Here is a 236306-nt window from a genome sequence, read left to right as displayed (position 1 = left end):
TGTTTTAAGATTTTATTTATTTGTCAGAGTGAGAGAGAGAGCACGAGGAAGGACAGCAGCAGAGGCAGAAGGAGAAGCAGGCTCCTTGCTGAGCAAGAAGCCCAGTGCGGGACTCAATCCCAGAACTCTAGGGATCATGACCTGAGCCAAAGGCAGACTCTTAACCAACTGAGCCACCCAGGCATCCCCTTTCGTTTGTTGCTTAAAGCTTACATGGTTTTTATTTTGTGTCCCTAATAGACTGTAAGCTCCCCCAAAGAAGGTTTTTTGGTAATATCATCACTTGTAATAGAAATGAACTTTTTCGTGCTTCAGTTGACTCATCTGTAAGATGCAGATAATAAGGGCACCTTATATAATAAGGGTAGAGGATTAAATGAATTAGTGATATAAAACGTTATAGAAGAGTACCTAGCACTTATGATGGCTTCAGCAATGCCAGATTCACAGAGGCCTCCTAAGAGAGTATAAAGCTATTTCACAGAATGTTTTGAGCAAAAAAAGCAGTCCTAAGACAACCAGGATTGTTCTGGATTCAGACTTGGGTAAAGAAAAAGCAAATCATTTGTTCTTTGACATAAACAAATTGATTAGCATTTATTGAAGTTTTGCTTTCACATGTTAGTCCAAATGAGCTCAAGCTTTTGCAGTGAATACTTTGACCATGTCTTTAAGAACAACATCAAACAGGAATAAAAAGAAAGAACAAAACCATCTAGAGAGTGTCAACGTTCTCCTGTCTACGGGGTTCGTCACAAACGTGCCAAACAAGTTTACCACATTTAGTTGGACAAGTTGTGTCTTGCAAGTGGACATCACCTCTAAGTGGGTACTACTATTCACTGTAATTTATAACTTTATTGTGATTATTTCCCAGTAGATGGCAGTAAAGTGCCTTGTTATAAAATCAGCTCAAGGGCGCCTGGGTGGTGCAGTCGTTGGGCGTCTGCCTTTGGCTCAGGGCATGATCCCGGCGTTCCAGGATCGAGTCCCACATCGGGCTCCTCCTCTGGGAGCCTGCTTCTTCCTCTCCCACTCCCCTGCTGTGTTCCCTCTCTTGCTGGCTGTCTCTCTGTCACATAAATAAATAAAATCTTTAAAATAAATAAATAAATAAATAAATAAATAAATAAAATCAGCTCAACAATTTCAGACAACAGGAAATACAGGTGCCTTGAAGAGGAGTCACTTCTACTTTGCATAAAGGCTTGATATGGGCAAGCAATAGCTCTTAGGAAATAAAGATTGAAAAATAGAAATAGAGTGATAACTACAGAATCGAAAAGAAGTGACAAAAAAAAAAAGAAGAAGAACTATTCTTAGGACTTAACTTGTTTTCGGGCACCTGGGTGGCTCAGTTGGTTAAGCAGCTGCCTTCGGCTCAGGTCATGATCCCAGGATCCTGGAATCGAGCCCCACATTGGGCTCCCTGCTCAGCGGGGAGCCTGCTTCTCCTTTCCCTCTACCCCTCCTTCCTGCGCTCTCTCTCTCAAATAAATAAAATCTTTAAAAAAAAAACACCTGTTTTCAAAAATACTCTGAAATTTTAAAACTTATTAGAGTATAACACAAAGACATAAAGATACACAAGTCCTAAGTGTTAATTCCTGATGAATTTTCAGAAAGTATACAACACTTATCTATGCAACACCTAAATTGAGAAATAGAACATTGCCAGCTTCACAAATGCCCCTTAGTGCTCCCTTTCCAGTCGTTACTCATACCCCTGAAGGTAAACAGTATCCTGACTTCTAACTCCATAGATTAGGCATGTCAGATGTTAAACTTTATATAAATGGAACCATAGAGAGTGTACTCTTTTGAGTCTGGCTTCTTTCGCTTAATTTTATGTTTTTGGGATTCATCTATATTGTTAACATATAGTTGTAGTTTGTCCTTTTCATTGCTGCATAACATTCTCTTAATTGAATATATCACAATTTATCCATTCTCTTGTTGGTGATTTTCCACTTTGGGTCAATTTTTTAAAGTGCTACCATGAATATTCTTGTACGTCTTTGGATGAACATATGTACAATTTTCTGCTGGATACGTATATACCTAGGACCAGGATTTCTGGGTCATAGAATTTGCATGTGTTCAGCTCCAGTGGATATTGCCAAATCCTGTCTTTTAAAAACTGCTTTATTGGGGCGCCTGGGTGGCACAGCGGTTGGGCGTCTGCCTTCGGCTCAGGGCGTGATCCCAACGTTGTGGGATCGAGCCCCACATCGGGCTCCTCCGCTGTGAGCCTGCTTCTTCCTCTCCCACTCCCCCTGCTTGTGTTCCCTCTCTCGCTGGCTGTCTCTCTCTCTGTCGAATAAATAAATAAAATCTTAAAAAAAAAACTGCTTTATTGAGGTAGAATTCACATACCAAACAATCCAGTCATTTAAAGCACACAATTCAATGCTTTCTAGTACAATCACAGGTGCAACCATAATCACAGTCAATTTTTATCAACCTCAAAAAGAAAATCTGTACCCTTTAGATATTGTCTTCTTCTCAATGCCCCATTCCCCTATCCCTAAACAACCACTAATTTGCCTTCTGTCTCTACAAATTCATGTGTTCTGGATATTTCATATAAATGGAATCATATAATATGTGACCTTTTGTGTCTAGCTTCTTTCACTTAGCATAATGTTTTCAAGGTTCACTCCTGTTGTAGCATGTATCAGTACTTCACTCCTTTTTATGGCTGAATAATATTCCATTGCATGATATACCACATTTTCCTTATCCATTCATCCACAGATGGACATTTGAGTTGTTTTCACCTTTTGCCTTTTGTGACTAGTGCTGCTAGGAACATTCATGTATAAGTTTTTGTTTGAACACCTGTTTTCAATTCTTCGGGGGTATATATCTGGGAGTGGAATTGCTGGGGCATATGATAATTCTAATTATTAAATGCCAAACTGTTTTCCACAGCAGCTGCACCTTTACATTCTCACTAGCAATATACGTGGGTTCCAATTTCTCCATATCCTCACCAACATTTATTTCCTTTTAAAAAATGATTTTTAAAATATTATTATTATAGCCAACCTAGTGAGTGAAGTGGTATTTATTTCATTGTAGTTTTGATCTGAATTTCCCTAGTGACTTATGATATTGAGCATCTTATCATGGACTTACTGGTCATTTGAATATCTTTTAGAGAAATGTGTAGTCAAGTTCTTTGAGCAACTTTTAATTGGGTTGTTGAACTGAAGCGTGCCTTATATATTCTGGGTAGTAGACCCTTATCAGATATCTGATTGCAAATATTTCTCTCATTTTGGGGGGTGTCTTTTCACCCTCTTGATATTGATAGTGTCCTTTAATGCTCAAAAGTTTTTAGTTTTGATGCATTTCAATTTATCTTTTTTTTCCCCCTTTTCTTCTGGTGTCATATCTAAGAACCAATGTCAAATCCAAGTCATGAGGATTTCCTCCTATGTTTCCTTCTAAGACTTGTATAGTTTTAGGTCTTATATTTAGGTCTTTGATCCATTGTGAGTTACTGTTTGTATGTGATGTGGAGTAAAGGTCAAACTTCATTCTTTTTTATGTGGATATTCAATTGTACCAGCACTGTCTGTTGAAAAGATTGTTCTTTCTCCATTGAATGATCTTGGCACCCTTGTCAGAAATCAATTGATCATAAATATATAGGTTTATTTCTGGACTCTCAATTCTATTCCATTGGTATGTTCAGCCTCATGCCAGTACCAAACTGTTTTGAATACTGTAACTTTCTAGTAAATGTTTATTTTTTTCACTTTAAAAAAAATACTGATTGATTGATTGACTGACTGACTGATTTTTAAGTAGGCTTCAGGCCCAATGTGGGGCTTGAACTCATGAACCCAAGATCAAGAGTTGCATGCTATATCGACTGAGATAGCCAGGTAGCCCTGCAGTAAGTTTTCAAATCAGGAAGCTTCATATCTTAAACAAGATATGAAGGAAATATTCAAAATATCCAATTTAAGAAACAAATAGTAAACAAATGGCTGTGGTCGCTTTTGTACCACCTCACTTGCTCCCACTCCCAACACAGCCAAACATAAATCAATCCAGAGCCGTGGTTAAGCAATAGTCTTTCTTTAATTCCCCTTTGCAAATGGAAGCCCCTGAGCTCATCCCCACCCCCACCCCTACCCACAACCTGGGGCCCCCCCAGATGCAAGGCCCCACCTCAACTTGGTGGGAGAAAGAGAGGAGCACCCCCTTCCCAGAATGGTCCATTAAAAAAATCCTAGTCATTTAAGAAATGAGGGTGGGGACAGGAGAAGGGAGAAGGAAAACAAGGTCCAAGTCGGGCCAGACTGGAGATGTTGGGGTTGTGAGGACCCTTGAGAAGGGTTTGCAAGCACATCCCTAAGCTCGGGGCGAGCACGGCTGCGGGAAAGGAGACAGACAGATAGCCTGACTCCTCAAGGTCCTGCCTGCCTGGTTGTGGACACTGACACTCACCACCACCACCACCACCACCACCACCACCACCGGCCTCTGGTTAGAGAATTTTCCAGTTACTCTGGGATAGGGTTTGTTAAGCATCCCCTCTGGCCCATGATCTGGGGCATCCCTGGGGTCCCCCTGAGACCAAACCTGGGAGAAGGAGGGACTCTAGGAACATGCAAAAGGGGGGGGGGAACAGAGACCCCCGCCCCACCCCGCTGCTCTACAGGATGGTGGCTCCTGCTGCATCTGGGCTCCGAGGGTCCTTCACACCAATGATGAAGTTGTTGGTTCTCCGGCTGCCATGGACCCAGGATAAGACATCTACTTTCTCCACATGGTGACCCCTGGCTTCCAGGAACTCAATTTCTTCCTCTGTGAACTCACCTGAAAACCATCCCCCAACATATACACATTCAGAGTGTTCAGAGCACTGGCTCAGGAGTCCCACGGTCAGACCTGAGTCCTGGTGCTGGATGCGCACTGTATGACCTTGGGCAAACTGCTTTACCTCTCTGAGCCTCAGCCTCCTCATGCATAAAATGGGGATTATATGAGAACCTACCAAACGAAGTTGTTGAAGGGATTAAAGGAGATAATACACAGAAAGTACAGAGGTCAGAACCTTGAATATAGTACGTGATCAATATGTTCATTCTTAATACCGCAAAAAAGGGCTATGGGCTCTTCATCTCCACCTGCCTAGGCCAAGCTGCCATCATCACTTGCCAGGATAGCCATGATGCAGCCTTTACTGCATAGCCCACTGACTGGTCTTTCTGGTTCCAGTCCTGCTTCCCTACAGCCTATTCACATAGAGCCAAAGGGATCCTCTTAAGCCATTAGTCAGACCACTCACTTCCCCTTCTCAAAACCTTCCAATGACTTTGATGACTCCTAGAAGAAAATCCAAAGTCCTTACCAAGGCCTCTAAGGCACAAGGTTATCTGGGACCTCACTACCTCCCTAAACTCCTCTCCTCACTTCCTTCCATTCTCTCCCTTAACTCTGCTTTAACCTCCTTGCTGTCCCTCAGGTAGGCCAAACATGCTCCTGCCTCAGGGCTTTGCACTTGCTGTTCTATTTGTCTGGAATGCTCTCCTCCTATATAGTCACAAAACCGGCTTCCTTACTTCATTCCAATCTTTGAGGAGAACTTCCCTGACCGCTATCTAAAATGGCAGCCCTGTCATCTTTACCTTGCTTTATTTTCTTTCAAAGTACTTATTGCTACCTGTTTATTTACTCATTTATTTACTATGACTCTCTGCATTAGATTATATGTGTTTTGAAGGCAAGGATGTTCTCTTTTCGGCATTGATTCTCATTGCCTTTACGTGGATGAATGAAGAAATCCCCATCCTCTTACATAAGTTCAGGCCCTTGCCATTTCTTGCCTGGCCCTTTATCCTAGTTGCCTCTGTTTCCCCAACTTAAATTCTCCCCCCCACGTCAATCCATTTCCCTTACATGAAACATTTCAGGTCTATCCCACCTCCAGTCAAGTGGATAAAGTCCACACTTCTTACCATGAACCTCCATGATAAACCCTGTAACTTCACTTCTTACTGCTCCTCAGTAAAGATCTGGTTTTATTTCTGCAGATGGGATAATTTCGGGTAGTTCTTGAGGTAAAGATACAACACCGAGTAGCACTGAATCACCAAGTCAGAAATGTATTTCCTTTATGGTTCATTTTCAATCCTTTGGATAATGGCAAGGACTAAGTTTTAGTCTGGACTCAAACATTTCTAACCTCCTTCAATGGAGAGAGCAGGGTCCAGAGCCTTCTGGAGTAACCATATCCACCTAAAACCTACAAACGGTTGACTTTTTAATAGCTATTTATCTTTTATTTGTGGCAAATGATGCTACTTTTCCATTTGTGATTATGATATGGGATTTACCTTTAAAATACACTTACATTGAAAAGGAAGTCCATTTATAGAGACATATATGTAAATAATGGTTCAGATGGTGTGCAAATGTGGCAAAATTCGTGAAGGTGCTGGATAAATTCCGAAGTTTAGGAAACAATGTTTCTAGTCCAGCAGGCCTCCTGGCTGCTTTCTGGGCCATTATTTCTGGCTTTTGCCCGTTTGTACAGAATGTTCTGGGTTCTGGACATGCCAAACACCTGCTCATACTTCAAGACCCAGCTAGTTGTCACCTTCTCCATAGCCCTCAGTGGATGAACTTTCCCTTCGCTAAGCCTCTACTCCTCATGTTCCTGTCTTAGACTGTGAGCTCCTCAAGGGTGGGCTAGGATGAACCAAATCCAACCGCCCCCCACCGCCACCCAAGTAACCTAGCACAGAGCCTCACATTCAGTACAGATCAGAAGTTATTAGTTGGGATAGCCTCATTACCATCATCCAGGATCCAGAGTGTTACTAGCCAAACTACAGGGTGTGACTGCTGAGGATTTAGGTCTATGACTTCTAACGTGCTTTGGTCTAGGAGATATGCTATAAAGAACTGAGTCTTTGGTATCAGCTAGGTATGTGTTCTAATCTCAATTCTGCCACTTACTGGTTGATTTTTGACTCATTTATAACTCTGTGGCCACCAGTTTGTCTGTAAAATGGAAATGATAATACCAAGTATGCAAGAACCATGTCTCATTCTATGTTCTATCCCTCTTGGACTTGCATAATACATCACCTCTTGTAATAGAATGCCTCAAAGCTGCACATACTTTCCCATTTACAAAATTAAGTTGTGCCTAAAATTAAGCACCTGTCCTTCTTAGAGGAAAGTCCATTTTCTCACTGTAACCTACAAGGTCCATGACCTGGCCTCTGCCTGCGTCTCTGACCTCATCTCACTCTCACTCATCCTGGTTTCCTTTCTACTCCTAAAACATGCCAAGCCCATTTCTGCCCTGAATTCTTTGCATCTGTTCCCTTCACCTACAAAACATGCCCTGGTTCTTTGCATGGTAGGCTCCCTCTTACTCTTCAGATCTCTGCTTAAATGTCACCAAAGAGAAGACCTCCCTAGTCATCGAGTCAGTCTTTTATGTCACCCTGCAGAGCAGTTATTTCACTTTCTTGTGTTTCTTTGATTATTTATTTTTCTGTCTGCTTGCAAATGCCATATTCCCAGCACCTACGAAGACACCTGGCACACAGTAGGTATTCAATACAAACTGCTGAATGAATGGTGTGCAGAATTAAACAACTGTGTCTTATTTTACAAATGAGAAAACTGAGGCTCAGAGTGGAGACATGAATTTCCCAAGGCCATACAACCAGGAAATGATGGAACTGGTTCCAGCACCCAGATCTTTCACTGTTCCAAAGGAGTTAGTTGGAAGAAACCAAACTTTCACTGGCAGGAGTTGTGCTGGTCAAGGCAGGGATACCCTTGGAAGGAGCCCCTTTCTCCACCCGGCCTTTAGCCCGCCCCATGGGGATCTCTGCTCTGCACTCACTGTCCACCTGCAGGAGGTTGGACTGCAGGTCTGGATGCAGACGGCCATGGGCCAGGCTGTCACTCAGGTTCCGGTTCAAGGTCAGGACATTCAGTAAAACCTGTGGGCAGCCAAGGGGTAGAAGTCAGGGCTGCCCCAGACATGGAGATCCAGGACTCCCCAGGTTTCACCGCCCACCCCCGCCAGCCTGACTTCTTATTCTTTGGAACCCTTACACTAGGGGTATTATCTGAACAGCCTCAGAAAACAGGCAGGCCTGTAATGACTGTCCCCATTTCATATAGGGCGAAACTGAGGACCAGAAAGGGAAAGTAATTCACTCCAGAGCTTAGAGAGAGCCAAGGAAGAGGTACCACTGGCAGTCAGTCTCCTATAACCTGGCTCTGGGGCTCTCCTCCCTTCTCACTGGCCAGGACAGTGTTAATAGCTGGAGTAGTCTAGGGCACAGTGTGGGTACTTTTAGTTTAGTGGTTTGGAGTGTGGGTAGGCTCTCAAAACAAACTGTCTGCCTGTTCTTACTCAACTGGACCTAACTTCTTAGCCTCTTTAGGCTTTAGTTTCCTCATATACAAAATGGAAATAAGGATTCCTCCCAATGTTGGGAAGGCTAAAAGAGCAAGCACATGAAACACCATGCCTGGCTGTTAGTAGAACTCCATAAAGGCTAGCTGTTGTTATTGTCTCCATGTTACAGATGAGGAGACTGAGGTTCAGAGAGGTTGAGCGAATTCCCCAACATCACGCCATTGGAAATTGGCAGCACTTGGGCTAGGGCCCAGGACTGTCCAATTCCAAAGCTAGCTGTTGTTATTGTCTCCATGTTACAGATGAGGAGACTGAGGTTCAGAGAGGTTGAGCGAATTCCCCAACATCACGCCATTGGAAATTGGCAGCACTTGGGCTAGGGCCCAGGACTGTCCAATTCCAAAGCTCAGGCTACTTAACTCACCACCTGCCAAAGTAAGTGCCTGGCACATATATCAGGCGCTCAAAACATTTGTGTAACTATTGTGAGACATTCTGGAGAGTAGTCACTTCCTTTCAAAATCAGACCCTAAAGAGGGCTGCTTGTCTATTCAGATGCTGAGTAGAGGCATCATGGGACTTGAGGCTGACAGACCTAGGCAGCCTACGTGCTACACCACCTCTCAGTTCCACCGACCCATGACTGTCCATCCAACCTGGAAGACAAGGGGCTTCAGGGCTCCATTTTGGCTAAGAAACTCAGCACAGCCTATGTCCCCAGTGTCCACGATGGGCCTGTCACAAAGCAGCCTTGGCCTATGCTTGTTGAGCTAGGGATGAGAACAAGCCAGAGACACAAGGGCATCTACAGTTCAGGTCACAGCTTGGCTGCTGGCCACAAAGGGCCTACCACGGAGAAAACCTCACCTGGGTCAGTCCGCTGAGGCCCCGGGCGGCTCCATTGGCCCCCAGGGCGAGGTAGGTCCCACAGAGCCCCTCCGCTGGCCGGACCACAGTGGGCAGCAGGAAAGACAGTGGTCGCTTCCCTGGCTGCACCGAATTCTCCTGTTTTTAGAGGACCAAGACCACAGGGGGATAACAGGTGGGGCAGGTTTTCATGGGAGAATGGTCCCTTCCCAGGCCACAGTTTGCTGTTTATGAAATGGGCAGGGTCCCTGGATAACTGGGGTGGATAGTGGGCCCACTGAGTTGCTATGGTGCTACCACGGGTGGGAAGGGAGGGGATCAAGCCAAGACAGATGGCTAAAGGGAAGAACAGGATCATCTCCACCCTGGTCATCTATCTCTCATTGTCCTGTCAGGGCCCCAGCATGCAGAGTGGTCTAACTAGACCATAAATCCTATCTCTGTCCTCCTTTGACCAACTAGAGGGCTAACTAGACCATAAATCCTATCTCTGTCCTCCTTTGACCAACAAGAGGGCTGAGCCCCATCAGCTCAGCATCACACAGTCGTAGACCATTGTGCAGAAAAGTGCCAAAGCATCAAATGAGGGCTAATATCCTTATTGTACAGGTGAAGGAACTGAGGCCAAGACAGGGGGCAAGCCTTTCCCTAGGTCACATAGTGAGACAGGGATGGAATGGGATGAGGTTTCTTCAGGCTCACCAGGCTCCAAGCCCGAGACTTGGGCTGGGGGTGAAGCCGACACCTTTTTACGCTCCTTTTCTTTATACTAGAAGTTCCTAGAGGAAGTAGGGAGGGAGGGGCAGCCATACTGCTGTACCTTCTACCTGGCCTCAAGGTCCCCAGGGGAGGAGGGAAGCAAGGCCCTACCAGGCTGGGTGCAGAGTGGTTAGCAGTCCTGTTGGGCCAGGAGAAGTCTAGCATCTGGCTGTTGAGCAGGATCCCCGAGGGAGTGATGAGGCCACTGCCAAAAGGCCGGTTCAGGGAGCTGGGGGTAGAGGTTGGGGCCAGTTGAGCCCTGAGGTCACCCTCATTCCCATCTGGCCCCCACCTCTTCCCGGTCCAGATGATCCCCAGTGCCAGGTTCTGCGCCTGAGCTGGCATACCTGACCATGGCCACAATGAAGTCATCAGGGCCCATGATCAGCACCTGAGCGGCCGTGGGAGCCCCGTCCAGCTCGTAGACGGGCAGGAGTGGGGCAGGGGCCGCTTGGGAGTCATTGATGTGGCCCCGGAGGTAGGCGGCTTCTACCTTGCTGAAAAGACAAGGGGTAGGAGATCAATACACAGCAGGCTCTCATTACACCCCACCTACCACACTGTGATGCCTGTTTGTGCAATTATTTGATTAACATCCACCTCCCCCACTGGACTGTTAGGTCTATGAGAGCAGAATCTCTCATTCTGAGCATATGGGAAATATCCAGGAAACCACTGTTGGACTGAGTTCATTTAGGTGTTATCCAGATTCCCTTTTAGAGTCAACTTTTATTTAGTGCTTAAATCAAGAGTCTTTTAGTTACTCGACTTTATCTACTCACTTAATCTTCTCTTTGAAAGCACCTGGGGCATAGTGGATGTTCAGATAATATTTATTTTGAATGAACAAACAGAATTCATTTAACCTAATATTTGTGGTTTCGAACTGAAGTTTTATGAAGAGTTTATTCAGAGGAGGGTTTTGTATACAGGGATCGTTAGTTACTATTAAATTTTTTTTTCAAGACACAGGAAGAGTTGGCCACACAGTAAGCCCTGAATAACTATTTATTGGAAGAATTACTTGGATGAATTTAATATAGGTGTGTGTGTGTGTGTGTGTGTGTGTGTGTGTGTGTGTGTTTTAGAGCTAGATTGAAAACATGTAACTCTCCAGATTTTTAAAGGTTGGCTGAGGGTTTCTTACATAATGACTGATAGTTCTGTGATTCTAGCTGATTAGAGTGACAGGTTACCATGGATTACTGAAGACTTTCATTCCGTTTTCAACCATAAAGGCTGGAGGCCACACAGAAGACATACAGAGGGCTTTGTTTCAAGTGGATTGGGTGGGGGGACAGAGGCTTTGTTTTTAGCCCTCATCCTTGTGGCCTTGAACTGCTTACTGTTTTATTGTTGCTTTTTTTGCTGTTTAATTATAAGCTATTCATTTCAGTCTCGTTGTTTTCAACTTAATCCATAGAACTGTTTGAGTACTACTACAAATTTATGCTGACTATATTTTTGGCTTCTGATTTTTCCCTTAGCTAGCCTTTCAGTCAGTCAGAGTAGCAATTAACTAGCAACCATTCTTACCCACCCCTATTGCCAATTACTAATACTCTTTGCTGAATTATTTAGTATGTGCCACACAGTGTGCTAAGTGCTTTGCATGTATGACCTTATTTAGTCCTTACCTCAGCCTCATGAGGTTGGCGCCATTATTGTCAGACCCCCTTGCAGAAACTGAGACAGAATTTAAATGACTTGCCCAATGCTGCACAGTTAGTGACTGGTGAGGCTGGGATTTGAACTCAGTCAGTCTGACCAGAACCCACAGTCTCACTACAATGTTATGTTGCTAATGTGGAGAATTATCAAAATCCCCATCACCTCAGGTATTTGCTTGGAGACTTTTCATTGTTCTTAGGCTTTCTTTTTCCACTAAAAAGGGGGCCCAGATGGGTCCAGATATGTGCCCTGCTAGGGTAAGAAAGTTTTGAGAGCGAAATAATGCAGACTAACTCATTGTACAAACGGGGAAACTGAGGTCGGTGCTGGGAGAAGCAACCAGTGTCACACTGAGTTGGAGCTGAGCTGAAATTGACTTGGGACTCCAGGTCTTATTGCTCTACCAGCTGCTTTTCATCTGATCCTTTCCTCACACCCACTACCACCTCTGTAACCCTGAGGGTCCTGCCCTGGGACCCACCTGAGCATGTCATCCATGCTCTCAGTGATGGTAGAATCGTAGACAGGATCTCCCAGTCTGCTGGCCAGGGCTAATGCGATCTTCAGGGTCTGAAAATGTACAGGGATGTGGAAAAGGCTGTCAGGCTCCTCCCAGCACCCATGCTAATGATCCTCATGTGAGAAAACGTGGAGGTTAGTCCTGTCCCATGGCAGTACCCCATCCCCCTACTCCCAGTGTACCAAGACCCAGGGCAGGGTGGAGGGGTCGGCCTTGCCTCTGCCACCCAGTGAAGAGCTTGTTCCCGGGACACCAGCGTGGTGAGATTGAAGCCTTCAAGGATGTTGAGAGCACTGATGAGGGCAGGACCCGTATGCGGGGGTGGGGGACTGAGAACTAGGTGGCCTGGAAAAAAAAAAAAAAAAAGAAATGACTGGATGGCAGGAGAGGGGTCAAAGCATTTCCACATCCCACCATCACATAGACTGAGACTACTGCACTGACCTCTCATCAGACAGGGAACCTGCCTTGACAGGCAAAGCATTGAGAGGCAAAGGGACCCACACAAGTTCACATGGCAAGTCAAGGGCAGGGCCAGGACTCCAACCCAGAACACTGGCCTTCAGTTTCCTCTTCTGCACAAGGAAACTAAGGTCCAAGAGGACTGTAGTCTGCCCAGAGTCACATTGTAGGCAGAACAGGCACAGGTGTCCAGATGTCCAGATTCCTGGTCCACCATGTGTCTTCTTTTAGCTCCTCCCACAGGCCAGGATACTATTCAGGGCCCCTGATGATCCCACCACCCCCAAAACTTATTGGGAGCAACAACCTCCTCTTCCTATTTGAGGCTCCTATTGGATGTTTGGACATTGAAGGAATAATGATAATACCTGACACATAACATTAATATTAACTGATTAACTCATTTAATCCTCACAATGGGTAATGTTATCATCCTCATTTTACAGGTGAGGAAACTGAGGCACAGAGATGCAGCTAGTCCAAGTTTACAGGAGACAAGGGGAACCCAGAGCACTCAAGGTACTGGCATTGTCAAGAGAACCCAGGCTGGGGAAGAGAAATGTAAAATCAAATAAGCATTCAGTGTCCACTCTGATCAGGGCAGCTTCCAACATCATCTCCTCAAATTTTCATGGGGGCCCTGAGAGATAGACACTACTATTGTCTCCATTTTCAGGAGGGAACCACGGCTCAGAGTGGGAAGTGACTTGTTCAAGGTGAATGGGACAGCTGGTACTCAAACCCAAGTCTTCCTGGCTCCAAAGCTACCCTCTTCCTTTGCTCCATATACCATCACCTCTGGTAAAAGAATCAGGATAGAGGTTGAGGCCTGGAAACCTGAACTCAGAGGTGACCTGTTCTGGGGCTTGAGATGATCCAGACCTCCTAGAGAGGAGAGAACCTGAGAACCTGAGAACCTTTTGAGGGACCCAGGAACCCACCACTTTGGGTTCAGCAAACATGGACTTCACCTATGTCATAAGCTTAGCTTTCTGGGCTCCTTGCTGGTTTGAGGTTGGTAGGTTAAGTTCCATTCCATCCCTGGGCCTCAGTTTCCTTTTGACACCTGTTCTTTTGAGGGGACAGGTCTATAATTGTCTTGAAAAGTTTGTTCAATATGAAGATAGATGGACTCTGGTCTTATGAATTCTTCTTAGGAAGTACAGGGCAGTAAGAGTGGGGCTGAGATAACATAGAGCCCAAATCAAGAAAACTTCCAGGCCTGAGCCTTTGACCAGACCTCCCTCCTCATATCCTAAATACTTGGGGTAACTGACCCCACAACTACTTCAGAAGGTGGGCTGGCTCTGGCTTGCTTCAACAGTTGGCTGCCTAGGCAGCTCATTGCCTCAGTTTCTCTCCTGAAAAATGGGGAGGAGTCTCTAGGCCAAAAGGAGGTGGCCATGGACTGGGAGGCTTCTCCTGAGCAGGGACCCTGAGAGCTGGGAGAGAGGTCACCTCTGTACACGCCACACACAGGATTCTCCACGAGGGCACTGTAGTTGCTGAAGTCCTCCTCAGTTATGACACCCCCTGCGTGCTGAGCCTGCAGGGGAGAGAAGGACCCCATCCCACAGCTGTGAGCCACACACCACACTTGGGCTTGTCCTATGGTACATGTTTGAATCAAAGACAGACTTGATGTTTATTACTTTTATGCCTTCTGCAATTTCCATCATGGCCTTTAGAGACCCTGTTAGCCCTGGGTACCCCAGGAAAAAGGAAGGGGAAAAAGCATTAGTACTGAGGACCTGCTATGTATCAGACATTCTTTGAATGACCCCATTAGATTGGCATCCAAGGCCCTTTGTGATCTGGCCCCTGCCCACCTCTCCCACCTCAAGTCCTGTTATTCCCCAGTGAGCTCCATACAGCCACCTGGAGTGACCTACAGTTTCTGAACTCATCCATAGCCTTGAACATACTACCTTCTCTGCCTATGTAAAAGGAATATTTTCTGGAACATGTGGCTGGCTCAGTTGGTAGAGCATGCAACTCTTGATCTTGGGGTCCTGAGTTCGAGCCCCACATTGGGTGTAGAGATTACTTAAAAAAAAAAAAAAAAGGAACATTTTCTACTTACAGCAGAATTTGCCTATAAGATATCAAAACTGGATTCTTCATTTCACTACAATTAACTAAAGCCACTCCCAAACCATGAACTCTGGATGGTCCTGGTAGGAATGACCCTCATTGAATGTATCCAAGCACTCTATTGACCAATGAACCAATTTTGTACAAACCCATGCGTTCATCCTTTCCAGCATGGTAATTTTCATTCCTAAATTAGCATACCCACTAGGAATCTTCTCTCTCTCTCTCCCCCTCCATTTTTTTTTTTTTTTTTTTTTTTTTTTTTTTTACTTTTTAGTACTTGAAACCCCTGACTTCTAATCCACACTCAGTGAACTACACACTGAATTTCTTGGCTCGTGTGTGTGTTCCTTTGTTGGTCAAGTTTATAAATTCAACTTTGTTTTCTTTTAAAGCTCAGATAGTCTTGTTAGAGTCTCCTTCATCCCCTTCTCCAGAAGATTCAGGTGTGGCTAATCAGAACATTCCTTTTCCATGCCAGTGATTGGTTCGAGAATAGTCATGAGACCTATGACAGGCTGATGAGACATAACCTGGAGGCTTTTGCTGTAACTACTGGAATGACAAATGTTCTTTCTCTGGGTTGGTTTGCTGGAAGGATGGCTGGTGGGGACCAGGTGTGGAAAGGATCTGACAGAGAGTGAATTCAAACAGAAGAAAGTAGAGTTGTGGCAGAAAGAGAGAGAGACGGAACACGGCCTGGCAATGTGGATGGAGCTCTGGACCCAGCAGACCTACAGCCAGTACTCTGCTGGACTTCCCAGTTAAGTCCATTTGAGATGGGCATCTATCACATAGCCATACCTCCAGTGCCCAGCACAAGGTCTGACACAGAACAGGCACTCTGTAAATGTAGAACAACAATGGACCAATTCAATTCCCACAACCGCATGGCAGAGAAACAGATAATTACTCCAATGGTACAGATGAGAGAATCACAGAGTTGGTCTGTGTATCCTTACCTTGAACATAATTTTCCATTAGGAGTTTTGAATTACTGACAACAGTTCTCAGAACCCATTACTACCTCAGACTAAGAGTCTTTCGGGTTGGTTGGTAAGCCCTTGTGTCAATATCCCCAGGGAAGGGGTTTCCCTTAGTCCCTAAAAAACCCAAGAGTAGTGTGGGATTGTGGGCTCAGGAAAGCTGAGGCTGATCCTGGGTCTCCACCAGGCCTGGGGGGGACAGGTCAAGACTCTGCACAGGTTGGCACCAGCCCTGGAGGGGCCCAAGGGCACCTCTCTCAGTCAAGACAGAACAGTTCCATCATCCCAGGGGGTTCTTTGTGCTACATCCCATAAACTTTGTGTTCCCACCCCAAACAACCACTGATCTGATCCCTACCACCAGAAGTTAGTTTTGTCTATTAGAGAATCTTAAGTAAATGGAATCATCAGTAAGTTTATGTAGAAAGACAGAGAGGGAAGTAAAGGGAAGATGATGTCCCTGCAGTAGGGTCCTTCAGGACAGGGGGGCTCCCCAAGTACTCACCTCAGTTACCATTTCCAGTGTGAGATTGCCTCCTGCGTAGAAGGCGGCGGGGCCGGAGGTGCCCAGCACATCCAGCACTGCGGCCAGGTCAGGCCTGCGCAGCAGTGAGCCAGGTAGTGGCGGGTGGCCCAATGGCAGGAATGTCTCACGGAAACGCTCAGACGCATTGGGCGGAGGCTGTTCGGCCAGGGCACGGGCTGCAAGTAGGGACAGGAGGCTGGGCAGGGGGCTGAGATGCACCACAGGTGAGGTGGCTGAGTGGCTGGCCCTAAGAGCTCTGGTCCCCCAGGAGGCTGTTATGGGGGAGGTAAGTGGTGTATATGGGCCCTTCCCAGAGCCTCTCATTTGAGGCTGCATCCCCATGAGGGTAGGATGGGTGGGGAGGGAGCTAAACGAGAAAGTGGAAGACAGGTGCTTTCTGGCTTGGACCCCAAATCTCAGAGGTTCTCTCTCCTCTTCCCATAAACCTCATGCCTTTCCCCCCACCCCCAGGCCCCACTGACCTAGATCATGGGTCACGTTGAAGCCATCTTGGGCCACAGCTGCTGCGAAAGCCAGGACTTGGGACCATGGCAGCCTGGGGGGGCCGGAGAGCAGGGGGTGGAGGAGATCCTGGGGGGAGGAGGAGGGGTCCTGGGGGAAAGGGGGTTCCCGGGAAGGAGAGTCCTGGCAAGGGAAGGGGATATTAGGAGGGGGAGTTGGGAAGGAAAGAATCCAGGAAGGTAGGAGAAGGCCACCCGAGGAGGAATCCAGGCAGGGGCCCTTGGTCCCCAGGGGGAGGGTCTTTACCTGCCATAGAGCTGGTGAGCTTCATGTAGCCCCTTCACCATTCCGGGGACCCCCACCAAGAGCCCAGGCTGGGCGAGGCGGGCAGGCGAGGGAGAGAGGAGACCAGGTCACTGGAAGGGGGGGGCTGGGCTGAACTCCGCAGAGCCCCAAGCCAGGGATGGGGGCTGGCACAGGGGAAAGACACAGGCCAAGTATCCCAGAGGAGGGACAAGCTCTCCCCACGCAGGCGTCCCACCCATTTCCCTGACTTACTATCAGCAAATGCAGAAAGGCTTCCTTTATCTATCACAGTTGAAGGATTTATAAATTAAACAAACGCTTTTAAGAGCCAAGATATAATCAATTTAGATGGAAATCTGTCCACATTGGATTATATCTATTCCTACCTTTTAAAATAATGGACAAGGGAGTTTCATCTAACCTTTCCATGGTCACACCACCATTACTCAGTTGTGATAACCCACGCATGTGTTTGGCTTTTGCCACCTCACCAAATATCTATTTTTCCAAGTTATTCTATTTCCTCCCTTACGCTCAGTGGATAGTGGGTTTCCTTTTGCAGTTCCTCTTTAATCTTCAATATATTGCATGCTGGGAAAGTTATAGTCAACAGGCTTCGAATGAGATGTGTGAGTTACAGTGCAGGAACTTTGCAACCTCTCAGGCTGCTCAGGCTTCCAGGTAGGCAAGGTTGCCAGAGAAGTAAGGTGTTGCTGTATTGCCTATTACCAACCATACAGATCTTTTGGTTCATTATTTTATTCGGGAGCTGCCTATCTCCTTCATAGCTTTAAGAGCAACCCGCTTCACTCTTTTCTTCACTTCCATAGTAATTACTCAGCAACGTAATGTTTGGGTTAGCAGAAGGGTAGCAAAGGGAGACCACCCTGCACTCTCTCTTCTCACCAGGGTCCCCACCTTGGTTTCCCAGGATCTCTGCAAGGCCTCTTCCCTGAGGGCCCCTGGTGCAGACTCCCGGAAATCAATTAGGTGGCTCTCATTTCGTCGGATGTCATGTACCAGCATCACGCCCCCACTGGGAGAGACACAGAAGGGGAGGTTGATAAGATACTACCCCCTAAACAATTAACCTGCCACTCTTTTATTCCCAATGGTAATGGCCATAGGCTAAGTTTGTCACAGGAGTCGGATGTCTGAGCCCCCTCTAGCAGGGATTCAGAGACTCGGCCACTGTATGAGGGTGGGGAATGAAATCTAGGGGGTTGGGGACCCGGAGACCATGGACCTCTTCTAGCCTGTTACTGGAGACTTTAATCCCTGATTAGGGAAAACCCAGAGACTGGAAGAGCAAGATGTTCTACCTCCTGCCCCCTCCCTAGACCACAGCTGGACCCCTGCCAGCTTCCTGCACCTGCCTCCATGGTATGCCCCGGCCTCCTCTCTCAGGACTGAATTATGTAAGGATGGACTGTATACAACCAAAAGGGGAATTTCTTTGGTAGGGCCTGCAGGGCTGGTCTTGCAGGAGCCAAGATACAGGCTTTGTCAGCTTGTCCCTTTTCTGTGGCTTGTTTCCATCTAAGATGCGAGTTGCATCTGAGATGGTTGGCCTGCAGCCAAGTAACATAATAAGGAAAGCAGGACAGATAAACAATAGTGGTAGGAACTATGGCCAAGTGGACAGCAAGTCCCGTCATGCTATTCAGCTCCAGATAATGCTACCGCAGCCATGTGGGAACATGGGCCCAGTGTTACTAGGTCTTCTGGTTGTTTGAGAGATATTGAAAATCTGGATTTTTATGAAAAATTTCAACTTTTTAACAATAGCAAACACATTTTTAAAAAATTTAAGTGTGGAAACCAAACTAATCTGTGTGCTGGGTATGGCCTATGGGTGGCCAGTTTATAATCTCTGTTTTAAGAGTTCTCAGCCTGTGGTGTATTTTTGGAGGCTAGAGGGTCCATAGCTTTCATCATGCTCACAGGATTTGTTTTAAGGATTTGTAAACCCTAAAAGTTAAAGTGTTCCTGCCCTAATTAGTGACAGTATGCCCCCACCTGTGCACCTTACTTTATATTTTATAAAAGCCTTTACACAGTTAAAAAAAAAAAAAGCTTGTGAAAACACCTCCTCCAACTCCATATAAGGAGAAGGGGGTAAAATTGGGTGTAGAAAGACAAAATGCAAGGAGTTAGGACTCAGCCTCCTCTCTGGTCAAACTCAAAGACCCCCACATGAGGCCTACAGGACACAGAAGTAGGCCTGGGGGACCCCAACCTCTGCAGCTGGGAGCTCCTTACCCGCCCAGGCCAGAACTGTGTGGAGCCACGATCCCCAAACACAGGGCTGCTGCCACAGCGGCATCCACAGAAGATCCCTGTTTACTGAGCACCTCGATGCCCAGCGATGTGCAATGGGCAGCATCAGTCACCACGGCACCCTGGTGAAAGATCTGGGAAGGGAAAGCGGACTAGGTGGGGGTAGTAGGAGACCCTGCCTCCTTAAGGCACCTCCACCAACCCCAGAACCTCCACAGGTGTTGGGGATGGGAGCCCGCCTCCTTCTACCCTGTGACTCTTCCTATATTGCCTTCAGTACCTCTTACCTGATCAGGTCCCTTCTTTGCTCTGTCCTGTTCATATCCTGAGCCCCTCCCTCCCTTCCTGTCCCGTTCCACTGTCCTCTCCCCTTTCCATTTGCTGGCCCCCTCCCCAACTCAGCCAGTCGCAATTCCATTCCCAGGGTCTGGTCTCCTCAAGCGCTTCCCCACTCCCTCTTCTCCAGTTTCCTCCTTCTGCGCACCCCCCCAACTGGCTCACCTGAGGGTCTCCGAAGTAAATCTGCATGACGAGCGCCACAGTGACACCCGTGGCAAAAGTGAGGCACGCTGTGACAATGACTGTGAGTCCGTCCTGGCGGCAGGAGCACTCAGCCGCTGCCGCGGAGAACGGGTCCTTGCGCGTCTCCCGCAGCGGCGACCCATCCTGGCTGCCCATCTCCGACGACGTGGACGGCAGCCGCTGCAGCCTCGCTGACTTCAGGAAGGAGTCCGGGTCTGCAGGCAGCAGCCAGGTGGGTCTGGGCACCTTACCCCGCCCTGCCCGCCCTCTAGGCGGGACTGTTGGGCTTCCTCCCTCTCCCCGCCCCTGTTAAGCAAACCCCACTAGACAGTACTGCCCGCCCTTTGGTGTCTCCCCAACGCACCCCAGAACAGGATGGCAGCAGTCCTGGCTGGGTAGAGACAGGGACCCTCAGGTGGGCAGCAGGGGGCTGGATGCCTGGTCCTTATGCCAAACTTCCTGAGACCTGAGACCCACTCACGACCTAGGACCCAGGGCAAACACTTCCTGGAGTGGAGGGGGTTTGGGCCCTCCCTAGAAACCAGATCCTGCCTCAGCTGGGACCCAGCCTTCTCTGCAAGGAAGTAGCTACATAAACTGAATGGACAGACCCTGGCTTCCAACCTTGCTTGGCTTGTTCATTCACTCACTGAACAAATATGGAGGGCCTGCTATGGGTCTGGCCCTATGCTAGATGCTAGGGGAAAGGAATAGACCGTTTCTGCCCTCATGAGGTTCACAGACCAGTGGAAGAAAAGAAAATAAACATGTAAACAAAGGAGTATATCATTACAACTTGCAGCAAGTTCTATGAAGAAAAAGAAGGATGAAATGATAGAGAATAATGATGTGTGTTGGGGGCTGCTTAGCTGGGATTTGGCAAGGCTTCTCAGTGGAGGTGACTTTTAAGTGAGAAGTAAGGGATGAAAAGGAGCTAGCCATATGTAGAACAGGGGTGAGTGTGCAGAGTGTTCCAGAAAGAAGGAGCAGCAGGTGCAATGGGCCCTGAGGTAGAAATAAGCTTGGTGCATTAGGAAAACAACAACAACAACAACAACAACAACAACAACAACAAACCAAGGCCTGGGTGGCTGTGGTGCAGTGAGTGAGGGGAAAGAGTAGTGTGGTGGAGGCTAGGCCAGGTGCACTGGGCCTTGTGGGCCTAGTGAGAAGCCTGGATTTAATCCTAGGAACCATGGGAGGCCACTTCAGAGTTTTAAGCAAGAACTGGAAGCCATCTGTTTTGTATTTTAAAAAGATCCCTCTGGCTGCTATCTAAAGAATGAATCTAAGGACAGGAACAGTGGAGACAGGGGAGACCTCAAAGCCACTGACTTGTTAGGTCACTATGAATGAGTCACTTCAAGTCATGAGCCTCGCTTTCCTCATCCTAATACTGGAGCTAATCCCTAACTGGCCAAATGGGTATAAGGATTCCATGAAACGATGTCTACCAGGCACCCTTTAGTTATTTCCATTCCTTTTCCACCTTGGCCGGGGCTGAGACCCTCTTCTGTCCCATAGTTTCCCTCCTCTGGGTCATATTAGCCTTGAAACCAGTTCTCTAAATGGCTTAAGGGTCCTGGGTATTTGTGAACAGTAAAGAAATGGCCTGGGACCTTGACCTTAATACCCTTGCTGTATGTACAATGTGTTTTAAAAAGTTCATTCATTCAATAACTATTTTTTGAGTACTTGCTACTATGCACTAGGAGTATAACCCCTTTAAAAAGTCTGTAGGATAACGCTGAAAATTGACTGTTAAATTTTCCTGTTTGAAACACTATCATGGTTCATTAATACCAACATGATAAAAATCCAAGCTCCTTGACCTGGCATCCAAGGCCCTCTATAATCCACACTCCCCTCTTTTGTGTAAATAAGAAGCCACAAACATATACAGATAATTTTTAGAAAATATTTATGGTGGTTACTTTCGGGGAAAGATACTGAAGGTGGGAAGGAGATGGATTTTTTGAAATTTTTACTATATATATTTCTTTTTTTTCAAAATCAATACATATATAAGATTTTATTTTTTTAAGTAATCTCTACACCCAGCCCTGAGATCAAGAGTAGCACTCTCCACCGACTGAGCCAGCCAGGTGCCCCTAAATTAACACATATCTTCTTAAATAAAGAGGAAAAATGGTGCGCAGATAGGAATGGAGAAGAGAACTTTTACTTTTCCTCACTGTTTTCTTTCCTTTTTTTTTTTTTTTTGACCATAAACATGTAATTTATTTTAAATTTTTATTTAAAAAAAGAAAAGAAACTTGTCTTCTGGAAGCCTTCCTCAGCTGATAATGCTTGCCTCTACTCCTCAGCACCAGCGCCAGTCTGTAAAAAAAACTGGAATGCATCCAACAAACAGATGTTAAATACCTACTGTGGGCACAGAACTCTCCTTGGTCCCTAGAGGTTTCAAAAGTGCAGAAAATGGTTTTGAGCTTATATTTATCGATGCTGACTGTATTCCAAGTACCTTACATACATTCCCTCATTGAAGCACTCCCATAACTTTATGTGATAAGCCTATTCTCTCCATTTTACAGATGAGGAAACTTGAGGCTGGAAAAGGTGATATTGCCCACTTAACATCATAAGATGAATAAATGGCAGAAGCAAAAGTAACTCAAAACCTCTTTTCCATTGCTCCACATGGCATTAGGAGCCATTTCCATGCTCAAAAACCAACTTTACAAGCTAACTCTAGTTGATACTTCCAGGTACTTGTCCTTAAATCTGCTTTCTCCAATCAGCTACGAGGGACCAGCAGGGGAAGTGATATGGCTCCATCAGAGTTGGACCTATTCAAGACTTTTTATTCCATCAGTCAATCATTAAGTTATTCATTTATTCAACAAAAATATTTACTGAGTACCCTACTGTGTAAGCACTAGGGCAATAATACCAGTTTTTGCTGATTTGTAAGAGGAACAGCAGGACACTGGGAAAAGGTTAGTTTGGAATTAGAAGAAACAAGTCTTTTGGGAGAAAGAGGATGAGTTTATTTTTGGTAATTCTAAATTTGTGGGACACCAACAGGAGTTGTCTGGAAGCAACTGGCCTAGTACACATCTGATTTTTATCTGCTTAGATGCCATCTCCAATCAATTTTGATTTCAAAACACCAGCTCCTCTCTCTCATTTCTCATTCTCTCATTCCTGACCAGAGTGAATATATGACCTAAGGCCTAGCCCTTAAGAACAGGTACCTCTCTAGTGACTGGTTCAGCACAGGTATGTGACCAGCACCAGATCAATGAGACTCAAACTTAGTTCTATGGCTGGAACTATTGGGAAAGAGAAAGGCTTTCTTTCTGTCTAGATTGCTAAAATGGTAAGGTATAAACCTGTTGCTACTGGGGGCATCTTGCCCCCATAGAATGAGAGGCTGTCTGAAGATGAAGACCATAAAAAGGAAGGCAAAACAAAAGACAAAAGCCAATTCCTTTTTAGGTACCTTGATCTAGCTATGCCTGAGGCCCCACATCCCTGAATTTTTCAGTTATGCTACCCAATAAAATTCTCTTTTACAATTAGCTCAGTTTTAACTGAGTATATGACAAAAGAATCCTGAACAGAGTTGACTTGGCAAGTCTAGAGATCAGGAGAGAGATCTTGGCTGGAAACTGAGGTCATCCCTGGCTTGCTTATTTCTTTAAGGGCAGAATCATTAAAGATTTTTGAACTAAGGAACAACATGATCAGAAGTTCAGGGTGGTGGATGGATTGGGGTTGGTGGGGCAGGGGGCAGGGAGGGGGCAGGGAGGGGGCAGGGAGTAGCTAGAACCTATGGGTAATACAGGTAAAGAGGATGGAGGCTCATTTTCCAGTGTTGATAGCAGGGATGATGAGATGGATTGCAAGATACTTAGGAGGACAGAGAGCATCTGATCACCTTTGGAAGTAAGAGGAAGGAAGTCGTGGGTAGCTCCTGGGCTTCTACCTTGGAGACTGGGTGAATGGCAGTGTCATTAACTGAGAATGACATTGGGGGAAGGGCAGGTATGGGGATGAGATGATGACTTCAGCATAGAACATCCTGAAGGTGAGGCACTTGCAGGACATCTAGAGGCCGATGCCTGTGACAGACAGGAAATCATGGGCCTGGAGCTCAGAAGAGAGTTAAGAATCTCCCCAACCTTGGAGTGGTCACCATTTTCCATAGGGTCTTCTATGGGGTACTTGGCACCTGGTTCTGGGGAGTGGCAGGCTAGAGACTAGCTGGGCACAACCAAGGTCCTGGTTAAGAGGATGGGGCAGTGCTAGTAAGTGGCACCTCCAGGTTGAGAACATAGGAGATCATGTTAGCCAACAGGCTAGTCCAGCTGGCTAAAGGAGCCTTGGCGCTTAGAAGTAGTGCTCTGAGACATAGCATTGAAATGACTACATAGGTATGATGGTAAGGGTCCTTGGAACATTAGTGCACAACCATGGCATAAGGTGCAGATTCCCAGAAACTCGGGCGACAAGGGTCTCTGCTGGATTTTTGTACAGATGAGAGCAGAACCTGTCTTAACTCCCTAAGGTACTCCCTGAGGCTTGAGAACTCCCTCCCCTGCTATTCTTTCACCCTGAGATCTCTCTCATTCATTTATTTGTTGAATAATCAACAATTTTTATTGAGCGCTTAGCTATTCTTTCACCCTGAGATCTCTCTCATTCATTTATTTGTTGAATAATCAACAATTTTTATTGAGCGCTTAGCACTGTGCCAGACAGTGGAGAAAGGATGGTGAACAAAACAGTCACAATCTTGCCCTCTCATAGGGCTTACAGACATGGAGTAACCACATGATTGCTCAAATAATCACAGACTTGATAAATGCTAAGACATTTACAGGGAGCCAGGAGAAAACATGTCAGGGGCTTCCAATCTCTACGTTAGGAGAGATAGGCATTCCCAGTTGAGCTGGAAGAGGAACCTGAGGCCCAGGTCAGGGTAGATGTGCCCACTGTTACACAGGAATCAAGGCAGCACTGGAACCAGAAGTGGCATTCCTGACCCCTGAATAAAGGACCTGGTTTCAGGCTGTTATCCACCAGGACACATCTTCCCACTACTTTCCCTGCTATCTCCTGATTCCAAGGTCACACCCTCTGGGAAAAAAGTTTTGATCTGCAGCTTGATATCTGATGCCTATAAGCTTCCCCCCCTTCCCTACTCCTCCCTCTAGGTAGGGTACAGCCCAGTTAGGTTGGCAGGTGCTGCTAGTAAGGGCCAGATGACTGGAAAATTGTGGAGGGGGAAAGAGTTTGGGGCTGCCACACTGGGAATAGCTACAGAAGGGTCAGGCTAGAGAAGGCTGTGTCAGCGAAGCAGGATCTGCCAGGCTGGTAAGGGAGAGGGCTCAAGTGCAGGCACTGGGAGGAAGAGTGAAGCAGAAGGATGCTCTAATGCCAGGAAGTGACGTTGAGCGAAAGAGGGATGGGGGATGGAGGATGAAGAATGGAGAGGAGGATAGAGCTGGGCTACATGGATAGGAGGGAGAGCCAGCCTAGGGAAGAAATGCTCAGAGAGCTCTTGGCCCTCAGGTCTCCCCCAAGCCCTGTCTCCCCCCTCCCTATTCTCACCCCTTGCAGTCCCTTCAAAGGCTGAGAACACAGTAAAATTCTGGAGCCTGCTTCCTAGGGGGCAGGCTACCTTACTAACATCCTGGCCTGATCCATGGCTCCGGGAGGGGTGAGGTAATCCACAGGGCAGCAAAGGCACTCTGCTCCCCAAGGACTCTGAGAGGTCATGCAGTCCATCCCCCTGTCTCCCAATATCCGCCGCTCACAGACAGACGTAAATCATATTCTCTTTACCCCTCCCGGAACGTGAAGAGATTCTCAGCTTCTCCCTAAGGTCTCGCCTTCCCACAATCCTTGCCTGTGGGGAAGTTCTTCTCAAGACCTAGCCTCTACCCATCCTGCTGCAGTCTGACTTGGTTTCTCCTATCCTGTTCTTTGTGACTAACGGATGGCCTCTTCTGGGTGATCTCGGCTGTTGCTTAGGATCTCCCCTTCAACATTCCTTCCTTATTAGTTGGTTCTTCCCAAGAGGAACCCCAACCCCTGCTGCTACTGCAGTTCTGGCATCGTTCTCCCTTGTCGCATCCTAAGCCTCCAAGGCAGAAATGCATCTCCATCCCCACTAGATAACTAACGGAGACAAGAGAGAAGGGAGAGGTCCAGGAGGAAAGGGATGAATTAGGAAGATGGAAGCTGGAAGTGATGCTCCGCGCAGATGAAGGAGAACCGGGGACGTCCCAGGGGGCAGGGACGGGGCCAGCGGGCCTCACCGGTATCGGGGTCTCCCAAAAAGGCGTCCTCGTCCTTACGGCCCCTCAGAGGGGCCGCGGGCGCCGGCTCGTCCTCCGGCAGCCTCGGGAAGCTGGTGATGCTCATGTAGTCCACCGGCGAGTAGGCGCCCAGGGCGCTCTCCTGACTGGCCTCGTTCTCCGCCGCCATCCTCGCCCGCGCCCCCCGGCAACGCAGCGCCTGCCGGAAGTGGTGCGGCGGAGGCGGCGGGTGGGTGGAGGGCGGGGCTTGAGCTCTTGGGCCTCCAGGAGGGGGCGCCTCACCACAACCCCCGCGGGCGGCGAGCTCTGACTGAATACCCCTCCCCCTAGCACTGTCTTCCCGCAGAGGACCGGCAGGTGGGCGGTGTGCCTTGTGGACCTAGAACCTGGGGGGCGGGCCCTGAAGAGCGCGCGCAGGCTGGGGGGAGGGGTGGAGAAGATCGCCGCAAGCGCGACTTTAGTGGCTTGGGACACTTTATGCAACCCAGGGGCCAAACCCCTTCCTCCTTCCAGTTTTAGTTAGAATCCTCCTCAGACCCCAGACCCTCTTTTCAGCCCACAGACCCGTCCACTGACCGCAAACGTGGCCTCGACCCCCGATCCTGTCTCTGATCCCAAGCTCGGACCGCAAACTTGGCTTCGGACCCCACACCCCTCTCTGGACTCCTAGATCCTTCTCTGATCTCAGACTCCTCCTCCGACCCCAGACCCCTCTTTCCAGAGACTCCGTCTTCACACACACACCCCTCCAGTCCCACCCCTGCTTCATCCCCAGATTGCTTCTTCACTTAGAACACCTCCTCGGATGTCTCTCCTCGGACATCAGATCTCTCCCCCCACCCCCAGCACTTCTCAGATTCCTCTTTCAATCAACCCCTTCTGGAACCCCTGACCTATCAGGATAGGACAGTGAGTCCAAAGTTGAGTTTGTATTAGGATCTCTAAAATCAGATCCCCAGATTCCACTCTAGAGACCATGATTTATAGGCTGGGATGGGGTCTCTGGAATCTGGATATTTACCATCATTGTAAGAGGTTTTGATTTGGTTCCAGAAAGGACACTTGGAGAGAGAAATAACTGTGGTTGTGGTATGGCAGGAGTGGGATGGAGTGTGTGTGTGTGTGTGGGGGGGGTAATAAATGGGAGAGGAATGGGTCTCTGTAGTCTAGGTGTTTGGGTTCTATTCCCTCTGCTACCACTTACAAACTGCGATATTAGGCAAGACATTTAATCTCCTTGAGTATCAGTCTCCTCATCTGTAAAATGGAGAAAATAATAGTATTTGTCTTAGATAGTTGGAAAGATTAAGTAACATGTTGGAAGGTGCTTAGTATAGGACGTGGCACCTACTTAATAAATGTCATAATTATGATTATTGTTATTATTATTTCCTTAATCTCGAGTTCTCATCTCATCCAATCCAATCCAATCCATTCTCTTCCCACCCTGAGGAATTCCAGCTACACTATAGTTTGCATTACTACCCCATCTCTAAGGATGGGGGGCGGCTCCCTCTCTTGTGAGGACTCTTGCCCAAATTTCTGTAACAGTCCACAGGCATAGGGAGGGGACTGGTCAAGCCCCTGGGCACACATTCTCTCCTTCCCCAAACCCAGTCAGGCTCAGAGGTAATAATAACCAGGAGGGCTTGAAAATCTACTATGGGCCCAGCAGCTGCAGTGCCACTTGTAGACTGCAGGAGGCAGCAGCGTATTGAGAACAGCTTTAGGACTTAGCTGAAGGGCTTGGGGAGAGAAGAGAGGGTGGAGAGGCTGCCCAGAGCTGGAGCCTGAGGAGGGGAGAAGGGAAGGAGAATGACTGTCTATACTAGGACTCCGTACCCATTGCCTGTGCCTTCCTCCCTACAGAGAGGTTCCTAACTCCTCATTGAAGTCTGTAGGGCTTGTTATGCTTTAGTGAAGTCTGACCCCCCCCACACACACACGTAGGGCCTGTCTCCACTAAGTGAGGTCAGTGCTCCTTCAGTGGTATCCATTTCCTCAGTGTAGTGAGGGGCCCCTTAGTGGGGTTTGAGTCCCCTCAGTGGGGTCCATGTCTCTTTAGCAAAGTCTATATCTTCTGTATCTCCCAGGAGGAAGTCCATGTCCCCTCAGTAGAATCAGAGACCATCAATGCCATTTATGCCCTATTAGCAGGGTCCATAGCCCTTCATTGAGATCTGAGATCCCTCAACAAGATCTGTGCTCCCTTAATGGAATTCCCTTAATGGAGTACCTTCAGTATAGTGTGTGCCCCTTCGGTGCAGTTAATGCCTTCTTGATGAAATCTCTGTCTCCTCAGTGGGGTCCATGTCCACTCCATGAGGTCTGTACCCCTTCAGAGCCTTGAGACTCTCCCTTCAGGATTGGGTAGGCTCTGGATAATAGGTCTGACCATGGAGAGTTTTGTTTTGTTTTTTGTTTTTTGTTTTTTTTGTTTTTGTTTTTTTTTTTTGTTTTAGGGTGTGCTGGGCTTGTGGTAGCTGAACAAAGAATAAGGGAGAAGGTGGGAAGAAAGCCTGGGCCAGATGGGGTCACAAGCCCTGTGTAGGCTTCAGGAGGTGGGGACTGCCTGCTTTGACCCTCAGAAGCACTCTTGGAGTTAGTTATCTAAGGAGCTTTCCTGCTTAGATAGACTATTCTGTGAACTGATGGGGGGGGGGGGGCTTCTTGCTAGTGAATGCAAGTGGGAGATGGAGGGTCCTGCCTGGCCTCTCCTTTCTGGAGTGGAAAGGTTGGAGGGAAGCCAGAAGTAATTGAACCCAGTTGTGGCAGGTGAGAGGGGTTCTTGGTGAAATCAAGAGATTGGGAAGGAAAGAAGGGTGTGCGAAATTTTTCCTCTTTTGCATAGACTTTAGTATTTTAGAAATGTTACCTTCAGCCTGATGAGGGTAAGTCAGGAGACCAAGGTTTGGCCCTAACCTGGTTGTTGTTTGATCCGTGACCTTGCACAAATTGTTTCCTTTCCCTGAGTTTACCATTTGTGTAATGAGAAGGGGGTTTAGTAGCAAAGACCTGAAGCGCCTCCTCGTCTTCACTGGAGTTTTTTACTTTAGATCTGGGTGGAAATTTGTGGAGGTAGAGAGAGTAAAGACATATCTTCAGGGGTGGGAGAAAATCTGAGCTGGTCCCAAGGTTAGCAGAGAGGGCATCCTGTCCCCAGGCTGTGCTCTCGGCGTCGTGGGAGGAGTTTTTCCTGGGGACAAAAGGGAGGGGTTTACTGAGAATTGGGGAATAGTTCTGAGGGGGCGGGTGTCATCCACAAAGGACCCTACTCCACCTGGCTTTCAAGCTCGGTGGGGTGATAGTTAGGCTTGTGCAATCAGATCACGGGGCGGCTCCATTATGGGCCTGATTCAACTCCTCTCGGTTGCCCAGTTCTTTCCCGCTCGAGCCCCGCCCTAACCCAACTTTTCATCTGTCACTCCTAGACCCAACCCGACCATGGTCACTCCATGATCCAGCCTCCTCTCCTGTCACATCCATCCTCGCCACTCCCCGTCACTCCATGACGGGAGAGGGCCCACCTCCTCTACTGTCACGCCTGGCCCCTCCCCTTCAAGATTCCGTCCTCTCCTGTCAGGCCCGGCCCCGCCCCCTCTGCTCTCACTCTACGGCCCCACCCCTTCCTCAGTCAGCTCCGCCCCCAACCCTCAAGCAATGCGGGACTTTTCCCTTGGTCTGTCTTTGCGAACCCTGGTCCCGCCCCCATCGGGCGTGGCTCCCCCCCTCCAGACCTTCCGCAGCCGGGTCTGCCTACGCCACGCCTTCTCCGACCCGGTCTCTCCTCCTCCCGTAAGGCCCCGCCCCTCGGCCAGGCTGTTTTCCCCGCCTGGGCGCCAGGAGCGACAGTGAAAGCTCCTACAGCGCTCGGAACTTGACGTGATGGGGCTTCCGGAGGAGCGGGGCCGAAGCGGCAGCGGGAGCGCGGAGCGGGAGGAGGCTGGAGCCCGGAACCGGGTGCGGAGTTGGTCTCCGCCGCCCGAGGTCCGCCGTTCCGCGCACGTCCCGTCGCTGCAGCGCTACCGCGAGCTGCACCGGCGTTCAGTGGAGCAGCCGCGAGGTGAGGCCGGGCCCGGGCGGCCCTGGGTGGGGTCAATGAGGAGAGAAGTGGGGGTTTCCAGACGAGTGAGGAATTGGGCGCGTGGCGTGGGGAACGAGGGTTTCGTGAGGAGATCGGGGTTCCTTGGCGGAGTTGGGGTTTCCTTTGGGAGGTTGAAGGGTCTGTGAAGAGATGAGGAGGTTCTTGGAGGAGATGGAAAAGGAGTTCCGGGAGGATATGGGGATTCTATGGGGAGAAGGAGGGTTTTGTGTGGAGATGAGGGTACCCTAGGAGTTGAAGAGTTCCTTGGCGACTTGGGGGTTTCGTGAGGAGATGGGGCTTCCTTAAGGATAGTGAAAGTTCCGTGAGAGAAGGAGAGTTCCTAACGTGAAAGGACTGGTTCTCAGAGGTGAAGGGGCGCCTTTGAGGGGAGGAGAGCCACAGAACTTTGCTCCCTTTCGCGCCAAGTCAGCTGTTGCCTCCTGACACCTTTTACCCTGTGACTTAGTCTCCACTGTTGAGGGTCAGTAACTGGTCTGGTTCCCATCCTGGGGTCCCCAGGAGTAACGGAGTCCCAGATGTGTTTTTCATGTTTCAGAAATCGCAGTGAAAATTACGCAATGTAAGACCGAACAAGTCACTAAAATGCCACTTTTTTTTTTTTAAGTTAAGCTGGGATCGTAATAACTCAGAAATTCTGATAGATAGGCCCATGTCTTTAATAATGTGTAAGGAAAATTCTTTGCTCTTGCCCTCGGTCAGCATAAGGGGTCAAAACTGTACCCGAGTTGGGAGGCAGCATTATGTTTGGCAGTGGGATAAGCATGGGCAATGAATCAAACCCAGAAAAATCTAGATTTAGATCCTGGCTCTACTACTCATTCACTGCACGGTCTTAAGCAGAGTTTTAAACCTGTTTGAGATTCCTTTTCTTCATCTATAAGATACAGCTAATAATACTTGCTTCTAGGTTTGTTTGAGGTCCAAAGCAGGTGATAGGTGTGCATTGTAGAGTGCCTGATGCACAATTCAGTAAATGGTGGTTAATTTGATAACAATAAGAACAACATGGAAAAAGCGATTACTGAGTAATGCAAGACAGGATTGAATCAAGTGTAGAATGGTTCATTGTTACAGGCAGTGTCCAAGTGTGAATCCTCAGACCTGTTTTCCTTTCTCTTCCTTCTCTGTATTTTTTCCCCATCATGAGTTCATCTGTTTTACAACTATTTCTACAGTAATAACGTCTGTATATTTAGCCCTGGGCCCAGGATCCCACTTATGCTCTGGTCCCAAATTTCATAGGTCTGTAGACCATTTTATTCACACACCTTGATGTTATACCATATTTAACATGACTGTGACCAATTTTCCCTCCCAAACCTGCTCTCCCCTTAATTTTCTAATCCCTGTCAATGGCAGTATCCCAAACTAAATCTTTCATCATCCTCTCCTCTAATAAGATCTGTCAACCACAGATAGATCTTTTCTATCTGTATATCTCATTTAATATTATTTATTGCTTACTGAGGACAAATTCTGTTTGATTTGATGTAGAGACTGTTATCCCCATTATACAAAGAAGAAAACTGAAGCATAGAGGGGTTAACTAACTTGTACAAGGTCACAAAGCTACAAAGCAGTGGATCTGGGATTTGAACTAAGGTAGTCTTGACCACAGAATCTATACTCCTGATAGCTATATTCTTCCTCTTCCCTGACCTCACAGTCTGTCTTTCACCAAATTCTGTTAAATACTCTTTCAAAATGTCTCTGATTACCTTTTCTTCCATTCCCAAAGAACCTTTTAATTCAAGGAAGCAGCCTCTTAATTGGTTCTCCTGTCCCCTGGTCTCACCCACCTTCAATCTCTCTCACAGAGTTATCTAAAATAAACACTATTAGATTGATACCTGGAAACATTGCTTTCATATGTCACTTCAAAAACTTCCAATATTTCTCTGTTTCCTCCAATTTCAAATTAAAATTCTGCCTTTCTTTCAAGGTCTGGGTAACTAGCTTCACCCCACCCCTCTATTCTTAACTTTTGCTATTCCCTACCACACCCTTTATTCTAGATAAGTTGTTCTCATTGATACACTGGATACACAAAGGTTTCTTTTCCATCTCTTTGCCTTTGCCCATTTCCTTCTGCTCCTCTCTACCTAGTCAAACTCCACCAGTTCCACACAGCATTCCCTGATCATTCAGTCCATGCTCATCTTTTAATCTTCTGAACTTCTTCTGTACTTAGAACGTGTGTCAACAGAACATCCAGATTTGAACACCTCTACCGAAACAAAACAAAACTAAGCGATCATAAAACTCAGTTTTCTTCATCCTTATTGATACGCATAAATGTGGTTCATAAATAGTTTTACATAATCTATGCCTACTCTTATCACTTAAAAGTATTTTTGAGTATATACATGTACTCGATGTAGTTGTAACAACATATCTGATTTTGTATACTGGTTTCTAGCTGTGTGGTCCTTGGGAGAGTTTTCTCTGTTTCCTGAGCTTTGGTTTTCTTATCTATAAAATTAGGATAATTGATGTGTACTTCATAGGGCCATATAAAAATTTAATGAGGCCTTTTGCCTCATTGCATCTGAGAGAGCAAGATGGGTCCCAGCAGCTATTCTGGAGCCATCTTAGGAAGTTTGGCCAGGGTTCTCCTTGCTGCCTGTGCTCAAAACAGCGTGGTCTGATTGGCCAGTACAGCCTCATTATGGGCTGCCAGCGTTTCCGTCAGTACATGAAGGATATAGACTTCATTAAGTTGGATTAAGTAAGCTTCTTTGAATGGGTCATCCAAGATACCTACCTTAACTGCAGATATACAGGATACCTACTTTAATGCTAACCCATTGTACTTAAAATAAAAATACTTCAATTATGAGTGTTTTAATATGAAAAAAAAATAGATGCAATGAGGGGCACCTGGCTGGCTCAGTCAATAGAGCATGTGACTCTTGATTTCGGGGTTTTGAGTTTGAGACCCACCTTGCATGTAGAGATTACTTAAAAATAAAATCTTTTTGACAAAAAGATTCAGTGAGATTAGCCCAGTGCCTGGTACAGGAATGGCATTCACTAAGATGCCACCACCCATTTTCTGTCTCTTTAGTGGCCATTTAGTATTCTGTTGTATTACTACTAGTATTACTAGTTTTCATCAGGTTTTTTTTTTTTAAACTGTTGGTGATGGGTATTAAGGAGGGCATGTATTGCATGGTGCACTGGGTGTTATATGCAAGTAATGAATCATGGAACTTTACATCAAAAACTAGGGATGTACTGTATGGTGACTAACATAATAAAAATATTATTAATAAAAAATAATTGTTGGGCTCTTGGGTTGTTTCCAATTTCACTGTTAAAATAGTGTTATTATAAACATCTCTTTAGTAATCACTTCATTTTTTCTATTTTTTTCTTATAGTGTGTTCCCCAAAATTGAGTTAGCAGATGAAAAGGTATAAAAAATTTTATGGCTCTCGTCAGTCACCGCCCTGCTATCCAGTAAGATTATGACAATTTCTTACAATGCCATTGTCATATAAGAGTATCTCTTTTACGGTGCCACTCTGGCACTAGGTTTATCTTTTTATTTTTTAATCTTTGTTAGTTTTATAGGTATATAATTGCACCTTGGGAATGACTTAATTTGGATTTCCTGAATTGATTGCAAGTTGTACACCATGTGATTTAGCTTTCATCTATATTCTGTCTTGCACGTTCAGAAGTATTTCATGTGTTAGTCTTATCTTTCCAACTCGATTGTATAAACTGAGTCTTGTAACCTTGAGCAAGTCACTTTACCTTTATGAATTTGGTTTGTTATTGGTGAAATGAAGGGGTGATAACCTCTGAAGTTACTTTCATTGTTATGATTCTAAGTGTGTCTCTTCCTTCCCTTTTAGCTCCTGATTCTGTAATTAGGACAGTATCCTAAGTGCTCTGCAATTACATGTTTTACCTGTTGAATACATTTTCTATGGAATAGCCAGGCAGATATTTTAAGATTATTAATCTGATCATGTCCCTCTCCTTGAAATCCTACAATGGCTTTCCATTCCTCTTAGGATAAATATCAAATTCCTTATCATGCCCAGAAGGATTGCATGATCTACCCAGTTTACACACCAATTCCTGCTATTCTTTTTCTTGTTCCTGGTGGGTACTCTGTTCCTGGTGGGGAAGTGGAGAAAAACTCTTATTCATCTTTTAGATTTTAGCAAAAATGTCTTCCTCAGGGCAGTTCACATCTTGATTAGTAACTGTATAACCTAGGGCAAGTTATTTAACTTCTCTGAGCCTTGATTTTTAAATCAACGAAATGAGAATGAAAATGAAGCCTACCTCTCATGGTTGTGGTAAAGACTAAATGAGATAATACATATAAAGAACTTAAAGTGACATTTGGCACATAGCAAGTGACACTTGGGCAAGATGTAGTAGGAGAGTGAGGTACTCATTAAATCATTGCCAAGAGTGAATGAACAAATTAAGAGAAAGATGTTACGTGTATCGGAAGACTCTGTGGGTAAAGGATTTCTTCCTTTCACTAATTAATTCTTTTTTTTTTTTTAAGATTTTATTTATTTATGTGACAGAGAGACAGCCAGCGAGAGAGGGAACACAGCAGGGGGAGTGGGAGAGGAAGAAGCAGGCTCATAGCGGAGGAGCCCGATGTGGGACTCGATCCCGGTACGCCGGGATCACGCCCTGAGCCGAAGGCAGACGCTTTAACGACTGCGCTACCCAGGCGCCCCTCACTAATTAATTCTTTAAAAAATTTACTGATTGACTACAATATGCTAAGCATTGTGATAGCCCTGGGTGGCTATGATTTGAATAGATGATGAAAAATGGAATGGCAGTTTTGAGGAGGGAAGGAAGAAATTTGAGTCAAGATTCAGCCCATGGGAATAGAAGGTAAGCTGGGAAAGTAGTAGGTGATAAAATTAGACAGAGGAGGGATCTAGGTAGTGGGTCCTAGAGTACAGGGCAGAGAAGTTGTAACTTGTTCCTGTCATAGACTAGTAAACCATCTGGAGGATAAATATGTCTGAGAATCTTAGTGATGTCTGGGCTTCCCTTGCTATTGCAGAGTTTTGGGGAGACATTGCCAAGGAATTTTACTGGAAGACTTCATGTCCTGGCCCATTCCTCCAGTACAATTTTGATGTGACTAAAGGAAAAATCTTCATTGAGTGGATGAAAGGAGCAACTACTAACATCTGCTACAACGTACTGGATCGAATTGTCCACGAGAAGAAACTTGGAGATAAAGTTGCTTTTTACTGGTAAAAACATCTATCTTGAAGTCTGTGACAGATAAAAAGTTACCCCTCACATATATATATAGTGTTTCATAGTTAACAAAGTACTTTAAAATCTATTAACTCATTTGATGCTTGCAACAACCTGGCAGAGTAAGTAAAATATCATTAATTTAATCCCAGATGAGGAAAAATACCTCAAGTGAGTTAAATGACTTCCCTAAAATCACTTAATTAGTATGTGACTGAACTGACACTCAGAGCCAAGTGTCCTGATTTCTAGGCTAGTATTCTTGACTTGTAGTTGGAGAGAAAAGAGGGGAGAGGGTAAATGGAAACAAACAAGACTGAGTAGCATTCTTTCTCATATGCTTTGGGAGGAAATGGGTATTGAGTTTTTCACTACCAGGACCACAGTTGTCATCGTTATCTTTGAGTGAGCTATAGTACCTGTTGGTTCACAGTCCTTTCTGGAGTTTCCCAGGTGTAATCTGAAACCAGCTCCCATAAACAGGGCAGGGAGAGAGTGAAGAAAGAGGCAACCACTCCAGGTTGGTAGGTGACAGTTTTAATAAGCAAAGAGAATTTACATAAAAAGCTTGTTTTGGGCAGCAACAAGATGAATGGATCACTGCACTTGCCCTCCAAATCTTAAAAGTTTGTAAAGAGTTCCTAAGTGGGCTTAGTACTGTGCAGGTGTTTTCAATACCACGTCACCACATTGCAAGGCTATATCCTTGGAATAGCCTCTGGGAGCAGGAAAGGCAAGTGGAACCCACATTCCAAGGGCATGGAAGGGGGTAAGAAGTCTCCTAGTTCCAGGGTCCAGCTCATGGATCAGTCAGGTAAATCAGCGGTCACATCTTTTTGATGTTCCCCAGTAGCATCAGACACTATGCTCAAATGCTTAACAGATGTCTCATTTGATACTCAAAACAACCAAGAATGCACTGTTTTCCTCATTTTACATGTGTGAAAGCAAATTCTAAGATGTTAAGTGACTTATCCAAAGCCATACAGCTAATAAGAAGTAGAGCTGAGATTCAAACCCAGGTAGTATAGTTATAGAGTTTACTCATAACTGTGACACTGTGCTATCCCCCTAATTCTTTTTTTTTTTTTAAGATTTTTATTTATTTATTTGACAGAGAGACAGCCAGTGAGAGAGGGAACACAAGCAGGGGGAGTGGGAGAGGAAGAAGCAGGCTCCCAGCAGAGGAGCCTGTTGTGGGGCTCGATCCCAGATCACAGGGATCACGCCCTGAGCCAAAGTCAGACGCTTAACGACTGTGCTACCCAGGCACCCCTATCCCCCTAATTCTTTACATTAGCTTTTCAGTAGCTTTGCAATGTAGGTGAAGAAGTGAAGCACAGAGAGTTACAATAGTGAAAAAAGGAATAAAGTCATAGGGTAAGCCAGGATTTAAACCCAAGTCTGTTTGACACCTTGCTGGTAACACTAGGTCATTCTGCCTCTCCAGTGGGAACTTTTTTTTTTTATTTATTTGAGAGAGAGAGTGAGTGAGCACGGGGTAGGGGGGTGGGGAGGCTGGCCATAGAGAGAGGGAGAAACTTAAGCCAACTCTGTGCTGAGCATGGAGCCTGATGCAGGGCTTGATCTCACAACCCTGAGATCATGACCTGAGCCGAAACCAAGAGTCGGTTGCTCAACTGAGTCACCCAGGTACCCCAACTTTTTTTTTTAAGTGGGCTCTACACTAGCAGAGCCTAACGTGGGGCTTGAACTCACGACCCTGAGATCAAGACTGAGATCAAGAATCAGCCGCTTAACTTACTGAGTCACCCAGGTGACCCCCACAGTGGGAACTTTTTAAGATCTCCTCCTTCCAGCAACATAGCTTATAGGAGGTGTTACTATACTGAACCCAAATAGGACCTTGAAGTTTCAGTAAGTGGGGTGTTGTTTCTGCCACCACCCATGAGCACTTTGAGAATTGATCTGTTCCTTTTTAAGTGAGCCAGTAGGAGCAGCTTGGATGTTTCGTGGAAGAGTTAATTAGTACTCAGTCAAAATTTGCCCAGGTTATATGATATATTGATAAGAGCCCTAATGTGAGCCCAACTCTGCTGTTCACTGACTACATAACACAGGCAAGGCATTTAACTCTCTGAGAGTCCATTTCCTCTTCCATAAAATTGGGATAATAATTTCACCCTTGTCCTTTCTCATTAGATTGTTATGAGAATCAAATGGGATGATGTAAAAGCATTTATTTACTTATTGGAAAACACTGTACAAATGTGAGTGGTGTATTCACATTGCCATTGCTCAATTTGGGGTTACTTTGCCACTGAAACTCAGTCTTTAATGTCTGTTGGGACTTTCCTTAGCTCCTGTCCTGGGACTTTATGGCTTGAGCTGCAGCTGACACTTGGGTTCACCTCCTAAGTTCCTTAGGGATCAGAAAATCTTTAAAGATAGGTAAAGAAGATCCTTGTGCCTGATGTTGTTTCCTGGTTTAAAGTAATCCAGGTGTGTGATGAAAGGCTGAGAAAACATAGGCCAGAGTTGTTCAAGTACTGGAGATTGATTGCTCCAGAATTCTGAAGCCCTTATTTCTATCCAGACCTGAACAGGCTCTAGAGAGCCTTTCTTTTCCCATTTGTAAAATGAGGGTAGTAGACTAGATCAGTGTTTTCTAAAGAACGCTCCAGAAACCACTCATTACTAAAGATATTAGCAGGGGCTTAATTCATGAAACAAATGAGTCTGAGAAACACTACATAATAAATTGCTTGTGGGATTCCCACTATGTATTAACATAAAGCCTCCAAGAATTCCTACAGTAAAGATACCTGATTAATTTTTTTAAACATGGGATTACCCAAATTTATTTGAACCCCAAACACTTTTTACAGCATTCTATTAATATTACAAGAAACAGTATTCCATGGGACACCCAATTAGGAAGCACTGGACTATATAATTTCTAAATTTGCTTCTAGTGCAAAATTCTATAACTCCACAACAAGACATCTTCACCCCATTTTTACATTGGTCACTCAACTAACAAGAATTTTTAAAGATGTTGGATGGTCAGTCATATATTAGGTATTATGGAAATAGGGGTAGAGGAATGGGAGACAAGTACTACATGGGCCATTATTATTCAATTATTTTATGTTAATAATAAAGTAAAACCAAGCTACAAATAAATCACAGTTGTTATAAAAAAGTAAAGTGCAAATAGGCCAGATATTTGGTTATTTCCCTTTTTTACCTCCATAATTTTAAATAATATACTAATACTGCATACTTTAGAAAGTATGACTTCCTATTATGATAGATGAGAATTTGGTTCTTATATATTCCTCCAACTTCTTTCTTTCATCTACCTAGCTCTGTTTTTTAGTTAATTTAAAACCAATGTTTATATAAGAGATATATATTATGATTGCATTTCCTTTTATGAATTTCTTTTTTTGTTTTATCTGAAGTGAAAAATTGCCTGCCATTTTTTCTTGCATTATTTGCCTTTAGCTTGTTCTCAATATTTTTCAAACTCTATCATATCATTTATTCTATGAAGTTATCTTTTTCCTCTAAAATCTTTTTTTTTGAGTTTGTCTTCTTCCTGCTCTAATTTTTATTTTTAAATAAAAATAAACCTTTTTAAAAAAAGGTTTATTTATTTATTTGAGTGAGAGAGAGAGTGCGTGCATGCATGTGGCGGGGGGGGGTGGTGGCAGAGGGAGAGAGAATCCTGAAGCGCAGAGCCTGGACATGGGGCTTGATCCCAGGACCCTGAGATCATAACCTGATCCCAGATCAAGAGTCGGCTGCTTAACTGACTGAGCCACTCAGGCACCCTTATTAATGCTTTTTAAAATGACATCTTTTTCATGATTTCCTCCAATTGATATACTTCTTATGGTGCCACAGTATGACTTTCTTTTCAACCTAAATATGTCATTTATATAGCTCTAGTGGCATTAGCAAACCACATTTATAGCTCATTGCTTGTTTTGGGGCATGTTCTGAAATAATGCATAGAGGAAATAGTGCTTTTAGATCCATATTAAGGAAGAATCTGGCCTTTTACTTTTGGCTTGACACATTGTAGATGTTCATGGAATCATAGTATTTTTAGAACTTGACGTGACCATTTAGATTCCATCTAGGTCAATTCTCTTTACAGATGGATAAAGACAAGGATGGCTAAGTGATTGGCTTAAGGGTTATATACGTGCTTGGAGACAGGAGAGCTGAGACCAGTCTCCAGATAGCCTCACTCCTAGTCAGCTATTCTTTTCGCCATATGATCCTACTTCATTATTCTCGTTGTCCAACACTAGGCTCTGACAGCTGAAAAGAGAAATTTGTCATATTAGTCAAATTAATTTAAATTAATTTTAAGTTCATTTGCCTACAAATATAAGATAAAATGTATTATCACATGTTAATGGCCCAGATCTTGGTCTCATGGAATTGACATTCTGTTTGGAACACCAAATGGGCCTATATAAATCAGCTGGAAAGCAATTATGGGCCAAATTGCAAAGAGCCACTTACACAAATAGTTCATAGAAGGGAGAAAGCATGTAGGGAGGCAGTATGATAAAAATTAGGAGAATAAGTTTTGGTGTCAGACTAACCTGAGTCCTGTTTCTGCCACTAAATAGCTGTATGATTTTGTACAAATTATTTAATCTCTTTGAGTCTCAACTGTAAAATGTGGATAAAAGTTTCCATCTCATGGAGTTATTGATTGAATAGTATAACAAACTGATGTGTCCAATTCCTGGCACATTGAAAACATTCAAAAAATATTCGCCATCATTACTATTATATTGGGACAGTGAGAAGACCAAATTTGTCTGGAGTTAAGAGTTCATATAGGGAACAATTTATTCATTCAATAAATACTTTTTGTGAACTTGCTACATATCAGGAACTATTCTGGACAATATCCATGCCTTCATGGAGGTTCTATTTCAGCTTCAGGAGAGAGACAATAAACAAACAAGCCAATAAATACATGACAGGTAGTGATAAGTGCTATCGAAAACTACAGAGTGGCATAAAGGAAAAGGGAATGACAACAAAGAGTGGGGGTTGATAAGGGAATAACTGTCTGATAAAGTTGACATTTGAGCAGACATTTAGGAAGTAAATGGAGTGTGCCATGCAGATAGTTGGGTTGGGAAGGAGAAATATTCCAAGTACATGGAAGAGCAAGTGCAAAAGCCCTGAGGTAGGAGTGTGCTGCTGTTTGGTTGAAGACCAGCTGGAAGTTAGTGTAGCTGAAGCAGTGTGAACTAGAGAAAAAGAGAGTATTAGGAATGAGGTGAGCAGGACACTAGATCGTGTAGAACCTTGAAAGACACTATAGGCTTTTGGGGTTTATTTATAGTGAAATAGGGAACCACTGGACAATCTTGAGCACAAAAGTGATAACCATTTGATGTATATTTAGAATCTTTCTGTCTTTTGTGTTGAGAATAGACAGAAGACAAGAGTAGAAGCAGAGTGGCCAATTAGGAAGCTATTATAGAAATCAGATGAGCAATGTGGGTGATTTAGACCATAGAAGTATCTTGAAGGTGGTTAGAAGTGGTCAAAATCTGGATCTATTTTGAGTGAAGAGCCCGTGAAATCTACTGACTTGGATTGGATGTGGGGAGTGAAACCAAGAGGAGTCAAGGTTGTCTTCAACAGTGGGTAAGGTCCAGGAATGGAAGATCTTGACTATTTTTTGGAGACCTATGAAAGGAGTATATGAAGGGGAATGATGTGGTCATAACTGGGTTTAAAAAGATTAATATGGATACATATGGAAATGGGAGTGTGAAGCCAGATTGCTGGGAGTTTATTATTCAGGGTAGAGGTGCCTGAACTGGGTTACTGCTGGTGGGAATAGAATGGAAAGATGAAATTTTAAAGTAATTTGGAGGAAAAAAACCAACTTAGGTAACTGCATATGTAGATGGTAGAGAAACAGAAAGTTGGGACAGAAGAGTCAACAGTCCCTCTAGTCTGTATAACATTTTACCTTTTTCAAAGGTACATGCTCATCTGATCCAAAAGCTGAATCTGCCCTCTAAACAACTGGTTTCAACCTCTCTTGTACTTTCTTCCTCCTAGTGTGGCCGTAGACGTGTTAGTAGGGGCTTAATGTGTACATGTGTGAGAAGGCGGTCAGTGACAAACTTACTGGAGTAGACATTCAGGGAGAGATAGGGATGTTAGGGGTAGTTCAAGGAGTGGGGACTGGCTAGTTGAAGAGACACTGGGGGACAGTAGAAGATTTGGAGGATTAATTAAAGGGTTTGTGCGGAAAGAGGGCAGAGAGTGGTTGACGGCTATTATTCTGGCAGTTTATACTAACTGCTAAATCCCTAGGTTATTCCAGGAGAGGACCCCAGTCTCCAAGACCCAAGAAAATTAGTATAGTCCATTCCTTCCACTGTTTTTTTTTTTCAGTTGCCTCTGACTATCATCATCTGTGTGCCATCTCACCTCTCATCCTCAGCTAAATCATTGCCCTATAGCCTCTGGCTATTATTAATCCTTAGAAACCAGAGCTTCTGAGAGGCAGGTGACTTTAGGAGTGACCTTTGTACAGAAACTCTGCTCTCGGAATCCCTGTGTTCTCCCAAGTATGAATTCCAGAGTGTGATATTTAGAATTCTCCAGATCCCTGGGAGGTATGTGTATGTGTATTTGAGAAGGTAGAAAGGTGAGATAAGCCCATGTTCTGACAGGGAGAAGATTGTCAAGGTGATATGGAAAGCCAGACCCTAGATTGTACTGTCCTAGCATTCATATCCAAGGACTCTGTTAATTACCTAGGTCCATGTCCTGGAGTTCCTTTCAGTGATATGGGAAGGAAAGGACCTTTTTGTCCTCCATTTATGTCTTTGCTGGTTTCACAATAGTGTATTTACTAATTAAAATATACATGGTATGAGATACCACCTTACACCAGTTAGAATGGCAAAAATTAACAAGACAGGAAACAACAAATGTTGGCGAGGATGTGGAGAAAGGGGAACCCTCTTACACTGTTGGTGGGAATGCAAGCTGGTACAGCCACTCTAGAAAACAGTATGGAGGTTCCTCAAGATGTTAAGAATACAGCTACCCTATGACCCAGCAATTGCAGTACTAGATATTTACACCAAAGATACAGATGTAGTGAAAAGAAGGGGCATGTGCACCCAACTGTTCATAGCAGCAATGTCCACAATAGCCAAACTGGAAGGAGCCGAGATGTCCTTCAACAGATGAATGGATAAAGATGTGGTCCATATATACAATGGAATATTACTCAGCCATCAGAAAGGATGAATACCCACCATTTGCATCAACGTGGATGGAACTGGAGGGGATTATGCTAAGTGAAATAAGTCAAGCAGAGAAAGAAAATTATCATATGGCTTCCCTTACATGTGGAACATAAGGAATAGCATGGAGGACATTAGGAGAAGAAAGGGAAGAATGAAGGGGGAAATCAGAGGGGGAGATGAACCATGAGAGACTATGGACTCCGGGAAACAAATGGAGGGTTTCAGCGGGGAGGGGGGTGGGGGGATGGGTTAGCCCAATGATGGGTATTAAGGAGGGCACATATTACAATGAGCACTGGGTGTTATACGCAAACAATGAATCATGGAACACTACATCAAAAACTAATGATGTACTATATGGTGACTAACATAACATAATAAAAAAATATGTATACACGGTATGGAAAAACACTCACTTGAGAAAGTAGATTGCCTCAGACCATCTCTTCCCTTCTCTAGACCTTCCCTTTTTGGGAGTGGTAGAGGATTAACTACAGATACTCTGCAAGGTTCTTCTTCCGACTCTTATAGTTCAGAAGCCTATGATTGTTTCTGAAGAGGAAGTGGTTTTTAGACTGTCTGATGCAACCTATAGGGACTTTATGGTGACTCAGTAGGTGGGCTGGGCTTCTGTTTGAAATGGTGAAATAAAGGCAGGATTTTAGAAGGTTGGGGGTGAAAGGGCTGAGGTAGAGAGTCTGCTCCCCTTGCCTGGGGGCAGTACTAGTGCTGGTAGCATACACTTTATGCTAGTGGAGGTATGTGGGGAAATAACTGTTGCTGGGAACAGTCTTTCTCGGTGAATCTGGTGGGCAGATTGCAGAGGAGGGCTGGAGGAATTCATGTTTAAGGTGGATCTCTAATCTGTTTCTTTCACTTCTCCCTTGGTTTCATGACCCTTGATGCCTTAAAGAATTCCTCCCTGTGGTGAAAATGAGACAAGTAGGCTGTGTTGTCCAAGTTACTGGTCACTTTTTAGAAGTAGGTGGGATATGAATAATAAATGCATAATAATATAGTTTGTTATAGATTAATATTATATATGCTAACATATGTGATTGTAAATATATAATAAATGCAGACTGTCTTGAAGCCTGATTCAGTGTTCTGAGCTCCTGTCAACTTTCTTGAGTTTGTGTTTGGCCCTGACTTCTTATACCAGTGTGTTTAGTAAATAATGAGGAGAATGGCTTTAGATAATGCCCTTCTCTGGGCTTTTTACCACCTGTAAACTGTAGGGGATGAACAGGATACTTGTTAAAGTTACTTCTAGCACTGATCTTTAGAATCACTGTCACAAACGTAGGGAACTGCAGTGACAGGGCAGCAGGGAGAGGTTGGAGGTAGGGTAGGATCCCAATGGTGAATTCCTGTCCCTTGAAGGTAGCAGGAGTCAGGAGGGAGCATGCTTTAGGGTAATCTCACATTTACAACTGCAAGTATAAAAGGCATGAAGCTGAGGATGGGCCTTCCTTCTTTTCTCGGATTTGGTATGAGAGAAATTGGGCATTGATAATGATCCTCAGTGTCTGATACCTTGAACCTCTATCTGAGAGTTTGAGATTCTCAGTTCTGATCCTTTGAGGTCATTTATTTTTTATTTTTTAAAGATTTTATTTATTTGAGAAAGAGAGTGAGCGAGAGAGAACACAAGTGGGGAGGGGCAGAGGGAGAGGGAGGAGACTCCCCCCCTGAGCAGGGAACCAACATGAGGCTCAGATCCCGGGATTCCAGGATCATGACCCCAGCTGAAGGCAGATGCTTAACCGACTGAGTTACCCAGGTGTGCCCCTCCTTTGAGGTCATTTAGTCTACTTCCTAAACAAAGCAGGAATTGTAGCCCCAATATCTCCATCACCAGCAATCCCCATGTGTGATCATTCTGATTATGGAATACTACCAAGACCACAGAGTTCACTCATTCTCTGTCCCATTGTTGGGCATCTCTGCTACAAAGTTCTTAGATATATTCCCTCCCTATTTCTTTCTCTCCACTCAATCCTCTTCCTATGGTTTTCATTCTATTTTATGGAGCTACATAGAATAATACTATTTTGTGATATTTGAGGGCAGTTATTATATCTCTTTGCTAGGCTGAATGTGGAATTATAAAAATTTAAATCTAGAAGATGCCTTGAAGATCATCTAATTCAGTAATTATCAATTTTTTAAGGCATTAGAATCCTTCTGTTCAAATAAAAATTATATGTATAGTGATTAACAACAGTAGGCTCTGGACTCTGCCTGGATTTCGATCCTTACTCTAATACTTATTAGTTGGGCAAGTTGCCTCCCTCTTTATTTTTCATTTTTTAAAGATTTTATTTATTTATTTGAGACAGAGAGAGAGAGCATGAGCAGGAGGAGGGGCAGAGGGAGAAGGAGAAGCAGACTCCCCACTGTGCAGGGAGCCCAACACGGGACTCTATCCCAGGACCCTGGGATCATGACCTGAGCCGAAGGCAGCCGCCCAACCAACTGAGCCACCCAAACACCCCACCTCACCTCTTTAAACCTCACTTTTCCTATCTGTAAATGGGAATAATAATAGTTCCTATGACATGGATTGTTGTGCGGAATAATTGGAATAATCTGTGTAAAGGGCTTAGTGCTTGGCAAACAGTGTGTTAGCTATTTTTATCATTATTACCAAGATCCCCATACCTAAAACAGGCAAGAGCAGAGTTGATCTGGTTGAAACATGAATGGGAGGACCAGAGCCACATTCTTTTGGCTTCTTCACCTTGTCACTGAGGTCCCTATGAGCTCTGTATGTAGAACATTTAGGGATTTGTAAACCTCAGTTTGAAAACCCCTAATCTGGTCTAGTGTTCTTATTTTATGGATGAGGTAATACTGAGTCCACATTCCCAGATTCCTTATATGATGTGGTTTCCTGAACAACTCCCTCATCATCCATGTCAGTCTCCTCTGGACATACTCTGTTGGTCATTATCTCTAACGAAGTATTCTAGCTATGGTCTGCCTTGGGCAGGGAACTATTACCATTCTTTGCTCTACCTTTACATACCTAAGATTACATTAGCCCCATTGACAGCCATATTCTACCACCCAATTTACAATCTCGTGTAATACCTGAGATTTTTCTATTTATTCTAATAATAAACTATGTCTCCTTTATACTGTACTTGTACGTTTGTTCCCTTGGTTTTTTTTTTTTTTTTTTTTTTTGAACCTGGGTATGGTTTACTACAATACTTATCAGATGAGGAACTTGAGGCTTAGAAAGTGGAAGTGACTTGGCCAGTCACATAGCAGTTGTAACTTGTTCTGGACAGAACACTTATATTCTCTGTTGTAGACACTATGCTTATTTACAAAGCCTTTGCTTCTTTGACAGTTTGCCACTTGTGGCAAATCAGGCTTCAATTCGCCACTTGTTTGGCCAGCAGTTTATTTTGTGGATTTAGGGCTAGCTTTAGAAATGTTGACTGCAATTTGTAATTTATAAGGCTAAAGACATTAAGGGGCAAACCTCAAAGAAATAACATCCTTTCTTTAGCTGAGATGTGCTCATGTATCCACTCATCAAACAATTTTTTACTGAATATCTACTATATGTAGTCTGCATTCTACCTTGAGAGTAGTGGATGGAGGGCATAGGGCAAAGGCAAAGGGACAATAAACAGGCAGTAGTTCAGGCAAAATATAAAAAATGGAGATAAGGGTAGAGGTTGTGAAAAGTGGTCAGATTTTGGAATATTTTGAAGCAGAGCCAATAGGATTTGCTGATGAACTTGATGTGGGGTAGAAGAGAATGGAGTCAAGAATATCTCAAAGGTTTTTTGGGGCGCCTGGGTGGCTCGGTTGGTAAAGCCTCCGACTCTTGGTTTCAGCTCAGGTCATGATCTCATGGATCATGGCCCCACATCAAGCTCCCTGCTCAGTGGGGAGTCTGCTTGAGATTCTCTCCCTCTGCTGCTCTCACTCTCTCAAATAAGTAAATCTTTTTTAAAAAAGAATATTTCAAAGGTTTTTTGTCTGAGCATCTGGAAAAATGGAATTTTCATTAGTTGAATTGGAGAAGAAAGAAAACTGGGAGGAGAAACTTTGGGGAGGATCAGGAATTTGTATTTCACACACAGAGATGTAAAATTGCAGCTTTGACAAGTGCTAAGTAGCCAATGAAGAATTTCAATTAGAAGTATGACATATCAGACATTTTGAAAAGATCAATCTCCTTTTTTTTTTTTTTTTTGAGATTTTATTTATTTATTTGACAGAAAGAGAGACAGCCAGAGAGAGGGAACACAAGCAGGGTGAGTGCGAGAGGAAGAAGCAGGCTCCGAGTGGAGGAGCCTGATGTGGGGCTCGATCCCATAATGCTGGGATCACTCCCTGAGCTGAAGGCAGACGCTTAACTACTGAGCCACCCAGGCGCCCCAAAAGGTCAATCTCTTGAGCATATATATTTAAAAAAATTTTTTTAAAGCCTAGCCTGAGGATCTGCAGGCAGAGGTCCTAACCATTGCTTTGTGACCTTTGGCAAGTTATGATACCCTTCTGAGCCTCAGTTTCCAGACCTTTCAAATGGGATAGCAAATCTTGTCCTGCATATCTCAAAAAATTGCCATAAGGATTAGCTGAGATAAAAGATGAGAAAACAGGGGTGCCGGGGTGGCTCAGTCTGTTAAGCGTCTGCCTTCAGCCTGGGTCATGATCCCAGGATCCTGAGATCAAGCCCTGTGTCGGGCTCCCTGCTCAGTGGGGAGTCTGCTTCTCCACCTCCTTCCTGCTTGTGCTCTCTCTATCTCTGTCTCTCTCAAATAAATATTTTTTAAAAAGATGAGAAAACATACTGGAAAGATTTATTACTGTGCAGTGGTGCTAATACTCATACATATCACACATGTCCAAGGGCGTTGTTAGGTAGAGATTCAAGACTGGCAGCCACATGACTTTTCTATCCTTTCCGAAATGCCCTTCTTTCCTCTCATGAACCCTTAGTCTCTTTTCTCACTCTTCCCTCAAACTTAGCTCAAAATCCACCATTTCTAGGAAATGTGTGATGATTGACCACACTTAATTCTTTTTGCATTCCTTTGGTGTTTTCCTACACGTGTATTTTCTTGCTTTCCTTGATCACTGTCCCCCAAGACTGGCCTTAGATAGTGGGTGGTTTGGATCTCTCTAATTAAAGGATTTTAAGCTTATGAAAGTAAGGACTAACCTCTCATTCCATTTCATTTATGATATGATAAGCAGTAGGCACCAATTGTCAGGTGGTCATTCTGGCAAAGATCATTTCCATTCCTTCATGGCTTTTTAGTAGCTAAAAAGTTTTGAGGTGGAGGAGGGGCCTTTAATCTAGTGGCCTTTTTGGCTTTTCTTTACAGAATAAAATTTAAACTAAACATTTGGGGTTCAATAGATGATCCCTCCCTAGTCTATATTATCAATCTTTAAAGTTTTGAAGCATACCTAAATTTATAGAAAAGTTGCAAGTACAGCTCTTTCTCAGTCACTGGGTCTGTGCTTAGGTACAGATGGGAGAGTAGAGCCAACCCAGCAGTGGTCAGGACCTGGGTTTGTCATAAAACCTATGTGACTCCATGGAGACCCTTCAGGAAATCCCCTCAACCAAGAGGTGAAGCTGATTAGCAAGTATGGGCTCTGGAACAAATAAATGTGAGGTCTAGAGGGTTAACTTGACTCTGCGCATCTCTGTTTGAAGGTTAACACCTTACTGCAGTGATTCACCTGTATCCAGGTGCTGGACGAGGGAAAGATAAGGGTCTTTAATCCAGAATCGTCTTTATTTGACTTTCAGGACTTCAATATTCTATCTTTTCGATCTTACAGCCCACAAAATGTAGCTTAAGGTCTAAACTGAATTGGTCGCTGTTTTATTTTATACCAAATGATTGAGATTTTTAAAAATTTCACAAATATTTCAGCAGGGACCTCCCAAAGTTTGCAATTTAAAATTTTATGAGGTAAGAATTTTTTTTGAAACTGTAAATATCAGCTTATATCACTATCACTTTAAGAATAAAGATAATTTAATTGCATGAGAATAGGCAGAACATATAGAACAAAATATAGTGCTTTCTATCAAATAAATATAGCTTTATGAAAAAACACCACCGGTAGATGAAAATATTATTTAGAATTGGTATTGGCCTCTGGACTGGCCTGTGCTTTTCCGCTTCTGTATCTAAGCTAATTAATGCTGTTCCCTTCTCCCTGAATTGGTCTGTTCCTTATCTGAGCCAGTCTAAATCCTGCTTATTCTTTCATAACCATCTGAAATGCCATCTTCTTTGTGAAGCTTTTTCCAATTCTCACTTTCCAGCCCTCTTTCTTGCTGTCAGCCAGAATGAATTAAAAAACCTATATCTAGAAAGCCCATTTACTGAAATATTTCCCTCATTTACAGTTGAGGCACCAAAGGCCCAGAGAAGTGAAATAATTTGTAAAAGATTTCATGTTGTGAGAAGTAGCAAAGCTTGACTTGAAACCCAGTTTTCCTGAGCTCTTGTGCTGTCCATTCATTTCCCTGTCATTGCAGCATTCCTGCCCAGGGGCTGAGAGAGCTTCAGCTGGAGCTGAAAGTGGGCCTAGAAGAACAGCATGGCTGAATGTATCAGCTAAGTTTGGGCCAGACCCTGGAGGAACACAGGACAAGGCTGAACAGTATGAACTTTATGCATTAGGCATTAGGGAGATTGTGATAATTAAGGATCGGAGAGCATTGCCGTCATTCAATTGTTAATACTGCTATCTCATTGTAGTTTTGATTGGCATTTCTCTAATGATTAGTGATGATTCATGTGCTTATTGGTCATTGTATGTCTTCTTTGGGGAAATGTCTTTTCAAGTCCTTTGCCCATTTTTTAATCGTGTTGTTTTTTTGTTTGCTTTTTGTTTGTTTGTTTTTTGTTTTGGTTGTTGATCTTTAGGAGTTATCTATATATTTTGGATATTAATCTCTTATGAGATACATGATTTGCCAATATTTTCTTCCATGATTTGGGTTGCCTTTTTACTATGGGGATAGTGTTTTTTAATATACAAAATTTTAGAACTTTTATGAAGTCCAATGTCTATTTTTCTTTTTGTTTCCTGTGTTTTTGGTGTCGTATCTGAGAAATCATTGCCAAATCCAATGTCATGAAATTTTTATCTTATGTTTTCTTCTAAAAATGTTATTGTTTTAGGTCTTACATTTAGGTCCTTGATTCACTTTGAATTAATTTTTGTATATGCTGTTACGTAAGGATAGCTATGTTCCATGGACAGTCTACTAGCTTCTAGCAGCAGGTTTTTAAAAAATTACAGATATTTATGATATGTGCCAGGCATGCATTAGGTGCTTAGACATAGCAATAAACAAAAGAAATCTGGTCCTTGTCCTCATGGAGCTGACATTCTGGGAGGGTGGGGCAAGATTTTTGTCTGTGAGCTGGAATTTCATTTAGGAAGAAAATGTTGGAGACAATGTATTTTGCCTTATTTCACAGAATGGGGGTCATGTCTGTAGGAGCAAATGACTGTACAAGTGCTTGTGTGACACTTGAGCACTGCCAAGGACTGTGAAGGTAGACATATGCAGGCTTCCTTGCCAGAGGTTTTGGGTCTTTCAGGAAGTTCTCAGGATATTGAAGAGATTGTGGCATGCATGATCCTGACCATGGGCTAAAGCTCAAAGTGGATGAGAGCCTCCTTCACTCCTTCTCACAGTGTTCCTGGAGATTCTTAGGAAAGAGGCTTCTCTGTGTCCATTTAGGTACACTCCGAATTGGTGTAGTTGAACAAACACTAACCTGGAAGTCAGAAACCTGGGACCAAGTTACAGATTTTCCTTAACCCCACTGTGTAGCCCTGGCAAGCCACTTCCTCTGGATTTCTTTTATCTTTGAAATGGGAATAATTGTACCTGCTCTACCTGTTGCTAAAGTAGCTGTGAGGATCAGGTAAAGGATTATCCTCTAAAGTCGTTTTATTCCATACTCGTGTAAGGAATTAGCTGAATTCCTATTTGATCTATGCAAATACCGTGTGAGACAAGCTTGTCAGGTGTTATTACTTTTTAAAAAAAGATTTTATTTACCTATTTTAGACTGAGAAAGAGAGAGAGACACACAGAGAGAGAGCAAGCATGAGCAGGGGGAGGGATAGAGGGAAAGAGAGAAGGGATCTCAACAGACTCCATGCTGAGTGCAGAGCCCGATGTGGGGCTTGATCCCACGACCCTGAGATCATGACCTGAGCCACCCATGTGCCCCTTACTTTTATTACTTTTATTTTATTTACTTCTATTTGGTCTCTACCTCAGCTAAGTTTACTCTCCCCCCTGCACCCTGCCCCCTATGTAACTAAAACCGTTTTTCTCTGAAACTGACTTTTAGGGCCCATTCTCCTGCTTCTGAAAGGAAGTAATGAGAATCAAGGAGTCTAAGATATATTAGAAGTTATCCAGGCTAATACCAGTCTTCTCCCTCCTCCCTCCTCCCCTCTAATACTTTATGGAGAAGGAAACTGAGGCTCAGAGAGAGGGGAAAATTTGTGTAAATTCATACATTGAATTAGGTGTAAACAATAAATCTAGGTCTGGTGACTCCAAATAATTATCTGAGGATCTTGTTAATAATCCAGATTCCTGAACCCCACCAGCCTATCAAATCAGAATCTCCAAAGGATAAGACTTCTGACTTATATTTTTATAAGCTCCTCAGATGTGGTGGTCAGTGGCAGGGTACCTTTGAGAAATATTTGTTTGTTTGTTTGTTTGTTTGATTTTAGAGAGAGAGAGCATGAGCAGGAGGGGCAGAGGGAGAGGGAGAGAGACTCTCAGCAGATTCCACGCTGAGTGAGGAGCCCGTGGAGTCTGACATGGGGCTTTATCTCATCACCTTGAGATCACAACCTGAGCCATAACCAAGAGTTGGATGCTTAACTGACTGTGCTACCCAGGTGCCCCAGAAAAATAATTATTTAGATTAACAGTCTTAAACTTTTAAAGTTATATACCTAAAAGAGTTTTGAAAAATTACACAACTCTTTATGCATTTTAAAGTTCACATTTAAACAGTTAATCATAAGATTAAATAATTGCAAAAAATTGGGGAGCCTGGGTGGCTCAGTTGGTGAAGCATCTGCCTTTAGCTTTGGCCAAGATCCCAGGGTCCTGGGATCAAGCCCCATCTCGGGCTCCTTGCCCAGCAGGAAGCTTGCTTCTCCCTCTCCCTCTGCCCCTCCTCTGAGCTCATGTGCATGCACGTGTGCTCTCTCTCTCAAATAAATATAATCTTTAAAAAATAATAATTCCAAAAAATCTAATTTCCAGTGTGTTTTATATTGTATACATGTATATATTTCATGTATCTCTTTTGAAATCTTGGAATTACAAATTTAGCTCATGTAATCTATAGAAAACTGCTAACAAATCAGCCAAATGAGATTTCTTTTGTTAGAAAATGCCCAGCTTCTTTTTCGATTAAAATAAATATGATAACTGTTTAACTTCTGAATTACAATTCTAAGAGAAATAAGGCATGTAGTGTTACCATGAGTTTGTCACCTGGATAAATGAAGATATTACTCCTTTCAGTATTGATTTCTTAAAAAAGCTTTCTGATTTGTTCTCTTGGGCTTTTCCGTCTGAGGTTACAGTTTTCAAATTGTCCCTTTGGCACTCTGGAGGGTGTTTTTTGTTTTTGTTTTTGTTTTGGTTTGGTTTGGTTTGGTTTAACCTTGGCATGGTATAGGCATAATGTTTGGAATAAGAGAGAAGGCATTTAAAATTTTTTTTATTTTTATTTTATTTTATTTTATTTTATTTTATTTTTTTAAAGATTTTATTTATTTATTCAACAGAGATAGAGACAGCCAGCGAGAGAGGGAACACAAGCAGGGGGAGTGGGAGAGGAAGAAGCAGGCTCCCAGTGGAGGAGCCCGATGCGGGGCTCGATCCCATAACGCTGGGATCACGCCCTGAGCCGAAGGCAGACGCCCAACCGCTGTGCCACCCAGGCGCCCCTTTTATTTTTATTTTTTAAGGATTTTATTTATTTATTTGAGAGAGAGAGGGAGAGAGCGCTCGCGTGCACAAGCCAGGGGAGGGGCAGAGGGGGAAGAGGACTCCTTGCTGAGCAGGGAGTCTGAGGTGGGGCTCGGGGCTCAATCCTAGGACCCTGGGATCATGACCTGATCTGAAGGCAGGCCACTAACCGACTGAACCACCCAGGCGCCCCATTTTTTTAAAAAAAATAGAGTGGGAGAAGTATGTTTGTGAAGGAGAAAGTGAGAAAGGAGAACCAACACAGACAGATCAGTGTTAGGAAAGTTTATATATGGAAGTTGAGAATCTGGACACTTACTCTCTTAAAACTTTTCCTGCTCAACCACCCATAGGAATAGAGTACCCTCCCGTGAAAACTAATGATTTCAACCATGCTATCTACCTAAATAACATAGAACCATTGTAATAAATATTTTTGCGTTTGTCAAAATTGAGACACTCAATGTACATATAAAACAGTCCCCTCGGCTGTTCTTTCCACTTTCCTTTTCTGCTCTAGTCATATTTCTGTTTTAGGCAACATTCCAAATGCTGTGGTAATAAAGGATCTGAGAGGACTGCCCTCATTCACTTGTTTTAGGTAAGGCTAGCATGGGACACGGTGTGGAAGGAACGCGTGCATATGATTTCCCTCCTGTAAGTAGCTATGTAAGCAGTGGGAAAGGGTTACCTTCTACGCTGACCTAGGTCTGCCTTGTCAACAGAGAAGAATTGCAGAATCTAACTGGCACCAAAGCCACCTTGGCCAAGGGGTACAGGCACAAGTTTCCTGGATCAAAGCCTGAAAATAGCTGGCATGAGGACAGGATGCAATAATAGCCTAGATTGCAAAGCACAAGTCCCATAACCTGAACCTCAACTCCAGGGGCTTATTGCCCTGCTCTCCCATGGCAGAGTCCAGAACTGAGCCCATTATAGGGGCTCAAGAAACTTCTTTATATTTCTCCAAATCCCATTCCATAAGTTTTATACTCTTCTCCTTCTGTCTGCCATTTCCCCCTGCCTGTCTAGCATCTATCTACTTTGTTTGTATCCTCTGTAATCCCCTTTCTTTCCATGTTTCCTCACCCTGATCAGCTTGGATCTGGCTGGTCACATGAGCAGAGAACTAACTTACTTTCTTTCTTTCTTTCTTTCTTTCTTTCTTTCTTTCTTTCTTTCTTTCTTTCTTTCTTCCTTCCTTCCTTCCTTCCTTCCTTCCTTCCTCTCTCTTCTTTCTTTCTTTCTTTCTTTCTTTCTTTCTTTCTTTCTTTCTTTCTCCCATTTATTTCACTATTATGTATTAATTACCCAATGTGTATCAAATTTTATGCTAAGCACTGAGGAGGAAAAAGATAAAAAGATGTCTGCCTTTAAGGAACTTACAGTCCAGTGAAGGAAACAGATGTATACATATGACTATAACGTTAAAATAAATAAGTGCCAAGTCTTTAGGCAAATAGAAAGAGACAGAATGAATGAATGAATGAATGAATGAATGAATAGTGCTAAGAGACAAACTTTCCGGAAAGGAAGATTTGTAAAGATGTCTGTTTTTCCAAATTATTCTGTATGTTATTGCAATGCTAATCAAAATCACAAAATTTTAAAATTTGAGATATAATTCACACCATGCAACTTACCCATTTAAAGTGTACAAGTCAGTGATTTTTGTTATATTCACAGAGTTGTGCAATCATCATCACAACCTATTTTATTTTTAATTTAATATTATTTATTTTTTAAAGGTTTTCTTTATTTATTTGACACAGAGAGAGAGTACAAGCAGGGAGAACAGCAGGGGGAGGGAGAAGCAGGCTCCCACTGAGCAGAGAGCCCAATTGGGGGCTTGATCCCAGGATCCTGGGATCATGACCTGAGCCAAAGGCAGACGCCCAACCAACTGAGCCACCCAGGCACCCCCATCACAACCAATTTTAGAACATTTTCACCACTCTGAAAAGAAACCCCATATTCATTAGCAGTCACTCCTCATTTTCCTCCAAATGTTCCCTCTGTAGCCCTGGGCAACCGCTAATCTATTTTCTGTCTCTATGGCTCTGACTATTCTGGACATTTCATATAAATGGAATCATACAACATGTGGCCTTTTTTTCTAGCTTCTTTTACTTACCATAATGTTTTAAAGGTTCACAAGTGTTGTAGCATGTATCAGTAACTTATTCCTTTTTAAAAATAATTAATTAATTTTACTTTTTAAAATTATTATTAACATATAATGTATTATTTGTTTCAGGCGTATAGGTCTGTGATTCATCAGTCTTACTCAATACACAGTGCTCACCACAACACATACCCTCCCCAGTGTCCCATCACCCAACCACCCCATCCCTCCCACCCCTTTCCACTCCAACAACCCTCAGTTTGTTTCCTGAGATTAAGAGTCTCTTATGGTTTCTCTCCCTCTCTGGTTTCGTCTTGTTTCATTTTTTCCTCTCTTCCCCTATGATCCTCTGCCTTGTCTCTCAAATTCCACATATCAGTGAGATCATATGATAATTGTCTTTCTCTAACTGACTTAGTACTTCATTCCTTTTTGTCCTAGATAAATAATATTACATTGTATAGATATACCACATTTTATTTATCCATTCTTCAGTTGATGGATATCTGGATTGTTTTCTCTTTTTAATATCATGAATAATGCTGTTATGAACATTTGTGTACAAGCTTTTGTAGGAGTATATGTTTTCAATTCTCTTGGGTGATTACAGGTATGCTAAAAATCCATCCTTGGTGGACTTCAGCCCTACAGTTCTCAGGACACCTGCACTTTGATTTTCTTCCTAATGCTAATTCTGGCTTTGGAAAAAAAAAAATCCTCGTTTTGGAGGCCACGTCATTTAGGAGAATGCCTAAACGAGACATTTAAATACTATAACTAGACACAGGTGACTATTAATATTTAAAATAATTAAAATTAAATAAAATTAAGCATTTAGTTCTGCCATATTTCAAATGTTCGATAGCTATATGTGACTTGTGGCTACTATGTTGGATAGCACTGCTTTAGAATAATGGGGCTACTAATGTGCTAAGTAACCTTGAGGCCATCACTTCCCATTTGTGTATTAGGTTTCTCATCTGTAAGTAAGGATGGTGGACATTGAAAGCCTTGTCCTCCTCTGGCATTCTAAGTGATTTATGATTCAGTCTTTGAGGTCTGCCTCCTCTCACCTCCTCCTCCAGCCCTTCTCCCTCTTCACTGTGACTAGGGCAGGAGTACCCAGAGGGAACATTAGCCTGCTAATTGGTAAAGTTATGTTGCTCCCACTCCCTCTTCCCTTGGTGAAAGGGAAAGTGACTTGAGGGTATACCTATATCTGAGTGCCTCACACTTGTGCAGTGCTTTATGGATCATAGAACACATTATTTCACATGTTTTCTTAATTTTACATAATCAAAGAATTTCAAAGTTTAAAGAGCCTTAAAGGTCATCTCAAACTTCAGAAAACATGAATCACATGGGTTGCTCATAAAATGAGAATTCGAAGGCCCCCACTCCCTGAAGAATGATTAGTAGGTAGGGTTTCCCTGGCCCAATCTGTACTATTCTATACAGCAGCTATATGGGGCAGGGCCTTGGAATTTGCATTATTAACACTGTGTGACCATGCTTTGAGACACATTGGCCTTGCTTGGTTGTTCCCAGCCATGTCTTGGAGTCTGCTCTTTAGTATCCCTGCAAATCCCAGATTCTATATATCTCCAGAGTTAGGAAGCTCCTAAAGGAATACCTTCTATCATTGGACAGTTCTGACGGTTAGAAAGGCTTTCCTTATATTGAAATCTCCCAATTGACCCACCTCTTCCATTTATAGTTATGTAACACTAGTCTGCTTCTTTCCCATAATAATCCTTCAGGTTCATTCATTTATTCAGCAAATATTTACTGAGCACTGACTATATACAAATTTCTTTGCAAGGCACTGGGGATTCAGTAGTGAACAAGACCAATTGGGTCTGTGCTTTCAGGAAACTTATAGTCTAGTAGGAGAGATGGACAATTAGAAAAATAAATAATAATACAATTATAGCTTGAGAAAAATGCCATGAAAAAAATAAACAGTGTTGTGATGAAGAATAATAGGAAGGGCTGATGCTACTTAGAGTGATCTGAAGCATGACATAGAACAAACCGTTTGAAAAACCAGGGGAAGAACATATTGTATTAGTAGGAAGGCTCATAATGTGTTTGGAGTCTATTGAGCAAAATGGGACAATGGCACAAGATGAGTTGGAGAAGATACAAGGCATAGAAGTTTGGATTTTCTTCTACATGCAATGAAAGCCACTAAAGGATTTTAAACAGGAGGTAATATAACCTGGTTTATGTTTTTAATAGATTATTCCAGATGATGTATGGATTGGAAGAGGGTAAGAGTGAAATGGGAGACCAGTTTGGGGCCTTTGTGGTCATCCAGGCAAGAGATGAAGGTGGCCTGAACCTGTAGAAGCAAAAAGATACAGATAGTGAGACTTACTATCATGTATTTCAGTATCTTCTCTTCTCCAGGCCAAACAGCTCAGTTTAGTGTGTCCTCTCACAATAGGTTTGACTCCTTTTCTCATCTGGGTTTTTCTCCTCTAGAAGGCCTAACCTACCAGGTTAGATCCTGCCCTCTGTTTCTGTGAAGAACCTAACTTTTTCCACCTAATTTTCCCCCAGCTCTTTCCTCCTATCCTGTGCCTTACTCCTCTGCTAATCTAGGGAACTAAAATCTCCAATACAGTGAATGTCCCTCATATAAAGAGGGAGTTCCAGTCTTCCCTGTCATTAATCAATTATCAGGTTTTCTATGATTCAACCATGAACCTTAAGTACTTATTGTGCCAGCTGAGCGTGGAGGAGATCGAGAGGAAGAGGACGTGATCCCCACCCTCTAAGAACCCAAGGTGTGATGGGAAATATAAAGCCCCAATAAATGTAAAAAAGGTAGTACCAATAGATCACAAGGAAAGTGAGATCTTCTGTGCCACAACCAATCATGTGACCTTGAGCACCTTAAATGTCCTCTTTGGATCTCTTTGGAGTTAGGAGACTAAACTGAATGTTCTTTTAAAAATTCTTAACATCCATCCAGGGCACCTGGATGGCTCAGTCAATTAAGCATCTGCCTTCAGCTCAGGTCATGATCCCAGGGTCCTGGAATTGAGTCCCGCATTGGGCTCCTTGCTCAACGGGTAGCCTGCTTCTCCCTCTGCCTGCTGCTCCCCCTTCTGCTCCCCCTTCTGCCCCCCCTTCTTGTACTCTCGCTCTCTTGTGTGCGCTTTCTCTCTGGCAAATAAATAAATAAAATCTTTCTTTAAAAAAAATTCTTGGGGTGCCTGGGTGGCGCAGTCGTTAAGTGTCTGCCTTCGGCTCAGGGCGTGATCCCGGCATTCTGGGATCGAGCCCCACATCAGGCTCCTCCGCTATGAGCCTGCTTCTTCCTCTCCCACTCCCCCTGCTTGTGTTCCCTCTCTCGCTGGCTGTCTCTATCTCTGTCAAATAAATAAATAAAATCTTTTAAAAAAAATTCTTAACATCCTAGAGGGCTTGGGAGCTTGCAGTAGGCCAGTATTCTGTTCACCTCCTCCTCCTAATGAGCCAGGGGCCCCAGCCTGGTGTGTATGTCAAAGAAAGAAGACACTGGAAGGAGTAAGGTGCCTATATCAATAATGCATAACTTGAGCCCAGAGCCTGGGAGAGGAATGTACACTGAGGGGTGTGTGTGTGTATGTGTGTGTAACTAGAAGTAGGCTCAAGTAAGCAGTTCTTGTATAGGTTTGTGCTTATCTGTCCTGTGTAGCTTCTATGTACCAGGCTCTATTCTAGGTTCTAGGGATGTAGTAATGAACAAGACAGACAAATCCTCTGTTACCATGGAGCTTATATTCCAATAAAAGACACAGGTAATATATAAGCAAGTAAAATATACGAGATAATTTCAAATAATGGAAAGTTATGTGAAGCAAATAAAACAATGATTTGCTAGTGTTTCAGAAGGGCAGGCTGTGCACGTAGATGGGTACATAAGTGTGGTGCATGTACTTGTAGATAGGCCCATGTTTGAGTCCTGGGTCCATATATTTCTCCGTATTTGTGCCTCTGTGTACAAATGGGCAGCTTTTATGTGTACGATGTTTTGCATATTAGTATATGTGATTTTATGCATGCAAGTACACACAGGTGAGGTGGTATGTGGTACACATGCGGGATATGTGTGCATGGGTATGTGGTATATGTCGGCATTTAGCCATAATGAGATGTTCTGAAGTTTCTGTGGCACTCATCAGTGGGCCAGTTAAGAAAATGGCTTTTTGCCTCTGGCATTCAGGGCCATTTGCCAACTTCCTCTCTCTGTGTTCCTTCTCACTTTAGAGAGCTCTCTGTGCTTGGCTACTCTTAGCCCTAGGAGGGCTATGCCAAGGAAAGGATAGTAACTGACTCATCAAGCCAGGAGCTGGAAAGAGGCTGATATTCTTCTGTGTAACCTCCAAGGCCTGTTTTCCCTGCTAGTCCCTGTCCTTCACACTACGAGGCAAAAAAGTTGTGCCTTGAAATGAGAAGACCTGAGGATCTATTCTTGGCTCTACCACTTATCGTTTGACCTTGGCCAAGCTACTACATCTCTCTGGGTTTTAGTTACCTCTTTCTTGAGTACTCTGGGTAGTAAGGAAAGAGAGGGAGAGCAATGGCCTGCAGTATTTAGGGAGGTCTATGTGGTACTTATGCCAGAAGGAGAGGGGAAGGTGTTCTGAGCAGGGGCAATGGCATGATCAAAAGTATGGAGGTCAGCTTTTGTGTGTAGGAAGCCAGGAGGAACCCACTCAGAATAAAATTCAAACTTCCTACCATTACTACAAGGCCCTATGTGATCTGGCTGCTGCGTAAGTCTCATTCTTATCCTTCTTCTTGTTCACTATGCTCCAGCCATGCTGGCTTCCTACTGTTCTTTGAATAGGCCAAGCTCTTTACTGCCTCATTGCCTTTCCAAATTTCGATGTTCTCTCTGCCCAGGATACCCTTCTCAAGAATTCATATGGTTGACTACTTCTTATTACTCGGGTCTTTTAGCTCAAGTATCACCTCCCCAGGCGGAAGCCTTCTCTGACCATTATTTAAAGTAGTTGTCCTCTAATTGTTTATTAATATTTAAAATGCACATATCCTTTGACCCAACAATTTCATTTCTAATAATTCATCCTATAGATATATTTGCAAGTGAGTAAAATGACATTTGAATAAAGATATTCATTGAAGCATTTATTTGTTAGATAAACTATGGCACATACAAACTGTGGAACATTATGCAGATGACAAGGAAAATCAAACAGCACTGTAGGTCTTGATGGGGAATTATATCAAAGTATATTGTTAAAGTTTTTAAAAAGCAGGATGATTGAGCTCTATACTTAAGATTCATGTAGTTTGGGGCGCCTGGGTGGCACAGCGGTTAAGCATCTGCCTTCGGCTTAGGGCGTAGATCCCAGCATTATGGGATCGAGCCCCACATCAGGCTCCTCTGCTATGAGCCTGCTTCTTCCTCTCCAACTCCCCCTGCTTGTGTTCCCTCTCTCGCTGGCTGTCTCTATCTCTGTCAAATAAATAAATAAATAAATAAAATCTTTAAAAAAAAAGATTCATGTAGTTTATTGGATGTATGTTATACTCAATTAAAAAAACACTATACAGAATAGTGTATATTGTATACCATTATATGTACAGAAAAAACAAGAATATGTAAACATAAATACATATATGTGCTTCTATAATAGGCCTGTCCCATGGTTAAAACAGCTCTTTCCTACCTCTTCCCATCCAGGCTTGGTTGGGGACTGTGAGTGCTTATCTCTCTTCTGAACAGTATTAAAATTCAATTTTTTAAATTTAGTTTTTAAATTTCCATTTTCAATGATATCTGAGGGATCTTATGAAAGATGCTAACAGTGTAGTCTTCTTCCAAAGTGATTGTCTTGGTCACTCCATATTAGTTCAGTTGCTCTGCACCCTCCCACCTATTAGAAGTGGTCTTGTCTGCATATTGACTATTTCTAGAAAGTTACACAACATAGTACAAATAGAGGCTGCCAATTGGCAGGATGACTTGGGAGTAGGGGTGGGAGGGACACTTCTCATTACATATCTTTTTTGTGGTACCATTTGTATATATGTATTATTCAAAAAAATCATAAAATTGAAAAAAATCACTGGGGGTCATTAAATCTTCACATACCATCGTGAAAGTTCCTTAAGATGTCTTTTTAAAAAAGTATTTCCAATTAGTCACTCATTATATCATTCTTTATATCCTTCATAATGCTTATCATCTGAAAGTATCTTGGCTGTATTTGTTACTTGTATACTTTTTGCACTGTCATTGGAATATAAGCTCCATGTTGTCAGGGATCTTGCTTGTCTTGTTCATCAGTGCCTTATTTCTATATATGTATATAGCACATATAGTAGTTGTTGAGTAAGCAAATGTGAAGGAAACGAGGCTGAAGCCTAGAAAGGTGTGGGAGGCAAGGCTGAGGAGGTAGACAGAAATCAGATGATAAATGATAAAGTGTAGTGATTCTGAAACTTTTTTTTTTCTTTTTAGAGACGGGGAGAGGGAAAGAGAGAATCTTAGGCAGACTCTGTGCCCAGCACAGAGCCCAACATGGGGCTCAGTCTCACAACCCGGAGATTATGACCTGAGCCGAAATCAAGAGTTGGATGCTTAACAGACTGAGCGACCCAGTCGCCCCTGAAACTTTAAATGTGTATCAGAATCACCAACTGAGGGGCGCCTGGGTGGTGCAGTCAGTTGAGCATCTGACTCTTGGTTTCGGCTCAGGTCGTGATCTCGGGGTCATGAGGTCAAGCCTGGCATTGGCTCCACACTAAGCACAGAATCTGCTTGAGATTCTCTCTCCCTCTACCCCTCCTGCTCATATTCTTTCTCTCTCTCTCTCTCTCTCTAAAATAGATAAACAAATCTTAAAAAAAAATCACCAACTGAATCTTTATACCAGCTTGTAATAAAGAGGCAGATTCTGATTCAGTAGGTCTAAGTTGGGGCTCAGGAATCTACATTTTAATAAGTTCCCTTGGGAATAAGTGATCTGGAGACCCACTTTGAATAACACCAATGGCAGTCTTGACACCGTGCTTAGGAAGAATCACATCTCTGATATCATTTCTCCTTAATACATCCCTATGATGGAAGAGAAGGGACCATCATCCCATTTTACCAACCTAAATGAGGCTCACAGATGGACACTGCATTTTCCAGTGACAGACAGCTTGTGTATAAAGTATACTTTAAAAGGCCAGAGTATCTGACCAGTCAGTTCAAGGTGTGATGGCAGACAGCTCACCCTCACAGGACATTCATGAGGAGCCTTGGTGTTCCTGAATGGCTATTATGACTGTTCCTATTTTTTGTTTTGGGGAAGAGGTTATATTCCCTAATGACTGATTTTTTCTGATGTATTTCAGGGAGGGCAACGAACCAGAGGAGACCACCCAGATCACATATCGTGAGCTACTGGTCCAAGTGTGTCGATGCAGCAATGTTCTCCAAAAACAGGGTGAGTATCAGGTTTATAAGAAGGGGACTGGAGGGTCCTGCCCTGCGGTATCTGAGGACTTGGGGGAAGTCGACAAGGAATGGAAGGAATGTGGTAATAGGGGAACAGAAAAGGTCAGCTGTGGGGGGCGGGCAATGGCTGAATGAGAAAGAGCAAGTAGCAGCAGGAAGGGTACATGGTCCATGATCTGTGTCCTTTATTTGCAGGCATTCAGAAGGGTGACCGAGTGGCCATCTACATGCCCATGATACCGGAGCTTGTGGTGGCCATGCTGGCATGTGCCCGCCTTGGGGCTCTGCACTCCATTGTGGTAGGAATTTGGACTGGAAAAAGAGACCTAGTGGCGGGTGGGGCTCTGGAGAAGTAGGTTGGGCCTGGATGATGGAGGATCGTAAGAACCAAACTAAGGAGTTTAGAATGTTTGTGTCATAAGTTCAATATCGGTTACCCAGTTTTTTCTAGGACCATAGGTTAGAAACCCTGAGGGTTTTATGAGGGTCTCCTTTCCTTGTTTAGTAAATTCCTAGGTCCTCTTCTTCCTCAGTCTTTCTTCCTTTCCCTAGTTTGCAGGCTTCTCTGCAGAGTCTCTATGTGAACGGATCCTGGATTCCAGTTGCAGCCTTCTTATCACTACAGGTGACTGATTCTCTCACCCCTTTTCCAGAACCGCCACACCCGAAGTTTTGTTCTCTAATCAGCTAGTTGGTATTTGAGGCTGCTCAGCATAGAGGGTAGGGACTGCCTACCCTTACTCCTGATTCCACCTCACCTGACCCTCTGTCAGCTCAAATCAATTGGAAGAGCCAGAGTAAAGAGGCCTACCTTAGGAAGGGCTCCATGAACATTGTGCTCACTAGGGATAAGGGGCTAGGAGTATGGTGCCTTCCTAAGGCCTGGAATGTCTATTGCTCCCCGAAGATGCCTTCTACAGGGGGGAAAAGCTTGTGAACCTCAAGGAGCTGGCTGACGAGGCCCTGGACAAGTGTCGGGAGAAGTAAGTGTGTTTGGCTGGTGGGCTACTGCTCTGGGTCAACTGGGCTTTTCCCCAGTACCAGATTCCCTGTGTCCCCTCTATCTTAGATGGACACGGGTGGGTCCTGCCAAATTCTCTTTTGAGCCAACCAGCCTACCACTTCAGGTTTTTCCTTCCTCTAGGGGTTTCCAAGTGAGATGCTGCATTGTGGTCAAGCACCTGGGGCGGGCAGAACTGGGCACAGGTGACTCTCCCAGCCAATCCCCCCCCATTAAGAGGCCTTGCCCGGATGTTCAGGTGAGTCTGGTACTGCTGTGCTTTCCTCTGGGCTCAAATTGGCTCCCTCTTCCTGCCCAGGAAGTTCTTGATGTGCTTCTTTGCTTCCTTATCATAATGCTGAGATGATCTGGGAGCAATCCTAGGAATGTGTCCTCTGGCAGGGCTGGTAGGGAACTGGGGGACCTTGACCTTGAATGTCAGTAGGGAGCTCCCCATACCTTGGAAACTTAGCATGAGTCTCCCTTAGATTGTAAGGGAGACTGTGCTGGTTGGGGTATCCTGATAGGTACAAGGGACCCCAGGACTTGGGCTTAGGTTAGAAATGGGCTGACTTAGTCAACTATACTTCAATTTAAAAAGAAAGAAAGAAAGGAAAGAAACAAAGAAATGGGATGATTTGGGTGACAATATGTACTGGTCTCTGTCTTGGGGTGGGATACCTTTATGGCCCCACCATGGAAGGATCAGGATTTGGCCCTCAAGATATGGCCCTTATTAGCTTTGGATCCAGCACTTTTAGTGGAAATGGTGGAAAAGCCTAAAGGTCTAAGGGGCATGAAGGATGAATGCTCCAGGGTTCAGAAGGACAAAGGTTCCTGAGATTTGTGACTTGAGGGGCCCTGAGTGGTCACAGAGCTAGAGAGGCTATAGTCTAGTCTAGAGAGGCTATGGTCTACTCTAGAGAGATTGTGGAGACCCTGTTCAGTATTAGAGGTTCCGAGGATATAGAGGTTGGGAGCAAGATCAGGAAAATGTAGGCTGGGAGGACCAGTAAGAGGGAAGCCTAAAGAAAAGGAGGCAGCAGAGGCTTGGGACACACTGACCCTTCCCTTCCACTCCCCTTATACTCAGACCCTGCTCACCACCCTTTCCATGGGCTCTTAACAGGGTAAGCTGAAAGAGAAACCCAAGCGCATCTGGCCCCAGGTATCCACCTCTGCACTGCCTTGGGTACTGCTTCTCTGCGTGCTTGTCTGTGTTTCCATTTGCTCTTTGCCTGTTTTCCCCATTGAGGTGGCTGCCAGACCTAACTACTTTCTTTCTGCCCCTGGGTCCTCTGCCATCTAAGTTACTCTGAAGGGTCATGAAACAAAATGCCTGTTGCTACCTCTCTGAACTGGTGTAGAGCATGGATCTCATAGAGGTAGCAACAGGCATCCCATTGCACTACTGCTGGTCAGAACCTTTGTGGGAGAGAGGACCAAGTGACTTGTCAGAAAGTTTTTACTATGTACTTAGCTGGGGCAGAGCCCTAGAAGATAGGAGAGCGAGTAGAGGAGGTACAGAAGTTGACCTTGGGAATTCACTATCAAGTTGGGGAGTTAGATATGTATTACAAATGAAAACCTCAGTTTTATTTAGGACAACAGAAGATTCCTAAATACATTTATATATTACTTTGGGATTTATAAACTGCACATAAACTCTCTGATATAATTAAGTGCTAGATTGAATAAAAATTACTTTGTAGGTGATTTTAAGATCTGAGAGTCCTAAGTGGAGGCGCAAAGCAGATTAGACTAGCAATTAGAGACCGATTTTTAGCTGTATGTCCTCAAATAAGTCACTTCTCCTCTCTGAGTTTCAGTTACCTTATCAGCAATGGAGAGATGATAATACATGCTTAAAAGGAAACCACTTCCTTTATTAAAACAAAACATAAAACCCATTATTCCTCTGAATTTTACGATCCTCACAGGGTGTCTTAGTCTAAATCTTCTATGGTTAACCTCTTCGGCTAATGGTAAATATAATCTTTTTCTCTGTTCTCTGTTCTCATAGCATGCTGGAGACAGATCTGATTCCCAGGGGACATTACTTTCCTTTTAAAAGGCAGAGACCTAAGACATTTCTCTTGAAAGATGTAACAAACTCAATGGTTAGAGGTTAGAGTATAGACTCTGGAGCCAGACTATTTGGGTTCAAATCCTAGCTCTGTCACCTGCTACTGTGGAAGCTTGGACAAACTACGTAAGCTTTCTTGCCTCAGCTTCCCCATCTGTAGAATAAGGATAATAACTGTACCTACCTGATAGGGTTTTGTCAGTATATATAAGGTTTTTGGCACATAGTAACTATTTTATAAATGTTAGCTTTTATTGCTTTTAACATAGTAGGCAGCCTGGCATTTCTAAAAGGGGAACCAGAAAAGAAATAAACTCCTATAATTATTAATACCAGAGACCCTTAGGCCACAGGCTCCTGGATTTTTGTTTTTTTGGAGGTGAAAATAATCAGTTATCAAAAAACGAAAGACCAGAAGAATAGGCTTACAAAGTCCAGGTTTGTTGGTCTAATAATTGCAGTCAAACCTGCAGAAATCTTGAGAGAGCTCCACATCCCATCATCCTTAAGCATTCTTTAAGGGAGGGCCTGGCACAATTTGGAGGTACTCTCCTCAACCATGTCACCTATGGGCTTCCTCACGTTCCTCTCTCACACCTGGCAGTTGCCCTGCTCCAAGGACAAAGGCCAAATCAATTCTTATTTCAGTAAATTGAAATCTTTTCCTGGTTCAAAGCTGTGGGCCCTTATAGGCACACACCCAATTCATAACTAACCACTAATTGAACTCACCCTGCTTCCTGGTGCTAGTTATCAGTTCTACACCTGGGGTACTGGCCCTTCTCACCCACATACCCACAAAGGAAACAGTTTTACAACATTACGAGAACCCCCTCATTGCCACAGTGTAACTATATTTTGCCCCTATATGTACCTAGTGCCTTTTCTATGACAATTCAGACCACTACTATAGACCAGTACCAGTACTGTAGACCATTTGCCCAAAGCAATATTGACATTCTCTTGCTTAAATACATTAAGGCCCTCATCTTAAGTAGATCATTTGGCAGGAGAAAAAAAAAAAGTATCCTTGTGTCAATGTATGTGTAGACCCATATGGCTATTCCACTAAAAAATAGGGTGTGTTTTAGTGTTTTCTAGCTTGTGGGCAGCCTCTTTCTCTTCTTTCTTTTTCTTCGTCTTTTTTTTTTTATGGTGCCTCAGTGAGTCTGGACTTGTCATTCTTTTTTTTTTTTTTTTTAAGACTTATTTATTTATTTTAGAGCAAGAAAGAGCCCACGAGTGGGGGGAGTTTGCAGAGGTAGAGAATCTTCAAGAAGGCTCCACGCTGAGCCTGACATGGGGCTCGATCTCGATCTCACGACCTGTGAGATCACGACCTGAGCCAAAACCAAGAGTCGGACACTTAACCCACTTAGCTACCCAGGCTCCCCTGGACTTGTCATTCTTATGATGTTTGTGTGCCAGACACTTCAAACTCTCCAAAGGAAGGGACAGATAGTACAGAAAGAGCAGAGTGGTTGGAGAGTCATTTTGTAATTTATCAAGGTATGTTTTTAACACTTTGGGGTTCTTTAACCAAATATGTACACAATAAATTAGCATATAGCCATATAATGGGAATAGGGATTAGGGTGTTTCTCTTATATTATCATGGGTACCTGCCAGCCAGGGGCATTGAACATACAAGAAGCTAATGAATATGAAGAGGCTTTGTGACAGCTAAAGCAAACCCCAAACAGTTCCCATTTTCATACCCTTGAATTTATTTCCCAGAGGAGTTCAGTAGCACTGAACTAAATTCTATCCTTCCTGACATTCGTCAGTCTTTCCCACCCCACAGGACAATTCAAAGTATGATATTTTCTAGGTAATGCCTTTTTCTTTTGGTGTTCTCCAAATCCTGTGAGACCATTAAAGAAAGAATGACTATCCTCATTTTAAAAAGGACTGGCTTGAGGTAAAGGGACTTGCCTTTACCAAGGTCCTCCATAGGTAGGAAGTGCCAGAACTGGGATTAAGATCCAGTGCAATTTTTGGAGAAGTTCAGGGCATCCCACCTTCCCTCAGCACAGAGTAGACTCTGAAAACTGGCTGCTCAAAGAGATGATATAACTAGGAAAGTAAAATAGTTTCAAGGAGAGGTTAGAAAAATTTCAGGATGATAGATCCAAAAGTAGTTACCAAAGATACTCTAGTATAAGGGGACATCCCTCTACTAGGAAAAGAAATCCATATTGGTCCTTTTCCACCAACTTAAAGCAGGGTTTCTGCTGAATGGAACTTTAAGCAAATAGCTCTATGGGAAACCCACTGGTACCAGGGGTGTGAAGGTGGGGGCAGAGCTACGGCAGGAACCTGCAGATATGGATGAGGTCTAGACATTCAGGAAAAGGTGCTTAGACCAAAAGCTGTTGACTTTTTTCAATACTAACAGGGCCAGGTGCCCGCTTCACCTGCAGGCTCTGACTAATTTTGCATTTCTGAATTGGGTGGTGTCCGCATCCCCGCTGATAAGCCACTAGTCCCAAAGTACATATGTTTGTATGTAGGCCTGTGTGTGCATATTCATTCATCCGACAAAAATTTACAGAATGTGTATTGAGTGCCAGGCATTTTGCTAGGTGTTGGGAATAAAGAAAAAAAAGAAAAAGAAAAAAGAAATGTCACTGCACTGACAGAGGTCACTATCTAGTTGGGGAGATAGTAATCAAGCAAACAACTAAATAACTAGAAATATGTACTGTATAGGAAGGAAATATGGTGTAGTGATCAAGAATAATGGCAAGGGTGAGGGTGGGGTCTGGAATCTACCAGACACTGTTCAGGGAAAGCCCTTCTACGCAGGTGACATTTAAGCTAAGAGCTAAAGGATGAAAAGGGACCAACCAAGGTGTCCTCCTCAGTCTGAGGCTACATAAGGGGAGCTCTGGGGTAGGGTGTTAGGAGTACCCAAGAAGCCTGCTGTTCTGCTCCTGTTCTCTGTCGCATCCCACCCTTACATCCCCCCCCCCCACCAAACACCTCCACCTGGCAGTACTTCCCCAACCCCAGGTGCCAGGTAGGTAGGTGTATCTCTGCTCCTATCTTGAGCTGTTCACAGTTCTTCCCTGCCCATTCCTGTCTTCCTAACCCTGCAGATCTCCTGGAACCAAGGGGTTGACTTGTGGTGGCATGAACTCATGCAAGAGGCAGAGGATGAGTGTGAGCCTGAGTGGTGTGATGCTGAGGACCCACTCTTCATCCTGTACACCAGTGGCTCCACAGGCAAACCCAAGGCAAGTATGCGTGTGTGTGTGAGCGTGCACGCGTGTCTGTGTGTGTATTGTGTAGGGTTGAGGAGAGAATTTCCGTTTGTGTGTATGAGAGTGATTCAAGTGGCTCAGAAATACCATCTTAGGGTGTGGATATGAATGATGACTGACTATGCATGTGTATGGTGTGTGAGATGGGAACATGGAGAAAAGGGGATAGAAGAGAGATGGATGATGGGGCGCCTGGGTGGCTCAGTCATTAAGTGTCTGCCTTCTGCTCAGGGCATGATCCCGGCATTCTGGGATCAAGCCCTGCATCGGGCTCCTCCCCTGGGAGCCTGCTTCTTCCTCTCCCACTCCCCCTGCTTGTGTTCCCTCTCTCACTGGCTGTCTCTCTCTCTGTCAAATAAATAAATGTTAAAAAAAAAAAAAAGAGAAGAGAGATGGATGCTATGAAAGGGGTGCTGGTAGAGCCAGAATTCCTGAAGAGGATCTTCCTCTAACTCTGCCCAGCCTGCATTTGGTGGTCTGTGGGGGTGAGCCCATGTACCCAAGCTGAGGCCCTATTCTTTCTCCAGGGTGTGGTACATACTGTTGGGGGCTACATGCTCTATGTGGCCACGACCTTCAAGTACGTGTTTGACTTCCATGCGGAGGATGTGTTCTGGTGCACAGCAGACATTGGCTGGATCACCGGCCATTCCTATGTCACCTATGGGCCACTGGCCAATGGTGCCACCAGTGTTTTGGTGAGAAGGGAGCTGGGACCCATGGATACTTGGCCTACTTAGGGGTGGATAAGATGATCCTGGGTGACAGTTTCCCAAGGCCACTTGGTCTAGGGACCGGGGGAATTACACAATGACCTGTTCCCTGGAGAAAGAGGAATTCTGAGAGGGTTGTATATACTGACTGGGAGGGTCTTTTGACTTGTCTGTAAGGGAGTGAAGACATGGGTATGTCAGAAAGGGCAAAATACTGAGTCTGGGGGTATGATAGGGGAATTGAGGGACTGTTGGGAAGGACTGGGAATGACCAGCCTTCACTGGGGTCAGTTTGAGGGGATTCCCACATACCCGGATGTGAGCCGCCTGTGGAGCATCGTGGACAAGTACAAGGTGACCAAGTTCTACACAGCACCCACAGCTATCCGCCTGCTCATGAAGTTTGGAGATGAGCCTGTCACCCGGTGAGACCCCCTCCCCAGCTGCTGCCCCATGGGTGTCCCTCAGAGCTAGGTGCTAATCTTTTCCATTCCATTATTCCAGCTCCTTGGCTTAGAATAGTGGAGGGGGCAGAGGAGCCTGGGCACGTCTTTCTGGTTCCCAGTGGTACTCAGAGCCTTCCTTTCTTCCCGCTCCCCTGCCCAAGGCATAGCCGGGCATCCTTACAGGTGTTAGGTACAGTGGGTGAACCTATTAACCCTGAGGCCTGGCTGTGGTACCACCAGGTGGTAGGTGCCCAGCGCTGTTCCATCGTGGACACCTTCTGGCAGACAGAGACAGTGAGTAAAGGATTCAGAAGGCTGGGGCTGAGGGACAGTGTGGGAAGACTGACTCGAACCCCTGCTCTCTGACTTCCACAGGGTGGCCATATGCTGACCCCCCTCCCTGGTGCCACACCAATGAAGCCTGGTTCTGCTGTGAGTGAGGCTCCCTTGGCTGATCCTGGGCTAGACAGGAGTAAAGTCTCTGGGCCTAGGTAGAGGGTGGGGGACTAAACTAATATGTGTGAGGAACCTGGGGCTCTGAGGGTCCTTGGGAAAGGTAAAGAGTTGAGTCACAGTTGCCTCGTTCCTCTCCTTGAGTGCTGTCTCCTGTTTGCTTCTAGACCTTCCCGTTCTTTGGTGTAGCTCCTGCAATTTTGAATGAGTCTGGGGAAGAGTTGGAAGGTGAAGCTGAAGGTTACCTGGTGAGGTCCTGATCCTTGGATGTCTTTGAGGAGTTGGGAGGAAAGAGTACAGCAAGGGATGCTGTACTTTGCTTCAGAGTTTAGAACCTAATCTCTACTGGTAGGTGCTTGTGGCTAAAGCTCCATGGTTGAGGGTTTATCCTCTGCGAGACCCTGGAGAAAATTCTTCTGGTTGTTTAGCCTGCCTCTCTGCCTTTTGGTTCACTTTGGCTCTTAAGGGCTCTGCTCAAAGATTCCTGATGATGACTTTTTGGGTCTGGAAGACTTAGTGCTAACTCTTCCTTTGACAAACATTCTAGTGTGAAAGGAATCTTCATAACTTAGAAGATCATCCAGGCTCCAGAGTCAGCCTGCTTGTGTTCAGATCCTAGCTCTGCCTCTTCTGTGACCTCAGATAGGTTGCCTAACCCCTTTGAACCTAAATTGCATTTGTAAAATATAGTATTTTTGTCTTCCCAAGTTGCTGATCAATTAAATTAGATAATCCATTTGAAGGATTTAGCATAGAACCAAATAGTTAGTGTTTAACAAATGTTAGCTGTTGTGATTTTTATATTAGTACTTGTAGGAAGATCATCAGCCCCCACCCTCCATCTCACCTTACTTTTAGTAAGAGCAAGTTAGTAACAAGGACAGGACTTAAATCCACGCCTTTTGACTCAGCCTAGAATTTCATCCATCTCATCAATCTATGATCACAGGATGTTATTGATTGGGACAATAATTATTCACTTTTATGTGACTATTTTCATTTGTATCAAACTGGACTTGGTTTCCTGAGGAGACTCAAATTTACTAAATGCTTATCACTAACAAAACATTGTACTAGGCAGCTTCCACAAACCATTAATTGAAACCTCACAGTAACTTTGGGAGGTTAAGATTATTTTCTGTGGGGGCGCCTGGGTGGCACAGCAGTTGAGCGTCTGCCTTCGGCTCAGGGCGTGATCCCGGCGCTATGGGATTGAGCCCCACATCGGGCTCCTCCGCTATGAGCCTGCTTCTTCCTCTCCCACTCCCCCTGCTTGTGTTCCCTCTCTCGCTGGCTGTCTCTATCTCTGTCGAATAAATAAATAAAATCTTAAAAAAAAAAGATTATTTTCTGTGATTTACAGAAGAGGATCTGAAGCTTAGAGATAGTAAAATTACTAACCTGAGGTCACACAGTAAGTAGCAGAGCCAGGATTCTCAGTCTGGATTGTCTATCTCCAAAGCCTGTACTTTGTCCTACTTCTCAGGAAGAACATTCAGGCCAATTTTCCTCAGGTTGGGCAAAACTGTGATTGCCCAGCCTGTGAGTGAGACAGCGTCTCCAGTCTTTCAGTGAGACAGTAGAGCCAATGTGACCACTGTGCCTTTCTCTCTCCCTAGGTGTTCAAGCAGCCCTGGCCAGGAATCATGCGCACAGTCTATGGGAACCATGAACGCTTTGAGGCCACCTACTTTAAGAAGTTCCCTGGTTACTATGTGACAGGAGATGGTAAGCCTTGGCTATCCCTTTCCCATATCTCCCACCTTGACATGTACCTTTCCCTTCCATTTTCAGGAAGAATTGGTTAGTGGTGAAGAAAAACAGAGAGGAATGTATTCTGTGTGTCAGTGTCTAATATCCAGGTAGAGCTATATAGAAGACTGTAGAGCAGGAATGAGTGTTGCATGGAGAGTCTCAGCATGGTACCACCTGACGTGATATATGACGAAAGAGGTTCTTGTTTCCACTGTTCCTGTGCTAAAAGAAATGGGGCATGTAGCAGCATGTATTACTATGTCATATACTTCCTTATGTCTGGAGCCTATGTTTGCCCATGACTCTGTCCACCAATCCATTCATCCATAGCTTTTTATTGAGCACGTACTATGTCTAGGCACTGATCTAAGGGGATATTAACATGAATAAGGTAAGCAAGGTCTCTGTTCACATGGGGCTTATATTCTAGTAAGGGGAGGCAGACAATAAATTCAGCGAACAAGTAAATAAGCTTATCTTGGTGACAAGTGCTATGAAGAAAAATAAATAGGGTAACAGCACAGAGAATGTCTGAAGGAATAGCCACCATACATGGGATGGTGAGAGAAGGCTTCTTTGAAGTGATATTTGACCAGAGACCTCCAGGGTGAGAAGGAAGCCAGGCATGGGAAAATCTGGAGTGAGTGTTCTGTGCAGAGACACCAGCTTGAAATGTCTGAGGAACAGACTGAAGCCTGTGTGGCTGATGTGTAGTGAGCAAAGAGAAGGATGTTACATGAAGTTGGAGAGGTAGATAATGTGGGGCCTTGTGGGCCACAGTGAGGACTTTGGGTTTTATCCAGTGTACATTGGGGGAGACCTTTAGCGCTTGTAAGCAGAGAAGTGATAAGAACTGATTTATTGTTTAGAAAATAACTTTGATTTAAGGAGAATAGACTTTAGGTGGGTGTATTAATTATCTATTGCCATGGAAAAAATTACCCCCAAACTTGGCAGCTTAAAACAACAAATATTATCTCATACAGTTTCTGAGGATCAGGAATTTGTGAGTGGCTTTGCCAGTAGTTCTCATTCAGAATCTCTCATGGGTTGCAGTGAAGCTGTTGGTTGGGGCTGCAGTCATTTGAAGGCTTGAACCTGGAGGACGCACTTACAAACTCACTCATGTGGCTGTTGGCAGGAACCCTCAGTTCTTCACCACGTGGGCTTCTCCATAGGGCTATTCATGACTTGGCAGCTGACTTCTCCCTTGAGCAAATCATCTGAGAGAATGCCACAGTGTCTTCTAGAATCTAATTTCAGAAATGACATACCATCACTTCTGCCAAATTCTATTGATTGCACAGACTTACCCTAGTACAATGAGAAAGAGGACTACACAGGAGTCTGAATATCAGAAAATGGAAATCAGTGTAGCTATCTTGGAGCCCAGCTACCATGTGGACAAGTTTAGAAGCAGGAAGACTTCTTAGGGGGCGATTAGTGGGTGTAGCAGTTTCGTAATGTGGATCATGTATCCTACTGTGGGATAGTTATTACATTGTGCATTTCTTCTCCTTCCAGGCTGCCGGCGGGACCAGGATGGCTATTACTGGATCACTGGCAGGATCGATGACATGCTGAACGTATCTGGTGAGGGCCAGGGACCATTTTCCCTTCTTGTTAGCACTACTCTCCCAGCAAGTCCCAGCCAAAGCCTTCTGAGCGAGCCAGGACGTCCTCTAGACAAATCATGCTTGGAGTGCAGCATTCAGTTCTGGGTACAGGTTTTGGAGGAAGAGTGATAAACACTGGAATGTGCCTAGAGGAGGGGAACTGGGAGGCGGGGACAACTGAAGCAGGTCACCTGAGGAATGAATGAAGGGGCTTCCCCATCTGGCCAGACCAAGATGCAGAGATGAAACAAGGGTTGGGGTGGAGGCTGGGATCTCTCTCATGGCACTTGCTTTCCCTTGACAAGGACATCTGCTGAGCACAGCAGAGGTGGAGTCAGCACTCGTGGAACATGAGGCTATTGCAGAGGCAGCTGTGGTCGGCCACCCTCATCCTGTGAAGGGCGAATGTCTCTACTGCTTTGTCACCCTGTGCGATGGCTACACCTTCAGCCCCACCCTCACCGAGGAGCTCAAGAAGCAGAGTGAGGAGCCTCCCTGAGCAGGGACTATAGGGCCTGACCTGAGGACCCAGTTACCACAGCAAGTTGTTGGGGAGAGGCAAGAGCAAGCTGCAAACTACAGACAGATCCCAGGGGGCCTTAGGGGCTGATTGGCCTCTTCCCACTCAGTCTCCACTAGTCTCTCCACCAGGATACTAATGGCTGACATTTGTAGAATTCTCTGTGCCACCACTAGGCTAAGTACTTTAAATGCATTAATCCATTTAATCCCTGTAATCACCCCTGTGAAATAGATCCTATTGTTACTCTAACCCTAAAGCTGAAGAAATTGAGGCTCAGAGAAGTTAAATCACTTGCCCAAGGCCATATTGCTAGTAAAGTGGGATTTAAACTCTAGCAGGCAGATTCTTAGAGTCTGAGTTCCATGAAGGTAGACTAAGATAAAATGAGATAGTAAAAGACAATGTGTTAAAAAGAGAGAAAGACGGCAATGACTCTAAGAACGACTCTTATGGGCAGGGCCTTGAAGAGGAAATAGGTGGGGAACAAAGCCATCTCTACCTTGGTTTTTGGGAGCCTGGCTAAGGGTACTGAAGAAATGCTTAATGATTTCTTGGTTACAGTTAGAGAAAAGATTGGCCCCATTGCCACTCCAGATTATATCCAGAATGCACCTGGCTTGCCTAAAACCCGCTCAGGTATGTTCAGAAACCTCAAGGGATTGGGTTTGGGATTGGCCAAGGTCTAGTGGTGGTGGAGTGTGTGTGGATGGAAGCCTTTTCGGCAGGGCTGGAGTGGGTCAGTGCTATTACCAGGTAATCAGAAGGCTGTGGTCCTCCAGGGAAAATCATGAGGCGGGTGCTTCGGAAGATTGCTCAGAATGACCATGACCTGGGGGACACGTCTACTGTGGCTGACCCAACTGTCATCTGCCAGCTGTTCAACCACCGATGCCTGACCATCCAATAAACAAGACCTTGCCCTTTACCCAGGCTTCCCCCTGCTTGGCTTTCCAAAGTTTTGCCCACCCTCCCTGCCCCATCCAGGAGTGCTGAGGGCCAGTGCTCACCCACACCACCTCCCTTGACCAGCTGTCTGGGACCGAGGACCAGCTTTGCCCTTGGGTGGAGGTAACTTCCTGTGGCTGCCAGATAGATGGGACATGGCCCAAGTTAGCCTCAGACTGCTGTGCCCCTAGACTGCAAGACCTCTTGGAGCCCAGAACAGGAGCCTGAAGGTCATGTCCCTTACCCAAGTTAAGTATGCGGAGGGCAAGTGAAGGTCTAGACTGAAGCAGGGAGGCAGCTCTGTAATCCTATGTCAGCTCTCTCAGGAAGTACCAGTACTTAGCTTGGGTATGCATTTGCCCTTAGTAATGCCTATTTGTGAGTCCCAAAACAATTAGTTATTATTATTTTTTAAATACTTTGCTGCTTCTGTCCTAGATCTGAATTCTTTTGTGCCAGATGGCGATGCTTGTCTGCCCATTTGCTTCAGGGGATGTGCAGACAGGCTGTTTCCAGAGGGTTTTCAGATTACTTGCTTCTTTGCTTGAATAAATGTGTTTTGTTCCTAGGGCCAGAAGAACTTGTCTTCCTTGTCCTCTGTTCCCACCCTTTCGTGAACAGTCCTGCCCATGAGACATTCTCAGATGAAACTCTTCTTTTCTTGCCCCAGTCATGCTCAGGCTCTGGTTGTAGGAATAAAGTCTGTGACCTTAAGAAGCCGGTGACTTGTTTTCTTAGGTATCTTACAGACTGTACACTTACTAGCTGCTCTGATTTGTGTGGGGGATGGGAAGGGGAGTGGTTTTCCTCAGGAATACCCCACTATCATCCTTCCAGAACTGTTGGTTTGGGCAGATCTAGGCAGGGCTTCACTCACAGGCCCTTTGGCAAACTCCTGAACTAAGCAGGAAAGCAACTGAAGCCAGTTCACACCTGTGATGTCCCACCACAGTTGCATTATTTCCTATGATCCTGTGGGAACATTAGTGAGTGACTAAGGATTGGAATTTCAGGGTTCTATCCTAGGGTCTGGGGCTAGGGAGACTCTGATTATAGCCAAATCATTTCCCCTGCTCTAATCCACTTTAAGTGTGCTGACCCAGGTTATAGCTCCTCCCCCACCAAATATATAAACCAAGGAATCACAGAATCAGCAATGTAGTTTTATTTAAGGCAGAGGTGGGGAAAAGCTATGCCCCTTCGCCCCCCTCCTCCTGCCTCTCAGTCCTGTCCTAGGTCAAACACTGGAACCTGCTGGAAAGGCTGACGGCCTGAGAGGAGGGTGGCAGGGTTATGGGCGCTTACCTCAAATCAGCTTCCTTTCAGCTATACCCACACTCCCAGGATTTAGGGGCCTCTAGATCTCACCTAAGGGAAACACAGCTTTTCTGGTCCTCAGATGGGAATGCTGGGGGAAGGTACTCAGCATTCACCCTTCTGTGAACTGAAGAGACCAGCCCTCCCAAGGTGCAGGGAGGGAAGGCCCTCAGAGGGGCTAGGAGAGGAATGACAAGTATGAGGGATAGATGGTCTCTTGAGCGAAGTCTGGGCAGGCCTGGCTGTGTCCTCACACAGGGTATGGGTTGTCCAGGACTGCCACTCCTGCTGCCACACCACCATCTGCATGCTCGATGGCTTTGGTTCGGAGCAGATGTCCCACATGCTTGTTCATCACAAGGGTCTTTCCCTGCCTACAGAAATGGGGGCAGGAGACACACAACTCCATTACCAAGACAGCCCCCACACCCAAGACCTTCCCTGGTCCCACCTGAGCAGTATATGAGTGACTGACTACACCCAAGTGCTAGGATTTTAGAATCAGATTTGGGTTTGCATCCTCGCTGGGAAATTACTAGCTCTGTGTTTTTGAGCAAGTCACTCAGCCTTTCTAAATATCAATTTCCTTAATTTAAAATAGAGATAATACCTCTCACTTTGCAAGATGGTCACGAGGATCAAATAAAGCAGGAAAAGCACTTAGCATGATGCCAGCCTCATATTTCATGTTCTGTAACTGTAAGTTTCCTTCTCTACCTCTCTCTCAAGATGGTTGTGGTAATAGCCAGGTTTGGGGGGAAGTGGCAGGCAGAGCTGCTGCAAGTGGTTAGAGGGAAAGATTAGAGAGAGAAGGCTATGGTCAGGAGCATGGTAGGATCTGGTATTCCTACCTTGCTTGATCTTAAAGTGCAGATTTTGCAGGAAGTGGTTTAAGGGACCAGAACTATTCCTTACAAATTCCCAAGTAATCTCTTCCTGATTCTTTAGTGCTCAAATCCAAACCCAGGGCCCACTCAGCCTTTCAAAGGCACTGATTTTCCTCACCCCTCCCACCTTTCCCCAGAATCCCTGGTGGCCTGGAAACTGGACCCAAATTCTCTTCTTCCCTGGGGTCTCCTTCTAGTCTAGGGTCACTTTCTCATCCATCTTGATACTACTTATAGTTTCCTTACAAAGGAAACTACAAGTTAAAAAGTACTTCCTATCTGGGCTTCATTTGATAGCCCTGTGAGGTGGGCAGGTCTTGGGTCCTTGGCTTCATTTATTAGTTAAGGAAACAGGTAACATGGCTAGGGACTGGCAGAGCTGGGACTGAAGCCCAGGATTCCTGTTCCCTGTCCTCTGCTTCCTCCAGGCTCGCTTGGCTGACCCTCTGACAAGAAGGAGACCCTCTTGACTGGCTTACCTGACATAAACCCCAAAGATGCCCAGCTCTGAGATGCACTGGACCACTCGGACAGGGCTGCCAGGCCGTAGCAGGCAATTTCCAAAAGGCTCAGGTTCGATCTTTTCCATGAGGATGTAGGAGGCCCTCTCCTCACTGTCCTTCAGCCGCTCCAGGGCCTGCACCATCTCCTCCCCATATAGGTTGTTACCTGCAATGGCAGTGGCCAGTGACCCTGGACCCTCTGCATACCTTCTCCACTCTATGCCCCTTCCCCTTCTGTGGTCAAGTCAGCAGCCTCAGTTCCTGACACCAGCTCAGTGACCTGGCTCCCAAGGAGGGAACGTCACTTTAACAGGCAAGCCCTTACTCACACAAGCAAACACACCTTTCGCCACACCATTCTGCTCTGGTTCTCCTCCTGCCTGTCTATGGCTTTCCTTAGCCTCCTTGACTGGCTCCTGCTCCTCTTAACTGTTGGGATTCCCAAGGAATCCATCTGCCACCCTTGTTAACAGTCTGTACTCCACAATGTCATAGCCCTACCCCAGGCCTCTGCATTGCTCTTCTGGATAATTATACCAGCCTCTTCTATGGTCCCTGTTACCAAGGTCTCCCCTCATCCAGCGCAAGCTCTACTATGGCTGAAACATGGATCCTGGATCAATTGTGTGTCCCTTCCCTCCTTAAAACTCTCTAATGGATTCCCAGTACCCTCAGGATAAAATCCAATTTCCCACATATTTTCAATGTCCCTTGTAATGATGTCCCAAACCATCTTCTCTAGCCCAAATCCCTGCCTCCTCCCATCTCCCATGCTGCACTCCAGCCTCACCAATTACTCATTAATCTCCAAACATACACTGCCATGGACCGGTGCCTCTACTTGCAGCTGCTCCTTCTATATGGAATGCCTTCCCTCCTTTCCCACCTGGTAAATTCCTACTTATCCTTTAAGACCAAGATCAGAACTCATCTTTGTGTCTGTGAAGTGGACATGATCCCTGCCCTCAAGGAGTTCAAACCAGGCAGGAAGACATCCAACCTCCTGATATGCCCTATCCTACTTCCCCACAATCAAGCCACAGGCACCTCAGACTAAACTTGTCCAAACCCTCTAGTTATGGTTAATCAGGTTCCCCTGTGCTCAAAAGCACTTGATCACAGAGTCTCCTGGGAGATTGTCCAAGATGAGGGCCTGTGTCAGTTCCTCCTGTATCTCCCAGAGTCTGGGACTGTGCCCATAGCAAGTGCCAATTGGCATTGGTAACAGCCTGCTAGCCCCCTTCCACTGAGCAGCCCTACAAAGGGGAAAGCACCTACCTCCACCCTCTCTCTGGGGCTTCAGGACGAACTGGCTAGGGGCAGCAAGGGCCTCAGCAATGGCCTGGTCCCCTTCTTCACCCTGGCAGGAGGCAAGAAAGCAGTCACCAGCAGTTTTAGGCCAGAGGCAGGAGCTGCGGTCCTGCTGGTCATGCAGAGCAGGATCAGAGGAAGAGCAGGAAAGGGAGGAGTGATGGCCCCCTTAGACCAGATGCTACTATCTAGATGTGACCCCCAACAAACCCCTAAAGCGCAAGTACAATGAGAGCAAGATTTCTCTGGCAACAGTTCAGGGCTCCTCAGCAGGAGGCCTGGAAAGCCCATATAGATATTCCCCAATTCTTGCTGTCCACCTCAGCTACTTCCCCTTTCCACCTCTTACCCCCATCTCCCCCTTTGCGGACAGAGCTTACAATGGAGTCCAGCCCCCTTCCCCAGGGCTCTAGGGGTTCTCACAGAGCATTGTTGACCCAAGTCTAGCCCACTACCAGCTCCAGCCTCCCCAACACATTGAGTTCTGGTTCCTGCCACCTGGAAAGCCTGTGGTAGGAGAAAGAGGCTACCCACACACCATGTCCAGTGAGTAGAGGCCAGCAAAGGTGGCATGGAGGCGGGCCACAGTCTCAGGTTGGCCAGGGAGCAACATCTCCAGTACGCCCATTCTGCTCAGCTCCTGCTGCACCTTCTTAGTCCCAGCCAGCTGGGTGGCAATATCCGGGCACTTGACAGCACGTGACCTCTCCAGCAGCAGGCGTGCTTCCCAGTTCTGCAGAGGGAAGAAAACAAAAGGAATTCTACTTTATTTCCCTTTGGCTGACCTCTACTGAGCATCCATCAGGTGCCAGGTATCATGCTGTCTATCTTCACATTCATTATCTCCCAGGGTCACTGCAACATCTTTGTGAGGCAGATGTGGATTCTTCCAGTATATAGGATTCTCGCCCTCAGGGAACTCACAGTTTAGCACAATGGTACACGACTGTAATTAAAAGGGAAATAACAAAAGGTATGAGGGTATAGAAAAATGGATGAAGAGGTTTGAAAGAGGTGGGACACTTGTGTATGAGTTCAGCTTCCTACTGTACTCCAGATAAAATCCAAACTCAAGACCTTCAGGATCTGCCTCCTGTCCCTCTTTCAACCATGTCAATTTCTTAACATCCCTCCATCCCACTCTCATAATCCAGCCACACAGGCCAAACACACAAACGTCATTTCCACCTTTGTGTTTGCTGCTTTCCCCTCTGCCTGGAATTCTTTTCCTTTTGGTTTTTCCAGTGGATGGTTGGAACCTTCTCATCCCTAAGTCTCAGCCCAAATTACCCTATTTAATATGGGCTTCCCCATAATTCTCTACCTTTTCACCCTATTATTTTATTCAAAGAGTTTCCCTCAACTAGAAAAAAATTTTTTTTTAAATTTTTGCTTACTTTCTGATGACTATCTATCTCCCTGACCAAAATGTGAGCTCTGGCTTGTCTGTCTTATTTCCTATTGTATCCCCAGTGTCTGAAACACAGTGCTTGGAGCTTTGTAAATGCTCAATAATTATTTGTTATTGTTGTTTAATGAAGTGAAATCTGAGTAGTCAGGTGAGACTCAGTAGGGAAGGCGTACTCATAATGAGTAAAGGCCTGCAGGTGCATAAGCACAGGATGGATGTGCTGTGGAATTTGGGGCATGAGAGGCAGGTAAACAGCAGAGGACCATGCCTCCCAGCTCTAGTACCCATTCTGACAGTGGGGGGATAGCCTGTCCTTGACTCCAGACCACATCAAACTGCCCACAGCAGGATAAAGGCCTGAGAAACAACCCCCACCCCCACCCATGCTGTGCTCCGCTTGATATAATCAGTCCACCTGCAGCACCTTTGCCTGGTCTTCACCAATGATCTCAGCCACCTTTGATGTTCCAGGCAGAGTTACAAGTGCCTAGAACATCAGAGATAAACCCAGAGAAGTATTCCATTATGTTAGAACCAGGGAAGCAAAATTCAGAGATGAGCAGGGACTTTCCCTAGGTCACCTAGCAAGTCATTGAGCCTTGCAGATTTAATCTTCATATTCTAAACCTGGTCTGAGTTTCTCAATTCCCTAAAAATGTCCTCCTCCTCATGCACAAATTTCTTTCCCTGTTAGCTCAACCTCTTCTCTTTTTTTAAAGTTTTCTTTGGCCCTTTCCCCCAACCCGTCTGTCCTGGAGTCTGGATCCATTTCCCCATTGGACAGTTTTTGTTTTCTCTAGTCAGCAACTTCCCCCCACTCCTAATCACTTTCTAGAGGAAAGGACCTTCTACACAGCTTCCACCTCTATGGAGCTGCTCCCTATATAACTGGGCCTTAGGGAGAATCCCATACTCAAAGAATTAGAGATCTGGAAGGAGCTCCCTCAATTTTTGAGTACAGTTTCCTCCGCTTATAGAAATTGAGCCCAGAAAGGGTCTGGAACTTGCCTATGGTCACAGACAAGCAGAGTCAAAGGCTTATGATCCCCAGCATACTGCTCATGGTATCTTCTGACTTATTTCTCTGAAGTGAAAGCAGAGCTTCTTAGCTTCTCCATGCTGTGGATTAGGGGCAGGGGGAGAATAATGATATACTGGAATGCCTCTGGATTCTCTGGACTGAGAATCAGAAAGCCTGGGAATTTGTGGGATCTTTCTTAGGCAAGCCTCTGCATCTCTCCAAACCTTAGTTTCTCTATCTGTATAATGGGGATAATTATACACCATACATGGTGGTTGTAAGGATTAATGAAATAATGGATGTGGAAAGTAATTTTGAAGCTATATGGTATGACAGCAAGATAAAGTGATATCATCATTACTGTCATTAACATGAATGGACAGAAAAACTTTCTGACGTAGATAAAAGAGAAGTAAGAGTTGGCAGGAAGAAAATGGTCAGTGGTACAGTGGAACTGGTTTTCCAACACTGTGTCCAGAAATGTTAAGTTGGGTAGCTTGAAATTGGCCATGATGGGAGTACACCACAGAAATCAGCAAATGCTACAAACTGGGGCTCTCCCCCTGAGAAACATGACTGTTAAACATTTGCCAGGATATCCCTAGAAACAGTACGAATGGTTGAAGCAACATGGATTCCTGAGGATTTAGATTCTAGAAGACAGTGTGTTTGTAGAGAATGAGAGGTAGAAAAAAGCTTACGGGAGAATAGGAGGTTCCACCAGTAATTTCCCTGAGGATCACCGAGGCCAGGGCTCAGGGAAAAACCCAGGTTGTTGTGATGCCTGAGCTGGGTCTCTGAGGAACAATGGTAGGTCTTATGAGGCAGAGAATGGTCTAACAGAATACCAACCTGTGGACTGTACTGACTCGGCATGTAGCCATCCCGGAAGTAAACCACAGCAACTTCCTGGCCGTCCCTAGAACACAAGATGGAGAAAGCTGCTGTGTTAAATTATAACTGATATGTTCAGTGGTTCAGTGTATTTTAGGGTACATCAAAATGAGTTTGGCTTCTTTCAAAGTCAGTCTGCACAGGTTGCCCAGACTGGGGTTCACTGGAAGCAATTAAAGTAGCTACCTATACCACCACTTTTTCCACTAAAACATGAAGATATGTAGTAAGGAATGCTTTAGAATATTCCAGATCTAGAGTCATTCTAGGAAGGCCAGAGGGAAACAAGAAGGCAACTAGAATCAAACCAGATAAATAAATTTTGAAAAAGGGCTAAAATTTACTGAGCCTCGGAATCATATTGCCATGCCTAGCAAAACACACTTATACTACTTAAAATAGCTGTAATGGGTATTAAGGAGGGCACATATTGCATGGTGCACTGGGTGTTATATGCAAATAATGAATCATGGAACACTACATCAAAAACTAAGGATATACTGTATGGTGACTAACATAACATAATAAAAAATTATTATTAAAAAAAAAGAAACTAGGCTGAGATTCTTTGAAATGGTAGGTGTGAGGGTCTGCAGATGTAAAATTATGAGTCTAGTCAAGACACAGACTGCCTTGAGTCGAGACCAGAGGCCAAACTCGGGATCTGACAAGATGGCCGGGCTGCCCCGAGGATTATCAAGGAAACCCAGCGTTTGCTGGCAGAACCAGTTCCTGGCATTAAAGCAGAACCAGATGAGAACAATGCCCATAATTTTCATGTGGTCATTGCTGGCCCCCAAGATTCCCCCTTTGAGGGAGGGACTTTTAAACTTGAACTATTCTTACCAGAATACCCGACAGCAGCCCCTAAAGTATGTTTCATGACTAAAATTGATCATCCTAATGTAGATAAGTTGGGAAAAATACGTTTAGATATTTTGAAAGTTCAGTGTTCCCCAGCACTGCAGATCTGCACAGCTCCACTATCAATCCAGGCTTTGTTAAGTGCTCCCAGTCCGGATGATCCATTAGCAAATGATGTAGCAGAGCAGTGGAAGACCACCGAAGCCCAAGCCACTGAGCTAGAGCATGGACTAGGCTATATGCCAGGAATAATATTTAAAAGCGATCTGATCATCAGGTGTGCATCACTTCTCCTGTTCTGCCAAGACTTCTTCCTTTTTTTTTTGTTTGCATTTAATGGACACAGTCTTAGAAACACTACAGAATAAAAGCCCAGACACCTTCAGTCCTTTGGTGATTAAATGCAAATTATCTACAATTAAAAGACAAATCTATGTCTTGTCTTGATTCATTGCTGTAAAGCATGAGCAGAGACTAGAAGTACCATCTGGATTGTTGTGAAACATTTAAAAGCAGTGGCCCCCTCTGCTTTTATTCATTTCTCCCAACATGGTTTAAGTATAAAGCACTGGGAATGAAGGTAGTTGTCAGGGTTAGCTGCAGGGGTATGAATGTTTTTCTTCCTTCCTTTCTTTCTTTTTTTTTTTTTAAGGGGGAGAGGTAGTTTTATTTTCATTTTATGGGCTCCTTTCCCCCTTTTTATGGTGATCTAATTGCATTGGTTAGAAGCAGCTAACCAGTTCTTTAGCATATGCTCTCTAGCCAAGTCCAACTTTATTTAGATGCTGTAGATGGACAAGCTTGACTGTCAGAACCAATATGGGAAAATTAAACAAACATCACAGCCCTCACTAATAACTTTGTGACTTTGCTGTCAAGTGTAGAATTCCTCCTTCAAGAAAAAGCTTCTGACTATTTTGTATGGCTTGTCTGGAAACTTCTGTAAATCTTACATTTTAGTAAAACAAATTTTGTTATTCTTTTTTTTTTTTTAAGATTTTATTTATTTATTCGACAGAGATAGAGACAGCCAGCAAGAGAGGGAACACAAGCAGGGGGAGTGGGAGAGGAAGAAGCAGGCTCATAGCGGAGGAGCCTGATGTGGGGCTCGATCCCAGAACGCCGGGATCACGCCCTGAGCCGAAGGCAGACGCTCAACCGCTGTGCCACCCAGGCGCCCCCAAATTTTGTTATTCTAAAAAAAAAAAGACACAGACTGTCTTTTTAAATTTCTTCCCCTTTGATTTATTTGATATTGTCTGATATATCTGGAAAGTAAATTAATGACTTTGTTATAAAAGCACATTTTGAAAATAGTAAGTGGTATTGTGAAATTCGTGGAGGTTCTTAATTTTAATCACAAATTAAAAAAAGAAACCTATAAAGTTCCAGGTCTAAATATGTGTGTTGCAAGCAATGCTACCCAACTAAGTGATACTAAAGTCACTTGGTGGAATCTCCCCTGGAGGGAAGCACAGGGCCTGGCTTGGAACACAAATCCAGGCCCCTTGACGTCTTGCCTGGGCTCAGAGAGCAGCTCTCAGATCAATCACAGAATGAACGAGCTATTGCTCTTCCTCCCTGACTACCCAGCCCAACTGCCCTGGCCTCACTTGACCAGCTACCAAGAGGGGCAAGAAAACTTTGAGGAGCCCAGGGGCATATGAAAACTAAGGTTGTTTTATTTTTTAAAAGATTTTATTTATTTATTTATTTGAGAGAGAAAGAGATAGCAAGAGAGAGCACAAGCAAGGTGGGGGGAGGGAGAAGCAGGCTCCCCCCTGAGCAGGGAGCCCGATGTGGGGCTTGACCCCAGGACTCTGAGTTCATGACCTGAGCCGAAGGCAGACGCTTAACTGACTGAGCCACCCAGGCGCTCCAACCAACGTTATTTTAAGAAGGCCCTTATCAAGAATGTCAATAGCTCTGATACAACCCTTTAGAAGCAGAACATGACCAGTCTTCTCCAAAATTTCCTGAGATGATGGGGTATTTTGCCCCTAAAATTCAGAGGAGGAAGTAAGCTATCGCATCTCCCAGAAGAAAGGATTACTGGAGGAAATGGTTGGCAGGATGAGTTTCCTAAGGCAGCCCTCTAACAGATCCTTGGGGAATGCTCCCTGAACACTTACATAAACAGCCTTCGGTCTTGGTCCAGAGACGCCTTTTCAGAGACATCTTCAAACCTTCGACGGATTACATGGATATTCCTGGAAAAGATGGGCAAAGGTCAGAAGGAATGGATGCTCTGGTCTGAATGGATCCTCACAATCCTGGGGCCGTATATGGAGGTCTCCCCTCCTTTACCTACCTGGCTAGTAGCTCATTCTCTATAGCACGCTGGTCGAATATGTTCCTTTCCTTCTCTTGAGCAATCAGTAGCACCAGAGCGCTGGGGAAACAGCAAACACAGTTGGCAGAAGTGGCTACAAAGCTTGTCCTCCCTCCATCCCACCCCTTTCAGGAATGAGAATAAGAACACAGCTTCCCTGAAAGAGCAGATATTCTCTCAAATCAGGAGGATCTCAGGCGATACCTGAGGCTACAATACATTATTTCCTGAAACTAGGAAACCTGACAAAATGGAGATGTCTCTGCTCCTTCTTCAGTGGGTAGATGAAATATTGTAATGATGTTAATTCTCTGTGCAAACTAAAATTTAGGTTTAAATCATCTCAAAAACCCAAGAGGACATTTTCTAAGAACTTAAAAATAATGATTTTAAAATCTTTCTGGAAAAATAAACAGGGGAAAGTATGGAAGAATATTTTATAGAAGAATAATGTTGTAAGTTGGAGGCTAATGACCCTATTACTAGATTATAAAGCATAGAATGTGGTTCTTTGTGTGGTTCTTGCATGATACATTAGAATAGCTCAGTGGAATCTTACAGAACCCTACAGAGCCAACTATAAATAAAGCATTGTCTCTTGGGGCCTCCCAACATTTCTGTGATGTACATAGGGACACATTTGGTTCCACAGTATTAGTGGGATCACTGAGGCTTCCCTGACCTCTTCCTTTTTGCTAACCACATACTTCCTAAAGAAGCAGGAGCTCAAGGACTCAGGGGGAAGCTAATGCCAAGAAAACTATTTGGCTACCAATCAGGCTATTTTTAGTTATCAAAGACAGGTCCAATCTCCTACGAGATGATTTTGAGGGGCAATACTCAGCAGTAATAGAGTACTAAACTCCAGTTTTGCTGTGTGCCCATGGATTCTTACTGGGACTCTAGGATGGCTAGATTTTGGCCTAGCAATCTAAGCGTGGATTCCTTCCTCCTGTACTTGGCCTCTGGTCTGTTTGTCTCTGTTTTTCCCTACCTCAGCTGAGCCTCCTGGATTACCTTCTGCATGACTCCTTTCCACTTAGCTGAAATTCAGGTCCCAGTATGCCTCCTCTCCTGGCTTGCCTGAAATCTCTTAAGGTCAGACATGACATTGAGCTGAGTCTTGGCTTTGAGTTGGGTATCTGAGAGACAAGCTAGAAATGGTGCTCTCATAAGCCTTCCTCTCCTGAGAGAGTCCCAAGGGCCAATGGCCTTGCTTTTCATATTGTAGCCTGATTTGCTCTGCTCATGGGTGGGAAGGTGGCACCTGGCCCAGGCTGGCCCACCTCCAAGAAGACGCGGAGGAGGGAGGCTGGAGGCTGTAGGTTAAAGTGGAACTGCATTCCCTGGTTAAGTCAGCCTGCCTTATGCCAAATAATCTCAGCCAGACTCAGAAAACATATTCTACTTCCTCCTGCCTTCAGTTCTGAACAGTCTTTTGGGAGTGGGGCTAGGAAAGCTGTCAGCTAAGGAAGGTAAAGTGGCAGTAGTGTGCTGGCTGGCAGTGAGGACTCCTGATCATAGCTCCCAACACTTTACACCAAGAATCCTCCTTTCTTATCCCTACTCACTCTAACCACAGGCACTAATATTTTGAAAGAGTTTGAATAAATTTCCGAATAGGAATCATAAATCATATCCAGACTTCTTTAAAAAAATTCTCAAAAATTATGTGATAACTGATGAAAATTCACCTGCTCTGTAAATGCTTGAGCCTCAGTTTTCCAATCTATACTATTGGGACCATTCCTCTTGGAGGCAGAACAGTGTAGTAGAGAGAAAGCAGGCTTTAGAGGCAGACAGACATGAATTCTAAACTTACTAGCTGTGTGACTTTGGGCAAGCTATTCCACCTCTCCGAGCCCTCAGTTTGCTCTTCTGTAAAATGAAACTAGTACTGCTTAGAAGGTAGCTGCTATTATTACTATTACTAGTACTACTGTTGGAAGAACCACATAATGATCCTCACCAAGATTGGGGTTTTTTTTTTTTTTTTTTTCAAATTTTTGAGTCGTTCAAGTTTTTATTTAAATTCTAGTTAGTTAACATATAGTGTAACATTAGTTTCAGGCATAGAATCTAGTGATTCATCAACACCCAGTGCTCATCACAAGCGCCCTCCTTAATACTCATCACTCATTTAACCCATCCCCCTGCCCACCTCCCCTCCAGTAACCCTCAGTTTGTTCTCTGTAGTTAAAAATCTGTTTTCTGGTTTGCCTCTCTTTTCTTTCCCCCACTATGTTCATCTGTTTTGTTTTCTTAAATTCCACATATGAGTGAAATCGTATGGTATTTGTCTTTCTCCGACTGACTTATTTCGCTTAGCATAATACCCTCTAGTTCCATCCATGTCGTTGCAAACGGCAAGACTTCATTCTTTATTCATTCATCAGTTGATGAACATTTGGGCCCTTTCCATAATTTGGCTATTATTGATAAAGCTGCTATAAACATTGGGGTGCATGTATCCCTTCGAATCAGTATTTTTGTATCCTTTGGGTAAATACCTAGTAGCGCAATTGCTGGATCATAGGGTAGTTCTATTTTTAACTTTTGGAAGAAACTCCATACTATTTTCCAGAGTGGCTGCACCAGTTTTCATTCCCACACATAGTGAAAGAGGGTTCCCCTTTCTCTGCATCCTCGCCAACATCTGTTGTTTCCTGTGTTGTTAATTTTAGCCATTCTGACAGTTATGAGGTGATATCTCATTATTTTTGACTTGTATTTCTCTGATGATGAGTGATATTGAGCATCTTTTCATGTGTCTGCTAGCCATCTGGATGTCTTCTTTGGAAAAATGTCTATTCACAACTTCTGCCCATTTTAACTGGATTATTTGTTTTTTGTGTGTTGAGTTGTGTAAGTTCTTTATATATTTTGGATACTAACCCTTTATCAGCTATGTTATTTGCAAGTATCTTCTCCCATTCCACCGCCTGTTTTTTAGTTAATATTGACTGTTTCCTTTGCTGTGCAGAAGCTTTTTATCTTGATGAAGTTCCAATAGTTCATTTTTGCTTTTGCTTCCCTTGCCTCTGGCAACGTGTCTAGTAAGAAGTTGCTACAGCTGAAGTCAAAGAGGTTGCTGCCTGTGTTCTTCTCTCGGATTTTGATGGTTCCTGTCTTTCAGGTCTTTCATCCATTTTGAATTTATTTTTGTGTATGGTGTAAGAAAGTGGTCCAGTTTCATTCTTTTGCATGTTGCTGTCCAATTTTCCCAATACCATTTATTGAAGAGACTTTTCCATTTCTCACCAAGTTTTTTAAAAGCATTTTTCAAAGCCATGATTTCATTTAATTCTCACTCCTACCCTCTTAGGTATTGTTATTATTGTCCCCATTTCACAAATGAGGAAACTGCTTCTCAGAGAAAAGAATGGACTTAGGTGAAGGTCACATGCTGGGTCAGCAGGAGTGCCTATCTGACTTTCAAAATGAGAGAAGCCAGTCCCAGCTCGGGTGCCCACAGCTCCTGTGCACCACAGCCTAGTTCTGGGCACATGAGTCTTTGCACATCATCCACAGCCCGGAAGAAGAAACCCTTTGCAGCATTTGTCCATCAGCAGTTCCCCGGCTGACCCCTTCCTGGCTCCCATCTCCCAAAATACAACTTAGCCAAGAGTTCTACTTGACAAAGTATTCATCTGATGCCTTCTAATTACTCAGAGTCCAAGGTGTCTTGAGTCTTGCGAGTCTAGCAAGCCCAGAGAGGCTCTCTCAGAGGCAATAACATGATTAAGGATGCAGATTCTAGAGGCAGTGGACTCTGGGCTCTACCACCAACTCGCCATTTGACTCTGAACAATTCACTTCACTTCTCTGAACCCCAGTTTCCTCATCTGTAAAATGAGGGAGATGGGTGGTATCTGTCTCGGAGTGTTTGATAGGAGGATCTAATGAGATCCTCCATGTAAAGTGCTTAGCACAAAGTATGGCACTAGAAAGTGCTCATTAAGGGTTAACTATTAAAGCTATGTAAACATTACAAAAACTGTTGGTACAGTGACCCCTCAGTTATCCAGAAGTCACTTACCTGGCATCCTCATACATTACACGTGGTTGAGAAATAGGAAAGAAGCAAAAAATGCCTCTAAGCAGTTAAAACAGGCACTACAAAATCCCTAAATCAAAGCTTATGCATTTACTCATCAAAGAGGCTCTCATGCTCATTAGACACTACATAACAACCCAGACCACTTGCTTTCCCAAACCCCAGCAGACCAGAAAGGAGGTCTGGGGACGGGAAGCACATTGACAGCAGTACGAAGTAAGAGCTGACAGCAGAGAAACAGAAAAGCTGTGAAGAAAAGGAACAGGAGCATAAAGCCTAACAGTTGGGGCCATCAGTGCAGGCAAACAGCCGCCCACACCTCTCTAGTCTAGGTAGCTCCTCTGCCTTATGCTACATCAAGATGCAATCACTGACAGATAATGATGACCTCTAACCAACAAGAAAAGATTATAGTCTGCAGCTCTTATTTAAGAAGAAAGCCCCAAAACTCCATGAAAACAATTTTGGCACTGAAAGCTATAAGCTTCTCTTTCCCGAAAAAATCCCTCATTTCCTAATGATGTCAGGCAAAGAAGCAGTTGCTGAGGCTAAAGCAGGATTCTGATGCCACTTTTTCTCCCCCTTACTTGGCTGAGCCGTAGAGCTCCCAGGCTTTGGTGATCCCCAGGGCCAGTCCCTTGCTGGGATTATTGGAGAGGATCTTGGCAGCTTCTTGGGTCTTACTCAGGACATTGAGAACATGTCTGTTGGAAGAGAGATGTTTGTTCAGTAATTGGGTGGATCTGGAAGACCCCTCTGCCTGTGACTCACAGACACTTATAGGAACATCACTTGGAGATTTAGCTGAACACTAAAAAGCATCTTATCATCGTGCTCCTGTAGGATCCCCCTCAGGCTAGAATGTACTGGGCCACCCACACCCTGGCGCCGTGCACGTGCCCAGAGCCCCGAGACCCTGTGTTCCTGCTCTATACCAGCCTCCCACTGGGCTGGAACTCCTTTCCCTGAGCCCCAGGTGCTTGCTGTCTGGAATCCTGCTGCAGACCATCTGGACTCACAGCAACCTGAAGCATCACTGCTGGCTAGAAGTGGCTGCTACCAGGGTCCAGCCTCCCGATGGGAAGTCACTGATCCCTCTCTGCCATGGATCCTGAACTCTTTTCAGGCCTTCAAACTCTTTCTCACCTCAGATACTGTTTCCTCAGCTTGGAATATGAACCTGTACGGACGAGGGGGCAGGACTCGATGAACCACGAGGTCCCCTCTCTCCTCGACATACTAAGACCTAATTACAAGTGGAAACTGCTGCAAGGGGAAACACATGACCCAGGGCCTAAGAAGGCACAGTCAGAATTGGAGATCCCTGCCCCGGCCTGTAATTGTTGGCCTATCAGGCTTTCACCCCACCAGCGTGCCCAGTGTTGCCCAAGGGACCCACCGGTGTACAGCTGGGGTGCGGGAGGCCAGACCCCCAAAGCTGGCAGAGATGGTGTTGATTTCAATCTGTTTCAGGGCTGCGGAGCCATCTGCATTGCGCTGGAACATGTAGTCTGAGCGGTTCAGGCCCAGGAACACAGTCTGTGGGGAAAACCGAAGGCTGAGTATATTTGCCCAGGGGCTGACTGAGGGCCTAGCCATGGAACAAACAGGTAATGTATATTCTACACAGAGATCAGAGTTGCTGGGTAATACTCCAAAAGTCAGTGGAATCATTCTTTTTGTCATCCCCAGATTGGTCATTGATGTCCGAATCCAGTGGGGACCAATGAGAGGCAGAGTCCCCTGAGCGCAGGGTCTGAGCCAAATTCTTCTGGTCAAAAAAGGGAGGGACAGGTCCTGCATTGGGGTGGAGTGGGGAATGGTTACCTGGGCAATGCCCTCTTTCAGGACTTGCTTGTGGATGTCAAAGAGACGAGCAGTAAAGTTGTCCCTCTTGATGGTGCTGGAGGAGGAAACAGAGCATTTTCTAGACTATATGGGACCTTAGTTCCACCGTCATCCATTGTCTCCTGAATCTCGATTTCTACTGACCCAAACCTGAATACCCACATCAACCTGGTAGATAATAATGGTTTAGAACCCAGCTCTAGAGCCAGATGAGCTGGGTTCAAATACCCACTCTACCACTCCCTACTAGGCAACCTTAGAGAATTATTTCACCTCTCTGTGTCTCAGTTTGCTCATCTGTAAAAGATGAAAATGGAAGATGAAGAGGAAAATTATAGAGTTATGGTGAAGGGTAAATGAGATTTACATGTACAGAACTGAGCCTAGTGTCTGGCCCCGAGAGAAACTATTTTTAGTTTCATAGCATATGATAGAACCATTCCATCTTTGAATAGCTCAGATGGTTGGTTAGCCTTCTGGTCAACCTAACATTAAGTGTGCATAGCTTCTCCTACACTCTGGGCCCTCCAAGGACAAGTCTTCTCCACCTCTTACACAGTAACTCTGAGAGATTAAAAGACAGCAGTTATGTCCTGTGCCCCAAAGATTCTTCTGACACACGCTAAATATCCTATATTTTTTCTTCGGCCAGTCCTCATATGATGTGACTTCCTCAGGGCAGCCTTCCCTATTTGGATCAGATCCCCTTGCTATGTGCTCTCAGAGCACTATGGACCTCTCCTTTATAGCACAGATTACAGTTGTAATTTTCCACTTGACTTCTGTGATGATTAGTGTCATCTCTTACTTGACTATAAATGTGAGGGTAGAGACCGTATCTCTAGCTCATCATCATAGCCCAGTGTGCTGCTGGGACATGTGACATGATGCAAGGAGCCCATCTAGTATGGGTTTTTCTGGAACCTCAGGAAGAGACACCCACTGGTAACCAACACCACACTTGTCTGTCAAGATTCAGGGCAGTCTCTGCATGCCTGCTCCAGCCTGACTCACAGGCTCACCTTGTGACAGGGACCCCACTGAGCCCATGTAGCTCAGGCCTGCCCTCCAGTTCCTCTGTTTCCCAGCCAGCTCTCGCATGGGGCCTTTCCAGCCCTTGGTGAGGACAGCCCCCAGCTGGGCTTTAGTCTCCAGGAAAGTTAAGACACATTTTCCCCTTTCTGAAGAGGTGCTCCCCTTCAAGCCTAGACCCTACGCTCCTATTCTAACACACATGATCCTGGGGCTCTATTCCCTTACAAACTAGGGTTTGCGTGTATTTCAGAGGACAGAGAAACAGGGAATGCAGGGTTGCAGAGATGGACTGCAGGGAAGGTCTCCACATAATGGCATCTTTAGGGCACATGTCATAAATCAGGCTGCTCATAAATCCCACAATCTAGAATCACAGGTAGAAAAGCCAGGCCCACCACAAAAAAGATCTGGGCGGGGAGGTGGTGGTAGGGTTTGTACATTCACAACTCATTGGTTTGTTTTTGTTTTTGTTTTTTTTAACTCATTGGGTTTTTAGCTCTAAGTCAATGGTTTCCAAAACTCTTACCATTAAGATCCCTTCTTAATGTTCACCCTCACACCAATGGGCACTTTTTTTTTTTTTTAAAGAGAGACAGAGCACAAGCAGGGGGTGAATTGCAGAGGGAGAAGGAGAGAGAGAATCACCTTGGGGCTTGATCTCACAACCCTGAGATCAAGACCTGAGCAGAAATCAAGAGTCAGACACTCAACCAACTGAGCCACCCAGGTGCCCGCCAATGTGCACATTTTTAAAAGATTTTGTCTCTGGGGTGCCAGGCTGGCTCAGTTAGTGGAGCATACAACTCTTGGTCTCAGGGCTATGAGTTCGAGCCCCACATGGGATATAGAGATTACTTAAAAATAAAATCTTAAAAACAAAAAAAAAGATTTGTCTGTAATAAAATACTTGTTTTCTTTTGGAAAATTAATCAGACATGCAAGTATGCATGTCTAGTATCTCTCTCTACATATATATATATATATATATATATATATATACATACAAGTACACAAATATACATATTTATATTTAATTCTGAAATAAAGAATTTAATTCTAAAATAAAGAATTTAATTCTAAAGTAAAGAAATTTCCCTTGCCTCAGGGTCTGAAGAAGAAAAAAAGGATCACGGGAGAAGAGACAGAGAGGGGTGGATGGAGTGAGCCATTTCAGGGGTTCTATATCCTCATGCCCTGGGTGTGGCCCAGTCTATACCCCATCTCATCCAGAGATAAGGGGCCTGAGGTAACAAGAAAGAGTTGATGCTTAGGAAAAGAAGTAAGAAATCTGACTTTAAACCCAATAATCTTCTCTGTCCTTTGTTTTCTCTAAAACTACACTGACCTTCCCTAATTCCAAATAGATATCTCAGTCTTCAAAGCAGGGGGCCATGGATCAGAGAATCACAGAATGTCAGTGTTGGAAGGGATCTCAGATTTGGGCCAATCTCACCACTTTACAGATGAAGAAACTGAGGCCCAGAGAAAGAAAGGGGACTTTCTTGAGGCCATATAAATCAGTGAGAATTAGAGCCAGGATTAGAAGCCAGATCTACTGACTTCTATTCTACTACTTTTTGTTTTCCTGTCCCCCACCCAACCAAGTCAGCTGCCAGAGCAACATCTCATGGCTCCTCTGTCTTCTAGTCCCTTGGTTCCAGCAGTTCCCAGCCCCTAACGCCCCACGACCCAGTACCTGGAGAGCGTCTGCTCCAGGAAGGCGGCATCCTGGCTGACAGCATCCACCAGCATGTTGAAGTCCATTTGCACGGCATAGGCCTGCTCCAGCAGGGCACTGGGGACCAGTGAGGGGAAGAGCGTGAATGGGGCATAGCTTACCACCTGATCGAGGAGAAAGAGCGGGCAGGGGTAGAACACCCGTGAATGGCTTGTCTTCCTGCAAACATAACCCCATGGAAAGTGTGGCCGACATTTACTGAGGACACACAGACTGCAAAATAGCGGTCCCTCTGGGAAGGGAGCGAGCGAATAGGATGACGAAGGGGTATAAAGGGAAGTTTTAGACTCTGTGATATTTCATCTCTTTACATTAAAAAAGAATTAGAAGCAAAACAGCCAAAAACAAAGACAAAAAATAAATAAGAAATCATTGAGCACTTACTACGTGCAAGGCATTGTTCTGAATACCTTACATGGATGGATCATTTATCTCTGTGAGGCACATAGTATTATTACCTATTCTTAATAAGTAGATAAGGGAATTGAGTCTCAGAGAGATTAAGTTACATATCCAAAATCATATAATGTGCCACGTGTTACACGGCACTGGGATTTGAACCAAGGTGGTTGATAAACAACACACACATTCACACACAGCTCCTAGCCAGTTGATTATCTAAACCCAGGAGCTCACACCCCAGTCCCCTTGTCTTCCGGTTGGGGGAGACGGACAGTCCTGCTGGTAGGGCTGCAGCAGAAGTAAACTCTGGCCCCCAGAGTAGAAGTTAGGAGTGGTTTCCCCCCAGTGTTGGAGATGGTGACTCAGGTTGCCAGGCCTGGAGTTAAGCTTGGACTTTGGCAGAACCGGGAAACCCAAATGCCATCTGGAATGCTATTTCTAGAAGGGGATAATGCCTTCGGAGATTCATAACAACAAATGAACTAGAATTTGGGTAAGAGATGATAAGATGACTTTATGACTTATTTTATGAAGCATTCCTGCGTTTAACCTCTGAGTTAATATCTGTTTGCCATTATGGTAGTACGAGTTTATGGCATTAGAATTTGGCATTCTGTAGGTATTTAAAAATGTTATTTTTAACAGATAATACAAACACATGATACAAAATTCAAAACAGACAGAAGGACACATAGTGAAAAGTATGTCTCACTCCCACTCTGGCCCCAGTGACTCAGTTTTCCCCAGAGGCAAATGGTATACTAGTGTCTTACATGTCCTTTAGACTACATGTATACATACATATTTTCTCTTTTTCTATACACACAGAGGCACATGATACATACATTGTTCTGTCCTTTGTTTTATAAATATTTCAGAGTCATTTCCATATGTTGAAATAAAGAACTCTCATTCTTTTTAATGGCTGCACAGTATTCTGTTCTTTGAATCTAGCTTTCTATTATGAACATTTAGGTGGTTTCCTTCTCCCACCCCTTTATAATCAATGCTTCAATCAATACCCTAGAATATACATTCTAGCTATTTTGTGTGTGAGAAAGTCCATAAATTGTAAATTTAAAAAGTGGAAATATCCGATAATGAGGATAAATCCCTTTAAAATTTTGGTAGATAATTCCCAAATTGCCCTCCTCAGAATCTCAGAAGACAAAACTGAGGAAGGGTATTTGTGAGAGTAAGGTTTTTTCAGCTTGAAGCTTTTACGTGTTAGACTGGGAAGTACTGCAGATTACAGAAGGGGTGATCTTAATACCGAATGCCCGCGTGATGACTATAGGGTATTTCTTTGGCTTTATTTATTTTTAAAAAAAGATTTTATTTAATTTATTTGAGAGAGAGAGAGAGAAAGAGGGAGAGCATGAGCGGGCTGGAGGGGCAGAGGGAGGAGAAGCAGACTCCCCGCTGAGCAGGAAGCCCGACACGGGGCTCGATCCCAGGACCCGGAGATCATGACCTGAGTCAAAGGCAGACACACAACGAACTGAGCCACCCAGGTGCCCCATTTCCTTGGCTTTAAAACTCAGAACTCTGCCTCTTCCAACAAGTCTCATTTGGCCTGAAAAACTAAAATTTTTTCTAATAAGAGTTCCCTCTGGGGTGCCTGGGTGGCTCAGTCCTAAGTGTGCAACTCTAGGGTTTGGGCTCAGGTCATAATCTCAGGGTTGTGAGATCGAGCCCTGCATCAGGCTCATGGAGCCTGCTTAAGATTCTCCCTCTTCCTCTTCCAGCTCTTGTCCCATGACTCATCATGCCCACTTGAATTTAGGATCAATAGTACACAGCTGCTTTCTGCTGTGTGTAGACCAAAGGCTGAAACACACGGTCTTTTCATTTTTTATAGAGACACAGACACAGAGTAATAGTCTTCTACTACAAGAACAACTGTAGCACATGCATGACGAGAAATACTCAGCTTCAGAGTCAGAGAAACAAAGAGAGTGATGGGAAGAAGAGCTCCCATCTCACCTGAAGGGCCAGAACTCCATGTTAGCTCGTCGTTGCCAAGTGGCAAAGTGGGCAGGTTGTCAGGTGCTCCGACTTTTCAAGATAAGCTGGGTGTCTAGTTTCGTTTTGTTTGTTTTTTTAATTTCATGGTTAAAAAAAAAAAAACTACTGGCTCTGACTTTCTAAAGACACTCTGATGAAAAAACTGTTGACAGTGCTTGCCTCTGGGGAGGGAAACAGTGGCTGGAAGGAGGAGATTTATTCTACACTGAATACCTTTTAAATTTTGTACCCTGTTCATGTATTTTTTTTTTTTTAATTAACTCCCTAAATCTGCAGGAGCCTACTATTCAGTCTGCACATGGCTAGTTTGTTGTGCCGACCTACAGGATAAAGTTCACATTCCTCTTCCTCCCAGTATCAAAAGCCTCTAGCTTATCTGACTTTGGCCTGTCTTCCGTCCCACATTCAGGTGCATTCTCTTGAACATTTTTTGCCTTTTCCTAATTTGGGGACTCTGTTATGCTGTTCTTTTTTTTTTTTTTATGTTTTTATTTTTTTTTAAGTAGGCTCCAGGCCCAATGTGGGGCTTGAACTCACGACCCTGAGATCAAGAGTCATGTACCCTACTGACTGAGCCAGCCAGGCACACCTCTGCTATGCTATTCTTTTCCCCTTTATTATTTTTTTTTAAGATTTTATTTATTTGAGAGAGAGCGCACAAGCGCACGAGTGTGAGGGAGGGGCAGAGGGAGAGAGAGAAGCAGGCTCCCCGCTGAGCAGGGAGCCTGATGCAGGGCTCAATCCCAGGACCCTTGGATCATGCCTGGATCGGAAGGCAGATGCCAAACCAACTGAGCCACCCAGGCGCCCCCCCCCCCATTTATTTTTAAAGATCTAGTTCAAATACAACTAATGAGTTGCTCCTTTTTCTAGGTATCCCATACAATTTCCTGAGAGAGGCAGTAAAGAATGGAAGCTAGGAGCATGGGCTCAGGAGGCAAACTCTTTAGGTTTGAATTCTGGCTTTGCCAATTACACCAGCATTCTCATGACCTCGGGCCAGGTACTTAACCTCCGTGGGTCTTGGTTTCCTCATCTCTGTTGTGGTGAGACTTCAATGAGTTAGTGATTCCTAAGCATATAGAACAGTGCCACCAGGAAATACTCAATAGATAATAGCTAATGCTGTGTAGCAGGCTCTCTCTGTTTCCTCATAGAACTGACATTACTTAATTTTGTTTGTGGCACATTCTCCAACTAGACCATGTGCTTCAGAGGCCAGGGCCGCTGTGTCCTCAGTGCCTAGAATGGTCTGGCATAGAACAGGCACCTGGTAAAGATCTGGAATTAAATCTCTCTCTTTCACACACACAAATACGCACACACATTCACACATTTCCTGTCTTTTTTTCTCTGAAGTGGGACTCTCATTGAGGACTGTGCCTTTTCTAGGCTCCATTAACTTCCAGAAAGACCAAGTGTTGGACCTTCAGACAATACCTTTTGATTAATAGAACAAAAAATCTTGGAAGGGAAAATGCTCAATCCTGGGTTCGGACAAGCAGTTCCCATAATGTAAGGTTCACAAACCAAGCAATTATATTCCCAAAACCAGAGGCAGACCTTCCACAATATGAGCCTACCTTAGGTGACAGCCATTCTCATTCACTCAGGTCTCAGCAAACATTTACTGAGTCTGGACTCTCCAGCAGGCCCTTAACTAGGTTCTGGGCACAGAGAAAAAAAAAGAATTTGGCTTGGTAAAGAAAGATGGTGGCAGCTGTCTGGTTACTAATATGGACTGTCATAGGGTATAATAGTAAGTAAAAAGAAAAAAGCAAGGCACAAAAGAGCTCGTCTAGGACACTTTTTTGTGTAAAAAGCAGGAAAAAGTTTTGTTATGAGTAAACTATATGAAAGAATAAATAAGAACCTGCCTTCAGGTCAGGAGAACAGGTGGCTAGGAAATGTGGGAGAGAGGATTAAACTGTAAACTCTGCCCTCTGAACCATGAAAATGTCTTACCTAGTCACAAAATAAAGACTTTAGGGGCGCCTGGGTGGCGCATCTGCCTTCGGCTCAGGGCATGATCCCGGCATTCTGGGATCAAGCCCCACATCAGGCTCCTCCACTAGGAGCCTGCTTCTTCCTCTCCCACTCCCCCTGCTTGTGTTCCCTCTCGCTGGCTGTCTCTCTCTGTCAAATAAGTAAATAAAATCTTTAAAAAAAAAAACACAACAAAGACTTTATTTTTTTTTAAGGACGAGACTTTTAAAAGATGTGGTTTGGACTCAGCAGTTCCACTATTATGTATCAACCCTACAGAAACAATCATAGAGGTACCAAACAGACATGTACGTAGCTGTTCCCTGGAGTGCTGTTTGTAATCATAAAACATTAGAAATCACCTAAATAACCATCAACAGAGGAAAGCTGAACTGTGATCCATCCATACCTGGAACAGGTGAGCTTCAGAATGAAGCTAATCCTACTGGAGGGAGTTGGAAAGAATTCTAAAACAGATTGTTTAAAAGAAAAACAAAAACTCAGAGTGCCTGGGTGGCTCAGTTGGTTAAGTGACTGCCTTCGCCTCAGGTCATGATCCCAGAGTCCCAGGATTGAGTCCTGCATTGGGCTCCCTTCTTAGCGAGGAGTCTGCTTCTCCCTCTACCCTCCCTCCTCTCGTGCTCTTCCTCATTCTCTCTCTCTCTCACTCTAATAAATAAATAAAATCTTTAGGGACACCTGGGTGGCTCAGTCGGGTAAGTGTCTGCCTTTGGCTCAGGTGATGATCCCAGGGTCCTGGGATCAAGCCCCACATTGGGCTCCTTGCTCAGCGGAGAGCCTGCTTCTCCCTTTGCCTGCAGCTTCCCCTGCTTGTGCTCTCTCTCTCTCTGACAAATAAAAAAAAAAAAATTAAAAAAACAAAAACACATCACAGAGTAATCTGCATGATCTGTATGATCCACTTTGTTTTTTAGAAAACCATATATTTTGGGGATTGTGGGTTTGGGCCCTGCACTGGGTACAGAGGTTACAAAAAAATTTAAAATAAATAAATAAATAAATAGCACGTTATTTCTTTATATACACAAATATGTATATAAATGCACAAAGAAGGATATATACAAACCAGTTGTACAGATATGCCCCCCGCACTGTGATTAGGGGGTCTTAAAAAATAATAGTTCACTGGGCAAAGTGCTTCACGTGAATTAGCTTCTTATTCTATTACCAACTTGATGAGGTAGGTCCCATTATTATCCCTTTTTTATTATTTGAAGAAACCACAGCTGAGAGAGGTTATGTATCTTGCCTAAGTCAACACTTGAAACCCCAGACTTAAATTTGATTCTTCTGGCAGGCTACTTTTTACATATAGAGATCAATTTTAGTTACTGAAGAAAATAAAGCAAAAGCGATGTCTCGGACAAACAGGAGCTGCCTTCAGCCTGGCAGGGACCAGATACTGAGCATTAGGGTCCCGGACGGTGTGATCAGTGCTGTGGGGAGGAGTCAGGGGCTTACATCAGAGGAGCTGGGCTCCTGTGAGGTCCTCAGCAACACTCCCTCCGCCAAGGCCCGGTCCACAGCCTGCCGCGCCAGCTCCTCCAGCTGCTGCTCATCCCGCAAGAGGCTCTCCCAGCCGGTGGCCATCCCAACCTGCAACAGAAGGAGCAGGGAAGGCTTGGTGATAGATGGCCTGGGGTCTGGCAACCAATGAAACTGACAGTGTGGTACAGGGGGTGAACACTGGATGGCAGCTCCTAACTTCCATGAGTACAGAATGGAAAGCTTGACAAAGCACTTCCACTGCCACTCTCTCTTTTGGTTCCTAACACAAGGAGGGCGTTATTCTCACAGTGAGGAAGTGGAATCTTAGAGAGGTGAAATGACTTGCCCAAGGTAATGACTAGTAAAACCTGCATCTGAACCCAGGTCTCAGGACTCCCAGCCCAGTGCTTTTGTCTTTGGCGAAAGAGGCACTAATGTCATATGTGATTAGGGCAAGTTCCTTCCCCTTGTAGCTGCAGATTCCCTACGTATAAAACAAGGGGTATGGAGTGGACCAGTGGTTTCCAAAACTGGCTGAATATTCTGGGGAGCCTGGTAAAGAATACAAATTCCTGGGCCTCACTCAGAGATTCTCATGCAAGAGGTCTGAGGGGAGGGAAGGTTTTTATTTGTTTGTTTTTTGTAGCTCTGTATTTTTAACAAATTTAAAATCATGCAATAGATTATTAATTTCCCTTCTGGGGCACCTGGGTGGCTCAGTAGGTTAAGTGTCTGACTCTTAATCTCAGCTCAGGTCCTGATTTCAAGCCCTACATTGGGCTCCACACTGGGAATGGAGCCTATTTAAAAAAAAATTTTTTTTTAATTTTCCCTTCTAGCTCACAACCCTCAGATCTCAAACGGGAGGGGTGGTAGGAGGAGCCCTTTGTAGAATACTATGAAATGCAGATACGGTGAACTCCTCCCTCATACTAACCAGAAGCAGACTCACTAGCAGGATATGATTACATTCCTTGTACAGACATCTATCATCACAGCACCAAGACAAAACGTTTTTGAGAAATCACATTAGCAGGATAGAAACAACCGAAACCCAAGTGCCCAATGTAATAGGAGGAGGAGTCCAACTGGCTGTCCAGAGACACAAAGGTATGAACCAACTCACACCTTGATACTCACTGATTTTGCAGCAGGCCTCAGGGATTTAAGAAGATCTGAATAAAAATCTGGAAACACTGGTAATTCATTTTGTTCTCCCCTATTGGTATTGGATTTTAGGAAAAGAACATGGTTACCCAGCTCAGTGGTCCCCACAAAGGGAGCTAGAGAACAAGTAACCTCCATCACATTTAGCTCCATCTCCCTCTCACTCTCCCTATAACAGAACTGGTGCTAAACTAATTATGAAAGTCTGGTGGCCTCAGCACAACATTTTGAAAGAAAATGATCATGTGATTTCAAGAGGGTCCTGACAACATAGGTAAGGGCAGTCATAGAGTCGTAATAAAGCTCTGGGTTCAGTCAGATTTGGGTTTGAGCCCATAAATAAAGTTGCCAATGTGGATTAAATGAGAAAAATCTGTGTGTAGTTCCTTAGGGTTTGGAGCTCTATACATGGGAGCTTCTTTTTTGGCTATACCCACTTTACAGGTAGGAAGACTTGTTAGGTCACACAGGAGGCTGGTGGCAGAACTGGGACAAGAACCTATGACTCTGGCATTAGAGTAACAGAACCCTCCATTACCCCCCATCTCTTCACAACTCTGGGATTCCAACCTTTCTGCTTGTTGTGGGACTCTTGTCTACTTGGTAAACACCGAATGGCGTCTAATGCCAGGCCCTAGACTAGGTACCGAGGACATGGGTAAGACATAAAGATAATCACTATGTAAAGTGCTGATTGGGCCCTTTGTTTTTCTCATTCTACAGTCTCGACCCTGGTGCTTTATTTGTCTTGTGAGGACACTCAAAGCTATACCTTCACAGTGGCGCTTTCCTGACCTCCAAACTGTAAAGCCCACTGCTTACTGGGAGCCTCCGCAGAAGCAGAATAGAATTTGTTGTTGTCTCCCCACAAATCTGCTCCTCCTCTAATGAATCCCACCCAAGCACTCAAGCTTTGTACACACTTCTCTCCAACACCCCAGTCTCCCCAAATCCTGTAGCTTCTATTAAATATAGAACGCTTTGAATTCCTTGCTTTCTCCCGGCCTCCACTGTCAGAAGCCTCATTCCGGCTACCACCATGTCTTCTCTGGGTATTAAACAGACTCAGTGTGAGGTTATCTTCAGTGACCAGGATACACCTGCCTCTCTCCGGTTCCCAGGCTAGGCACGTGCTGCAGGCTTCTCTTTGTGGAACACTCCCCACCACACCTGACTACCCTTCACGACTCAGTTTCAGAAGCTGTTCCTGTTCTCCGCCCAGGGCTTCCAGACCGCTAGTTCCCCCTGTACCATAGGAATAGCTGTGTGTCTTCATCACTTCTCTACCTGCCCACCTACTACTGTATTCACTGAATGTTAAAATGTTAAATGAATGAATGATGAATGAATGAGAGACTGCGGCCAGATCAACAAAAGTCTTAAAACGCCCACGAGAAAACCCGGTAGGACTTTATCCCGAGGGCGAGGCCAGTGCCTGCGTGAGGCCTGGGGCAACACCACCAGTCTCCTGCCCAGGCTTGCCTCACTTCATGGGCCCGTTCGCTCCCACTCCAGACAAAGTTTGGTTCTAATCGCTCCCAGTTCCTTTCTTTTTTAAACTGCTCTGGCTCACCAGCACCCTGTCCCCGACACCGGGCCGATCGGGAATAAGGAGATCTGGAAAATCTGGGATCAACACGCACCAGCCCAATCCCCTCAGTGGACACCCGTTTCCCCTTCCCTACGATGAGTTTGAGTTGCAACATCTCTCCGCCTTCAGGGTTCCAATCACTGGCCAGACCCCTCCCTCACATCTATCCTCCCTAGGAAACGTGGCCCTTGCCGGCCGCCGTTGCCGCTCCCCAACCTACTAGTTCGTCGTCCAGCCTTCCGCGGTACTCAAGCCCCTCGCGCTGTTCCCCCAGGTCCAGGGGGCGGGGCCTCGATGCGACCCAATGCGCTTGCGCGAACCTCGCCAGTGGGGGCTAAAGAGCGGGGCGGGGAGGAGACCGCCGCCTGTGGAGCTGGACGGCGGCCGGGAAGGGTCAGTCCGTGTGAGGGCAGCCTTGGCTTTAGGGGTTCGTTGTCTGGACCCAGACAGACAGGACCTTGGGAAGGAGGGGAGGAGTCAGACTGTGTCGGTTTGCGGAGCTTGTAGGGCGTCAGAGCTGGTGACCTCCATTGTAAGATGGAGAAACTGATACCCAGAATGGGACAGTCACTACCTCGGGGACACACCGTGGGAGTGGGTGTGATAAGGGAGGCCCAGAGAGGGGCAGAGACCAGCGCAGGGTTCCTTAACACGTTCCAGGCTGAGCCAGTGTTGGAGCCCAGGCTTCTGTTTTCCACCCAGCTCAGTCCCAGAAAAGACCACCTGATTTCTCTAACCTCGGGAAAACTGCCGGAAAAGCTGTAGAGGCAAAGGAAAGCAAATTTTAAAAAGCAATTTTAAAAAAGATTTTATTTTTAAGTATTCTCTACACCCACCGTGGGGCTGGAACCCACAACCCTGAGATCAAGAGTCGCTGGCTCTATTAACTGAGCCATCCAGGTGCCCCTTTTCCAGCAATTTTTAAGTTGGGAATGTTTGAAGGTGACGGTGTTTCTCAAAATGTCCAATATCATTTGCGTCAGTATGTAGGCAAGGCAATTTTTTTGAGAATGTAGATTCTCCTCCTCCTTTTTTTTTTTTTTTTTTTTGAGAATGCAGATTCTTGATTCCTATTCCCACCTTAGCTCATGGCAGCCCTCCAGTTCTTTTAACTGTTCCTTCTTTCTGGGTTTTGACAAGATCTTTTCAACGTGAGGCACCTCATATGAATTTTAAGTTAAAGGAACCTGAATTCATCAGTCTAGACTCTGAGAAGTTAACCATGACTAAGAACCCCAGCTTTCACCTCTGATTAAGAAGGTAGACTGGTAAACAGTGCTTTTCAGGGAAATCAGGGAAGGCTTTTGCGGTCTTGAGGGGTAGGTAGGAATGTGTAAGCAGTGAAAGAAATGTGGAGGTAAGAAGCAGGAAGGGGGACAGTGTTCCAAGTAGTAAGAACAGGAATGGCAAAGGCAAGTAATTCTGAGTGTGGCTGGGCTCTTTTCAGAGACATTGAGGAGTTTGGTATAGATACTGAGGAGGGTCTGGGGGTTGAGCAGGCTGTTAGGAGTTCAGTCTTGGAGAGGAAGTCTTGGATTCCAGGTTAAGGAGGTTGGCATTTGTCCAGTAAGTGGTGGGGAGCTGTCTAAGGGTTTTGAGCCCGGGAAAGACATGGTCTATTTTATGTGTTAGGTGCTGGCTACAGTGTGGCAAATGGTTTGGAAGTGAGGATACTAAGGCCAGAGAGCATGCTTAGAGGGCATTAAGGTGTGAGGCAGTGGCTGAGGAGATGGAGAGAAGGGGACAGATTAAAGAGATGTTTAGGAGGGAGAACTACAAACTCCTTAAATAAAGCTTGTACATTCTCTGTCTACAGGACAGACTGAGTCCTCCCATCTTGTTGGGGGGAGGGAAGCGATAGGTAGTCTGGTTTTGGGCACAACAGTGTTTCCATGATGTCCTTCCTGTGTCTGCTTTTGTACCCGAGGGAGAGTCTGAAGCAGCAGTTACTATGACAGGCCCCAAGTGGCAGAAAAAGTCTACCATGCTAACCAGGAACCAAGGAAACTATTTCTAGTGTAGCATTAAATTAAAAGTCAAAAATCATGACCCAGGGTTCTCTGCGCAGGTTCCCCTCGTCCAAGATGGGTGCCTAATGACGAATATCAGGTGTGTATTGGTGAAACCTGGGGGAAGATCCCAGACCTTAACAGCCCTTTGATTGAGTCCCCTCACATTGTGGCAGGTAAGGTGTCTTTCTTCCCATTTTGTAGATGTCACCGCTGAGCTTCAGTTCTGTGACTTGTTCAGGGGGACTCAGTTTGTGGTGCAATTGGGAGTGAGGGGCTCTTGGCCAAGGGTCTTTCAAGCGAGGCTTTGTCTTTCCTGCTCCCTCTGCTCTGATGCTTTGCCCCTAAATCTTGGCATAACAGGTTCCTTCTTGTCATTCACATGTTTCCTCCTCAGATGTCATCCCGGCCCCATCAGTCTCTATCACATTATTCTTTGTATTTTCTTCATAGCACTTATTAGTATCTGAAATTATTAATTTTGTCTGTTTCTCTCCACCATGTGACTCCATGAGAACAGGCTCAATATCTGTCTTCTTTACCGCTTTACCACCAGCACCTGGGATGATACCTGCCACGTAGTAGATGCTCAATAACATTTGCTAAATGATAGAAATAAGCTGGGGAAAGGAATATAGGGAAACCAACAGTAGGTGAAACCTTAGGGTGTTTCAGGTACTTTTCATAAACTATTTCATTTAATGCCCTCACAGCCTTTCAGGGTAGGTACTGTATCTCCTTTGGGTAGGTAAGAAAACTTGCCAAGTGAGGTCAAGTCAGTGGTTTGTTTCTTTTGAGGTGATAGACTCCTTTGAGAATCTCCATTAGACACAAACTTTTTGTAAACCATGTGGAGGAATTCACAGACCTCCTTGAGCCCACTCAGGTGTCCCAGATTAAGGAACCCAGGGTTGGGGAACTTGCCCGAGGTCTCTCTGGCCTCACGCCTTTGCTAGTTCCCCACTCCATGAAAGAATAGATTCCATTTAGTGGACTACAGGGAGTCTGCTGAAGATTCTGGAGCAGAGGGAGATTATGAGGCAGTGAGCCTTCGATGTGTCAGACCTGGGTTCAAATTCTGATGCCAAAACTGGCCGTGTGACTTTGGGTAAAGCTTCTCACCTCTCTGAATCCCACTGCCCTCACGTTGAAAATGGAATCGTTTTTTTTCCCCTAACTATAATGAATCGTTTTTAATCTGTGGCAGGCTCTTGGTTAATGGCTTTACAGTTGTTGTCTCACTTTTTACTACAACCCTGTGACGTCAGTACTGTTATCTCCATTTTATAGCTGGGGACTTGCAGGCTTTCAGAAGTGTCCTGACTTGCCAGAGATCACACAGCTTCCCACTGTCAGCCACTGTGCTCCCACATGTGCACCTGGGGAGGTACCATGAGCTCAGGTCTCCCAAAGCTGCCTTTTAAGTCTCTGCTCTTGGGGTCTGTGGGAACATTTGAGTCTGAATTAGGTGAAACAAGACCAGAAGGGCTACCTTGCAGTGTGAATGGAAGCCAATCCCTTCACTTTGTGTCTTCCTGCCCCCTGCCCCCCCCCCCCCACTGCCTGTGAGAGCCTCTCACCACGCCTGTACTGGGCCTCTTGATTGGGACAGCTCTGTCTACAGTGCCCGTGGTCTGCATCTGTGCACGTGGCTGCTGTCTCTTTTTAGCAGTAACATCACCCTGCCTGGTATTGTTCATGAGGCTGTCTCTCCACCTGGCTAGGGGCCATTGCTTGGCCATTGAGTGGAATTCCTCCGTCTTCTAGCCCCCTAGCACAGGCCTGGCCCAGCAGTGCTGCTCAGGAAATGCCTGTGGAATCACAGTGAGGACTCTCCCATATGTTGAGGATTTACTGTGTGCCAGGCCTGTCCCGGACACTTTATATGTGTTATCTCATTTACACCCCCACCACAATGCTGGGAGGGAGAAGTTACTGTCCCTATTTTACTGAGAGCAAATAGAGACTCAGCTGGGCTTTGCGTTAGGCCCACTCTCGATGATTGATGGCACCAGGGCTGACTCCAGGCCTGTGCTCTCATCATGCATAAGGAATTCTTGAAACTCTGGGCTGATAAAGGGAAGACACACTCCTCCACCCCCAGGACCCTCAGAGACTTTTTACTAACAAACTTCTAGTCCAGCTCTCATTTCACCCATGAGGAGGGACGCCTGGCTGGCTCGGTTGGTACAGCATGTACCTTTTGATTTCAGGGTTGTGAGTTCAAGCCCCACATTGGGTGTAGAGATTTCTTTATTTTTTTTTTTAAGGTTTTATTCATTTATTTGAGAGAGAGAGAGCATGAGTGGTGGGAGGGGCAGAGGGAGAGGGAGAAGCAGACTCCACGTTGATCAGGGAGCCTGACGATGATGACACAGGGCCCCATCCCAGGACCCTGAGATCTTGACCTGAGCTGAAGGCAGACTCTTAACCAGCTGAGCCATCCAGGCACCCTGGGGATAGAGATTACTTTAAAAAAATAGTAATAATCCATGAAGAAACAGAAGCCCAGAAAGGAGAGATGGCTTACTTATAGCCCGTCTTTTCCATTTACTACTTACCCACTTATTTTGGGGCAGGATGGGATCTGATTTTACCCACAGGTAGACCCGTGCCTGGTCCAGATTGATGCTCAGTAAATACTTTTAAATTTTATTTATTATGAAAACATCAAGAAGGGTATAAAGATTTGTATAATGAACACCCATATTCCCACCACCCAGTTTGCAAAATAAAACATTGCTAATATAGCTGAAGGCCTCATGTGCCTCTCCACAGTTGCACTCCCCCAGGGATAAAGACTCTCCTGAATTTGGTACTTATTATTCCTACATAATTTTTATTGAGATATAATTCATATGCTATAAAATCCAACCTAAAGCGTACAGTTCAGTGGTTTTTAATATAATCACAAGATGGTGCAACCATTACCACTCTCTAATTCCAGAACTTGTCCGTCACCTATAAGAAACCCTATACCCACTAGGGGTCACTCTTCCCTTCTCCAGCCCCTGGCAGTCACTAACTTGCTTCGTGTTTCTGTGGATTTGCCTATTCTGGACATTTAATATAAGTGGACTCCTGTATGTGGTCTGCATCTGTGCGCGTGTCTGGCTTCTGTCCCTTAACCATTACGTTTTCAAGGTTTATCCATGTTGTAGCATGTACGTGCACTTTATGCCTGCATAGTACTCCACCGTGTGGAGACACCACGTTTTGTTCGTCAGTCAGTTGGTGGACATTTGGGTTCTTCCTGCTTTTTGTTGTTATAAATAATGTTGCTGTGAACCTTCATTTACCAGTTTTTGTGTGGCCGTATTTAATTCTCTTAGGAATAGACTTCGGTGTGGACTTGCTGGCTCCCAGGGTAACTCTACGTTTAACTTTTGGAGGCACTGCCAGACTGTTTTCCAAAGGGGCTGCGCTATTTTACATTCCCACCAGCAATGTCTGAGGCTTCCAATTTTTACATCCTTACCTCTTGTTCTTATCTATCTGTTTGATGATGACCATCCCAGCGGTGTGAGATAGTGTCACATTGTGGTTTCAACTTGCATTTCCGTAATGACCGATGATGTTGAGTGGTGCTTCTCGGCTGTTTGTATATTTCCTTTGTCTATTCCTGCCTTTTACCTTTTTTTTTTTAACTTAAAAATGTAGTATAGTTAAATGTACATAAAATTTGCCATTTTAACCACTTAAGTACACAGTTCAGTGACATTAAGTACATTCACATTGTTGTGCAAGAATCGCCACCATCTGTCTCTGGACCTTTTTTAGCTACCCCAACTGAAACTGTACCCATTAAACAATAATTCCCCATTCTCCACTCCCAACCAGCCCTTGGCAACCACCATTCTACTCCCAGGCTACTTTTTGACTCAGTTTCTCTTTCACTTCATAAAAGAGCGGGTCTGTTTTTAAATTAGGTTGTCTTTTTCTTGTTGAGTTGTAAGAATTCTTTATATACTCTGGACATTAGACCCTTATTAGGTACATGATTTGAAGTAGTTTCTCCCATTCTGTGGGTTGTCTTTTTGATTTCTTGATCGTGTCCTTGGAAAAACAAATGTTTTTACTTTTGAGGAAGTCCAATTCATCCGGTTTTTCTTTGGTTCCTTGTGCTCTGGGTGTCATATCTCAGAAACTATTGCCTAATCCAAAATCATGATTTATACCCATGTCGTCTTAGAGTTTTATAGTGTTCACTCTTCCATGTAGATCTTTGATTCATTTTTAGTTAATATTTGTATATGGTGTGAGGTAGGTCCTTCCGATGCATTTTTAATCCTTTTACTAGGTATGTGTTTCTAAATACTTGATGCTATTTTTCCTGTTTTTTGGACTTTAGCTGGTAATATTGTATATATTCTTGTGAAGCTTGCTTTCTCATTAGCCTTTTGTTGGGAGAGTCATCCGTGTTGTTAAGGGTAATTAGTTCATCCATTTTCACTGCTCTGTATGTTCGCTGCATAAAAGCCACATTTCGTTTACCTTCTCTCCTGTGAATGGCCTGTTGGGTTGTCTCTAGTATTTTACTATTACAAATGGTAAACTAATATGGGCCTCCTTGTGCAGTGTGTTGAAGGTCATGAGCATATTCAGATTTCCAGATAATACAAAATATCTCTTTTAAGTGGTTTTATAAATCTGTACTCTTGCCAGCAATATATTAGAATTGCTGGATTGTTGGATTAGAATTACATCCTCACTAAGACTCAATATTGTCAGGCTTTTTTGTTTTTACCAGTCTGGTGGGTGTGACATGATATTTCACTGGAGTTTCCCAGATTAATAGCAAAGTTTATTTGTCAGTGAATAGTTACATGGTTGCATGGACAGGTGCAGGAAAGCAGAATGGATGCAGGTCTTTGAGGCATGACCCTTGTGACTCTGCTTGTGGCTAGAACGGTGGCAGGGCTCTTGGCCTACACTGTGCCGGATGTTTGTAGGGAGACTCTAGAGCTAGGAAGTGTTGCGTGAGACTGGCAACTCTATATGTGGGAGAAGGCATTTGTCACCTTGACACCAGTGATGGGAACCTCTCTCCAGGAAGAGGCTATAGGCTTGCCCTTCCATTTCCCTAAACGTTCCCCAAGAAGGGAAGGAGCTGGAGAGACAGAGAGAAGCCAGGAGGGAATTATGTAAGAATGAGAATGGGGTCCCACAGTACTAGGTGTGACCCTTTTTTGGGAACCTTCTCATTGTCTTTATATTGGTGGTATGTATTTCTCTTGTTTATTCTACTGAGTTTGGGGGGTGATGATAAGGATAATAAAAAGAATAGCAATGATTGTATATTATATACTTATTATGTCTGAGGCCTTGTGCCTTTTCTTATGAGTATTATTTAATTCCAGTGGAGTAGGTGCTGTTGTTATTCCTGCTTTACAGATGACAAACAGGGCATCAAAGAGACAGAGTAACTGAGGGTTTTCACTCCAACAGTCTGGCTCCAGAACTTGTAAGCACTATACTGTATTGTTAGCCTGGCTCAGCTAAACCCAGGACAGCAAAGCAAGGAGAGGCTTGCCTAGGCTTGGGTGGGTGAGAAACACGAATCATGGTGTGAAGGGAGCAGCAGGGAGCAAGGAGAGGCCTTGCAGAAGATGGTTCTTGAGAACAGGTACCCCCACCCAGTGGACACGGTCTGTTTGGCAGGCATGCCTGGGCACTTCTTCTGTGCCAAGTCCTGTGCTGGCTGCTGGGGATGCAGAGTGGGATCTGCCCTTTTCCAGGTCTCAAGAAGTCCCTAGACAGATGGAACAAGAATTTGGAGGATGCGGGTAGCCTCACCCCCGTAGGACACAGGTGATAAGACAGCACCTCAGACTGAGGGCTCTGTGGATATCCTTCAACAGGTGAGAGTTTGACAGACTATGGTACGTCCATAATATGGAATACTACTCAGTAACTAAAAGGAGCAAATTATTGATGTAGGCAACAGCTTAGATTAATCTCCAGGGAATTATGTTGAATGAAAAAAGCCAATCTTAAAAAGTTACATACTGTATGGTTTCATTTATATAACGTTTTTGAATTGGCAATTTTAGAAATGGAAAACAAATTGGAGGCTGCCAGGGTTAAGGATGGGAAGGAGTATAGAGTAGTTAGTTATAAAAGGGTAACACTTTTTGTTGGAACTGTTCGGAATTTTGACTGGTGGTGGATCCCTGAACCTACACAGGTGATAAAATTGTATAGGACTTAATACACCCCCCCCACACACACACATGCACGAGTATACGTAAAACTGAGAAAACTTGAATAAGCTTCGGGGATTGTATCAATATCAATACAGGTGATCTCTCAGTATTATTTCTTATAATTGCTTGTGAATATGTAATTACCTAGAAGAATTTCAATTAAAAAAATGAAATTTAAGGCCCAAAGCACTGGCAGGACAGTAGAGTTATTTGTAATGACAGCATTTTCAACCCGCATAAAAAATCCTGAGGGCTATGTGCAGGGAGGGCTCTTGCCCTTCAGTTAGCCAAGTCCAGCTCCACAGAGGTGGACCGTATACTCTGAGATGTGGAGTGCAGGGTCACCCTAAACACCTCAGGAGACCCAGGATAGACCCATTGGGTTGGTTTCTGAGTTTAACTCTTTGAGCCTCTCTCTGCCCTTCACCTCCTGAGCTGGCTGACCACGATTATAGGGCAAGGGTAGAGCTTTACCCACCCCACCCGACCCTCCCACTCCACCTCTGATTGGTCTTTTGAGAAGAATAGATGTTCTTCCCTTGGTCTCTATTCCACCAGGTTGGGCTAAGTGCCGCTCCCCTGGGATGCCCTGTGCCAATTGTTATTAACTTTCTGTGCCTCCTCCATGCCTGTTTCTCTATTATACAGACTCCTGGGTCTTAGGAGCAAGACCAGAACCAGTCCCAATCTGGGGGGGCATCAAAGAGCGTTTGTTGTACTCAACTAAATGGGAAGCTGACCCTGGCTGAGATAAGCCTCTTCTGATCCTGAGATCCTAGGGAGGGCCTGGGCCATGGCCAGGGTTTTGGGGGTAGTGTGGCTATGGTCTTATGAGATCCTGGGACTTTGTTCCCACATGGTGGTCCCACTAGAATGTCTGTTCCAGAGCGTTGGCTGCCCTGGGCACAGCTTCAGTTTCCGTCCCCAGAGTGAGAGACCCAAGGCTTGTCCACCATACTACCCCAACATACCCATAGCCACAGGGTTCCTGTGTTCACATCATTGACCTCTTACCATGGGCTAAGCACTTTGGCTTATTGATTTCTCTCAGCAACACTATAACGCGGGTATTCTTCATCTATCTGCTTTGCTGAGAAGGAACCCGAAGCTCAGAGAGGTTAAGTAACTTGCTCAGGGTCACTTAGCTTGTGAATGGCAGAGCAAGGACTCGAGGAGGCAGTCCTAATGTGTGCCAGTCTAGTCCTTGCAGGTGCAGAGCTGAAAAAGAAACATCTTACGGAGCTAATGATAAAATCACCAGACCTCTAGATGTGCTTAACTATGCCAGTCACAGGCTAAGCTCTTTACGTACATTCTGTTGTTGGCTCTGTATAACAACTACATGAAATAAGGCTAGGCCTATTTTATGAGGGAAATGGAATCTCCGAGAGGAGAAGGAAGTAGACATGTAGCAAGTAGAAGCAGACCTGGACAGTCGGGTTCCAGAGCCAGTGCTATCAGACCCTCTTCTGCCATCTCTTCCCGAGACCTATTTTTGGCTTTTTCCCTCCTCCATACACTGGCCCTCCCAGGCCCCCTCCCTGCTACCATTTCTACCCTCCCATCACCCTAGCTCTCCCGTCTAGGCTGTGTCCATAGACCCCACCCCTTTCATTCATATTCTAGGCAGAGTTTGGAACCTGGGTTTGGGCCGGAGTATCTGCACGGTGACCCCCAGGGGCATACTCTGCACTCTGGCCCTTCCTGTTCCATCCAGCTGCCTGGCAACAGGAGTCTTGGAGGAGCCTACTATCTAGTCCCCTTCCTTACCTGTGGTGGCCAGGAGATATGCGGCCTGTGTGGTGCAGAGAGTAAAGCAGCAGGAGGCCCACACTTGGCAGGGAGGCCAGTGCACCAGGGGGTGGGGGCAGCACTGGGCCTCTCAGTGCTGGTGGTTCTGGAAGCTGATATGAGCAGCAACAACTGCTGGCATTATCTGGCCTCTAAGAATAGCCTGGGCTGAAGAGTTGGGGTCTGAGGCCAGGGAAAAGGGCAGGAGCCTTTTTCCACCCCCCCCCCCCCCCCAATCTCTGTTGCTGCTTGGCCTAGAAACTGGAAAGCCTCCCTCTGGTCTACTTTTTGATCTGGGCTGGTTTCCCACGGATGCATCTTGCCTGCTATGGGGCTGGGGGAAAGAGGGTGTCCCAGAGACTCAGACCCAGGGCCAAGGGCAACGAGCTCACACCCTGAGGACTGGCCCTTACTCAGGCCCTCCCCACTGGCACAGAATAGGAGCTTGCTTTTTCAAGGATCCTGTTGGAAGTGACCCTTATTCATTTAGCAAATCCTTAAGAAATAGGTAATATATACTCATGATTCAAAAGTCAAAAGTATAAAAGTGTAAAATAAGGAAAAAAAAATCAGTCTCCCTCCCTTCCCCAGCCCTCAGTCACCTCTTCCCCTCTCCAGAGGCAACTGCTCTTACCAGCAAAGGTGGTCCCTCCATAGATGGCCACAAAAATATATGACTCTTCTCTTCTCCTATTTTTACTTGAGCGATAGCACATCCCATGTGTTCTTCTCACTTTGTTCATTTAATGATAGATCTTGGAAATAACAGTAATAATAGTCTCTGTGGCTTGCACTATTCTAAGTGCTTCGGATGTTAATCCTCATCAGAATCCCATGTGGTAGGTGTTTTTTAACAAATTCCCATTGTTATGAGTTTAAATAATTTCCCAAGATTTCATAGCTGGTAACTGGCAGACCCAGGATTCAATCCCAGGCAGTCTGACTTTAAATAAGGTGTTCTTCATCACTACCCAATACTGCCTCTCACGCTTGAGTCCTGTCACTATGTCGCATGCCCTCACTCCTCCTAAAGGCCAAGGTAAGAAATGTACATTGAACACTGGCCATGGCCCAGTTCAGGCTGGGATACAGCAGTGAATAAAAAAGATGAGGTCTCTGCCCTTCTGGAACTGGCAGCCCGTGATCACGAGTGTCCGTCACCCAAAGTAGAAAGAGGGAAACACACCTGTCACACACACCCATATCCTCACGTACAGGTCTGCTCTTGCACACACTCTTCTACCTTATGCACTGGTCCTTTACTCACACAGCCTCTGAGCTGCAAAGCCTCACAGCCCAGGGCTACAGGTGGAACAAGGAGGTCCAGACAGAGGTAGCTACTTACAAGAGATCACGACGTGGCCCTCGTGAGCCTCACTCATCCCCTGCCCCCGGGGATCCATTTCAGCAAGGCTGGTGGGGGGTGCCTATAATCCAGGCCCCGGCCCTTGTTTGAAGCTGGGAACAATTGAAGGGCAAGGGAGCTATAGATAGATCCACAGCTGCTGTCACCTGTTGCAGCCTGGGCACTGGGCCCGAGCATTGTCTGCATGGGGGCACTCTACCAGTGAGGGCCCACGCGGGGTGGGAGGTTGGCCCAGTCCAGCTCAGTTCTAGAGAGACTGAGTCAGAGGCCAAGACAAAGAAATACAAAGTCTCAGAGGGCAGAGAAAGACAGGGTGACACAGAAGGACCAAGACCCTTGAGAGCTACAAGAGACTCTCACAAAATGCTGACAACACTGAGACTGGTTGGGAGTGCGGGCAGAGACGGAGAGCTATCGAGACGGTGAGGGCCTAAGGCAGAGACTGAACTCAGAGATGCAGCAAATCAGAGCCCCAGGCCACTTCAGTCCAGCACGGGGCTTTCTGTCCACCCCTTTATCGCCAGGAGGGTACACATGCACACTTCTCTCTGGGGCAGCCGCACCCCAGATTCTTCTAGGGCAGTCTGATGTACTCTTGGGAGTGATCCGGGAGGCTCCTGGGGTCTCTGAAAGGGAGAGTTTGGGCTGCTGGTTCTAGTCATAGCTCTCATTCACTATGTGACCTAGGACAAGGATATGTCTCTTCCTCTGTGCCTCAGTTTCCCTAGCTGTTCAATGTGAGAGTTGGTTTGCATGATCACTAAAGGGTCCTTTCATCCTCTGATGTCTGTCAGGACATTTCCCCTCACAGTGTCTCACCTCCCTCCCTCTTGCTGCAGCTGAAGCCACAGTCCCCTCCTTTGTTTGCCCTTTGTGAGGATGGGGGACAGCTGGTCCTCCTCTACCCCCCTCCCTGTAACCTTTTAGCCCTAAATCCGCGCTGAGGCATCTCTCCTCCGGATAAACAGCCCTGATGCCTTTTGGCAGCACTCATCCTATTTTCTGCGCAAGCATCAGAGCTGGGGCCCACTCGGGCCCTCTGCAGCTGCCCAGGGCCCCAGGAGGGGGACAAGCCTTGGACAAGCAGGGGCCCCCAGGCCCCTCTTTAGGGCCTCACTGCTTCGCGTTGGACCGTTATGGCAGCCGCCTCCTAAGTCAGTCTTCCTGTCACCGGTGTCGCCCCTTCAGTCCATCCTCCGCACCAGCTGCCACAGGGATCTTGTGAACGCATAAATCTGACCACGCTGTCAAATGCCCTTGCTCAGAGCTCTTTGATGAGAAACATAAAATACAAATGTCTTTGATGGCTCCCCAAATCCTGCAGGAGAAAGCGCCAAACCCTGACCTGGCCTCTGAAGCCCTTCACAGTCTAGTCCCAACTGCTCCGTCCTGCCTGCCCTTCCTGTGTGGCTGCCCTGGCCTTGGAGTCTGGGCTCCTGTTCTGCATCCCCTCTCCTCTCACCTGGACGGCCAGGGCCTCCTTGTTGCTTCCAGTCCATTCTGTAGATGGTGGTCCCCTTTCAACCTTCAATCACTTACCCTCCTGTCCAGACAGCTTCCCACTGTACTTGCTGGAAAGTCCAGAGTCCCTTCTGAGTCCTAAAGACTCAGTGATCCAGCCCCTGCCTACCTATGTCACTTACCTTATAAAACCGCTCCCCATCGCCGCCCCAGGGGCCCTAGCATGGTGACAGCCTCAAATGCATCAAGCTATTTTCCTCCTCATGGCTTTTGTATTAACTGTTCCTTCTGCTCAGAATATTCCTCCTCTGGCTCTTTGCATGGCTCCTTCCCATCCTTCAGGTCTCACCTCGAATGCCCCCTCTTCAGAGACCCTCCCTGACCAACGAATCGCGTACACCCCCTAACCCCTCACCACGTAACTGTGGTGTCTTCATAGCATGTGCCACGATCTTTAATTGCCTTGGAAAACATGACTTGCTTGTTTGTTGACGGCTGCTCTATGAGGGAAGGGTCCGTGTTGTCATGTCCCTCTCCTTGCCTGTCTAGGTGTCGGACTTGCTCTTGTCCTTCAAACTCCTCCATTCTGACACCTCCTTTGGTGTCTTTCCTTTCCTGGACAATGAGTATTGTGTTCCTGTCCTGGACGTAGAACAGAAGCTGCCAGATGCGTGTCGAATTGGATCCATGTGTCCGTCCCAGCTGCAGTAGCATTTTCACGGACTCCTTCAATGTCTTTATCAAAGAAGGACTTCCAGGCACTGAGGTGCATTGGTGACAGATACATTTCTGGCTGGGGATGGCTCCCAAAGCACATCTTCTCTGTCTCCCCATCTGCCCTTGCTTTTCCTAATACTCAGGGGGTATGACTGGTAATACTGGGGGACAGTGGCATTTTGGCTAGAAGAAGAGAGGCCAGGGGTCCAATGTCCCTTTTGGGCTTTGCCCCATCAGGTCATTGCTCATGGAAATCTCCCCCAGATAGCCCCGGCTCAGTAGCTGCCTCCAGGTCTGGCTGCTGCTAAGCTGTGAGCTCCAGGACTCTTGGCAACTGCTGATCTGAGGCGTTTGATAGAAACTGGGGACACCTAGACCCCGATGTCCAGCTTGGTCCCAGCGCCCCTATATCCTAAGACTGCCTGTCTCTATCTTTGGCCACTTTACTCTCTACCCTGGATCCTGTCCCTCCTCTCCAACTCTGTTTCTAGTCAGGCCCAAGTTTCCCTGGTTCTGCTGTGGGGATGTAGGTAGGGGCCTTTTAGCCTTGTCGTCTTGGAGGGCAGCAACAGTACCTCAGCTTGGGGAAATCAGGGCTACCTGGGTCTAGGGGCCTGGGAGCACTGAGGCTGAGCCCTCCCTGGCAGTGCTTCCTAGCACTACGAGCACCTTAATGAAGTCCCTTGAAGACTGTGGTTCTCAGGGCGAGTTCTGGAGAGAGTCCCTGCAGCCCGGGAGGGTGGACATGCTGCAGGACAGGCTGCAGGTGGCCTAGCTGCCCCCACGTGGTCCTCTCCACAGCTGCTTTCTCCTTTGCTGACTTCCGTGTGCTGCAGTAGGGTGCTAACCATGGGGATGGGATCCCAGAGTCTGGCCTCAGCTCCCTTCGTCCCCATCAGGGCCTCCGTGTCCTCCGCTCAGCTGAGGGTCTAGACGAGATGATTTCCCTTTCAGCCCTGATGCCTGATTCCTCATGCTCCACGGTCCTTAATTGGAGGGGAAAAAAGTGGGGTGTGTGGGGGGGGAATGTAAAAAATACAGGAAAGTACAGAGAACAATTAACAAGTATTGTATACCTTTTGTCATTTTTGCCTCCAGTCTTCTGCCCCTAGATTCTAGCGCTTCAGTGTTCTAGTGACCCCAGTTTTAACACTCCAGGATTGTAAACCGAGGTGCACACATGTCTTGGCTCTGTACTCCTAATCTTGGGAAGAAAAGGGAGGAAGAAGGACTCTGGACTGTCTACATTGGCTACTCAGTGGGTGGATTCGTTGGGATGAGAGGGCGGTTATGAAGACATGAAGCTTCCGGAGGTTCTAGAATCCTAGGGTCCTAAAGTTGGGGCAGATCTCCAAGGTTTCCCAGTCCAAAGTTTCAAGCCCTGTGTCCCCTCTGTGTGGTTCCTCATCGTTGTTGGCAGGCTCATTTTCTTCTAGGAAGCCTCTTCCATTGCTGACTGGCTCTGAGGATGAGAAAGCCCCTGTCCGTATGTGTATCCAGCCTGCTCCCTTGTAACCACCCCGTTGGTCTGCTCTTGAGGCCACACAAATCACACAGGCTTTCTCTGCTCCAGAACAGCTCTTCACATACGTAAGGTTGGTTGCGTATTTCAGTCCTTGCAGATTGTGGCAGTTGGTGCCTCTCTTGGGCGCATCCTGCATTTCCCCAGTGCTTTGTCATTTTTGTCTGTGTGCTCATCTCAGCAGGAAGGTGTGCCCTGTGTAGTAGAAGCGGACTTACAGGGCAATTGTAGACCTAGACCCCTTTCTTTGGGTTGGTTTCTCAGCCCCAGGTATACACTGAGCAGGTAATTCTAGAATTCAGACCCACATCATATTTGGTATAGGCTAGGCTCATTAGAGGTTCTGATTCTCCAGGCTAATTCTATTGCTCAGGCCCTAGGAAAGAAGCCTTCTATCTAAGCATCTTCAAACAGTGAGGTTTTTCCTACCTCCTGGGCATTCTATAAATTGCTCAAGCGTAACCCCTTAGCCTCTGACCCCCATAAGGAGATTAAAAACCTATAATCTTAAACTATCAAGTTTGGTTCCTACTCTTCCTCAGCACAGATTTATTGACTTTCTGCTATGTGCAGGCGCTCTATAAGGTGCTGGGGACATAGACCAGGCTCTTGCCCTTTAGTTGGTGGGGAGGCAGGCCAGAAACAACCTAAGTTCTATGAAGAGAATTAAAACAGGGTGATGTCCTCACAAATATAAGGTGGAGAGAAAGAAGAAAGGACTACATAATGTAGGATTCCATTCATAGAAATTTTGAAAACTGATCTGTGACATTAGAAATCAGAATGGTAGGTGAGGGAGTGGTGACTGAAAGAGTGGGTGCAGGTAATTTGTTTCTTGAATAGGGTGTGTTTCTTGTGCAGAAACTCAGACTATACGAGAATATTCACTGTAGCCCTGATGATAATGGCAAAAAAGACGGGTAAACAATCTAAATGTCACCCGGAGGAGACCCATATCATTTCATAACATGGAGAAGTATCTGTAGGATTAATTCCTGAAAGGGTCTGGGCATTTGTAATTTTAACAGATACTGCCAAACCTGGCCCTGCATTTTTAACAAAGTTTTCCTGTAATATACAAGCAGTGAAATGTGTACATCTTAAAGGTACAGCTTGATTGCCTTTACAGAGTGAACACACCTGTGTAACCCCTGCTGTGCTGTCTGTAGTGTTTCCTGCATTCCCGCCTCTCTCGTGCCTCATCCCTTCGTTACTCTCCCTCAAAGGACCACTCTTCCACTTTTATCATCCTATATTAGTTTTACCTGCTTTGAACTATGTACGGTGGAAAATGTATCTTTGAAATTATTTCTATGTATTTTATAGAATATAGATAGTCTGCGTGTTTGGAATTGGTGGCCAGGTGGTATGTGTGAGCTCAGCCTGACATCTGGCTGGAATCCTGGCTCTGGACCTGCGTAGTTCTACACGTCCACGGTCTCAGGTTCCAGGATCCTTTGATTCTCTAACTCTGAAATTCTGTGGTGTCACCAGAGCCTGAATGGGGTGATGGACAGGAGAGCCTGGAAGTCCCTTGATGTATTCCGAAGCCCATCTCAGGCCAACGGAACGCCAGCCCACCCAACCCTTGAGAGTGGGGTGCGGGAGGGGGCTAAGAGTGAGAACTTGGTGTCCTGGGAATCTTGAATGTCTCCTGAGTGTTCTGAATTTCCTCATTTTGCTTTCTCTTCAGCCAAATGATTCCTTTATGCCTATGGTCCCTGGTCTAGTTTTCTTCACGTGTGATTTCCCTAGGGGACCCCAGGGAGATGGGGGTAGAGGTAGAGAGGAAAGAGACAGCATGCCGATACTGGAGGGGGCTGTCTCACTCTCTCCGCTTCTCTTTTTGATCTGGTCTCTGCTACTGCTTCTCTGGGAGACTCGCCAGTGCTTTCCTTTCTCTGGGCCTCCGTTTGCCTGGATGTATAAAGAGTGTTTTGCCAAGTAGTCTCAGAAGGCATTCTGTGGTTTCCTCTCTCTGAGTCTCCTTGCTCTCTGTTTCTGGGGGTGTGAGTCTTTTTTTGGGTGGATCAGACTCTCTGTGACTCAGTTTCTCTTTCTGAGCTCCTCAGTCTTCTCCGATATCTCATGGCTTTCTCCCTGCCTCCTTGGTCTCTGAATCCCAGCCTCCCTATCACTTAGTCAGAGTGTCTCTCTCCGCCTTTGTGATCCCATGACAATGGGAGGTAAAAATAGCCCAGGGGCCCTGCTGGTAGAGATAAAAGGGAATTTGCCTTTTGTGTCCTGTGGCCAGGCTGGGGGGGCTGTGACACGTGGAGATTGCTGACATAGCTCTCCTCCGCTGACCTTGACGGTGGCAATAAAAGGGGTAGCCCAGCTTCCAGCCCTCACCGTGGTGCTGAGGTGGGTGATCAGGGCTGAGGTTGTAACCAAAGGGTGAGGGTCTCCAAGGGTGGGCCTGAGTCTCTGTATCTGTGGGAAAAGATGCTCTGGTGTTTGAGTGTGTGTGTGTATGTATGTGTTGGGGGCTCACCAGGGAGGCTGAGATGGGGACCCCCAGGGAATTACTGAGTATTAGGCCTTGTGGGTTTTGAATCATGTCCCAGTTTGGGGCCCCTGGTCCCTCAGTTCCTCCACCATTGCCATCTTCCAGTGCCTGATGCCTTGGACTGCCTTGAACCTCCAAGATTTGTAGTCCCTCATTCTCCACCTCTCGGTGCCACGGCCATGATGGATGTGAGTGAACTTGGGGAGTCTGCCCGCTACCTCCGCCAGGGCTACCAGGACCTGATGAAGGTGCACACTGTCCCGTGGGATGGTAAGTGAAGGGGGGGCACAGCCACAGTGTAGCCCTTACAGTGTAGCCACAGTGTAGCCCTCAGACCGGGAGTGGGGAGGGGTGGTGGCACTGAGCTCAGGGCTGAAGGAGCACTCTGGCCTGACAGCTTTAGCCTTGGCCCTTTCCCGCAGAGTCTGGGGTCCTAAGGCTACATTCTCAGAGACCGTGTGTCCATTACTGCATGTTTGTGAGCAAGCCTCGGTTTGCTCCTCTGTAAAATGGGACAGAACTCCTTGTCTCCCAGAGCGGCAGTCTGTGGCTGGAGCCCGAGGCCTCTGAGATGAGAGCGATTGGTATGTACGGAGGCTGGTGTCCATAAAACCTGTGCTGGAGTTATTTTTAGTGCTTTCCATACAGCCAAAGCCAAAGACAGGAATAAAGACTACTATTTATGACTTGGTTTGCTCATAGGACAATAATAACAATAGGTAATGTGTATCAAGTGCTTATTTTGTGCTAGGCCCAGAGTGGATGACTTTCCATGCATCATCTCAACAACCTGGGAAGGGTGGGGGCCAGGGCCAAAGCCAGCTTCATGGGTGTGCAACCTCTGCCCTTGCATAGGGCATCATCCTCAGAAGGGCCTCATGCTTGATCTAATACTCTGGAATCACCATCTTGAAATTCGTAATGATTTTTTTAACAAGGGGCCTGCATTTTAACACCAGGGCCTGCAAGATATGTGGTTGGTCCTGACTAAGGTGCTTGGCTAGTAGGACAGGGAACAGAATCTGGTGGTCTGCAGTCTAAGTCCGTGCCTTTAACTACCATGAAATATGCGCTCCCCGAAGCTTGGGGGCCAGCTGGCCAGGCAGGAAGGAACACAAGACACAGAATTAGGAGAAGTGGGTTTGAGTCTTCAAAATGAGGGGAGGCAGAACCCCCCTGAGAATTATGTTCCTGATGTTGAGGGCTGCTCCATATGGGACCTCAGGAGATGTCCATAACATTTTGCCTTTTGAGGGAAGAGACCCAGAGAGAATGAGGGATTTTCCCAAGATCGCAGGGTAGATAAGGCAAAAACCGGAATCTGAACCCAAGCGTGTAATCCAAGGTGGTGAGGGATTGTTAACTCAGTCAGGAAATCCCTCTGAAGAGATCCCTATAGACTCTCCCAACTCTACCCTTCCAGGATCCTGGGTCTGGAAGGATCTTCTCTGTGTATTCTCTGCATCCTGGCCGAGGGGGCTCATGGGAGGGGCACAGCTCTATGCACATGGCTTGGGAACCCCAGCTGGGCCCCCAACCCCCAGATGTGCCTAGCCCTTTTCAAAGCCCCAGTGTTCCCCCCCCCCCCAACCAGGGAGGAAGAGGGTCTGGGTACCTGATGAACAGGATGCCTATGTCGAGGCCGAGATCAAGTCGGAGGCTACTGGGGGCAGAGTCAACGTGGAGACCAAAGACCAGAAGGTTTGTGTCCCCTCTTTTGGGATTAGCTTCTCTGTCCCCTGGGGTGCAGCTCATTGCCAGCTAGCGCTAGCGCACTGAATCAAAGGGGGGTCTGGGGGTGCAAAGGGGTAAGAGGCTGACGTTAGTGGGTTCCTGTCCACCTGCCACCCCACCTCATGTTAAGGTCTCCCACGATATGGTCTCCCGGACAGATGCTGATGGTACGCGAAGCAGAACTGCAGCCCATGAACCCGCCCCGCTTCGACTTGCTGGAGGACATGGCCATGATGACGCACCTCAACGAGGCATCAGTGCTGCACAACTTGCGCCAGCGTTATGCTCGCTGGATGATCTACGTGAGCCGTGGGCCGGGCTGCGTGCGGTGGGGGTGGGGCCATAGAGGTAGGGGCGGGGCTAGGGGAAGAGCCTCTGCGCTGTGGGGACGGGGCCACGGGGAACGGGCGGGCGGGGCTAGGGGTGGGACAGGGTGATGTCATGGCCCTGGGAAGGCGGGGCCCGGGTTGGGGCGGGGCTAGAGGAGGTTCGGCTCCTGGAGTGCAGGGGCGGAGCTGCAGCTAGAGGCCTGGCGTGGCAATGTGGAGGTGGGGCCGCGGGCTGCGGAGTAAGGGCTGGGGCGGGCTAGGACAGCCACAGAGGGTGTGGCGGGGCACTTTAAGTGGTTCCTTGGGGCGTATTGCGAGGGTCATGGTTTTGCGAGGGCTGGGGCCAGAGGATGGGAACTTGGCCTTCAATAACCCACCTTACATTCTCTCCTCAGACGTACTCGGGCCTCTTCTGTGTCACCATCAACCCCTACAAATGGCTCCCGGTGTACACGGCCTCCGTGGTGGCTGCTTACAAGGGAAAGCGCCGCTCGGAGGCCCCACCCCACATATATGCAGTGGCGGATAACGCCTACAATGACATGCTGCGCAGTAAGAGCCGCCTTGACTCCTCTCCCTCACCCAAGACCTCTACCCCTTCTCCAGGGAGGCCCCTGTAAAGGACCCCTTTCCCTCCACTTGTACCGCTTCCCTTTTGATGCTGCTGGACACTCTGGCATAGCGTTCTGTCTTTCCAAGTGGGAGCTGGTCATGGTCTGGATGGGGTCTGGATGATCCCACTTGGTCCCTCCCATTTCTGGCCCTGGGTGGTGGAGGGGCTGCCCCAGTGCCATGGATATCCAGAGTGTTCTACCTGTGACTGGTTCCCCACCTTGGCTAACTTCTCTGTCTCCTCCCCTTTCCTCCAGACCGAGAGAACCAGTCCATGCTGATCACGTGAGTGTGGGGCTCTGGGGGTGTGGTGGGAAGTGCTGGCCACCTGGCAGGAGGGGAGTGGAACTAAACTCATTTCCCAGGGTTGATTCCAAAGCGCTTAGGGCAGGGCCTCTACCATCGGGAGCTAGTGTCCTGCTGAAGCTAAATTAGCGTTTTCTCTGCCCCCATTCTGAGCAGATGCATTATGGGGTGGTGGACAGGGAAGGGATACCCAAGCACCAGAGTGATCACCAGCCCTGATACTTTCTCCCCTGCCCCTCTTGATCTTTCAAGAATTATGATTCTGGCTCAACAAGAGGGAGGAGATGACTTTCCCTTTCCCCCTTACAATCTCCTTATCCCTGAATCTTATTTTGATTTTTCGTTTGCCCCCATGAGAAAGTGGTAGAATTATTACATGCCAAGTTCATGTCCAGCCAAGCCAACATGGACATTGTATGTGAGTGTGTGTGTGCATGAAGCCTGGTGGTTAAAAGCAAGGCCTTTAAAACCAGAAGGACCTGGGTTCTAGTTCTCACACATGCACTTCCTGCTGGTACCCTTGGGCCCCTGAGTCTCATCAGTAAAAGCAGAACAGTCCTGCCTACCTACCACGCAGAGCTATAAGGAGTCGGCGAGTTAATGTATGTGCTGGCACACAGCAGGGACGTTTACGTAACTTCCCGAGTCCCATTTCCTTACCCATAAAATAGGGGTGGTAATGGTGCCTGCTTTACAGGGTTTCTAAGGCTTCAATGAGCCAGTACAGGTAAAACGGTTAGCTCCGTGTCTGGCACTACGTTAGTGCTCAGTAGACAGCGGTGTCATCGTGTGTGTTCTCATCTCACATGGATGCTCTGCCCTGGCTTGCTTTGTAAACAACTCAGCACCTCTGAGGGTTGATCTGTCTCTGGAGGGTCTTGAGTTGGGGGTCCTGAGTTGGGAGCTGGGTGGGGAGAAAGAGAGAGTGACGAGGGGTGGGGCGTTGGGGGTTGGGGGGAATTAGAGTGGCCAGATGGGCTTTTGTGACTCATGTTTGTGTCGTCTAAGCGGAGAGTCGGGGGCCGGTAAGACGGTTAACACCAAGCGGGTCATTCAGTACTTTGCCATCGTCGCTGCCCTGGGAGACGGGCTGGGCAAGAAGGCCGTAAGACTCGCCCACACGGGCGCCGCTCCCCACTCTCCTCACTGCTTCTCACTGTTTCTCTTTTTTTCTTTTTCTTTTTCTTTCTTTTTTTTTCTTTCTTTCTTTCTTTTTTTTTTTTTTTAATTCCTTTTTAAAAAGTTGATTCCCCAGAGCCTCTAGCCCTGCCTGAGCCTCCCACCCTGGTGGCAGACTCTGGCCTGAGCAAGGCTTGACTGAGAGAGGCTGTGACCGCCTCTTCCACACCGTGGGACCCAAATCTGGACCTGCCTCAGCGGCCCCATCTGTAACACACAGGGGCTGGACCACAGCTGTTCCTAAACTTTTTATGTAATTTTCCCTTCCGTCATGACCTCCGTATTTTGAAAGTTTACCGAATAGGCAGCTTTTAACTATGAAATGATCATTTTCTTGGTTTTCATGCACCAAAGACAGTTACCTGCTGTCAATCAAAAAGCAGGCTTATATGGAGTCCAGCCAGAGCCAAGGGCGCTTGGCATTCCCAACAGCCAGGGTCAGGGGGCAGTTTCTCACCCTGTGATTTCTGTATGGATTTTTGAAATTTCTGAAATAATGGGGGACCAATGTTTTTATCTTAATTTTCTGGGTATAACATTCATTCTTAGCCCCCAAGGCCAGCTGTTCAGAGCTCTGTGTGTGCTCCTCCCCACCCAAAATGGGCTGCCTTTTCTTTCCAGAAGCCCCAGGCCACCTCCCATCCAGCCTGCACTCCTGGTCCTGTTAAGCCTTGCTTTATTCTGGGGCATTTTTCTTTCTTCTTTTTCTTTTCTTTTTTCCATTTAATGTTGTTTTTCTTTTTGCCTTTTCCTTTTTCCCCCCATTTGATTTTCTTGCTTTTGTTTTTGTTTTTCCTTTCAGTTTTGTTTTTGGTTTTTTGTTGTGGTGGTGGTGATTGTTTTTGTTGTTTTGTTTTTGTTGTTGACTTTTTGGTGCTCTTTGCTCCCTCCCTTCCCCACCCCATTTTTGAACCCCCCCACAGTGTCTCTGAGGATGCTGCAGAAAGTTGGGGCTTGGTCCAGTAACGGGAACAGAGGGCAGGGAGAGGCCAGAGCTGGCAGGGATGCAGCTGGGAAGGGCGGAGCAGAAAGGAGCTCTGCACGGTGGGGTGTATGTGGGGGTCAGGCAAGGGAGGCGGAAAGAAAGGCTGGCTCACAGGGTCCATGGATGCTAGAACTTAAAAGCCCTATCAGTCCCCTCCCCCTTGGCCCCAGATTTGACTCCATGTGCCATAGAGAACCCTATTCAAAAGGCCCCGGATGTGAGTGTGGGAAGCGGAGCTCAGAAGGAGGGGCTCTTGCCATTTCCTTCCAGCCTCCATCCCCCCAGCAATGTCTCTGGGGAGATTTTTTTTTTTTTTTAAAGATTTTATTTATTTATTAGACAGAGACAGAGACAGCCAGCGAGAGAGGGAACACAAGCAGGGGGAGTGGGAGAGGAAGAAGCAGGCTCATAGCGGAGGAGCCTGATGTGGGGCTCGATCCCATAACGCCAGGATCACGCCCTGAGCCGAAGGCAGACGCTCAACCGCTGTGCCACCCAGGCGCCCCCTCTGGGGAGATTTTTAAGTCTTGGGCTCCCTGGAGGTGAGTGAATAACCAAAGTCCCCTGGTGACCTGGCACCTGGCATTCCAGAAGCCATTCCTTCCTTTCTTCTCCTTTCTTCCCAGGCTGCAGGGAGCCAGGGTGGGGAAGGGAAGGAAAGGCACCTACATGGACAGAAGACAAGGATGAGGCTAGGAGAGGAACGAAGGGAGATTCCTTCAATTCAACATGTCCCTCTAGATGAGACATGCCGTGGCTGTGGTGTCATGGGAGGCAGGACACCGGGCTCAGTTCCTGCCCTGCCCTTCACTTCCGTGTGGCCTGGAGGTCACTTCCCTGCTCTGAGTCTTAGTTTCCTCATTTGCAAATTAGGGCTAATAATATGCACCTGGCAGGGCCATCTTGTATAATAATCAGTGGACAATGTCAATTGTACAATGGATATTTATACGATGGGGATGAAGCTCGTCGAAATACAAAGGAGAAGTGTGAAGAAGGCTCTTACAGAGGGAGGTGAGGGGTTAGAAGGTTCCAGCAGGAAGAGGGCTCTTCTAGCCTCAGAGCACAGGGGAGCCTTCCTGAGAAGGGGGCATTTGCGTTGGGCTCTGAAGGGGAATTGATTTCAGTCAGGAAGGCCTAGGGCTTTTGGGCAGGGGCTACTTCTTGGAGTATGGAAACTTAAGGGATATGGAAGAGGCCAGAGACAGAGCTGGGGGAGGGGAAGGGCTGCAAGTAGGAGACCCTGAGACACAGCTCCTTGCCTCAGGCCCCTGAGTAGGGCCAGGCTTGTTCCCACTTTCTAGCATTTCTCCTCCTAACAGTGCTGACAGGGTCAGGGAGGGGGGTTGGGGGCTACACATTTGGGTGACTAACGTTCACTGTCCTGCTAACTACTGCCACCCCCATCCACCAGCCTGGTGAGACCTCATAATTTCTAATGTTGTCTTCTCTTTCCAGCAATTTCTGGCCACAAAGACTGGGGTAAGTATGGGGCCAGTGTGAGTGGGGCAGGCAATGATAATGAGGCCCCAGAGAGCCCCTCTTCCTTCCCCCACAACCAGAGGTTGTCCAGAATGGGCTGATACCCAGGACCCTTGGGCTCCTTGATCTCCCAGTCAGTGGCACCAGGGCTGACAGACCCCTCATGCTGCTGTCACCAGGGCACTCTCGAGGATCAAATCATCGAGGCTAACCCTGCCATGGAGGCTTTTGGCAACGCCAAGACCCTGCGGAATGACAACTCCTCCCGCTTTGTGAGTGGCGACAGTGGGAGAGGTGGGTGGGGTTGGCAGCAGGGAAATGGAGGTGGTGGGAGCTTTCTGCAGCTAGTGCCCCGCAGATGGCTGGCCCCAGCTGAGCCTGCTCCTCCGCCCACAGGGCAAGTTCATCCGCATTCACTTCGGTCCCTCTGGGAAGCTGGCATCCGCAGATATTGATAGCTGTGAGTCTAGGGGAGGGTGGGAAAGGGGGATGGGGGACAGACGCCTGGGTCTTTCTGCTCGGACTGAGCATCCATCCTCAAGTCCTTGGGGCTCCCACCTGTTCCAGACACTTCTCTCCATCCCCTGGCCACTGTCCACCCCCTGCCACCTTACTCTCACCTGGAACATTCCACCAGCCTCCACATGGTCTCCCAGCCTCCATTTCTCTGCTTGATCTTCCAGCCAGAGTGGTATTTTCTCAGAAGCTAATCTCACCACATTATATTTCGGCTTAAAAACCTTTTCTAGATTCCATTACCTTAAGATGGAGACCCAGATCTTTACTGGGGCAGTCAGGCTGCTTGTGATTGAGTCCTTAGCCCACCTCAGTCCTTTCTCTGGCCCCCAGTTGGGCAGGCCCCTGCCTCACGTACACACAGAGTCGCTGTCCTTCCTGGAAGCCTGCCCTCCCGCCTCTTGGGGGTTGTTGACCCTCCCACCTGACCTAGCCCCCCTGCTCAGACACCAGGCTCCAGGCCGCATGCGAGGCCCCGCACTGACCAGTCCCCACCTTGGGATGCGTGGCCAGACCCTGATGGATAAGCACAGGCATGTGATGACCAAGGAACGTTGTCATTCATGACGCCGCACACACGCACTGACACACAAGCTCTGCTCTGAAGGGAAGGAGCGTGCTCTGTGAATGAAGGAATGAGAGCACAGATAAAAGGACGAATGCCAACACCCCCCCCCCCCACACACAGACGCACATTCCCATGCTGACACCCTTCAGTACGTGCTGGCAGGTGTGTGGACGCAGTGCCTCTCTACTCACCCTTGACCCTCACTGGCACCTCCTCCCTGCCCCCTCAGCCCTATTGGGGCAACCCAGTCTGGGGAGAAACAGGGGATGGTAGGCTAGTGCCCCTCTTTCTCCCAGATCTCCTGGAGAAGTCGCGAGTGATCTTCCAGCTGCCCGGTGAGCGTGGTTACCACGTCTACTACCAGATCCTCTCGGGGAAGAAGCCGGAGCTACAGGGTGAGGGTCAGGGTGGGTAGAGTGGGAGTCAGAGCCTGCGGGGCTAGGTGGGACCGTCCCCCCACTCCTTAGCTGGGACTTGTGGTTATTGTTGAGCCCTCTCCTTCTCGTACTGGAGAACGGGCCCCTCAGTGTCATCGTCTTGGCAAGGTTGTCCCTTCTGCTGTCCTGGGACTTTCCCCAGGGGGGGAAGCAATGGCTCTGTCTCGGCCCAGCTCCCCTCTCTTGCAAGCCCCAAAAGGGCAGAGTGTGGTCCTCCCTGTGTCCTAGCACCGCACATGGAGCCTGGGCTCATTCCTCAGAAAACCATAAAGAAAGCAAAGCCATGAGCATGGGGGAGGAGGTGAGAAACTCAGCTACAGAGAAGTCCTGGGAAGGCCCTAGAGTTTCCTGCCAGGGTGACCCCCGGGGCCTCCCATGCTGGGATGGGGGCGGGAGGAGAGTAGCTGAATGAACACAACCAAACCCATTCTGCTCCTCCCTGGGCCTCCAGATATGCTGCTTCTGTCTATGAACCCCTACGACTACCACTTCTGCAGCCAGGGGGTCATCACTGTGGACAACATGAACGATGGGGAAGAGCTGATGGCCACTGATGTACGTCTGTGGTGGGACAGGGCAGAGCGGGGGCCGATGGTGTGGGCATGTGTGAGGCTGGGTGGAGACCGGGGAGCAGTCCCAGGGCCCTTAGCTCTGCTGGCCCCTGGCCTTCTCTGATCTTCTGTCCCTTGCCACAGCATGCCATGGACATCCTGGGCTTCAGCGTGGATGAGAAGTGCGCCTGCTATAAGATCGTGGGGGCCCTCCTGCACTTTGGTAACATGAAGTTCAAGCAGAAACAGCGGGAGGAACAGGCCGAGGCCGACGGCACTGAGAGTGAGGGGTCCTGACCCTGCCCTGACCTGGTCATCAACCTTGACCCTGATCCCAGTGTCTTGTCTGTGACCATTAACCCTAACCGTTGTCTACAACCTTTGGCCTCAGTTTTCCCTGGCCCTGACTGTAACCCCTGACTTCTCAACTCCAGACCCTCACTCATCTGAGCCATAGAGTTTGCCTGCCCTGAACTCCACCTCTCCCAGCCTCCCTCTCCTAACCCCAGGCAGAGGCCAGTAGAGCCCCCAAGTGCCCATATTCTTGGCCTCCTTCTTCTTAACCCACCCATGTGCTCTGCCAGGTGCTGACAAGGCTGCCTACCTGATGGGGGTCAGCAGTGGGGACCTCCTCAAAGGCCTTCTGCACCCCCGAGTGCGTGTGGGCAATGAATATGTGACCAAGGGCCAGAGTGTGGAACAGGTGAGTGGCTTGCAGGCCGGGGCCCACCTGGGGACAGCTGGGACAGGTACCCCCTCCCCGTCGGGCCCTAGACCAGCCTCTCCATGCGTCCAGGTGGTGTTTGCCGTGGGGGCTCTGGCCAAGGCCACCTACGACCGGCTGTTCCGGTGGCTGGTATCGCGGATCAACCAGACCCTGGACACCAAGCTGCCCCGGCAGTTCTTCATCGGGGTCCTGGACATCGCGGGGTTTGAGATCTTTGAGGTGAGAGCAGGCTCATGCCCCTGGGCTCCGTTCTTCCCCAGGGTGTGAGACCACGGATGGGTGGGGGTGAAGTCACGCGCACCCCGGTCCTCTGTGGGTCTCCCTGTCCCTGACCACTGAGCCCGGCGCCTCCCTCCGCAGTTCAACAGCTTCGAGCAGCTGTGCATCAACTTCACCAACGAGAAGCTACAGCAGTTCTTCAACCAGCACATGTTCGTGCTGGAGCAGGAGGAGTACAAACGGGAGGGCATCGACTGGGTCTTCATCGACTTCGGCCTGGACCTGCAGCCCTGCATTGACCTCATCGAGAAGGTGGGGCCTGGGCCAAGGTCCCTGCAAGGAAAGGGGCTGTGGGTGTGGTGAGTGAGCTGGAACGGATGTGTGCTGGCTGGCAAGCGTGTGCAAGCATTCACGTGCACATGTATGTGAGCGTGGCTGCGACTGTGTCTCCGTTCACGTGTGTGAATGGCAGCGTGCATGGCTGTGAGTAGCTTTGCTGGCGGTGGTGTTGCTGAGTACGTGTGAGCGTGCACCCAGCACTCTTGACCACAGCCCCTTGGGCATGCACGACTCTGTGGTTCACGAGGCCCTATTGCAGCCACGGTCTCACTGGACCCTCAGAACTGCGCTGGGGGCAGGCAGGGTAGGGTCTGTTTGCTTCTTGCTTTGAGTGGTTACACATATTTTCCCGTTGTACAAAGACCAGAAGAAAGAAAAATCAAAGAAAATTTGAAAAATCAGAAGTAAAGGGGGAAAAAAACATCTCCCCCTAATCCTAACCTTGTACAGCCTGTATCTGGCACTTCGGTAAGTCTCCAAACCCTTTATCCTGGGCACGCGTTTTCTTTTATAGACTCGCACTCATTTCGCATCTTACTTTTTCTCTGAAAATGTATTTTGAACATTGAACATTGTTGAAGAAGCCACAGGAGTTCACGCAGCAGGTGATTTTTGCGCATTTCTGTGATCTCCTGCTTTGGCACATTTGGGGGGTCAGTAGTTTTTTGCTGTGAAATCACTGAAAGTATTCACTCCCCACTTTGTGGGTTAGAAATTGAGGCCCAAGGGCCTACCTGCTAGTATGTGAGGAAGCGAAAGTTTGAACTGCTTTTTTTTTTTTTTATTTTACTGTGTGTGTGTGTGTGTGTGTGGTGTGTGTGTGTGTGAGAGAGAGAGAGAGAAAGAGAGAGACCACAGGCATCGGGACGTGAGTGGGAACAGTTTGAGTTTGTGCAGCTGTGAGCGAAGAGGCCAGCCCAGAGCTGTGAATCGTGCAGAGGGGGGGCTGGCAGCCAAGCTGCAAACTTCTCTTTTAGAAGACGGGACTCCTAGGCACCTGTCTGGTTTCTGTCCCTCCCAGCAGGTGGTTGGGGCGTCTGGGAAGGCTTCCAGAAGGAAGGGCTCTGGGATATGGGGATCTGGGCCAGCCAGGATGGGCTGGCCTCATGGCAGCCCTTCAAGCTTGTTCCCTGTCCCCAGCCACTGGGCATCCTGTCCATCCTGGAGGAGGAGTGCATGTTCCCCAAGGCCTCAGATGCCAGCTTCCGGGCCAAGCTCTATGATAATCATGCGGGGAAGTCACCCAATTTCCAGCAGCCACGGCCTGACAAGAAGCGCAAATACCAGGCCCACTTTGAGGTGGCCCACTATGCGGGCGTGGTAGGTGCCTGTGGGAACCCCAACCCTTGACCGCCCCCCCCCCCTTCTCTCAGTCTCCGTGCCCCCACCCACCCTTGTCAGCACCTGTCCGGTCTCCGCCAGGTGCCCTACAGCGTCGTGGGCTGGCTGGACAAAAACAAGGATCCGTTGAATGAGACGGTGGTTCCTATCTTCCAAAAGTCGCAGAACAAGCTCTTGGCTACCCTCTACGAGAACTATTCAGGCTCCTGTTCCAGTGAGTACAGAGGGACAAGATCGCCATCCTGTAGGGTACTCACAGAGTCACATCCCCTAGAGTGACTGGTCCTGTCTCTCCTAGCCGAGCCCCCCAAGTCTGGGGTGAAGGAGAAGCGTAAGAAGGCAGCATCTTTCCAGACGGTGTCCCAGCTGCACAAGGTGAGGCCCACGCTGGGCCCTGTGCAGGCCCTCCCCTGCCAGCCTCCACCCCCATCCCTGGTCCCTGCTCTGTCCCCTGCACCCTGGGCGGGCGGCCGTTAAGACTTGCAGTGATGTTTAACTCCTCTCCACGTGAACATCACAGCAAGTCTGTGCTGCTTCCCGTCCCCACGCTGCCTGGGCAGGGAGCCACAGGGCCCGTGGGAGGGAAGGGGATTGGGTGGGTGGGGGGGAGGGGTGAAGTCTTCGGTGGCAGTGATGGGGACCCAGTCAAGCAGAAGAGGGAAGAGGGTCACCAGGACCAGAGTGAAAGGAGCGATGTGCAGAGGCATGCTTAGAAGCCTGGCTCACCAGACCTTAGTGGGCTGATCCGCAATGGTTTCCAATTCTGCTTCTTGCCCCTCTTGTGTCTTCTCCCCTCTCCCACCCCCAGGAGAACCTCAACAAGCTGATGACCAACCTGCGGGCCACACAGCCCCACTTCGTCCGTTGCATTGTCCCCAATGAGAACAAGACCCCAGGTAGTCACCCCAGGGCTGGGTTGGCGGGGTGGGGCCATTGGAGGGAGCGGACAGGGCAGATGGAGAAGCTGGGTCTTCCCTCTCCTTGGAGCCCACACAGTCTCGAAGAAAGCCCCTCTGTGGGCTGGTGGTCTTTCTCTGGGACATGAAGGTGTTTCCATTGACTTCTAACCTTTCCCTTGAACCCCTGCCACATCCAGGAGTCATGGATGCCTTCTTGGTGTTACACCAGCTGCGTTGCAATGGGGTTCTGGAGGGGATCCGGATCTGTCGCCAAGGGTTCCCCAACAGGCTGCTCTATGCTGACTTCCGGCAGCGGTGGGTGTCTCCCTGCCCGGCCCTGGTTCCCCTGCCCACCCCACCCCTGTTCCTACACAGCCCCCCCTCCCCCAGGTGGAGGCAGCTGCCTGAGGGAATGGCATGGGCACTTGGAACCAAAGGGATCAAGGGCCCGAGGACTGAGATTCCAATCACCGAGGGGAGCACCGGGACTGGGGAGGGGGCTGGGCAGGCATCTCAGGGTGGGTGGTCGTGGCTGAGACAGGAGCAGGCTGCGGGAGTAGCCAGCAGGCTTATGGTAAGTATTGGAGGTGCAGCCAATAGGCCAATTTGGTGGATTGGATAGGGAATAAGAACAAGACGAGGATGATCCCAGGTTTGGGGCCTGAGCCACTGGGGAGTTGGTGGTAGGTTTACTGAGATACCAAGACAGGGTTTTTTGATATTTTGGGGGGTGGAGGGATAGTGGATGGAGTTCCACTTTACACAAGTCAAGTTTGAAATGTCTTCAGCAGATGTCAGAACAGAGTCGAAGGGGGGCAGGCGGAGCTGCCTGTGGACTTGGGAGTGGAGTGAGGGTCCCCATAGACTAGACTTTATGTGATGCCAGTTAGTGCTATCAGCTCCCTCTGCCTCCGAAAGTTTGGTTTTAGGGGCTGTAGGGGTCCGTAATTCCCCTCCCGAAGTCCCCGTGGTCACCCACTCTGACGTTCCCACGCGTGTTGACACGAAGGCTATGGGCGTGCTTGCACACGTGCTCTCTCGTGCGCGTGTGCTCTCAACCTCTCCCCCCCCACCCTTCACCCGTTTGTGAGTTTGTTTTTTCATGGAAGAGAAAGAGATTGCTCCTTGTCAGCAGACCTAAGTCTATACCATCACCTTTTTTCCTTTTAATTAAGAGGTTTTTTTAAGAGTAGTTTTAGGTTCACAGCAAAATGGAGAAGGTACTGAGATTTCCCATATATCTGTGCCCCCCACACATACACACAACCTCCCCCAGGATCAACATCCCCCACCAGAGTGGGACGTCTGTCACAGCTGATGACACACCATAATCACTTAAGCCCATGGTTTACATCAGGGTTTGCTCCTGGAGGCGGACATCGCGTGGGTTTGGACAGGTGTCTAATGACTTGTAGCATTCATTTTGTTATGGCTGTAAGATATCCCATAGTCTAGTGAACTGTGTGCTTTGTTCCTCAGTCCCCTCGGGAGGGAGCTTTCGTATTTCTCTGGCCTTCCCAGTGTGGCCACAGCCACTGGGACCCACAGCAGTGGACATGCTGGGAACCCCTGCTGTCGTTGAGAATTCTCGCCCTCAAATGTTCCTTCAGCTTTGATGCACTGTACCATATCCCTTCGTTATATTTTTGCCTTCTAAAAAAAACGAATTATAAAAAATTGTAAGTTAAAAAATTATGAAAAGTGCTGCATGCCTGTTGTAAATACAATTTCTTAACAAATGTAATGAAAAAATGCATTTGAACGCAGCCCGAGCTTTTTAAGCAGAACGAGCTCACTGCCCAGTGCGGCCATGCTCCCCCGCCGGCTGGGTCGGTGGGGCCCCTGCGGAGCCTCTGCGAGGCCCGGGAATCATCGTCCTTGCGCCCCTGTCTGGCCTCCTCCTCATTAGCCCTTCCCTGCTCCCCCAGGTACCGCATCCTGAACCCCAGTGCCATCCCGGACGACACCTTCATGGACAGCAGGAAGGCCACAGAGAAGCTCCTGGGCTCACTGGACATTGAGCACACCCAGTACCAGTTCGGCCACACCAAGGTCGGGGCACGTGGGATGGAGGGTGGTCCCACTGGACAGACGACACACAGGCGGTTGGGGGTTCCACCCGGTGCCTCCCCCACCCCCAGGTGTTCTTCAAGGCTGGGCTTCTAGGCGTCCTGGAGGAGCTTCGTGACCAGCGTCTGGCCAAGGTCCTGACGCTGCTGCAGGCACGGAGCCGGGGCCGCCTCATGCGCCTGGAGCACCAGCGCCTGCTTGGTGGCAGGTGTGTGGGGGCCAGGGGTGGGGGCGGGACCACAGTACCCTGGCTGGCAGGACCCCCAGGCTCTCCACAGCTTGTCGTGTTATCTGTCTTGGGGTCAGCTTATCCCCTGGGGCTGGTTGGGTGCCTCTGAAGGGGCAGGGTTCTGTTTTGTGCCCCTCAGCTGCCAGCTTCCATTTCCTCACCTCAAACATTGGGGCAAGAGCGCCTTTCCCTCCACCGCAGGCCACCCAGAGTGTGGCCCAGAATGGTCATAATGACAACCTGTGTTTTCCAAGACTTGAAGTGCCAGGCCCCAGGCAGGAGGCTTTATTTGCATTATCTTGGTTAAAGTGCACGACAGTCCCAGGAGTGGGCGCTGTGACTCTCTCCAGCGGCAGAAGGGCCGTGTGAGTCTCCGACCCAGTCACAGCTGGCTATCTGCGAGGACCACAGTAGCCAGCTGTGACTGTGGTCAGGATACTTTCAAGGGCCACCAGGACATTAGGGAGCAGACCCGTTTGACCTTGGGCCTCTCCCCACCTCCCCTATAAAGCAGAGGCGTTAGACCCACCTGACGGGGCTGCCAGGAAGATGAGAGACCGCGCTGAAAGTGTTCAGTGCGGAGCCTCGTGCGGGGCACGCGCCCCGGGAATGTCGGGCTGTCACTTCGAGGGGCAGCACTGAGCCTGCGGCCTCCTGGGCCTTCCCCTCCCCAGGGACGCCCTGTTCACCATCCAGTGGAATATCCGTGCCTTCAATGCCGTCAAGAACTGGTCATGGATGAAGCTCTTTTTCAAGATGAAGCCGCTGCTGCGCTCAGCTCAGGCGGAGGAGGAGCTGGCGGCCCTGCGGGCGGAGCTGCGGGGGCTGCGCGGGGCTCTGGCTGCTGCCGAGGCCAAGCGCCAGGAGCTGGAGGAGACCCACGTCAGTGTCACCCAGGAGAAGAATGACCTGGCCCTGCAGCTGCAGGCTGTGAGTGGGGGAGGGGAAGGGGGGCTTCCCTTGATGACCTGTGCCCCCTGGCACCCCAGAAAACCCCAGGCTGCTTTGAGGAAATATCACAACCACCCCCCCCCAACCCGGGCCAGGGTAGACCTGGTATGCTCCGGGTGCTCAGGATCTGGATCTTTCTTCCCAGTCCCAGACGTGCCATGAGAGGAGGCCTGCGGGCTCATGGCCACGCTTAGCCTCCCTGCCCTCAGAGTCTGCGCATGTGTCCCGATGCTCTTGCCTCCTGCTACCTTGGCTTCCTGCTGAAGTGGCAGTGGAGCCCCATTCCCCCGCCCTCCCTTCCTTGCCTTCCCTGAGACAGACCCATGCTCCCTTCCCCTGGGAAGCCAGGTGGCAAGTAACAGTCATAGCCAGAGGGCAGGGAGCAAGAGTCTGCAGTCTCCCCACGTCCACAGAGCCATTCCTTCCTTCCGCAAACACGGAGTATCACCTGTGCACCAGGCCCCGCTGTAGCTCTGGGGACATGCTGGTGGGAAGACAGGGTGTGGTCACCAAACTCACCTGCTAGTGCAGGAGACCGGGAGGCAGCCAGGTGGTGAGGAAACGGGGAGGTGGGAGAGAGTACCCAAACCTATCTGGGGCACTGCTGCCCATCCCCCCGGAAGGCCTCACCCAGAACTTCTCTCCTCGAGCCCGTGTTCGGGTCTCACTCTGAGTTGCTCCAGCCTGTCCGATGTCCCCTCCGGACATCTGCTTCCGTCCCTGCCTCTCCCTCTCCCTGAGCCCTCATTGCATCACACCTGAGCCCCTTCAGGGCCAAGAGCAGGTAGGTCAGAAGCATTGCTGGTCCCCAGAGCCCAGCTGAGCATGGGTGTCAGACCTTTGCATGGACACACGAACTTTCTCCAGGGCCTGGCCTGGTGTCCCTTGGCTGGTTCAGCTGGCCCTAGCTCTGCCCCACCCCCCACATCCTTCTCCAGGAGCAAGAAAACTTGGCGGATGCTGAGGAGCGCTGCCACTTGCTGATCAAGTCCAAGGTGCAGCTCGAGGCGAAGGTGAAGGAGCTGAGCGAGCGGCTGGAGGACGAGGAGGAGGTGAACGCCGACCTGGCCGCCCGCCGGCGCAAGCTGGAGGACGAGTGCACAGAGCTCAAGAAGGACATTGACGACCTGGAGCTGACACTGGCCAAGGCCGAGAAGGAGAAGCAAGCTACAGAGAACAAGGTGTGGGCCTGGCCGGCTGGGGGGCCAGGCAGCTGCTGCTCCACCTCCAGGCTCTGGGACACCCCGGCTGGGTGGCCGCGGGCGGGTCACTTCCTCTGTGGGCTTCAGTTTGCTCATCTGTCAAGTGGGGTTAATAGCAGCACTTACCTCATTCGGGCAGTTGAGGATTCAGTGTGTAACGAGCTTTTGCGAGCACTCAGCACAGGGCGTAGCACAGGGCCAAGCACACGGTAGGTGCTCAGCAAATGCTAGCAACTGTCATCCGTCCTGGACCGCAGGCCTCTTGAGGGCAGGAAGCCCGGCCCCAGTGCCTCTGCATGCCTTCTGCCATCGGGCCCCTCCCACAGCCCCATGCGGTTCAGGGACCCGGAGTAGTGATGCTGCTATGGGGGGGGAGGAGGAGGGAGGCGCGGGGTCAGCTGCCCGCTCAGGTGCTCACAGTGGAAACCGGGACTGTCTGGAACCTGTTACACCGAAGGAAGCTAGCATCTACTGAGAATTGGAAGCTCCGAGTGAAGTGACTTGCCTGGGGTCCCCTAGTTGGAAGGGGCGGTTGCTGTGACTTGGTGGGTGGCTTCTCAGACCAGAGTGTGGGAGGGACGTCCTCATGGTGACCCCGGCACGGGCACAGGTGAAGAACCTGACCGAGGAGATGGCGGCGCTGGACGAGTCGGTGGCCAGACTGACCAAGGAGAAGAAGGCGTTGCAGGAGGCCCACCAGCAGGCCCTGGGCGACCTGCAGGCCGAGGAGGACCGTGTGAGCGCTCTGGCCAAGGCCAAGCTCCGGCTGGAGCAGCAAGTGGAGGATGTGAGTGCCGGCCCCCTGCAGAGGCCAGGGGGGCACAAAGGGGGGCTGGGGCAGCCAGGGCGGGGGCCTGCTGGGCCTGGCGCCTGAACCTGTCCACCCCTCCTGCTCCACAGCTGGAGTGCTCCCTGGAGCAAGAGAAGAAGCTGCGCATGGACACGGAGCGGGCGAAGCGCAAGCTCGAGGGTGACCTCAAGCTGACGCAGGAGTCAGTGACTGACACGGCCCAGGACAAGCAGCAGCTGGAGGAGAAGCTCAAGAAGTAGGCATGGGGTGGGCAGCCAGCCTGAGCCCCTGGCCAGCAGGTGGCGTCCTGAGCCTATAACCTGTTTCTCCCTCTGGGCTCTGGGGTCAGTTCTGCATCCCTGCAGAAGATGAACGTGGACGATCGAGACGGGGGGCCCTAGGACATGGGTGGTAGTGTCCTGCCTTCTTTGGACCGAGGGCCCTGGCCAGGCTGGGGGTTTGAGAGGGACCACGGCATGGCGGGGGGGGCGGGGTGTGGAATCCTTAGGGCTGGGTGCCTCAGGCAGGGAGCAGGGAGACTGGAAGGCTGGGGGACCCCAGGCTGGTTGATGGCAGTCTGCCCGGCCCTGGCTCACGCCCCGCACGACCTCCAGGAAGGACTCGGAGTTGAGTCAGCTGAACCTGCGGGTGGAGGACGAGCAGCTCCTCGGGGCGCAGCTACAGAAGAAGATCAAGGAACTGCAGGTGTGTGGGGCCCGGGGGTGGGAAGGGTCAGGGCCAGCAGCACAGGGAGGTGACCGCTGCCGTGTCTGCCTGTCCCCAGGCTCGGGCGGAGGAGCTGGAAGAGGAGCTGGAGGCGGAGCGGGCGGCCCGGGCCCGCGTGGAGAAGCAGCGGGCAGAGGCGGCCCGGGAGCTGGAGGAGCTGAGCGAGCGGCTGGAGGAGGCTGGCGGGGCGTCGGCGGGGCAGCGGGAGGGCTGCCGCAAGCGGGAGGCCGAGCTGGGCCGGCTGCGGCGGGAGCTGGAGGAGGCGGCGCTGCGGCACGAGGCCACCGTGGCTGCCCTGCGCCGCAAGCAGGCCGAGAGCGCGGCCGAGCTGGGCGAGCAGGTGGACAGTCTGCAGCGGGTGCGGCAGAAGCTGGAAAAGGAGAAGAGCGAGCTCCGCATGGAGGTGGATGATCTGGGCGCCAATGTGGAGACTCTGGCCCGAGGCAAGGTGTCTGCCCCGTTCCTGACCCCGACCTCTGACCCCTCCTGACTGAGCTCGGATCCCATACCCATCATGGCTCTGAACTGATCTGACTCGAGCGCTGAGCCCACCCGCCAGTCCCTGGCCACCCTTATGCCAGGACTGACCCACACTAGGCCTGACCCTGTACCTGATCCTGGCCCCTGACCTATTCACCTGTCATCCAGCCCCAACCCCACACCAGTCCTGACCTCAAACCTTGACTCCTACTAAACTCTGTGCCCTGACTCCAGGTCATTTTTTGACCCAGCATCTAATTTTAACATCTCAGTCCTTGACCTCTATCCTGACTGTTCCTGTCCCAAACCCCAGCACCCAACCTTGGCCCTTGACCTTTCTACCACCAGTTCTGACAGCTGACCTCTGACCAGTCTGCAGCTGACTTCAGACTCCAGTATCCTAACTCACCCTGGCCCTCTCACGTCTGACACCCATCTTCTAAAACCATGGTCCAGCATAATCTCTGACCCTGAACTTGGGCACTGCTTTCCCTTTGCTTCCTGAGCCCACGTCTAGCCTTCTAGTTCCCAACCCCAGGTCCCAGCCCCCGGCTGGCAGCCCCAGACACTGCCTTGTGCTTGACAAACTTGTTCTGACTCCTGACCCTGGATCCCAGGCCAGTGCAGAGAAGCTGTGCCGGACCTACGAGGATCAGCTGAGCGAGGCCAAGATCAAGGTGGAAGAGCTGCAGCGGCAGCTAGCGGATGCGAGCACTCAGCGTGGGCGGCTGCAGACTGAGAGCGGTGAGGCCAAGGGCTCGGCTGGGCCACCCCCCCCCCCCCCCGGCCTTTGGTGCCGCCCCTCAAGAGCCCGCCTGACCTGCTGCTCACCCCTTGGCCTGCAGGGGAACTGAGCCGCCTGCTCGAGGAGAAGGAGTCTCTGATTAGCCAGCTGAGCAGGGGCAAGGCCTCGGCCACCCAGAGCCTGGAGGAACTGCGGAGGCAGCTGGAAGAGGAGAGCAAGGTGGGCTGGCCACCGGCCACCCCGGAGCGGGCAGGGTGGGCACTGGGGCTGCCGGCCCAGTCCCATGCTGAGGTCGCTGGGGTCTCTGCAGGCCAAGAGTGCGCTGGCCCATGCTGTACAGGCTTTGCGGCACGACTGTGACCTCCTGCGGGAGCAGCACGAGGAGGAGGCAGAGGCCCAGGCCGAGCTGCAGCGGCTGCTGTCCAAGGCCAATGCCGAGGTGGCCCAGTGGAGGAGCAAGTACGAGGCAGATGCCATCCAGAGGACTGAGGAGCTAGAGGAGGCCAAGTGAGTGCCTTACCCACAGGGCCGTCACCACGTAGGGGTGGTGCCTGAGCCTCTGACCCATCAGGGGGCGAGGGGAGATGTGGGGACTGCTGGGCCAGCCTCCCACCGTCTGCTCCCGTGGCCTAGAAAGAAGCTGGCACTGCGGCTGCAGGAAGCAGAGGAGGGAGTGGAGGCCGCTCATGCCAAGTGCTCCTCACTGGAAAAGGCCAAGCTGCGACTGCAGACAGAGTCAGAGGACGTGACCCTGGAGCTGGAACGGGCCACCTCAGCAGCTGCGGCGCTGGACAAGAAGCAGCGGCACTTGGAGCGGGCACTGGAGGAGCGGCGGCGGCAGGAGGAGGAGACGCAGCGGGAGTTGGAGGCTGCCCAGAGGGAGGCCCGCAGCCTGGGTACTGAGCTTTTCCGGCTGCGGCACAGCCACGAGGAGGCGCTCGAGGCCCTGGAGACGCTCAAGCGAGAGAACAAGAACCTGCAGGGTATGCTCCCCCTGGGGGCAGAACTGCACTGGCGTCATCAGAAGCACCTTGGGAGTCACGGAGGGTGCCCTGGTGGGGTCCCCCTGGAATTAGGAGTGAATGAAATGACCTGGGTTGGAGCAGGAGGCATGGGGGTGGCCCCTCAGTGCCCTGTTCCCTCTGCAGAGGAGATCAGTGACCTCACAGACCAGGTCAGCCTCAGTGGGAAGAGCATCCAGGAACTGGAGAAAGCCAAAAAGGCTCTGGAAGGGGAGAAGAGTGAGCTCCAGGCCGCGCTAGAGGAGGCCGAGGTCAGGGGCTGACCACAGGGCCGGGGTGGGTGGCACCCTGCTCCCCCCCCCACACCTCTGCTCTCCTGTCGCGCACGCTCGCGGCCCCCGCGCCCATACTGCCTGCTCTGTGTTCCAGGGAGCCCTGGAGCTGGAGGAGACCAAGACTCTGAGGATCCAGCTGGAGCTATCCCAGGTCAAGGCTGAGGTGGACCGGAAACTGGCCGAGAAAGATGAGGAGTGCACTAACTTGAGGTACGGGGGCGGGGGGGGGGGCGGGCTCGAGGCATCCCCGTCCACCACCACCCCTGGAGGCTAACGCCCCTCCCATCCTGGCCACCTGCAGGCAGGAGGAAGGCAGGCAGGCAGTGCGCCAGGCCCCTCTGTGCACACAGACACTTGGTCTGCCCCTCCCCGAGAACTCTGTCAAGGTCAGGGCTGTCGTCCCCAGTCTAGAGGCTACCTTCAGAGGCTAAAGGACTTGCTCAGGGCTACACGGTGCAGGGAGAGCCAGGGTTCAGCCCACCTCTGTCTGGAGCCTCACTTTTGTCCGTAAACTTGTCCTGAGGGGTAACAGGCAGTCACAAGGGGCCTGAAACCAGGAAAGGACGAGTCATTTGTTCCCACAATGGGTTCACGTCTGCGGCATTCCTTGGGCGAGTGTAAGAGCAGGTCCAGTACCTGTGCCTGCACCCCCTTCTCAGAGGCCGCGAGCCCTCCTCTCCTCCCTCCGCCCTATAGGCGCAACCACCAGCGGGCCGTGGAGTCCCTGCAGGCCTCGCTGGATGCAGAGACGAGGGCCCGCAATGAGGCACTGCGGCTCAAGAAGAAGATGGAGGGCGACCTCAACGACCTGGAGCTACAGCTGGGCCATGCCGCCCGCCAGGCCATGGAGGCCCAGACAGCCACGCGGCTGCTGCAGGCCCAGCTCAAGGAGGAGCAGGCGGGGCGGGATGAGGAGCAGCGGCTGGCGGCTGAGCTCCGAGAGCAGGCGCAGGCCCTGGAGCGCCGGGCCGCACTGCTGGCCGCGGAGCTGGAGGAGCTGCGGGCCGCGCTGGAGCAGGGAGAGCGCAGCCGGCGGCTGGCGGAGCAGGAGCTGCTGGAGGCCACCGAGCGCCTTAACCTCCTGCACTCGCAGGTGGGGACAGGAGGGACCCGGGGACACTGAGGGGGGGAGGCTTAGGGTGTGGCCAGCAGGCCCCCACTCTGAGGCTCTGCTTCCCCCCAGAACACAGGCCTCCTGAACCAGAAAAAGAAGCTAGAGGTGGATCTGAGCCAGCTGAGCGGGGAGGTGGAGGAGGCTGCCCAGGAGAGGCGGGAAGCCGAGGAGAAGGCCAAAAAGGCCATCACTGATGTGAGGCTGGGCTGGGGTCGTGGGGGGTCCAGAGCTGAGTTCAAAGGGACTTTCACCTCCTGACCATGCCGACCGTGCCCCCCCCCGCCGACAGGCAGCCATGATGGCTGAGGAGCTGAAGAAGGAGCAGGACACGAGCGCACACCTGGAACGGATGAAGAAGACACTGGAGCAGACGGTGCGGGAGCTCCAGGCCCGGCTTGAGGAGGCTGAGCAAGCGGCCCTGCGTGGCGGGAAGAAGCAGGTGCAGAAGCTGGAGGCCAAGGTGCGTGAGGCCCTTCAGTCCTCTCCCTGGCAGGGTGGGCCGGCCAGAGGGTAGGCCCCGGGCAGCTGGCCCATCCCTGGCTGCTCGCAGGTGCGGGAGCTGGAGGCCGAGCTGGACGCAGAGCAGAAGAAGCACGCCGAGGCCCTCAAAGGGGTGCGGAAACACGAGCGCCGGGTCAAGGAGCTCGCGTACCAGGTGGGTGACCAGGTCCGCCTCGAGGGGTGACCCTGGAGCTGGCCTGGTCTGGGCAAGACCTGAGTCGCTTTTGCCTGCCCAGGCCGAGGAGGACAGGAAGAACCTGGCTCGCATGCAGGACCTGGTGGACAAGCTGCAGAGCAAGGTCAAGAGCTACAAACGCCAGTTTGAGGAGGCGGTGAGTGCACCCGAGTCTGGGCCACCGGGGCCTGGAAGTTGGTGACTCCCCTTCAGCGCTGCTTGCGCTGCTCACAGCCAGAGAGGGGCCCCCCTACCCCGGTGTTGGCTCTGTGTGTCGGCAGTGACCCCACTGTCCCAGTGGGAAGAGGGACAGTTTCCTGACAGCTTTGGCTAGGGAAAGGACCTAGCTCTGTCACCGAGGGGACCCCATGTGCATTCCCCTTCTGCGTACCTCCCCCCCTCCGCCCCCCGTTCCTGCCGTGGGTACTGGTGATGCGGGAGGAGGGGAGCAGTTGAGGACCAGAAGCCAGACCCCTCTGGGCATGGGGTGGGACCAGACTGACCCCCTATCTCAGTGACCAAAGGGTGACCAGACCTGCCTGTGCCCCCAGGAACAGCAGGCCAGTACTAACCTGGCCAAGTACCGCAAGGCCCAGCACGAGTTGGATGATGCAGAGGAGCGGGCGGACATGGCAGAAACGCAGGCTAACAAGCTGCGGGCTCGGACCCGGGATGCCCTGGGGCCCAAGGTGAGGGGCTGCACGGGGCACCCCCTACCCTCTGCCCGAGGGTGTGCGTGGTGGCACTCACTCAGCCACTCCTGTCCCCTTAGCACAAGGAGTGACGCCGGAGTTCCTGGGCTCTGAAGACGTGGCGTGCCGTGGGCCCTCTCCTGCCGCTTCATCCCAGTCCGCCCCAAGCCCTGCTGGACCCTGAGTAAATGCCCTGTCTGCAGCTCTAGCTGGGTGCCTTCTCCTCCTCTGAGGATCGGGAAAAGGAACACATGGTCCCTGGACAAAAGTCAGGTCCACATCCGTCATTTAAAATAAAGTTCTTTAATAGTCTCCATTTAATCGATTTATTTGTTGTTAATAAATTGGCAACACAAGGAGGGGCCGAGGGTGTGCTCCTAGCCAGGCTCCTATGTGTGCGGGCTCAGGCAGGAGACGCTGCCCCGAGGCAGGGCACAGCCACCCTGTGCCCCAAGGGATGGAAGAAAAAGGCCCCCACTTCTAGGGGAACCCCCTGGGATGAACACAGCGGCCAGTGAGCAAACAGACCAGAGGAGCTAAAGGAAAACGAGGGAGGGACAGAGGGGCAGGTGTGGGGGAAGGCAGCGTCCTCTGGTAGCCCCCACCCCTGCCCAGGGGAAAGGGGCTCAGAAGCCTTTGCCTGGGTCCAAAGGCCAGAGCAAGCTTGGCTCACAGATTGGAGGAGGGTGCCCATATCTCCCTCCCCACCCCAGGACTGACAGCCAAGAGACTGGGCAAGAGCTCAGACAGAGCTATTTTTAAAAGTTCCCTTACCTCTGGGTGGGCCAGGGCCCCAGGGTTCTGAAGGAAGGGTGGGCAGAGTGTCCCTGTCCTTATCATGGGGATCTTGAAGGAACCGAGGTTCCCCAATACTTGGGGCCCTCAGACCCAAGGGCCAAAGGCTTCTAGATGCTCCCTCCCACCAAGCCTGTACCTGAAGACTTGGGGCAGGCACAGTAGCGGGGAGGCAAGGGGGGGGCATGGACAGGTCACGGCGTGCGGCACACATACCCACGATCACCCGCACTGGCCCCGGCCCAGCAGCCTCCCGAGGCCCGGCCCAAGGTCACTCCTCGGTGAAGTCCCTGTCTATGTCCATGTAGGGCTCCTCAATGTAGCTGACAAGGGCGGAGGGTGACTGGCGGTCTGGGTTCAACAGGATGGACACGGTCTCTTTCCAGTAGGAGAAGCTGATGCAGGAGCTCTGGGCAGAGAGAGAGGGGCTGGGGGGCGCCTGGAGGACCCAGGTCGAACCCGGCACCCCGTGGGGAGGGCCTCGGTAAGGGCACAGAGAGCTGCCCGCCGCGCGGCCCCGCAGCCCAGCCGCCACCCCCGGGGCTGGGGACACTCACGTTCTCCAGGCAGGTGCTGTCCTTGTCCTTGTGCAGGTAGTGCTGCTGCCAGAAGCGCAGCAGGTTGTGGAAGTTGTTGAGCAGGAAGCCGGGGTACTTCTTGCTGTGCTCCATGCGCTGCAGCAGCCGCAGGTACAGGGGCAGCCGCTCTTTCCGGCGGGCCAGCATCAGGATCACCAGGCTGGTGTTGAGGCAGCTGACGTTCTCCTGCCGGGCACCAGGCCACCCAGGTCAGGTGCGGGCGGAGCGCCCCGGGGGGCCCCTGGTGGACCCGGGGTGCCACGGGGCAGGGAGGAGGGTGTCCCACGCCCAGACCCTGAGGGCCACGCACGAGCGGCACGGACCTGGGAGGACGGGGGAGGGAAGGACGCCAGAGCTGCCAGTGGACTGCCTTGAGCACCTTCCTGTCCCTCCTCCACCCACCAGCCATCCCCGCCCTGGTGGGACCCTCGTCATCAGTCCGGTTCCAGTCCGCTCCTCGGGTCAGCTCAGGCATCCCTTCTTCCCGGGAGTTCTGGTTCCCGGAGCGTCGACCCCCAGGGAGGGCGGGGTGCCTGCGTTAGGTGCGGCCGCCTCACTTTCTAACTCCCACTCCGCATGAGGCTGGGGGCAGCACGAGGGAAGGGTCTCGGCCTGTTTGGTTCACTGCGTAGCCCCAGCCCAGAGCCCTGCCTCGGTACGTGTGTGTGAGCTGAAGGAACAGAGAACCACCTCTGAGGGGTACAGCATCAGCCCCATTCTAGAAAAGAGGAGTGTGAAGCTCAGGGGAAGACACAGCCGTAGTTAGTCAGGGAGGGGGTGGGAGGCAGCATCAAGTCCAACCCCAAAGCCTTCACAGCAGGAAGGGCACCGAGAGCTCTGGACCTGGAGTCGAGAACTCAGTACCAATCCCGACCCATCCGTGACCTTGGAGACTTGCTACCCGCTCAGGCCCTGTCTGTAAAATGGGGCACTGATCCCTCACTGGAAAAAGTCCTCGGAATAGCTGGCAGGGTTTCCAAGGAACCAACAGATGGATCAAGATACACTACTAGGGGAAGGTGGGACAGATCAACCATCGGGCTCCAGGATGAGGGAGACTGTTTCCGATCTCCCTTCCCGGCACGTCCGCAGGGCGCGTCACCTGGGTCAGTGTCTGCACGTGGATGATGTTGATGAGGCGGAAGAGGAAGGACATCTGCGTGGGCACCTGGGATATGTAGGCAAGCAGGCGGCACTCGGACAGGACCTCGGCAACTGGGGAGAGAGGGGCAGAGGTGTGACAGCTGGTCTGTGGCTCAGGCCCAGGGACACGCCCCTCAGGCTTCCAGCCAGACCCGCCCTGGGGTCCTGACTCCGGAGCTGGGAGCCCCGACCACGGAAGCGGCCACAGGAGTGGGGGCGGCTGCCTCAGGAACGCGTGCATCTCTGGCAGCGCTCCTCCCAGGCAGAGCCCGCGTTCTCAGGAGCCCCAGCAGGAGCTCACCACCCCCTCGTCCCTCAGTGGGCGCAGGGGCCACCTCTCTCTGAGGCCCTCCCTCCCCTCGGCCCACCACCTGGGCCCCTCTCACCCCAGGCAATTCCAACGGCGGGGGTGGGGGTGTGTGTGTGTTGCATTTTGCTTGCATCAATAGTTTCTCCACTTTTATTAAAACGTGCGTCTTATGAAAGGAAGCACAGATGACAGAGAAGAGTCAAGGCAGCCAAGAACATCTCCCGGAGAGCCACAACCTTGACCCCAGCCACGAGGGCATCTGGGGCAGCTGCTTCTAGCCGTTTTTGTCTCCTTGCTAGATGCTGGGTGTTTGCCACGAGCGCGGCCACAGCGGGCCGGTTCGCCTGGGCATTACGGCTTTCTCTTACCTTTCATGTCCACCTGGTTTTCGAATCGGTCCAGCGACAGAGTGACGCAGCGCACCAGCATGTTGGAATCCACCAGAGAGCTGTTGATCTGCTTTAGGAACACCTGGAACTGGAGCGGGGCCCGAGCTCAGACGGGCGGTGGCAGGCTCCCGCCGCGCACAGCCGTGGCCCAGGGTGGGCACTTGTGGCGAGGGGCACCCATTCACTCAGGCCCAGACGCTTCTGGTCAGACCGAGGCCCGGACAAGCTGGGTGAGCTGCCCCTCAGCAGCAGCTCACGCCACATCGGACGCTAAGCCCAGTGTTTTCTGCACCGATGGGTCCTGCATTCCTCTCATTTTCACTTCAACTAGCCTGAGCTGTGTCTCTGTCAAACAGCCCATGAGGCTAGCACATCAGGCCCAGTCCCGCCCTTCTGGGGCTCGTGCTGGCACCCACCGCACCACCTCAGGGCCATGTCACAGCCCACCTGCTCCCACCGTCTCCCAGGGGCTGCGCCGATCACCCCTGTACACCCAGGGTCTAGCGCAGTCCTGGCACAGAGCAGAGGTGACTGACTGTTTGCTGAAGAATGCCCACTGACTCCCCAGTATTCTCCAATTTAAAACAGGACTTGAAGACTAGCAAGGGCCAGGGCTCCAAGAAAACTTTATTCATTTGACAGAGTGAGAGCAAGCATGAGCAGGGCAGGGGGCGGGGGGGGGGAGAGGGAGAAGCAGACACCCCACTGACCCAGGAACCCTATGCAGGGCTCCATCCCAGGACCTTGAGATCGTGACCTGAGCCGAAGGCAGATGCTTAACCGACTGAGCCACCCAGCACCCCTGCAAGACAACTTCTGAACAATGCGGCGAACCCCACGGAGCCCATGTTAGTCCTACCTTTGCATCAGTGTTGATATATTTGTTGAATCTCTTGAATGCATCAACGTTGAACTTCATTAACTCCCCCAGAAGGTCAAAGTAACTCTGGAGCACATCCCTCGACTTGCACTCACTGTCCACAATGCAGTACAGGATGTGCTGGGGGTGGGAGAGGACAGGATGAAGGCAGGAAGTTGGCTGAGCCCTGGGGCCAACAGGCAGATGTGGCTGCCGCCCCCAGGCTGTGCTCGTCCAAGCTGCCGGCTGCCTGTGTCCCACCAGGGCCGGGCATGGAGCCCCAACCACGGGACACCTGCTTCGCGTAAGCATCCACGTCAGTTGATGGAACCTGTTCCCCTGTCTAGATTCTCATCTGGGGATGCTGGGGGCTCCAAGGGCGGGACCATGCTGCCGCACCTCACCAGCGGGTTGGGGGTGGGTTGGGGTAGGCAGTCATGAGCTCTCCTGCTTGCCCAGGGCTCCCCAGCTTGCAGGGGAGAGGAGCTGTTTCCAGAAGTAACACTGGCCACTGCCTGAGCACTGAGGCCATTCAAGTAAATGAAGCCCAGGGTTTAAGGGCACGGGACACATTTTGACCCCACGGTTTGTCTTCATATTTATGAATAAAAAAGGTTATACTAAGATCAATGAATTTTTATCAGGAACGTAAAGCCAATTTAACTTCTTAATAAAGTTCTCTATGACAGTTCAACCGTTTACATTTTTCATTTTCGTTTTCCTGAAGTTATGCTAATTTGGATGAATTTCTTACGGATTTTACAGTTCATGGGTCAGTTTCCTATTTGTATCCCTTTTTTTTTTTTTTAAACCAATTATATCTTTGGCCATTTTGCTCCCTGCCTTTTGTAAATTTTGCTTTTTCTGAAGGTCATTTTACAATAAAAGGAAATTAACTTTTGGTTAACAGCAAAATATCCGCAGGGTCAAAAGGCCTTACTGGGTAACTTCAGACTCTTCTAGTCTTCCATGGGCACCCCCAGCTCCCTCAAGCATCCGTTAAGCACCTACGGGAACCCGCAGTTGGGAACTTGGGGGAAGTCCTGGGGCAATCTGCACTGGTGCTTTAAAATAGAGATGCGGCTGCCCCTGTCCAGCTGTCTAGGGCTCGGGAAGGAGAGCGATGCATGGGGCTGCGGGGAGAACGGGACACCCAACACCCTGGCTCCTCCAGGCCGTTACCTCCAGAAGGCCTCGCTTCAGCAGGAACATCTGGTCTGCATAGGAGGTGGTCCCTCGGAGGAAACTCTCCACAGCCCGGGCTTGCCAAAACCTGCGACCCAAATGTTGACCCCTGGCCCAGGTGGCTAAGGCTGCCCTCTTCTGTCCCATATTCCATTCACCAAGGGGCTGGGAGATGTTTGCTGCCTTTTGATTTATTCAACATTTACTGCACATCTGCTAGGCGTCAGGCCTCATACTAGGCATTGGGGGTTAAGCAAGGATAAGTCCTCATGGAGCGGACAGTTCAGTGGAGAATGGTCCTCTATTTGGTTCTGTCTGGAAGAAGCTGTGTCTCAGAGTAGGGGGATCTAGGATCAAAGGGCTGGCGCCAATAGGTCACATATGAAAATGCACTCTAGGCTTTGACCGTTCAGAAGAACAGGCAGACAATGGAAACTGAGGCCGGGAATGCATGTGGGAACTGGACAGGCATGTGCAGACGGGCCACTGAGCTCACTTCTGATGGCTGTCCTAGAGAGGATGTGGCCCCAGAGGGCAGAGCTGGGATCAATGAGGGGAAGTCTGGACAAGTCAGGCCGAGCTGACGGGGGACAGAGGAGGGCACGGGACCTACCGACGCATCACACCCCAGCCCTGACAGCATGCCTCCCTTAGCCGCACTTCTGTCCCCAGCCTTCAGGACTCATCTCAGGTGAGCAGGAGGAGCTCTGAGAAGCCCTCCCGCCTCCCGCTCACCCCACCAGCCCCCAGCTGGGGAAGGGGCTTTCCTTGGCTCCCTCAGCTCCCGGGGCAGGTCCTGGCTCCGCTCCTTTTCACACTGCATTCAAACAGGTTTCTTTTCGTGCTTGCTTCCCACAACCCAGGGAACTCGTGTGGGCAGGGGCTGTAGCTCCCATTTCCCTACCACCTGTCCAACGCCAGCACAGAGGCGCTTGGTGAATGCTTGGTCAGTTCTTGAAATACGCTGCCGGTGCGCCGAAGCTCACACACCCCTGCTCAGTCGGACCCCCTCGCCCCAGAGCAGTCAGATGTCCAGGGTGGAAGCTGGTAACTAAGTGAGGTATTTCTAACCACCTGAGAAACACTTGGTTTCTGGGCCCTTCAGGAGTGGCAGGTGCCTGTCCCTAGACCCACCTGAAAGAGGACTCGGCTGGCTCCTTCTTCATGACCTGCAGCAGACGAGTTAATAAGCCCCTCTTCCCATCACACACCAAGCTCCTGGAACAAAACCCGGATGTTGGTGGCAGACCTGAGGCTGACAGGGCCCAGTCCCAGTTGGCCGAAGGGTTACTGTTGTCCTGGGGCCCTGGGGCTGGGTCTCTCTGCTGCTTTAGCTGGGTGAAAACACCTGGGGACACTTCCAAGCCGGCAGGATGTCCTCCTGCTGTCTGGGCCCAGAGCACCCCAAGGACTCCTGCAGTCTTAGCGCTGAAGAGCCAAGTGAATCACGCCACCCCTCAGGCCAGCTTTCCCTTCCCAGGCCCACCAGCAAGTGATCAGAGGCCAGAAAAACCCAGAGTGCGTGCTCAGAACTGCTGGAAGGAGGGCTGTTTACACCAAAGTGAGTCTGAAACACCAGGACAGAGTCTACCAGATGGGACAAAGTCTGTGCCAGTAGGGTGAGACAGGGAATACCCTGGGCCCCACGGTCAGCTCCAGCTGGCTTTGGACAAGTCCCCGTGCCTCTGGGCCTCAGCTTCCTGGTCTAGGAAGCAAAGACATTAGATGAGGAAATGACTCAGGCTGCATCACGGGGAAGAGAGGGTCAAGCAGGCAGGGGTTTTGGGCCCTTAAGTTCCCTCTTCAAATAGAACAGCTCTACTTTTATTCCCTACAGACATTATGGACTGTGCATGGTTTCATCTGAACAGATTTCTCCTGCTTTAAAAAAAAAAAAAGAGGCTGAGAATTATGACTCCTGTTGCTGGATACAGTCCTCCCTGCCTGGACCCCCATGAGCCCGTGACCTCCCTACTGCTCAGAAGGTGACACAAGCATAACCCGCTAATGGGACTTGGCAAAGGGCAAGAAAGAAGCATGTCAGCAGAGGTGAGTGACAAAGGAGCGGGCAGAGCACATGTGACCTTTGGCAAGTGGCCTCTCCAAGTCCCTGCACCCCACTCTGTAAAGCAGAGGGGTGACGGCACTTCCCTCCCAGGGCCGCTGCGGGGCTCCAACGAGGTAATGCAGGTGATGTGAGGATGGTGCCTGACGCACAGGAGCCCTCAGGACACTGCAGCTACCCGTCAGTGAGAAAGGACCAGTACCACACCTGAGGCACAAGTCTGAGCCCCTACCACCCCAGGGCACGCAAGCAGCCCAGCGAGGCTGTGGGCCAGAGCTGACGCCACCTACCGGTCAGTGTTGAGCACAGCTTCCACCTCGGGGATGTTGGCTTTGAGAGAGATGGCACTGAGCTCATTCAGCTCCTGGTTATTTAGCAGCAGGTACTTGTTCCTGAAGCAAACGGGTGGAAGGGGGTAGAGGACAGGTGCTGGGCTACTCACCTTCCCACTGCCTGTGGTGAGAATCAGAGAACCCCCAAGAGCCCTCTCCTGATGCCACCTGCCCCTGAGGCAGCAGAAGGGCTCAGGCCAAGGGAGCCTCCCGGGCTCCAGCCCCTTCCTCTCTACCTGCCACATTCACTAGCGAGGGCCCTTCCCTCAACATCTCCAGGCCTTTTGTTTGCCACAACATTTCTATGTGACTTCTCACAGGCACTTCCAACTCAATGACGTCCAAATCAACTCTCCATTTTGCTCCTTAAACCAGGCCCTATTCCAGCATTCCCACCAGGGGGCCTGAGTCAGCTGTGACACTCTCCTGCGCCCTTCACCTCTAGGCCTGGCATCACCCAAGCCATGTGGACAGAACCAGCTTCCTAAATGGTCTCTCCCAGGAACTGACTCAACACGCAGCACCCAGACAGATCTTTAGAAAACAGGACTCTGATTATGTCAATCCCATGTCAAAAACGCCTCCACGATTTCACAAGCTTTCGAATATATACAATCCAAGCCCACCAGCATGACCTGCAAGGCCCTGCGACTGAGCCACCAACCACCTTTGCAGCCTCGCTCTGAGCCAAGCCCCCCTTCATTCACATCACCCGCCACACTGGCCTCGCTGAACACACAGCACTCCCTCCTACAGGGGATTCTTCTGGAACAGTCAGCCTCTCACTCTTCCTTTTCGCCCAATTTATCACTGCCAACCCTTTAGGTCTCAGCTGACAAGTTACTTCTGCAGAGAAGAGCTCCTGACCACCCTCTGGCCAGGTCACGACCCCTGTCAAATGTTCTCTCACAGACCATGCTCCCTCCACCAGAATACTCTCTCCATCTGTCAATGTACATTCAATGGTATAATTCTCTGATTAATGTCCTCCTCCTTTCCAGGACTGTGCCCTTCATGAGAGTGGGGGTGATGGCTGTTTTCACTCATCACTGTCTCCCCAGAGCCTAGCCCATATAAGTGCTCAGAGTCTGATGAAAGTTAGGGACCCAATTCCTCAGAAAAAAAGTACACAATCAGAACATATTGGTGCCATTTTTCAGAGGGTTCACATACTTCCTGGAGCTTAAGTCCTTCAGACAGAGAACCTCTGAAAGAGGACGGTCGACATAATCCAGATGAAAGTAGCAAGTGGAGTCCCCTGACCACATTTGTCCTCAGGCACATTCTGGTAGCTTTTACAATGTTTCAAAGGAATTTAAGCCAACGTTTAAAATCATAACCTTTCACATAAATCTTAATTTCTAGCTTCCCTTGAGGGAAAAATTCAGAAGCTCTGCAACAGTGGGCCCGGTTTCCTGTACACCAACAGTTGGCCAGAGCTGAGCAGTAACTGACTGTGCATTCCAGCTCACCAAAGTCCGCGCCACACTGTCCCCAGTGCCAAGGCCAAAGGCCAGCTGCTAGTCACCCCTCCCCCGCACTGTTTTTCCTATCGAAGAGAACTGTTCTCTTCTACATTCTCCATTGAAGGTTGAAAAATAAAAAATGAGAGGGCACAATGTGTTTCAAAAAAATGGGAGAGGGCCTATCTCCTTATGCAGGTGAAGAACAGTCCACCTGTTCGAAAAGCAAATACTCAGCCCACCCTCCCCACCTGAGGTCCCTGTGAAGAGCCAAGCTGTCTGCTCCTGGTTCCGAGGGGCAGACAGCTGAGAGATGTAGTGACTCCAAGGGGCCAGCAACACCTGTACTCACGTCCTAGGGTGGCCGTGAGGGCTCAGGGGAAGCTCAGCACAGGGCCCGGCACAAAGGAAGGGCTGCCCAAGCAGCAGCGCCCTGCGCAGCTGTCACCAAGGTGACAGCAGCTCTCACAGCTCCCCAGTCCCCCTGAGCTGAGCTCGACGGGACAGAGAGATGATAGAAGCTGGCACGACAACTCCCCTTCCAGGGACAACACGTACTTACTCGTGGTGGTCGCTGAAACTCTGCAGAAGCCGCAAGAACTGTATCTTCAAGGTGATGTCCTAGAACACACGTGCATCCTTGACATTAAAACCATCAGCACAGTACTCCCAGAGAAAACCGAACACTCGGCGGAAAGCCTGGGTGTGTTACTTTGCTTCTCTGAGCCTCTGTCCTCGTGCACAATGAGGACTTTTCTTTAGTCAGAAACCCTTTGTTGACCTCCACATCTGGCCAATAGCAGATTAAGCTAATGTGAACCCTTCCTGCTAACCCCCCCCCCCCACCAACACCTTGGATAAAAAATAACTGAAATTCTTTAAAATGCAAGGCTAAGTTCCTAACAGGAAAATCCACAGGAATCAGAAATGAAGAAAGGACTGGGCTCAGAGTGGGAAGCACGAGAGCAGATGGTTGACAGCTCGGGGAGGATGGAGAAGTGGCAATTACACTTACTCCCCCAGGGCTTGCGTTTTAACGCCCTGCAGGGACTAGACAGAAACCCGAGCCCACGTGAAGCCCAGGAAGTATACACTCCATGGAAGAAGGGTTAGGAAACCCCACTTAGCAGCCCAGGGAGCTAGCACGGGTGCCTGTTTCTGTCGGGGTGCTGCTGGTGCTGGGGGGGAGGCCCCAGGAGAAGGCTTTTGGGCTCATACCTCCAGGACCAAGGCACTCAACATGAAAATTTACCTTGGGACACTTAACCATAATGTGCCCTGCAGACAAAAGCAAAGGGCCCTAAAGAAACACTTCCAGAGCCCAGGCTACATCACAGAGCGCGAGGCAGCTTTCCGCCCCAAGATAGTCTGAAGACAGAAATACAAGTATTAAAACCCCCGGAGCAATCCGAGACCATAAAAAAAGTATGTTACAAGTAATGAAAGAGATAGAATGCAACAGAACGGAACATTAACATAATGAATAAACACCAAGTAGTTTTTGACAGAGAGCCAGATGTCTCAAAATGCAGACTATATTCACTTGAAATTAAAAAGTCAGATGGATGGGTTGAGAAGCAAAACCTGACAAGGCTAAAGAGAAAAACAGTAAGCTGGAAGATAAGGCATGGAGCAAAGTCCCCAGAGCATGGCACAGGGACCAGGGAGGACATATGGCACTGATGGCTGTGTGGCATGTTCAAGTCCCAGGGTACTGGCCCCTTCGTGGTGGTGACCAGGCCTCTATGTGGCCCAGCACCAGCAAGGGACTGGGGCCTTCCTTTTGCAGGAAACAGGCTCAGAGATTCAGTGACTCGTTCAACCTCTCCTAACAAGCTGACTGGCACACAGGCCTCCTGACTCCCAGTGCAATGTTCTCTCCAGTGCACCGTAAAAGGCCAGGCAGAGGTGAGCCCTTGACCCCTTTAAAAAAGAAAGCATGCTAAAGCCCTTTTGGCTGCAGACCACTGGTGGTGCATGGTTTCAGAGCGCAGAACTACTAGCGATGGCTGGACGATACGATGGGGCAGAACACAGAACAAGGGAAAACTTGCTACTAGGTCACGGAGTGGTGGGCCCTGCTTGAAGGACAGTGAGTGCCCCATTCCAGAGGCGAGCAAGACAAAGCTGGCCAGAGGGCCTCAGAAGGGATTTCCTCACAGGTGGAGAGGCGGGGGCAGACCCTTCTCCAAGGAAGCATCCACTTATGGGATTATTTAGACTTTATAAATAAATTATAAATATATACATATAGATAGGCACCTGGGTGGCTCAGCTAGTTAAGCGTCTGTCTTGGGCTCAGGTCGTGATCACGGGGTCCTGGGATTGAGACCCACATGGGGCTCCCTGCTCAGTGGGGCATCTGCTTCTCCCTCTCCCTCTCCCCTCTGCTCATTCTCTGTCTCACGTGTTCTCTCTCTCCCTCTCTCAAAATAAATAAATAAAATCTTTAAAAATAAAAAATAAAAAAATGAGATTTCAAAGGGTCAACAGCAGATCTTGAAACAATTAGTAAAGCCCATCTGTTGCCACATCCCCTGCTCACCGGGCTACAGTCACAGTTCTGGTTGTGACCATGGAGGACCAGGGCAGATGCTGAGTGTTTCCTCCAAATCAGCTTGTCGAACAAATTATTGAGCCCGGGGATCAGCTTGAACTCTGCGATCATTCTGTGAACCTGGATGGGGTGGGAAGGCAAAAGCATTATGACAAACGTGCTGTGAAGATCCATCAAAGTCTCGTGCTTGGCATGTACAAAACAATCTTTAGGACAAAGAAAGCGACAGTCAGTAGGGACTGTTGGGGTTTAAAGAAAATACCCCACTTAGCCTACCCCTGACTGTATTCCCACTATGCACAGAGACTTTTATTCTCTGCTCACACATTCCCCACAACACTCCTAGGAGTCATACTATAAGGTGGGTCCTCTTTTAAGAACATGAGTTTGGATTCAGAAAGCCCTGGGTTTGACTTCCACCCCAGCACATATGAACTTTGTAACCTTAACCAAATCTTTTTTTTTTTTTTTTTTTTTAAAGATTTTATTTATTTATTTGACAGAGAGAGAGACAGCCAGCGAGAGAGGGAACACAAGCAGGGGGAGTGGGAGAGGAAGAAGCAGGCTCATAGCGGAGGAGCCTGATGTGGGACTCGATCCCGGAACGCCGGGATCACGCCCTGAGCCGAAGGCAGGCGCTTAACCGCTGTGCCACCCAGGCGCCCCGTTAACCAAATCTCTTAATCCTTCTAGTTCGTTCCCTCCTATCATTAAGAAATAAAAATACCCCTCATGCTTCAGAGTAGGATAAATTTCAACTGGGGGCAAGATAAACATTTTTAAAAAATTAAATGCTAAATATACTAGAAAAATCTATGCAAAGAACTAAAAAAAAAGACACAATGAGAAAGACTTTCTAAAGTATTAAGTATATTAAGTATATCTAGAAGCCAAAAGAGAAAACCATTCAATTCAACCATATAAACCTTTAAAAATTCCCTATGGCAAAATTCACAATAAGCAAAGTCCATATTGGCAGTCTCGCGTCACAGGCAAAAAGCTAATTTCCTCCATAAAGAATCCTACAAATCTCTTAAACAAAAAGGCCAACCTTAGAGGAAAAATGGGCAAAGGATACAGATCAGAAAACAAAATATTCTTCAATATATGGGAAGTGCTCAGCCTCACTTACAATATTAAGAGAAATTCAATTCACAACCACTTTTTCACTTTTTCAGATTAGCAAAGAAGGAAGTTTTGTGATACTGTGTTGGTGAGCTGGGCCTCAGGCATGCTCGCGCACTGCTGGTGAGAGGGAACACTGGGTACCACCTGCAGAAGAAGGGCGCTTCGGTGGTATCTCTAAAAATTACAAATGCGTATTCCCTCTGACCAGCGATTCTACTTTTAGGAATTTATCCTCAGACAGATCCATATACATACTAAATGACATATGTACAAAGTCGCTCATGGTAGCATTATTTGCAATAGCAAAAAAATAGATATAACCTATACTTCCCATCAATGAGGATTAGTTGCATAAATTATGGTATGTCCATTCAGAAGGGTATAAGGTACCAGTAAAAAAAAGAATTGAGGTTTTTCACATTTAGTGAACATTCACCAAGATTCAATATTAAGAAAGCAAATATGGGAGCGCCTGGGTGCCTCAGGCGGTTAAGTGTCTGCCTTTGGCTCAGGTCGTGATCCCAGGGTTCTGGGATCCAGCCCCATGTGGGGCTCCCTGCTCAGTGGGGAGTCTGCTTCTCCTTCTCCCTCTGCCTCTCCCGCTGCTTGTGCTGTCAAATAAATAAATCTTTAAAAAGAAAGGAAAAAAAAAGAAAAATATATACATGCTATACTACTGTGTTAAAAAAAAACGAGAGGAATATATTTGCTTTATTATAAGCATAAAATGTCTCTGGAAGGATACACGAATAACTGGTAAAATTAGATGCTTCATGGAAGAACCAGAATGTTCAGGATCAGAGGGGAGAGAGGCTTCACTGATACTTATTTACACATTTTAATACAGAACTATGTGAATTATTTACCTATCAAAAATATTTTTTTACAGAAAACAAAGCTATTACTACTTCCTCTCAGGGCTTTGTTAAGGATAAGGTCAGAAAATACATGTAAAGTCCTGAGCACAGCACCAGTGCTTATTAAATCCCATTTTACAAGGGGAAGTTGAGCAGGACCAACCTGGGCAAGGCAGTGGTGGAAATGTCGCCCTAGCTCAGGTGTTCTGACCCTAAAGCCTGACTCTTTCAGGCCCACAGTGTGCATTTACCGCAGGATTCCAGAACTTGACAAAGATGTGACTCTGAGCAACGTTCTTCTTTGAGCCTGAGTTCCTCGACAGAAAATGAGGGCTAGCGAAGCTGCTGAAAGGATGCAATGAGGTAACATGGGGGAAGCTCAGGGCCTGACGTACAGGAAGTACGGATTATTTACGTTAGCACCAGAGAAATGGAACTTCCAACAGCTGGGGAAAGTTTCCAGTCTAGTGATTTCAACTTAGCCAAGACTCGTCAGAGAACTTGGCCTGCAGGCACAAATATAAGCACTCCAAGGAGGAGCCTTCTGGGAGGTCTGGCCAGGGAAACCCTTCCCCTTGCCGTCCCCATCTCGGCAAGGTCCATGAATCCACATCCCCACGGTGCCGGGGACACAGCAGGAACGCAGTAACCGCTGACTGGGCAGATGAGGCCGTGCCAGAATAACACTGGTTCTCGGGCAGGCAGGGTCCTGAGGCCAGCCCACGGTCCTTCCAAGGAAGCAGTGGCTGTAACATATAGTTGAACTAGAGACCACAATGACTGATTCATGAAGACTTGGCAACAGGAAGCCTCGGGGAGCAGGGGACAGTCATGGGGGGACAGAAAGAGGCAGGGCAGCAGAATTTAAATCCTGGCTCTGTTGACTGGAGCCTGAGAGCGCAGCCCTTTATGTACCTTGGTTTTCTCAAGCATCAAGTGAGGGGAGAGGGGGTTACCACCTGTTTTATAACTTACCAAATACTGAAAATTCCAATATGAATAATTGTGAAAGTGCCTCCAAAAAAGGTAAAAGCACTCAACACATGTAAAGCATAGTGACTATTATTTTTTATAACAGTTATATTCCATGCTGAAGGAAGGAGCTTTGATACTGTGGAGATCAGGGTGGGATCTCATCCATGGTCCTGGTTTTAAATACCAACTGCATGCCGACAACCCCCAAAGTTCGATCTCCAGGCCGACCTCTCCCCTAACCCCAGGTACGGATAATCCAGGTGCCGAATCTAACAGACACTTCAAACCTAATTTGTTCAAACTGAATTCCTTTCTCCCTACGCCTCCGCCCCTCACCCCCAATTCCCTAACTCACAGTCTTAACCATCTCAATAAATGGCCAATCTAACCTCCCCACCTGCTTGGGCCAAAAACCTTAGGAGTTAAAGAAGTTACCCTTAAACCCTCTCTCATGCCCACATTCAAACTATCAGCAAATTCTACCTGTTCCACCTTCAGAATATACTCAGAATGCAAGCACTTCTTACCACCCCTCCACCAACGTGCTGGTCCTGGCTACGATCATCTCTTTCACACGGCAGCCAAAAGAAGACTTCCTAGTCACTCAGAGTAAACACTGATGTCCTGAAAATGGCCTATGAAAGCCCGACACGATCTGGCCCCATAGTCCCTCCCCTGCTCCCCTTCACTGCTTGTTCTAGTCCATGCCCCCCTTCCCTACTGTTCCACCAACCCACTGGGCACACTCCCACTTTAGCGCTTGCTCCCTCTACCCAGTAGGCTGCCTGGGGGATCACGAGCCCAGCCCCCTCACGTTCTTCAGGACATCCCCATGCTGGATGTCAGCTTTTCAGTCTTCTCCCTGGCTGACCTACCCAAAATGGGGATAACCGCACCAGTCTCAGACAGAGCTGTTGTGACAGTCCAGTGTCTGACTCAAAAGCAAGCATAAGGACTGCTGAGCACCCCACCCACCCTGCCCCTAACACCCACCTTTTTTTCATCCACAGGACAATGATTAGCCATCTGAGAAGGCCAATTATCACCTATCTTGAAGGGAGCACTACATACTTCCAGAGCCCTCTTTCTCCCTTTGTAGCTTACAGGCCCTTGCTCCTCCCTCCTAGAACTGCTTCAAGGCTCGGGGAACCCCTGCACATCTGGAGCCCCCCCTCCCCCCGCAGTTGCCTAGTTTTTGTAACCTGACATAGTTCCGGGCTCTGGCCATCACCCTGAGCCCCCATCGGATTGGCGACTCCTCTAGTCTTGCCACAATGACCCTTTATTCTTCACATTAGCAAGGTCAGGTAGCATGGCCAAGCCACCAGCTCCTGCCCTGGGCACCAGTGCTCTGCCCAGAAATGCTGCCCACGGCAAGGTACGGTGGAAAAGACGGTGGACTCTGGAACAAGACTAGTTTCCTGATGTGTGAAACACAGAGAAGGAAAACAGCCCTACGCTTTGCAGGGCTAGAGACAGCCTGAGAGGCAACCTAAAGGAGTACTTGGCACACCACTAGTGCCCAGGAAGCACGTGCTCCTGGCTCCCCCTGTTCTGAGACATGGGGGAGGGGCCCACCTGGTTTCGCTGACGCCCCATCAGCAGCACACACAGAACATAGAGCACTTCCAGTTTGTACATGATCTCATGCATAATCTTCATTGACTGCGGCAGCTGGGTCCTGGTGGAAGTGTGAGGCAGGCCATTCTCCTCAGAAGCCCCTGGAGGAGGGAACACAATGGAGGCTGAGACAGCCACCGAGAGAGAGGGTTGAGTCACTGCTTGTGAGGAAACATGTTTCTGCCCCTCAAACCCACCCTCGACAGACTTGAGGTAACAGAGCCATTAGACTGGCCCCTGAGCCCATGACGGAGACTTGGAAAGCCACAAAACCCCCGCCAGGCCCCCAGGGGCCAGGCGAGCGTAGAAACTTAGAAAAACTGACTCTGTACATTACAAGAAAAAAAAATTCGGTATGTATGGGGACAGGTGTTACCTAGACTGACTGCAGTGATCATTTTGCACTGCATACAAATATCACATCATTATGCCGTACACCTGAAGCTAACGTAATGTTGTATGTCCATTATACCTCAACAAAAGGGGGAAAAGTCGACTCTGCAATTTTGTCAACTTTCACACACTAACAACGCTCTGATGCAGCCAGCGCAGTGATGGATTCATCCCTTCTCCCGCCACCACCAGACAGAGCCCCCCCTCAAGTGCCCAGACAGTTACCTAAGCCGCAAACTGTGCCAATCTCTCTTCAAGTCACAAATGACTCTAAGTACTTGATTCCCCTGCCTAGATTCTACGAGGAGGCACTGCTGAAAGACTGAGAGGGATCCTTTTTCAAGACTTCTTGTCTGCTGTTTTTCAAAGAACTATCTAAAGTTTTCTAAGGTTCAACTTTCTAAGGCAGCACAATCACTACTAGTGATACAGATGAACATACCATCTACTCACAGACTTTCATTTTACCCAACTTCATTATTAGTAACAACGACAGCAGCTAGGTAATATTTCTGGGACACCTGATAAGTGCCGGGCATCGTATTTGGGGCGGCAGCAAACCATCACATTTATTCCACTACCCCATGAACAAGCAAGTCTCAACGAGTCACGCAGGCCAGCGAGGAGTACTCATGGGAAGGCGGCAGAGCAAAGTGCTGAAGGCTCAGGGCTCTGGAGTTACGACTTGCTGGCCATGTGACACTGGGCAAGTCACCTCCTCACAAGGCCTCGAACTGCCCTGGAGAAGGGAAGTGACAGCAGTGCTACCGTGGACGGTTAGGGTAGCTGTGAGGAGTGAATGAGAACACAAGAGAAGGCCAGCACCTGGTTCTTGGGAAGCCTCCCTCTTGGATCCCTATTATTTTAAAAGAGCACTGGTCAGAGTCAGGAGACCTTAGGGTTTACTTTCCCTCAGTTTTCCTCGTCTTTAAGGTGAAAGGATGAAGCGATAACTATTAAGATCCTTCCAAGCTCCCAATGGGACTGCTGCCCTATAGGCCTTTTGCAAAGGGCCAGAAAAACCATATGGAACAGAGCAGAGCGGTGGTTATCAAATAATATTTGGGTAAGGTGCACGTGAAAGTCTGGTGACTTCTGCAGGGTGATACTATGGCACAAGAACCCAAGCTATTGTGCCCTACAGACGTGGAACTATTTTTTCCAGCCGTATTATGGCACTAATATAAAATCATCACCCTGGGAGACGACCAGCTGTGGAGTGAAGCAAGACTGAGGGGCAGCGCGGCACAGGCGTTAAGAGTGCAGACCCTGAGCCAGCCTGCTGGGTCTGAACCCCAGCTCTACTGTTCACCAGCTGGGTGGCCTTGGTACACTGGTGGAGGTCTCTATGCTTCAGTTTCCTTCCTCACCTGTAAAACCAGGATGAAGGCAACAGTACCGATCTCTTACCCCATTCGCCAAGAGGAAAGGATTTAATACATTCCAAGTACTGAAAACAACGCCCGGCACATGTACGCAACACATACGCGTATGCTAAATAGAAACAAAACACTTGAGTTTTTCTGCGAATGCTTGCTTGCTACTTGTTCTTTTTTTTTTTCTTTTTAATCTGCAACTAAAAGTGGCAGTGGGCAAAGACTTAAGAAAAATTTACTGGAGAAAACCAAACTGAGAAAATTCTATCTCAAAAAACAAGTATTTTCCTGCATTGGGAGAAAAATCATAATTACTCAATTTCCATGTTGGGACTCCTTGGCCCAGCTCCCAGAACAGTCTGAGAGTCAAGTGATTTGTGGAGAGACTCTGAAGAGCTATCATGGAGATGCTGCCTCCGCGGCACACTTGCTGCGCGGCCTGGAGAGCCTCGGCGTCCTCATTACCTAGCTCAGGGGGCTCGGGGGCGACCGCAGGACAGGATGCCTACGGGAGGAACAGGCGCAGCGAGTGGCACACGAGCCCTCCTCAGTAATAAACGTCTGTGGAGAAAGAGAAACACGGGCAGCTCGGACTCTTCCCCGAGGCACTGCCAATCTCTGGTGCCAGGTTGGCACTGGCCTGACAAGAAAGTCTTTGGGACAAATATTTTTAAAAAATGCAGTTCTGAAAGCAATGGCCAGAGCTTAGCAACAAGGTTCACTCCCAAGGACGAGGATGGGCGAACTGGTCTGAGAGGCCTGTGCTTCCCTGCAAATCTCCTCAGCTCCACGAAACCGATTCAAGGCGTCACCACCCTCCGTATGTCTACACCGCACTCTGGGGCATAGGCACTCATTTTTTTTCTCTACAACAGCTTTGAGCTATAATTCACATACAACTCACCCACTGGAAGTGTACGATTCGGGGGTTTTGAGCAATTTGCAGAGCTGTGCAGCCCTCACCACAACCGCTTTTAGAGCATCCTGTCACCCCAAAAAGAAATCCTGCACTCACTGGCAGCCACTCCCCATTTGCCCGCAAACCCCTCATCCCTAGGCATCACCTAAGTACTTTCTGTCTCTATGGAACTGCCTCTTTAGGACATTTCTCAGAAATGGAATCATACAACATGTGACCTTTTGTGCCTGGCTTCTTTCACTCAGCACGATGGTTTCGAGATTCACTCAGATCGTGGCACGGATCAGTACTCCATTTGTTTAGGCTGCTCAACAGCATTGTGCTGTATGAATATACCACATTCTGTTATCCATTTATCAGCTGATGGACATTTGGGTTGTTTTCATATATTGGCTATTATAACTCTGCAGCTGTATCTATGTCTAAGTTTTTATGGCAATATGATTTCAGTTCTCTTGAAAATACAAGTACAACTGGAACTTCTGGGGCATACGGTGACTCTGTTTAGCCTTTTGAGGAACCCTCTGAAAACTGCCAGACTGTTTCCCAAAGTGGCTACACTGTTTTACATGCCCACCAACAGGGAATGAGGGCTCTGATTTCTCCACATCCTTGCCAACACTTATCATCTGTCTTCTTGATGGCAGACACGCTAGCAGGTATGCAGTAGTATTTGGTTTGGATTTGCATTTCCCTGATGGTTAACGATGCTGAACATCTTCTCATGTGTTTACTGGCTATCTGGACAACTGCCACGCAGAAATGCCTATTCAGGTCCTTTGCTCACATTTCAAAATGCGTTGCCTTTTTATCATTGAGCAGTAGGAGTTCTTTCAAATTCTGGATTCAAGTCCCTTGTAATTAGTAGATAATTATTATCAGATACATGGTCTGTAGCTAATCCATCTCTGCAAAGCAGCCAGCTGGGGTCTGGACAGACACTGTGCTGAACCTGTGACAGACGTACAGCTCAACATGTGGGGTACGAACCTAGCAATACGAGTCTTCCGGTCCATGAACGCGAGATAGCGTTACGTTTGTTTAGGTCCTCTTTCATTTCTTTCAATACTAAAGATGTCTGGTAATTTTCAGAGCGTATGTTTTGCATTTCTTTGTTAAATTTATCTCTAAGTTTTTTACTCTTTTTGATGCTTCTGCATATGAAATTGTTTTCTTACTTTCATTTTGTTCATTGCTACTGTATACAAACACATTGAATTTTGTATACTGACCTGTATTCTGAAACTTTATTGAACTCACTTATTCAGTGTTTTTTTGTTGTTGTTGTTGTTTTTTTACCGAATTCCTTGGGTTTTTCCCTAGATAAGATCATGTCATGTCTGAAGACAGACAATTTAACTTCTTCCTAATCCGGATGCCTTCTATTTCTCTACCTTGCCTAACTGCCTAGCCAGAACCCCCAACAGAGCGCTGAGCTGAAGTGGCAGGAGCAGGCGTCCTTGTCTTGTACCTGTGTCTGATCTTAGTCGAGAAGCTTTGTCTAGGCATGAAGTATACTGGCTGTGGATTTTTGCAGATGTCCTTTAACAGGCTGAGGCAGTTCCTTCCTATTCCTAGCTTGAGTGTTTTAATCATGAAGGGGTGTTGGATTTTGTCTGATTCTTTTCTGCATCTACTGAAACGATCATGTAAATTTTTGTCCTTTGTTCTACTGATACGGTGTATACACAACTGATTTTCATATACTGAATCAACCCGGAATAAACCCTACTTACTCATGTATACATACCTGGTCAGGTGTATAATCCTTATATGTTGCTGTATTTGGTTTGCTAGTATATTCTTACGGATTTTTACATCTATATTCATAAGAGATATTGGTCTGTGATTTCCTTGTAGTGTCTTTGGTTTGGGTATCAGGTTAATAATGACTTCCTAAAATGAGCTGGGAAGCGTTTCCTCCTCTTCTATTTTGTGGAAGTCTGTGACGTACTGGTGTTAAATCTAAATGTTTGGCAAAATTCACCAGTGAAGCCATGTAGGCAGGGCTTTTCTTTGGGGGTAGCTTTTTCATTACTAATTCAATTTCTTTGCTTGTCATAGGTCTGTTCAGATTTTCTCTCTTCAAGTCAGCTGTAGTTTTTGTCTTTCTTACCAGCTGTCCATTTCAGCCAGGCTGTTTAGTTTGCTGGCACAGTTGTATACAGTATTCCCTGAGTCCTTTCTAGCTTTGTAAGGTTCATTGTCATGTACCCTCTCTTTCATCTTTCATTCCTGGTTTTAGTAGTTTGAATCTTTTTTTTTTTTTTCTTGGTCAGTGAAGCTCAAGGTTAATTTTGTTGACCTTTTCAAAGAATGTACTACTGGTTTTGCAGATTTTCTCTATTGTTTTTCTAGTCTCTATTTCATTAATTTCTACTCCAATTCTATCATTTCTTTCCATCTGCTTGCTTTGAGAATATAGCTTTGAGAATGCAGCTTTGAGAATATAGCTTGCCTCTTCTTTTTTCAATAACTTAAGGAGAAAAATTAGGGATTTCATTTTTTTAGTTTTTAAAAATGTAGGCATTTATAGCTATACATTTCTCTTTTATTAGCAGGCTTTAGTTGCAGTCCTTAAGTTCTGTATGTTGTGTCCTCATTTTCATTTGTCTCAAAGTATCTTTTAATGTTCTTTGTGATTTTGTCTCAGAACCATTGGTTAATTAGAAGTATATCACTGAATTTCCGTATGTTTCTAATATCTGATTGCTAATACCACTCCACTGTGGTTGAAATACATGGTCTGTACAACCTTAATCCTCTTTCTTTTACTGAGGCTTTTCAGATGGCCTAGCATACAGACTATGCTGGAGAACGTTCCATGTGCACATGAGAAGAACATGTATTCTGCAGGGGTTAGGTGTATGTTCTATGTGCATCCAGTAAGTCTAGACAGTTTACCTGCTGCTCAAGTCTTCTACTTGCTTCTTGACCCCTGTCTGGCTGTTCGCCCCATTACTGAAAGTAGGGTATTCCGGCCTCCAACTATTACCTTTGAGCTGCGTGTTCTCTCTTCAAATCTGTTAGTCTTTGCTTCTTTTTTTTTTTTTTTGGCTCTGGTGTTAAATATATGTTTGTAACTGTTATATCTTCTTAACAGACTCATAATAATAAACGGACTTTTATTATAAAATGTCCTTTTTATCTCTGATAACATTTTTTGTTTTAAAATCTTTTTTAGTATTAGCTACTCCAGCTTTCTTATGGTTGCTCTTTGCAGGATGCATCTTTTTCTGTTTTTTACTTTCAACCTATTTCTATCTTGAATAGAAAGTATGCCTCCTGGGGGCACCCGGCGGGCTCAGTCAGAAGAACATGCAACTCTTGATATCAAGGTTGTAAGTTCAAGCCCCACAATGAGCATGGAGCCTACTTAAAAAAAAGAAAAAAAGAAAAAAGGAAAAGAAAAGAATGCCTCCTGTAGGATGCATACAATTGGATCTTTTTAAAACAATGAACTGCTGTAATCCATTCACATTTAAGGTTATTAATGACACAGATGCATTTACTTCTGCCTTTTTACTTTTTGTTTTCTACATATCTCATGTGTTTTTTAATTCCTCTATTTCTCCTAGAATACTTTCTTTTGTAGTAAAAGAATATTTTCTGGTATAACATTATAATTCCTTTAATGACTTTCTCCCTGTATTTTTAAAGTTACTTTCTTTGCAGTTGCTGTAGCATTTGCCACATACATCTTAATTTGACAGGATCTTTTCAGATTTATGCTAACTCCAGCGTTCCTACACAGCTCTATTCCTTCTCGCCTTTTTGCGCTATTACTGTTAGGCGTGCTACCTCTACAGACGCTAACCGTCCAACAACACACCCTACAATACACTGCATGCGCGGTTACACAATACGGCGTGGTGTTACTTTATATAATTTAATGTCTGTTCACGAAGCTGAGAAAAGAAAGTAAATATTAATAGAGTTGGTGATAGTGACCCTCTTATTTACCATTTTGGTTCTCCTCATTGATTCCTGTTGATTCAAGTTACCATCTCGTATAATTTCCTTATTGCAATACAACTTTGGTCCCACTCAAGTTGTCACAAAATTTGGTCCCACAAAGTTTCTTTGTGCTGTTACTGTCTCAAGTACATTGTATTTCTGTATGTCACAGATTCAACAATATAATTATAAACCTATGGTTTTATATAACTGCTTTATAAACTTGTTAAGGAAAGGAGAAGAAATATGCATTTATATTGTCTTTTATGATTACGTAATTACCTTTAGTAATGCTCTTTGCTGTGCTGTGTAGATTTAAATTACTGTCTGAGGGCACTTGCTTTCAGCCTGAAGAACTTCCCTCGGTATTTCTCATAAGGGAGATCTATTAGTAACAAATTCTCTAAGTTTTTGTTTATCTAGCAATTTACTTCACTACGTTTCTGAAAGAAGTTTTGCTGCTGAAAGTTTTTTTCCTTTCAGCACTCTGAATAGGTTATCCCACTGCCTTCTAACCTCTGTTATTTCCGAGAAGTCGGCTATCAAGCTTACTGAGGTATTCTTGAACACGAGGAGTTGTTTTTCTCTTGCTACTTTCAAGATTTTCTCTTTCTCTTTCAACATTTTTATCATGATGTGTCCGGGTGTAAATCCCTGAGTTTATGCTATTTCCAGTACTTTTGGGCTTCTCAGATGTGTACGTTAGTGCTTTTCAAATTTGGGAAGTTTTCAGCCACTATTTCTTCAAATATTCTTCCTGCTCCTTTCAGTGAATTTTTCATTCCAGTTACTTATAATTTAATAAACCACAGAACTTCCACTTGGCTCTTTTTTATATTTATCTCTTTACTGATACTCTCTATTTGATGTTGTCACAGATTCTTTAGCTTCTTTTACTTTTTTTTTTGTCAGAGAGAGAGAGAATGAGAGAGCAAGCGAGCCACAAGCAGGGGGGAGGGGCAAAGGGAGAGGGAGAAGCAGACTCCCTTGCTAAGCAAGGAGCCCTACATGGGACTCGATCCCAGGACTCTGGGATCACGACCTGAGCTGAAGGCAGCTGCTTAACTGACTGAGCCACCCAGGCGTCCCTTCTTTTACTTCTTTAAGCATAGCTTCCTTTAGTTCTTTGACCATCCTTATACTGGGTGCTTTGAAGTCTCTGTTAGATCTGCTATCTGGGCTCTCTCACGGGCAACTTCTGTTGCCTGCTTTCTCCTGTGTATGGGCCGTACTTTCTTCTTTGCATAGCTCAAATTTTATTAAAAACTGACATTTTAGGTAAATAGTGCAGCAACTCTGGATATGGATTCCCTTTCCTTCCGTTCAGGGATTGCTGTCATTCCTTTGTTCATTTGTTCAGTGACCTGGCTAGCCTATTTCAGTAAAATCTATTTCTCCCTGGCCTAGTGAGGTCTTTGTGTTTTGCCCTCAGAGTGTGCAGCCGTGGGCATGTTTACAGTCTCCCTGGATGACAGTGTTTCAGCAGGGCTCTCTATGGCTTTCCTTGATCTCTCTGTTAAGATTTCTGCCTCATCTGGTATGAAACCCAGCTGTCAGACTCCACTAATTGCTGGCAGAATGCTCAACTTTTGACAAGGCCTTGGGGCATAGTGCTCCAAAGTCTAATCCAATTAAAACTGGGCAAAGGTAGTTTTTGAGTCTGAGTTGGTTTTGATCTCAGAAGAGCTCTGCTAAGCTGTCTGCCTCGTTCTTGCTGGTAAACTACCAAGCCTATGGTTTAGCTTTTTGTTCTTACTTAAGAGCTAACAGCCTCCTTTTATTTGCTTACCACCAAAATCTACACTGTTTTTGAGAACACCCTTAGCTTTGAACTTCCCTACTTTCTGTTCTTACCTACTAACTCTCCTCCTGGCAAATTCTTGGTGCTACTACTCTGAGCAGGGTCAGCAGACTCAGCCTTCTCAGCTTGCATGCTGCATGGAGATCCCTGCATGGAATCTCTGTCCTACAAGTGAGTTGGGGCAAGAGCAGCAGGGTCACAGAATTCTTGCTTGCCAGGCCTAGGGCATAGCTTGTGCACTGAGTGTAATACAGAGGTGGGTGGGGAAAGGGGCCCCTCGCATTATGTGAAATAAGTGAACTAAATGAAAGAAGTCAGACACAGGAAGACAAATACTATATAATATCGCTTACATGTGGAATCTAAAAAAGCCAAACTCGGAGGAACAGTAGAATGCTGGTTACCAGAGGTTGGGAGAAATAGGAAGATAGTGGTCAAAGGGTACAAACGTACAGTTCTAAGTTTGTTCTGGGCATTCAATGTACAGAATGGTGATCATAGCTAGTAAGATCTGAATGATGCTAATAAAGTGGATCTTAAATGTTCTCACCACAAAAAAGAAATGATAATTATGTGATGGGATGAGGTGCTAATGCTAGGATGGTAATCATTTTGCAATATATAAATGTAACAAATTAACACGCTATATACTTTAAACGTATACGCAGTTATAAATCTATTATATCTCAATGAAGTTGAGGCGGGGAGCCCCTGACCTGTAGGATATACTCATCAAGTATTCAACCTCTTCAACTTGAAATTGGAGGGGATGAGAAAAGCTGGCAGTCTGCCCTCGTCCTCAATGGTGAGATACCATATTCCTTGTTTGGAAATCATGTCCCCTGTTGAGGGTTCTATCTTTTTGGCCACACCTGCCCAGAGTAGAACTTCCACCAAGCAGAACTTCAAATGTCACAGACTCTCACTGTTCTGAGTTTTAGCAATTATCTTGAAGAGCTCCTCATTTACTGTATGCTCTTAGAACAACTTCCACAGACTTTGCATGGATGGTTTTTGTCGCTGTTTATAGTTGCCACGGGGAGCAGGTCCACAGAGCTCCACACACTGCCATCCTGGAAACAGAACTCCTCTTCACTTTTACAGTGAGAATTCCTGAGTTTGTACAATCTGACCCCATCCTGCTGCCCAGAGTCAAACGTTTAAGGGTTAAGCATCTGACCCAAGATGGGCCAGAGCCCTTCACCAGAAAGCTGCTGCTGAAACTAGGAGTCTACTCATCAGAAGAGTGAGAAGAGAACACCAGAGAACCATGGAGAATGAAGAGACCTGGAAAGGACTCTCTGAGTTCCTAAGAATGCTCTGGTTATCGGATCCAGCCAGTCCCCTCTCCCTGCTTTCAGGTCCACTCTGACAGAGTTTAAAGAGGTTTGTCACTAGCTTTCAAAAGTATCGTTAACAGTTATGATCTAAAACTTCCCAGAGGAAAATTCTACTTTGAACAAATTTCAATTAGTCCTCCTTGGAAAAGAGGTCAAGAATGGCTCCAGGAGCCTAAGGAAAAGGTCCCCACCTCATAGAAAACCCACCGCAAGTACCTTGATTGTGCTCGGATTCCTCATTAGCCACTCGCATCAGGGCATCCAGCACCAAAGCATTGTCCAGCCACGTGTACCACTCCTCCAACTCCTGAAGGAAGCTAGCTGTGCCCGTTGACTCGGATACCTTTCGAGTCGCAAGCTTGCAAAGCCGCTCAACAAAGCCAGGGATGCTGAGAAGGGCCGCTGCCAAGGAGAGAACAAAAGAGTGCATTTTCAAAACAGAGACCAGCTCTAAAGCCCTGAACAATGAGTCTGTCCTTACCCGCACGACAGGAATAATCTGACAGTAGCCAGTGAGAGTTTGCTTCCAAAATGAAATGCTAAGCCAAAGTAAAATAGTACTTTAAATTACAGAAACAAGTTCAATAGCAGGTGCAGGGAAATATGCTCTTTTACATCTACTGGCGGGAATATAAATTGGAGTCACTTTAATTTCTTAAAACCTGTGTATCTTTGAGCCAGGAGGCTCATTTCTGGGGATTTCCTGCAAGGAAATACCAATCACATGTACAAAGATATTCACTGATGTGGTTTCTACAATAGCAAAAAGGTAAAGATGGTCATCAACAGCATACTGATTAAACACAATATATCCCATTACAATAGAATACAACAGACACTAAGAACAAAGACACACATATCTTTATTCAGAGTGACTCAAAAAAATGTTTAAATTTACTTGTTAGAGAAAAAATTATTAAACAGTACTGGCTTAAGCCCATTTTCTTTAAAAATCGGCTCCTTTAAAATATGCACATAATATACACATAAAGAATGAAGACTAACTATACAACAAGGGGTTTACTGTGGCCGTTCCTAAGTAGGAGAGGATAGAAATGTTTTTCGGTTTTTTTTTTAAGATTTTATTTATTTGACAGAGAGACAGACAGTCAGCAAGAGAGGGAACACAAGCAGGGGGAGTGGGAGAGGAAGAAGCAGGCTTCCCAGCAGAGCAGGAAGCCCAATGCCGGGCTCGATCCCAGGACCCTGGGATCACGCCCTGAGCCTAAGGCAGACGCTTAACGACTGAGCCACTCAGGCGCCCCATAAATGCTTCTTTTAAAACTATTTCTCTCTAGTTTGGGTTTCCTGTAACAAACATGCACTAGCAGGAAGAAAGAAGTTTTGTTTTTTTTTTTAGGTTAAGAAAGAAACTGAATAATCACCCAACTCTTATTTCCCTTAATCCCATTTTGCTCACAAAAGATGGAAATTCTGATCAGCATAAGAGAACATAATACACTGTGGAGGCAGGGAAATCCAGGGAGTAGATCATGGATCTATCATTTAACCTTCTTTAAAAATAAGGGCTAACATCTCTAAGTATTTGCTTATACATGTATTAAATCTTCCGGGAAGGATAGAAAACACCAGTGGCTACCAAAGGCAAAGAGAATTAGGTCACTGGAAATAAGAGTGTGAGGGGGAAACTTCAATGAACACCTTTTTAAATCTGTAGATTCTTTTGAACCACATGAATGCATCATCTAACTGAAAATTACTAAGTAGGTATTCACAATACCAAGATATTACTATTAATTTCGGGAGTATAATATGATGTTGGAGTTATTTTTAAAAAGAGTCACTATCTTGTGGGAACACTGCAACATATGCAGGTTAAAATCTTGTGATATCTGGGATTTACTTCAAAATAATTCAAAGTAAGGTAAGGAGGAGTGAATGGGGATACAGATAAAGAGACACTGACAGCTGAAGCTAGGTGATGAGTAAGTATCATTATAATGTGATATGTGTCATATACCTGTCTCTGTGTGAAGAATTTAAATGAAAAATTTTAAAGTAAAATTCAAAAGAACAATATTAAAGAAAATTCTTCAAAAATCAAATAAATTACAACAAAGTAATTAGTTAGGATTATACAAAGTCATATAAATTCAGTTCCAGCACGGAGCTCAGGAAATAATCTTAGCCCCCTTTCTATCCTCTGTAAATTAGTGACTATATTGTCTGACCTCATTTTTTAAAAAAAAAGCTAATTATAACTACATTAAAATTAACTTTTCCTCAGAAAGCTGAACACAGGGGTGTCTGCGTGGCTCAGATGGTTAAGCGTCTGCCTTCGGCTGAGGTGTAATGGGGCAGGGGGGGACAGTCCTGGGATTGAGCCCTGAAACGGTTCCCCTGTTTAGCGGGAGAATCTGTTTCTCCCTCTCCCTCTGCCCCTCCTCCCTTCCCCCGTTGTGCTCGTTCACTCTTTCAAATAAATCAAATCTTAAAAAAAAAAGTTGAATACAGAATTACCAGATGACCCAGCAATTCCAATCCTCAGTATATCCCCCAAATCACTGAAAACAGGTGCGCAAACAGATGCACGCACGCGCACAGTCACAGCAGCACTACTTCAACTGCCCGAATGGGGAAACAACCCCCATGGCCAGCACCTGAGGAATGCATAAACAAACTGTGGTATACACAGATAACGCATATTATTCAGCCATAAAAAGAAATTAAACACTGATGTGCCACAGCACGGACGCGCCTCAAGAACATCAGGCGACGTGAAAGCAGCAGGATGTAAAAAGTCACATATTCTAGGACCCCATTTACAAGCACCTAGACCAGGTACATGTACAACAAGAAAGCAGGTGGTTGCCAGGGTTGGGGAGAACGGGGAATTTCAGCTGTCTAAGTGCATGCAGTTTCCTTTTGGGGGGTGATGAAAATGTTCTCAAACTAGATGGAGATATGGTTGCACAAACTGTAAATGTACTAAATGCCCTGAATTGCTCACTTTCAGTGGTTTATGTGACATTCACCTCAATTTAAAAAAATACACGGAGAAAGCTTTTTTGTTTTGAGATACCATTTTTTACTTACTGGCTTGACAAACATCAGGAAGTTTAAAAAAGCCCTGTACTGAGAACAACGTACAGGGTAGGGGAAGATGAACCAGTAAAACCTGTGCAGGGTTAATCCGGCAACATCCATCAAAGTGTAAAAGGCAAATATCCAGCACATCATACTCCATACACACGGCTGTTACTTGTAGGAACAAAGATTTTAAAATAAACCAAATTTCCATCAATCGGGGACAGGTTAAATAAATTGTGGTGTGCCCACATTTCAGAATACTATGCAGTTGTAAAAAGGAATCACATAATTCTGTATGCACTGCAACAGAACGCTCTGCAAGATAAAGTTAAGTGAAAACAACAAAGGGCAGAAGGGTGCTTATTCTGTACTACCATCTCTGTAGATCAGGAGGAGCCAATCTCTTTCCCTCCTCCATCCCCCTGACTGGGCATGCAGAGAATTTCTCCGGAGGGACACAAGGGAAAATGTAACAGGGGTGCCACGGGGAAGGGAACAAACTTTCTACTATATACCCACTCTTCTTCTTATTTAAGAGACTTTAGATATGTATTACTTTTTTCCAAAAATAAATAAAACAGTGGTTTCTACATGAAAATCTTCTCAAAGCTGGATTTTTATTTTACGCTCAATCTCTTTTCTGCAGGATGAAGAGCTGCAGCTTCTCTATTCTCAGTCCCTAAGACCTATCCTTCCCATCCTGCACACTCAACACAGGCCTTCCTTCAGATGTGACTGCCCAGCATTCAGGGTTCTGAGACTCCAACCCCCACCCTGGAGATCCTTAAGCCTTTGTGAATCACTCGTCTCTTGAAAAAGTGATCAAAGCTATGGGCTCTGTCCCCAGAAAAAAAAAATTGGCCCAATTATACTCATCAAATTATACACAACCTCAGGGAACTGGCACCAGGGTCACAGTGTCCTTGTAACTCTGAGGGCCTTACTGGCAGTGATCCACACTACTGGTTAATGTTAAACTGGCTGACAACCGAAACACAACTCAGGATTTCTGCAAAAGCAAACCTTTCCTCTCCTCATATTTGTTAAAACATCAGTATTTTGAAATATTCCCATAAACTTTCCTCTTCAGTTTAGGCCCTGCTTTCCAGCTGAGAGGATTCTGAAGTTGTCCTGGCTCACAGAAATCAGCACCTCTTAGCTGTCACCTATCAATCGATAATTATCTGGCCTGTGGCTTCATCTACATCTCTGACTAAAATCTTGAATGATTTTTCCCCCCGATGAAACCATCTGTTCCCCTCCGAATGGAGAGAAGAACAACTGGTACTTCTGAGAAATCTAAAAAGGGCTCTTACATTTTTATTATTATATGAGCTCTGGGAAGACAGTATAAATCATTATTTTGCTGGGCAAGAAAACAGCCACAGTTTATTAAAAACAAAAGGAAAACATGTCCACTTTCCATACTGTTACGGTCTGAATTGTGTTCCCTCCCCCAAATTCATGAAGCCCTAATTCATGATATGACTGTGTCTGGAAGACAGGGCCTTCAGGGAGGTAATTAAATGGGGTCATTTAGAGTGGGCCCTAATCCAATAGGGCTCGTGTCCTTATATAAGAAGAGACACCAGGGATTGCTTTCTCTTTGTACATACACAGACGAAAGACCACCTGAGGACACAGTTGAGAAGGCAGCTGTCCGCAAGCCAGGAAGGGAGGCCTCACCAGAAACCAATGCTGTCGGCACCTTGATCTTGAACCTCTAGCCTCCAAAACAGTGAGAAAACGAACTTCTATTGTTTAAGCCACCCAGTTATGGTTTCTTGTTAGGGCAGCCTGAGATGATTATTATACACACCTATATTTAGAAGCATTTAGTACCGGAGTTCAATTAAAGCACAACTTTGTGGACTAAGATCTTTCTCACTGTACTTGTGATTTAATTATGTTCACCTTGGCCTTCCCAGGGCACGTGACTGGAGAAAAATGTGTGTAGGGTGGGGGACAGGGAAACAGGAATTATGGTCAGAGAGCTGGGAAAGGTCAGACACTACATAACATCATGCGCTAAAATACAACATTTACTAAAGCTTCAATCCCAAAGCTATAAGCAGACATCACATGTAGCCACATAGGTATATGAGTGAACCCTGACATTTTATGAAGACTTTCTTTTTGTAATGTCCCAAAACAAAGAAACCTGGGTTTGGGGTTAACTCTCAGTTAATTAAAAAACCAACTGACCAGAATACGTTGTCCTCCAAGAACGATGGGCAATGCTGGTTTCACTTAAGGCAGCTTATAAACAGGTACGTGAAGGTAATCAATACTAACAGGATAAAAATAATCTGCCAGAACAGATTCCTTAAGTGGGAAACTAAGATGAAAGTGACTTAGTGCCTCAGCACACACAGGCATCCAATACTGAACCTTTATGACCCTCAGTTTCCTAAGCTGTGCAATGGGGATGCTAATCTCTATCTCATAGGGCTGCTGGGAGGAGTAAATAAAATCACCTCTAGGTAATGCAGTTAGCTCAATGTTTGCTACACAGCAGGAACTTAACAAACGTGAGCTTTTGTCAGCGTGTTTAAATCAGCTTTAAGGTATAATTTAGTTAAAATTCACATGTTTTTAAGAATGTATATTTTACGATTTGCTAAAATGAGCACTCTTTAAGTCCGAAGAAAGGAAGAAGGAGGGGAAGAAAAGCCTACATAGACCAAGGCAGGCCTTGGATCTATGGATTCAGAAAGAAAAACAAGCCTGGAGGGGGAACCACCAACCTGGCATCCACAGATTTGTGTATTTCTGTTTTTACATATGACTAAAACATGTACAACTATATTCCTTAATACCTAGAAATACAGTTGTGACCATTTGGTGTTCATGACTAAAACTAGAATATTCGCAGAGTTAACGGGGGACTCACTTCAGTAGTTACGAGGGAGGCTGCTGTGCGGCACTCAGCAATTCTGCAGAGCTGGGCCTAGGAACGCACACGTCCAGTGAGCTGGACCTCAGAAACAAAGTACTGTTTTCAAAGCATCATCGGGCTGCCAGAGGGTGATCATGGCTCCCTACTACTGCCTTTTAATGCTAAGTTTTTATTATTTCACCTTGGTTGTTCAGTTAACCCGGGGAGTCTGCTTCTCCCTCTGCCCCTCGCCCCACTCCTGCGTGTGCACGTGCGCTCTCTGATAAATAAAATCTTAAAAAAAAAAAAAAATCCTACTTCCACTGTTGTCATCTACCTTGGTTCCAGCCACCCCCAACAGGTAACCATTTTCGGTTTCTTGTGCGTGCTTCCGGTTTATCCATACTGTGTACGAGCAAACAAATACATCTGATCGTGTTCCCCCCATCTCTGCTTTACCACACAAAGTATCATACTATACACACAGCTCTGCATTTTCAACAGTAATACATCTTGGAGATATTTTCCTGAATCACTACACAGAGATCTTCATTCTTTTTTCTTAAAAGCTATACAATTTCCCTTTACATAAATATTCTAGAAATTAAGTGGTCTTGTTTCTAGTCTTTTGTTATTACAACGTTGCAATGAATGACCCTGAATATACATCATATCCTATATATCTATAGGATAAAGGCCCAGAAGAGGCTTAGTGATCAAAAGGTATGTGTATTTGTAATTCCGATAAACAATGGTTCTTAACTCTTCTTCTTCTTCTTTTTTTTTTTTAGAGAGATGGGGGGAGGGGGAGAGGGAGCGAAAGAATCTCAAGCAGGCTCCATGCCCAGCATAGAGCCTGACATGGGGTTCCATCTCATGATCCTGAGATCATGACCTGAGCTGAAATCAAGAGTCTGATGCTTAACCAACTGAGCCACCCACATTCTTAACTTTTCTGAGGTTCTGAATCCATTCAAAAATCATGCACCCCAATGTTCACAGCAGCAATGTCCACAATAGCCAAACTGTGGAAGGAGCTGAGATGCCCTTCAACAGACAAACAGATAAAGATGTGGTCCATCTATACAATGGAATATTACTCAGCCATCAGAAAGGATGAATACCCACCATTTGCACTGACATGGAGGGAACTCGAGGGGATTATGCTAAGTGAAATTAGTCAAGCAGAGAAAGACAATTATCATATGGTTTCCCTTATATGTAGAACATAAGGAATAGCATGGAGGACATCAGGAGAAGGAAGGGAAAAATGAAGGGGGAAAAATCAGAGGGGGAGACGAACCATGAGAGACTACGGACTCCAGGAAACAAATGGAGGGTTTCAGAGGGGAGGGGGGTGGGGGGTGGGTTAGCATGGTGATGGGTATTAAGGAGGGCACGTATTGCAATGAGCACTGGGTGTTATATGCAAACAGTGAAGCATGGAACACTACATCAAAAACTAATGAAGTACTGTATGGCAACTAACATAACATAGTTAAAAAAAAATCTGATAAAGGTTATGGACTTGGTCCTCTAAAATAATGAACAGATACACACACACACAAAATTTACATACTCTAAGTGGACCCCAGAAGCCTCACATGAATCAATCTCTAGAGATACTGAAAGAGCAGATAATTTACAAAGGGGTGTCAAAATTCTGAAAACGTAGAGACTTTACCTTGGTTGATTTCAGCTGCAGAAGGCCCCAAGCTCAAGCTCTTCTTCTGCTGAGCATTTTTGGCAAGTAGTGTGTGCTTGTCATCATTCCCTGTATCCATCTCTGAAATGGTGACAGCCAGAATCCGGCAGAAATTAGCAAGCTGCTGCTGATCAAAATTGGATACTAAAGAACTCAGATTGGGGACTTCATCTAGTCGAATCATTTCCTACAGGAGACAAAAATAAAAAAATCCCCATGCTCAGGTCACTGGAGACTGGATGCGGTCCTCTTCTGCATTCCCCTAAGAATGGGACTTGGTAGCTACACCACTTAGGTCCAAATTCCAGCTCTGCAAACCGCAGCTGTGCAAACGTAGGCAAGTCATGGAACCTCTCTAAGTCTCTGCTCAACTATCAAATGGGACTAACATACCTTATAGGACTGGTGTGAGGACTAACCCCTTTGAACACCACTGTTCTTATTTCTCTATCTTTGCTCATGTGGCTCATTTTGCCTATTTAAAAAAGAAAAGAAATGCCTACCATGGAAGTTTTATCACTCATAAATTGCCATTCCTGTTACAGATGTTTTCTTTTTAAGAAATAAGATATTTCAAATATAGCTGAAGGCCCCTGTATATTCCTACACAGTTATATTCCCATCTCTCCCGCCAGAGGTAACCATAATTTTGAACTGTGTTTATTACTCCCACACATGTTCTTATATTTCCATAAAAATATATGGTATTAAAACAAAGGAAACCACCAACAAAACAAAAAGGCAATCTCATGAATGCGAGAAGATATTTGCAAATGATACATCTGATGAGGGGTTAACCTCCAAAATATATATAAAAAACTCACACAATTCGACACCAAAAATAATCTGATTAAAAATGGGCAGAGAACCTGATTAGACACTTTTCCAAAGACCTATAGGAGGCCAACAGACACATGAAAAGATGCTCAACATCAGTGATCATCAGGGAAATGCAAATCAAAACCAGTGAGATATCACCTCACACCTGTCAGAACGGCTAATATTAAAGAGACAGGAAATGACAAGTGTCAGGATGTGGAAAAAAGGAACCCTCATGCACTGCTGGTACGAATGTAAACTGATGCACCCTCCATGGAAAACAGCTGGAGGTACCTCAAAAAATTAAAAATAGAAATACCATACGATCCAGTAATTCCACTACTGGGTATTAACCTCAAGAAAACGAAAACAATAATTTGAAAGATATATGCACCCCTGTTTACTGCAGCATTATTTACAATAACCAAGTACAGAAGTAACCCAAGTGTTCATCCATAGATGAATGGATAAAGAAGACATGGTATACATGTACAATGGAATATTATTCAGCCATAAAGAATGAGATCGTTCCATTTACAACAACATGGATGGATCTAGAGAGTATAATGGTAAGCGAAATAAGTCAGAGAAAAGACAAATACTATGATTTCACTTATATGTGGAATCTATAAAACAAAACAAATGAATAAATAAACCAGAGAAAGATTCAAATACAGAGAACTGGTGGTTATCAGAGGGAGGGGATTGGGGGGAATGGGCAAAATAGGTCTCAAGGGGATGAAGGGGTACAAACTTCTAGTTGTAAAATAAGTCATGAGGATGAAAAGTACAGCATGGAGAATACACTCAATAATACTGTAATAACAATGTATGGTGACATGGTGAGCACAGAGTAATGTATAAACTCACTGACTCACTATGTCGTACACCTGAAACTAATGTAACATTGCATGTCAATTATACTCCAATAAAAAATAAACTAAAAAATTTAAAAACATAATATTTTCTGTATGCACAGTGTGAATGACACATTATACCTTACTTTTTAGTCAACACTGGTTTTTTGTTTTATTTTAATTTAGGTCACTTCGGACAAGAGAAAGTAATTTTTTTAAAATTTATTTTTAAGTAGGCTCTAGGCCCAATGTGGGGCTTGAACTCACGATCCCAAGATCAAGAGTCACATGCCCTATTTACTGAGCCAGCCAGGTGCCCGTCAACACTGGGATTTAACTACTCTGACAGAAGTAGCTCTAATTCATTCATTTTTCACTGCTTTACTCCGCAACATATTTAACCATACATATATATGTATGTATGTATGTTTAGGTGGACTATAATTTTTCACTATTTGTTGCAATGACCACTCCTATAGGGGTCTCCCTGTGTATGTGCACATGTAACCAATTCTCTAGAGCAAATGATAGCAAGTGTTGTTTTTTACTTTAACGATAATATTTCCAAAGTTTTAACATTAAGCTTAATGTCTGGGGCGCCTGGGTAGCGCAGTCGTTAAGCGTCTGCCTTCGGCTCAGGGCATGATCCTGCCGCTCTGGGATCGAGTCCCACTTCAGGCTCCTCCGCTGGGAGCCTGCTTCTTCCTCTCCCACTCCCCCTGCTTGTGTTCCCTCTCTCGCTGGCTGTCTCTCTGTCACATAAATAAATAAAATCTTAAAAAAAAAAAAAAAGCTTAATGTCTGCTGTAAGTTTTGATATCCTATAATAAGTTAATGAACTATCCTTTTATTCCTAGATTTTATCATGAATGACTACTGAATTTTATGAAGCGCCTTTTGTTATTTGGTGATATTCTCATTTTTTTTTCTTCTTTAAAATCTGCAAATGTGCAATACATAAGCTTCTCTTCTTTCAAAATATCCTTATATTCCTCAAATAATACCTACTACCCTTCATCTCACTGATTCACTTCCACTGGACTGGGGCTTTCTCTATCACTGCACATACCACAGGATCTTGTGATTACCTGTTCCTCCATCTTTTTCCAAATAAACTCACACTGCCTTGAGGGAGGGGTGTGTCCTTCTTTCTTTCCAGAGCCTTAGCACGTAAGACTTGGTAGCAAGGGTCTCAGTAAATGTGTACTGACCAAGTGAATGATTCCTAGAAGCCCCCACTCTTATTTCTTTCTTTCTTTTTTTTTTTAAAAATATTTTATTTATTTATTTGACAGAGATAGAGACAGCCAGTGAGAGAGGGAACACAAGCAGGGGGAGTGGGAGAGGAAGAAGTAGGCTCATAGCGGAGGAGCCTGACGTGGGGCTCCATCCCATAACGCCGGGATCACGCCCTGAGCCGAAGGCAGACGCTTAACCGCTGTGCCACCCAGGCGCCCCCTCACTCTTATTTCTGGTAGTGAAGAACAGGAGATTGCTGGGGAGGGGCGAGTTGGGATAGCTTCTTCCATCTTTGCCTTCTTCTTCCCCCAGTACACAACAAATGTTAGCTATTGTTATTAGAGGAAATGGTAACTTTCAGCCCTGTTCTTCTAGCCCTAACTTAGTATGGGTCACAAACCAGGTCCCACTGCCCTCCAAGCCCACTTCTTTGTGTTATATTTTAATATTTAATACATACAACATATGTTTTGAAGCATAACCAAGTGAATAGCTATGTGTGCCTCTCCTATCCACCTTCCTGCCTCTCTGCCAGAGGTAACAATCCTGAATTTTTTGTTTTGCTGTTAAAAAAAAAAAAAAAAGTTTTATATGTAGGAGTTGAGTTTGCTTATTTCAGAGCTTTATAAAAATGATATCCTAGGGGCACCTGGGTGGCTCAGTTGATTAAGCAACCAACTCTTGTTTTCGGCTCAGGTCATGATCTCAGGGTTGTGAGATCAAGCTCCCCACTGGTACCTCTGTGCTGAGCGTGGAGCCTGCTTAAGATTCTCTCTCTCTCTGTCCCTCCCCTGCTTGAACTTTAAAAAATAAAAATCAAAAAAAGATACTATATACAGTCTTCTGCAACTGACTTCTATCAGTTTCTACGATTTAGCTATGTTGTTGCCGTTAGCAACAGCTTATTCACTTCTACAACTCTATAATATTCATCGTGTGAAGAGAGAAAATTTATCCATTCTCCTGTTGATGGATCACAGATTTGGTTTCAGTTTTTTCTCTGAAACAGTAATACTATAAACATTCTTATGCGTTTCTTGATGTACACGTGCAGAAGTTTTTCTGGGGTGGTGGCTTCCAAACCATTCTGACAAGGTCCAAGAATAAGAAAAAATTGCCATCACAACCCAATAAAACATACATAGGTGAATATATAAATATGTAACAAAAACTTAGAAACAATATCCTTACATGACACACTTAGATCTTTTCTTTTTAGTTGGTAGACCCAATGAATTGATTTCACAAGCTCTCGGCTTTGAAATAGTGTTTTCATTTCTAAGAACGACTGTCCTGGGATTGAGTTTATCCACAAGCATGCCTGGGCATAGGCTACAGGTGACCCAAGCACAAGAATAATGCCTCAGCCCTCAGGGTAGTACTTCCCTAGGTGCTGGGTCAGAGGGTATGTACATAGTCAACTAGAAAACAAAGAAAGATAAACAGATTCTGCAGAAACAAAAAGGTATCAGCAGTATATAAATGATTCCAATGACACATATTCTTGGGGTGCCTGGGTGGCTCAGATGGTTAAGCACCTGACTCTTAATCTCAGCTCAGGCCTCAATCTCAGGATTGTGAGTTCAAGCTCCATGTTGGGCTCCACGCTGAACATGGAACCTACTTCAAAAAAAAAGCCAAAGAAAGAAAGAAAGGCCAATGATATATATTTTCACCACTTGCGCTCTCTCTCTCTCACTGTGGTCTCGATTTGTATTTCTTTGATCATCAATAGAGTTAAGCATGTTCTATTTATGGATTATTTGTTTCTCTATGAAATGTTTGCTTACATCATTGCCCCCCACTCTTCTGTACCGGGGTATTTGTCTTTTTCTTGCTGATTTGTAAGGACTCTTGATAAATTCTGAATACCAATCCTTTGTCAGTTACATGGGTTACATATATCGTTTCCCAGTTTGTGGCTTGGGTTCCCACTTTATGGTGTCCATCCCCCTTTCAAACTGCACCACGTAACCATGTCTAGCAGAACTCATCACTATTTTTGGTAACACACAAAGAAATGAACATTTCTGGGCACGAGGGACAAGCAGGAAAAGTTAGGAAGAAGCAATCCTAGACTCCCGTGCTAAGACTGCCAGGGAATCTGGTGTTTCCGCCCTGGAAGCCCCCTTTCACACACTGGCTAGAGCATACAATTATCGGAAAAATAACAAAGCCTTTTTATCAAAGGGTACAAAGGGTCTGTCTGGGACCTGCACACATCTCCAGTGTGTTCCTACAGACAAAAGGCCACTTGTGCATCCTCCGCCTGTGCATGACAAGCAGGACCCGGGGAAAATGCAGCAGAAAGACAGAAATGAAAGCTGGGCTAACCACAATGCACGTGGGTAGCCTTTTCCTGGCAACAGCAACTCTAAGAGGCTGCTCCTGCCTACTCAGTAGTAAGAGGAAGAAATCTGCCAGCCTGCAATCAACATGGAGGCGTGGAACAAAGACTGGGGAAGGAGGCTCCACATCTTCACAAGCGTTATGCAAAAATCTCATAGAGTGATTATCTAGCAGAGGTCTATGGGTGTGTTTTTTGGGGTAAGTTCCTGATGATAATTTTTTAATTTAGTGTTTCATTTCAATCACAGTTGTTTGGTTTTTTTCTTTTTTTTCCTTTTGTAAAAAGTAAGCTCTTCACCCAACATGGGGCTTGAACTCACAACCCTGAGATCAAGAGTCCTATGCTCTGCTGACTGAGCCAACCAGGCACTCCTTTGTGTGTTTTTTTTAAAAGCATATTCTGGATCTTTTGGATGTCCATCTTACAACCAAAGTGGCAGGATGTCAGTGCTCACATCTGTGTCCTCAATGCTGGTATCAATTAAACTTTAACGGTTGAAGACTAATGAGAATAAACAGAAGTGGACTTAATAAATAAAAGTCGAACATCCCCACCCAGGGGAACATATACTAATGAAGGAAGGTTTCACAGCATTCAAATAAAGAAAAATGGCAAGAAAATGGAGTCATCACACAGCATACAGCAGTGCAAGTATGCTCTGAAGACCTTGCATCATAATGATTAGTGAGGGGTAATTTGATTTCAGCAAAGTAACATTAGCCATCACATTAAATTCACAAAGTCAATCTGAACTTTTGAGTCTTATCATTAGATTGATTTCAATTTATATACTGGTTTGGGTTTTACCGTCATTTAAAAACCATCAGAATAAGGAGTATGACCTAGTTTTGTACTTGAATATATTTAAGTAAAAAAAAAAAAGTTAACACTAGGAATATGGAAGAATTTTCTTTCAAAAGAGCTCTGTACATCATTCAGGTTTGAGAATCCAATTGTCTGAGATACCCTCCCCCGTCTGGTCAATGACCTGCTAGAAAACATAGCTCACCTTTTTAACACCCAAAATGTCTTCAATGAGGGTTGCTGTTTGTAAGAATGTTTTCTTACTTGTCATCAATGTAAACAGGAAGATCACAAAGTCATTCTTTTCTGCCAAACGCTTTGTAACTCCTTCCGTCTATCACAAGGGAAAAAGAAGACAAAAGGCAAAATAGGTTATAATCACAAAATAAAACATGAAAAGCAAGATATCCCCTTACAGAAACTGAAAAAGCAATTCCAAGCTATATCAGGAATTCTTGGCAGGGGCCTTAAATCACTAAAACTATATACAAAACATTGTGTGCAAATGCATTTTGGGGGGAGGGGTTTTTTCATGGTAGGTTCATCATAGGTTCTTGACCTACTATCTGCCTAGTAACTAAATGAGGACCTACAAACTAGCATCCAGTAAGCCAAGTTTTATTTGGCCAGCAGTACATTTTAAATTTGGAATGTAAGTGTCTTTAGGCAGGATATGCTTACTCCAGGTCAGCCACAATTTGCACAAGTTTCCACCCCAAAGCGGCACCATCAGACATTTCTTGGTTTCTGCCTAATTCCTGGAATTAAGCCAGATCAGCACAGACTTGGGCCATATCATCCTATGTTCTTCACATTTTGTTTCCTTCTCTTTCTTTCCTTTTTCTTTCTTCCTTTCTTTCTTGCATGAACTGTGTTTTGCTGGAATATTATTAACATTAGGTGTCATTAATAACAAACACCCTCAACAAACTAATGACTATATGGATGTTGCCAATGATGGAGTCATTACGTCATACACATGTCATCTCCTAAAATAAGGACAAGTTCTTACTGACCTTAGTTGCAAGAGTAGTTGTGTGTTAGCTGGACAGTTAACTTTTATGTTATTGGTCTGTCTGTGCCTATCTGTCCGCTAGCTACACGTGGCTACTGAGAACCTGAAATGTGGCTAAGTCTGAACTGAGATGTGCTCTAGGTATTAAAAAATCACTGGATTTTGAAAGCTTAGTACAAAAAAGGAGGTAAATATCCCATTAATAATCACTTATATTATTTACATGTTGGAATACTCTTAATATACTATGCTAAATAAAATATATTATTAAAATGAACCTCACCTATTTCTTCCCCTTCTTTTCTTCCTTTCTAAAAAAATGTGGCTATAAGGAAATTTAAAATAATCTAAGTGGTTCACGCTGTATTTTTGTTGCATGGCTCTGTTACAGATGCTGAACTGTGTAAGTGCTGAACCTACTTCCCTAGTTGTGTTGGCTGATAAGAAACTTGAATTCCAATCTGTGTCCCATCCAGACATGCGACAGATGATTTTTTAGTCAGCCCAATTCCTGAATACATGTTATGCCCTCACCTTGTTCTATACTTTTCTTTCTTACCTACTTCTAAATTTATGACTTATGATCTTGGTAGATTTTACCGCTACAAGAACTCCTGAAATCTCTTTCTGCATGAGTCAAGAAATGCAACGGAATCAAATGTTCCACTGTATTTCATAACATACAGGTTTTGCTTCTATAGGAGCATTTCCTTCCACAGGATTATTCCATTCTGGTGTGTATTACGTGCACTGCGTACAGGTGACCACATATGCCCTTAAAAGACAGGTACTGTGTCTGACAAAAACTAGCACTTGTATGTTGCTTTACAAAGTGCTTTCACATCTATCATCCCACTTAGTCCTCACAAGCCTACGATGCTAGTAAGGTTACCGACTGCACCCTACAGATAAGAAACTAAAGCTCAGGGAGGTGAATTAATAAGCACTGAGCCAGGAGCCAGAACTCCAAATCCAGTTCTAGTACTAAGTGCTAGGCTTCTTCCTTTCTACCAAATTGCTCTTTTATTCACCATTCTTTCCTTTTCAGGGGTCAACCAGGCAGAGTCTCCTGCTTAATACATTGGTGGGGCTTCTGGTTCCGGTTTTGTTTTCTAACAAGGAAAATGAAGGAACAGAAATAATAAAGAGGAATCTTAAAGGTTACACACACTCTTCCGGTATATGTATCCACTTGATAAATGATTGTTCAGTGTCTGCTTGGACACCTCCAGGGCTAAAGGAGATCACTACCTGCTAGAGCAGCCCTAACTCTTAATAATTTCTATGAAATTCTGCCTCCCCACAACTTCCGCCTGCTGGTCCTGGTTCACAGGCCCACACAAGTAAGTCCAATTCCCGCATGTCTGAGAATAGGTCTCACATCCACCACCCCCACTTTAACTTTCCCCTCTCAAGCCCTGCAGATGTGGTGGGCACATAAATGGGGCCCCAAGGGCAGGCGTACTTACACAGACACATGTATTATACAGGATGCTCAAACAGTCCTTGGACATTTCATCACTTACTGAAAGTGAAGGGGGAATAATTGGTTATTTTTCTCACTGAAAAGATGGCATAATAGAATTAAATTTTCTGAACCTAAGAACTGTTCCTCACAATCCCCTCCAAGATGATTACTTTCCTTTTAGCATACCTCTTTCCAGTCCTTGCTTACCAAAGATTTTCATGGTGCTCATCAGACCCTACAAACCAATCTGTATACTGATTTTTGGTTTGATACAGTAGCCGTTTTCTTCTTAAGCTCCACAGTCTTCATACTTTCAACCTATTGTGGTGTCATCTCTCAATAGCCATGTTCCCTTTGTAGTTTGCTTAGAATATATCCAGGGCTTGGGGGGCATTTTTGCTATTTAAATAGACTAAAAACAAACAATTTAATATATATATGTACCTTTTTCTGCTTTTGTTGCATTGGTTCCTCAAGATACATTTCCAAAAGCAGAAGTGCTAGAATCCAAAGTATAAGCTTCCTGATTGTACGTTATAAATTTCCACCGAAGGTTCTACTACCAGCAAACAAAAGTATCATTTTTATTGAAGACTCACAAGTGTGTTTGTTTTTGTTATTTCTGTTGGGGAAATGTCTTTTAACGCCTGACCTATTAACTCCAACAAAGAACTAGCTACTTCTGGGGCGCCTGGGTGGCACAGCGGTTAAAGCGTCTGCCTTCGGCTCAGGGCGTGATCCCGGCGTTCCGGGATCGAGCCCCACGTCAGGCTCCTCCTCTATGAGCCTGCTTCTTCCTCTCCCACTCCCCCTACTTGTGTTCTCTCTCGCTGGCTGTCTCTATCTCTGTCAAATAAATAAATAAAAATCTTTAAAAAAAAAAAAAAAGAACTAGCTACTTCTCTGTGAGCAGTAACGGGGGAATACAACAAAGGAAACAATTTTTATGATCCCTGAGCCTGGAGAGGATAAAACTGAGTATGAACCATCAATAAAGTGTTTTTGCTTGGCATTACTTTTATTTTTAAGAACTATTTCCATTCATTCCTATGCTGCCACAAACTCAATGTTAGGTCTCCCTCTGAGATGTCAATGGGCAGCCCTGCCAAGCTAGCTTGACCAGAAGGGTTATCTGATATAATCTGGAGACAATGCAGATGTCCCTTATCACTACCTTTCAACCTGTGGGGGCTTTTTTGTTTATCTCAAGACTTCAGAGCAGGTTGGAATACCAGATCAGTGTATCTCTGCATTTCTAGACCTTTCATTTTCAAAGGGAATTGCAACTCACTCATTCATCAAATATTTATTCAGCATCTACTCAAGATCAGATAAAGAATACACAGTGGTTAGCAAAAAAATAAAATAAGACAAAGTCTCTAAACCCAGTAGGAGAAAGAGAGAATAAACCCACCAACAATTACAAGATGCTACTTGCTATCAGTGTACACAGAGAACACGAAGAACCAATTTGATAGAGTACAAAGCTGAGACATCAAAGATGAATATGAATCTTCTTAACCACTGCTGCACATACAAATGAGGCCTTACATAATATGTTTTGTTTGAGTTAAGGGGGGAGTTTTTTTTAATTTAAAAAAGTATGTATTTTTCCCTTTGCCTCATTGCATCCGAGAGAGCAAGATGGGTCTCCAGCAGCTCTCCTGGAGAAACATCCTAGGAAGTTTGCCCAGGGTTCTCCTCCTTGCCACCTATGCTCAAACGGGTAGTCTTATCAGGAAATACAGCCTCAATATGGGCCACCAGTATTTAGGTCAGTACATGAAGGAGACAGGCTTCATTAAGTTGGATTAGGTGAACTTCTCTGAATGGGTCATCCAAGATACCTACCTTAACGCTAGCTCATTGTATATAAAAGAAAAATACTTCAACTAAACAAATATGTATGTGATGTTTGTAGAAGCGCATTCATCAAATGTTAAAAGTAATTTCTGGCATGTATGTATGTATGTATGTGTTTTTTGTGATCTCTGGCTGTCCCAGAGTACTCTTAATTTTTTTTCTTAATACAGAATACCTAAAAATAGTATTTGTAACATGTATAAGTTATAAAAAGGAATAATAGAATAATACCCACAGACCCAACACCCAGCTTAAGAAATAATGTGCTACCAAAACACTTTGACTTTCTAACCTTTACCATTTCTGGTAATGACTAAACTTTTTACCAAGAGCACATATCACCCTTACAACAACAAATATATACTTTTTAAAATAAAACAAACAAATGATCTTACCAGGTTATTCATTACTCCCTCAATTAACTAGATAGGAAAAATAAGAATTTCCAGAGAAAACACAAAAGCTGGGCCATGGACTATTAGAAACTACAACGATGCAATTTTTTTAGCCCAGTGGCTTTCACGCTTTTTCGTTTAAAGCCCCAGATCTGTATTTCTATCTAGTACAAAGTGAAGAGAGAGAGCTCTTAGGTGGGGGTGGAGAGCGTATGCTGCCGCTGAATGGAAGGCAGACCCTCACTGTTGAGCGAGGAGGGGAAAGAAGAGAAGCCCCTGGAACCACATCACACCAGCAAGCTGGGAAAGGAGGACCAGTGGCTCGCAAGTATACTTACTTTTCAGTTTCTGTCCCCGGATAGAGATTGTAGGCCTCATAAGAATTTCTACAAGGAGCTATATATTAAAAAAAAAAAAAAAAAAAAGAAAAGAAAAGAAAAAAAAAAGAAAAGAAAAAGGAAACAAAGAAAAGAATATTGGGTAAAATCTTCAAAATTAACTCCAAGCAAGCACAACTTATAAAACAATCTTTTGCCATGACAACTGATGACCCAGATATCTGTCATAGTACTAAAAGACCCTCTGCTTCCCAACACATCCAGAAGGCAGTGAGGCTCACAGGAATGAGCACTGTACCAAGGGTCAGGAAACCTCAGTCACAGCTCAGCCACCTAGTCCCCATGTCAACTTGGGCAAGTCAGTGTCCCTCCATGGCCTCAGCTTTCTCATTTAAAAAAATAAGCATGTTGGACTACATCATCTCTGGGATCCAATTTGGCTTTAATTTTTTAGAAGCTACAGAATGTCATCACTAGGATTCTTCTTTTGCTTTAAGAACATTTATGTTCTTTTACAGACATAAATTAATAAAACAGAATCTCAAAAGACACACCTATAAACTGTTAATACAGATTTCTATGGGGGATAGGGATGATATACATTCATTTTTCATTTTACATACTTTTAATACAACACATAATTTTTTGCTTAAACTCTTTACAATAAGAATGCATTTAAAAACCCATTCTGGTGAGACAAAGGACAGTTTATTATGAGAAAAGGGTCAATCCATCGGGAAGATTAACAACTATAAATACATGCACCTAACAACAAAGCCTCGAAATACATGAAGCAAAAGCTGACAGAAGTGAAGTAAACAGACAATTCAAAAATAACAGACACTTCAATATCCCGCCTTTAATAATGGACAAACAACTAAGCATCACCAAAGAAATAGGAAGACTCGAACATAATAAACCAACAAGCTCTAATAGACGTTTACAGGACATTTTGCCTAGCAAAGAATATACATTCAACTCAAGCACACGTGCAATATTTACCAGGATAAATCACATATTAGACCATAAAACAAGCCTCATAAATTAAAAGGCACTGAAACTATCAAAGCATATTCTCCAACCACAATGAAATGAAATTAAAAATTAATAACAAAGAAATCAGGGAAATTCACCAATGTGTATAATTAAAAAACAAATCCTAATAATCAATGAGTCGAAGAAGAAATCACAAGGAAAACTGGAAAATACTTGGAGATAGATGAATACAGTAAAACTTATGATACAGCTAAAGCAGTGTTTAGAGGGAAATTTATAGCTGTAAGTACCTATACTTAAAAAAACAAAAAAGAATAATCTCAAACCAGTAACCTAATCTTTCACATTGAGACAGTGGAAAAGGAGGTAGAAACCCAAAGCAAGCAGAAAAAAAGGAAAAAAATAAGAATTAAAGTAAAAACTAATTTAGTAAAGAATAGAAAATAACAGAAAATCAACTATATCACCACTGACCATACAGAGAACAAAAATTACCTTTCTTCTGATGGACACTTTTAACCACTATGTAAGAAGTACACTAAGCATCTTCGTATACAAAGCTTCATCTCATTTTGACTTACACCTTCATGAGAGATTTACAGAAATGTAAACAAGGCAAAATGGGTAATGATTTTTAAGGTTTAAGGCATACTACACCATTTTCAAAAGAGATGCCTCACTTCTCACAATCATCCAAGGTGTAAGATGCTCAACCACACAGAATATAAATTCACTTCCAGTGGAAGATGAACTAAGTCAGTGAATAAATTAAAAGTTCTTGAATGCCAAGCTATGGATTACACCTGGCCCACAGACATTTCATTTGGTCCACACCTACTGAAAAGCTGGGAGAAGTTACCCGTAAGAGTCTAGATTTCCCACATCCCCCAGGGCAACAGCAATCAATGGGCATGAAAGAGTCATTTCCCCCATCAAAGGGGCCACACTCTCCACTTCTCCGCAGTCCCTGTAGGCATTTAATTTACACAGATCATCTGACTTGGGCCTCCGTTGCTCTAGTAAGTTACCCACCTGACCCTGTACGCATCTGACTTTGCAAACTCGAGGATACACTTTTCACGTCAGCGTTGACAAAGGGGTGGCCTAACCAGCAGCACTCCCAATTATTCCAATTCGGCTGAGCTTTGGGCAGCATACTGAAGAGAGGGTTACTTTGGGCCTTGCTAGTGACTGGCAGAGGAAGAACTAAAGAACTCGGTCTCAAAAATACCTTTAGGAGCAAGATGACAAGGGAGTTCAACAAGAACAAATGCACCCAAGTTAAGGTAGGTGAAGAGAAAAAGGACCCAAGCTAAAGCTCGTATTTATGAACAGACTGAAGTTCCTGGAGAAGCTCATCTTCTCCAAAGCAGACCAAAACCTCACAAAATCAAGAAACTTTGATGCAAAGATGTCCCTGACAGGCATCTGCAACAGAAAACCGCATTTTCACTGCCAACAGGCATCAGGCTAGAGACCCACATTATTCTTTTTTCCTCCCATAAACTGGTTTCCATTAAATAAATTTTGGGACGCCTGGGTGGCTCAGTCAGTTAAGCAGCTGCCTTCGGCTCAGGTCATGATCCCAGGGTCCTGGGACTGAGTCCCACATCGGGCTCCTTGCTCAGCAGGGAGCCTGCTTCTCCCCCTGCTTGTGCTTTCCCTATCTCTCTCTCTCTGATAAATAAATAAAGTCTTTCCCCAAAAAATAATAAATAAATTCCTTGATGAACAATTCAGAGGTGAAGGGTCCCTCAAGCTGGCCATTAAGTCCACGCTACAGGACCACTGGAGCTGCTGAGGAGAGGCAATGCTGAGCGACAATTGGGAAATAAAGGCTAAGGCTGACGCTATGGGTCCAAACGTGTAACACTCCATCTTTACTTTCATGGCAAAGGCCTCTTTAAGGAAACAGTTTTTAAACTGCAATATAACATACCAACATAGCAGAGTATAACCCATAAACATAAAGCTCCAGTTTTTACAAAGTGAACATCATTCCTATACAGTCACCACCCAGATCAAGGACAGATATGGGGAGGGGGGGGAGTAGGATCCCAGTCCCTCACTCATTACATGGTGCAAAAATTTAAACGTATGCGATAAAAACTTTAAAATATCACAAAGAAATACAGACCCAGTTTATAATCCAACAGTGGGAAAAGCAAGAAACAAAGCTCTGAAGCCATAAAAGGAAAGACTGAGCAATCTGATAACCTAAAAAGTAAACCCTCCGACATTTAAAAGTACCATAAACAAAGTCAAAATTCATTTCTCAAACTTAGAGAAATAAAAATACAACACATATAACAAAGGACCTTTAAAAATTGAGTAATCTCAAAGTGCTACCATCTAAATGTTTGTGTCCTCCCAAAATTCACATTAAATCCTAATGCCAAATGGGATAGCATTAGGCAGTGGGGCATTTGGAAACTGATTAGGTTTGGAGGGCAGAGCCCTCATAAATGGGATTATGTCCTTCCAAAAGAGGCTCCTGAGAGATCCCTAGCCCCTCCTACTACAGGAGGACACAGTGAGAGGCTGGCAGTCTGCAACCTGGGCCTTCCCCACACACTAAATCTGCCAGTGCCATGACCACAGAAATCCCAGCCTCCGGTACTATGACAAATAGATTCCTATTGCTTAGAAGTTACCCAGCCTGTGGGGCGCCTGGGTGGCACAGCGGTTGAGCGTCTGCCTTCGGCTCAGGGCGTGATCCCGGCGTTCTGGGATCGAGCCCCACATCAGGCTCCTCCGCTATGAGCCTGCTTCTTCCTCTCCCACTCCCCCTGCTTGTGTTCCCTCTCTCGCTGGCTGTCTCTCTCTGTCGAATAAATAAATAAAATCTTTAAAAAAAATAAATAAATAAAATAAAATAAAATAAAATAAATAAATCTTTTTAGGGGCTCCTGGGTGACACAGCGGTTAAGCGTCTGCCTTCGGCTCAGGCGTGATCCTGGCGTTATGGGATCGAGCCCCACATCAGGCTCCTCTGCTATGAGCCTGCTTCTTCCTCTCCCACTCCCCCTGCTTGTGTTCCCTCTCTCGCTGGCTGTCTCTATCTCTGTCGAATAAATAAATAAAATCTTTAAAAAAAAAAAAAAATAAATAAATCTTTTTAAAAAAAATACGAAAAGAAGGTATTTTCTAAGGAAGACACACAGATGGCTTATAAACACATAAAAAGATGCCCAACACCAAGAGCCACCAAGACAATCAGCATCAAAAGCAGTGAGATACCACTTCACGCCCACAAGGATGGCTTAACCGAAAAACACAGATAACAACAGATGTTGACAAGGATGTGGAAAAATTAGAACCTGCATACACCATAAGTGGGCATGTAAAATGGTGCAGCTGCTCTGAAAAACAGTCTAAAGGGTCCTCAAAAGATTAAACTTAAGAGTTACCATACGACCCAGCAAACCCACTTCCAGGTATACACCCCAAATTAATAAAAATGTCTGTTCACAAAGCAGTGGGGCACAAATGTTAAGAGCAGCATTATTCTTAACAGCTAAAAGGCAGAAGCCCAAAAGTCCATCAGCTGACAAACAGATACACAAAATGTGGTCTATCCATCCATACAATGGAACATTCTTCAGCCATAGAAAGGAATAAAGTACTGATACATGCTACAACATGGATGAACTTGAAAACATTAAACTAAGTAAAAGAAGCCAGTAACAGAAGACCACATATTACATGATGCCATTCAGATGAAATGTCCAGAACAGGGATATCTACAGAGATGGAAAATAGAGTAAACGTTGCCTATGACAGGGGTATATAGGGGAGTGATAGCTAAAACATATGGAGTTTTTCCTGGGGTGATAAAAATATCTTAAAATTGACTGTGGTGATGGTTGCACGTATCTATGAATTTACCAAAAACCACTGAATTGTATACTTCAAATGGGTGAATTGTATGGTATGTGAACTATATCTCATTAAAGCTTTTTAAGAAACTGAAGAAATACCATTTTTCTATCAAGTTAATAAATACTTAAAATTTACTTAAAATGTACCATTTGGTAAAGGCGGCTACTGGGGGCTGGTAATGTTCCATTTCATGATTTGGGTGGTAGCGACAAAGGTGAAATTATTTTGTGATAATTACTGGTATACTTTTCTATAAGCAAGGCTTCAATAACACAGTCCATAAAAGCACACATATATACACTGTGTTGGTGATGGTGCAGATCAACAGACACTCTTATACTTTGCTACTGGGGATGTAAGCTGATAAAACCTCTTAGGTATATAATTAATGAGTTTATAAACAATAAAGCACACATAAGTTTTGATCCCACAGGTATATACTCCCATGTACAAAAGCCTTTACTGCAACCTTACTGTAAAAGGAAAGATGTGAGAAAACTCTAAATGCCCATCAATTGGGGCATGGGTAAAAAAATTATGATATAATTATACCAGGGAATACTATATAGCTATTTAAAATAATAAGGCAGATTTACATATACAGAATCTACCCCCAAGCTAGAGAATTTACATGGAAAAAGCAAGGTACAGAGCAGTGTATCTGTATACGGGGTATGCCACCTCTATGTGGGGAGAAAATAAACCTAAGGTGAGGACAGTGGGGGTTATTTACACACACACACACACACACACACACACACACACATTACCACAGAACATCTCTGGAGGGACACAGAAAAACTAGAAATCACAGCTGCCTCTGAGAAGGGGATGGGGGATAGGAGACACGCCTTCCATTTTGTGAAGAAAAAGGTGGATATATTATTAACTCAAATAAATCAATTCTTCTCCTGTAAAAGCTATGATGCTTCAACACAGGAGAGGGCCCCTGAGCTTCTGAAGACTATAAATTCTGAAATGTCTCGTTTCTCCCATTTCAAGAGTTAAATATTCAAGCGGTTAAGCTGTAGTAATAATGACCAACTACTTACATCAACACCTCCAAACAGGTCAAAAATATAAGTATTTGGATAAGTGGTTTCTTGGGTAAGTTTCCTCTCTTCAGTAACAAATGCCATAGCCTCCATGGAGAGAAGAGGAGAAATTTCCTAATTTAAAAAAAGTATACAGACAGACTTTCAGTTTTAGTATCCAAGAGGAACCACGCACCAAAACATCAGTTTGCATTTTAGTCACAACCTGAATGCCCATGAGCCCAAAGATAGCCCCCAATGAACCACAATAGAAACAAATAATAATCTTACAGAAAAGCTAATATGACGATCAAAATCTGAATAGTAACAATAGCTCACTTATTTAATGCTTATTATGTACCCGGTACGGTTCTAAGTACTCCATGCATGACTCCTTTTAATTCTCACAAACCTACAAGATAACAGTAATTTATCATCCCAACTTTATAGATAAGCAAACTGAGATACAAAGAAGTTGTCAAGGTCACACAGCTGGTAAGTAACAGAGCCAGGATTTAAATCTAGGAAGTCTGGCTCCAGAGTTTGCTCTTACAGAAGAAAAAGGAACTATCTGGGGTGAAGCATTTGGTGGGAAGAATCCAGGACCCTACTATTAGGCTCTCTCTTCAGAGATCTTGAGGGAAGATGGCACACGATGGGCTAGAGCAGTGGTTCTCACACAGTGGCGAACATCAGAATCACCAGAAAGACCTGTTAAAACCCATACTGCTGAGTCCCACCTGTAGAGTCTCTGATTCAATAGGCCTGGGGTGGGGCCTGAGAACGTGCATTTGTAACAACCTCCCCAGCGCTGCTAATATTGCTGGTCCAGGCACCACACATCAAGAAAAAGCAGAACTCGGGGTGCCTGGGTGGCACAGCGGTTAAGCGTCTGCCTTCGGCTCAGGGCGTGATCCCGGCGTTATGGGATCGAGCCCCACATCAGGCTCCTCTGCTATGAGCCTGCTTCTTCCTCTCCCACTCCCCCTGCTTGTGTTCCCTCTCTCGCTGGCTGTCCCTCTGCCGAATAAAATAAAATAAAATCTTTAAAAATAAAAAAAGAAAGAAAAAGCAGAACTCTTACAGATAACCTGTAACATGCTGGGCACTGGGGTTTGATACTTTAGCCCATCTAATCCTTAAAATAATTCAATGAAGTGAGTATAGTTTTACTCATTTTATACGTGAAAAGCAAAATCACAAAGCTGCCCAGGCTCACGTAATTAGTGACTGAACCATTTACTAAAGACTGAACCCCTTTCTCTGGGTCTCATTTTTCTCAACTATAGAACTAGGATGTAATTCCTGCTGGCAACATAGTACAGTGGAAGCTGGTCTTAGAGGAAGACGAAGACAAATCTGGGCTCATCATGTGACAGCCACAGGCTTTGGGTGGGTTATTGCTGAGGCTGTTCTTTCACAACTGAAAAAGGGAATTGTAGAAGACATCTGCGTTTGCTTGCCCACTATCTCTTTATCTCTTCTTCAAGTAAAAGCCCCATTTCCTTGGGGGAAAGGCCCCTCCCCACTTTCCACAGAGTTCTGCTGGGGTTGCCACCAAGCACCAGGAGCAGGTGACCAGGCTTGGCCAATAGTCTCTCATCCCCCTCACCTCGGTGGCTGGCCCAAGTTGTAGAAATGTCACCTTACAGCTGTGATTACATGGAGGAACATGAGGCCACACACAGATGTCAAGGTAAGAAAGTACAGCTTAACCCTGTTCAGCCCCTGAATTCACACATATGCTCTCCAGTTATGCGAGACAATAAAGGATCTTTTTTGCTAGTCTGAGTGGGTTACTGTCACTTGCAATCAAAAGTACTCTGGACTAAAACAAGTATACCACGCATGTCAGAGTTACCATAAGAATTAAATAATCCTTGTACACAGGCTTCAAAGAAGCATGTGTTGGATGAATAAAGAAATAGTGATCATGCATCAAGAGCAAGTATTCACAAATGTTAATTTCTCTCTTTCTTCTACCCCACATTCAGAGATTTTGCAGGAATCAAGTGTAATAATGTACAATTCCTTGCAAAGTTTTCAAACAAATGTAAAAGACTCTATTTCTATCCCATTCAGACTATATTAAGAATACAAAACACCTTTTTTAAATTAAATAAACTTTTATTTGGAAATGATTTTCAATTTATGGAAAATTTGTACAGACAAAACATCTCTTCTTAAAGGGAAAGTTTATTTGCTGCCTACTATATTTTAGAATGACTTATGTGATATAATAATCAAAACTTTACCTCTGAAGAACATTATATCAAGTTTCATTATGATCAACTATAACTTGCATGAGTTTTAACTGCAGCTAGTACTGGTGATCTAAATTCAAATTTGGACCTATCCCCCAAGCTAAAGTTTGGATACCATAACTCCAGACCTACTGAACCTGAAACTCTGGGCGGGCGCGTGAGGGCCAGCACTGTTTTACCAAGCCTTCCAGGTGATTCTGATACACACTCAAGTTCGAGAACAGGTGCCTTAGCATCTCTCTGCACTCTTCCATCCCTCTCCCAACCATCAACCCCAGTTCCTTCATCTTATGTTGGTCATAATGGATCGACAACCACAAGGCCACTTCCTTGAACCTTTAGCAACATGGGAGTTTTAAAACTCCTGCTCAAGAAGAATGTCATCACAATCCCGGGACACAGTGTTGGCCTCCCGAATTAAGCAAGCACTGCCACAAAACAAGTGTGAATAAAGCCCAGAAGCACAGACACAGGAACTTAATGGGGATTATCTCTGGGTGGTGGGATTACAGTTGATTTTTATTTTCTTCTTTGCACTTTTTCTGAACTTCCCAAATTTTCTACAGCTTACACATTAAAAACAGGCTATTTTAAAAAGTACATACACTGAAGGAGAAAAAAAACACACATCGTGTCACCTGGAGGCTTTGAATGCAGCCCTCCCAAGGCCCCTAAGAGTTACCTTGAGGATGTTTTGGCACTCAATGAAGTCACTGTGGAGGTGGCTGGTTGCATACAGCTTCAGGAGCAGCTGAGGAATTCCACTCCACTTGGACTGTTTGTCCCTCTCTGCCAAAAATGTCTCCGTGAACTGTGAGTCAAAAGAAAAAAAGAAAAAGGAACGTTTTACTGGCGAGGAAAGAACTACCAGCATGCATGGTAAAGGGAAGCAGCTGCCTCCTAAACACACCCAGGACAAGTAATTCAAAGGTCTCCTTCTAGAAACCTTCAAAAGCTCCCCAAGAGCCTTCAAGCTAAAGTACAACTCCTTGCCTTGTGACATAGCCGCCTTTATATTCTATCACCTGCCCTCCTCTCTAGTTTCATCCCTTTCCCAGTCACACTCCAGGCTCCAAATGTGCATGTTTTCTATGTCTCTCTGCACGTGTTCTTCCTTGCCTAAAATGTCCTCTCCTGGTCTTTACCTGGAAAGCTCCTTCTCCTTCTTCAAAGTGTAAGCCAAATAAGCCAAATGTTCCTTGCTGGGTCTTCCCTTCTCCTTTTTGTTTCTTTTTTAAAAGATTTTATTTATTTGAGAGAGAGAGAGAAAGCGCAGGCACACACGCACACTAGGAGTGGAGGGGGTTGGGGGAAGAAAGAATTTCAAGTAGACTCCACACTGAACACGGAGCCCGACATGAGGCCTGATGCAGGGCTCAATCCCACGACCCCAAAATTATAACCTCAGCCCTGAGATCAGGGCCTGAGATGGATGCTCACCAGGTACCCCTCCCCCTCTCTCCTTTCTAAGCGAGTAAGTGTCCCTCCTCTGGGGCCTTATCTAACATTTTCCCTCTGTATCATAATTACTCATTCACTTGTCCCCCTCCTCCTGTAGACCACAAGCTCCTTCAGAGTAGGTACCAGGCTGTGTTTATCACACCCACCTTCTCTCTCTCAAAGAACGGCAGGCATAGAACAGAGACTCAGTAAATGTTTGAAGGAATGAGCAATAACCTTCTAGTTTAATGACAGGTTCATTAACCAATTATGGCACAGTTCCACTAACATTCTTAGGACATATCATTAACCAGAGGCCGGATGTGAATTATTTTCATACACACTTGTCCCTCGATCAGATCAAAAGCACCTCATGACTATTATTACGGGACATGCAGGTCTTCAATAACGTCTTAGTCTATCCTGACGCATACCAGTCCTATGATTTTGAATAAATCCCACTATTCTTCCTGAGCTTGATTTCTCAGATTGTAAAAATAAGATAATACAGAAGTAAAGGTAATGAAATGTTTGTGAGAGTAATCTGTGTTTGGGTGAACCAAGAGCATTACCATTTCTGTAGGTAAAAAATGACTGAATATCAGCAATTTCATATCATTCAAAAACAATGTCCAAAAGCAACGGGAAACCATCTTTCCTTTCCTTGAAAGGAAAAAAAGAAAACAAACATGGTTTTATGGGACTCAGCAAAAGTAGTGTTTACAAATATACAGGTATAAACATTTATATTAAAAAGGAAAGATATCTCAGATAAATTATCTAAACTTCCACTGTGAGAAACTAGAAAAGAATAAACCAAACCCCAAACAAGCACAAGGAAATAAATACTACTACAAAAATAAATGATATGGAGAATAGAAAAATAATCAAGAAAAACCAACAAAATCAAAAGTTGGTTCTCTGAAAAGATCAACTAAATTAAAATTTTAGTTATAATGACCAACTTAACACTGACTCAAATAACTACATTCAGGAATGAAAGAGGGGACATTACTACCAACCATAAATTAAAAGGTTTATAAAGAAGCCGTAGTAATAATTATATGCCAACAAATTACATAACCTAGATGAAATGGACAAACTCCTAGAAAGACACAAAAAACTGAAACTGACTCAAGAAGAGCTGAATCAGTGATTTAATAAGAAAAAAGGAAAGAAAACGACCCACAAAGAAAAGCCTAAGTCCAGATGCTTCACTGGTCAATTCTACAAAACATTTAAAGAGAAACTAAAAATTCTTCACAGACTCTTTCATAAAACAAAAAAGGGAACACTTCCCAACTCATTCTGTTACCCTGATACCAAAATCTGACAAAGATGTCACAAGAACACCACAGACCAATATCTCTGATGGATATAGACACAAAAATTCCCAGCAAAACACTAGCAAACCAAATCCAGCAACATGTAAAAAGTATTCCAAACCATGACCAAGCAAAGTATATTCCAGGAATGCAAATTGGTTCAACATATGAAAATTAATCAATCTAATCAACCCGATAAAGGGTTATTTACCAAAAACCCACAGCTATCATCATAATTAACAGTAAAAGCCTGAATGCTTTCCCATTAAGATCAGGAAAAAGACAAGGATATTGATCCTCACCACTTCTATTTAACATTGTACTAGTGATTCAGGCCACAGCAATTAGGTAAGAAAAAGAAATAAAGGCATTCAGAGATGGAAAAGAAAACTGTATTTGCCATCCTATGATATTGTATATAGACTACATTATGGAACCCACATATAAAACTATTAGAGCTAATAAATGAATCAGCAAGGTTGCAGGATAAAAATCGATATACAAAAGTTAGCTAAATTTCTATATACTTACAACAGACAATCCAAAAATGAAATTAAGAAAGTCCCATTTACAATGAAACCCAAAATCATAACACTTAGGAATAAATTTAACAAAAGGAATACAAGACTTATAAAATTAAACGACAAAATATTATCAAAAGAAATTAAAGAACCCTAAATAAATAGAAAGCCATCCATGTTCACAGATTGGAAGACTTAATATTGCTAAAATAGCAATACTTCCTATACTGATTCAATGCAGTTTCTATCACAATCCCAGGCAGCTTCATTGAAGAAATTGACAACCTGATACTAAAATTCATATGGAAATGCAAATGACCCAGGATGGCCAAAATAATCTTGAAAAAAGAGAACAAAGTTGGAAGAATCACACTGATTTCAAAGTTTATTACAAGCTTGTAATAATCAAGACTTTGGCATAAGGATAAACAACAAGATCAATGGAATAGTACTGAGATTCCAAAATTAAATCCCTACATTTATGGTTAACTGATTTTTGACAACGGTGTCAACACAATTCAATGAGAAAAAAAAAGGTCTTTTCAACAAATGTTGCTGGGAAACTGGTATCCATAAGCAAAAGAATGAAGATGGACTCCTTTACACATACCATATACAGAAATTAACTCAAAATGGATTAAAGATCTAAATGTAAGAGCTAAAACTATGAAACTTTTAGAGGAAAACATAGGCATAGATTTCATAACCTTAGATTAGGCAATGTTTTTCTTAGATATGACCTCTAAAAAACATGTAACAAAGGAAAAATAGGTAATTCATCACACTGAAAACATAAAGAACAATTATATGAACATCTTAATTGATGAGAAAAAGATTTTTATAAAATGCAACATCATAAACTGAAAAAAGAAGTGAACAAATAACAGTATCTACAGAAAACCTTAAGCAAACGTCATACTTAATGGTGAAATGTTTAAGGCTTTCCCTCTTAGATCAGGAACATGACACTTCCACTCAGGCAGCACAGTTAGGCAAGAAATAGAAAAAATATAAGATTGAAAAGGATAACATAAGGGGCACCTGGGTGGCACAGCGGTTAAGCGTCTGCCTTCGGCTCAGGGCGTGATCCCGGCGTTATGGGATCGAGCCCCACATCAGGCTCTTCCGCTATGAGCCTGTTTCTTCCTCTCCCACTCCCCCTGCTTGTGTTCCCTCTCTCGCTGGCTGTCTCTGTCTCTGTCAAATAAATAAATAAAATCTTAAAAAAAAAATAAAAAATAAAAAATAAAACCTTCATTTGCAGATATGATATTTACAAATGACTGTATACATATACAATCTAAAAGAATCTAAAGGTAAAGTATTAAAATATAAGGGCCATATAAATACAAGAATGATATAAAAATCAATCTTGTTTTTATATTACACCTACAGTTACAGGGGTGGAAGAGAAGGGGAGGGGAGGGGAAGGAAGAGAATGACTATACTGTATTCAATAGATTGAATGCAATCCCAAACAAAATTTTGTTGTAAAAATGTGCAAACTCGTTCTAAAATGTATACACAAATGGCAAAGCGCTAAGAAGAGCCAAGGAACGGGGCGCCTGGGTAGCGCAGTCGTTAAAGCGTCTGCCTTCAGCTCAGGGCGTGATCCTGGCGATCCGGGATCGAGTCCCACATCAGGCTCTTCCGCTATGAGCCTGCTTCTTCCTCTCCCACTCCCCCTGCTTGTGTTCCCTCTCTCGCTGGCTGTCTCTCTGTCACATAAATAAATAAAATCTTTAAAAAAAAAAAAAAAAAAAAAAAAAGAAGAGCCAAGGAACTCTTAAAGATAACTATGTACAGGAAGCTATTCCTATTCAATACACTATAGTCAAAATCAACACACATGAAGTTACAGAAAATAAGACACAAGTGGTATCAAGCACAAGGATAAACAGACCAGTGGGAAAAAATAGACAGGAAACAGACATGAGAACAGACATCACAGAACACTCCTGGAATAAGCAACTTTTCAATAATGTGGGGTCAACTGGGTATCTTTATGCACAAGCGTACACCACATCCAAAAATAAATTCCAAATGGAACATATATTTAAATGTAAAAGGCAAAACAATAAAGCTTCTAGAAGATAAACAATTTCTTCATGATCCTTAGGGTAGGCAAAGACTTCTTAAATTGAATACAAAAAGCACTAACCATAAAGGAAAATAGTGATACAATGAGCTACATTAAAATTAAGCATGTGTGTTCATCAAAAAATCTTTTTAGAGACTAAAAAGGGAAACCACCAAATGAGAGAAATATTTATAAAACATCATTATAAAGGCTCATATCCAGGAAATGGAAATAACTTCAAATCAATAAAAAGAAAAAAAAAACCAACAGAGAAAAATATGCAAAAGATCTAAACAGGCCATCCACAAAAGAGGATGTTCAAATGGTCAACAGACTTCTGAAAAGGTGCTTAACTTCATTAATCATTGGGGAAACACAAACCAAAACCATAATGAGATACCAATACACAAACACTAGAATGACCAAATTTAAAAAGCCTGGCAACACCATGCATGGGTTAGTGAGAACATGAAACAGCAGGTACTCTTCATACATTGCTGGTGAGAATGTAAACTAGTACAACCACTTGGGAAAGTGTTTGGTAATAGCAACTGGTGCTGAACACATACATATCCTATAACCCAGCAATTCTAAATATATACCCAAAAGAAACTGTGCATATATGCACCAAGAGACACGTACAAGAATACTCATATAAGTGGTACTCATAAAAGCCCCAAACTGGAAAGATCTCAGATACTCAAAGGTAGAATGAACTGTGGTTTATTAATAGAATACTATACAGCAATAAAAATTAATGAATTACAGCTTCATTATCATCATGAATGAATCTAACAAATATTGAATGAAAGAAAGCAGATTCAGTACACACTGTTTAATTCTATTTATATAAAGCATAAAAACTAGTACACCTAAATACAATGTTAGAAGTCAGGTTAGTAATTTCATTTGGAGAGGAGGAAAAGTAGAGCTGTAGAGTAGAGGTACAGAGGTGATCTGGTTGGTTGCTACATAGTTGATGGTTTTATTACTATTCATTGAGCTGTACACATATTTTTTTGTGCATTTTTATTTGTATGTTATATTTCAACACAAAAAGTTTTTTAAATGCCTGAAACAAAATAGATTTGTATGTACTGATTATGGAAGGATCTCTACGATACATTTTCGAGTGAAAAAAAAATAAATGCGCAATAGTATGTACATTATGATACCACTGCGTAAGAAAAAAAGATATATAGGCACATTTGCTTTTCTAAATTTAACATGTCTCTAGATAGATACACAAGAAATCAATAACCACAGCTGCCTCTGGGAGAATTGGAAGATGCCAGCAGAGGTGGTAGTGGGCTATTTGCAAGGGAGACTCACTTTTCTCTGTAACCTGAATGTGTATGTGCACATGTTTTCTATTCAAAACACATATTACCTCTGATGGGGGAGGGAATGAGATGAAGGGACATTAAATATACTGATACTGTCTTAAGTTTGGTGGTAGGTACATGGTATTGCCGTAATATTATGGTATTACTTACTATATAGGTTTTTGTAGGTCAAATATTTAATAAACAAACAAGTCTCTGCACAATGGCACCAGTAGATGCTCAATGAATATTAATTACCTTCCCCATCCCATTCCCAACATATCTACACTTATCTTTCACTATCTTCCATACAAGCATTCCCTGTCTCTTCCCTGTCTTCTAATGGCCAATCAGAAGGACTTTCTCAGTGGTGTTCTTAGTGCCAGAAATATCTCTGCTACTCAAATTCTACTCATTCTTCAGAACCAACTCAACTCTCCCCTATTCCATGAAGTTCTCCAAAGCAATCAGCCCAACATAATCATAGGAGAGAAAATGGCTTTTAAAAATAGGAGGACCCTAAAAAATCTTAAAAAGTAAAAAAGAAAAATAGGAGGACTCTGAGAGTACATTCAGTGCATTTTGCAGAGGAAATTAATTTCAGGTAATAGACATGACTTTTTAATAGTTGTTATTCATTTTTTAGTTGTTACATATTTTGATGTATATCTACACCAAATGTCCAGCCCAATGAATACAAAAAAAGACTATCACCATGATTAAATTTCAGAATGCCAGAGAGAGAGAGATGATCCTAAAAGCTGTCAGGGGCGGGGGGGGGGGGGGGCGGAATAGGTCACATACTAAGGAATGGGAATCAGAACAGAACCTCTCAACAGTTACACCAAATGCTTAAAGACAATGGAATAACACCATTACAAATTTAAGGGAAAATAACTCCCAACTTAGAATTTTATACCCAGCTAAACTTAATATACAAGTATAAGAATAAAAGACATTTTCAAATATGCAAGCTTAAAAAAAAAAAGCCACCTCTCAAGTACTCTTTCTTAGGAGGCTACTAAGAGAATGCACTCTCCCAAAGAAAGACAGGATTCAAGAAACAAAGGATCTGGATCTAAAACATAAGAAAAATAAAATGCTTTGAATTTGGTGAAGGGAAATTCCAAGAATTCAGATGTATAGCTGTCCTAGCAAGGAACTAGTCTAAATTGGAGGAAGATGGAGAATTCCAAGAAGGATTTCTTTTTAAAAAATAAAGTTTTAGAATTGGGACTAAATTATAAGCACACAAAAAGCAAAGCAAATTTTAGAATGAGATTATTCTAGTGAAAGTAGCCAGACTCAAAGGCTGCATATGGTACAGTTCCATTGCAATGACAGTCTATAAAAGGGCATAGGAATAGGACAGTAAACAGAGGAGCAGTTGCTAGAGGATGGGGTGCGGAAGGTGTTAACTACTACAAGGGAATTTTCTATATCCTAACTGTAGTGGTGGTCACACAACTGCATTTGTCAAAACTCATAGAACTAACAGACATACCTCAGAGACATTGTAGGTTCAGTTCCAGACCACTGCAATGAAGTGAGACAAACGAATTCTTTGGTTTTCTAGTACATAATAAAAGTTATGTTTACATTACACTGTAGTCAATAAGTGTGAGATAGCATTATGTCTAAAAAAAAAAGTACGCCTTCATTAAATATTGCTAAGAAATGCTGTCATCTGATCTTTCAGCAAGTCTTAATCACTGATCACAGATCATTATATTATAGTAATTAAAGTTTGAAATATTGTGAACGTTACCAAAATGTAACAGAAACATCAAGTGAGCAAATGTTGTTGGAGAATGGCACCAACGGACTTGTTCCACGCAAGACTGTCACAAACCTTCAATTTTGCAAAAATGCAGCATCCGTGAAGCACAACAGACAAAGCACAACAAAACAAAGTATGCCTCTATACACTAAATAGGATGAATTCTACTATATTTATATCTCAATTCAAAAAATGGAGGGGGGAGACAGTGGCTTTAAACTCAAAGGGAAACAAAAAAAATATACAAAGCATACACTACTATATGGCCCTACTGCAAACAATGATATCAGCATGATCACCATCATATAAATACTTAACACCAACAGGCCAAACTGTGATGTAACTAAATTAGGAGAATGAAAAAGAAATATATGGCAAAGGGTGTTGTGAATTAAATCCTAGTTTACAAGCAAAGAGATAGTGTCTAAAATTGAAAAGTCAAGAAATAGCCATAAAAGCATGTTACTTAAAAATACTGGCTCTCCTGGGGAGCCCGCATGGCTCAGTCATTAAGCGTCTGCCTTTGGCCCAGGTCATGACCCCAGGGTCCTGGGATCAAGCCCTGCATCAGGCTCCCTGTTCAGCGGAGAGCCTGCTTCTCCCTCTCTCACTCCCCCTGCTTGTGTTCCGTTTCTCACTGTCTCTCTCTCTCTCTCTCTCTCTCTCAAGAAAAGAAAGAAAGAAAAGAAAGAAAGGAAAAAAAGAAAGAAGAAAAGAAATACTGGCTATCCTGTTTCCTGCAGGACCCTCCCCCTGCAAAACAAACAGCTACAATGTGGACAGTGGTTGTGTGGGGAGGGTTAGAATCTGGGGATAAAAAGTGGGGCAGGGCCCGGCCATTTTTAATTACAAGGCTCATGATACCCAGAGAGTTTCCCTATCATATTCCAAATATTCAACCACACAAGGAATTTCTTTACGACGTCTACATTGTCTTACAAGGCATTTACTCCCATTTAAAAATAATCATTTGGATTTTGTTTTCCTTGTGAACAGCTGAGTACTGTGATGAAGAGCCACCAATCCAGTCATCTTCAAAGCTGAATTACTGGCAGGTGTTGTATGGGTTTCTTCTCTTGGAGTACTTGTGGTCTGACAGTTTATAGCAGTGATAATCTCTTACATCATGCTGCCTAAGCTGTCAACCTGTTCAGTGGATGTGACATTTCCAGACACTTAGTTTTCATTGACTTATTGTCTTTACTGCTTTTCTTTTTAAATAAAGGCTGAATTTCATAAACATAAATGTTTATCTTGTTTAGTCCCAAGTGTAAGATAGCTTTTTAAAAATTTATTTATTTTTGAGAGAAATAGAGAGTGTGCACAAGCAAGGGGGAGGGGGCAGAGGGAGAAGCGGACTCCCCGCTGAGCCAGGAACCCAATGTGGGACTTGATCCCAGGACCCTGGGATCATAACCTGAGCCGAAGGCAGATGCTTAACTGAGCATACAGGCGCCCTAGTCCTAAGTATAAGATATCTTATGTCTTACTATATATTAAAAGCAAGTAAATAGAGGTCTTAAAAAATAACTCATGAAGATGAAATACTTTGTTAGGGTATTCTGATAATAAATGTTAACCAAGGAATACCTGTGTCCACTTTAATGGGATTTGTTTTGTTTCAATATAATTAGGAGTGAATTTTATGGTTTGTAAATACAAAAACTTCCTGTTAAAATGAACAGTATGTCTATTTTTAATTTATGAGAATTTATCCTATCCACGGGTTTTTCAATACCAAACTGCCCTTGACAGGCAAGGGGACTCTATTTGACTTAAACCCCTACATTTCACAAATCTAATGCAGGATGAGGCTAAAACAAGTTGCGCTTACTGAAATTTAAAAAAAAAAAAAAAAGGAGGTGTCAATCTCAAGAAAAAGTATGAGGTAACATTCAGGTAGAAGTTAGATACGCCAGTAATCTTGAAGGAAGCAACAACTAGCATTTGGGAAACAGAATGAGGATGCCATAACCTAGTTTGTCACCAGACTGCTAAACTGAAGGACTAGCTCTAGGGGTGGTGGGTCATGACCTGTGTGAGTTACTCTGCCTTGAGCCCAGGGTTTGCCTAGTCTGTCCCTTTCCCTCAACTTCTACTGATCATGCAGGTCTTGTGCACCCACTGTGAGGAATGCAGATTTGATTCTAACTGCAGTGGGATGCCACCGCAGGGCTTTAAGCAAGGGATCTGTAAGATCTAATTTGCTGTAAGGATCAAATGTGCTGATAAATGTACACAGGCTCTGTAAACACTAAAGCATTACACCAGCATTACTTTATTACCTTGACAGAGGACAAATTAAACGGGAGGAAAGAAAGGAAAATATATTAAAACCCACCTAGCACAGGCCTGTTCTAAATCAGGTGGTCTGTAGTCTTCTCCCAGACTTCTCTTAAATCCCATTTAGGGAAATAGGGAAGACCGGGGGACAATCAGGTTTGGTGAAAGAGGAATCAGGGAATCAGGAATTTTATTTGACATATTAAGTTTGAGATGCCCACTAGACATCTAAGTGGAGGTGTTGAGAAGATATCTGGATATACCCATCTGAAGCTAATGGGAGAAATCTGGATGGAAATATAGATTTAGGATCCATCAGAATATAGAGAATTTGTTAAACAATACTTGCTAACCTTTATAGCATGCTTACTATATTTTAAAACACCTTTTAAGTGCTTTATATGTATACACTCACTTGATCCTTACCACATTCTTACAGACTAGGTCTCACAATTAGCCCAATTCTACAAATGAAGAAACTGAGGTATAAAGAGATAAGTCACTTGCCCAAACACAGACAGCAAGTATGTACCAGAGCTGGGATTCAAACCTAGGATATCTGACTCTAGAACTCTTTAAAGCCATGAGACTGTTTAGCAGTAGAGACAGGATTGAGGAGGAGGAAGACTGAGCCCTCACAAACAGTATTTCAAATCAAACACTTTTCTGAGTCCTGGGTATCAAGGGCCTGACACTGTTTCAGGCTCTGAAAGTACCTTAAGACCAAGTCCCTTAAGAAGCCCAGTCTAATAGCTGCAAGCCGACGGCGACTATTTACTGAACATCTACTATCTGCCTCACGCTGGCCAACCTTTTCAGAGACACGATGTCACTTAATCCTCCAAACAGCCCTATGAGATAGATATTATTATTACCATTTTAGAAATAAGGAAACAGAGCTTCAGGAAGTTTAACATAATCTAGGTCCCTCAACTAGTAAGTGACAGAACTAGGGTTCAATCTAGGTCCACCTTCCTTCAAAATATGGTCTTCTACCAGGAAATCCTGTTATATGCTACCACATGGATGAACTTTGAGGACTTTAAGCTGAATTGGAATAAGCCGGTCACAAAAAGACAAATAGCGTTTGATTCGACTTCTATGAAGTATCGAAAGTAGTCAAATTCATAGAAACATAAAGTAGAATGGTAGTTGCCAGGGGCTGGGGAAAGGGGGTGGGAGGGGAGTTGTTTAATGGGTATAGAGTTGCAGACTGGCAAAATGAAAAAATCCTGGAACTCTGATTCACAACAATGTGAATACACTTAACACTACTGAATTGTACACTTAAAAATGAGTAAGATGGGAAACTTCATGTTATGTGTTCACCACAACTTAAAAAAATTGTTTTTCAATTTGGTCCTTCCCAATATACCACATGCCATAATGGACACGCTTACTGTGCTACGGAAATGCACAGTAAGGAAAGCATTTACCTGTAATGTGGGGGAAAGGGGGTGTGTGGGGCAAGGAAGAAATGAAGGGAAGTTACCAAGAAAGGATACAAGTTATATTTTGAGACCTTTAGTTGAAATATAATGAATAAAGCTAAGACTATTGACAGAATTGTAATGAACCACATTTGAAAGATGAAATTCCCCACTTTATCCTCACCAGAGTTTTAGGAAGATCTCTCCATCTCAACATCTGAAAGAGCTTCCACACTTGCATACAACTACTGATTACCACAATAATCACTCTAAACCAGGCTCAAGAATATCCTAGCACCCTTCCATCTGGTGAGCTTCTCCAATCTCCTCCCATTCCAAGTCATCCAGCACTGGAAACAAATTAAGTGTCCTAAATTGCCTCATTTATTATGCGGAATGCCTTTTGTGGCTCCCTACTGCCCTCAGAATGTAAAGTAGCAAGATGGGTGTTTAGTAGATCATCACCTAAATTTTCGGAGCCTCAGTTTCCTCATCTGTGTTGAGAGCGGAGTCCTGACACCTCATTCGAAAGACTAAAGATTAAATGAAGACACTGTTTGTATACCTTGCACAATGTTTGATCCGAAGTATGTGCTCAGTGAAGGTGAGTTAGCTCCCTTTCTACCTGTCCCTGCAACCCAGCTAGGTAAGGCATTTTGGTTTAAAGAGCAAGTCTTTCCAGGATGTTAAGGCAGATAGAGAAGAATGCAGGGGGGAAAAGTTGCTCAACTCTGATTATCTGATGTTCAGGAAAATACTGCTAACCCAGAACTGGTTCTTCATCTGTAACCCGTTAACACAGAGACCACCTGGTTTTTATCTTTATTCTGTCCTTTTAATCATATGAGTAATACTGAAATGGCAAGTTTATAGATATATACAGTATACTGTGAGAAATCTCACTCCCATTTTCTCCCTCATCTACCCAATCGCCATCGACCCCCACCAACCACTGTGTTAGTTTCTTGTGTATCCTTCAAAAAGTTTCTATATGCAAAAGCTGTCTTTAAATTAAGCTAATGTTTTACCGGTGTGTTTGCAACCTAAGTTTTGGGAATGAAAGGGGGGTAGTGGGAGCGAGGAGCCTAGGTCTTTTCATCCTGCCTTACCCTAAAGCAGTGTCCTTCATTCATTCAAAAAATACTAATCACATATTGGGTGCCTATTATAAGCCAAATAGCAAGTACAGCATTAACTAACTGGTTATCTTTCAACCATTACTAAGCAACAAAATGCACTTAACGCTTTACACAATTGTCTCCATTGATCCTCACACCACCTTAAGAAGCAAGTTACTAATTATCATCTCCTTTTTACAAATGAGAAAACTGAGGCACGGAAAGGTAACTTGCTCAAGCAAGGCTTTGAATCCAGGCCTGACTCCAAAGTCCTCGCTCTTAAGCATGACGCTCTACATTGGCTAAACAGATACAGTCCCTGCACCCTTTGGAGCTCAGCCTAACGTGGGATACAGGCGAGAAAAAGGGTAGACAACAAAGAAATATGTAATTACAGACTAAGAAAGTAATGTGAACGAAAGGAACTCAGGGCTGTGATTGAATAACAATGGGGACCTACTTTAGAAGTGGGGTAGGGGGTAGTGTCAAGGAATGGCCTTTCTGAGAGAATGACATTTATGATACGCTTAGGAACCGTTCCGGGACTGCAATAATGACCCACCACCCAATTCACGGGGGAGAAACTCGCGGCCCTTAGAAGCTAAACCAAACTCGCTCAGGGTCCCCCAGACGTGCAGACGTGGCGCAGGGTTGGGAGGATCCAGGAGCTGGGCCCAGGGCTCGTACACGCCATCGATGCCCGATGCAGCCAGGCCCGCTCGGCCCCTAAGCAGGGCCTCTCGCCGGCTGCTGCCTACCGCCGCGCGGCGGCTGACAGCATCCGGACAGCCTGCAGGGAGGCCCCGCGGCCAGCGAAGAGGGGTCGGGCCCGTACTGCGGCGGCCTGGAAAGGCCTCTTCTCCGGCCCCCCGCCAGCTCCCGCCCGGTCCGCCCCGCCCCGCCCCTCCGGGCCGGCTTCGTACCTGCACGGCCCGGACCAGGCCCCGGCCGGTCAGCTGACCCTGCCGCAGCTGCAGGAGAATGTTACCGGGCCGCGGCCGGCCGCCCCATCCGCCCCAAGCCGCCACCGTCGCCGCTGCCCGTCGCCCTCGGCCGGCCCCAGACCCAGCAGCCGCCGGCGCCGCCGCCATGTCTCCTCGTCCGACAAACAGGAAGCAAGCGGCCCCGGGGCCGCGGAGATTTCTACGGGGCGGCGGAGGGGTCGCCGCAGCGCCCCCAGCGGGCCAACGGCGGAGGCGCAAGCCGCGTGGCAGGGGCCGTGCGCGCCGCGGACCCTACTGGGATATGTAGTCTTGCTCTCAGGCGGGGCAGGTGCGATATTGAGATGTGGCGTTTCCTGCGCCACTTGATTTTGGGGCCCCTCGATCCAGAATTTTCGGCGAGGTCCGCCGAAGTCAAAGGCAAGTCCTGCTTGAGCACTCTCCCATTTCTTGCCTGTCTGGGGAGGTTACAGCCAACTGGCTAGGAAAAATCCTGGGCTCCAGTCCAGGAATCAAGCCGCCTAGCCTGATTCCTGCCTGCCTCTCTCTGCCCCTGACTGGGTGCGGATGGACCTCGGCTCTCTGCTCCTTAATTTCCTTGTTAGTTCATTCAATCAGTAGTTCCTGGGAGCCTATTCAGCCAGTAAGTAGTGCCTAGAGGCCCCGAACCGGTCACTGTGAATACAGTGGAGAGCAGAACAGACTAACTAGGTCCCTGTTTTGGAATGCAGGTTACAGCAGAAGACAAATCCATACACAAATAAATGCACGATAACAGACTGGCTAAGTTGTGTAAGTGGGCAGGTTGTTGTGCAGTTAAGTAAAATAATGGAAGGGAAAGGGATTGATAAATTATGACATCATATCCTTTGTCAGAAGAAACTTGTCCTAATTTCTCTCCACCAGATAATCTGATCTCTCTATTCTGAGTCCATGTAATCCTTCTTCTGGCAAGCCTCTGTGTCAGGGTGGCATTCTTGCCTTCCCTTTTCCTTTCCTGGAAGGGTTCTTATAAATGAAAGAGGAATGCTGGGTGTGATGCAATAAGGAATGGTGGAGATTGTGACTTATCATTTATCACCCAAACCAGAACACTTCTAAGAGAAAAGGGAGACTATTAATAATTATGCTGGGACAGCAGGCATGGTGACCATTATCCCAGTTTGCCTGGGATAGTCCCCATATACACCTGCTGTTTATGTTATAAGACCCCTCCCAGGAAAGGAAAAAGGGAGGTAACAATGTCCATCTAAAATGAGTGGTCCCTCCTGGCCTCCAGCAGATAGTTTTTGGATCTTCTGGTTTGTTTCCCACTCTGGAGAGAAATGGCTTCACGGAGATTCATTTTTATGTGAAATCCCCAAATTTTGAAAACTCCATGGACCAAATAAAGCCCTGTCTCTTTTTGATGCCTGGAACAGGGAGACCAGAAACAGGTCCACGGATACATGGAAGCTGAGCATGTGGTAAGGGAGACATTTCAAATCAATGGGGAAATGGGTGCCTGGCTGGCTCAGTCGGTTAAGCATCTGCCTTCGGCTTAGGTCATGATCCCAGGACCCTGGGGTCGAGTCCCACATTGGGCTCCTTGCTCAGTGGGGAGCTTGCTTCTCCCTCTGCCTGCTGCTCCCCCTGTTCGTGCTCTCTCTTCCTCTCTCCTACAAATAAATAAATCTTTAAAAAATTAAATTCCAGTTAGTTAACATACAGTGTAATATTAGTTTCAGGTGTATAATACAGTGACTCAACACTTCCATACATCACTGTGTGCTCATTACAAATGCACTCCTTAATCCACATCCTCTATTTAACCCATCCCTCCCTCCCTCTGGTAACCACATTAGTTCTCTGTAATTAAGAGTCTGTTTCTTTTTTTTATAATAATTTTTTATTATGTTATGTTAGTCACCATACAGTACATCCCAAGTTTTTGATGTAAAGTTCCATGATTCATTACTTGCGTACAATACCCACTGCACCATGCAATACGTGCCCTCCTTAATACCCATCACCGGCCTATCCCAATCCCCCACCTCCCTCCCCTCTAAAGCCCTCAGTTTGTTTCCCAGAGTCCATAGTCTCTTGTGGTCCATTCCCCCTTCTCTTTATCCCCCCTTCTCCTACCGATCTTCCTACTTCTTATGTTCCATAAATGAGTGAAACCATATGATAATTGTCTTTCTCTGCTTGACTTATCTCGCTTAGCACTATCTCCTCCAGACCCGTCCATGTTGCTGCAAATGTTGTGAAATTGTTCTTTTTGATGGCTGAGTAATATTCCATTGTATATATGGACCACATCTTCTTAATCCAGTCATTTGTTGAAGGGCATCTCGGCTCTTTCCACAATTTAGCTATTGTGGACAATGCTGCTATGAACATTGGGGTGCATATGGCCCTTCTCTTCACTACGTCTGTATCTTTGGGGTAAACACCCAGTAGTGCCATGGCTGGGTCATAGGGTAGCTCAATTTTTAACTTTTTAAGGGACCTCCACACTATTTTCCAAAGTGGCTGTACCAACTTGCATTCCTGCCAACAATGTAAGAGGGATCCCCTTTCTCCACATCCTCTCCAACATTTGTTGTTCCCTGCCTTGTCAATTTTTGCCGTTCTAACTGGCGTAAGGTGGTATCTCAATGTGGTTTTGATTTTAATTTCCCTGATGGCTAATGATTTTGAACATTTTTTCATGTGTCTGTTAGCCATTTGTATGTCTTCATTGGAAAAGTGTCTGTTCATTATCTTCTGCCCATTTTTTGATTTGATTGTTTCCTGTGTATTGAGTTAAGAGTCTGTTTCTTGATTTCTCTCTTCCTCTCTCTCTTATTTTTTCCCCTTTGCTTGTTTGTTTTGTCTCTTAAATTCCGCATGTGAGATCATATGGTATTTGTCTTTCTCTGACTGACTCATTTCACTTAGCACCATACCCTCTAGATCCATCCATGTCATTGCAAATGGCAAGATTTCATTCTCTTTTATGGCTGAGTAATATTCCATTGCATATATACACCACTTCTTTATCAGCCACAAATCATTTTTACACTCAGGAAAAAAAAGATTTTTTTAGTGTTAGAAACTAAGAAAAAAAGAAAAGGCATTTCCAGGGAGACAAGCTGGGCATTGGTGAGCTATCTGGGCAGGAGCCAGTCTTCCCTGGGCAATCACGGCCCCGGGATTCTGCCCAGGGTTCTTCCCGAGGTGTATGGTGGAGTGAACTCTCATTCTCGCCAGGACGAATGAGGAAACAGGATCCTGACAAATTTCACAGTTCACATGGCCTTTCAGGTTTCCCTTGGCACTCATCATGCTGGGAACAAGTCTTTACACCTAAACTTTAACTCAACTACAAAAGTCACCTGCTATTCTTAAATTTGTACCTTGCTCCGCCCAGCCTGGCTCAGGCATTCCCCAAAGCTGGCTATTCATTGAGTCAAAAATGATCACATCAAATTCAGTCTTTAAAGTCACCATGTGTCTAGGAAGTAAGGAGATAAGTTTTCAGAACCTCTGGGTAAAGCCATTCTTTCTAGAGGCCTTTGCTGGGGAAACCAGATAGGGACCTTTCACCACCAGAGGGCGTAGCACCCCTCCCATGAGAAGTCCGTTGATGTCAATTTGGGTCAGCGTTAGAAAAAATGAAGCTCTTAAACTGGCTATTTTTTCCCCTCACAGTAATCCCAAATGGTTTAACCAAACATGCTGATGTTACTCAGAGAATATTACTTCTTGTAAAGGAGTGACCAAACTCATCTCAGTCGGGCAGAAAGATTTTCTGGGGCAATTTTTTTAAATCATATTTTTTAATCATGGAGAAGTCATTTTAGTCAAAGCAACTGGCACAGCTATATTCAGACCACAGAAGCAGCTGTCCCGTGTAGTGGGACATTGTCCTGTGGTGGTATTTCAGTTATATATTTTTTCATCTTACATTTCTAATATACAATCTCTCAGTGACTTCTTTTTTTTTTTTTTAAGATTTTATTTATTTGAGAGAGAGAGTGTGTGTGTGAGCAAGAGCAGGGGGGAGGGGCAGAAGGAGAAGCAGGCTCCCGCTGAGCAGGGAGCCTGATGTGGGGCTCAATCCCAGGACCCTGAGATCATGACCTGAGCTGAAGGCAGACACTTAACAGACTGAGCTACCCTGGTGCCCCTCAGTGATTTGTTTCAAAAATGTTTACTGAGTACCATCTTAAGTGCCAGGCACTGCTGTAGGTGCTAGGAATACTGTACTAAATAAACAAAAGTCTCTGCTCTCATGGAGCTTACGCTCTTGTGTAAGACCCACCCTTTTTTGGAGCACTTACCACTGGCCAAGTACTTTATTTGCACTGTCTTAGTTTCCCTGCTGCTTTTTAGGGGGAAATTTTCAAATCTATAGAAAGTTGAAAGGGTGCTACTATGAACACACGTTTCCTTTGCTTGGACTCACCAATTGTTAACATTGTGTTTTATTGTAGCTATTCTCTCTCTCCCTATCCATCTGCATAGATATACATACATATACACATAAATTTTAGCATATATCTCTAAGAACGAGAACATGCTCCTAATAACCGTGACAACATCACACCCAAGAAATCTAATGTTGATATAATATTACCCTATATTCCATATTCAAATGTCTGCAATTGCCCCCAGAATGTCCCTTATAGTCTTTTCCCCCCAAATCCAGGATACAATCAAGGATCATACATTTTTGAATACCATGTCTCTTTAGTGTCTTTTAATCTAGAAGAGTCCCTCATCTTTTCTGTCTTTCGTGGCATTGACAATTTTTAAGAGTCCAACTTTGCTGAATGTCCTACTACCTGGATCTTCTTGACTATTTTCTCATGACTGGATTAGGGCTCAACTTTTTTTTTTTTTTTTTAATGTTTAAGAGAAAAAATTTTATTAGGTAACAGAAAAGTAAATAGGTTCTACAAAACAAAAAAAAAGTTGGCATTCTATGTAATAATTACCACCCTAAAAAGAATAGAATGGGGAATGGGAAATGACATGTCACAAGAACACCATTTGACAATAATAACTAAGATCTGGTTTAGCAGTCACAAACTCCTTTAGTGCTTGTTTGTCTGGGAAACTCAATCGCTCCTTCCATTCTGAATGGTGCCCTTCCTGGATAGAGTCTTCTTGGTTGCAGGGTACTTCTCATTCTTTTTTAAAAATTTATGTTCAATTAACATATACTGTATTGTTAGTTTCAGAGGTAGACTTTAGTGATTCATCAGTTGCATATAATACCCAGTGCTCATTCCATCACGTGCCCTCCTTGATGCCCATCACACAATTACTCCATCCCCCCACCCACCTCCCCTCCAGCAACACTGGGGAAAAAATAAGAGAGAGAGGAAGAGAGAGAGCAAAAGATCAAGAAACAGACTCTTAAGTTTGTTTCCTATAATTAAGAGTCTCTTGCGGTTTGTCTCCCTCTGTTTTTGTCTTTATTTTTCCCTCCCTTCCCCTGTGATCCTGTTTTGTTTCTTAATTTCCACATTTGTCTGCAAAACAGTATGGAGTTTCCTCCAAAAATAGAGCTACCCTACGAACCAGCAACTGCACTACTGGGTATTTACCCAAATGATACAAGCATAATGATCAGAAGGGGCACCCGCACCTCAATGTTTACAGCAGCAATGCCCACAACAGCCAAACTATGGAAAGAGCCCACATGTCCATCGACAGATGAATGAACAAAGAAGATGTGATATATATAGACAATGGGATATTACTCAACCGTAAAAAAAAAAAAAAAGTCTTACCATTGGCGATCAGAGTTTTCTTCCTATTCAGCACGTCCAACAGATCAGGCCCCACGCTTCTGGTCTGCTAAGTGTCTGTGCAGAGATCTGCTCCTTCCATCCTCGTGTTCCTTGCATCAAGCCTGTTTCCCATCTCATTTATTGTAGTTTTCATTTCTGACTGATTTTTACCTCTTTTCTCTCTGTGGTAAGGGCCTCCCTGAAGTCCTCCATTCTTTTCTTAATCCCAGCGAGTATCCTTAGGATTGTTGCTTTAAATTCTCTTACATCTATCTGTCTCGCTTAGATCTCTGGCCATGACTTGATCTCGTCCTCTCATTGGGGATGAATTCCTCCGTCTTGGCATTTTGTCTAAGTCTCTGCCTTCTTCTGGGTGCAAGAGAAGTCCGTTTGTTTCCCACTCCGGAGGAAAATGGCTTCATGAAGCAGAGGGAAGGTAGTGCCTGCGTCTGGCACTTGCGCGGGGGTCTCTGGCCGGGGGCAGCGGGCACTCTGCGGCTCTCGCCTTCGGGCAGGTCATCTGCAGACACTCTCCCCGCCAGAGGTGAACCGTCTTTGGTCCCTGGCGGGAATGTGGCGAGTTTGCACTAGGTGTGCTCTGCTCCGCTTGTGAAATGGGGCCTGAGGCTGCTTGCACGAGAACTGCAGCCCCGCAGAACTTTCTAGCCAGGGGACGTGGCGTGTGCGGGGCTCGCGCTGTTCTCCTGGGCCAGGGGCCGGCCACGCGGGGACGGAGGCAAGCTCCGCTGCGAAGGGCAGCGCCGCCAGAGCGCCAGGGTTGGCGTCGGCGGGTTAGGCGGCCCGCGTCCTCGCCGTGGGGCTCACCCGCCCAGGTGGCTGTGTGTGGATGCTGACGGGCAGGGGAGGAAAATGGCACCGGCCCTCTCCTTTGTCCCCGGAGAGCAGTCTCTGAGGCTGCTGCCTCTCAGGAAAGCCCTTCGAGAAGAACAAATCTCCCCGGCTGTGTCCCAGGCCTTTTCCAGACGGCTGTCTCCGGGCCGTCTGCCCCAGGAGCGGCGCGGTGCCCTGCGGCTTCTAGCCCAGCCAGGCCGGCTGACTTCTCCAACCTGCAGGCTTTAGGGACGTGAGGGGAGCAGCGGCCTGCGCTGGGCTGTTGGGGGAGGGTCTCACTGCGCTGGGACTGAGGCGAGCTGGACCCCGAAAGACAGTCTCACCGGAGGGCAGGGAAGCGAGGTTAGGTGGAAGCGAGCGCGGCAGCCCATGCTGGCCCGGTGCTGCCTCCTGCTGCTGCATCTGTGTTTCTGCTGGGGGCCGGGGACAGAAATGGCGCCAGCTGGCTCGCGTGTGCCCAGAGAGGCCTCTCCAGGAAGACTGCCTCTCTGCGACTCCTCCAAGAAGGGCACGTCATCTCCCAGTCCTGTGCCACAGGCACTCTTCAGATGGCTGTTCCCGTGCTCTCTGCCCCCTCGGTGTTTGCCAGCCTTGTCTCCAGAAGCAGGGCGACGCCCTCAGGGTTCTAGGCCAGCCAAGCCCACCTGCTTTTCAAACTCTAGGCTTGAAGTACCGCTGCCTGCAAGACCTCACGAAAATCAGCCCCTCTCTTTTTCCCAGCGAATGGCTTTGGGGAAATGTTCTCCTTGTGGGTTCCCCTGTGTGCTCCTCTCTCTCTCTCTCTCTCTCTCTCTCTCTCTCTTGCTTCCTTGATTGTGGCTCCCTCTCCTCCAGAGCAGTCATGATCCCCTTCTCCCCTAAACCATGTCTCTGCCCTTCCTACTCTGTTCCATGAGGCTTTTTCTCTCCTTTTGGTTGTGGAGTTTGTTCTGTCAGTCTTTGGGCGGATGTCTGGGGTATTTAGAATGATTTGATAGTTATCTTGTGTTGCATGGACAAAAACAGCCTAGGGTCCTCTGACTTGGCCACCATCTTAGCTCCTAGGGTTCAACTTTTTGGCAAGAATACTACAAAGGTGATGGCATGTCTTTCCCATTGCTTCACATCAGGACGAAATAACACAAATTTATCTTATTATCGATGATGCCAACTTTGATCTCTTGACTAAACACGTGTCTACCAGATGTCTTTATTAGAAAGGTACATTGTGGGGGCACCTGGCTGGCTCAGTAGAACATGCAACTCTTGATCTCAGGGTTGTAAGTTTGAGTTCCACATTGGGTGTGGAGACAACTTAAAAATAAAATCTAAAAAAAAAAAAAAAAAAAGAAAAAAGAAAAAAGGAAAGGTGCATTTCCCGCTTTGTAATTAATAAGTAACTGGCCTTCAAGACTGAGAATATCTTGTTCCCCAAATTTCACTCCGTAGTTTTTAGCATCCTTTGGCAATCTTTGCCTGGATTACTGTGCTGGTGGTTGCAAAGTAGTGATTTTCTAATTTTATCACTTCTTCCCCCTTTTATTAGATCATATTCTCCTGAAAAGGGGAGCTCTTCCATTTTTTATCTGGGGTATCACTATGGACCCACAGATTCTTTTTTTATGTAATGTGTTACAGTCCTTTACTGTTGTTTCTCTATTTTCCTTAGACTGACATTTACATATGGTGAAAGGCACAGATATTAAGTGTTTAGTGAGGTGAATTTTGACATATATATATATATATATATATATATATATATACACACACACACACACACTTATGTAACCAACACCCCAATCTAACCAACGCCCCAATGGATATAGAACATTTCTATCACTCCATCAAGTTTCATCATACTCCTTGACAGTCAACTCCTGCCCTCCAGGCAACCACTGTTCTGATTTTCATCATAAGTTCATTGTCACTGTTCTAGAATTTTATTCTAAATAGAAGTATACAGTATGTAGTCTTTGTGTATAGCTTTCTCCACTTGGCATAATGTTTTTGAGATTCATCATATTGTTCTATGTATCAGTGGCCCAGTCCTTTTTACTGCTGGGAAGTATTTCATTGCATGAATACACACAATTTATTTATCCATTCTCCTGTTAATGGATATTTGGGTTATTTCCAGTTTGGGCTATTATGAATAAAGCTAATCTTCAAGGTTTATACAAGTTTGAACATTTTTTAAAGAATTTATTTATTTATTTGACAGAGAGAGAGACAGCAAGAGAGGGAACACAAGCAGGGGGAGTGGGAGAGGAAGAAGCAGGCTCCCAGTGGAGCAGGGAGTCTGATGCGGATGTGGGGCTTGATCCCCAGACCCTGGGATCACGCCCTGAGCTGAAGGCAGATGCTGAACAACTGAGCCATCAAGGCGCCCCCAGTTTGAACATTCTTATACAAGTTTTGGGGATGTATATTTTGATTTCTCTTTCATTATTCCTTTTAATGCTCAAATTGCCTCAACTTTGACCAGTGGTAGTCCTTTCAAGCCAGTTCCTGTGTCCTTTTGATGTCCTCTGGGACAATCCTAATTTTAAATAACCCCTGTGAGACTTGAACTTGTCCATCTATGTAATCTGACCTGAACTCATTAAATACAGTCTCTCTAGACCGCTGCTTCAATCCCCACAGGTGCAGATTTTTGCCTCATTTCCACAGCCAGTCATTCCTTCATCTACAACAGTAGCTCTTAGCCTTTTAGGGACTTACGACCCTTTTATGATAAAAGCTTGAACCTTTTCTCCCCAAAAGATGTACACACACACACACACACACACACACACACACATTTTGCCACAGGATTCTTGGATTGGCCTCCAAATTAGTTGTCTCAAGTCTGTTTATTGAACACCTAATATGTATCAGAAATTAGAGGAATGCAAAGGGAAGAAACAGAAAAGCATTAAGGAAGACCTAGTGTGTGTGCTCCAGACACCGTATCAAGAGTTTGTCGACAAAGAGGCATAAAATAGGGATTCATAAACAAATTTTCACAGCAAATGAAATATATGCAATTATAAATAAGTACATGTGGTCATTAAGTTTCATGCATTCACCAAATCTTTATTGCAGACTTACTACATGCAGGCACTGTCCTAGGAATCAGGGATATATCTGTGAACAAGATAAGCATGATTTGTGCCTTCTAGGGTCCAGAGTCTAGTGGAGAAAAACAGATAGATAAACAATTACAATCCTGGCTCCAACTCACACAAGCACCATAGCCTTGAACAAGTTAAAGTAGGTTATGGGGGATATGTTCCAAGACCCCCAGTGGATGCCTAAAACCAGGATGGTACTGAGCCTACACATACCATGTCTTTTCCTATACATACCCCCCTATGATAAAGTTTAGCTTATAAATTAGGCATAGGAAGAGATTAACAACAATAACTAGTCATAAAATGGAACAATTATAACAACATGCTGTAATAAAAGCTATGTGAATGTGGTCTCTCAAAACATTGTATTATGCTGTACTCACCCTTCTTGTGATGATGTGAGAGGATAAAATGCCTACATGTTGAGATCAAGTAAAGCATTGTCATGTAGTATCAGGCCACTATTGACCTTCTAACGATATTCAGAAGAATGATCACCTGCTTCCCGATCACAGTTGACCACCAGTAACTAAGCTGGTGAAAAGCAAAACCCAGGATAGAAGGGAACTACTGTACTTAACTTTCTGAAGCTTCAATGTGCTTATGGAGAAAATACCTTAATGGATTGTTCTAAGTTGCATCTGAGATAATAAATATAAAGCACTTAACACAGGACCCAGCACAAAATAAGCACCAAAAAATATTATTATTACATTATTTTTATCACATAAGTTTTCTGTCCACAACTATGGAAATTTCAACGGCTTTCAACTCGCATTTTTAGGGCTCGACACAATCCAGCTCTACTCCTAGGTATTCAACCCCAGTTCCCACCGTTCCTCCACATGCCCTCCATGTTCCAGGCAGACTAGGGTCCTTGGAGGCCCCCTGTCATGTCCAGGGTAGGATCCCCCCCACTCCTACAAATTCCACATTTTCTTTAAGACTAAGTTCCTGCCCTTTTCAGAACTCTGGAGGCATTTTTTGGTCAGACTCTCACAACTTAACCCTCGCTTACAAAACTTTGTAGTAATTGTTCTGTTCTTAGTACTAGTGGTTTCTTTCCTTCCTAGGTAGATTGCATCTGATAGAAGGATAAAGCAATCAGATTACTTTTTTCCCCTCTGAACATAAATAGCGTTCAAAACATATTCAAAGCGTTGTTTCCTTGAATTGTATAATTATTCCAATGAAGTTGCAAAGGCTCCATCCCTTTTTGAAATCTTTCTTTGGAAACAGCCCCAAACAATGTCTTTTAAAAAAGAAACACCTAAGTAAAAGCCACTGCCTCTGAGCCTTTACAACAATTCTTTGGAACCTCCGAGGCAACAAATTCTAATTCTCTGGTGGACTTGAATCTTACATACAACCCAAACCCTTCTGAGTGGAGCTTGATGAATAAGTGGATGATTAATAGCATTTTTGTTTTTTAAAATAAGCTTTTTATTTGGAATAATTTTAGGTTTATAGAAGAGTTGCAAGGATAATACAAACAATTCCCTTTCACCCTTCACCCGGCTTCCCTTAGTATTAACATCTTACATAACCATTATTTTTGGTTTTTTTCTTTAAGTTGCAGTACATGAAAAGAAATCCCAGATTGAGCCTTGTGCTGCAATCCTAGAAAGCAATCAGTCAGATTAGAACAGACCTTATGAAGAAGAGAAAGAATAGATTCCAACCAAGAATTAATGTCGAAAGTAGAAAAGGAGAATATCATTTCAGATTCTTCCGCATTAAGAAGATGTATGAGGATATAAACAATTTTATGTCTATACATTTGAAAATTTAGATGGAATGGGCAAATTTCTAGAAAAAAAAACCCTAAAAGGACACAAGAAGTAATTGAAAATTGGAATAATCCTGTAACTATCAAAGAAATTGAAACTACAATATAGATACCTTTTCATGAAGAAAACTCTAGCTCCAAATGGCTGTGAAATCTACTAAACTTTTAAGGAAGAAATAATATCAACAACACACAATTTCTTCCAAATAACATGCTCTGACTGACTAGAGAGACCAACAGAACACCAATACCAACACGGGAGGTGAGATGCAACAAAAAGCTTTAATTTTATTTCATTTAATTCAAACTGCTTTCATCAATCAGTTCTCATCAATGTGTTGCAATGGTGTTGGGAACATCTAGAAAGTATCCTAGTTCCCATATTTGACCTTATATATGAATTACTTGGAAAGCTTTTTTTTTTTTTTTTTTAACTACCTGGAAGGCTTTAAAAAACAGATTGCTGTTCCCACGTGCTTCTGATTCAGAAGGTCTGGGGTGGAGCCCAAGAGTTTGCGTTTGTAGCAAGTTCTCTGGAGATGCTGATGCCTCTGGGGACCACGTTTGAGAACCACGGGTCCAGTGGCATATATATTAAAACCTTGCCTACCACAGCAATAATGTCATTTGGAACACTTGGAAAGGCTTGAAATATTGGAATAGTTTTCCCATGAACATTCTAACTGAATTCTCTAAGAACGTCTAAAAAAAATCAGCTAAAATAAATACATACATACACATCAGTTAAATGGGCCCTCACTGTTACGCAAGAAACAACTTTGAAAAGATTTTCCAATGAGATTACTTTTCAGTTAGAAAAATATAAATTTCATTCTTATAATCTGCTTTGGACTTTCGTTCAAGACAACCAACTAACTTTGATATGATAAACCAAGTGGTGTGGTCAGCTCTAATCCCTGAAAACATTTTGTGGGGTTTTCTCTTTTTCCAAGGAATTGACTGGGTTTTTTTTCAGCTTCCTTTAATAAAATTAACAACTCCCACTGGTTTTTTTTTTTCAATATATACATGTATTCCAGCAGAATCTGCTTGTCATCCGAAGAATTACAACACATAAACTGTAATAAGAGTACGCCAAGTGACCCTGTTTTTTGATGTTTCTAAACAATTCTTAAATAACTTTGTTATAGTTTCATTTTTGCAGACTAATTTTTGGTGACCAAAATTGTACTTTTCAATTCTGCAAATATCTTTAATCCAGTTTGTGTGAGGAGGTTAACTAAACATAACAAAACCCTCCTTAAAATGGCCTTAACCAAACTGACCTCAGGCATAAACTGCTGTGCAATTTTCAACTTGTCTTTCTCAAGTTTTTTGGATCACAAAATCAGTACCAGATTGTAAAAGCATACTACGTGTTGCTTCTAAAGTTCTACAACAGTACAGATTTGAGGAGAAATTATATTATTCCTAAAACATATTTTTATTGATTGGTTTACCATAAAAACTGTACAGACCAAAATACATGCCGCAAGAATAATTTTTTTTCAGGAGCCCTATGAGCAATTTTCACTGTTTGCATGTATTATGTAACCCAACACAATAATGATAAGGCTTTCTCTTTGACAGCTACATCATGACTCAGAAAATTTGTCCATCCCATTATATATTTTTTTCTTTTTCTGAAAATACTGAAGGGTCTAATTCAGTATGTCATATTACCAAGTATTTTTTAAATTTTGATGTCATTAAGCTTTCATTTGCAAGAATATTATTGCAAATAATACATTAGTATATGTCATTTTGTTGGTTTGCACACTTGCTAAAACTATTTTTTAAAAACTGTCTTACATTTACTCTTTTTGAGGCTCAAATGAAATCACTATCTGCTGTTTAATGTCGATACTTCCCCTAATATCACTCACCCCACATTTTTCACTTTCTCATTCTCATCTTTTGTAGAATTAAAACAACCTATTTAAGGGCAGTCTGAACTAATTCAATTAAAACGCTACATTTGTCACACATTCAACATTTTCCAAACTATGCATTTTCTGAAAAAAACTACACTGTAAATTCCTAACCAAAATCAGCTGAAAGTCATGACAATGTTGCCAAAAATGAATAAAATTCTCCCACACTTCAGTTCACAACTAATTTCAAATTTTGATATAAAATTGAAAAATACTTGATTCTCGGAGTGCCTGGGTGGCTCAGTCAGTGGAGGGGCTGCCTTCTGCTCAGGTCATGATCCCGGGGTCCTGGGATCAAGCCCCACATCTGGCTCCCTGCTCAGTGGGGAGCCTGCTTCTCCCTCTCCCTCTGCTTCTCCCCCTGCTTGTGCTCTTTCAGACACACTTTCTCTCAAATAAATAAATCTTTAAGAATTAATTAATTAGTTAAATAAATAAATAAAAATACTTGATTCTTCCATTATCAGGTGATGGTCATATCAATAATCATGCACCAGAAAATCAAGTTAGACACCAGTGCGCTGAATAAAACAGTCTGCTTTTAGCCGGTGGGTATATTTTTTACATCCCCTCTCTGTCTCTCTCCCACAACATGAAGCAATTAGCCTCAGTATTGTGCCAATGTCCTTGGTTCTTGCCAAGGACCTATGTGACACACTCTGATACTTCCTAATTCATTCTATTTCATTATTTTAAAAGTTAGTTGTGACACATTAAATTTATTCCTTGACCTACTAAAGGGTCATAAGCCAAGTCTTAAGAACACTGCTCTAAAGCACTAGCCTGGGGGCGCCTGGGTGGCACAGCGGTTAAGCTCAGGGCGTGATCCCGGCGTTATGGGATCAAGCCCCACATCAGGCTCCTCCTCTATGAGCCTGCTTCTTCCTCTCCCACTCCCCCTGCTTGTGTTCCCTCTCTCGCTGGCTGTCTCTATCTCTGTCAAATAAATAAATAAAACCTTTAAAAAAATAAAATAAAGCACTAGCCTGTTAATGCAGCAAGAAAGTTTGTTTTGAATATATATAACCAAAATAGCTTGGCTTTCTACATGCAGAAAGGTTTTTTGGGGGGATTTTTTTGGTAGATTTTTTTCCAAGTACGGATTTAGACCACACTGTGCCTGCAAACTGCTGCCGCTTTGTGAGGGGACGTGTGTTCTCTTTTCCCTTTTTTTTTTTTTTTTGTCTTCTTAAAAAATTAAGTTACTCATATGCATAAATTTCCCCCTATTAAAGTGTACATAACAGTGGTTTTTAGCATATTCATCAAGCTGTGTAATAATCATCACTATCTAATTTTATAACATTTTCATTACCCACCAAAAAAGCCCACTTATGGAAAAAAACAAAAAACAGAAAAGCAAAACGCAACAACCCCACCCCACCTATACCCACTAGGAGTAAATCCCCATCCCCTTTCCCCCTGGTCCCTGGCAACTACCAATTTACTTTCCATTTCTATGGATTGGTCTGTGCTGGAGGCTTCATATAAAAGAAATAATGCAGTATGTGGCCTTTTGCATCTGGCTCCCTCCACTTAACATTTATTTTCAAGGTTTATTCATGTCGACGTATTATCAGCACTTCATTTCTTTTTGTGGTTGAATAATATTTCATTGTATGGCCATACCACATTTTGTTTACCTGCGGATCAGCTGATGGACATTAGGGTTTCTTCCACCTTTGGCTATTATGAATAACGCGGCTGTGAACATTGGTGGACAGTTTTCATGTGGACAGATGTTTTGATTTCTCTTGGGTGTGTGTGTGTGTGTGTATGTGTGTGTGTATATATATATATATATATATATATATATATATATATATACACATATATATATATATATATACACATATATACATATCTATCTATATATATATATCTCAAGAGTAGAATTGGTGGGTCATATGGTTATTCTATGTTTAACTTTTTGAGGAACTGCCAAACTGTTTTCCAAACCAGCTGCCCCATTTTACATGCCTGCCACCAAATGGATGAAGGTTCCAAATTTTCCGCATCCTTGATAACATTTGTTTGTCCTTGTTTATTATAGCCATCTGCAGTGGACTAAATGTTTATGTCCTCCCCAAATTCACATGTTGCAATCCTAACCCCTAAGGTGATGGTATTAAGAGGCAGATCCTTTGGGAGGCTTTGCCCTCATGAATGGGTAAGTGCCCTAATAAAAGAGGCCGCCAGAGAGATCTCTCACCTCCTCTGACATGTGAGGTTACAGTGAAAAGATGGCCAGTTAGGCAGCAGGCTTTCCCCAGACACGGAATCTAGCTGCACCTTGATCTTGGACTTCCCAGATTCCAGAACTGTGAGACATAGACTCCTGTTGTTTGTAAGTCATTCAGTTTATGCTATTTTGTTATAGCGGCCCAAGCAGACTAAGACGCCGCCCCAGCGCATGCGAAGTGGAACCTCATTTGGTCTTGATTTGCATTTCTCTAATCACTAATTATGTTGAGCATCTTTTCATGTGCTTACGGGCTATCTGCATACCTCTTTGGAGAAATGTCTATCGCCTTTGCTCATTTTTTTTTTAATTGGTTTGTCTTTTTATTGTTGAGTTATAAGAGCTCTTTATATATTCTGGATACTAGACCCTCCTCAGATTTTTTTTTTTTTAAGTAGGCTCTATGCCCAGCATGGAGCCCAACACGGGGCCCAAACTTATGACCCTGAGATGAAGACCTGAGTTGAGATCAAGAGTCCAATGCTTAGGCGTCTGAGCCACCAGGTGCCCCACCCCCCAATCAGGTATTTTGATTTGCAAATATTTTCTCGCATTCTGTAGGTTGTCTTTTAACATTATTGATAGTGCCCTTTGAATCACTAAAGGCTTTAATTGTGAGGAAGTCCAACTTACCTGTTTTTCTTTGTTTGCACGTCCAGCTTACCTTGTCATCTAAGAAGCCCTTGCCTGACCCGAGGGCACAAAGATTTATGCCTATGTTTTCTTCCAAGAATTTCACAGTTTTAGCTCCTATTTAGGGCTTTGATTCATTGAATTTAATTTTTTATATGGTGTGAAATAGGGTCCATTGATTTATATGTCTATCTTTTGCCAGTACCACACTGTCTTGATTATTGTGGCTTTGTAGTAAGTTTTGAAATCAGGATGTGTAAATCCTCCAACTTTGTTCTTCTTTGTCAAGATTGTTTTAGGATATGCTGGGTCCCTTGAATCTCCATATGAATTTTAGGATCAGCTTGTCAATTTCTCTAAAAAATAAGGCAGCTGGGATTTTGATGGAGATTGCAGTGAATCTGTAAATAGTAATGTCATGTTAACGCTATGATGTCTTCTGATCCATGGACATGGAAATACTTTTCCATTTATTTAGTTATCTTAAAATTTCTCTTAACAATGCTTCCTAGTATTCAGTGTATAAATCTTCTCATACTTCTTTTGCTAAATTTATTCCCAGGTAATTTATTCTTTTTAATGCTGTTGTAAATGGAATCATTTTCTTGATTTCATTTCTGGATTGTTAATCGCAGTTGTATAGAAATAAACCGATTTTTGCATATTGATCTTGTATCCTGAAGCCTTGCTGATCTAATGTTTTTCTCTTATTTAGGAGGAATATAAGGCTAATGATTAACTTTAGACTTTAAATTAAGAACATGTACCAGTCATAATAGTCTCTAGGCGTATCAGTCAGGCACCTGGAGAAAACAGATGGAGCCAAATTAGGAAGTCAAATTAGGAAGTTTAGAGGAGGGTTTAATAAACTGTTTACAAAGGTACGGGCAGAGGGTAGGAGAATCACAAGGGATAACTCAGTAATCTGGGGCTAGTCACAGCACAGCCATTACCATCTCTAGCTTGAGGGAACAAGGAAATTGGAAAGGTTACCATTACAAGAAAAGAAAGAGTTGAGAGAAACGGTGATCTTCACCTGAGAAACTATAAACAGCCGGAAGCAACCCGTCAGAAAGGAGCCAGGGGAATGAATATCTTGACCAACCTCTACTGTCGCCCTCCAATCTCCTGCCTGGACACCCCACGGACTGAACCTGATTGGAAGCCAGACAGCAAGTGAGCCCATTGGTGTAGTTCATACAGGACTGCAGGACTGGAGAACAATTCACCCTCTCGGGGTGAGGAGGGGAGGGTACATCCAGAGGGGCAAATGGAAGATATCCGAGGCACGAGGTTATGCCAGAGTCACAAGCAACTCCATCAGAATCACTCGAAGAAAGTAGAAGGGAGGAAATAATAAAATAAAAGCCCAAATTAGTCTGCACAGCCAAGGAAACAGTCAGAAAAACTAAGAGGCAGCCCACGGAATGGGAGAATATATTTGCAAATGACACTACAGATAAAGGACTGGTATCCAAGATCTACAAAGAACTTCTCAAACTCAATACACGAGAAACAAACAAATCAAAAAATGGGCAGAAGATATGAACACATGAAAAAATGTTCAAACAAATCAAAAATGTTCAAACAAATAAAAAAATGGGCAGAAGATATGAACACATGAAAAAATGTTCAAAATCATTAGCCATCAAGGAAATTCAAATCAAAACCACACTGAGATACACCCTACGCCAGTTAGAATGGCAAAAATAGACAAGGCAAGAAACAACAATTGTTGGAGAGGATGTGGAGAAAGGGGATCCCTCCTACATTGTTGGTGGGAATGCAAGTTGGTACAGCCGCTCTGGAAAACAGTGTGGAGGTCCCTTAAAAAGTTAAAAATTGAGCTACCCTATGATCCAGCCATTGCACTACTGGGTGTCTACCCCAAAGATACAGACGTAGTGAAGAGAAGGGCCATATGCACCCCAATGTTCATAGCAGCAATGTCCACAATAGCTAAATCGTGGAAGGAGCCGAGATGCCCTTCAACAGATGACTGGATTAAGAAGTTGTGGTCCATATATACAATGGAATATTACTCAGCTATCAGAAAGAATGAGTTCTCAACATTTGCTACAACATGGACTGCACTGGAGGAGATAATGCTAAGTGAAATAGGTCAAGCAGAGAAAGACAACTATCATATGATTTCTCTCATCTATGGAACATAAGAACTAGGATGATCGGTAGGGGAAGAAAGGGATAAAGAAAGGGGGGGTAATCAGAAGGGGGAATGAAACATGAGAGACTATGGACTATGAGAAACAAACTGAGGCCCTCAGAGGGGAGGGGGGTGGGGGAATGGGATAGACCGGCGATGGGTAGTAAGGAGGGCACGTATTGCATGGTGCACTGGGTGTTATACACAACTAATGAATCATCAAGCCTTACATCGGAAACTGGGGATGTACTGTATGGTGACTAACATAATATAATAAAAAATAAAAAATAAAAAATAAAAAATAAAGAAAAGCCCAAATTAGGACAACAGAAAACAAACATATAATTGACAGCAATAACCAAAGCAAACACTTGTTTTGAAAAAAGAATAATAAAAAGGGTCGGCTGAGAAGAGAGCGGCGTAGGAGGTCCCTTAAACTCTTCTGGTCCCAGGGATACAACTGGATAACACTCACGTCGGTGTAAATAATCCAGAAAAGGACCTGATGTGATGACTGGCAGAACAAACTCCACAACTAAACGGTAGAGAGGAGGCCACATCGAAGAAGGTGGAAAGAGCAAAGATGCAGTCTGGGAGTGAAATGGAATGGAGAAGGGCAGAAAACAGACTTTCACACCAGGGAGCCCCACCAATGGGAGGACAAATCCCCATAATATTTGCTTTTGAAAACATGAGGGGCCCAATCGACTGAAAGCCTAGAATCTTAAAAATCTGCGGGGTTGGCTCTGGCAGAGCCAGGAGGCCCTAGGAAGCAGAGCCTCGGCGCTTCAGGAGGTAGGACAAACACCCACGCAGATGCAGGGCAGAACCAGCAGTTGGAAAAGCACCAGCGGCAGATGGCAGGGAGAGCGATTTGCTCATCTGAGAGCATGCCGCAGAGAGACAGGGATCACAAGGAGATCCCTCCATGAACGAAGGCCCTGGCAGGTGCATTTCCCTCCCCCACCCTCCAGCAAAAACAACAGCCACCTGCGGGAACCAGTGCAGAGCAGACACTGGCTACCTAACTCGCTTACACCAAGCTCTGGCTGCGCACACTTCAGTGGATCCGCTCTTCCTAGTCACACTTGCCTCAGTCGCACACTGCTCCCCCCACCCCCCCCCCCCAGAAGACCAGGGCAAACCTGTCAACACCACATCTCCTAACGCAGGTGTTGTGGGACCTGTGTTGCTGCAGTAGTAGGGGCAGGTCTCATTTCCCAAGCAGACCACTGCACACCTTGTTAAAACTTGCCCCATCCCTGCTGGGGACCAAACACTGCCCGCAATAGGCAAAGCGAGCCTCTGCAGACAACTGGACTGAAGGGAACAGAGGCCAAGACTCAACAGCTGAGCACATGCAACACGCATAGGAGACACTCCCTGAAGTGCCAGGCCCTGAGGAACAGGGGACACTGTACCGCAGGGCACTACAGGACTCCTCCATCATAAGGCGATTATTAAGACCAAAAGAAGCAGCTGACTTTCCTAACAGAAAGTCAGACAAGATGAGGAGAAAGAGAAATAGCTCCCAAATGAAAGAATAGAACCAAACCACAGCAAGAGACCAAAGCAAAATGAATATAAGTAATATTCCTGATAGAAAATTTAAAGTAATAATCATAAAGATACTCACCAGACTTGAGAAAAGAGTGGAGGCCATCAGTGAGACCCTTAACTCAGGGATAAAAAAGAGCAAATCAGAGATGAAGAACACAATAAATGAAATTTAAAATATATTTGATGGGGTTGCCTGGCCGGCTCAGTTGGTGGAGCAGGCAACTCTTGGCCTCAGGGTTGTGGGGTTTTGAGCCCCACACTGGGTGTAGAGAATACTTAAAATCTTACTTAATTAATTTAATTTAAATTACTTAATTTAACTTAAAAATTTTTTAAAGATTTTATTTATTTACGTGACAGAGAGACAGCCAGCGAGAGAGGGAACACAGCAGGGGAGTGGGAGAGGAAGAAGCAGGCTCCCAGCGGAGGAGCCCGATGTGGGACACAATCCCTGAGATCCCTGAATGCCGGGATCACGTCCTGAGCCCAAGGCAGACGCTTAACGACTGCGCTACCCAGGCGCCCCTACTTAATGTAACTTAAATTTAACTTAATTTAAATTACTTAAAATTAATAAAAAATATTTTTAAAAAAAGATTTTATTTATTTATGAGAGAAAGAGAGAGAGAGAGAGAAAGAGAGAGCACAAGCAGGGGGAGGGGCAGAGAGCAGACTCCCCACTGAGCAGGGAGCCCTATGCAGGCCTTGATCCCAGGACCCTGGGATCATGACCTGTGCCAAAGGTAGATTCTTAACCAACTGAGCCACTCAGGCACCCTAAAAAAAATACACTTAATGGCATAAATACCAGGCTAGAGGAAGAAGAGGAACAAATTAACACCCTGGAAGACAGTAATGGAAAGTATCCAAGCTGAGCAAAGGAGAGGAAAGAAAATTATGCAAATTGAGAATTGTCTTAGGGAACTCAGTAGATGCAGAAAAAGCATTTGACAAAGTACAACATCCATTGATGATAAAAACTCAACAAAGTAGGTTTAGAGGAAACATACATCAACATAATGAGAGCCTTATGTGAAAAACACAGCTAACATCATAGTCAATGTTAAAAATTGAGAGCTTTTCCCCTCAGGTCAGGAACAAGACAAGGATGTCCACTCTCACCACTTTTATTCAATATAGTACTAGAAGTCCTAGTCACAGCAATTAGACAACAAAAAGAAATAAAAGGCATTCAGATTGGTAAGGAAGAAGTAAAACTTCCACTATTTGCAGATGAAATACTGCATACTCTACATGGAAAACCCTAAGGACTCCACCAAAAAACTACTAGAAATAATAAATGAATTCAGTAGTCACAGGATATAAAATCAATGTATAGAAATCTGTTGCATTTCTGGGGCGGCTGGGTAGCACAGTCCTTAAGCGTCTGCCTTCGGCTCAGGGTATGATCCCAGCGTTCTGGGATCGAGCCCCACATCAGGCTTCTCCCCTGGGAGCCTGCTTCTTCCTCTCCCACTCCCCCTGCTTGTGTTCCCTCTCTTGCTGGCTGTCTCTCTCTGTCAAATAAATAAATAAAATCTTTAAAAAAAAAAGAAAAAAAAAGAAATCTGTTGCATTTCTATATACTAACAATGAAGCAGCAGAAAGAGAAATTAAGAAAACAATCTCACTTAAAACTGCATCAAAAATAATAAAATACCTAGGAATAAACTTAACCAAAGAAGTGAAAGACCTGTACTCTGAAAACTATAAAACATTGATAAAAGAAACTGAAGACGACACAAAGAAATGGAGAGACATCCCATGTTCATGGATTGGAAGAACAAATATTGTTAAAATGTCTATATTACCCAAAGCAATCTACATATTTAATGCAATCCCTATCAAAATACCAACAGCATTTTTCATGGAACTAGAACAAATAATCCTAAAATTTATATGGAACCAGAAAAGATCCCAAATAGCCAAAGTAATCTTGAAAAAGAAAAAAAAAACCCTGGAGGCATCACAATTCCGGACTTCAAGTTGTATTACAAAGCTACAGTAATTAAAACAGTATGGTACTGGCACAAAAATAGACACATGGGTCAATGGAACAGAATAGAAAACCCAGAAATAAACCCACAATTATATGGTTAATAATCTTTGGCAAACGAAGATATAATATGCAATGAGAAAAAGACAGTATCTTCAACAAATGGTATTGGGAAAACTGAACAGCAACATGCAAAAGAATGAAACGGGACCACTTTCTTACACCATTCACAAAAATAACTGAAATGGATTAAGAGCCTAAACCTGAGACATGAAACTATAAAAATCCTAGAAGAGAGTACAGACAATAATCTTTCTGACATCAACTGTAGCAACTTCTTTCTAGATAGGTCTCCTGAGGCAAGGGAAACAAAAGCAAAAATAAATTATTAGGACTACATCAAAATAAAAAGCTTCTGCACAGCAAAGGAAACCATCAACAAAACTAAAAGTCAACCTATGAAATGGGAGAAGATATTTGCAAACAACACATCTGATAAACGGTTAGGATCCAAAATATATGAAGAACTTCTACAACTCAACATCAAATAAACCAAATAATCCAATTAAAAAACGGGCAGATGACATGAACAGACATTTCTCCAAAGAAGACACATGGATGGCCAATAGACACATGAAAAGACACTCAGCATCACTCATCATCAGGGAAATACAAATCAAAACCACAGTGAAATATCATCTCACACCACATTAACGACACAGTGAACAACAGATGTTGGTGAGGCTTTGGAGAAAGGGGAACCCTCTTACACTGTCGGTGGGAGTACAAACTGGTGCAGCCACCCTGGAAAACAGTATGGACGTTCCTCAGAAAGTTAAAAATAGAACTACCATATGATCTAGTAATTGCACTACTGGGTATTTATCCAAAAAATACAAAAACACCAATTTACCCCGATGCTTACTGCAGCATTATTTACAATAGATAAATTATGGAAGCAGCCCAAGGGCCCATTTATAAATGAATGGAAGCAGCCCAAGGGCCCATTTATAAATGAATGGATAAAGATGTGGCATATATATACAACAGAATATTATTTGGCCATAAAAAAGAACGAGCTCTTGCCATCTGCAACAATATGGATGGAGCTAGAGAGTATAATCTAAGCAAAATAAGTCAGTCAGAGAAAGACAAGTAACTTACGACTTCACTCATATGTGGAATTTAAGAAACAAAACAAATGAACAAAGGAAAAAGAAAGAGAGAAAGAGAGAGAGACAAAGGCAAACCAGGAAATAGACTCTTAACTATAGAGAACAAGCTAATGGTTACCAGAAGGGAGGTGGGTGAGGGGATGGGTGAAATAGGAGATGGGGATTAAAGAGTACACTTATGAGCATGGAGTAATGTACAGAATAGTTGAATTGTTATATTGTACATTTGAAACTAATATGACACTGTTAACTATACTGTAGTTAAGATAAAAAAAACTTCATAAAATACGTATATAAGTATGCTTATCTTGATGAACACTGAGAAATGTATAGAATTGTTGAATCATTGTATTGTACACCTGAAACTAATATAACACTCTGTGGTAATTATACTTGAATTTTAAAAAGTAAAACAACAACAACAACAAAAACCAATGGCTGTTATAAAGATAATCAAACATACGTGTCTCCTGACTGAAGTATACACCACCACTTATGAACCACTCTTGCAAAATAAAAACAAAATTAAAAAATCTGAATCTGATGGAGCCTCTAGATCTTAGTATCAATTTACAAAGACAAAACAAAACCAAACCAGAGATACATATTAAGCACCACGACAGGGACGCAATTAGCAAAACTCATTATATCAGAAATTTTGTAGGACAACGTAGTTCCTTCAACAAATAATTTTCAATGAAAGTAAGAGGTAGTTAAAGAGAATGAAAAGACAAGCCACAGACTGGGAGAAAGTATTTGATAATGAACATATATGATAAAGAATTTTTATCCAGAATATACAAAGAACACTTAAAGCTGAACAATTAAAAAAAAAACTTGATTAAAAAATGGGCCACAGACCTTGACAGACACCTCACCAAAGAAGATACACAGATGGCAAAAAGCATATGAAAACATGCTCCACATCATGTGTTATCAGGGAAATGCAAACTAAAACGAGATACTACCACACACCCATTAGAAGGGCCAAAATCCAAAATACTAAGAATGCCAAATGCTGGTGAGAATGTGGAGCAACAGGAATGCTGTCATGCGTTACCGGCGGGAATGCAAACGGCACAGCCCCTTTGGAAGACAGTCTGGTGGTTTTTTACAGAACTAAACATACCCTTACCATATGATCCAGCAATTATGCTCCTTGATAATTACCCACAGGGGTTGAAAACTTATATCCATGCAAAACCCAGCATACAGATGTTTACACCAGCTTTATTCATAATTTGCCAAACCTTGGAACTAACCAGGATGCTTCGGTAGGTGAATGGTTTAAAAAACTGGTACATCCGGACGATGCTCTAAAAAGAAACGAGCTATCAAACTGTGAAAAGACGTGGAGGAAAAGTAAATGCATATTACTAAGTGAAAGAAGCCAATCTGAAAAGGCTGCATACTATAGGATATCCTGGAAAAGGTACAACTATGGAGACAGCAGAAAGATCAGTGGTTGCCAGGAGCTGGGGGGATAAAGGGATGAATAGGGGAAGCACAGAGGAATTTAGGGCAGGGAAATTACTCTGTATACTCTAACGGTGAACACATGTCATTACACATTTGTCAAAACCCAGAGAACGTTCAACACCAAGAGTGAACTTTAAGGTAAACTGTGGACTCTGGGTGATAATGACGTGTCAGTGTAGGATCACTGATTACAACGATGCTCGGCTCTGGTAGCAGATGTTGGTAATGGGGGAGGCTATGCAGGCGTGGGGGCAGTGGGTATGTGGGACACCTCTATACATTCTGCTTAAGACTGATGTGAACCTTGGGGCGCCTGGGTGGCACAGCGGTTAAGCGTCTGCCTTCGGCTCAGGGTGTGATCCCGGCGTTCTGGGATCGAGCCCCACATCAGGCTCCTCCGCTGTGAGCCTGCTTCTTCCTCTCCCACTCCCCCTGCTTGTGTTCCCTCTCTCGCTGGCTGTCTCTATCTCTGTTGAATAAACAAATAA

General features: G+C 45.5%; 6 protein-coding genes, 2 long non-coding RNA genes and 1 pseudogene across 20 annotated transcripts; 4 read left to right on the top strand and 5 right to left on the bottom strand.

Annotated features, from left to right (window-relative positions):
- Positions 1 to 4076: 4076 nt before the first annotated feature.
- Positions 4077 to 26506, bottom strand: GGT7 (gamma-glutamyltransferase 7). Of its 4 annotated transcripts, none has more exons than XM_026503342.4 (15): positions 26156 to 26506; positions 19845 to 20080; positions 19326 to 19477; positions 17982 to 18099; positions 17064 to 17131; positions 16778 to 16851; positions 16275 to 16471; positions 14148 to 14235; positions 12445 to 12572; positions 12189 to 12277; positions 10384 to 10533; positions 10148 to 10265; positions 9278 to 9415; positions 7886 to 7985; positions 4077 to 4836 (listed from the first exon to the last, which is right to left on the bottom strand). In XM_026503342.4, exons 1-15 carry the CDS (start codon positions 26322 to 26324, stop codon positions 4673 to 4675), a joined length of 1989 nt encoding a protein of 662 aa, XP_026359127.1. In that variant the 5' UTR covers positions 26325 to 26506; the 3' UTR covers positions 4077 to 4672. The 4 variants fall into 4 exon arrangements, with proteins under 4 accessions (XP_026359127.1, XP_057168557.1, XP_048078326.1 ...); XM_057312574.1 differs by having other exon boundaries at positions 17970 to 18099; positions 26156 to 26352; XM_026503343.3 differs by having other exon boundaries at positions 4774 to 4836; positions 7893 to 7985; positions 26156 to 26352.
- Positions 26507 to 29830: 3324 nt separating this feature from the next.
- On the top strand, positions 29831 to 75930 carry ACSS2 (acyl-CoA synthetase short chain family member 2). 2 transcript variants are annotated; one of them, XM_026503349.4, is made up of 19 exons: positions 29944 to 30218; positions 35314 to 35509; positions 62311 to 62402; positions 62609 to 62712; positions 62966 to 63038; positions 63321 to 63396; positions 63558 to 63672; positions 64543 to 64581; positions 68601 to 68738; positions 69293 to 69463; positions 69770 to 69903; positions 70086 to 70218; positions 70300 to 70356; positions 70545 to 70625; positions 71997 to 72105; positions 73657 to 73725; positions 74054 to 74230; positions 74833 to 74907; positions 75051 to 75930. In XM_026503349.4, exons 1-19 carry the CDS (start codon positions 30041 to 30043, stop codon positions 75176 to 75178), a joined length of 2145 nt encoding a protein of 714 aa, XP_026359134.1. In that variant the 5' UTR covers positions 29944 to 30040; the 3' UTR covers positions 75179 to 75930. The 2 variants fall into 2 exon arrangements, with proteins under 2 accessions (XP_026359135.1, XP_026359134.1); XM_026503350.4 differs by lacking the exon at positions 64543 to 64581 and having other exon boundaries at positions 29831 to 30218.
- LOC123001284 (40S ribosomal protein S29-like) lies at positions 32695 to 33060 on the top strand. The gene has a single exon (XM_048222368.1). The coding sequence runs from the start codon at positions 32785 to 32787 to the stop codon at positions 32986 to 32988; it is 204 nt and encodes a 67-aa protein (XP_048078325.1). The 5' UTR covers positions 32695 to 32784; the 3' UTR covers positions 32989 to 33060.
- GSS (glutathione synthetase) lies at positions 57157 to 103455 on the bottom strand. 5 transcript variants are annotated; one of them, XM_026503352.4, is made up of 14 exons: positions 103338 to 103384; positions 101500 to 101578; positions 100333 to 100467; positions 94393 to 94538; positions 91641 to 91716; positions 91213 to 91352; positions 90401 to 90517; positions 85736 to 85816; positions 85557 to 85634; positions 82519 to 82585; positions 79773 to 79967; positions 79202 to 79283; positions 77900 to 78089; positions 76359 to 76907 (listed from the first exon to the last, which is right to left on the bottom strand). In XM_026503352.4, exons 3-14 carry the CDS (start codon positions 100459 to 100461, stop codon positions 76784 to 76786), a joined length of 1425 nt encoding a protein of 474 aa, XP_026359137.2. In that variant the 5' UTR covers positions 100462 to 100467; positions 101500 to 101578; positions 103338 to 103384; the 3' UTR covers positions 76359 to 76783. The 5 variants fall into 5 exon arrangements, with proteins under 5 accessions (XP_057168555.1, XP_057168556.1, XP_026359137.2 ...); XM_057312572.1 differs by lacking the exons at positions 76359 to 76907; positions 101500 to 101578 and adding an exon at positions 57157 to 57289 and having other exon boundaries at positions 103338 to 103437; XM_026503351.4 differs by lacking the exon at positions 101500 to 101578 and having other exon boundaries at positions 103338 to 103455.
- LOC130543773 (ubiquitin-conjugating enzyme E2 N-like) lies at positions 79964 to 84062 on the top strand (annotated as a pseudogene).
- Positions 103425 to 144210, top strand: MYH7B (myosin heavy chain 7B). 3 transcript variants are annotated; one of them, XM_026503346.4, is made up of 43 exons: positions 103425 to 103510; positions 105186 to 105302; positions 120804 to 120968; positions 122293 to 122399; positions 122591 to 122734; positions 123157 to 123313; positions 123631 to 123658; positions 124688 to 124784; positions 127302 to 127325; positions 127505 to 127597; positions 127722 to 127785; positions 128706 to 128804; positions 129298 to 129401; positions 129542 to 129680; positions 129982 to 130100; positions 130194 to 130343; positions 130485 to 130655; positions 131823 to 132002; positions 132105 to 132237; positions 132322 to 132398; positions 132832 to 132919; positions 133120 to 133237; positions 134851 to 134974; positions 135064 to 135200; positions 135896 to 136151; positions 137111 to 137353; positions 137985 to 138161; positions 138275 to 138420; positions 138779 to 138869; positions 138949 to 139338; positions 139988 to 140114; positions 140216 to 140334; positions 140426 to 140622; positions 140749 to 141098; positions 141264 to 141388; positions 141507 to 141622; positions 142109 to 142505; positions 142596 to 142721; positions 142816 to 142986; positions 143077 to 143181; positions 143264 to 143359; positions 143754 to 143891; positions 143975 to 144210. In XM_026503346.4, exons 3-43 carry the CDS (start codon positions 120878 to 120880, stop codon positions 143984 to 143986), a joined length of 5826 nt encoding a protein of 1941 aa, XP_026359131.2. In that variant the 5' UTR covers positions 103425 to 103510; positions 105186 to 105302; positions 120804 to 120877; the 3' UTR covers positions 143987 to 144210. The 3 variants fall into 3 exon arrangements, with proteins under 3 accessions (XP_026359131.2, XP_048078324.1, XP_044241714.2); XM_048222367.2 differs by lacking the exons at positions 103425 to 103510; positions 105186 to 105302 and having other exon boundaries at positions 120546 to 120968; XM_044385779.3 differs by lacking the exons at positions 103425 to 103510; positions 105186 to 105302; positions 120804 to 120968; ... (1 more) ...; positions 122591 to 122734; positions 124688 to 124784 and having other exon boundaries at positions 123257 to 123313.
- Positions 107373 to 113269, bottom strand: LOC123001285 (uncharacterized). Its single transcript, XR_006409996.3, has 3 exons — positions 113103 to 113269; positions 112347 to 112550; positions 107373 to 107579 (listed from the first exon to the last, which is right to left on the bottom strand). It is a non-coding gene; the product is annotated as an uncharacterized LOC123001285 (long non-coding RNA).
- Positions 134065 to 137470, bottom strand: LOC130543774 (uncharacterized). The gene is made up of 2 exons (XR_008959377.1): positions 135751 to 137470; positions 134065 to 134575 (listed from the first exon to the last, which is right to left on the bottom strand). It is a non-coding gene; the product is annotated as an uncharacterized LOC130543774 (long non-coding RNA).
- Positions 144182 to 211331, bottom strand: TRPC4AP (transient receptor potential cation channel subfamily C member 4 associated protein). Of its 3 annotated transcripts, none has more exons than XM_026503348.4 (19): positions 211120 to 211331; positions 197577 to 197705; positions 194649 to 194765; positions 188719 to 188776; positions 186124 to 186179; positions 183845 to 183973; positions 177550 to 177757; positions 170153 to 170338; positions 160109 to 160251; positions 155559 to 155690; positions 153576 to 153634; positions 151509 to 151610; positions 150288 to 150371; positions 149151 to 149241; positions 147969 to 148109; positions 147089 to 147197; positions 146370 to 146482; positions 145247 to 145453; positions 144182 to 145098 (listed from the first exon to the last, which is right to left on the bottom strand). In XM_026503348.4, exons 1-19 carry the CDS (start codon positions 211285 to 211287, stop codon positions 144961 to 144963), a joined length of 2370 nt encoding a protein of 789 aa, XP_026359133.1. In that variant the 5' UTR covers positions 211288 to 211331; the 3' UTR covers positions 144182 to 144960. The 3 variants fall into 3 exon arrangements, with proteins under 3 accessions (XP_026359133.1, XP_026359132.1, XP_044241715.1); XM_026503347.4 differs by having other exon boundaries at positions 160109 to 160275; positions 211120 to 211330; XM_044385780.3 differs by lacking the exons at positions 188719 to 188776; positions 194649 to 194765; positions 197577 to 197705; positions 211120 to 211331 and adding an exon at positions 186567 to 186681 and having other exon boundaries at positions 144182 to 145128; positions 160109 to 160275.
- Between the last annotated feature and the right edge of the window lie 24975 nt (positions 211332 to 236306).

The sequence above is a fragment of the Ursus arctos genome, unplaced genomic scaffold (genome assembly GCF_023065955.2).
Source record: "Ursus arctos isolate Adak ecotype North America unplaced genomic scaffold, UrsArc2.0 scaffold_16, whole genome shotgun sequence".
In the NCBI taxonomy this organism is placed as follows: domain Eukaryota; kingdom Metazoa; phylum Chordata; class Mammalia; order Carnivora; family Ursidae; genus Ursus; species Ursus arctos.
The sequence above is the reverse complement of the archived record's forward strand: the minus strand, read 5'-3'. Positions and strand labels throughout refer to the sequence as shown.

Coding starts and splice junctions, on each gene's coding strand:
- GGT7 (XM_057312574.1), bottom strand. CDS start 26,324: ATGGCGGCGGAGAACGAGGCCAGTCAGGAGAGCGCCCTGGGCGCCTAC. Junction 17,132..17,969: donor AAACCAAGGTGGGGACCCTG/GTGAGAAGAGAG, acceptor CGCCTCGCCCAG/CCTGGGCTCTTGGTGGGGGT. Junction 12,278..12,444: donor CTCTTCACTGGGTGGCAGAG/GCAAGGCCGACC, acceptor GTACATTTTCAG/ACCCTGAAGATCGCATTAGC.
- ACSS2 (XM_026503349.4), top strand. CDS start 30,041: ATGGGGCTTCCGGAGGAGCGGGGCCGAAGCGGCAGCGGGAGCGCGGAG. Junction 62,403..62,608: donor CAATGTTCTCCAAAAACAGG/GTGAGTATCAGG, acceptor CTTTATTTGCAG/GCATTCAGAAGGGTGACCGA. Junction 69,464..69,769: donor ATGGTGCCACCAGTGTTTTG/GTGAGAAGGGAG, acceptor CACTGGGGTCAG/TTTGAGGGGATTCCCACATA.
- LOC123001284 (XM_048222368.1), top strand. CDS start 32,785: ATGAGGCCTTTTGCCTCATTGCATCTGAGAGAGCAAGATGGGTCCCAG.
- GSS (XM_026503351.4), bottom strand. CDS start 100,461: ATGGCCACCGGCTGGGAGAGCCTCTTGCGGGATGAGCAGCAGCTGGAG. Junction 90,518..91,212: donor CGCACCCCAGCTGTACACCG/GTGGGTCCCTTG, acceptor CTCTTCCAACAG/ACATGTTCTCAATGTCCTGA. Junction 85,635..85,735: donor GAGAATGAGCTACTAGCCAG/GTAGGTAAAGGA, acceptor CATCTTTTCCAG/GAATATCCATGTAATCCGTC.
- MYH7B (XM_026503346.4), top strand. CDS start 120,878: ATGATGGATGTGAGTGAACTTGGGGAGTCTGCCCGCTACCTCCGCCAG. Junction 134,975..135,063: donor ACCAGTTCGGCCACACCAAG/GTCGGGGCACGT, acceptor CCCCACCCCCAG/GTGTTCTTCAAGGCTGGGCT. Junction 140,335..140,425: donor AGCTGGAAGAGGAGAGCAAG/GTGGGCTGGCCA, acceptor GGGTCTCTGCAG/GCCAAGAGTGCGCTGGCCCA.
- TRPC4AP (XM_026503347.4), bottom strand. CDS start 211,287: ATGGCGGCGGCGCCGGCGGCTGCTGGGTCTGGGGCCGGCCGAGGGCGA. Junction 186,180..188,718: donor CCGGGGACAGAAACTGAAAA/GTAAGTATACTT, acceptor CTTCACTTTCAG/TAAGTGATGAAATGTCCAAG. Junction 155,691..160,108: donor TGGGGCGTCAGCGAAACCAG/GTGGGCCCCTCC, acceptor CACCCCATCCAG/GTTCACAGAATGATCGCAGA.